Raw genomic sequence first — 288,358 nt, 5'->3', positions numbered from 1 at the left:
TAAAATTTTTAAATGCCGTTTGTCAAATCTTCTAAACACTTGTAAAATTAGGGAAAAGAAGTTATGCTCTGATTCATTAGAAAAAATTTAAACATAATTGTTTACAATGAAAATTTTGTAAATATTCTTTGTAAATGGTGAGTCTCCCCAATCCCAACTCTTAAATAAATGTCTATAATACTAAGATGTTTTAGTATGAGTCCTTTTCCATTTATAGTTCAGAATAAGTCATTGTAATCAGTAAGAGTCAAAACTGAGTATGGAATCCCATCTAGAAGGGGCCCCATCATATCACAAATGAGATTATGCTTCAGGTATAATTAGTTTAGTTGGCTAAATGCAAGACCTCAAAATTAAAGTACCTTAATTTTAATCTCTGTTACTCCACTAATTAGAGTAGTGACCTTGGGTGAGTTTCTCATCCTCTCTAAGTTTTAACACCTTCTTCAATAGTGTGAGGATAATAGTAATCTCCATAACAGAGGGTTATTGTGAGGATTAAATAAAATTATATCTATATATGTGTGTGTGTGTGTGTGTATGTGCCCAAACTAAATATCTGATATACGAAATATACAAATATTTTAAAATCTGCAAAATATACAAAATTAACCCCAAAACAATTATAGGCATAAGAATACCTAAAATTATACAACTTCTAGAAAAACACATAAAAGGAAATCTGTGTGGCTTAGGGTTCTGCAAAGATTTTTAGATCATACACAGAAAGTACAATCCATAAAAAAATTGGTCTTCCTCAAAATTAAAAACTTCTGCTCTTCAAAGGACACCGTTAAATGAAAAAGCAAGCCACAGAATGCAAGAAAATATTTGCAAAATGCATATCTGTTAAAGGACTTGTATCAGAATATACGAGGAATTCTTACAACTCAATAAAAAGATATTTTTATTGAGTTTTTTAAAAGGCAAAATATTTGAACATATATTTCATCAAAGAAGGCATACGAATGGCAAATAAACAAATGAAAGATACTTAACATCATTAGTCATCAGGGAAATTAAAATTAAAATTACACTAAGAATCTACTTCACACCCACCAAAATGACTGATGCCATAAAGACCCACTACAGCAAGTGTTGGAGAGGATGTGGAGCAACTGGAACTCTCATGTATCACTGATGGGAAAGCAAATTGGTACAGCTACTTAAGAAAACCATTTCTCAGTTGCTTAGAAAGTCAAATGTAACACCTACCATATTACTCATCAATTCAACTCTTTGCTATTTACCCAAGAGAAATAAAAACAGGCAGACACAAAAACTTGCAGCACAATTGTTGATAACAGGCTCATCATGATACTGAATGCTGAGGTTGGAAGGAAAGATGGACTCCAAAGAGATCAAAGGAATCTCTTGGCGGTGACAGAAATGTTCTTTTTCTTGAGTATGGCTGTGTTTCATGGCTGTATACGTCTTTCAAAAGTCAAAAGATTATATATATTTAGTAGATACATTTTGTTGCATGTAAATTATACCTCAGTCAAGTTTAAACAAACAAATAATGCTAGACCAGGAGGCAGGACATTGAAGCATGAGTTCCTGTTCTGTTCCTACAGGCCATTTGCAAGTTACTAAACTTTTTGGACTCTAAATTGTCATGGAACAGATTGTCTGTAAAGCACTATGCTTACATGAAATGTTACCACACTTTGAATTAATGTATTACTAAGGTACAACACAGAAGCTGAAGTCAGACTGTTTGTTTGACAAGAAGTTTACAGCCTGGCTCCACTACTTAATAGCTGTCTGATCTTAGACAATTTACTTTACCTTTCTGTGTGGCATTTCCTGATCTGTAAGATGAAAATATTAATGAGAAGTTAACATATCAATATAAGAACAGTGCTTAGAAAACTGCCTGGCACTTAAGCAAGTATTTGTTTTTATGGTTAGCAAACATTATTGTTAAGAGCACAAATGTAGGGTGTAAATCCTGGCTCTGCACATTTTGGTGTAGGCAAGCTTCTTTGAGTGACCAACATTCCCAGTTTGACTGGCATATTAGTTTGCTAGGGCTGTGTGTTAGTCAGGGTTCTCTAGAGGGACAGAACTAATAGGAAATATGTATATATGAAAGGGAGTTTATTAAGGAGAAGTGACTCACATGATCGCAAGGTAAAGTCCCACAGTAAACTGTCTGCAAGTCGAGGAGCACAGAAGCCAGTGGTGAATCAGTCTGAGTCCCAAAACCCGAAAAGTAGGGAATCCGACAGTGCAGCCTTCAGTCTCCACAACGACTGTTGTAAGTCCAAGAGTCCAAAAGCTGAAGAACTTGAAGCCTGATGTTCAAGAGCAGGAAGCATCCAGCACAGGAGAAAGATGAAGACTTGAAGACTCAGCAAGTCTGCTCTTCCATCTTCTCCTGCCTGCTTTATTCTAGCCACACTAGCAGCTGATTAGATGGTGCCTGCTTAGACTGAGGGTGGATCTTCCTCTCCCAGTCCACGGACTCAAATGTTAATCTCCTTTGGCAACACCCTCACAGATACATCCAGGAACAATACTTTGCATCCTTCAATCCAATCAAGTTGACACTCAGTATTAACTGTCACAGGCTGCCATAACACAATATCACAGACTAGCGGCTTAAAGAACATGCATGTATTTTCCCACAGTTACAGAAGCTAAAGTCCAAGGTCAAGAGGGCCAGCAGAGTTGTTTCTTCTGTGTCCTTTCTCCTTGACTTGTAGATGGCTGCCTTCTCCCTATGTCTTGACATGGGCTTTTCTATGTACATGTCTGTCCATATTTCCTCTTCTTATAAGGATTTCCAGTCCTGCTGGGCTAGAGCCCACCCTAATGATCTCATTTTAACTTAGTTCTCCATTTGAAAACCCTATCTCAGCTGGGTGTGGTAGCTCATGCCTATAATCCCAGTGCTTTGGGAGACCAAGGCAGTAGGATTACATGAGATCAGGAGTTGGAGACAAGCCAGGGCAACATAGTGAGACCCTGTCTCTACATTTTGAAAAAAAGTAACCAGGCATGGTGTTATGCACTTTAGTCCCAGCTACTCAGGACAGTGAAGTGGAAGGATTGCTTAAACCCAAGAGTAAAGGGAGCTATCATTGCACCACCACACTCCAGCCTGGGTGACAGAGCAAGTCCCTATCTCTAAAATAATAAATAGATTAATAGATATTAACACAAACTCTATCTTCAAATATGGTCATATTCTGAAGTACTGAGGGTTAGAATCTGAATTTGGTGGAGTGGAGACATCAATGAGCTTGAACTGAAGGGTTCCCAGAACATGAGACTTTCTGTGCGAAAACTAGGAGAGTCCTGGGCAGATTGGAATGATTGGTCACGTACATTTAGCTCTTAACTTCTCTATGATGAAATTTGTCCGTGAGTAAATTAATGAATATGGTAGAGCCTACCACCAAATGTTTTGAAAATTAAAATGGGTAAATATATTTGAATTACTTGAAAAAGTGCCTTGCCCATAGAACGAGGATTTGTTATTATGTAAATTTAATAAAGATGAGATGATTCAAGGGATTTGAAATTAATGACCTCAGGATCTCTTGAGGTCAAAAAGTCCAAGGGCTTCTTGTTAACAGAAATGTTGAGAAGTACAATAGATCAATAGGCTAATAAGATAATCAAGATTTTGGCAATTTACTGAGAAATGTTGCAGTACTGTCTCTTACGTGCCCAAAGTGTGGATTCTGCTTATTACTCCAACATACGGTCTAATAAATTAGAGTGACCTTAAATATTCCCCTGGGCATGTTTAAATTCTCCATTTGTAATGAATAAGCTTTAAAAAATAAAACAAATAAACTGGAGATGGGAGGGAGTACTATGTCCATGTCAGTCATAGCTCAAATGCTTTGTCTTCAACAGATGGCAGATTTCCTCTCCTATTTCCCATATTGAAAAGTTCCTATTTGACTGACTTTTCCCAGGGTCATTACATCTTTTATGTAATGAAGAATATAGCTATATACAGCAGTCTCTCAAAATTTCTTAATTCTTCAATTCAACTATTACTGAAATGAATGTCTTTGTTAATTAAAAGAAATTATTGCATTATAGTATATGTATCTTTGAATCCCAAGAAAGTTTCCTGCCTTTCTTTGGGAGCCTATTGGTCATGACTATCATGTAATTCTGATTACTGTCAATAAGGCAAGGATCTTGAGATGCTTTAAAGAGTAAGAACCAGACCAGACTGATGAAGAATATATTTGCCCCTTATGTAATAAAAATGAAGCAAGCCTGAAAACTTTGTTTTGAATAATCCGAAAAGGTTCATTTCATCTCCCCACCTAGATAGCCAGAAAGATGGAAACACAGTTTTAGGTGTGTGAGATCGTGAGCATATCTGAAAAGAAGCATGTTTTAATTAGAAGGATTTTGAATGTCAAGTGAGAACTGACTATGGAATACCGTGGAAAGAGGGTGCAAGCTTAATTCTCCTATCCACATGCTATTTACTCTGAAGTTCAGAGAACAAAACATACAATTGCAATAGATAGATATTAACTTGCATAGCAACCCTGAATGAGTCTCAGACCACATAAGACTTAGACCCCTTTGGATTTTACCCTTAGAATAAACACTCAAGCCCTGCATAACATATAAGGTACCACATGACCCAGCCCCTTTTTTCTTCTCTCACTTGTCTTATTCCATCTGTACTCTAGGCACAGTGGCCTTCCTTTTTGTTCCCCTAATATATCATGATCCCATCCATTGCCATAAATTTAAATACTGTCTCTACACTAATGACTCCAAAATTTTTATCACCAGCCATGGTGATAAGAAACATGAGCTCTCTCCTGAGTTCAAAACCCATATACTCAACAGTCCACTTGACATCCTCACTTTGATAGGCAGAAGCTATCTTAGATCTAACTTATCTAACTTGTTCAGCCCCTAGAAGCAGACTCTGAAATAAATATGTACGTTCAAATTATTTATTTAGAAGATGATACCAGGGAGCACTGGGAAGAGAGTGGTGAGTAAGATAGAAAAAGATAGAAAGCCAATTAAAGATGCATTTTTTTAGCAGGTTTCTACTGTGGACAACTGGGGCACAACCGTCCTGGGAAACTCCAGGAGACTGTGTAGAACATGCTTCTTAATTACTCCACTCAAAAGCTGAGGAAGCTGGTGGATTTATTCAGCAACCCCAACTTCATTAGCTCTGAGACACTCTGGAAGATATAACCCCATGGCATTTCCAGCTTCCTTACACCACAGGCTTGAGAGAGAGTTTTTGGAGGGAGAGTTGCAGGTGCTTGCCTGTTGTGTACGGAATGTTTCATACGTTGAAATTCTAACCCCCAGTGTGATAGTATTAGCAGGTAGCATCTTTAGGAGGTAATTAGGTCAGGAGAGTGGAGCCTTCTAGAATGAGACGAGTGTCCTTATAAAAAGAGACATGAGCAAGCTTGCTTCCTCTCATTGCTCTCCACCACGTGAGGATACAGCAAGACAATGGCCATCTGCACAGCAGCAAGGGAGCTCTCACTAGAACCCAACCATGCTGGCACCATGGTCTCAGATTTGTCAGCTTCCAGAATTGAAGGAATTAAATTTCTGTTCTTCCAGCCGCCTAGAAAATGGCATTTTTGTTACAGTGGCTTGAGCTGACCAATACACTGCCTTTAGATGCCATTGGTATAGTCAGGGTCTGTGAATGCAAGGGGTATATGGGTGTGATACAAACTACATCTGCTACACTGTCCAAGGTAGAATCCTTTCTTGGGACTTCTCCCTTTCAGTTAAAATGGCACCCCCATTCATCAAGTTGCTCAGGTAAAAACATGTTATCATATATGGTTCTGTATTAGTCTGTTCTCATACTGCTATGAAGAAATACCCGAGGCTGGATAATATAAAGAAAAGGAGGTTTATTGGACTCACAGTTCCAAATGCCTGAGGTGGCCATGCAATCATGGCGGAAGGCAAAGGAGAAGCAAAGGCACGTCTTACATGGTGGCAGGCAAGACAGCATGTGCAGGGGAAATGCCCTTTTAAAAAACCATCAGTTCTCATAAGACTCATTCACTATCACAAGAATAGCACAGGAAAAACCTGCCCCATGATTCAATTACCTCTGATCAGCTCCATCCCATGACACATGGGGATTCTGGGAGCTAAAATTCAAAATGAGATTTGGGTGGGGACACAGTCAAACCATATCAAGTTCCTCTTCTCTTTACCATGTTCCACATCCAAATCCATCTGTCAGGTTTGGGCAGCTCTATTCTGAGTTACTCTTCTCTCTTTGAACACTCCCAAACACCTCTACAGGTACCACCTTAGTTCAATCCACATCATCTTTCATTTGGATCACTGTTACATAGCTTTTTCTAACTTGTCTCCCTCTTTAATTTTATACCGAGTGTATTTTTTAAATCCACATTTTGAAATACACATTTATTTTTTAAATGTAAGTCAGACATGTCCTTCCCATTGTTGAAATCCTCCAGTGTTTTCCAGATTCCCATCACACTTAGAGTAAAATTTGAACTCTGTACTGTGGCATATTAAGTCCTATGTGGCCCTGTCTCCCAGACTTCACTGCCTACCTCTTTTTCTCACACGTGATATGTTCAAGCCATGTTGGCCACCTGGCTACCGTTTGAACACACTAAGCCCCTTTTTCCCATAAGCACTTTATATTTGATGCTTCTCTGTCTTCAGATTTTTGCATAGATGCCTCCTTGCCATTATTCATATCTGTTTCAATAGTAACCCTTAAGAGAGGCATTTTCTAAATGCTGTCTCTAAAACATCCTCCTCACATACAGATACCCTAGTACTTCCCCTGCTTTATTTTTTTCATAGTACTTGTTAGCTGAAATTATGACATTTATCCACCTTTTCCTTTGTTTTGTTTCCTCCACCAAAGTATAAGTTTTGTGAGGACATAGACTTTATCTATCTCATCCAATGCTGTATTCACAGCATCCCAGTATAGGCACATGCACATAGTCAATTAAGATTTACTGCATGGGCCGGCTGCCCTGGCTCACATCTGTAATCTCAGCACTTTGGGAGATCAACGCAGGCACATCACTTGAGGACAGGAGTTCGAGACCAGCCTGGCCAACATGGCAAAACATCGTCTCTATTAAAAATACAAAAATTAGCCAGGTGTGCTGACACAAGCCTGTAATCCCAGCTACTCAGGAGGCTGAGGCATGAGGATCACTTGAACCCAGGAGGCAGAAGTTGCAGTGAGCCGAGATGGCACGACTGCACTCCAGCCTGGGTGACAGAGTGAGACTCTGTCTCAAACAAACAAACAAAAAGATTTACTGCGAAGAACCAAAGAAGAAATATTATTTTCCGCTATAGCGGCTTGTAAAAGCTGGTTCCTGTGATTGTAATCTATGCTCTCATCCTGCGTCCCACTTTTTTTTCCCCCGGTTTCTTCTACTTATTCTTCAGATATCAGCTCAAACATTTCCTCAGAGAGGTCTCCCCCACCCCAACTGCTCCCATTCTCCAAAGTGGGTCAGCATCTCTCTCAATTACACATTCTTTCAGGGTTCTCTGTACCTTTCCTTCATTCAAGCATTTATCATTGTTTATAACTGTAATTTATTCAGGTGATGATTTAATTAAAACCTGTCTCTTTTTTTAAATCATAACCTCCATGAGTATATGGAGAAAGTCTGGCCTTGTTTATTATATATCTCAGCAATTAGAAAAGTGGCTGGCCCATTTTGGGGTTTTACTAAGCCTTTTTGAATAAAAAAAGTGATAAGAAATAGAGACATGCTGAAGGTGGAATGGGCTTAAGTTTTATTAAAAGATATGAGTTTTGACCTTGGGCTTCAAAGAATTAAGGAAATACTTATATTCAAAACATATTCATGCACAAACATTCACAAAGAAGCTGTAGTAAGGCCCACACATAAACACATTGTCAAATCAAAGAATACTTTCTCACTTTGTTCCCTTGTAAAATTTTTCATACATTGAAAAATCATTACATGAGAATATGAATGCAGACTTTTATGCCTTATTGAGTTTTCCTCTGTAGAAATTTGTCGACCTATACAAAAGCAACACATAAATCTTTCCTGCACCATGTTTTGAATCAAGGATTCAGACTCTTATTGACTCCAAGTCAATGACATGCAGGCTCAAAAGATCATTTCTGTCATATAATTCTCTTTTTTTTAGTATTATACTTTAAGTTCTAGGGTACATGTGCACAACATGCAGGTTTGTTACATATGTATACCTGTGCCATGTTGGTGTGCTGCACCCATTAACTCGTCTTTACATTAGGTATATCTCCTAATGCTATCCCTCCCCCCTCCCCCCACCCCATGACAGGCCCTGGTGTGTGGTGTTCCCCTTCCTGTGTCCAAGTATTCTCATTGTTCAATTCCCACCTATGAGTGAGAACATGCGGTGTTTGGTTTTTTGTCCTTGTGATAGTTTGCTGAGAATGATGGTTTCCAACTTCATCCATGTCTCTACAAAGGACGTGAACTCATCCTTTCTTATGGCTGCATAGTATTCCATGGTGTATATGTGCCACATTTTCTTAATCCAATCTATCATTGATGGACATTTGGGTTGGTTCCAAGTCTTTGCTATTGTGAATAGTGCCGCAATAAACATATGTGTGCATGTATCTTTATAGCAGCATGATTTATAATCCTTTGGGTATATACCCAGTAATGGGATGGCTGGGTCAAATGGTATTTCTAGTTCTAGATCCTTGAGGAATCGCCTCACTGTCTTCCACAATGGTTGAACTAGTTTACAGTCCCACCAACAGTGTAAAAGTGTTCCAATTTCTCCACATCCTCTCCAGCACGTGTTGTTTCCTGACTTTTTAATGATGGCCATTCTAACTGGTGTGAGATGGTATCTCATTGTGGTTTTGATTTGCATTTCTCTGATGGCCAGTGATGATGAGCATTTTTTCATGTGTCTTTTGGCTGCATAAATGTCTTCTTTTGAGAAGTGTCTGTTCATATCCTTCGCCCACTTGTTGATGGGGTTGTTTTTTTGTTGTAGGTTTGTTTGAGTTCTTTGTAGATTCTGGATATTAGCCCTTTGTCAGATGAGTAGATTGCAAAAATTTTCTCCCATTCTGTAGGTGACCTGTTCACTCTGATGGTAGTTTCTTTTGCTGTGCAGAAGCTCTTTAATTTAATTATATCCCATTTGTCAATTTTGGCTTTTGTTGCCATTGCTTTTAGTGTTTTAGTCATGAAGTCCTTGCCCATGCCTCTGTCCTGAATGGTATTGCCTAGGTTTTCTACTAGGGTTTTTATGGTTTTAGGTCTAACATGTAAATCTTTAATCCATCTTGAATTAATTTTTGTATAAGGTGTAAGGAAGGGATCCAGTTTCAGCTTACTACATATGGCTGGCCAGTTTTCCCAGCACCATTTATTAAGTAGGGAATCCTTTCCCCATTGCTTGTTTTTGTCAGGTTTGTCAAAGATCAGATGGTTGTAGATGTGTGGTATTATTGCTGAGGGCTCTGTTCTGTTCCTTTGGTCTATATCTATGTTTTTTTACCAGTACCATGCTGTTTTGGTTACTGTAGACTTGTAGTATAGTTTGAAGTCAGGTAGCATGATGCCTCCAGCTTTGTCCTTTTGGCTTAGGATTGACTTGGCAATGTGGGCTCTTTTTTGGTTCCATATGAACTTTGAAGTAGTTTTTTCCAATTCTGTGAAGAAAGTCATTGGTAGCTTGATGGGGATGGCATTAAATCTATAAATTACCTTGGGCAGTATGGCCATTTTCACGATATTGATTCTTCCTATCCATGAGCGTGGAATGTTCTTCCATTTGTTTGCGTCCTCTTTTATTTCGTTGAGCAGTGGTTTGTAGTTCTCCTTGAAGAGGTCCTTCACATCCCTTTTAAGTTGGATTCCTAGGTACTTTATTCTCTTTGAAGCAATTGTGAATGGGAGTTCACTCATGATTTGGCTCTCTGTTTGTCTGTTATTGGTGTATAAGAATGCTTGTGATTTTTGCACATTGATTTTGTATCCTGAGACTTTGCTGAAGTTGCTTATCAGCTTAAGGTGATTTGGGGCTGAGAGGATGGGGTTTTCTAGATATACAATCATGTCATCTGCAAACAGGGACAATTTGACTTCCTCTTTTCCTAATGAATACCCTTTATTTCTTTCTCCTGCCTGATTGCCCTGGCCAGAACTTCCAACACTATGTTGAATAGGAGTGGTGAGAGACAGCATCCCTGTCTTGTGCCAGTTTTTGAAGGGAATGCTTCCAGTTTTTGCCCATTCAGTATGATATTGACTGTGGGTTTGTTGTAAATAGCCCATTATTTTGAGATACGTCCCATCAATAGCTAACTTATTGAGAGTTTTTAGCTGAAAGGCTGCTGAATTTTTCAAAGGCCTTTTCTGAATCTATTGAGATAATCATGTGGTTTTTGTCTTTGGTTCTGTTTATATGCTGGATTACATTTATTGATTTGCGTATGTTGAACCAGCCTTGCATCCCAGGGATGAAGCCCACTTGATCATGGTGGATAAGGTTTTTGATGTGCTGCTGGATTCGGTTTGCCAGTATTTTACTAAGTATTTTTGCATCAATGTTCATCAGGGATATTGGTCTAAAATCCTCTTTTTTTGTTGTGTTTCTGCCAGGCTTTGGTATCAAGATGATGCTGGCCTCTTAAAATGAGTTATGGAGGATTCTCTCTTTTTCTATTGAATGGAATAGGTTCAGAAGGAATGGTACCAACTCCTCCTTGTACCTCTGGTAGAATTCGGCTGTGAATCCTTCTGGTCATGGACTGTTTTTGGTTGGGAAGCTATTAATTATTGCCTCAACTTCAGAGCCTGTTATTGGTCTATTCAGAGATTCAACTTCTTCCTGTTTAGTCTTGGAAGGGTGTATGTGTTGAGGAATTTATCCATTTCTTCTAGATTTTCTAGTTTATTTGCATAGAGGTGTTTATAGTATTCCCTGATGGTAGTTTGTATTTCTGTGGGATCGGTGGTGGTATCCCCTTTATCATTTTTTATTTTGTCTATTTGATTCTTCTCTGTTTTCTTCTTTATTAGTCTTGCTAGCGGTCTATCAATTTTGTTGATCTTTTCAAAAAACCAGCTCTTGGATTCATTGATTTTTTGAACGATTTTTTTGTGTCTCTATCTCCTTCAGTTCTTCTCTGATCTTATTTAGTTCTTGCCTTCTGCTAGCTTTGAATGTGTTTGTTCTTTCTTCTCTAGTTCTTTTAATTGTGATGTTAGGGTGTCAATTTTAGATCTTTCCTGCTTTCTCTTGTGGGCATTTAGTGCTATAAATTTCCCTCTACACACTGCTTTAAATGTATCCCAGAGATTCTGGTATGTTGTGTCTTTGTTCTCGTTGGTTTCAAAGAACATCTTTATTTCTGCCTTCATTTTGTTATATACCCAGTAGTCATTCAGGAGCAGGTTGTTCAGTTTCCATGTAGTTGAGTGGTTTTGAGTCAGTTTCTTAATCCTGAGTTCTAGTTTGATTGCACTGTGGTGTGAGAGACAGTTTGTTATAATTTCTGTTCTTTTACATTTGCTTTACTTCCAACTATGTGGTCAATTTTGGAATAAGTGCGATGTGGCGCTGAGAAGAGTGTATATTCTGTTGATTTGGGGTGGAGAGTTCTGTAGATGTCTATTAGGTCTGCTTGGTGCAGAGCTGAGTTCAATTCCTGGATATCCTTGCTAACTTTCTGTCTCGTTGATCTGTCTAATGTTGAAAGTGGGGTGTCAAACTCTCCCATTGTTATTGTGTGGGAGTCTAAGTCTCTTTGTAGGTCCCTAAGGACTTGCTTTATGAATCTGAGTTCTCCTGTATTGGGTGCATATATATTTAGGATAGTTAGCTCTTCTTGTTGAATTGATCCCTTTACCGTTATGTAATGGCCTTCTTTGTGTCTTTTGATCTTTGTTGGTTTACAGTCTGTTTTATCAGAGTAGGATTGCAAGCCCTGCCTTTTTTTTGTTTTCCGTTTGCTTGGTAGATCTTTGTCCATCCCTTTATTTTGAGCCTATGTGTGTCTCTGCATGTGAGATGGGTCTCCTGAATACAGCACAATGATAGGTCTTGACTCTTTATCTAATTTGCCAGTCCGTGTCTTTTAATTGGAGCATTTAGCCCATTTACCTTTAAGGTTAATATTGTTATGTGTGAATTTGATCCTGTCATTGTGATGTTAGCTGGTTATTCTGCTCATTAATTGATGCAGTTTCTTCCTAGCCTTGATGGTCTTTACAATTTGGCATGTTTTTGCAGTGGCTGGTACCAGTTGTTCCTTTCCATGTTTAGTGCTTCCTTCAGGAGCAGGGCAGGCCTGGTGGTGACAAAATCTCCCAGCATTTGCTTGTCTGTAAAGGATTTTATTTCTCCTTCACTTATGAAGCTTAATTTGGCTGGATATGAAATTCTGCGTTGAAAATTCTTTTCTTTAAGAATGTTGAATATTGGCCCCCACTCCCTTCTGGCTTGTAGAGTTTCTGTCAAGAGATCAGCTGTTAGTCTGATGGGCTTCTCTTTGTGGGTAACCCGACCTTTCTCTCTGGCTGCCCTTAACATTTTTTCCTTCATTTCTACTTTGGTGAATCTGACAATTATGTGTCTTGGAGTTGCTCTTCTCATGGAGTATCTTTGTGGCATACTCTGTGTTTCCTGAATTTGAATGTTGGCCTGCCTTGCTAGGTTGGGGAAGTTCTCCTGGATAATATCCTGCAGAGTGTTTTCCACCTTGGTTCCATTCTCTCCGTCACTTTCAGGTACACCAATCAGATGTAGATTTGGTCTTTTCACATAGTCCCATATTTCTTGGATGCATTGTTCATTCCTTTTTATTCTTTTTTCTCTAAACTTCTCTTCTCGCTTCATTTCATTCATTTGATCTTCAATCACTGATACCCTTTCTTCCAGTTGATCTAATCAGCTACTGAAGCTTGTGCATTCATCACGTAGTTCTCATGCCATGGTTTTCAGCTGCATCAGGTCATTTAAGGACTTCTCTACATTGGTTATTCTAGTTAGCCATTTGTCTAATCTTTTTTCAAGGTTTTTAGCTTCTTTGCAATGGGTTCAAACTTCCTGCTTTAGCTTGGAGAAGTTTGATCATCTGAAGCCTTCTTCTCTCAACTTGTCAAAGTTATTCTCCATCCAGCTTTGTTCCATTGCTGGTGAGGAGCTGCGTTCCTTTGGAGGAGGAGAGACATTCTGATTTTTAGAATTTTCAGTGTTTCTGCTCTGTTTTTTCCCCATCTTTGTGGTTTTATCTACCTTTGGTCTTTGATGATGGTGACGTACAGATAGGGTTTTGGTGTGGATGTCCTTTCTGTTTGTTAGTTTTCCTTCTAACAGTCAGGACCCTCAGCTTCAGGTCTGTTGGAGTTTGCTGGAGGTCCACTCCAGACCCTGTTTGCCTGGGTATCAGCAGCAGAGGCTGCAGATCAGCGAATATTGCTGAACAGCAAATGTTGCTGCCTGATCGTTCCTCTGGAAGTTTCATCTCAGAGGGGTACCCAGCTGTGTGAGATGTCAGTCTGCCCCTACTGGGGGGTGCCTCCCACATCCACTTGAGGAGGCAGTCTGTCCATTCTCAGATCTCAAACTCTGTGCTGGGAGAACCACTACTCTCTTCAAAGCTGTCAGACAGGGACATTTAAGTCTGCAGAGGTTTCTGCTGCCTTTTGTTTGGCTACGCTCTGCCCCCAGAGGTGGAGTCTATAGAGGCAGGCAGGCCTCCTTGAGCTGTGGTGGGCTCTACCCAGTTAAAGCTTCTGGCTGCTTCATTTACCTACTGAAGCCTCAGCAATGGCAGGTACCCCTCCCCCAGCCTTGCTGCCGCCTTGCAGTTCAATCTCAGACTACTGTGCTAGCAATGAGCAAGGCTCTGTGGGTGTGGGACCCTCCGAGCCAGGCGCAGGATGTAATCTCTTGGTGTGCCGTTTGCTAAGACCATTGGAAAAGCACAGTATAAGGTGGGAGTGACCAGATTTTCCTGGTGCAGTGTGTCACAGGTTTGCTTGGCTAGGAAAGGGAATTCCCTGACCCCTTGCACTTCCCGGGTGAGGCAATGCGTCGCCCTGCTTTGGCTCACGCTTGGTGCCCGGCACCCACTGTCCTGCACCCACTGTCCAACAAGCCCCAGTGAGGTGAACCCAGTACCTCAGTTGGAAATGCAGAAACCACCCGTCTTCTGCGTCGCTCACTCTGGGAGCTGTAGACTGGAGCTGTTCCTATTCGACCATCTTGGAAATGCCTGTCTGTCATAATTCTTAAGAGGCAATATTGTCTCATTCCACTGAATTAACAAGAAAAGACTAGAGATGAGTCCATTTGGAAGACCAGAACCAAGTAAAGGAAGAGACTAGAAGGATGGAACAAAGCATAGTCGTGTAAGAGGAGTTAGAAGAAAACTTAAAGGATACTTTCCAAGAACAGAGTACTTGCAGTTACATCAACACATACGCATACTCTAGGACACCGAAGCACACAGTTTTAAACATAGCCCTTCCTTAATTAAGAATTTACACTGGAATTAGTAAAAAGTTTTTAAATGAAAAAATACAATACATGATATTGTACAAGGCAGACACTCATAAATTTCTATGTGAATTGGCAAAAACTTTCTAAAAATTATTTAGCCATATTTATGATGAACCTTAAAAATATTCCTGCCTTATATCACAATCATTTTTTAAAAAGTTATCATAAGGAGCCTGGGCAACATGGCAAAACCCAGTTACAGTGGTGTGCACCTTTAGAACCAGCTACTCAGGAGGTTGAGGTGAGAAGATCTTGAGCCCAGGAGTCAGAGGTTGCAGTGAGCCAAGATCATACCACTGCACTTCAGCCTTGGTGACAGAGCAAGATCCTGTCTCAAAAAAAAAAAAAAAATTAAGGAAATGTTTATAAATATGGACAGACAAAGTTTTTTGGCTAAGAAATATTCCTTTCAGAATCTTTTAATAATTACAGATAAGGACCAACTTAAATACCTAACAACAGAACAATAGTTACACAATTCATAACAAACTAAGTAGTGTTTGCGATACAACCATTATAAATCATAATTTCAAAGACTATTTAATAGTATAGGAAAATATCTCCAAGTATAACATTAAGGGTGAGGCAATATTGTAAAAAAATCTTTTCAAAAAGTATAATCCTCATTTTGAAAACATATATTTTAATATGTCCAAGTTACAACTAGTAACATCAGAATAAATAATGGCTTTAAATAACCAATATAACCGTACTTATTATCATACTGAGTATTTTCCCTGGACAAGCCTATAAAAATAGAGAAAACTGTCTTCCTTTATATTCTTATTGGTTTACCAAAACTGGGGATTGCACAGAATGTAGGAGCAAGGTTAAAGTGAATTTTGACAGCAGAATGATGGAACCAGGGATCTACAAGTTCATTCTCTCCTTATTTTGTTTAATTCTCATTGTTTTGCTCTGCACATGTATTCTGGTTCCTTCTCTCTCCCTTTAGATCAAGTTTTCTACTTCTGTCTACATGGCAGGAAATAAGGATACAGACAGCTCCCCATTTTAATCTATTAGATTTTCAGGCACTGAAAACATATTCAATCTTTCTCTTGGTCATAATTCAAAATTGTTCTAATTTGTGTAAGTTGCACTGTCTTGGGACAATGCAAATGCAGACACGAAAGATGAATGCCAAGGTGTTACCCCTGTGACCATGCAGAGGAGCACTTACCAGAGGAAAACAGAAGCCAATATGAACAGAGGAGATACTTCAGTAAGTGTCTCTGGCATAAGGACTCCCTGATGTTAGCTGTGTTATCAGGTAGGGTGTTTCAATGACAAGTAACAGATATTATAATTCAAACTGGCTTAAACCATAAAAGGACTTTATTCACGTTCATAAGAAAAAAACCTCTAGAGGTGAGGTTTGTTTCAAATGGGGTTCCACTGAGCATCCAAATGTAAAGACTAGGACCACTTTTTGTCTACTTTTCTCTATTCCTTGGTTGTTTTTTTTGTGTGTGTGTTTGTTTTGTTTTGTTATCTCCTTATCCATCTCCTGTCATGGTACCAAGGTGGTTGCCAGTGGTTTCTAGGGCTGCATTCTTCCTTATTCACGTACAAGGAGAAAGGGAAATCTTCTTCCCAACCATTAAGCAAAAATTCTGAGCATTAATCTAATTGGACCAACTTAGGTCATGTGCCTATCTCTGAACCAATCATTGCAACCGTGTATATGGAACTAAACTGAAGTCTTGAACACTTGCCCAATCCATAGAGTCACAGGAGAACTCAGCTTTCCCTGAAATACATGGACCACACAGAGAGGATAAATACCTTTGCAAACAATAGAAAATGGATATTAGGTCACTCAAAACAGAAAATATCCACTGTGCTGTTTTTATTATTAAATATTGGTACAAGGGGTGATTACATTTTTCATAGCTCTCGCTCATTTCTAGATTTTCTAACATGAATATTTATTACTTCTTTGGTCACAAACTCCACAAAACTAAAAACATTAGTGTGATTTTTAAAATGATTTTTTATTCCTCATAGAACAAAATCATAATTTTATACATAGCCTGTATCCTTCCTCTCTGTGCTCCAGCCTCACCAACACACACTACCCCGCCTCCAATATTCTCATCTTCTATGCCTCTATGAGTTTGTTTTTCCTGTTCTTCTCATTAGAATTTGCACCCTGCCTCCATCCCTCACTTCTCCCATTTAATCTGGCTTAAGCATTACCTGTTTTGAAGTCTTTCTGAGCTGCTTCCCTACCCTCTCCCTCACAGGCAGAATTTCCCTATTCAAACCAGTGTTTTGATACATCTCCTTTCATTTCTAGTTGCATACATCCTAATATCATTTTGTGGTTAGGGACTACTTTTATACAATTCCTAACACGATCCCAAAGTACCACTGAAAATATGTACAACTTTCCAAAACACTTTCTAACATTTGACAAAATTAACCTTTTTTTAATAGTCTCAGAGATTCTTCGATATTAACCAGGTATGCAAGTCTCCACCATATGATTGAAATCATTTAAAATGCATGAAACTAAACAGTTTCTGTCTTGTATGAATGTGCTTTGCACTTATATTTGCAACACTGGTTCCAAACTATGTACTCTAATTACCAGAAATTCTTTAAATATTTTGCACATAAAAAATTTAACATAAATAGCACAGACTCTACACCATTCTGCATCAATCAAGGTAGTTTAAATTTCTCAATATGCCATTACTATTTGGGCCACTCCATGATTATGGAATCCCCAGTGATGACACTCGGGAATCCTCATGTACCTCCTGGATTATTTATCTCCCGTCCTCAAGGTTAATTCACATGAAACAATTTCTCTTGTTAAATGCCAATTTTGCCCTAAGGTATGAATGTTTAATCCTCATGAAGGTAGTGGGAGTTACATGTGTGCACTGGTTACAGTCCCTTAACTAATTAGTGGTGAGAGGGTGTTAATAAGAGAGTGATTTATATAATACTAAGGAACTGCCAAATAAAGTAAAATCTAATTTAGACTGACTGGTGGAAAGCCAGACTTATCTGGTTAAAAAAAAAAGTAAGAATTATAGGATATTTTTAAAGAAATTGTATATCATAACTTTCCAACATATTTGGTAATTCAAAGTACTTCTCAAGCTTTAACGGAGCAGAGCGCAAAAAATGCTGCCAAGTAGAGAAGCTTTAGAAAACACCTTTAAATGAATACATAATAATGATTATCATTATATAACGTTTTTCAAGATAAATTATATTTTTTAAGTTTGAGACATTTTAAATGAACCTATTGTTGTTCTGCATAATTTTACTTACATTATTGCAGTGCTCAAAAAGTTATTCATAGACTTGATGTGAGCAGCTGTACTTTCTGGGGACACAAAAAGGCAAGCAAGTAGCTCCTAGCTTTTCCCCAGCTTACACACCAGCTAGTGAAATAAGGCATATAAATATGGTAAGAGCCCAGAGGGAGTTAGTTACTCCCTCACTCTTTATATACAATACACAGTTACAGAGTTCTTACACTATTCCAGTCACTGTTCTAGGCACTGGAATGCAAACCATGGGCTTTATAAACCAAGTTAGTCTAGATTTGATTTGAAGTATCATGGAAAACCACTAGACAGTTTTAATGGTCAAAAGTTTATTTAGCCGGGCACGGTGGCTCACACTTGTAATCCCAGCACTTTGGGAGGCCGAGGCGGGCGGATCACGAGGTCAGGAGATCGAGATCACAGTGAAACCCCGTCTCTACTGAAAAATACAAAAAAAAAAAAAAACTTAGCCGGGCGTGGTGGCGGGCGCCTGTAGTCCCAGCTACTCGGAGAGGCTGAGGCAGGAGAATGGCGTGAACCCGGGAGGCAGAGCTTGCAGTGAGCCGAGACCGCCACTGCACTCCAGCCTGGGCGACAGAGCGAGACTCTGTCTCAAAAAAAAAAAAAAGTTGATTTAATTTCTGCAAGTGAAGTAGGTTAGACCCAAGGTGCAGAAGATTGAATTAATCATATGTCCCAGACCATCACACCATCATCATGGCCTGTATAAGGCCCCTTTCTCTTCATTTATATTTACCTTCCCTTTAGCTGCAGAACTCACTTCCATCCTACCCCAGGTCCTTGTGCTAACTCATTTGATGCCCTTCTTTCATTTGTATGTGTTCCTGTAAAGCATGCATTGTCAATTTTATTTACACTTTTGATGCACATAGAGTGCTATGCTACATAACTTCTTTAGACTTTCTTTTTATGCAGCACTATTTTCTTAGCATTTGCCAGTTTGCATGAAACTTTGGTAACCAATCATGTAACAACTAGATTGCTTCCAACTCCCCACTATCATAAAGTTAAGAGAAACATTGCATACATGGTTCTTTATTAATCTGAGTGAGAATACTTCTGTGTATACACCTAGGAAAGCAATTGTCCAGTGATGGAGAATAAACATGATTAATTTAACTAAGAATTCCAGAAGAATATATGAAGGCTCCTACATTCCAGATTCCTGCTAATAGTTTGCATTATCCAGCTGTGTGATTTTGTCAATATGATGGGCATAAATTGACATCTCATTATTGTATTAATTAGCATTTTTCCAAATATTGATGAATCTTCATGTATGTTTGTTAGGTTTATGAGTTTCTAATATTTTGTACTATTCATTCATATCCTTTGCCTATGTTTCCATTGCTATTCCTGTTTCTTAACTTGCAAAAATTCCACTTACATATCTAGATATTAGTCTCTTACTAGTTTTTGACATTAAAAATACCTTTTCTCAGTCTGTGGCTTCTCTGTTAACCTTTTCCATTGTGCTTTCCATTTGAACAAAGGTTTTGATTTTGTTATAATAAAATTTGTCAATTTTTTGTTTATGGCTGTGCTTTGGGGTATTTATTTTAGAAATCCTTCCTCACTCTAGGCCCTAAAATTATTCTCATACATATTTTTCTAATCATTTCTTGTTTTTTTGTTATTATTATACTTTAAGTTCCAGGGTACAGGTGTACAACGTGCAAGTTTGTTACATATGTATACATGTGCCATGTTGGCATGCTGCACCCATTAACTCATCATTTACATTAGGTATATCTTCTAATGCAATTCCTCCCCCCACCCCCCACCCCACAATAGGCCCCAGTGTGTGATGTTCCCCTTCCTGTGTTCACCTGTTCTCATTGTTCAATTCCCACCTATGAGTGAGAACTTGCAGTGTTTTGTTTTCTGTCCTTGCGATAGTTTGCTGAGAATGATGGTTTCCAGCTTCATCCATGTCGCTACAAAGGACATGATCTCATCCTTTTTTATGGCTGTGTAGTATTCCATGGTATATGTGCCACATTTTCTTAATCCAGTCTATCGTTGTTGGACGTTTGGGTTGGTTCCAAGTCTTTGCTATTGTGAATAGCACCACAATAAACATACATGTGCATGTGTCTTTATCCCACTAATGGGATGGCTGGGTCAATGATGTTTCTAGTTCTAGATCCTTGAGGAATCGCTACACTGACTTCCACAATGGTTGAACTAGTTTACAGTCCCACCAACAGTGTAAAAGTGTTCCTATTTCTCCACATCCTCTCCAGCACCTGTTGTTTCCTGACTTTTTAATGATCGCCATTCTAACTGGTGTGAGATGGTATCTCATTGTGGTTTTGATTTGCATTTCTCTGATGGCCAGTGATGATGAGGATTTTTTCATGTGTCTGTTGGCTGCATAAATGTCTTCTTTTGAGAAGTGTCTGTTCATATCCTTTGCCCACTTTTTGATGGGGTTGTTTGATTTTTTTCTTGTAAATTTGTTTAAGTTCTTTGTAGATTCTGGATATTAGCCCTTTGTCAGATGGGTAAATTTTAAAAATTTTCTCCCATTCTGTAGGTTGCCTGTTCACTCTGATGGTAGTTTCTTTTGCTGTGCAGAAGCTCTTTAGTTTAATTAGATCCCATTTGTCAATTTTGGCTTTTGTTGCCATTACCTTTGGTGTTTTAGTCATGAAGTCCTTGCCCATGCCTGTGTCCTGAATGGTATTGCCTAGGTTTTCTTCTAGCATTTTTATGGTTTTAGGTCTAACATTTAAATCTTTAATCCATCTTGAATTAATTTTTGTATAAGGTGTAAGGAAGGGATCCAGTTTCAGCTTACTACATATGGCTGGCCAGTTTTCCCAGCACCATTTATTAAATAGAGAATCCTTTCCCTATTTCTTGTTTTTGTCAGGTTTGTCAAAGATCAGATGGTTGTAGATGTGTGGTATTATTTCTGAGGGCTCTGTTCTGTTCTATTGGTCTATATCTCTGTTTTGGTACCAGTGCCATGCTGTTTTGGTTACTGCAGCCTTGTAGTATAGTTTGAAGTCAGGTAGTGTGATGCCTCCAGCTTTGCTCTTTTGGCTTAGGATTGACTTGGCAATGTGGGCTCTTCTTTGGTTCCATATGAACTTTAAAGTAGTTTTTTTCCAATTCTGTGAAGAAAGTCATTGGTAGCTTGATGGGGATGGCATTGAATCTCTAAATTACCTTGGGCAGTATGGCCATTTTCACGATATTGATTCTTCCTATCCATGAGCGTGGAATGTTCTTCCATTTGTTTGTGTCCTCTCTTATTTCCTTGAGCAGTATTTTGTAGTTCTCCTTGAAGAGATCCTTCCCATCCCTTGTAAGTTGGATTCCTAGGTATTTTATTCTCTTTGAAGCAATTGTGAATGGGAGTTCACTCATGATTTGGCTCTCTGTCTGTTATCGGTCTATAGGAATGCTTGTGATTTTTGCACATTGATTTTGTATCCTGAGACTTTGCTGAAGTTGCTAATCAGCTTAAGGAGATTTTGGGCTGAGACGACGGGGTTTTCTAGGTATACAATCATTTCATCTGCAAACAGGGATAATTTGACTTCCTCTTTTCCTAATTGAATACCCTTTATTTCTTTTTCCTGCCTGATTGCCCTGGCCAGAACTTCCAACACTATGTTGAATAGGTGTGGTGAGAGAGGGCATCCCTGTCTAGTGCCAGTTTTCAAGAAGAATGCTTCCAATTTTTGCCCATTCAGTGTGATATTGGCTGTGGGTTTGTCATAAATAGCTTTTATTATTTTGAGATTCATTCCATCAATACCTAGTTTATTGATAGTTTTTAGCATGAAGGCTGTTCAATTTTGTCGAAGGCCTGTTCTGCGTCTATTGAGATAATCATGTACACCATCCCAAGACTAAACCAGGAAGAAGCTGAATCCTTGAATAGACCAATAACAAGCTCTGAAATTGAGGCAATAGTTATTAGCCTACCAACCAAAAAAAGTCCAGAAGAAGACGGATTCATAGCTGAATTCTACCAGAGGTACAAAGATGAGCTGGTACCATTCCTTCTGAAAATATTCCAATCAACACAAATAGAGGGAATCCTCCCTAACTCATTTTATGAGGCCAGCCTCATCCTGATACCAAAGCCTAGCAGAGACACAACAAAAAAAGGTAATTTTAGACCAATATCCCTGATGAACATCCATGCAAAAATCCTCAATAAAATACTAGCAAACCGAAACTGGGACTACAGGAATGCGCCATCATGCCCAGCTAATTTTTGTATTTTTAGTAGAGACGGGGTTTCACCATGTTGGCCAGGATGGTCTCGATCTCTTGACCTTGTGATCCATCCACCTCGGCCTCCCAAAGTGTTGGGATTACAGGTGTGAGCCACTGCCCCCAGCCAATAAATTATATTATTAAAATTAATTCCACCTGTTCTTTTTCATCAATGTTAGAAAATTTTAAATTACATTTCTGATGTACATTGCATTTCTATTGGACAGCACTGATACAGATTATTATAATACCATAAAGGCAGAATTATCTCTTCCTTATAATAATTCTTACATATATATATATATATATATTTTTTTTTTTTTCTCTTTCCCCAAAGTACTGGCTGGCACATATAGTACAATGTTAAGAGAAATTAAGGCCAGGAGCAGTAGCACACCTGTAATCCAAGCACATCAGGAGGCCAAGGGGAGCAGATTACTTGAGGTCAGGAATTCATGACCAGCCTGGCCAACATGGTGAAACCATATCTCTACTAAAACTACAAAAATTAGCCAGGCATTGTGGTGGGCACCTATAATCCCAGCTATTCAGGAGGCTGAAGCAGGAGAATCGCTTGTACCTAGGAGGTGGTGGTTGCAGTGAACCAAGATTGCACCACTGCACCCCAGCCTGGGTGATAGAATGAGACTCCATCTCAAAAAATTAAGCATGTTTGTATTCTCAATCCAGAAGGAAAAATTTGGTTAATGGTTTCTCATTATGTATGAGATTTCATGAAAATTTTTGCTATAACCACTAGCTATAAAGAAAATTCTTTTTGGCTTCTAGTTGGGATCTTTGGCAAATGTTTTTTCTGCATTCATCAAATTCGTCACATCATTTTTCTCATTCACGCTAATGATGTGCTTAATTATAAAGATGAATTTTATTATTTCAAACCATCATTGCACTATAGGGATAAAATCTATTATGTTAGTCAGAATCTCAGTCTATTGGCTCCCATAATCTGATTTGGATCTTAAATAGATCACTTTGGCTGCTCAGTGGAGGTTGGGTTGCAGTTGGAGTGTGAAATCAGTGTGCTTGTGTGTGTTTTTATTCTTTTTTTACTGTATAGTCTTTCTGATGTGTTGTCCTTTTGATCATTATGAAGCAATCCACTTTATCTCTAGTGATACTTCTCTCTTTTTGCAGCATAAATTTTTTTAATTTTTTAATATTCATATGTTATTGAGGAACAGGTGGTGTTTCATTACATGAGTAAGTTCTTTAATGGTGATTTGTGAGATTTTGGTGCACCCATCACCCGAGCAGTATACAGTGCACCCACTTTGAAGTCTCTTAGCCTTCACCCCTTCCCACCCTTTCCCCGAGTCCCCAAAGTTCATTGTCTCATTCTTATGCCTTTGCATCTTCAAAGCTTAGACCCCACTTATGAGTGAGAACATGTGATCTAGTGATACTTCTTTTTTTTTCCTTTATTGTACTTAGGTTCTGGGATACATATGTGGAACGTGCAGGTTTGTTACACAGGTATCACATGCCATGGTGGTTTGATGTACCCATCAAGCCATCATCTACATTAGGTATTTCTCCTAATGCTATCCCTCCCCTTGCCCCTCACCCACCAGCAAGCCCCAATGTGTGATGTTCCCCTCCCTGTGTCCATATGTTCTCATTGTTCAACTCCCTCTTATGAGTGAGAACTTGCAGTGTTTGGTTTTCTGTTCCTGTGTTAGTTTGCTGAGAATTATGGTTTCCAGCTTCATCCATGTCCCTGCAAAGGACATGAACTCATCCTTTTTTATGGCTGCATAGTATTCCATGGTGTATATATGCCACATTTTCTTTATCCAGTCTATCATTGATGGGCATTTGGGTTGGTTCCAAGTCTTTGCTATTGTGAATAACGTTGAAGTAAACATACGTGTGAATGTATCTTTATAGTGGAATGACTTATAATCCTTTGGCTGTATACCCAGTAATGGGATGGCTGGGTCAAATGGTATTTCTAGTTCTAGATCCTTGAGGAATCTCTACACTGTCTTCCACAAATAGTTGAACTAATTTACACTCCCACCAACAGTGTAAAAGCCCTCCTATTTCTCCACATCCTTTCCAGCATCTGTTGTTTCCTGGCTTTTTAATGATCACCATTCTAACTGGCATGAGATGGTATCTCATTGTGGTTTTGATTTGCATTTCTCTGATGACCAGTGACAATGAGCATTTTTTCACATGTTTTTTGGCCACATAAATGTCTTCTTTTGAGAAGTGTCTGTTCATATCCTTTGCCCACTTTTTGATGGAGTTGTTTGTTTGTTTCTTGTAAGTTTGTTTAAGTTCCTTGTAGATTCTGGATATTAGCCCTTTGTCAGGTGGATAGACTGCAAAAATTAAATAACGTCAGACATCTACAACCATCTGATCTTTAACAAGCCTGACAACAACAAGCAATGGGGAAAGCGTTCCCTGTTTAATAAATGGTGTTGGGAAAACTGGCTAGCCATATGCAGAAAACTGAAACTGGACCCCTTCCTTACACCTTATACAAAAATTAACTCAAGATGGATTAAATATTTAAATGTAAGCCCTAAAATCATAAAAACGCTAGAAGAAAACCTAGGCAATACCATTCAGGACATGGGCACAGGCAAAGACTTCATGACTAAAACACCAAAAGCAGTTGCAACAAAGGCCAAAATTGAGAAATGCTATCTAACCAAACTAAACAGCTTCTGCACAGCAAAAGAAACTTCTTTTTTTAAGTACATTTTGTCTGATCTTCTCTAGGTTTTTCACACTTGCTATTTGCATTGTCTGTCTTTTGTTCTCATTCACTTTCCATTGATTTGTACCTTTTTATTTAAAATATATCGCCTGTAGACAGTATAGAGTTGGTTTTTGTTTTTCTCCACATCGTCTGTCCACATCCTCTGTTGGTTTTGTTTTTCTCCACATCCTCTGTCCGAGTCTAACAATCTCTGCCTTTTGCTTGAAATGTTTATTCCATTGATATTTACTGTTATTACTGATATGGTTACATTTTGTAGTTTTGTATTTGTCTCATTTCTTTTTTGCTCCTCTTATTTGTCCTTTGCCATCTTTTGAGTTGTTCAGATATTTTTTAGTTTTCCATTTCAGTTTTTTTATTTGCTTCTTAGTGATATCTCTTCAAATTTTTTAACTGGTTGCTCTACAGACTATATTATGCCTCTAAAATTGATTCCAGTCTACCTAGAGATAATATGTTATTATTTAAGGTAAAATATAAAAACTGTACAATGGTTTTAATTTTCATTTTTATCCTATATCACACAGAAGTCTAAGATGGTCCTTAAGATTACTGTTCACTAGTGTGCATGAGGACACCATTCCCCTCTCCTTGGATGAGGGTAGAACCTGTGAATATGATGGAATATAACTCATGATTAGATTATTAATCAGCTGACTTTGGATTCCTCAAAAGTGAGGTATTTAGCAGGCCTAACATAATTAGATGTACCTTTATAAGGCGCTGGGCCCTTTCTGAAGCCAGAGACATTAAAAACGTGACAGGACCTATGGAGGTGGCCACATGGCAAGAAAATATGGATGGCCTCTAGAAGCTGGGAATTGCCCTTGGTCAACTCCTAGCATGAGAATAGGGGCTTCAGTCCTACAACTGCAAGGACTTGAATTCTTCCAACAACCACATAAGCTTGAAAGAAGACCCTGTTGTTTATAAAGAAACACAACCCAGCTGATACCTTGATTTCAACTTTTTGAAATCTTGAACAGAGATCCCAGTTCAGACTTAGGACCTATAGAACTGTTAATTAATAAATGGATGTTGTTTTAAGCTACTAAGTTGGGATAATTTGTCATGCAGCCTCTTATTCTTAGAACTGTTGTCATCATACATATTGCATCTACAAACATTACAAACCCATTTAATACATTGTTATCATTTTTGCTTTAAAGAGGCATATGTATTTTAAATAGATTAACAAACGAAAAATAGTCCCTTATATATACCAACAAAATATTTATCATTTCCAGAGCTCTTTCTGTGTATGTGTGTGTAATTTCCCTTCAGACTTAAGAACGTTGACTGATATTGCTTATATTGCCAAATAATGACAAACAAAAAAAAGCTTTCTAGGTAAAAAGTCAGAGTGATTCCCACCTTTTTTGGGAAATCAAACTTACTTCCCTTCAGGGATCACAGTTTTCTTCTACTGTTGCCTTTTTCCCAACATCTGAAAGTAATTATTGTATATTTTCATACAGTTTTGTCATTGTATAAAAAGGGAGGCATAGTCTGGTACAGTGACTCTGCCATTAATAGAAACAGAAATCTCCTGATGTTCAAAGATGCGGTATAACCGATGATTCAGCTATATGAAGAAAAGGCTGGTCCCACAGCCTGTTGTAGGGCTACAGCTAATGGGAGAAATGCAACTACAAATAAACTAATTGGTAGCATTACAGGCTTCAGGATTGATCTGACCCTGGAACTCCATGAGATTCATCTATCTCTCCAGTCAATCCTCCATGAGATCAGTTTTAATAGAAGTTTGATTCTCCTCCTTGTTATATGATGGCTGTCAACATCTCCTGGCTACACATTTGTTCACTTAAGTCCAAAAGGGGAGCATTTCTGTCTCAAACAAATGTCCTTAGCTTCCCCCTGACTGAACCAACTTGGATATCATAATGTTCACTCCTGAGGCAACTGCTTAGCTATGGAGGAGGGAAAGCTTGATTAGTGTACTTTCTAAACCAATCATGTGACTAGGGAAAAGTAATTTTCTTTGGCTCTTCCCTGGAACTGAGCCTGACGTTGATAACATTCTAATCATGTAGCTTCAACATAGTGGAGGACGGGTACAACAAATGTTGGTATGACAACTGTAATGCCCATTCTCATTACACTAAAATATTTGGAAATATTCTACTTTTTGTTTATAGGACATATGCTAAAATGTTTCCTATATTGCAGATTGCTTTCTAATTCTTAGATGCATTTATCAAAATGAAAGAAAATTCTCAATATTTTGAATGAAAAAATAGCATTTACGTTATTATATAACAAAAGATTGAGTGGAAATCTTTATACCAAAATGTAATAGAGGTTATTTCTGAGTCATAAAATTGTGATGAGTTTTTCAGGAATTTTTTTTTTATTTCTTTTTCTGCATTAGGCACATATTTCTCATGTAATTGAAGAGAATAAATAAATCCCATTAAGATAATGTTTGTGGAGTTGCAAGAAAAAAACAGTATTTCAGCACTAGAAGAAGCAATTCATGTTAAAAGTGGAGCATAGATTTTGGGCTCAGCTAACCTGGGTTCATGGCCTGGCTTCACCACATACTTCCTCTACAGAATGGGACCACTAGCATGGTACTATCATGTACATGATAAAATCAGGCACTTTCAAAACTCTGTTCGCAAATAATGTAAATTTAATCTTTACATAGTTTGAGGTAAGAATCCTTTTTTACATTTCAGATAAGGAAATTCAGGCCCTCAAAGATTAAGTAAATGGCAAAAAATAACACAGCCAGTAAGAGAACAGGCTGATTTGGACCCGCGTCTGTCTAACAGCAAAACTCTTCCTCCTCACACCGGCACAAGTGAATCAGAAACTGTGGTACATAGCAGAATCACCAGGAGGGCTTGTTAGAACAGTCTTTTGGGCCTTACCTCCAGAGTTACATATTCAGTAGGTCTTGGTGTAGCTTGAGAAATTGCATTTCTAACAATTTCTCTAGTAATTCTGATACTGCTGGCCTGAGGACCATACACTAAGATCCACTGGTCTATACTGCATTTTCAGAGTTATTGTGCATACCTAATGATCTAATAATTTCAACATTATTCTTCATAAATAGAAGTGTTACTTGGTCTTTACTTGGATGTCTGTTTCCTAATCCCTTGTTTTTGTGATTTTTGTCTTCTGATAAAGTTCCCAGTTACACAAAGAGGCTGGAGAAATCCTCTCTTGAGTCATTGTTTCTAGTACTTTCTCCAGTCCAGTGCCCTAAGTGGTTTTCTAGTGGTCCAGAAGAGTTAATGCCCTTCCCAATTCGTAATTTAATTCTAGGGAGTAAATAAGCCACAAGGCAAAATTTGTTATCTGTCAATCCATTTCTCAAGCTTTTGAAAGCATTACAGTAATTTATCACAAAATCATGTCACATGAATAAAAAAGCTCTCTGTAAGCTCGTGGTTTCATTTTAAACTTGATTTTTCTCCCAGTATCTACCTTTTGCTATAGCTATATGGGTGAGTTGATAATAATTTGCCCTATGGGGCTCTATTACCTTAAGGAGAGCTTTTCTCTTTCATTATTACATTGAGTGTTTCTACCAGCCCCAAGCTTTGGTCAGGAAGATCACATGCAGCTGCATCAGAGATTCTGCATGTAGTTTACTGAGTAGTAAAATGTGTTATTACTTTCTGCATGTTCTGTTTCTGTGATAAGTTGTGACGTGGTCAGCTTATGCGGACTAATGTGAACACCCTCTTGTTACTTGGCAACTGTATATGTCTGACTAGAAGGCAAGATTTTTTTTTTTCTTAAAATCATTCCTCAAAATTAGAAGGAATCCTTTTAAATGTCTTGTATTATGGTGAACTCCCAATTACTTTACAATAGATGAGATTGTAATTGAAGCACACATCCTCAGATTATGCCAATAGATACTTGGTATTAGGAGTTGACTTGTATTTGGATATATATGGTACCTCTAGCAATTTTATTCGCAGAATGTTTTAGATCTAAGAATCTGAAATAAATTAGTTTAATTCAGATTATTTGATTACAAGAAAAAGAAACCCACTCCAACCAAACTTGTTTAATCAATAAGGGTGATTGTTTTAAGAACTCAGATGTCTTCACAAATTTCAAGAGTGGAAAAAGCTGAGTCTCTGGAAGGGACTAGAATAAGGAACTGAATACTCATGTACTCAGACCATGAACTCAGGTTAGCTGAGCCCCAAATCTTTGCTCCACTTTTAACATGAGATGCTTCTTCTAGTGCTGAAATCCTGTTTTTTGTTGCAACTCCACAAACATCTCAACAACGACCCAGCCAGCATTCTCTTTTTCTCTTGTCTTTGCCATTCTCTTCTCTTCTACTTGAAGTTTTTCTTTGAACATCAACTTTCTCAACTTCTCTGTGCATATGGAGGTAGGAAAACTCCCCTCCCCACCCGACCCCATGTGCACACAGCTAGCCCCTGAGAATACATTCTCCATCCAAGAGGCTAGCCTAGATGCTCAGTTCCCTCTCCTTCTTATCCCAAATGCTAACAGAAAGATTCAAATTCATCCACCTTAGATCATGTATCTAAAGGTACATAACACAGATATGGTAAAGTTGGTCATTATGAGTTGAGAGAAAGATATAAAATACCCACTTTTTAAACAAACGATTTTTAAAAATAGAGTTGTTTTAGTAATCTCATATTTGGTGTGAAGTAAGCCCTTACAGACATAATATGGTAAAACAAAGTAATGATATTTATTTATTCAGTTAGTCTGCCTGGCATTTCTTCCTTTGTTCCCTATAGCAGCACCCCACTTTCTCATTAGGTTATGAATTTCCCCATTCCCTGAAGTCCTGGTGGTGATGCTGTGTGCATCTTTTGACTTTTCTCTCTGCCACAGTAACCACACAGGCTAGGTAGAAGCAACCCAAATGTCAGTCAACAGAGGAATGGATAAACAAAATGTAGAATATGTATATCATGGAATATTACTTGACCATAAAAATGAATGAAATTCTGATACATGCTACAAACATAGATGAACTTAAGGAACAATATGCTAAGTGAAATAAACCAGACACAAAAGACAAACATATGATGCCACTTTTATTAGGTACTTGGAATAGGTAAAGTTATAGTAGAACAGGAGTTACAAGGAGGTGGGGAAGGGGGAAATGGGGTGTTACTGTTTAATAGGTACAGACTTTCTGTTTAAGATGAGGACATGGATGGCAGTGATAGTTGCACAACACTGTGGATGTATTTGATGCCACTGAATTTTGCACTTTAAAATAGTTAAAATGATACATTTTATTTTATGCATATTTTGCCACAATAAAAACAAATAAATAATAAATAGAAAGAATGAGGCCATCTTATCTACTTTACGTTGATAATACATGGAGTGGTACAGTCAAGTGAGCTGATTGTATTTATCGGTGCATGTATGTACATCTGCATGGTGCTTTGCTTTGTTTTTTTTTTTAAGAACTATAAATAGATTTGTCTCCTTTTCCTCTAAGATCACTGAGTTGCTCTCCAGATACCTGATTGCAACAAAGCAACATCTCCACTCTACTTTCAACCAAGCTCAGGACCAGTAAGTACAGAAAGTCATCAGAATACACTTTACTCTAAAAGTAATGTTGCTGAGACAGTGATTAGAGAGAACCAGTTCTTCCTCATAGAAACATAGAATGTTAGATCAAGTACAGCATTTGCCAAACTTTAGTCTTTAGCAAGTCAAGGTCAAGATCTTTGCTACATACACTGCCCGTACTGTTTTACTTTAAATCAGCTCATTATTTTTACTGAAATATAGCTTCAAAAAGAAAATTTTATAGTATTATTGTAAATATAAAGCTGATGTCCATTATCATAAAGACATACTTTAAAAATAAAGATAATAAAAAATAAGGCAAGATATCAAATTCTTATTATTGCCTATTAAAGGATTAAGGCTTGCTTTCTTGAATAATGAGTTGTTAAGCCATTCTAGCACTAAACAAAGATGTTCTCTTTGATTTAAGAAGAAGATAGGGATTAGATTTGCAATGGGAACATATGTTCATGTAGAGATCCAAGGTTATTGAGTACTATTTCCACGTAATGCTTTACATTGTCTTGTTTTTAACACCAGTGGTTTGCATCCTACTCTTCAGGTGACGTAGATCTTATTCAGTCTTCTTATTCTAATGATGGGGAGACAAATACCTGAGAAGGAAAGGACTTTCCCAAGTTATACTGCTAAGTGTAACTAACCTGTATTAAATGTATGCCATGCCAGACACTACCATGCACTTCTCACGTGCCACAGCTTTAAACCCGTAGAACAGCTCTGCAGCATAGCATCTCCATTCTGTAGACAAGGCTCAGACACATCAAATTTCTGGCCTGAGTTGACACACTTAGCAATGAACAACCTGAGCCTCTAAAGTCAGCAACCAGCCTCTTTATATTTGATACCTAGAGGCTTCATCTTTTCTTACTTCTGGGTTTGCCTAAAAGTGAATGAAGAATCCTGCTTTTCTTTCCAATCATGGGGCTTTTTATTTGGTTTCCTGTCCATGAAGAGTTGTGCGTTTTTATCCTCTGTTAGAAAAAATAGCCTTTGGATTTCTACACAGAAACATAGCTAATGAAATTTTAATCTGTAATACAGAAGGCATTAATTTCTGATAAAGACAAACATACATTAGCCTAATTCCAATGTATTTTTATTTTTATGTAGTTTATTTTTATCCGTTTTTTAAAAAAGGGCATCTATTAATAAGTCTGGTCTAAGATTACACCACGAGTAAACCTTTTACCAGGGTAATCTTTCAAAAATAGCAATGAGTGGAAAAGCATGGGAGGCCAGATAAATGAAAGCCATTTTTCTTCTGAGCACAGAAACTTTTGCTTCTCTTTCCACTCAGCAGCTTATTTCTGTACAGTAACAGACTGGGTAAATCATGTTGCAAAATTTGGCATCTACAGAGTTTATATTTTTCAGAATATTTAATAAAAGGCCACCAAATGTTAAAATAATTATCCATTTCCTGTATGTGTGCGTTTTTTCCATTGCTAAAATTTCTTAATTAAAAAATTAATTAAATGGGTTCTTTTAATTAAGAGGCTACTGTAGACCTTGCAGCCACTGAAAACTGTAAAACTTCTGTTTCCTTCATGGTTGTCTTAATCACCATCTTAGGAAAAGTCCTTCTAGCGGGTCCATGAAGAGCCTTGTATCCTTGGATTGCGTGAATAAGATGAGAAACACCGATCTGTTGCTTCATTTGCAGGTGTCGGTTCTTGTGTGCTTTATGTAAGATCATCATCTCCCCACAATGAGTGTCATTTGATGTTTTATGATACATAAACATGCACCATATACACTGACTTTAGATTCTAATTCTTACGTGAGATACAGCTCTGGATGCAAAGTCAAAATGCTTTGGAGAAAGGGGTGTGTGTGTGTGTGTGTGTGTGTGTGTGTGTGTGTGTATGTGTTCATGAGCTTTCCTTTATCTCCCTACCATATTACTGGGTCTTTTCCTTTAGCCTCAGTTTTCCCATTAGACACAAGACAAATTGTGTCCAGTGGTCCTTTTACTCTCTCCTGCAACTCTATCTGCATTACTATTGGAAGGTGACCCTTTCTCTCATGCTTGCATGGGCTTTTATGAGTTGCCTATGGAACACAGAACACAGGAAGCTTTTACTTACAGATCTTTATTTTGTTCTTCAAAGCCTTTGGAAAGAAAACACACAGGAGCTGGGATGTAGGCATGTAGAACTGGTAAGAAAGATCGAGGCAACTAGGCCAACCTCCCCAGTGTCCACCACAACAAATGCATAGGCTTTTCCAAATAATACTCAAAAAGTATAGGTCATAAAGAAAAAAAAACACATATATGCCTACATCAAAATAAAGGTTTAATGCAAAAATGAGGAATATAATCAAAGATAAGAGATACAATCAATTTTAAATCAGTTTCATTTTTCTGAGGCGAATTTGAGAATAAGAAGGGAAGATAAGGACAGAATTGAGTATGATGCTGGTTCTTTGCTTGGGAGCCTATAAGTGAATGGTGATGCTAACTGAAGACTACAGCAGTGCATGATGAGCTTAGACACAAATATACAAGTGCAGTTGCCTATGGGACACCCAGATGGATGTTCCCAGGAGGTAATTTATTCATTTATTTCTTCAAAAGACATTTTTTCATGTAGTTTCTCTGAGTCAGGCATTGTGCTAAAGTGCTAGGGATACATAAATGAATAAAAGAAAACTTATCCTTAAGGGGCTTACACTCTATTAGGGGAAAATAGGGATTCAGACATTTTATTAGTCCTTCAGTGAACTTATATGTCAATGGGTCACACGTTGCTCTAGACTTTGAGTACACAGCAGTGAAAAAATAGGCAAGTTTCTTTGTCTTGTTAACAATCTAGTATAGAGAAATAGATAATAAGTAATTAAACTATACATAGTAGTCACAATAGTGACAGGGAGAGAATAACGTAAGAATTTGGAGGGGAGTTATTTTTCAATTTGAGTCAGGAAAGTCAGCCCACAGAGGTGGCATTTAAGCTGAGACGTAAACAAGACAAAATCAAACCTTTGGAGGAAAAGAAGGAAAAGCATTCCAGGTGAAGGGAAGAGCACATGCAAAGCCTCAAATTCTGGAAGGATCTTTGTGTGTCTGAGAGAAAGAAAGGACAGTGTGGGGTCGCAATAGAGTATAAGAGCAAGAGACTGGCGTAAGATTGGTTCAGCAGCCATATTCAGTTTATGTGCCTGGTTTTCCTGATTAAACTGAGGTTAAATCATGCACCGTCTTAAAATACAAAGATAATATAAATTCAAAGAGTAGCACTTAGATTCTTAAAAGTAGAGTTAATGTCAGTGTTTCTCAAATTGTCTGTGAAGTAGGAGAATTTTTTGAATACTGCAGACCAATGTATTTGTAAAATACAATAAATATGAAATTGTGGAAAACTCAAATAAGAAATAGAAAACATGAGCTCATTTAAAAACCATGACACTCTAGTCATTGTTTTATTGCTATACAAGTTGTGAAATGCTCAGTCTCAATTTCTATGTGTGTCTTGTTGTGTGCTGGTAAACAGGTCATGAACAACAGCAGGTCACAGACCACACTTTGAGTAGCACTGGACTATGTAACTGGAAACTTTTTATTACATTTTTAAAGCTCTCATTATTCAAAGACACAGTAGATATACTGTCCCTTAATATCATTTGATAACTTAATTAGAAAAATTGTATAATTTCCCTTATATCCTAATACAAATCGGGGTGTGTGTATGTATGTGTGTGGGGGGTGTGGATGTGGGTGTGTATGTCATTTTATCTAGAATGTTATTAGGTTCTTGATTTCTTTAAAGTACAGTAATATATGAGCCCAATGTTCCCAATGTGCTTTTGGCATTATTTATAAAAAACAGTCTTTAATTACCAAGCTTAACACATTATCCTTGGTGGAGACTCAAATCTCTTTTCCAACTTTAAACTGAGCAAAAGCTTTCATCTGGCAAGGTACTGAAGCCCACTATGAAAATTTTGTGCATAGAATTATCACCAAGAGCTATTTGGCAGCTTCTCCATCTCAATGAAAAGGACTCTGGATTTTATCTTCACACAAATAACTCTTGCCACCATTTAAATTATTTTCTCAATTATCTTTCAACCTTTTTGCAATAAGGTTTCCTGAATAAGAACTGGAAATATCTACATCACATTCCATGTCACATTTCTTGATCCAAATTATTTTAATTGGTTACTTAGCCCAAATCTATTTCAGGCACAACAATTTCCGGTCTATCTGGAAGAGAAGTGGGAAATTTTTACCTCATCTAACCCTATCATGGACCATAACCCCATATTAATCTGGGAGACGGCCAACGCTTTTCTCTGGAGTGGTGTTACTTCTCATTTAGCCTGCAAGATATTTTTGCATTGGAAGTGAAATTTCATAATTGTGAAAGTGATTTCCAACACACATTTTCCAGTCAATCCCAAGTGAAGTGTAAGCCATCGGAGTATCTTATGGCATCCAGTCCAATCAGAATATTCCCTTTTTCATTTTCAAAGCACAGATTTTATGCTCCTGGGAAGGAGCCAAGGAAAGTGCTGGTTCAGCACACTCAATTCCAAAGGAGTATCTCATTTTATTGTCTCTCCCTCTAATTTCAGAGAACAATGGGGTTAGCTACGAGTCTATAGTGTGACTCAGATTGTTCAATTATTTTCAAATCAACAACACCCTGGAACCAGTTTCCCTTTCCACTTTCCTGGTAACATGCCGTCCCACTTCTCTCTGATGCACTCAAAAAAATCTTAATAGCTCCATGTGACCACCTGAACCAACAGATACCACTTCAAATTGAGCAGTCCTGGGAGACATTGATCGTTGTTGACTGTGGCATGTAGTTTTAGGGCAAAAGCTTATGTGAAACACACCCATTGTTGGGCTTTGCTAGAGAGAGAGAGAGAGATGTTCTTCCTTTGTAGTCTGAGCAATAGCCTCAAATGGGACCATTTCAAATACACTACATGTGCATTTGAGTGAAAGCATTGAAATGTCTTTATCTAAAAATCTAACAAAACATTTGGCTCTATCTGAAAGAAGCACATGTAAATTGCTTATCAAACTATCAACTTTTATTTCACAAAATGACTGATATCTCTGTGAGTCTGTGAGGAGAAAGCACTACGCTTTATTTCAAGGGCAATTTTTTTAAAACACAAGTAAATAGTGAGCATGGATATAGACAGAATCCACTCTATCATTAATCCATCACTAATTTTCTCAGGTAAAGCAGTCATATTGTTTACATGCAAAATACTTTCATTGTGGGGATAAATGACCTCCTTCGCTTGCAAAATCTGCTCTTTGTTTCCACAAAAAACACAGACTTATTCATGGTTTTAAAAAAAAAAATTCTCCTAAATGTGATTCCAAAACAAACTGGTACTAGTGATGTGTCTCAAGAGACTCCCTCAGGAAAAAAAAAAAAAAAAAAAAAAGTAAAAAAGTGCCTTGGATTAACCCAAGCCAGTTGTGAATTTCTAGGAGTCCATGATCATTTCTCTCCAAAGATAGCTTTTTGGGGAGAGGGGATCTTGAAAACAATAACAACAACACACCAAAGATATCTAGTATGTTTAACAGAAACTGAAAAGGAAGAGAGAAAATAATAGTCTGAGATAAAACAGAAGTCAATGGGGGCGGGGCGGGGCTGAAGTTATAAATTGCTAAAGTAGAACTTCCTAACTCTTTGTCCCTTTTTCCTGTGCAGTAAACCACAGAAAGCTTCACCTACCTGAAGGAATGGTTTTCACACATTTGATGGGAATGGAGAAGCTAATTCTCCAACCTTCTAAGGAAATAAGAGCTGATAGGCAGCCAAACAAACCTCCCGGCCACAGCCAGGCAGGTAGACACACGCTTAGACGGGCTGAAATCATTCCACCCACCTTTACAGTTCTTTCCCTTTTTAAACGCAGTAATAAAACAACGCTAGGGAGACTTTCTTCCTCTAGGCAATACCTTCCTGTGTTTCTTTTGTTGTTCTGGCTTTTGTGACTGATGACTGTTCTGAATCAACATCCCCTCTATTTCAACCTGCTCTCCTTAAGCAGCTGGACTAATTTTTTTTTTTTTCTCCCTGCCCTCCCGCTCTATCCCCTTTCATTCTTCTCTTGGCAAGAGGTCTCGATTTCAAGTCTTCTTCTCATTCTCATTCTCAGGTCTTTCCATCACACCCCTCCCCAGCCTCCTTCGTCCCCTCTTGCCGGAGCTCTCTACCTGCTCAGTGCCACCAGGACGAGCTCACGCATTCTGCACCCCCCTGCAGCTTGTCGCCTTCTCCTCATCTTCTTTCTACGTGCCAGGCAGGCTCTGCTCCACAATTTCATCCGGTGGCCTGGGGGTAAGGGTAAGCCAGCTGTCACTTAAACTCCCTCCATCTCAGCCAGCCTGAAATGGAAAGTGTGATAAATGGAACGGTACAAGCCTCAATTTCGTCTGGAAATTTCAAACTTATGATGTTCAAATAGGTTCATAAATTCCCCTATAATGCATCTCTGCTCCCTAATGCCCAATTGCAGGTTTCAACTGAGCAGGCCTCTCTACCTGTTTTTACAGCCCAAGATATTCAGATCTTGGCATGCGTCTAGTGCCTTTGCTTTGGCATGCTTTTAATCGTGTGCCCAGCTTGGGGATGCAGCCACCACCTATATATCTGCTGATTCTTTTCCAGAGGAAGAGTGTCGGCCATAGACAACACAGGTAGTCTTCAAAGGAATTTCACGCAGGGCCGCTTTGATTTCTCTGTGACTAGAAGCCAGTAGTGGCTTTGTTGTTGGCAAATACGTTTCTACATGTCCTGTCCTGGGGAAAAGTTGTCAAGTGGAGAATCGTCTAATTGTGCTCTCGCTGTCTCACCAAAAGAAAGGCTTTTCTCTTCCATTTTCTCCCTCATTTCTGTTCCTTATCTTCAGGAAATGGTTCTTAAAGTAACATGAGTGTGCATATGCCATTGGGAAGAAAAAATGATCAGCTATGCCTTTTTATTTATTTTTTTTAGCTGGCAAACACAGGTACCATGATTTCTTTTTTAAAAACTTGAGTATGTGTAAAAGGTTAAAGGTAAATTTAAATAAATAATTTGAGGATTTTTTTCATTAATGTGTAATTACACAAACAATACAAAGAGAAATTGTTTTTCTCATCTCTCTTGGCCATGTTTTCCAAATCAAGTACCTTCACCAGATACAACTACTATTTTTTAAATTACATTTTTTTCTGTATTCAGACCATATTTGTCTTATAAAAATATGTAAGGTTTGTGTTTTTAAAACAAAATGATATTGTTTTGTATGCTTTGTTCTACAATTTGCTTTTTCCACTCAAAATATACCTTGGAGATCTTTCCATATTATTATAGTTGTAATTCTTTTTTAACTGCTATGTATTATTTCATCTATCCGTATCTATATCAAGTTTTAAAAAGTATTTCCTAGGAACATTTAGATAGTCTATGATTTTTCTGTCTTTCATTTACAGATGATATTTCAATGAATATTTCTGAATATGCACCCTAATATATATCAGTAATTTCTTTTTTCTCCAGAGTTGACACCAAGAAATGAAACTGGTGGACAAAACGTCCATTTTTAATTTTCATAAATGTCAACTTGCCTTCCAAATTGGTTTTGCCAATGTGGATGTCTTCATGAGAATCAGCATTTTTATCATGTCATCTTTAACTCCCTCCAAATGGAATGACTTACCAGCCTAAAAGCAAAAACCAATTTTCTTAGTCTGTTGAGACTAAGAAAAAACACCATAAATTGGGTGGCTTATAAACCACAGAAATTTATTTCTTATAGTTCTAGAGGCTGAGAAGTCTAAGATCAAGGCACTGGCAGATTGGGGTCCGGTGGGGGTACTCTGCTTCAGAGAAGGTGTCTATTCACTGCATCCTCACATGGAGGAAGGGCAAACAAGCTCCCTTGGGCCTCTTTTATAAGGATACTAGTGCCATTCTTGAGGGCTCCACTCCCATGGCCCAGTCTCCCAAAAGGCCCCACCTCTTAATACCATCACTTTGGGGGTTAGGATTTTAACATATGAATTTTGAGAGGACACAGATATTCAGACCATAGAACAAATGAAAGGGAATTTTATAAACGTAATGGTTTCTTCTTACTGGATACCGTGTATTCTTTTCTGTCCATTCCACACCAGGTCACAATACTCCCAAAGCTGATTTCTATAATGTGAAAGGAGAACATGTTTTCTCAATACAAATGCTCACTTTAGAAGAAAAGAGAAGCGAAAAGTCCAAACATGGAGGACTAGCGCATTAGTTCATTCTCACACTGCTATAAAGGACTGCCCAAAACTGGGTAATTTATAAAGAAAAGAAGTTTAAATGAGTCACAGTCCCACATGGCTGGGGAGGCCTCAGGAAACTTACAATCGTGGTGGAAAGGGAAGCAAACACATCCTCCTTCTTCACATGATGGCAGGAATAACTTCCCAGCAAAAGGGGGAAAAGCTGCTTATAAAACCATCATATCTCCTGAGAACTCACTATCACAAGAACAGCAGCATGGGGGTAACTTCTCCTCTTTTCAGTTACCTCCCATCAGGTCCCTCCCACAACATGTCGGGATTATAGGAACTACAATTCAAGATGAGATTTGTGGGGGGACACGGCCAAACCATATCAACTAGGAATATTTTTTTCTATTTCAAGTCATTGACACAGAGATGTTTTGAAGGGTACAGAAACATCTTTCATATTAGAAAGTATTTACTCCAGCTGGGCGTGGTGGCTCAAGCCTGTAATCCCAGCACTTTGGGAGGCGGAGGTGGGCGGATCACGAGGTCAGGAGATCGAGACCATCCTGGCTAACACGGTGAAACCCCGTCTCTACTAAAAATACAAAAAATTAGCCAGGCGTGGCGGTGTGCGCCTGTAGTCCCAGCTACTCGGGAGGCTGAGGCAGGAGAATGGCATGAACCCAGTAGGCGGAGCTTGCAGTGAGCCGAGATCACGCCACTGCACTCCAGCTTGGGCGACAGAGTGAGACTCTGTCTCAAAAAAAAAAAAAGGAAGAAAAAAAAGAAAGTATTTACTCCAAAAATATCCTCTACTTTAAAAAGGCTAACTTTTAATATGTTTTATTAATTATATTAATTTAAAGTAAGCCGCTGATGTGAGTTGCATGTCCACTCAGACATTGTAATGGAGAATGACTTAAAAATGTTGAGAAAATAATTCAGCTATTTGGGTTAAATGTGTGTGAACTTGAAAAGTTTATTATGCTGAATTATTTACAGATTCTACATTTTGCTTTTTGTATAATCACAGTCTTGGGGTTTTTAGTTCCGTTCTCCAATAGGTTCATCCATGACTTTTAAAAAAATATGCCTTGAAATAGGAGATGCAAAATAACTTCTGAAAACAAAATGTCCATGGTAAACTAGGTTTGGGAAATGCTATAATCTGTATCCATCCCACTCTCAGATATTCAGATATTCACAATCATGTTAGCATATCAAAGGCTCCAGAAGGTTTGTAATACCAAAGATTGTCCAGCTTAGTTCCCAAACCCTATTTGTCTATGATGACCTATTTTTAACATAACAATTTTTACACTCTCTGGAAGCACTGTTGCAGCCAACACACCTTGAGAAGCCTTGTAAAAGTATAGATTGTCAGTAGATGTGAAATATATGAAACCAATGAGCTTCAAAGGGAATAAAAGCAAGCTACATTAAGCTAAACAGGACAGAGATTCTAGATCCTGAGGAAGAAAGTTGGTAACAAAGGCATAATATGGACGCCAGAGAGCTATTGAAAGGTAATGTACTTTGCTCAACTAATATCTATTGTGCCTATTTGCAACAGGCCCTGTTCTAGGCTCTGGGGATAAAACAGTTATCAAAATGAATTAAAAAACCCTATTCCTTTTAAAATATTTCAAAATACAATTTACTGAAAAGCTCACGTTCTGAAACTCAGTAAATGAATATATTAAATTAAAATGTTTAATATATCAAAAGATACCTTTGGAAAAAAAGTTTTTAAGACATAGACTGAAGGAATACAAAGAACTCCTACAAATCAATGAGAAAATAACAAATAACTCAATTAAAAAAGGTCAAGAGACATCCACAAAGGAAGAAACAAAAATAGACAATAAACATGTATGATTCTCAACCTCATAAGAAATGAACTAAATGCGAAATCATACCACAGAAAGATATAGTTAACAGATACAATAGCAAAAATAAAAATGCAATAACACGATGTGTTAATGAGAATATGGGGGAGTTCCTACACATCGCTTGTAAAAGACTAAATTGGGTTAACTTCTTTGTAGAACACTTAAACCAGCACTGCCCAATATAAATATAACAAGAGCCACAAATGCATGCTGTACTTTCCAGTAGCCTCGTTTTTTAAAGTAAATATAAACAGATAAAGTCAATTTTAATAATATATTTTATTTAGCCCAGTATACCCTTATCATTTCAACAAGTAATTTATCTAAAAAGTTATTAAATATTTTACATTCTTTATTTCATACTGTCTTTGAAATCTTTGAAGTATGTATTTTATACTTACAGTAAATCTCAATTCAGTCCAGCCACATTTTAAGGGCTCGGTAACCACATGTAGGAAGTGGCTTCCATATTGGACAGGACTGCACTAGTCAATGTCTAGTAAAGTTGATACTTTACACTAATCCTCCCTTATCCACAGGTGCACTTTAGCAGTTTCAGTTACCTATGGTCAACTATGGTCTGAAAATATTAAATGTAAATTTCCAGAAATAAACAATTTATAAGTTTTAAATCTCATGCCATTCTGAATAGCTTAATGAACTCTCATGCCATCCTGCTCTGTCCCATTTGTGGAGTAAATCATTCCTTTGTCCAGCATATCCCACTTTACACACTACCTACCCCTTAGTCACTTTGTAGCTGTCTTTGTTATCAGATTTAAAAAAACATCCTATACATAGTTGACCTTTGAATAAGTGAGTGGTTAGGGACACTGACTTCCTGCATAGTTGAAAATTTGTGTGTAACTTTTGACCTCTCTAAAACATAATTACTAATAGCCTACGGTTGGCCGAAAGCCTTACCAATAACAAGTTGTTGATTAATACATATTTTGTATGTTATATGTATTGTGTGTCATATTCTTATAACAAAGTGAGTTAGAGAAAAGAACATTTTATTAAGAACATTATAAGGAAGAGAAAATATATTTACTATTCATTAAGTGGAAGTGGATCATCATAAAGATCTTCATCCTCACAATCTTCACCTTGAGCAGGCTGAGGAAGAGGAGGATAAGAAGGGGTTGGTCTTGCTGTCTCAGAGGAGCAGAAGTGGAAGAGGTGGAGGAGGTGGAAGGGGAAGCAGGAGAGGCAGACACGCTCAGGATAACTTTTATGGAAATACAGTGTAATTTATGTCTGACATTTTTTGCTTTTTCATTTCTCTAAAAAATATTTCTATATGGTACCAATCCTTCTCCCATCATTTGCTTTAGTTTCTAGTTTCAGTGCCCACATCATAGAAGGGTCTATGTTGTAAAAGAAGTTAAAAGCAATCTTAAATAACTGAAACCCTTCTGCCAGATTGTCTGTTGTCAATTTATTTTCTGGCGCTGCTTCTTCTACATGTTTTCCCTCATCTTTTGGTACTAGGTCTGAAGCACTCATCTCCACCAAGTTGTCTTCTGTTAATTCCTCTGGTGTCTATTAGCTCTTGAGTTTCTCCAAGGTCTATACCTTGAAACCACTCACCCTCCACCTTTTTTGCCACATCCACAATCTTTTTCATGATTTCCTTTATTGGTTCTATTGCCAGTTCTACGAAGCCATGCACAGCATGTGGACATGGTTTTCTCTAGCAGGAATTTCTTATTTTGGGCTAGATGGCTTTCATAGCATTTTCTATAACTGGTGGCACCTTCAACGGTGTACTCTTTCCAGACTTTCATGATGTTCTCTTTTTTAGGGTTCTCTTCCATAGCATTGACAATCCTTTCCATATAGTACCATATGTAAGAAGCCTTAAGGGTCATTATGATCCTGATCCAGAGGTTAATTAGAGATTTTGTGTTTGGGGCAAGTAGACCACTTTGACACCTTTGGTGTTAAACTCATACAGTTCTGGGTGGCCAGGGCCATTGTCCAATATCAAAAGAACTTTAAAAGGCAGTCCCTTACTGGTAAGGTACTGCCTGACTTCAAGGACAAACCATCAATGGACCCGATTCAGAAAAATTGTTCTCATGTCCAGGCCTTCTTGTTATACAGCCAAAAGACTGACAAAAGACTGACAACTGATTTATCTTTTTTTCTTCATGGCTTGAGGGTTAGCAGCTTTATAGATAGTCCTGATCATAAATTCAATTGCTTTTGCACAAAGCAGTAGAACAATAGAGTTAGCCTATCCCTTTCTGCTTTTAATCTTGGTGCTTGCTTCTCTTCCTTACTAGTAAATATGCTTTGTAGTGCTTTTTTTTTTTTTTTTTTTTTTTTTCAGAATAGGGCACTTTTATCTGCATTAAAAACCTGTTCAGGCAAACATCGTTTCTCATAAATGATTTTCATAATGGTATCTGGGAACTCAACTGCTGCCTCTCAGTTGGCAGAAGCTACTTTCTCTATTATCTTGACAATTTTTAAGCCAAACTTCTTTCTAAAATTGTTAAACCATCCTTAGCTGTTATTAAATTCTACAGGTTTTAGATCCTTCACCATCCTTTTGCTTTAAGTTGCCATATAGCAACTTCATTTTTTCTCAAACCGTGTATGATTCTATATGTACCTTTCTTGTAGGAATCCTGCATCCACATAAAAGCTGCACTTTCAATAAAAGATAAAAAGGTATTTTGAAAACAGTGCAAGGTTTTCACACCTGCTGGCATAGCTGCAGTGAAAGCTTCACAAAATTCCTTTTCTTGTTTTTACAATGGTCATTGCACTGCATTCATTTATCTTGAAATGATAGACAACTGTAGCTGCAGACCTCAATTTATGGGACATATCGAGCAATTCAACTTTTTCTTGTAATGTCATGACTTTTCTCTGATTCTTGGAAGCACTTCCAGCATCACTTGTGCACTTCATATGTGTCCCATGGTGTTATTCAAGGTTTACAGTATTGCACTAGGCATGATGAAAAATACATGAGAATCATGAGAGCTCCTTTTTTTCTGTAAAATACAGCTTACTGAACAGACAAATGGCTCACACAGAGATGATCAGTATCACACAGTGTTTTCAGTGGATACTTGCAACACTTGAACTCACCACAATAGTAACAGAAGGTGGCTGTGAAATTATTAACTATACACCGTAGTTAAGTTTATACGATTATGATTTAATAGTGCATCTTTACATTTGTTTACATTTCTCTCAAATGTGAATGTTGCCATGTGTGGTCTATAAGTTTCTGTGTACATTTTAATAAATCTTAATTTTTATAATAGATTTGTGTATATTTTATGGTAATAAATGATAAAATAGTGTCTATATTTTATGCATTCATGACATAACTAACCTTTTCTTAATTTTTCAATATTTCTAGGCTATGCAGTTCACCTGCAATTTTTTTCAAATTGTCACAAATCTCCAAAAATTTTTCGAGTATATTTATTTTAAAAATCCACATGTATTAGTCTGTTTTCACACTACTATAAAAAACTACCTCAGACTGGGTAATTTATGAAGGAAAGAGGTTTAATTGACTCACAGTTCCACAGGCTTAACAGGAAGCATGACTGAGAGGCCTCAGGAAACTTGTAATCATTGCAGAAGGTGAAAGCGAAGCAAGCACATCTTACAATGGTGGAGCAGGGGATTGAGAGAGAGAGAGAGAGAAAAGGGGGAAGTGCCACACACACTTTCAAACAACCATATCTCATAAAAAGTCACTCACTATCATGAAAACAGCAAGAGGGTTGTCTGCCCCCATGACTCAATCACCTTTCACCAGGCCCCTCCCCCAACACATGGTGGTAACAATTCAAGATCAGATTTCGGTGGGGACACAGAGCCAAACCATATCATTCTGTTGCTGGCCCCACTCAAATCTCATGTTATTTTCTTTTCTTTTTTTTTTTTTTTTTTTTTTTCTGATGGAGTCTTTCTCTGTCACCCAGGCTGGAGTGTAGCGGTGCAATCTCAGCTCACTGCAAGATCCACCTCCTAGGTTCACGTCATTCTGCTCCCTCAGCCTCCTGAGTAGCTAGGACTACAGGTGCCCACCACCACGCCTGCCTAATTTTTTTTTTTTGTATTTTTTAGTAGAGACGGGGTTTCACCATGTTAGCCAGGATGGTCTCGATCTACTGACATCGAGATCCGCCCACCTCGGCCTCCCAAAATGCTGAGATTACAGGCGTGAGCCACTGCACTTGGCCTCTTATGTTCTTTTCACATTGCAAAACCAATCATGCCTTCTCAGTCGTACCCCAAAGTCTTAACTCATTCCAGCATTAACTCAAAAGTCCAAGTCCAAAGTCTCCTCTGATACAAGGCAAGTTCCTTCTGCCTATGAGCCTGTAAAGTAAAAACCAAGTTAGTTACTTCCAAGACCCAATAGGGGTACAGGCATTGGGTAAATGCTCCCATTCCAAAAGGGAGAAATTGGCCCAAACCAAGGAGCTAGAGGCCCCATGCAAGCCCAAAACACAGCAGGGCAGTAATTAAATCTTAAAGCTCCAAAATAATCTTCTCTGATTCCATATATCACATCAAGGGTACACTGATGCAAGGGTGGGCTCCCAATGCCTTGGGAAGCTCTATGCCTGTGGCTGTGCAGGGTACAGCTCCCACAGCTGCTTTCATGGGCTGGTGTTGAGTACCTGTGGCTTTTCCAGGCATACAGTGCAAGCTGTCCCTGGATCTACCATTTTGGGGTCTGGAGGATGGTGGCTGTCTTCTCATAACTCCACTAGTCAGTGCTCCAATGGGGCTCTGTGTGAGGGTTCAAACCCCATATTTCCCCTCTGCATTGCCCTAGTAGAGGTTCTCTGTGAGGGCTCCGCCCCTGCAGCAGACTTCTGCCTGGAAATCCAGGATTTCCACACATCCCCTGAAATTTAGGTGGAGGTTCCCAAACCTCAACTCTTGCCTTCTGCACACCCTTAAGACCATCACCATATGGAAGCTGCCAAAGCTTGGGGCTTGCCCCCTCTGAAGCAAAGGTGCAAGCTGCACCTTGGCCCCTTTTAGCCATTGCTGGAGCTAGAATGGCTGAGATGCAGGGTACCATGTCCTGAGGCTGCACAGAGCAGTGAGATGCTGGGCCTGGCCCACAAAACCATTTATCTCTCCTAGGCCCCCAGGCCTGTGATAGAAGAGGCTGTCTTGAAGTTCTCTGACATGGCCTGGAGACATTTTCCCCATTCTCTTTGCTACTAACATTTGTCTCCACTTTACTTATGCAAATTTCTGCAGCTGGCTTAAATTTCTTCCCAGAAATGTTCTTTTCTACCATATGGTTAGGCTTCAAATTTCCCAAACGTTTATGCTGTGCCCCTCTTTTTAAACATATTCCAATTTCAGACTATCTCTTTGTGAACACATATGACAGTATGCTGTCAGGAGCAGCCAGGACACATGTTGAACAGATTCCTGCTTAGAAATGTCTTCTACCACATATTTATCTCTCTCAATTTCAAAGTTCCACAAATCGCTATAGCAGGGGCACAATGCCACCAGTCTCTTTGCTAAAACATAGCAAGAGTGACTGTTGCTCCAGTTCCCAAAAAATTCCTCATCTCCATCTGAAACCATCTCAGCCTGGACTTAATTGTCCATTTCACTATCAGCGTTTTGGTCAAAACCATTCAACAAGTCTCTAGGAAGTTCCAAAGTTTCCTTCACCTTCCTGTTTTCTTCTGAGCCCTCCAACTGTTCCAACCTCTGCCCATTACTCCATCCAAAGTTGCTTCTGCGTTTTCTGTTTACTTTATACCAGTACCCCACTCCTGGTACCAATTTTCTGTGTTAATCTGTTTTCACACTGCTATAAAGAACTATCTCAGACTGGGTAATTTATGAAGAAAAGAGGTTTAATTGACTCACAGTTCCACAGGCTTAACAGGAAACATGATTGGGAGCCCTCAGGAAACTTACAATCATGGCAGAAGGCAAAGGGGAAGAAAGTACATCTTACCATGGTGGACTAGGAGAGAGAGAGAGATAGAGCAAAGAGGGAAGTGCCACACACTTTTAAACAACCAAATCTCATTAGAACTCACTATTATCAGAACAGCCAAGGGAAGTCTGCCCCCATAATTCAATCACTTCCCACCAAGCCTCTCCCCTGACACGTGAGGATTACAATTTGAGTTGAGATTTGGGTGGAGACACAGAGCCAAAGCATATCACCACATATAAATGAATCCACACACCTCAAAACCATGTTGTTCCGTGGTCAACTGTATAGGGTTTGGTACTACCTGCTGTTTAAGACATCTACTGGGGATCTCGAAATATATTCTCCATGGATAAGGGGAGACCACTGTCCCCAAGAAAACTACTGCAAGTTTATACCAGAAATTTGAAGAATATTCATTACAATCATGTGACAAAACACAAAATGAACATGTTCATCAACAAGAGAATGAGTTTAAGAATTGTGGCATATTCACATCGTACAATATGATGAAGCACGAAAATAAATGAATTAGAGTTGTACTTAAGATAAAAGTATACTGTGTGATAAAACCAAATTGCAGAGGAATACATAAAGTATGATATCATTTAAGTAAATCTCAAAAACTTTCTAAACAATACTATTTATTCCTTAATTCTTCATTTATCTGATATGAATATGTATATCTCACAGGTTAAAGGCATATAAGAAAATGATAAATATCAAATTTCATATAGTAGTTACCAAGAAGAGAGAGGGGAATAATTTAGGAGTGAGACAGAAAATTTCATCTATATTCACGATGTTCTATTTCCTAACCTAGGTGGTTCATATATTTTTACTTGTCATATTACAGTATAAACTTATCATATATATAAAATGTTTTAGAATGTTTGCAAAAAGTCACTAGTAGATAGAGCATTCCAAGGTGTCAATTCTCTAGTCAATGAGAACAAGATTCACATGCATGGATTTTTTTCCTGTTTTCTTTTAAATAAACATAGACATTTAATTTGTTTTGGGAAGAAGTGTTAGATCTGTCACCACTTTTCCTGCAGTGCCCCTTGGGCAGTCAAGTTTGGTTCATGTATGTTTCGATGAGAGGTGTAGTCACTTAATAGCAGCAACGCTTGGCCCAAAGCTAGGTGCAAGAAAGAGGACAAGGAACATGCAAACACTGGAAGATTCCAGCCAGCAGAAAGAACAGCACCTGCTTTTCCTTGGGTACATATGCAGACAGAGCTTGTTGGCAGAGAAGTCAGGTGAGAATTCACAAAAGATTTTCTGACTTGGATTCTATCAGGATTCTTTTAGCTTTACAGAGTATCAAACACATACCCAGATCTCACTCACCCCATCAGTGTAATTGCAGTGTCCAGCTACCACATTGAAATCCACAAAAAATCAAGGTTAAGTGGATATTTGCTCCATAGCCAGCATTTTGAGAAACAAATACCACATCAACACCAAAAAAAAAAAACAACAACAACAAAAAAAACCACATAGTTAATGTCAAACTGCTGTATCAGGCACTTCTCTTGAGAATTTGTACAGCTTCAAAGAAACACCCACCGAAAGCCAACTAAAAGAAAAACATCATTTTAAAAATAAAAAAGAGCGGTTTATTCTATGATACTGTAGTGTATTCTTTTAATAACATGAAAATGTATTGTATTTGCTGAGTGTAAAGTATAATTTATTATTCCATAGCCTTACTATAGAACACTACAATCTAACATGCTACGTGAATATTCTACAATAGAACTATATTTTGCAAATTTGCCTGACAATAAAACCCCCCTAGGGCTATTGTTTAAACTATTTTTCCAGGTTCTCCTCGATGCCTGCAGAATTAGAATCTCAAGGGTAGGAGTTTTTCTTCTGTAACAGTGGTTATCTATGTGTGGTACCCAGGCCAGCATCACCTAAGAACTGTGAGAAACGCAAATTAACACATTTCACCCCAGATGTATTGAATCAGAAACTCTGGCGGGTAGAGCTCAGCAATCTGTAAGGCCTCCAGGTGATCCTGAGATTGCTAAACTTCAAGACCCACTGGCCTAGAGCCTGGTTAATCAAACTATACTGGGAGGTTCCTCAGCCCCAGTATCACCCAGGAGTGCAATAGAAATGCAAAATCTGAGGTCCCAGCCCTATGGAATCAGAATCTGCATTTTTAACGTCCCCAGGTGATTAGTTTGATCACTAAAGTTTGAGAACCATTGTACTATGAACAAGGATTTGACATCACATTTCCTGGATTTGAAACTCAACTTCACATCTCATCAGGTTTGTGAACTTAGGCAAGTTATTTGATCTCTCTCATCCTCAGTTACCTCTCCCGCAAACTGAGCAGGATAATAATACCTCTGATAATCTTCAAAAGATTGTTCTGAAGATGAAATGAGATAAGGCATCTGCAGTCCTTAGCAATGCCAGGCACGTAGCAAATGCTCAATTAGTAGTGGCTACAGTTAGTTTCTGATCATCTTTTTGAAATAACCCACTTATCTAACATTGAGAAGATGTCTAAAAATAAGGGCAAACAAGATTGTTAAGATATATAAATAAGACCAGTTAAATTGTCAAGATGTATAAATTAGATCAAATCAGTGAGCCTGAAATATTGCTGTGCAGTAACTTGAGATCTGAAAATCTCAGAATAAATATTTTAGCATTTAGGGTCTAACACACAATAATTAGATAATAACCGCCAAAAAAGGTCTTGGAGAATGACAAGCTCATTATGAACAGAATTTTCTCAGTAAATCAAGAGGCTTAGGAGGCCTTGCCAGGCTGAATGAAGGTGAATAGCAGTCAAGAACATAGAATAATTTTGGTCTCAAACTTCGTTGTTTAAATAGGAAAATAAGTTAAACCAACTAAAGTTCTAGGGTTCTTTTACCCCGAATTTACCCTAACAGGTGTGTGAAAATGAATTGTTTCTCATTTTGGTAATCTGTCCCTTTTGTGTTAATTATGCGACTTTTACTGAGACAAAAACAATCAAGGGATTAAACAGAAGATCAATTATTCTATTAATATGTTTTCTCACTGACTCTCATGGTTAGAAGAACTCTTTTTCATGTATTTTTTAAAATCTGACCTGATATCTTAAGGGCATTTATATCTTAGTTGTGAAATGGCTCTGCACTTTTCCCAAATATCTTCTGCTTTTTGCACTATTTGCAAGAAATGGAATTAGAATGACTTCATGTTTAACAGGAACATAAAGTTCAATGAATGAAACATCCTGTCCCTCGCTGCAGCTGCAGAAGCGCACAGCTATGGCAGAGTACCTCCAGGAACGAAATTTATGAATTAACTGCTGCTGAAAAGCCAACAGAGGGAGCACAAACCATTGTTTTTTGTGACACATTAAAAAAATACACAGCTATTAAAAATAAACTTTCCTGGTGGCATAGCATAAGATTTTACAAAATTATATTCATGTATCTAGATTTTGAAGACATTCATCAGGTAATAACTACTAAAATGGGTCATATTTTCTCATTTAAAATTCTGCCAGAAACAGAGGAATGATTTAGGAAACATTTTTATTACGGGAGAAGAGAGCTGGGCTGATGGCTTTTGTGGGCTTATCTCCTTATATTTATGAAGCTCTAGCAAAGGCTCTTAAAATTCTTACTTGTTCCATTGTTGCCTTTTCTTGATCATTCCCTCCTTTCTATCGGTAATGAATTGCAGCATACTCCACATGTGGAGGGGCTGGGGAAGGCAATTGTACAAGCTCATTCCTTACAAGTTTAGGGCTTAAATCTGAAATTTCTCCTTCTCGATCAAAGGAATCTTACTTTTCTCATACACATAGATTTCTGATCTACGAAAAATACAGAGCCCCCCTCAATGTTTTTGCCTATGGACTTTCAATATTATTTGGCTTCTCAAGAGAAAATTCCTAACTCTTCTATTTAAAGCAGAGTTTTCATAATGCTGCGGGTCTACCAGTCCTCCTTGATTTTTCGGTGAAAACTTTAACTTTGGAACATAAGCAAATGTCTATACACACACTATCAACACATTGACAATTTTTAGATTTATGGTTATCCAAAATATGGACAGTTTTCTCCACACGGCCTTTCTTGCAGTGATTCTACAAAGTTATCTATCAATAATGACTTTTCCTCTAGCGACATGCGTTCATTTTGCTTGGTGAAAACCTTAAGGGTAGAATACTTTTAAGATCAAATACTAGAAATGATATTTGTCGATTAAATACTCATATATGAATAGTTAGTTCTCCATGTCTCTGATAGTTTATGGGGAGCGCAGAATTTTGCTACCACACACACACACACACACGCAAAAAAAAAATGTTTAACACTCTGGCTTTACTACTTTGTCACAACTGTGATAGAATGGAGATTACTGGCCATTCAAATATTATTTAAACCCAACTGCCAGCTGCTGTAGTCATACAAAAGGCCCTCTACGTAACCAGCTGTGTCTTATAAAGCTGGTTGTTCTCTTTCCCCTACCACTAGTTTTCTTTATTTTATCAGCAAGCTGTGGTTGGTTGTTTTTCCACCATCCAAACATACTTGGCCACATTAGAGTTTTATTTGTTGGGGTAACTTCTAGATGAGATTTTATGTCGGTCCTAATCTAAAACATGAATTCCAGCAGCTTTGCCTCCTGTCTTGTTTGAGGGCATAGAGGAGCAATGCACACAATAAAATTTGGTGCATGTTGCTATTAGAAGTTCCTTATGAAGAATGTAATCATTTGAACTAGGTTGCTGGTCTGAGCTCACAGAGATAACCTTTTAAACCAGTTTGTAGGATACTGTGTCTTATTATTTTCCCATCTTCAGTACAATCTTGTGTTTGACCCCCACGATATCAGGATTAAATCTACCCCCATACATATGGCCACCAGAATGTAGCAAAGGGAAATGGTTAAGTGATTTAAATTCTTCACCGCTGAAAGCTTTCAACTTATTGAGGTTCAAAAATAAGTTGAAGAATCTAGCACAGGCTGCTCAGAAACTGACAAATCAATGTGCCAATTGCCAATCAAACATATAAAGCCAATTTTCAGCTACCCTCCCCTTCAAACTATTCACAGAGGGTCCAGTTTAAGAGAGAAGTCACCCAGAGTCTTCTCTTTATGGTCTTTAGGTTGCCATTCAATTAATGGAAAGAAGTGGCAACAGAAGTTAATAACTATTCCTGATCATTGAAGCAATCTATAGAAGAGGCTGGGAGGCAAGAGAACTGGGAGAAATTGAACCTGATAGGTGGAGCCATGTAAATATCCTCTGCGCTTCTTTACTATCCCCTCTCCACCAGGCAGTGCCGTGGCATCTGCTCCCAAACTGTTCCCATCCTGTTCAAAAACTGACCTGAATATTTATTGTGCTTAATGACCAAATGTTTAAAAATTCATTGCACAAGAGCAGCTGAAAGCAGTTGATTGGTTTGAACTTTATTGGATGCACCTTGCTTCCCAGAACCGCAGTAAAGGGGAAGGTCAGCTGGTAAACATTTGGGCATTTAAAAACTAAGAGGCCCGAGATTTCCCAGTATCCCTGTCTGTTTTCCTTACCCAGAGCATTGGGCCCTACTAAGTTCTTTGTGCTGAGCTGAGGGTTTGTTTGGTTTCACCTGCTGGTGTCCTAATACAGGAGGGTCAGAACGGACTTGGAGAAGTGGCTGCCCACTAACTCCTGTCAGACGCCAGCCCTGTGATGTTATGTCTGCAAACTTTGTCTTCCTCGACCTGGGGAGTCATTTCAGTTGAAGAAAGCAGGTATTTTTTGTTTTTTCCTCAAGTACTGTTTATAAGCGATTGTTGTTCTGAGATCAGTCTTCTCCAGGAAAGGCCAAATTGCATTATATTCTAAGCAGACTCATCACTGGCCTGAACTTCAGAAGTTTGCCCTATGTACATATAATATAAGCAAGCACCAAGAGAAAGACAGCTTCATAGTGTCTTCCATAATGTTACATTCTCAAATCATGGCATCAACTTGGAATGTATTATTGGGAAAAGAGATTATTTGCTAAAACAATGACTCTTTGGCATGACAAACAGTCCGATTAATTCAAAGTCCTGCTTACAGTGGGCTGCTTAAGTAGATAAAGTCTATCTTAATTCTGGAAAAGCTGGTACAATTTTTAATACCCTGTTCCTTCTCTTCTTTATTAGCAACAACTTTTCACTCCCTGCTTTTCCTTCTTTCTTGTCTGCCCAGGGAAACCCTGTGCTTCTCCACATTAGCTAATATTTGATCAATCTAATTCTAGTTATTATTGATATAAACAAACCTCAAAGAAAATCAGGCACTGGAAGCATCTGTGAAATGGACTGTGTTGGACAATGGCATTTGGGGTGGGAGAGAGAAGGAATGAGGATGAATGGAAGAAATGGTATACTTTTTCTTCCCGCAGTTTCAAGCTATTTCCTCCTGTGATCTCATAGCGTTTACTGTTGTTTCTACCCCTGCAATTATTTCTGTTACAAAAACTGAGTCCTTTTGCTGTATTTGGGGGCCCTTGGAGTATGTGTGTGTTTTAAACTCACTCTTCTCTTTAACTGATTTATTCCTTTCTTCTTTATAATTTTCCCTTTCTCAGTGTGTAGCCCTTTGTTATTAGAATGATAATCTTAATAATAGCAGGAATGTAATTTCCCATAATGCTAATAGTAGCTGTGTGCACGTACACACCCAGTTTATTCTTAGATTCATTTGCGCTCTGACTTCTTCATCTCGTATTTAAATACAGCAGGTGTTTATCTTCATCAAGAAATGTTTGTTGAGCTTCTCCAGGGAGCATGGGGCTGTCCCTAGGTGCCGTGGGCTTACACAGGACAGATTCAAAGATGTGGAAATACGTTTTTTTTCCCTAAGACCCAGGAGCACAAAATTGTATTTCATTTCTTCAGATGTCATAAGTGGCAGAAACTTTAATTCTGCTTACCTAAAATTCCCTCAGCTCTGTTGGCAAGGACAGACAGACCAAAGCGTACTAACTTCAATTATTGAATAGCGTCCTGCTTTTAATGTGGTACTCTGCTTCAAAAGTAGTACTGAGAGGAATTCTCTTTTTGCAGGCATTAGATGGAAAGAATAGATGGTGATTAAATGAGTGCTACGATTTTTTTTTTTTTTTTTCTGAAGCTCTTCAGCAGCCTAAGAACATGACATTACTCTTCATGGTGCCTTTACGATACAGGTAGAATTCAATCGAACAAGGAAGTTGAGTCCTCAAAGTGGGTTATTTGTAGTAATAATAATACCTTTATAAAATAGCTTTTGGGTTTAAAAAGTGCTTCCTACTGTTTTTTTTTTTGAGATGGATTCTGAAGTATCTAAAATAAATATATACTAATATCTGTAGTTATTTTTGAAAATTTATCAAAAATAATACAAATATGGCAAAATATAATCATTCAATCTCAAAAGAAACAACAAAAAGTGTTTCTTTATAATTCATCTCATTGCTACCTCATTAAAGTCCAGTGAATTTGTTACAACAAAAAGTTTCATCCCCATTTTATAGATGAAGATCATGTGGCTAAGAGAAGTAGATCACATGGCTAACGACTGCTTTCATCAGGATCAGGATACAGGTTTTCTAATTCCAAATCCGGTGCTTTCATTTTCCTTCTTTTTAACCATAGTAGGTTGCTCCCTAGCAATTATAATTACAACTGAACATTCAGGTTGGTCCACATCAGTTGGTTGTGGACCTAACATTAGTTGTGTCCACAACATTAGTTTTGGACCTAACCTTCTAAAATCTGGATTGACAACTTTACTATCAAATAGAAGCACTGAATTAATCAGACAAATTATCCAAGGTAAAACTTAAAATGTGTCCAAATTGGCCAATAACTTAAAATATGTTCATGTTTTCTATCTTGAATTTCTTACATTTAGTAGGATAACAATGTTAACAGCTGAGCTTCTGGGGGTAAGTCAGATTATCAGAGTGACCCCGAATAAGTGTTTTTACCCTCTCATACCATAATGTAGGTAATGGAAGCACCTGCTCACAGAGTTATTGTGAGTATTAAATAAGGTAATGTACTTGAAGTTCTTACCACTATGTCTGCTACAGAATAAAAGCTCAAATACTACTCACTAAATTCTGTAGTTATTACTGGTGACACTACTACATTTACATTAAATTAAACCTCAGCCAGTGTACCTTAAACGTTGAAATGGCTATAAAAAATCGAAAAGTCCTACCTAAAAAAAAATAAGAAGTTAGACCACATGAAAACTACTTAAAATAGGTATACCTTGGTCAGTGTAATGTACCTAGATACATCCATCAGAACACCAGAAAGCAAGATCAAAAGAAAATATAGGCTACTGAGTCTTTCCTTGAGGTAAAGAGCAATGGATAAAATATCGAGATTACTGGAAATGATGGGATTCATGATTATTGGTAATGAAAAGCTGTAGTTTCAAAAGGATGAATAGATAATTTAAGGAGAACAAATCTGAATGATCAGCTAATATTAAATGCTCTAGGTCATGAGTATTCAGAAGTGCAAGTTAAAGTAACAGTGAGATATTATATCACCTAACAAATTGTCAAAGAAAATTATTTAAAGTGATAATACTAATTACTTGTAGGGATGCACAGAAAAAGTAATCTCATATATTCTAATGACAGGAATAGAAGTAGAAATACGATTCTAATGACATCCATGAAAAATAAATTGTGTAAAGTGTTCAAAACCGTTTCTGGAAATATAGTCCTTGGATATAAAACCACCAGTAGGCAAGTCTACATATACAAAACATATTATAATATTGTTCATAGGAATAAAATCTAGAACCAGTGACTGGCTAAATATATGTATGGTACATCTACACCATGTAATGTGTCCATTAAAAAGAATAGATTAGTGCTCTTCCAGTTTACTTGAGAGGATTTCCAAGAGTGTTATGGAGCAAAAACAGTGAGATGCAAACAGAAGTTTGCCAAACGGTCACATTTTAATAAAGCCAACAATATATAAATTGTGTATGTGTGTATGCTTATATGAGCATTTAGGAAAGTAAAGTGGAATGCATAGGAAAGTGTTAAACTCTTGGCATGCAGGAGACAGAAGTTTTAAGTGCACCAAAAATACATGCACACTGGTATATAAGACATGTCCCATTTAAACTATAATACATATATAGTGCATATATGTTTTATATATAAGTATGTAGAAATTAAAGAATTGTTTGAATGTGTTAACTTTTTGGAAGTTAATGGAGTATATAATAAATGGAGTATGTAATAAATGGAGTATATAATGGAGTATATAATAAAGCAAATTGCAAGCAACTTGGATAGCATCATGCCATGTTGTTTAAAAGCAAATGAACAGATAAAACCTGTGTTTGTATGTATGTGTATATATATGTGTATTTATGTGTGTGTGTATATATATATATGTGTGTGTGTGTGTTTTATATGTGTGTATATATATATATATATATATAAAACAAGACAGCAAATTTTGGCCAGTAGGCCACATTCCAGCTGGCTACTTATTTTTGTAAAGTTTTATGGGAACACAATCACACCTATTTTTGTGCTGTCTACCACTGTTTTCTTCCTATAAGGGCAGGGTTGAGCAGTTTCTACAAAGACCATATTACCAGCATAGACTAAAATATTTCCTCTCTAGCCCTTTACGGAAAGTTTGTCAGCCCCTAGCATACATGATTGTATATTCACATAAGCAAACACAAAGGTGAGGGTGCACACCAGACTGTTACTGTTGGCTATGTCAGGAATCAGGATTGGATGCGCATAAGGAATAATAATTAACTTTTGTCACCATTGTTACTACATGCATGTATTATTTTCGTAATTTGGTATCCAGTAAAGAGTACCAAAAGTTTAACAATTTCAAAAGGAACAATCACCTTAGAAAATGTGTAATTTGAGATGGGAGGATTGGGATTATTCATTCATAAACACATATTTGAGTGAGTCCGTGTGTTAAGTATTAGAGACACATATAAGCAGGAGAGTAGGAGCTTATAGGCTCTGCAAAGAGCCAGTGTAATCAGTATTTTTTAAAAATGCCATAATGAAGATAAATGTGCCGAGAAGCAAACTAGTTCATTGAGAGATTTGGGGAATGCTTCACATAGCAGGTAACATTTGAGTTATATCTGAAAAGGTAAATCAGTGTTTCTCAGGTACAGAAAGGAATTGTCTAGGCAGAACTGAACAGAGAATAGAATGGCTCAATCAAAGACATGAATGAGAGCTCACAGATCATTCACAGAGCAAGAAAAAGCTAAGGCATAGCTCAAAAACAAGGTTGCAGGGCTTTTAGGAAGATGGTGGAGGAGGTCTGGGAGTCAAAGATAGGTTTTAAACTATAGGTTGGCCTTACCTTTTGGAAGGTAATGTGGGTTGTCTTAGACTTTTTTGTATCAACAATGGAGAGTCACTTCAGGGTTTTAAAGAAGTTATTATCTTGAGAAAACCTCCAAACTGTTCTCCACAGTGGCTGTGCTAATTTGCATTCCCACCAACAGTGTGCAAGGGTTCTCTTTTCTCCGCATCCTCACCAACATTTGTTATTGCCCATCTTTTGGAAATAAGCCATTTTAACTGGAGTGAGATGATATCTCATAGTAGTTTTGATTTACAGTTCTCTGATCAGTGATGTTGAGCACTTTTTCATGTACCCATTTGCCATTTGTATGTCTTATTTTGAGAAATGCCTATTCCAATGTTTTGCCCATTTTTTTTAATCAGATGATTGGATTTTTTTTCCTATAGAATAGCGTGAGCTCTTTATCTATTCTGGTTATTAATCACTTGTCAGATGGATAGTTGGCAAATGTTTTCTCCCATTCTGTGGCTTGTCTCTTCACTTTGCTGATTACATCCTTTACTGCACAGAAGCTTTTGAACTTGATGTGATCCCATTTTTTCATTTTTGCTTTGGTTGCTTGTGCTTGTGGGGTATTGCTCAAGAAATGTTTGCCCAGACCAATGTCCTGGAGATTCTCCTCAGTGTTCTCTTGTAGTAGTTTCATAGTTTGAGGTCTTAGAGACAAGTCTTTAATCCATTTTAATTTGATTTCTGTTTATGGTGAGAGATAGAGGTCTCGTTTCATTCTAATGCATATGGATACTCAGTTTTCCCAGCACCATTTATTGAAGAGACTGGCTTTTCCTCAGTGTGTGTCCTTGACACCTTTGTCAAAAAATAAGTTCACTGTAGGGGTGTGGGTTTGGTTTTGGGTTCTCTGTTCTGTTCCATTGGCTTACCATATGATGCAGCAATCCCACTGCTGGGTATATACCCAAAGTAAGGAAATCAGTATATTGAAGAGATATCTGCATTCCTTTTTTGCTGTTGTTGTTCCTTTTTTGTTGCAGCACTGTTTACGATAGCTAAGATTTGGAAGCAACCTAAGTGTCTATCAACAGATGAATGGATAAGGAAAATGTGGTACATACATACAATGGAGTACTATTCAGCCATAAAAAAGAATGAGATCCAGTCATTTGTAACAATATGAATGGAACTGGAGATCATTACATTAAGTGAAATAAGCCAGGCACAGAAAGGCAAACATCATATGTTCTCACTTATTTATGGGATCTAAAAATCAAAACAATTTGAACTCAGAGTAGAAGGATGGTTACCAGAGGTTGCGAAAGGTAGTGGGAGGCTGGGGACAAGGTGGCAATGGTTAACGGGTACCAAAAATATAGAATGAATAAGACCTAGTTTCTGATAGCACAACGGGGTGACCATAGTCAATAATAACTTAATTGTACTTTTTAAAATAGAGTGTAATTGTATTGTTTGTAATGCAAAGGATAAATGCTTGAGGGAATGGATAGCCCATTCTCTATGACATGCTTATTTCACATTGCATGCCTGTATCATATATGTATGGGGTACATGGTATGTTTTGATACAGGCATGCAATGTGATATATATGCATGTACTATGTACCCACAAACATGAAATAAAAAAGCTGATAGGTGCAAAAATGATTATCTTGAGATTTGTGTTTCAGAAAGGTATCTCCCTCATCAAAGAGATTTAGAGAGCAGGAGATGGTTACATTAACAGAACAAGCTACACGTAACTTTCTCAGGTTGACAAGGCATTTTAATAAACAATGAGGAAAATAGTACCAGCCAATATTTATTGATTATTATGTATCAGGCACTCTTCTAAAGCACTCCGCATATGTTAAATCCTTATTTCCTCATATTGGTTACTTCCTCACATTTTACAGATGAGGAAACTGAGAAACTGAGACATTAAGTAACTTGCCCAAAGTCACAGAGTTAATAAGTGGCACAGCTGGGATTTGAACCTGGACAGTTTGGTACCCGTCTATACTTCCAACTATTCCGGTGTTCCATTTGAGGCAAGTTAACATTCATTAATCTCCTGCCACATGCCAGGCAATGTTTAAGGTGCTAGGGCCTCAGGCCTTGCTCTGTGAGAGCTTTCTCATAGTTTAATGCCTGGGCTAGCAAATGGATTGATTGGAAGTGGCTGACTGGTATGTTGCATGGAGACACTTTGACTCACAGAGTTGGGTGATCCATTAGATACATGTGCCATGACTGAGGGAAGTAGGTAGCATAAGACTTGCTGACTTCCTAATGGCTTAGGTGGATACTGTGACTGACACAGAAAACAAAATAGGCCGAGATGGTCTTGTTCAGAATGGTTGCCCAGGGGAGTTTGGGTGGCATGTCTATATGTCCTTGTGGAGTTTTATTAGACTCTGCCCCTCCCCATAGTGCTCCCACCTACTGAACTCATCCAATTGTCCTGATGGTTTGTGAGGTCAATTCCCCCAGACTCTAGGTCATCACTTAGCAATGCAGACTCCAGGATTTATTATTGCTGTCTCCTAGCAAATACATGAAATTCACTTTAGTTCAAACCACCCAAGCATGACAACTCTAATAATGATGTTTTAATAGTGTCTACTGTGTAAAAGTTTCTTGAAATCTGATATCTGACATGAGCTAATATAAGCAATATCACAGCCCCCCATTTTTTTAATAAAACAGTTCCTTAAATGAGGAACTCAGTTGTACTGATAAAACCTAATGATTTCTAAAATGACGTTTTACTCCAATATTTATAATTTCATTGTTAACCAAGATTGTATTGTGGTATTTCAGAATATAAGCAATAATGTTCCTCAGCCTAAGTACGTTGAATTCACCTCAGAAAATTTAGGTAACTAATTATCTGAAACTACTGAGGCGGCGACTGTTTGCTTCCTGTATGATTACACTATAATGTGAGGTTTTTCTGTAATGGAACAAAAATAATCCAAATTCTTTGCTCAGTATGCTAACTGGCTACTCTAAAAATTGCTGTTAGGTTACTTGCAAATTTTTGTATAATGAGTATTCAGGTTCAGCTTAACAAGGTTGACATTGTTTGGGGGTAACAGATGTGTGCTTACATAGTTTTAAATGAAACCAAGCCCCAAAGAGGCTCAATAAACAAATGACAATGTTTGGAAAAGAAAGAAGCTTGTTTCCTTTGATAGGGTGCAGGGAATTTAACCAACCTGTGTTTATAATTACTGTCTGGTTTAGTTAGTGCGAAAGAATCTACTTGCTACTCACTTATAAATAAACAAAATAGACCTACTTTCCTATTTTGCAGCCGGCCTTTTGGAGTTTATTTTTCTTTTTCTTTCTCTTTTTTATTGACTACAGACCACTTACTTTATGTCCAAATTATGTTGTTCTATTTTAAACATTCTTCTGGTTTTAGAGTCTCCCCTTCTTTAATTCTTGGCCTGACTTATGAAGATGACACTTTATCCCATGTTTCAAGTCTTCCCTGCTCTCATAGCAAATCTGTAAATTACTAAATTGCAGTCAGTCGTCCACATTTGGATGCTTGGTTGAATACCAAGGGTGATATTTTTTTTGGCAAGCTTATATAGAAAGCAAGTTGCTACTACCCAGTTAATTGTAAAGCAACATCAAATGAACATTGTCAGTTTCGGGCCACGGGAGAACGTTGTGTAGAATATGAAGTCAATTGTTTGAACCTTCTGAACAGGCACATATTTTTGAGAAATTAAATCTCACCTTTTAAATACACAAAGGCATGCTGTCTACTTTTGAGAAGAATTGTAGAAATCCATTAATTGTTTTGAAATATTCCCTTGGAGATCTTGCTATCGGTAAATTTACTGCTTGCTTTATGTCTATTGTTGGTTAATTGGAGCAGGTATATTGATTTAAACTTTTGGTTGGCTTCACAAACTATTTCTTTTATTTTTCCCTTAACTGAAGAATTAATTGTGCTAACATAAAGATAGGTCATAAGGAAAAACATATTGCATTTTCATTTCCATGTAGTTGTATTTTCAAAAAATCTAGTTAACCAAATGCTGTCTCAAAATTCTCCTGCTCCTTGAAATTAACATTGGACTATTTGTTATTGAAATCATTCTTCGGTGTTAAGACAGATTTTTACCAGTATGTGGATTTACCTTTTATGAAGATTGCATTAATCCATCACGAAAATTTTAAAACTCAATAAATTCATTTTACCATAAAAGATGTATAAAGCCATAAGCCTTTTCCAGATGTGGATGTGGATATAAGTTAAAAAAACTCGTCTGTTCTGAGAGAGGAAAAACTGTTGACGTTTCTTTGAAGTGTAATCTCTTTTGTTTATTTGGTTTTTAATAGCTTCCAGCAGTTAGCCACATATTTTTTAAGTGATCTTGCTCACATACTCTTTTTTTTTTTTTATTTTTAGTTGTGAGTGGCATTAACTTGCTGCCATAAATTTAGAAGCATAACCTGTAGAGAAAGGAGACCATCCCTGAGATGTGTAAGTGAGTAATTGCCAAAAAGTGCAAGTCCCCATTGTGCTCAGCAACTGTTCTAAAATGGAAACTCTGGGGAGCAGAGGTCAGGGAGTCAATTTGCTATTGTCCTCATCTTTAATATTTATTTATAAAGGACAATCTTTAGATGTTGCAGGTTTTAATAGTAAAAACATTTTGTTCTTTCTCTATGCCAGTTATCTGACCATTCAATGTAAACCAAAGATAAAGAATTTTTCAGCCTAACCGTTGTGCATGTCACCTGTGTTCCATGGCATAACATGTGCACGTATGCACGTGGGGATGCACAAATATCCTGTAAATGAGAGGGGAAATTTACAGTGATAAAAAAATCATTAAAATTGAGTGGCTGAAAAGTCTGACACTGAAAAATGGAAACTATTTGGAAAGTAAGTGAAAACTTGAAAAAAAATATGTACAAGCTTTTGACATTTCATAATGATTTATATAACAGGCTGCATGAGAATTAATTTGATATCAGATGTAATGCTAGCCATAACCAACTGCACAAAGCAGAGTGCATTCAAGGTTGAGAACATTTTTATATATATAAATTAAGTTCGAAAATCATTCCTCATTCTGTCCAATCAATGTTTTTTAAATATTACTTATAATAATGGGATTCTCCAAAGTTTAATATGGTGGCTTTCGTATGTGCAAGTGGATTTGTGTAGGCATGTGTTTCATTCCTATCTGCAACAATTCTAATGTGCATTTGTGTGTATGCTGTATTTAAAAGCTGTGTTTCTCTTTGGTTGAGATTGATTTTTTAACTATCTAAGCTGAAAAATAGTCCTAAAATTTTAATAAAATTCTACTAAACTGATACTATTGTTGTTAGAATAAATAAAAGAAGCGTGTGCTGTAATTTTGCAGGAAATTCTGAGCAAAATCAACTTGTTCTATGTTTTTAATGCAGTTCTAAGCAATGTGACGTACACAGTGGTAATAAAATTATTTTAAGGGATGCTCCTTGACCAGCAACTCAAGCTACATATTAAGATTTACTCTGTTTTTCATGTGTTTTCCATCAAGGAAGTCTGTGGTTACCTTCCTGATTCTGCTGGACTGGAAAAACATAGCTAATATGGTGTGATCTGGAGAAAGCTTTGATGCAGGGACTTTGCAAATAAACCTCCAGATGCCATATGGTTTACATTCATCTCTCAATTTATTTCCTATAAATGTCTATTGAATATTCCATTGAACCAACACATGTGAAACAAGAGCTGAAAGAGAACAGTATATAGAATACTTTGTGGCAGCAAGTGATTATCATATTTCTTTCCCAATATTGCTACCAGCCTTAAATGCATGGCAAATTAGTCAAATGCCAAAGTTCTCAGACTTAAGGCAAAAATCAAGAAAAAATATTTAAGTTATCAAAACAAACAGTCCCGTTTTTATGTTTGGGGTAAAGTATCATGCTTTGGAGCAGGATTTATTTGTGGCAGTACTGAGTCATGTGTTTAAGTTGCTGCCACTTAAAAAACAAAGTTCACGATGCCTAGGGAAGCAGAGATAAATGCTATTAAGATGCTGCAAAGGAAAAATAATGCTCAGGGAAGAGTTTTATATGAATCTGTTTGTGGATTGGCAGGTTTTATATCATCCTCTTTGGTTGCATTCTGTTCTGGAATCCAGGCACCACCACATCATGATTCTGTATCAAGGACACAGGCCAGAGTAATTCTTCAAAGAACTGTGTTTGCTTAATGCCCCCCTCAGCCCTCCATTCTCCTTCCTGTTAAGGCTGGTGTTTCCAAAGACTGTTTTCTTGAGTAACTACAGAAGATTAGCCTGTAATTTTAGAGAATCTTTTTGCTCTTAAAACTGCCTGCTGGTTGCTGGTTTTGTCTTCCAGTGAGAACTCTTTTTTTTTTTTTTTTTTTTTTTTGAGACAGAGTTTCACTCTTGTTGCCCAGGCTGGAGTGCGATGGTGCGATCTTGGCTCTCCACAACCTCTGCCTCCTGGATTCAAGTGATTCTCCTGCCTCAGCCTCCCCAGTAGCTGAGATTACAGGCATGCGCCCCCACACCTGGCTAATTTTGCATTTTTAATAGAGATGGGGTCTCTGCATGTTGGTCAGGCTGGTCTCAAACTACCAACCTCAGGTGATCCGCCCACCTTGGCCTCCCAAAGTGCTGGGATTACAGGCGTAAGCCACCATGCCAAGCCAAGAAATCCATTTTTTTTTCCCCAAAGAACATCCCTATGAAAATAGAAATAGCATCTAGCAATTACCTAATAAGTGGCCAATCAACTTCACTTCATGTTACCTCCACTGTTTACTGTTATGTGGCATTTAAACACATGTATATAAGTATGTGTTTATATGTAAATTGATGGCACTGGAGAAAATATGGATAGGGAAATGAGAAAAAGAATGTTCTCAGATGCAGGAATTTGTGGTCTTTCAGAACTCAATTCTCCAAGTCTTTTGTTTAATACTTTAATATTAAGGGTTTGATCATGTAATAAACAAATGAGAAAAGCACAACAAATCAAAGTGTTGCTAAGTTAAATCTATTTGGAAAGAACTGTATACATCCTTAAAGGAAAATAGAACAATATCTCCTCAGGCTCTAGCCATGCCACAGCTTGTCCCTTGGATTACAAAACTTTGGGTGTTCTATACCAGCAACTCCACACGTGATTAGGTTTATTTCCTTAAAAAGTATGGCATCAAACTGAATATCATTTTGCAGCCAATATTTCATACATTGTAGGCCAAATGTATATAATAAATTTACACTGCCAGTTGCATTAAATAGGAAAGTAATAATAATCAGGGAGGGGGAAGAAATCTCCTTACTGAATTTTTGCTTTGTGCATGATGATTTTGTGATACCAAAGCTGGGGTTGGGGAATCTTATATTTAAAAATGTAGGTCTTTGAAGGAAAAACAAGTATCTGATTCAGATTTTTTTAAGTGAGTGAATGACAGGAGAGAAATCCCTTACTTATTTTTAACCAAAAAAGATGCTTGAGATATTTGCATATGCTATTCCATTTATTTTGTTATTATAAAATAGACACTACCAGATGCTCCTAACTTTAAAAACTTCATTTTTAAAGTTTCCTTTAAAAAATCTGTAAATGACTAAATGGGGCAAGGACGGAGGTGAGGAGAGATTCTGATCTCTTTATGGGAATAGTTTATTTGTAATAATGAAATCTCTTGATGAAAGAATTTTACTAGTTATCAAGAAAATTCTAATATGTTTATTCCACACTTATTTGATATAAAATTAAGATGTTTACTGTCGTATAATTTTGCAAAAATTTTTTCAAAATGCTGTCAGGTTATAATTCCTCTGTGACCTATTCTATCATTTTCTTATTTTCTAAGTGATTATTTCTTTTGTTTATTGAAGTAAAAATGCATCCAAAATAAAGTTACATTTCTTAAGGTGCAGTGCATCAATATCTTAGGGCTACAGGATCAGAAGATAAACAATTTAAGAAATTCAAATGTAAATTTCCCAGGAGTAACTCCTCTTACCTTGTTCTTGAATCAAGAAAATTCCAAAGACAAATTATGAGTGTGCTTTTTAAAAGTAAATTTGCCTCCTTTAATTCCAGCCTAAAAGTCCGATCACAAGTAGTAAATCACGTTTTCAAAATTACAGTTTATGATTACTGTATCTCTGATTGGTAATCCTACATTACCCAAGCCCTTTAAATTAATATAACTAAGAATTTCTAGATGTCCCTTCCCCTGGTTTCATTATCTTACTAACTCAAAAAATGTAACATTTTTGGCTCTTCTGTTCCCTGTACTACTGAGAGTAACTGGGTCTATTATGTAGGGTATTAGGTAGGGTTTCTAATTTCCAGAACAACAACAACAACAAAAAATGCCACTTGCTTCCTTCTCTGGTCCCAGCCCAATAGAGGATTCTAATTTCTGCCTGAGGCATGTGCTATCAATCAATAATCACAGAGCTAGCCCCATGTCTCAGGGCCCTCATCTTTGCCAGCTGGTGCTCCTCTGCCAAGTTCTTGACAAATCCTCTGGATGCCCAGTGGACAAGCCCTCCATCTGAACCCCATCAACTTGTCGCTTTAGTTAACTGACCTGAGAATCCTGCCAATCTAGTGTAGTGCTCTAGAAACAAAAATCACCCTAAAATATTTTCAGGGTTGCCTTCTCAACAACAAATACAGATTTCAAGTTATGTTCTAGAACTGGTATTTCTCCCTTGGGGAAAGGCTGGGGAAAGACTCATAAACTTAGTAGACATCCCTGATCACCAAACATGGTGACTTTTGTTTGATTTGTAAGGGTAGTCTGGCAAGTTAAGTGGTGTTGGCTTCTGACTATTAAATGAAAGGCACTGAAAGATACCCTAAGCCTAGAAAGTTCTCTCAAATGGCTTTTCTAATAATGAGTACAGATATGCCCAGATGTTTCAAGAGGAAACTTGTGATCAAAGAAGGTAATGAAGTTGAAAAGGCAAGAGTTGGATCTCTGAGTAAAAATAATTTCCCCTTGGAATCTGTGTGTGCATTTTCTAGGTATAAAAGTAGAGAGAAGGAATTCAGAAGTTTTTAAATAAAGGTAGTTTCTCCTGCTCCCTTCTTTGCTATAGAATTAGAGCCTCAAATGGAGAAAGGCTCTAAAATGACTTGGACGTTTCCATTTTTCTTAAATGACTTCATATCCTATTTTAATAGAAGAAAAAAGATGTTCTCCTTAAAGCATTTTCCCCTGGAAGTCATTCATCTTGGCCATTATAGTAAGAGTCATCTTTCCCATTTCTCTGACCACCAAAAGCCAAAAGCATCAAATCACACAATGGCTAGGGATGTGACATAATATATAAATTTGAGGCGTACCTTGTGTCTCAGGTAAGGCACAATATAAGTGATCATTTGACAATGAACAAAATATAAGTTCATGAACAAGTTAACTATTTTAAGTAGAGCAGAGAAGTCTTCCCTATATCTTAAACATCTACTCAATCTCTTCCAGTATGGATGGGTAGGGATGAAGTTACAGCTGTTGCCCTCAAACTGCTCATAAACCTCAGCTGATCTCTCTGCTAAAATGCCAGACATGTGAGGAGTCAAAGATTCTTGAATTGCAAGCAACAGTGTGTTTCAGTGAAACACACTTAGGAAAGGAGTGGAGGGAAGGTGATTATGTCTCTCATGGAAGTGAAGGAAATGCAGGCTCAGGAGAGGCTGCCTATAGTCAACTATGGGACTATAGAACTGTTCACTCAACATTGATCCACTTCTGGATTAAGGAGTCCTGTTTCTTTTATTGTTTTGTCTCCTTCTTGAATCATTCCTGCTAAATTTCAACCTGCCAAGAGAAAAGATCTGATTGGCCTAACATGGGGTCATATGTCAGCAATTTCCCATGGAAGACAGCACACCATGACCAGCTACCGTCAAGACCACACACGATGAAAGGAGATACCATTCCACAAAGGAAATGGAATGCTGGTACCAAAGAGAAAGTCCAAAAAGTAACAAATATCCACCATCATCGTCTATCCTGTCAGTTAGAATGGAAAGGTTGAGGAGCATCCTGGACAAATGGGCCTGTCCTGCCACTCAAGCAAATACATGCAAGCCTCCTTTCAGATGACACACAAGAATAAATGGCAAAAATACACACAACCGCTTGGGTTCAGCCTTACAGAGCTGTGATTTTGGCTACATCCTTTAGAATCTTTAGGCCCTCAGTTTCTTGTCTACAAAATTAATTTAGTAGCTTAAGTGACCCGTAGATTTTAAGAGTGTGGGTGCATATGTCTATATATCTTAGATTTTACCTAATTACCACTGGAATAAGATTGCACACATAAAATTTCCATTCATATTTTTCCACAGAATGTAAATGATAGCAGGCACATACACATTTGTTCAGCAATGACTAAAGTGTCATTACCCGAAGAATGCTATCGGTGCCTTAGAACTCAGAACCATAATTCAGTTCGTAAGATCACAGAAGTCTTAATTTTCTGATCAGATTTCCTGTTAGTAGCAATGATTATTGCCAATAGAGTAAGGATGAAACAGGCCTGCATGTTAGGAATGTTTTAACCATTCCAAATGGTCTTATAGGTTGATGGGTCCCTAGCTGCTTTGTAATACTCTTGAATATTAAAATACTGCTTCAAAATACCTTATTTTCATTAACTCAGAAGACTGAAGCCAAGTGTATATATGATCTGCATCTTTTGGAGGCCAGGATTAGCTTAGTTGGAAAAAATACCTTCCAAGTATCACACTAACTTAAAATACACGTACGGCTTTATTCTCTCCATACCTTTCCCCTGTGTCACTCTGAGAACTTTGGAAATAAAGGCAGATTCTGCATGCCAAAAAAAAACTCCCTACTTTCTATGTGTAAACTTTTATTTTGTTTGGTTTTATCTAATTTTCCTCCCCTTTCCCTGGTGTTGGGTGCCATTTTCCTATGTCATCTCAAATAATATATGGGAGATTACCTGAATATAATTTACTAGGCAAGTGAATGAAAAATGCTTTCATTTACATGATTAACATTTAATTAACATTGTTAATTAACATTGATTTTTTAAAAAACTTTTTCAGCTGAAGTGTAACACTTAACATTGACCTTAACTTTTAAAATAAAAGCTAGGTGTTAAGAAAGCCCAGAGAAGTTCATGATTGATAACATGTATTATGATCTAGCTCCATGTGATCTGGGTAGAAGTTATGAAGTAATGTGCATTGTACCATATAAAACCCTAATGATGGTTAATGTTAGCTAATTAAGATGAACACTGAATGGAGCCAGCCTGGCTCATAGGGGTATTAACATCCTATTAGAGTCTAACAAAATATTATTTTAGTCAGAACTACTTATAGTGAATCATTTTAGATTCTAAGACATATATTTGGAATCAAATTAGACACTAAAACTATATTCTAATCATTGTTGCCAACAGAGATAATATTAAACACCTTCTTGAATTTAATGTTATACCACACAGTCTTTTTGTTTCATTTTGTTTTAATCTTAAACGTAGAAGTATGCCATACTTTTATATATTACACCTAAGAAATCATGAATATTTGCCACCCCCAATTCTTTTAAACATCAGATATGTTTCATGTTAACCCAGCTAACTGCATTAAGGGTAATTCAAAACAGCCATTTCTATTGGCTACTGAAAACATCAGACTTTTCTATCCAGAATAATGTTCATTAATTTTCTTTTTTCTCTGGAAAACATATTCAGGTTGGATTTAAGTAGACATATCTGTGTGATGTGAGTAAGTCATTTTGCCTCTCTGGGACATAATGTCCTTGGCCTTCAGATGAAAGGATTGTACCATAAGGTAAGGGTGCCTTTAGGTCCCAAAATACTTCATTTTAATATATTTGTCATTTATTCAACATTTGAACGCCTAAGCATGTCGGTAGACAGTGGGCATACAGACATGAAGAAAGGTACTGGCTGATGAGTCAGACAGAAATATTTTTACATTCCTATTTAGTTGGTAGGACTCAAATGAGGCAACACTCACTATACTTGTCAGTTTGTTTGTCATGAAAAATGCTTACATAAGGTATATATCGTCTAGCCTATTCTTTCTGTGCCCTCTAAGGAAAGAGGTTGAGAATTGGCAGGCCTGGGGCTGAATGCTTGTGTATCTGAGAAGCAGGACTGGCACATGGGCCCACAAAAAGTAACAACTACTCTGCACCAGTTTCACAATCTAGGAATAATTATGTTTCTCAGGCAAAGTGTTCTGTGTAGTTAAATCATTTGAGCAGTATATTAAAACCCTATTATTTTTAAAGCAATCAAAGATATATAATACAGTCCAATATATGCATGGAATGTTAAGGTAAGGGATGCTGCTTTGCTGAGACTCTTCTGTGGCTTTGACAGGAGGCCTTGGCCCTCAAGCCCTCTCCTCCATGATATGGGGTCTCTTTGGTGGTAGAGAATGGGGAATACTAATTAGTAATCTATTCCGTGCCCACCCCACCCTAGCACGCATGCGCACAGGCACACACGCACACACATACACACACACACACACACACACACATTTCGGTCTCTTCACTTCTCTGCACGTAATGCTCAGAGCAGCATCTCTACAGTAGGAACTCAATTATATACTGAATGAATAAATACATACAGACACTTGTGCATATAAAGTAATGAGTGGTCTCATTTGTTTCTAAACAGTAGATGCACAAGAAATGTTTGAGTTATAACAATGCTTTTAATGATACCGGTAAAATATACGTAAATGTATTGATACAGAGGCCTCTTCCATGGCAAATACTATAATATTCCTTGAATGAGTCCCTCTGAAGGAAGATACCAGAAATATTTATTTTATTTTTCTATTTATTGAAGTTGTGAAGGGAGAAAAGAATTAAAATTGAGTATTATGTTCTCTTTAAATTTTAATACACACTGCATAAAAATAACCAGCTTCTGTGGAAGGATAAATACTGTATTGTTAGACTGGTTGTGATGGTGACTGCAGGGGAGAGACAGGCCAGGGGAGGAGCCATTCATTCTACTTTAGAGTTGACAATTGTCAATGTCTAGGCCAAATCCAGCCTGGAGATATGTTTTATTTGGTCAACAATATATTTGAGTTTTAAAGTAGTTGCTATTATTTAAAAATGGGAAGATTTCTCAAAATATACTTTTCTGGCTTAAAGCCTGAAGAACAGGTAACAATGAATCCACATTCTTGTTGGGCCTGAATAGTGGCTGCCTCAATGAGACAGGGCACCTACTCTCCTTGCCACAGCCCCAAAGAACTCCGCCCTAGGTTAATATCGAATTTCTTTAGGCATTTGAGTTTTCAAATCTGTCTTAGATGACCCTGTACCATTTGAACTTTTTTATTATACGTAAGAAAGTGGCATGTATTTTTGCAATTCACATCACCGAAGTGTGTTTAAGGCACAGAAAATTGAAGAATTATTTTCAAACAAGTGACAAAGCAATTTGTGCAGTATAATTCAACTTTTCAAATATATATGAATATATATACATTTAATATTTGTATACATGTGAAGCATATTTTACATTTTACATATGTATATAAATGTGAAATGAAACCTTCAAATATGTATGTAAATACAGAAAAAAGACTGGAAGGATATATTACAGAATATTAACAGTAATAGTGATTCTCCACATGCTGACATCTCAGAGGGCTTTTATTTTGAATTTTGGTTTTTTTCCATTTCCTATTTTTGCTTTTCTGTCTTTTCTACATTTCACACAATGAACAATGAATTATTATCTTCTTGATAGGGAGGAGATTTTTCTAGATGGAGTTCAGCATATGTATGGTTCTCATTAGTTTCTGCATTTTTCTGACTCCTTTGTAAGGAGTCTCTGCCCTGCATCTCATTGTAAGATCTGCCATTCGTGTTTACCTGCCAGCAGCACCCAGCTCTGTGTTTGTTTTTCTCCTCTGTGTACATACTGGTCTTTCCACTGCTCACATCCTGAGGTGGTTCACGTTGGAGTGACTGACAGTGAATCAAAATTAAAAACACCAGTTGGCATTAAAGGTCACTGCTTTATTAGAATTATTCATTCAAATACAATTAACTTACCCCTGCTCTGGGGAAAAAGGAAGAGTTTACTCCAGGGAGAAGGAAGGATCTAAAGGGTTCTCCATTTATAGCCTTTCTCCCATTCGAATTTTTTTTTTCCCAACAACTTTATTGACATGACAGACAGCTTGAAACAAAGAAAGGGCAAAGAGTGGGAAGGTGTTTCCTTTGATATACACGAGGCAAGGCTAACTTCCTTATTTTGAACGCAGAATAAGGTTTGAGACAAGTGAGTTCTTAGAAAATGTTGTTCAAACAGTGATCCACGTAACACAGAACACTGAAGTTTTGTCGACCTTTTTTATCCTAGCAGGATGAAGCACATTGAAGGACCATGACTCACCCACCACTCAGGCAGCCCTGGTCAGCACCTGGGAAAGGTGGCTCTATCATTTTTGCATCATGGCTACTTTTGAAATTCTGATAGTGCTACAAGAATGTATACCATATGTACCTAAACCATTACAAACAAATTAGTGAGGTCTCTATTAGCATCCTCTCTAGAATTAAGAAATCCTGTCCTAGAGTAAGAACTCCTATCCTTATTATTCATTCATTCGTGTTCAGCTTTGGAGTCAAGACAACCTGGGCTTCAAATTCTGACATGGCCCTGGGCAAATTACTTAATCCCTCTAAGGCTATAGCCTTATCTCTGCATGAGGATAAAAATAGTACCTATTCAATGATTGTTTCAGGGATTAAATTAGAATCTGTAATGTTCTTCATTGCATACTTCAAATAAATGGAAGTATTGATAAATATTACTGTAATTATTCATTACCTATGTCCTGACAGTTGTGCTAAGAGTTAGAAAGAAAATGTTATTTTAAAAAGTATGAGCCATGCCTTCAGGAAGCTTACGGTCTTCTCAAGGGATACCACCAAAGAAGTAAGATGGCATGAAATCAATAGGAGGATAAAGTAGGCTATTGGTAGTCTGGGACTGGAGGTGGGTGAGAATGGGGAGTGACTGAATGGGCGTAAGGGATGTTTTTTGGTGTGATGGAAATGTTCTAAAATTGGATTGAGATGATGACTGAACCATGCTGTAAAGTTACTAAAAATCATTGAACTATATATTTTAAATTGGTAGATTTTATGATATGATAGAAATAATACTTCAAAGCTATTGAAAGTATAGAACAGCATAATAGTTGTGTATGTAGATTTATACTTAGGGCAGTGGTTGGAAGGAGGAAAGAATGACCTGCTAGTACAGGAGAGGGGATGCGAAGCTGAGTCCCAAAAGGTAAGTAGCATTTGGCAGGGTGCATGGTGACATTCCAAGCAGAGAAAGCAACTATCAAGTCCCTCAGGCAAGTAGGATCAAAGTAATTTGTTGAATCAAAATAAATGTATTGACTGTCCTTACATCCAAAATATCACCTCCTCCTTAAACAATGCAGAATGCCTGATTTGCTACTATCCTCTCTTTCCAACCCCATCACAAGGTCTCCTTGACCCTAGAGAAAATAAGGTAGACCTAAATTTCTAGATGTACCCACCTTCCTTTCAAGAAAAATAATAATTATTATTAAAAAACATCATTGCCATGTATCTCTAAAGTCTGGTAGTCCAATTGTCATGACAGGCAATTTTAAATGTAAAAACTTCAATTTTAAATTGAATTTAATTTGAAGATGAGGAAACAGATGAGAGTAGTGATTGTAGTGTTGTTTTCCACGTCCCACATAAGCAATTTTAGGAAAAAAAAATAAGCAAAAAACATGGTCCTAGTACCCACTTCTCAGGGCCCCTTAGGATTTTCTCCGTGTGCACATACATGTGGAATAGAGAAAAGGCAGTGTAGCTTCATTTCTCAAAATGCTGAGTTCTCAAACTCACTTAGAGATAGTTTTATTGAATGGTAATTTTAGCTCATGAAAACCAGGGTTTAGCTAGGCGCTTAATGTCCTAGTAGGTTACAAGTAATTGTATCGTGCAAAAGAAAGAAATGAGTTTTGAATTTGCATGTCATTTGTACAAAAGAATCGAAGTATCAACCCGAGAATGCCTTGGCCTATATCCGTCAATGATTGACTAGAAAGCCAAGTGGCTGCAGATAATCACTCAGTATGTAAAGGGAAGAACCAGGGTTAGGACCCACTTTTGTGCCTCCCATTCAGGGCCTCTCAGCACTGCTCTGGAAGACCCATTAATGCCACAACATACAAACACTCCCAGGTCACCAGAGTTAATGAAAGACAGTCTTTAAACAGAATGGAAGGAGTTGATATTGGGACCTGATCAAAGAAAGTGAAGTTTGGAAAACAGGTGAGGCATGCGTCTGAAACAGTGCTGGTGCACCACCTCCACAAAGCCCAAGGTTTGTATGTTGGGTTGTGGATGTGTTTCAGAAGTTTGTTCTCATGTTATCATTCCTGGGTATGTAATTTCATTCTTGAGACCAAAAGATTCCAAAGAGATGCAATTTCAGAGCTAAATGCATCCTTCATATTCCAGAAGACTCATAAAATGAAAGCTCACGATTGGTTATACACTTGGCTTGAAATTAATGCTTAATTATGCTCACCCCATAGTCTTTGGAAGTTTTGGGTTTCTTTTAAGCTTTTCGTATTTCTGGTCCCAGGAACGTAGCAAAGTTTGCCAGAGAAATACACTTCCTATGTGATTACAAATAATCAGAAAGCAATGTGTGTTTTACTTTCCCGTAGAATGAAACACTGCAGTCAGGTCAAGAATGGTGTCAAATAAACAACTTCACCGTTTTGAATTTTTTAAAAGCTGAGGCTCCAGATAAAACAACTGCCTCTTGCACACAATATTCCCTGTGATCACATGTCATGATTGATAAGTCAAAACACACTTTGTTTACTCAGCTTTAGTGTGAATGTGGTGGTCAAGATCTTGTATGGTTCCGAATGTTATTAGATAAATAAGGTCCATAAACGTGGTAAAGGTAGAGTTTTGTTTCCCAAACAATGGAATGTTTCCTTTCCATACTTTTTGGGGTCCATCTTTGAAAAGGAAATACACAACCAGTTTGCCTACTCAAAATGCTCGACTTTTGAAGGCTTCTCAAAGTCATTACTAATCTGTACTTGATTCATTTTATGTGGTCTAGGGAAGGGTTTCTCAATCTCAGCACTACTGACATTTGGCCTGGCTAGGTAGTTCTTTCTTCTGAAGGGCTGTCCTGTGCACTGTAGGTTGTTCAGCAGCATCCCTGGCCTCTACCTACCTTTTTTTTGGGTTGGGGGGTAGTTGGAATCTTGCTCTGTAATCCAGGCTGGAATGCAGTGGCACGATCTCCGCTTACTGCAACCTCTGCCTCCTGGGTTCAAGCGATTGTCCTATCTCAGCCTCCCGAGTAGCTGGGACTACAGGTGCATGCCAACATGCCTGACTAATTTTTGTATTTTTCGTAGAGACGGGGTTTCACCATATTGGCCAGGCTGGTCTCAAACTCCTAACCTCGTGATCCGCCCACCTCAGCCTCCCAAAGTGCTGGGATTACAGATGTGAGCGCCCGCACCCAGCCATCTACTTAGTATTAATAGATGCCAGTAAAACCCCCTAAGGCATGACAACCAAAAATGCCTTCAGAGATTTCCAAATATCCCCTGGGAAGCAAAGTCACCCAGGAGCTGTGAACCACTGGTCTAGTATTTTGAATATGGCATGAAGGTAAAGTATTCAGGGCCAACTACATTTTATTAGATAAATAAGATTATTCACTACAATAGTATCATATAAAAGATTAATTATAACCAGAACTTAAACATCTTGAACAATACTGATTGTTTTGAACAAGTGAAATTGAATTATGTGGTCATTAAAAAAAAAAGGGCAATCCTTAGTATTCCCATCAGTCTGGAGTGAGCAATATGGCATTTTCCAAGTAAAAATCCAGAATTTCTTTTTTCTTTCTTTCTCTACATATTCCTTTGGTATGCTGAAAGGGACAATCACCTTCCATTTTTTTTTTCCAGGAAATACTGCACCAACTCCATGGGAAAACACAAGCGAGTTTTTTTTTTTTTCTTGCTGACTAAAACATTCCCCTGAGAAATTTTATTCTTTTTTTTATACCACTATAGTTTATCCTTGGCCTTTCCGCAAGCATATTTTAAGAAATTCTTTGCATATTCGTCTTCATTGGTGCTTCTGGTGTTATAATGAGGCATTTGTTATAAACACTAGTGACCATAATCAGATTTTAGTTTGAAATCTTATATCAGCAAACTTATGTAGGAAAGAGTAGAAGTGCAGACAATGTTACTGAAGAAACAGTTAATACAATTTAAATAAAAAGGTTTATGGCTAATTTCAACTCATTTAGTGAATTGTAATTATATGATTACCTATAGAACCTCCATAGTATGATATTTGAAAGATCAAAGTTAGTGAAAAGTCAGCATGTAATTAGTTTCTTGCTTTGGAGCATTAGGTAGAATTACTGCAAAGAGGCAAAACTATCATTTTATAGAGACCCTTAGGAGATTTATAATGATGGTAGACAAATATATGCATACAATGTCAGTTGGTGTGCTAAAATTTAATTTTCATGAGAAAATGTGGTTGAAGATGATCACAATACATGGGGATGTTCTTATTTTAATATTGGTGGATGTTATTAGAGAATCATATCAAAAGATATGTCACCAGGGAGAAAATATCATTTATAAATCACTAATGAGTAGCAAACAGTGTTTAGCTTGGAGGTATAAGGCATCTCTTCACAATGTGCATTTATGATCAAACACAAAAGATCAAGTGCAGAAAGAATAGTAGATCTATATTTTATCTCATTCTGCTAAGGAATATTTTTCTATACTTAGAGTTTCAGTGCCTACACTGCGTTTCCTGTTCATCACAGAAGACTTTGCAATTAGAAAAGGATTTTTATGATGTCTAATTTGGAACTTAGCTAGTAAGATAACGCATGATTGTACAGATTATGTATTGTATAGATTTTATTTATGTCCTTAGAGTAAGACATAGTTGTGCAGTCAGTTTATCTAGGAGAAAACGCCAGGAAATCTCATGGCTGACAACAGACATCCTCTGGGGACATTTTGAGATTTCTTGCCTTTAAATATAAGGTGAATTCCAATGGTTCCAAGCTGTAGAGTGTAGTTCCTTGGGCCTTTAATCATCCATCTTTTCACTGCGTTAGGGTACATCTAAAATCATTTCCTAAGAAAAATCCTAGGCATGGTCCCAGGTAAATGCAGGATGCTGAATACCTCTGAGCAGCAGGTGAATCATCTTCAGGAAAATTATGAGACCTTCTTAAGTACCCCATTCTTTAATGAGATGATATCAACCCATTTTTCCTCAGCTTAACAAACTATTAAAATGTATGTCTCCAAACCTACCTAGAAACCTAGATGAACCACCATCTGGGCCAATAGTTACCTTGAACCATTTTTTAATGATGCATATGTGGTTCATCCATTTTTCTGAAATACCTCATATTTGCCTCTGATCATTGGAAAGCTGTGACCCTCAATCACACTGCTCTTGGGTACAGTGCCATCTTATTGTACTGAAGACAGGGACAAGCTAGAGCCTTGAGAAATGTTTTGTTACACCTGTTACGTAGACCTTGTTGTTCATGTTACTAAGCACCTTCTTTATGAAAACACTTGGAGACTTTTCTCTCTTGTCTTAGTATCAAGAATATTGCCCCTGCTAAAGAGCTGATTTGTGTTTATCTTATGGAGAATGTCATGTTCTGCCATTGATATTAACTGCCAAGAATTTTATAATCAGATTTGTCATCCACATTGTGAAAGAATGTACGTTTGTGGGTGTGGTGGCATGCACCTGTAATCCCAGCTACTCAGGAGGCTGAGGCAGAAGAATCGCTTGAACCTGGGAGGCAGAGGTTGCAGTGAGCCGAGATCACACCACTGTACTCCAGTCCAGGTGACAGAGTGAGACTCTCCCTCAAAAAAAAAAAAAAAAAAAGTCAGAGGGCACATGCTCCATATTGCTGGTGTTGGGTTGTGATCAAGAAGCTTCATGCATAGGCAATTCACAAATTAAACATCATAAAAATCCTTTTTTAAGGATGAACGTTCTTGATGATGAACATTTGTAGTTCAACTCTACTTCTCCATTTCATCTAATGTCACTGCCCATATTGTTTCTTTTTCTCATCTTTCATATTTCTATCTTCTCTTACTGTATAGTATGGCTTCGTAAGCCACTTAAAGTCTTTCTGGTAAACAGAGACAGTAAATAAAATGACTATAGTCTACAGAACTTACAGTCTAGTTTTTCCACATTAATAAGTTGGCAGGTCTTCAGGGAAATCAGATAGGCAGAGTCTCATATTTTCTGTTTTTTTCCCATGAAATTCTTGGGATTCCTTCAGAAGGTACTGCGCCACTAGTTCAGGTGACTATTGACTATGCTAGGCTGTCTCAGTAGAAAAAGGATAAAGGAGAACTGGAAATATTAAGAAGGTAAGGATTCAAAGAGCAGACCAGGATATTCATAGGAATGTCATGGAAGCCTGCAGGCACGGAGTAAGAGATAATAATATACAATATCAGCAGTGTAGAAATTTCAGATGGAGGAAGCGGTACAGAGCAGTATCTTATTTATTACCAGCCAGATTCCGCTTTCTTGCTGTGGAGAATCACTAGGCATCCTTAAATTAATACCTGCTGCTAGTCACTCTGGGAGATGCTAGAGTTGCTTATGCATGAAGCTTCTTTATCACAACCCAACACCTGGTATATGGAGCATGTGCCCTCTGACTTTTTTTCTTTTCTTTTTCAGAGGGAGTCTCACTCTGTCCCCCAGGCTGGAGTGTCGTGGTGTGATCTCAGCTCGCTGCAACCTCTGCCTCCCGGGTTCAAGTGAGTCTCCTGCCTCAGCCTCCTGAGTACCTTGGATTACAGGCACATGCCACCATGCCGTTAATTTTTTTTTTTTTTGGTAGAGACGGGGTTTCACCATGTTAGCTAGGCCAGCCTTGAACTCCTGACCTCAAGTGATTTTCCCACCTCATCCCCCCAAAATGCCGTGATTACAGGCATGAGCAACCACACCCAGCTGCCCTCTGACATTTGAATTAGGTTCACAAAACCCCTTGTTAGTTTGGTTGGCCCGCAACACATTATTGTATATGGTTTGTTCCCCTCAAATAGTACTTGCTTTTGTTCTATTTCCATTTAAAGTTCTCTGACATAAGGTTGATTATTTCTCTAGGCTTCCCCTAAAGTTCTGCTAAAATAAATTCCATTTTCTCCATATCACTATATTTGAAGTCAGAAAGCATGTCAAAAACTTTGTTATACTTAGCAAAAATTATTTTATATTCTCTCAGCTTTCTAATTTGAAAAAGACAAAAGTGATTCGCTACAATAGATTGACCCAAATATAATAGGCAGGATTGGATATTGTCTCATATGTCCTTGTAAAAGAATGAGAAGTTCTTTATTGGAGTTGTTTAGGAAAAAGGCAAGTGATGGGTGAAAAGGTGTTCTGATGGAATTGTCTGTACTTTCAGAGGCAAGGTAAGTAGTATGTTTAGTAAAACAATGAATATTTTAGGGTAAACCAGTTTTAATATAATCATTTAAAAATTTCCCAACTGTTGGAAAATTAATCTGTGCTCTTAGAGGTCAGAATAGAAGTTCCCTTGAGGTGGGGTGTGGATAGTGAATAGAGCTGGAAGGGGGATTCTGGGATCATGAGAGTGTTCTGTTTCTTAATCTGGGTACTGATTTAAGGATGTGTTAAGTTTGCAAATTTGTTGTACTTTTGTATATGCACAAAGGAGTTTTACAAAGTTCTTGTTGGAAAGCCAGGAGAAATAGACAGTCTTGTGATTGCTGATGAGATTGTCCATTCAAATAACCCCTATGGAAGCAATCTGGCAATATCTATCAAAATTATAAATGCATGTATCCTTTGATCTAAATAATTTTCATTTTTGGACTTTGTCCTAGTTGCACACATGCAAAATGATATGTAAATAAGAGTCATTGCAGTTATTGTCTGTGATAGCAAAAAAAGAAAAAGAAAAAGAAACAACCTAAATGGCCATTAGTAGGACCAGTTAAATTAAAAAGGGAGCTGGGCTTGGTGGTGCACACCTGTAGTCACAGCTACTCAGGTAGCTGAGAGTAGGAGCTTAAGCCCAGGAGTTCAAATCCAGCCTTGGCCACATAGCAAGACCCCTGTCTCATAAAATAAAGAATGATTCAACTATGTAATGAGCTGTTATATCAATGTTTAAAATTTTTAAGGTTAAATTAGAAACTTCTCATGAACTGATTAGAAAAATCCCAAGGAATATTGAATGAACTTAAAAAAAAAGTTTAAGCAAGAGAGAATTAGAACATGTGTTTTTAAAGGAAAGGAATTATGTATTTATATTTACGTATATTCAAGGGCACACAAGCAAATGAGGTGACCTTATTAGTAATCTATCTTTTTTGTTATTTTTGAACCACTACATAAATTTCCTTTTCAAAACAATTTAATTAAAAATAATGAAAATGTTAAAAAAAAAATAGACTGACTCCAAATGTGGTGAAATTGATATTGCAAGGTTTTTATTGCTACTCAATATGGAAAAAAATTGCAAACTATCTTTTTTATTTTGGAGATGGTATCTCGCTCTGTTGCCCAGGCTAGAGTGTAATGGCCAGATCTTGGCTCACTGCAGCCTCTGCCTCCCAGGTTCAAGTGATTCTGCTGCCTCCGCTTCCTGAGTAGCTGGGATTACAGGCACCCACCACTGCACCCAGCTAATTTTTGTATTTTTGTTAGAAGACGGGGTTTTGCCATGTTGGCCAGGCTGGTTTCAAACTCCTGACCATGGGTGATCCACCTGCCTTGGCCTCCCAAGCAACTAACTTTTTAAAAGTTATTACCCACAGCTTAACCTTCACTGAAGTGAGCCATGAGTCAAAAGCCCTTGGAATCCCACCAGCCTCTTTCCATATTATCTAGATTCTGTTTCAGAAACCCAGGAAGGGGAGAGATGCTGATTTCTTATTACAAAGGGTTCATCTTCCATGCCACGAGAAGGTGCTTGAGTTCTGAGTTCCCTGCTCTGGGTTCTCCCTTCTTTTCTCTTTGGCTCACTCCGGCCTTGGATGAATGAATGAGAAGCTGATACTATAAAATATCTTTATTCCTGCTTATATAATGACATAACTCCTTTTCACACTGTCATATTAGTGGTGGAACAGACCCACGAAGAGATGATGGTAAGCATAGAGCCCATTTTCCTCAAAACTGGAGAAGATTGAGGCTCTGATTTGTGCGATAACTTTCCCAAGGTCACACAATTGCAATGGCACCCAGAACATGAATCCAGGTTTCATGACTCAAAGTAGATCATTGTATGTGCAGCAATCCTAGTTCCCTTAGATGAAAACTGGATTTGCTAGAAGTACACCTTTATGCACTAACTATGGAAACCTTTTCAATACCATTGTGACTCATGATGATATAATTGTGAATATCTTAATCAGAATTCTGTCCTCTCTTGAGTCAGTGGCCTACCAGAAATTTCATGGATTTGTGCCATTATAAATTCCTGGAGGCAAGCTAAAGAACTGCAAATGGAATTCTAAGCCAACTAGTGGAGGCTATGTATAAAATTGAGAAGAGGGAAAGAGAATGAGGTCAATCTCAGAAGGAAAGTGAATTGTACATAGTACATGAAGACTTGATATTTTTGCGATACCTTAGAAAACTGTAATTTTGGGCGCACTGTGATAAATAGTCTTCATCTCTCATGACAACACTGATTGCATCATTCTTGTAGCTGAAGGTCATTGTTAAGGGTTTTGAGATTGCATCTAGCTACAGGTGGAAAGAGTACCATGATAGATAATGATGTCTGTCACGTGGGTAGTCTCAGGGTGTGGCTGAGACCAGCTACATCAGAATCTACCTTTATTTCGCCAACTTTCAGCATGTATTATTATTTCTCAAGCACTAATGACATAATTACATTTAAGATACCTTACCATCTTGCAGGGAGGGCAGACACTAAAAAAAAAAATGTAAGAAATTCCAATTAGATCCTAAGTTAGATCTTCTGCAACTTATATATGATTTTTCACTTTTTCTTTGAAATTAAAAGAGCAAGTCACTGCCGGCATCAGTTCAATCAAACTATTTCAATCCAAACTATTTACGGAAGACAGTTCAGGAGCTTGGCATGCCGAGCAAGCCGATCCACCAGTTGTTTCAAAGTCTACGTAGACTCTTTCTTGGAATGAAATGCGTTCCCCTCCTTTGTCTCCAATGTCTCCCTCTTCCTCTTGCTTTCCCCACAGTGCAAATCTCAGACTCTGTATCACAGAGCGAAGTTTTATCAGAAACTCCACATTTAAGGATTGCGGCATGTGGTTCCCTGAAATAGAAAGCTTTGTGACCTTTTTCAAAATCCTCCCCATTCCATATATCCTTCCCAGATACACAGCCCATTCTTTCTGTGGAAGGGAACACTGTAAAGAATGCACAGCCAGCAAGAGGCTTTGGAGCCCAGCAGGGTCCTGGTGGATGCATGCATATACATGGGATCAGGGGCGAACCGGATGGACCGTCTCTCCCAGTGAGTGAAAGTCTTAAACCGAGATTAACCTTGAAGCTCAAATTAGATAAAAACAAATAGAAATTTCTCCACAGGAATAAGAGCTTAACATAAAGGAAAAGTATTCGTAGCCCGCATAACTTTAATTAAGATGAAAGGGTTTCCGAGTATCTGCTTCCTCGACAATCTTATGTTTAAAGATGTGTGTTGAGCTCAGCATGAAGGAACTAGTCTATGCAGCTCATTATTCACGTTTACAAGGGCCTACTTTGGGAGCTCTTTGTAAAGCTCTGGCGTTCACTTCCAATTTTCTCTCCAAGCATGCCTTCCTCTAGGCCTTTGTTGCAGTCTTGAGGAATCTGTCGACCTCCTTATCACAAGGTGGGCACACCTTACAGCTGAGACACCCCCTTCCAGTTAAAGGAAGACATCAACAGAAACAGAGACACCCACTTTTCCTCAGCGGCTGCAGCCACGTGTCAGAGAGCAGTGGTGGCCAGCTGGTTGTGCAATTTCTCACACAGAATTCATTAAGACAAGTTTTAAGACAAGTTGTTTTTTTTTTTTTGCTAGGGAAAATCTAGTAGGCAGAAGCTGCACAAGGAATAAAACAGACGCATAAACACACTGAAAGACTGGAAAAACCCACTGAAGTTGTTAAAAGACTGAAATTTTTTTCTGTTTGTCTTAGCGATAACAGTTCCGATGCTTGAGGTAAGCATCCTTCCATTTTCTTCTGTGCTTTTAAACCCTGGTTAGATACCTGTATTTTTCAGGAAACTTTGTTAGGAACAGATGCTCAAAGGGTATCTCTGGAGCATTCAGAAGAGCAGTTAAGTGCATGGATGTCAGCATCCCAGATGTGCAGGGAGTTGGTCCCACAAGTTGCTGACAGTGTGATGGTGCGTTCTCTTGACCTCCATTTCTAATCTGTAAACAGAATTATAGTAGCACTTACGTCATTCCAGGAGGACTAAATTAGATAATACTGTACCTATAAAACCCATATGTGCCTGACTCATAATAAGCATTTAAATAAATGCTAGCTACTTCATTATATCATTAAAAAGAACAGATGTCCACAAAACACATATACATGAAATATTTTCTGATGGTTTCAGTTCACTCATACTAGGTAGTATCTTAGGTAAACTATTTAATGTCCCAATGCCTTAGTTTATAATCTGTAAAATGGGGATGATATTACCTGCCTTAGGGGTTGTTGGGAAGATGAAGAGAGACAATATAGAGAACATCTAACATAATGCCTTGCAATAATAAGATTTGAATGAATGTGAGACATTAACAGTTACTACTTAAAGTCTGTCTAGCATGTTTTAGATAAGTGCTGTCCTTGAGAATCCAGGATGTGAGTGATAACGTTGTGTTATCGCCTCATGGATTCAGCTAAAGTGGATCTACAAAATGTAGGGAATGTACTCTATGCAGACTAAAAGATCAAAAACCATAATATTTGCCCAACTGATCTTTTGTTATTAAAAAAGTGGGAGGTCTATATCCAAATTTTAAAAGCTTGAAAAATAATACATACCAACTCCTCCAATCCCACTGAGCCTTCAGTCCTTTGAGGATTCACAATGGCAGTTTTGTTTCTGTTTTTGTTTTAAGCAAAGATAGTTCATAGTAAAGAAGCACGTGGAACTTGATTTCAACCTAAGTTTTCTAGTCTTAAGCATGAACCCATTTTCCCCATAGTACTTATTACTGATGGTGACTGCTTGAAACATACCCTAGTAGAAGAATATAATCAGAATAGTATGAGAATGTAATCAGAAATAAAATGCTCTAATGAATTAAAATCAGATGATCATTTTTGAACCTGGAGAAGCAGCAATTTCTCACAACTTTTTGTGAATTAATATCCTGCAGAATTACTCCTCAAAGCACTGCTTGCATAAAACAAATTGACACTCAAACATATCTTGCTTGCATCAGCAAGGATAAAAAATACTCATCAATTTAGCAGAAACCTAAGATGACTGAGTGATCCAATCTAGAGGACCCCTCCCTGAGGCAGAATAGCAAACTCAAATTCCTAGAGGGGCCAGGTTACACTAAGAGTCAAAGCTGCTGGATAATTTCATAGCAAACTTGTTAGAACAGTCCGTATTTCCTTTTTTATAAAATGTCCCCCGTTTTCTTAAAGCACCAAGTCTTCTGTTTTCCTACTTTCGAGCAGGAGATTTCTGATCTTGGCTGCATCTAATTCTCCATCAGCCAGGAAAGATATTGGTGTTAAGATTGAAATACCTATCAAGGAGGATAACCACCATGGCTTCCAGTGCTTTAACAAAACCTCAGGTGCATGGACTTTGGGCCAAGCATCTGTGATTTCATATTATTGGAGTATTTGTAGTATCCCTGGGGGTAGCAGGTCTCTACAAGTTTGCTGTGGCTGAACCAAGAAAGAAGGCATACACAGATTTCTGCAGAAATTATGATTCCATGAAAGATTTTGAGGAGATGAGGAAGGCTGGTATCTTTCAGAGGACAAAGTGATTTGGGAATAGAAAGAATGTCTTTGGGTTGAGTTACATAGAAGTTTGTCATTGACCTGTGTTCCTGAACTATGAAACGTTAGTATGTAAACTAAGAAATCATTTCTCTTGATTAAAAAAAAAAGAGAGAAGAGAGAGAGATTTCCAATCTCAGGAAACATTGCACAATTGCAATGATAAATTGCAACTGATACTTCCTTACAACTGCAGGAAGACAGTAAGAAGGGGCAGGGACAGTAGTAAACTGGAGAGAAATATTCCATCTAACTGGGGATACAACCTCTTAAAGCCAGCTAGCTAATTGATACCCAAGACTGTGGGCCCAGTATTGCCAGAAGTTTGAATGTTTAGAGCAGATCTGAAATTAAACATTTTGGTCTGAAACTTCCCTGCTTTTACACATTTTCTGAAATTGTTCAATATGCACCCACAATTAGTGTGTCCAGGTAGCTGGTTTATAATCATTTCCCATGGGTATGGGAGTGTTGGAGAATGTTCTGATGGAATTTCAAGGTACCAGATACACATAAGAAACGATGTCCATCATGAATCCGGGTAGTCTCTTCAAATCCAGATGAAGATCCCCAAACGTGTTCTGCATTTTCATGATATATTCAAGGAAGAAGGAAGTGCAGGTCTGATTTGTGGCAGGAAATATTAGAGTGCTAGAGTCCCTTGAGAGTATTAGAGCCCTTGGGAGTGACTAGCTTATTGACGCATACCAATAATATATATTTAGGGCATCCTGTATGCCAAGCACCATTCTAGAATCTGCACATACGTCAGGCAACAGGACAAATCAGTCTCTTTTTTTTCCACAGGACTTGGGCCCTAGTAGCCAGTCCACAGACAAGTGACTCCTTCATTTGTAAAAACAGGAGAGTCATCATAATTAGCATGTGTAGGAAGACAGTAATCTGTCTTATGTGATGCATACTATAAGGAAATACAAGGCAGGGTAGTGGGGTGGGAAGTGACAGGACTAGAGAGAATGTGGAATAAAGAATAGCTAAGTCTCTCTGGGGGAGGGGAAAAGGAAAAGTGCTAAAATTCTATTGAGACACAGAAAACACAGCATGACCAGGTCAAATGGGAACCTAACACATACCAAATCCTTTCCATGTGCCAAACACTGTGCTGTAAGCTTTGCTTGGATGAATCCATTTCATCTGCACAGCCACCCTAGGAGATCAGTTCTTTAATCACCCCCTTTTAACAGATGTATTAGTCCGTTCTCACACTGCTATAAAGAACTACCTGAGACTGGATAATTTTTGAAGAAAAGAGGTTTAATTGACTCACAGTTTCACAGGCTATATAGGAAGTATGACTGGGAAGCCTCAGTAAACTTACAATCATGGCAGAAGGTGAAGGGGAAGCAAGTATGTCTTCCCATGGTGGAGCAGGAAAGAAACAGAAATAGAGTGAAGCACACACTTTCAAACGACCAGATGTCATGAGAATTCACAATCACCAGTACAGCCAGGGGGAAGTCTGCCCCCATGATTCAATCACCTCCAGCATGTCCCTCCCCTGACATGTAAGGATTACAATTTGAGATGAGATTTGGGTGGGGACACAACCGATCCACATCAACAGACGAGGAAATAGAGGACCGAAGAGGCTGAGTCCTTGCCCTCTGTCGCAGAGCTCCTGGGGAATGCTGCTGGGGTCCACTCAGGCAGCCTGAACCAGTCTTTGGTTCTGAACTCCATCTAGTTTTCCATTTGCTTACTGGGGTGTAGTGGAGTGGGTCAGGGCTTGCTTTAGAAGAGGAAGAGGCAGTCAAGAAAACCTGTGACATTACTTGACTACTTTAGCCCTGACACTATGCTCTCACCCAGACCCTTCCTCATCAGCATACATACACAGAAGAAAAATGAGAAAATGCATCTGCTTTTGAAAGGAAATGTAGTATCAAAAATACAAAATACAAATGAAGAATAAAAGTTTCTAGTTATTTCTTTGGGAGGTCAAGGCGAGCAGATCACCAGGTCAAGAGATCAAGACCACCCTGGTTAACAAGGTGAAAAACCCCGTCTCTACTAAAAATACAAAAAATTAGGCAGGCATAGTGGCAGGCATCTGTAGTCCCAGCTACTTGAGAGGCTGAGGCAGGAGAACGGCGTGAACCCAGGAGGCAGAGCTTGCAGTGAGCCAAGATCGTGCCACTGCACTCCAGCCTGGGCGACAGAACGAGACTCCGTCTCAAAAAAAAAAAAAAAAAAAAAAAAACAGTTTCTAGTTATTTCCCTTATATGCCATTTTGGGCTTGATTTTTTTTCAATTTATTCCATACCCATTAAAATCCTACTCCAATTCCTTCTATTGTTAATGAGCAAATAAAGGAATTTGCTGTTGTCACGTACTAAACTTAGTACACTTGAGACAGACAGATTGGAGAGAGTGAGGAGGCTGCCTCTGGCTTCCGTTAGAGACGGTGCTGAGCCAAGTGAGCTGGACAGGCACTGGGTTCCTCTGTGCCTCACTGAGGAAAAATAAACATGGGCAGAGGAGATCCTATGAAGCCAAGAGGCGAATCTCATCACATGTGTTCTTTGTGCAAACTTGTCAAAACGAGCTCAAGAAGCAGCACCCAGGTACTTCAGTCAACTCCTCCTTAGAGTTTTCTAAGATACACTCAGAGAAGTGGAAGACCATGTCTGCTAAGGAGAGGAAAATTTGAAGACACAGCAAAGGCAGACAAGGCCCATTATTTAATTGAAAAGAAAACAACTATATTTCTTCTAAAGGAGAAACAAAAAAGTTCAAGGATTCCAATGCACCCCAGAAGCCTCCTTTGGCCTTTTTCTCCTTCTGTTCTGAGTATTGCCCCAAAAGCAAAGGAGAACATCCCAGCCTATCCATTGGTGATGCTGGAAGGCAACTGATAGAGATGTAGAGTAACACTGCTGCAGATGGCAAGCAACCTCATGAAAAGGTGCACCTAGGCATTGTGGCACATGCCTGTAATGGTGCACTTTGGGAGGCTGTGGCAAGAGGACTGCTGAGGCTAGGAGTTCAAGACCAGCCTGGGCAATATAACAAACAAGACCCTATCTCTATGAAAAAAAAATTTTAAGGAAAATAAAGGCTGCCAAGCTGAAGGAAAAATAAGAAAATGATATTGCTACATACCAAGCTAAAGGAAAGCCTGATGCAACAAAAAATTGACTCATCAAGGCAGAGAAAAGCAAGAAAAAGAAGAGGAAGAGGAAGATGATGAATAAGCTAGCCCTAGCAGTTTTTTTTCCTTGTCTATAAAGCATTGAACCTCCCTATACACTACTCATTCTTTTTAAAGGAAAACATTAAAATAAAAGGCTGTGTCAGGTTTGTTTTTAAATTGCAAAGTGTCTTTTGTACAGGTAGCACACTAGGAAATGTGTCTTTAGATAGCCCCAGTCCCAGTGGCATTTTCAGTAGCGCCTAACCTTGCCTGGTGCGGTATGGGGTTGCAAATTGGCAAGGAAGACTAAAACAGGTTCTCGCTGGTGCAGAGCACAAATTTGTTATATATGGGGATGATGGTTTTTTCATCTTAAATTGTCTCTGATGCAACTTACACGAAATAATTGTCCCTCTGTGACCTGAACACCACTCTGTAATTGCAAAAAAAAGATGCAGCTGTTTTGTTGACAGTCTTAATGCTTCAAGTAAATACAATGTTTTATTTAGAATAAATAAATAAAAATCATTGGAACAGGGTATAGAAAATTCAAAGCATGTGACATTTTGTGTCAGATTCTAATCTTGGTCATCTCACTCCTTATTTTCTAATGTCTTTACCTTTTCACTTTGCTCATCACTTGTCATAGAATTTGGTTCCTAATAAGTGCTCAATAAAAGTTAAACTGAGCAGGTGAACCTGTACTCCTTATTTGTTCCTTCGTACATTTGTCAGTGCACTTGCGTGAATGTTTCCAAAATACTTAGTGATCTTCAGATCAAATCATTCTCTAAGTACAAGGGGGTTGTTATTTATAACACTCAGCCTATGGAATGGTGTTGCAGTAAAAAAAATTTTCCCACAGAGCAAAGAGTAGAATGAACTTTTTATTCACTTTGTGCAAAAAGCCAAAATTACCATCTTTTTGCTTTTTTGCATTTAGTGTCAAATATTTAATTCAGCCCTGAGTTGGGAGTTTTTAGGATTTTTAAAAATCATTTGTTGAACTAAGGGCTTCACTGCTCCCGTGAAGTCCATCATTTCCTGGTATTAGATACAGCTTTTCATTTAATTAATTTTAATACAGTAATTTATTTTTATATTTTCCTCTAATCTTGTCAACCCAATGTGGATTTTGCTTTTAATAAAGTACAGGGTAAGCTACTTAAAATGGACTAATTGGGCAAAGCCTGGCTTGTCCATCTGATCAGAACGGACATTTGAAAGGAGGTGGGGCTGGCGGGGGAACAGACAGCAAAAGAGAAGAAAACTCATGCTCAGAGCCCATGGGGCAGAGGCTGCAAAGTGGTTAGAACTTGCCAGCACACAGAGGGTATAATCGGACTGTGTAGGACCCCAAAAGAGTTCAGAAAATTGATTTCCTTTATGGCTTCAACAGCAGCCCTAGCTCTTATGAGACAGAAAAAATATTCTGAGTTTTTGAAAGTGGATTGTAATCCATTATGCAGTCCTATAATTCCTATGGAATTATTCCTATAGCTCTGTGTTTTGGCAAGAATGCTCACGTGTACAAGCATGTGCACACTTTCATCAGCACTCTTAGTTTTTACAGACCTTTATTTTCTATGAGCAAACTACAGTTTTGCTCATAGAATTTTCAAAGAATCCTGCATTCTGTTCAGTTCTACACCCATCTTGACTGTATAACCATGGGCCAGGCTCATACTAGACACTGGGTGTAGGGATTTTAAACATGAAAGGTAGCCCGGCCAGGCGCGGTGACTCACACCTGCAATCCCAGCACTTTGGGAGGCCAAGGCAGGCGGATCATGAGGTCAGGAGATCGAGACCATCCTGGCTAACACGGTGAAACCCCGTCTCTACTAAAAATACAAAAAATTAGCCAGGCGTGGTGGCAGGCACCTGTAGTCCCAGCAACTCGGGAGGCTGAGGCAGGAGAATGGAGTGAACCCAGGAGGTGGAGCTTGTAGTGAGCTGAGATCGTGCCACTGCACTCCAGCTTGGGTGACGGAGCAAGACTCTATATCAAAAACAAACAAAAAAAAAGGTATCCCTTGGCCTACCAGAGGCTACCCTCTATTGAAGTAAGAGCCTGAAGAAACCCTCTAACCCTCCTTGAGCTGGGTTAGGACTAGTTTCTTTGGAAACCACACAGGTTCCCCGTCAAATTGATTGTATGACCAATTAGACTAATGAGATGTAGTGATGAAGGTCCCCAGTTCTGAAACTAGGCTGCTTGGGTTTGAATTCTGGATCTGCCATTGACTTGGGATCATGTGGTTTTCCTGCCTATAAAATGCAGATGTAATAGCAGCAGCCTCACAGTGTTCTTAGAGGACTATATGAGAGTATATCAAGGGTTTCATGGGATTCACATGTGGTAAGTACCATGTGCTAATGCTGAATATTTGTCAGACTCTTCTGGTTGCAAGCACCAGAAACTCAAACTAGCTTAGGCAATAAGGGGTTAAATTCACTCAACGTAAAAATGCAAAGGCAGAACTGAATGCAGGTGCGCAACTCATTTCTTCAGATCCTCTCTCTCCCTGACTCCCCTGTACATCCAGCCTTTCTCTGTGTTGGCTTCCTTTTCAGGAAAGTTCCCTCCCTGTATCCCCCAACAACCCAGCTGCCAGTATCATCTCCAATGGAAAAGAGAGATTCTCCTTTGCCATAGCCCTGACAACACTCACAGGACCGTGTTTCATTGTACAGGCTTGAGACACAGGCACATCCCTGGAGCCTTCATTGTGAGTTCTGTGCTTCTCAAGGCAGACCTACATCACATGTCACGTCACCCAGGACCAAGAAGGCAAAGGATCCTTGGATAGAGAGTAGGAAAATGGTGACCACCTAAATATAAAAATGATCTGTTACCAAAAGACAGTGGACAGATGCTGGGCCAGGAAGTCATAACGATTGCTGTGCATGCTAGACTAAGATGCCTGAACTGATGTGCCCCACTCCATTGCTGTCTGGTGCACTAAGCAGTAACAAAGTGCATTCACCACAGGGGCAAGCCTTGTTTTCTTCAAGTACTTTTTATTATGAAATATGTGATTGGCTTGTTTAAATGGCTTTTATTAAAATACGCATATACTTCTCTAAACCCCAACTGTTCACACAATATCTGCACCTCCTTTCTGGTTTTTGAAAGCAGTTTAGCCTAGAGGCCACGCGTTGACCAAGGTAGCTGTTGCTTTAGAGATATGGGCACATCTTTTCTCTGGCCACTCCCTATGGGAGCCTACCCCAGCCCTAATTTTTCTGAGCCCTGCCTTTTACCTGTCTGGGGAGAATTCTCTTTGTTATTCTTCTTCACCTGCTCAGGAGCTTGGCTTCAATCTCCTCCCATGCTGTTTCAGATATGCAATGTAAACACTGATTTTAACAAGAAAACTTCCTCCTAGGGAAGTCCTCCAAGTTTATCCACATGCGCACTATGTTGCTTGCTAAAACCCTAGAGAAAATTACAGGAGGCTCACGTAGGTTAAAGGGAAGCAGAAGTGATGAGAGCATGGCATTGGAGCAGTTGGCATGGGAGTGTCAGAGATGAGAGTGCAGACCTGGGACAAGCCTATAAAGAGAGAATAGATGCATGAGGGGACCATGCTTGAGACCATGGGGAAGCAGAACCCATAAGCACCATTTAGGTGAGCACGTCTGTATTCTGCTCCATTAGCTGGTCATCTAAATTGGAGGCATGGGGAGTTTCCGTCAGCAACATCAGCCTACTGTTGCCTTTGGATGCTTCAGCAAAGGGCCCTGAGACTTTGCCAGGTCCCCAAAATTACCCTGTGGATAGACTATGTTTTAAGTGGCCCAGCATGCCCAGAACCTTGTGATGTTAGAAGGCACTGAGTAATGGTGAAACCCACCCCTAAGATATGAGTATGTGTTATCATTAAGCTGAAGATACATCCTGCTTTTAATATCTCAGTCAGTTGATGTGAGCCCTTTACTCAGAGGCCCTGCATGTTTATTGATACTCATCAAGCTTCCTGTGCTCACTGCATGACATACATATCTCCAATATGAGCACTTTTTCCCTAATGGAACTCTAAAAAGAGTGTGGTTGAGCATAGAATATTGTCAACATCCATTCTTTCATAGCTTTAACTCTGTACAAAAAAAAAAAAAATACTCCTTTACTGCCTAAGTATATAGGCATTGAAACATGGATTATATAGCAATGGGTTGAGATGCTCTAGAGATTTGCCCAGATAAAACAAAACAAAGGCAAGTACATTTAGAAACAGTAGTCGAAGTGTCAAGGAAAAAGAAAAAATTTGCCTGTCAGTGTAATAGACATCGTATGAAACGGGACAGTAACACGGTTCAAGATTTGAGACAGTCCTTGGGTTTGTTGAGCCTCATGTCCAAAAGCTAGATCATGACTAAGATAAGTCATGATGGCTGTCTACTAAAATAGTAAAAACATATTTTATCCTCTGGTGTAGCATTCTTCTGGTTGCTCAATTGGCAGAACATCTATTGGGGAGCTTTAACCTACAGTGGGAAAGAGTTCTTCACTGGATGCTGTCATTAATAATTTGTGTAATGCCTTCTAGATGGTATATTAGCTGCGTGATAGTTCTCCATACAATAAACGTATGCCTGATATATGCCAGGCAATGTTTTGATGACGTATGATACATGCCAGGTCCTAGGGATTCTGAGGTCAGTAAGAACGGGTGAGGTAGGAACAGGGAATATATGAACAAATAGACAAATAAATTATTTAGGCAGTCACAGTGGCTCACGCCTGTAATCCCAGCACTTTGGGAGACTGAGGTGGGTGGATTGATTGAGCCCAGGATTTCGAGACCAGCCTGGGCGACATAGCGACACTCCATCACTAAAAACAAACAACAAACAAAAACAAAAAACAAAAGAGAATAGATACTGATTAAAACTATGAAAACAGGATGAGTGACGTCAAGTAACAGGTGGCTCTTTGGATTTTGTTCTTAGGAAGGACCCTTTGAAACCTTTGAATTCTGAATGACCAGAAGGAAATGCCATGTGGCAGGAAGCAAAGAATATTCCAGGGAAAAGACACAGTTCATGCAAAGTTCTAAAAAGGGGCAAACATTCATTCATTAATAGGTCTATGGTACAAATACTTATTGAGTCTCCTTCAGTGGCCAGGCCCTGTGTTAGGCATCAGAATTCAACAGTGAACAAAACGAAGATCGCTGCACCACAGCACCTAGGTTCTAGAGGTGGAATGGATGATAAACAAAAAGCATAATAAACAAGTTATGTTTCATGTTGAAGATTGGTAACTGTTATAACAAATAGGGCATTGCAGGAGGGAATTGAGAGAGCAAGGGACAGGGAGTGGTGGGCATGCCAAGAGCAGATTCCCACAGAAAGTAGGGTGGTGAAGGTAGACTTCATTGAAAAGAAGTTTTGAACAAATGATGAAGGGGTAGCCAAAAAATCGTCTAGTGGAATTGAGAAGCAGGTAAGGAACAGGCAGTGCCAACTGCCCTCTGGCAGGAGCGGGACTTATGTCTTTCAGGAATAGCAAGGAAGCCACAGTGGCTGGAGCAGAGTGAACAAGGAGGAAATCAGAAAGTTAGTGGGGGAATAGGATTATGTAGGTCCCTGTAGCCAAAGTACGAATTTTTATGTTACTTGGAGTGACATGTAGAGCAAATTTTGAACACAGGAGTGACATGATCTGGACTACATTTCTAAAGAACCACTCTGGCTATTGTATTAGGGACTCAGGTGGCAAGTGGAGACGCAGGAAGGACAATGATGAGGCTGCACTGGGAATCCAGGCAAGAGACGATGGTGCATGGACCGGAATTATGGAGGTGATAAAGGTGGACGGAACATGGGACATGGTCCAATCCTGGATGTATTTTGCAGGTCAAGGCAATAGGAGTTCTTTTTGGGTTAAATATGGATTGCACAAGAAAGAGAAGTCAAGGAATACTGGCTGAGCAAGTAAGCAAATGGCACTGCTATCGATTAAGGGTAAAACGGCTTTGGTGATGGAGGAGTTAAGTGGTCTTGGAGGTCAGTTTTGGTCATGTTAATGTTAAGGTGTTATTAGGCATGTGAGTAGAGATGACAAATAGGTAGATGAATATAGAAGTCTGAAGTGCAGGAGAGGGATCTGTTCTTTCATGCCAGAAGGAGTGGGTGAGATGGAAATGACAAGGCCAACACCAAGCCATGGGACACTCCAGCATTAAGAGTTTGGAGATTGACTTGGCAATGCGGGCTCTTTTTTGGTTCCATATGAACTTTAAAGTAGTTTTTTTCCAATTCTGTGAAGAAAGTCATTGGTAGCTTGATGGGAATGACATTGAATCTATAAATTACCTTGGGCAGTATGGCCGTTTTCACGATATTGATTCTTCCTATCCATGAGCATGGAATGTTCTTCCATTTGTTTGTATCCTCTTTTATTTCATTGAGAAGTGGTTTGTAGTTCTCCTTGAAGAGGTCCTTCACATCCCTTGTAAGTTGGATTCCTAGGTATTTTATTCTCTTTGAAGCAATTGTGAATGGGAGTTCACTCATGATTTGGCTCTCTGTTTGTCTGTGATTGGTGTACAAGAATGCTTGTGATTTTTGTACATTGATTTTGTATCCTGAGACTTTGCTGAAGTTGCTTATCAGCTTAAGGAGATTTTGGGCTGAGAGGATGGGGTTTTCTAGATATACAATCATGTCATCTGCAAACAGGGACAATTTGACTTCCTCTTTTCCTAATTGAATACCCTTTATTTCCTTCTCCTGCCTGATTGCCCTGGCCAGAACTTCCAACACTATGTTGAATAGGAGTGGTGAGAGAGGGCATCCCTGTCTTGCGCCAGTTTTCAAAGGGAATGCTTCCAGTTTTTGCCCATTCAGTATGATATTGGCTGTGGGTTTGTCATAGATAGCTGTTATTATTTTGAGATACGTCCCATCAATACCTAATTTATTGAGAGTTTTTAGCATGAAGCATTGTTGAATTTTGTCAAAGGCCTTTTCTGCATCTATTGAGATAATCATGTGGTTTTTGTCTTTGGTTCTGTTTATATGTTGGATTACATTTATTGATTTGCATATGTTGAACCAGCCTTGCATCCCAGGGACGAAGCCCACTTGATCATGTTGGATAAGCTTTTTGATGTGCTGCTGGATTCAGTTTGCCAGTATTTTATTGAGGATTTTTGCATCAATGTTCATCAAGGATATTGGTCTGAAATTCTCTTTTTTGGTTATGTCTCTGCCAGGCTTTGGTATCAGGATGATGCTGGCCTCATAAAATGTGTTAGGGAGGATTCCCTCTTTTTCTATCGATTGGAATAGTTTCAGAAGGAATGGCACCAGTTCCTCCTTGTACCTGTGGTAGAATTCAGCTGTGAATCCATCAGGTCCTGGCCTCTTTTTGGTTGGTAAGCTATTGATTATTGCCTCAATTTCAGAGCCTGTTATTGGTCTATTCAGAGATTCAACTTCTTCCTGGTTTAGTCTTGGGAGGGTGTATGTGTCGAGGAATTTATCCATTTCTTCTAGGTTTTCTAGTTTATTTGCATAGAGGTGTTTGTAGTATTCTCTGATGGTAGATTGTATTTCTGTGGGATGGGTGGTGATATCCCCTTTTTCATTTTTTATTGCATCTATTTGATTCTTCTCTCGTTTCTTCTTTATTAGTCTTGCTAGCAGTCTATCAGTTTTGTTGATCTTTTCAAAAAACCAGCTCCTGGATTCATTAATTTTTTGAAGGGTTTTTTGTGTCTCTATTTCCTTCAGTTCTGCTCTGATTTTAGTTATTTCTAGCCTTCTGCTAGCTTTTGAATGTGTTTGCTCTTGCTTTTCTAGTTCTTTTAATTGTGATGTTAGGGTGTCAATTTTGGATCTTTCCTGCTTTCTCTTGTGGGCATTTAGTGCTATAAATTTCCCTCTACACACTGCTTTGAATGTGTCCCAGAGATTCTGGTATGTTGTGTCTTTGTTCTCGTTGGTTTCAAAGAACATCTTTATTTCTGCCTTCATTTCATTATGTACCCAATAGTCGTTCAGGAGCAGGTTGTTCAGTTTCCAGTAGTTGAGCGGTTTTGAGTGAGTTTCTGAATCCTGAGTTCTAGTTTGATTGCACTGTGGTCTGAGAGACAGTTTGTTATAATTCCTGTTATTTTACATTTGCTGAGGAGAGCTTTTCTTCCAACTAAGCCAAAAGAACAAAGCTGGAGGCATCATGCTACCTGACTTCAAACTATACTGCAAGGCTACAGTAACCAAAACAGCATAGTACTGGTACCAAAACAGAGACATAGATCAATGGAACAGAACAGAGCCCTCAGAAATAATGCTGCATATCTACAACTATCTGATCTTTGACAAACCCGAGAAAAACAAGAAATGGGGAAAGGATTCCCTATTTAATAAATGGTGCTGGGAAAACTGGCTAGCCATATGTAGAAAGCTGAAACTGGATCCCTTCCTTACACCTTATACAAAAATTAATTCAAGATGGATTAAAGACTTAAATGTTAGACCTAAAACCATTAAAATCCTACAAGAAAACCTAGGCAATACCATTCAGCACATAGGCATGGGCAAGGACTTCATGTCTAAAACACCAAAAGCAATGGCAACAAAAGCCAAAATTGACAAATGGGATCTCATTAAACTAAAGAGCTTCTGCACAGCAAAAGAAACTACCGTCAGAGTGAACAGGCAACCTACAGAATGGGAGAAAATTTTTGCAACCTACTCATCTGACAAAGGGCTAATATCCAGAATCTGCAATGAACTCAAACAAATTTACAAGAAAAAAACAACCCCATCAAAAAGTGGGCAAAGGACATGAACAGACACTTCTCAAAAGAAGACATTTATGCAGCCAAAAAACACATGAAGAAATGCTCATCATCACTGGCCATCAGAGAAATGCAAATCAAAGCCACAGTGAGATACCATCTCACACCAGTTAGAGTGGCCATCATTAAAAAGTCAGGAAACAACAGGTGCTGGAGAGGATGTGGAGAAATAGGAACACTTTAACACTGTTGGTGGGACTGTAAACTGGTTCAACCATTGTGGAAGTCAGTGTGGCAATTCCTCAGGGATCTAGAACTAGAAATACCATTTGACCCAGCCATCCCATTACTGGGTATATACCCAAAGGACTGTAAATCATGCTGCTATAAAGACACATGCACACGTATGTTTATTGTGGCACTATTCACAATAGCAAAGAATTGGAACCAACCCAAATGTCCAACAACGATAGACTGGATTAAGAAAATGTGGCACATATACACCATGGAATACCATGCAGCCATAAAAAATGTTGAGTTCATGTCCTTTATAGGGACACAGGTGAAACTGGAAAACATCATTCTCAGTAAACTATCGCAAGCACAAAAAACCAAACACCACATGTTCTCACTCATAGGTGGGAATTGAACAATGAGAACTCATGGACACAGGAAGGGGAACATCACACTCCGGGGACTGTTGTGGGGTGGGGGGAGGGGGGAGGGACAGCACTAGGAGATATAACTAATGCTCAATGACGAGTTAATGGGTGCAGCAAATCAACATGGCACATGGATACGTATGTAACAAACCTGCACACTGTGCACATGTACCCTAAACCTAAAGTATAATAATAAAAAAATAAAAAAAGAAAGAAAAAAAATAAAAATAAAAATAAAAAGAGTTTGGAGAGAAGGTGGGGAACTATAAAGTATCTGAGAAAGAGAAACCTGTGGAGTAAAAGGAAATCCAAGTTTGATGTCCCAGAGGCCACATGGAGAAATGTACCAAAGAGGAGATTGTCATCAACTCTACCCAATGCTGCTGATGGGTTAAGTAACATTGGATTGGAGCTAGCTTGAAAGAGGGGAATCAGAGAAAGAAAATATACCTCTTTAAAGACCTCTGCTGGACCAGGGAGCAAAGGGCTAGGAAGGGAGTAGGCAGGGCAAGCGTGGTCGGGAGAAGGGTGTCTGGGGTTTGGTTTGGTTTAGTTTTTAACATGGGAGAAATAGCAGCATGTCATATGTTTGTAGGTGAGACTGACCCAGTAGAGAGGGAAAGTTGATGATGGAGAGAAAGAAAGAAAGAATTAGTGAGCCATGCCTGCTCCTGTACTGGTGAAGCGGTGATCTAGATGAGAACAGGGGAAATTTAACTATGAAAACAGGCAAATAGGCAAAGTATGTGGGAGTAGAGGCTAGTAGGTGACTGTATGGGTTAATGATAGCCTGTTAATTTTTCTCATCGTTGATCCCATTTTTCTCAGTGGGAAACAGGCAAGCAGAGTGAGAAGGGGATGGGGAGGGAGTGTTGGGAATTTAGAGAAGAGTGAAGGGGTGGTGGGCAGAGTGTGTGGTGGACGGGGAGGTGCCATGTGCTCGCCTGGCAGCAGGAAGGGTCCACTTGAGGCTCCTGGTTTCCTGGAGGCCAGGATGTCTGAAACATAGCCCTTCACTGGGAGAGCAACCTGGGCTGGTGGCAGGGGAATAGGGCAGGCCGGGGCATGTAGGATTTGCTAAATCTGGGCAAAGGGTTTCGATTTTAGTCCGAATGAATGCTTAAGAAAATTATTTAAACTCCTTGTACCTCTGCATTCCACTTTTGGCAAAATAAAGAACACATAAATTTTCACTTCCAAAATTTTTGACCCTATGAGAAAGTGAAAATTAATTATTAAGTGTTCATTAAACTAACAGCTCACATCTCCTGATTATTAAGCATCTGTCAAAAAGTAAAATTTTGCACACATACATTTTTCCCTTTTATTCTTTGAAAAGCCTCCAGCTTTTCTTCAATATCCTAATCTTCAAACTGTCCTCTCTTTCTGGAATTTGCTTTACGAACTCAAGTCTAAAACCTTCCACAAAGGAAGCAAACATGGGCCAATCATTCAGCTTGTATTTCTTGAGCAAAGATCGTAATCCTGGCACTGTGAACTTATTTTTGGCAATTTTTGAATACTTTGCAGGAATATGAAGGTTAAAAGATTAAATGTAATTTGAGTGAAATTTGATGGGCAAACCCAAAACCAGAAATCTTTCTTGGTCTTCTGGATTGATATCAAAGCTGGGATTTATCTTCTGCAGGGATTTTATTTTTCCTCTTATTTTGTTTCTTAGTATTTTCGCGTGAAGTTACTTTGTCTTTTTATGAGAATGCTGATCACAGCATCATTATAACAGAAAAAAATCACAAGCGTTCTATATATCCCAAAATCTTGGAATCATAAAATAAATTATCCATGTGATGAAAAATAAACAACCTTATAAAAATTCCCATTTTGAAGACTATATAGTGACATAGGAGGGATGTTCATGTTGTAAGTGAAGAACATATTAGAATAAAATGTTTACTATAATTTCAATTTCTAGGTGAATGTGCTTTTTTATTTATAACCTGGGATATAACATATCATAACATTTTTGACAAAACAGTGATTTTTCTCAATGTAGTATGACTATGGATGATTTGTTTTATTTCTCTCTGAAACTTTTTAAATTTTTCTATAATGAACATGTATTCTTTATATGATGAAACTGAAATTATATTTACTAAGACACCATGATTTTTCTCATGTCTGGAGTTGGTGATTGAAAAAAATTCGTTGTTTTTCTCAGTAGAGTGGATCCCCATTCCCCACTCATAGGTGGTGTCTAGCAGAAAAACTAAGGGCTACCATCTAGGAGCATTAGTTCCTTGAGCCACTTTGGGGTGAAAAAAATAGTAATCCCCTAGATTTAAAGTTACGGAAAAATAATACAGAGGAAAAGAACTGATTGCAGTTTGGGTGCAAAACATAAAGCCATATACCTGGCCTTCAATCTTGTAAAGTGACAAATAGCCCTGTCCTTTCTCTGTAGAATGTGTTAAACATTTGTTTAACAAATATTTGAGGGTCTGTTATTTATTTGACATATAGCACTTACTATGTGCCAGCACTGTTTCTAAGTGCTTTTTATGAAACTCATTTTAATAATCCTCAAATCATCTTCACCATGTAGATAGCATCTCTGTATTATTAATAAAAAACTGAGACACAGGGAGGTTATGTAGGTTACCTGATGTCCCACACTAAACAAATGGCAAGGTTGAGATTCAGACCCCACAGTCAGCCTCCAGAGTCGGGTTCCTGCCCCACACCATATTGGCTGGAACTGCACTAGCGTCTTGGTTTAACTCATTACTAAACAGCAGGATGTACCAAATCTCTGACCTTGGGAACGTGCAGTCTCATAGGAAGACCCATCAATAGTCACACAAAGTAAATGATTACAAAAATTATGACATTTAATAAACTTAGGAAAACAGCGTGTGTGTGCACGCACGTGCCCGCGCACATGTGCGCATGTGCACGTATGTGCGTGCACGCATGTGTGCATGTGCACGTATGCACAAAAAAATGAGGTTCCTGCATTTTAGGAAATGATAGGGTGCCTCTCTTGAGCTCGTTCGTCTTCCTCCTCATGGCCATTACATACAATCAAGGTGTAATCTACTGGAGGTTGTTCAAGAGAAGAGCAAAAAGGAAAACCTCACCACTTTTAATACTTTTTACAGATCAAAGCCTATGACACCCTCTGGGCTTTCAGTGGAGGGGCAGTGTGGATCAGTGTGAGCATAGGCATAGGAACTAATTTCTCCCTTGAAAAAGAATCAAGAGGAAAACACATATTTGAGCAGAAGTGTGTATCACTATTGGATACTCTCCAGGAAGCTGCCAATATCTCCCACCAGCATATATACCCTTGTACGTTTCTATTGGCTCTTTTGGGTGGGAAAGGGATGAAAACACAGTATAAGGAATATTTGTGGTTTGAATTTGTGATTAATTTTTTTGAGCACAGATTTATAAATTTTGATGATATAGTCTATAGGATTTGGAGGTTTGTTTTGTTTTTCTCTTTTAGCAGAGAAAGGAAAGATGTCTTTAATTGGAAGCCAGACCTTGCTTGTGTGGGCGGGATAATGTGAACTGTACCATCCAAATCATTTTTTTTTCTTTTTTAAGTTTCTATATGTGTATGATATTTTGGTTTGGACACATTGATGTAACATGTGGGAAATCTTTTCATTATGAAATCTCCTTTGAGGTAAACTAAACTTCAGTTTCTGGAATAAAGTTCTCTGGACAGCTCTATTCACATGTTTCACCGGCTTTACAGAAATCACATGTCTAGAATACAGCATCTTCTCAGCTGGAGGGATACCAAGTGGACATCTCAGATCTAGGCAGAATTTAATCACAAGACAACAGAGCATCAAACCACAGATGCCATGTGGACTGGATCCCACCTTTGAGGAACTAGGGACTGCTTCAGGCACTGCCACTTATTTAGCTGAACATCCTAGGAAAGCAGCCAGTGATTCCAGAACCTCAGAAGATTCTGTGTACTCATGTGCCAGTGGGAGCCTCAATCATTCCAGCCCTGCTTCTGGGGCACATGTGCAAATTTGCTCTCTCCTCAACATAGTGGCAGGTAAACTTCGTAGAGCATCTGCCAGTCTCTCACCCCGCCACCTTGATCTACCCCGTGGGTCTCTTTCAATGAGGCCCTGATCTCTCAGTCCCAGTTGACTAGACAACCACAACTGGAAGGAGTGAGAATTTGTAACAAATTTGTCTTCCATCAATTCCTTTTCTGGGAGTCTGAAATTGAGAAGCAGAAAAAAATCATTACTCCATGAGAAAATAACTTATCTGTAAAATTTGGGAGTTGCTGGGGACCATCTTCTGTTTGCATTGCATAACAAATAAAGCTGTTTCAGCAGGGGAAGGAATTGAAGTTGATTCATGGAGTTAACCAGCCATGAAAGGTGGGAAACGCTCCTCTGTAGGTTCCTCTGGGTCTAGTGCTTTCTGAGGTCCAATAGATTCTTTGCTCAGGAATCCTTGGGACAGCTTTTATGCCTTTTCCTTTTCTCATTTGCTTGGTTGGTTGGTTTGCTTTAAATTAAGCTTGATTGCTGTTACTTGGAACTGAAGAGTCTTAACTAATATAGTGGCTTTAATAATTCAAAGAGAATACTCACTATAGTCACATACCACATCCTTTGGAACTAGATGCATTGGATATCATGCCCACATGCCTGATTATAGATGGGCACACAGATCACCTACTCCCATGTTAAAGTAGCAAAGATATCAAGTGGGGAAAAAAGAAAGAAAAATGCAAAGAAGTTTTAGTTTGAGAAAAAGTAGCAGGCATTTCCTAGAAATAGCTCTGACCCAAACCCAGCCAGAGCAGATTCAACCGGAGGGATATAAACAGAAATCACACCCTGACTGCTATAATTAAACTAAACTAGATGTTAGAGGAAATTCTTCTTTGTGAAAAGCAAAGAGTCTCTAGAATGGTTCGGTCTTCCTAAGCACTTAGGCAAGCGATTATCAAATTTGTGGTTTGCAGGCTGAAATATTTTTCAGACCAAGCTGATCAATGTAAAAATAAAATTTAAGAAATCCTTTTTATCAATGCTGAAATAATGCCCATGCTGAGGTTATACGGGGTCAACAGTATTAGATGTTTCCTGGAGACTACAGTCTCCACCCAACACATGTCTTAGATAATCAAGTTCAGTATAGCCTTTGTCATGACGCTTTTGTCTTAATAGTCTTGTACGTTAATAGACCCTTTAATCCATCTTTTATCTTCCTACTTGGTGTCTGATTGTACTATTCATATGTAGGAATATGAGTCCCTGATAACTTTAAGAGGATTAATATAAAGGAAATGGACTTTATTAGTTTGGATTTGTTTTACTAGCATTCTACAGTTTGATTTGAATGAGAATGTCGAGAGTCTTGTTTGCCAAGCAGAGGTAAAAACAACATAAAATGAAATAAACTGAAGCTCAATGTATTATTGATAGAACACGAAGACATTTTCCACAATATTACTGTAAGTACAAAGGTCCTTGTATGAGACAATAGAGGAGAACAAAGACACTTTTAATTTATTTTTCCTGACTGCTTTTAGTTCTTTGGCAGATATCTTTAGTTAAGTGAAGGGCATACTCTTTCTTTAAAGGAAATTTAGAGAGTAAGATACCAAAATATACAGACAACTATATTGAAATATTTACCATTTGTTGATTTGGGACATAGAGTGAATGACAGATTTCAGCATAATATTTGCAAAGGGAAAAAGAGAATTTTCCATGAGCATCTAGAAAGTTGTTTTGCTTGGGTTTATGCAAAAAAATACGTCTGAGAAAAATGAAAATTAATCTTGGAGAGGAGGAGAATTCCTCTGAGAATATAACCATATAATGTCAACAGAACTTTTGAAGTGATTAGCAGTAAAGAAATAAGATTGTGGATGGACATTTTTTCAATATAATTTTTGCAAAATGAATTGAGCTCTTTTGTAGAATGGCTAAGTGACAAAATGGGTGTGGTCCTGGATAAGTCCTTAAAATACATACACGCTGTGTGCGTGTTTGCATATGCTTCTCTTCCACCCTCATCTTCTCCCCCACCCCCATGGTTTGATAAATTCAGTAACTGGTTATAGATTTGGAGATTTTCCCTGTAAAAGTCATTTTGAGTAAAAGCATATGATTAGCTAAAATCACTGGCAAGCCAAAGAACAATAAGTGGGAAAGAACCCAATTGGAAGTTTTCATTTTTTTCTGTCTTCCTTCCTTTCTTTTTTTTTTGAGTTTTTTCTTAGAGTTTGAGAGTTCTAGGAAATGGAATAAGGAACTTATTCATTAGTTGAATGGAAAATGTAGTAACAGAGATAGTCAACCAATACAAGAGTTATTCTACTTGTTTAGTAAGAGAAGCTCTCCCATGTAAGAGAACTATTTTAAGATTGGAGGAGTAAACTAATATCCCAAATGTCTCAAAAGTATGTTTATTTGATGGAAAGATTTTATTTAATATGAGATCCAGAAATACTGATTCTAGGAAAACAGGTCTAGGCACTCTGGACGTAAAAATCTATCTACTTATTTATAATGAAAGCTTTAGTGGTCTTGTAGAATAATGCAAGAGCATCCATTTGTAATCAGACAATGCTGGGTTTGATTGCTGGTCCTGCCACTCAACATCTGGGTGATCCTGAACAGATGGGTCTCAATTTTCTTTTCTTCATAATAGGTATTAGAATATTATTTACGAATTAAAAATATAATTTACCTAGTACTCTGCCTAGCATATAAGTACTCTCTGAAAGGAAGCTGTCACTATTTCTAAACTTTTTTTTAATCACAAGAGCCTCTTCATCTATGCCAGAACTGCAGCTTTTATCATTGTGTCATTATCAAATGTCCTGGCTTCATTTTGTATAGAATGCAGAATTAAATTTTGCACTTCAGACAATTTCAGTGAATCAGATCATCTTTATCTTAACTAATTCAGCTTCAGTTGGTACCACCTTCTATATTCTTTTGGGTTTATCAAAGTTTGACAAAATTCTATATATTTAAACTATACAAAGTGATGATATATGTCATATACCTTGTGAAATAATTATCACAAACAAGTTAATTAAAATATTCATCACTTTATGTGGTTACCTTTATTTCTTTTTTTGGTGTGAATGCTTAAGATGTATTTTCTTAGCAAATTTGATATATACATTACAGTATTATTAACTATAGTTGTACATTAGATCCTTAGAATTTATTCATGAGTCAAATCATCCTTTGTCACTTCCTAATCTCAATTTACCTGTCACATCTTCTTCCCTTCACTACATAGATTATATACCCAAAACTCTGGGTCAGACTATTCAAATTGGTTTGGAAATATTTGCAAATTGTTGGCATAACCTGATCTTCAAGCACAGGAACAATTTTTATAGATTAATTATTCCTGGTACCCCTGCGAGAAGAGGATAGGCAGAAATCTGTCATATATAATGTTAAAATTCTAGTTTAAATAGTTTTTAAAATTTCTAAAGCAGTAATAAATTATTTGCAAAACATGAAAAAGTATACTCATGTACATACTGCTGTTCTTTATCAAATCATAATATTTTACCATATTTCTTTCAGTTTTTGAAGAAATAAAACATTACAGACTTATTTGAAGCCTAATTCCAGCATCCTCCAGAATAACCACTGTTCAGAATTTTATGTCGCTCATTCCCATGCATATATTTATAGCACACATATAATTGGATACAAATTTAACGTATGATTCTTTTTAAATTTTATAGTTGTATTTTACTTTACATAAGATCCTAGTTGTTATTTTTGTTTAATATTTTTAAGATTTATCATATTGATACATGATTTATTTTCACCACGGTATAATATCCTATAGCATGAATATAATAAAATTTATTGGCCCATTCTTCTGTTAATTGATACTTAATTTATGCCAGTTTCTCCCTATACCACTGACAATCTGTCCACATCTTCTTTGGTACCTGCAAAGGTATTTCTCTAAGACGTATTTCTAGAAGTAGAATGATACCCCTCACTTCACTAAAGATATATCTGAAGGAACTAAAACACTCTGGAAAAGGGGTGAAGGGAAAACGGGATACACACCTTCAACTTTACCAGATATTCCAAAGTTGTTCTCCAGAATGATTGTGACAATTTATATCCCCACCAATGATGTATGGAAATTCCTAATTCTCCCCATCTATCCTAAAACACGGTATCATCAGATTTTTTACTTTTTTAAAAATCTTGCAAGCATATATTGGTTTATTAATTTGCCTGATCCTGATTACCAGGGAGATTAGTTCTCTTAAATATGCTTATGGACATTCATATTATCTGTCTTAAGAAAACTGCATGTCCCTATCTGTGCTTCATTTTCTTCTATAAAAACAACATTTTAACTTCTATTTTAGGCTTAAGGGTACATATGCAGGTTTGTTACACAGGTAAATTGTGTGTCATGGGGGTCTTATGCAGACTATTTCATCATCTAGGTAATAGGCATAGTACCTGATAGGTAGGTTTTCGATTCTCTCCCTTCTCCCACCCTCCACCCTCCACCCTCAAGCAGGCCCTGGTATCTGTTGTTCTTTTCTTTGTGTCCATATATGTTGATGGTTTAGCTCTTACTTATAAGCGAGAACATGTGGTATTTGATTTTCTGTTCCTGCATTAGTTCACTTAGGATAATGGCCTCCAGCTCCATCCATGTTTCAGCAAATGTCATGATCTTATTCTTTTTATGGCCGCATAGTATTCCATGGTGTGTATGTACCACATTTTCTTTATCCAACCTACCATTATTGGGCATTTAGGTTGATTATATGCTTTTCCTATTGTGAATAGTGCTATGATGAACATATGCATGCATGTGTATTTATGATAGAATGATTTATATTCCTTTGGGTATATAGCCAATAATGGGATTGCTGGGCCAAATGGTAATTCTGGTTTGTTTGAGAAATCATCACACTACTTGCACAATGGCTGAACTAATTTACATTCCCATCAACAGTGTATAAGCGTTCCTTTTCCTCTGCAACCTTGCCAACATCTGTTTTTTTTCTTTTTAACTTTTTAATTCTAGCCATTCTGATTGGTGTGAGATATTATCCCATTGTGGGTTTGATTTGTATTTCTCTAATGATTAGTGATGTTGAGCTTTCTTTCATATGCTTGTTGGCTGCATGTATATCTTCTTTTGAAAAATGTCTATGTCATTTGCCCGCTTCTTAATAGGGTTATTTGGTTTTTGCCTGTTAATTTGTTTAAGTTCCTTATAGATTCTGGATATTAGACCTTTGTCAGATGCATAGTTTGCAAATATTTTCTCCCATTCCATAGGTTGTCTGTTTACTCTGTTGATAGTTTCTTTTGCTCTACTGAAGCTCTTTAATTAGGTCTCATTTGTTAATTTTTGTTTCTGTTTCAATTGCTTTTGGCATCTTTGTCATGTAATCTTTGCCAGGTCCTATGTCCAGAATGGTATTTCCTAGGTTATCTTCCAGAGTTTTTATAGTTTAGGTTTTACACTTAAGTCTTTAATCCATCTTGAGTTTATTTTTGTATATGGTGTAAGGAAGGGGTCCAGCTTCAGTCTTCTGCATATGGCTAGCCAGTTATCCCATGTGCTCTATTTTCTACGTCCTTTATTGCATGTTGATTTTAGGAATTCTTCATGGATTCTGAAGGATAATCTTGTGTTATATGTGTTGCAGAAATCTTTTCTGGCCAGTCTGTATTTTAACACTGTGGAGTCTTTTATTTTTAAAATTCTTCTCTACTCTGAGGTCATAACAAATTATTCTTTTACATGTAAGTATTTGATCTAACTGGAATTTGCCCGTGACATGAACTAGAGATTTGATCTTCATTATTTTACATATGGGTAATTATTTGTCACAGACACTTTGAAAAATCCACCTTTCCTTTCACATCAGTAAAGATGCCCTTTACTTATTTTCATTGTTTTAAACCTTAGCCTTGTACTAAAGCCATTTTACTAAAGCCATATTATGATAACTTTATAATCATTCTAGACAGACTGAATGGTATGCTTCTTCCCGCCACACCTCTGATATTGCCTTCAAAATTACTTAGATATTTACGATACTTTGTTCATCCAAATGGATTGCAGAGTCATTTTGTTAAATTCCATGAAAAGCTTTTGGGATTTTGCCTGAATTCTAATGATTTCATAATTTGGGGAGAATTGACAGCATTATGTCATTGAGACTCTGCATCCATATTCTTGTATATCTCTCCTTTTGTTCAGCTCTTCCTTTACGTCTTTCAACAATTCATTAGCTGGGATTAACTGAACTATGTAAAACAGAAGCTGAAACAAAAGAGTTTATTCTCTCTCACCTAAATGAAGTCTGGAGGTAGGTGATTCAGAGCAACATCTCCACTGTCACCAGAAATCCAAGCTCCTTCTAACTTTCTGCTCCACCCTCCTAGAACATGCCTTTCTCTTTAAAGTCACCTAATTATCCATGATGGCCACTGTAGCTCCAACTGTCTCTTCTACATTTAGTTAGAAAGGAGGGAAGGCAAAAAGGGCATAATCTGCCTGTCATCCCTTTAAGAAACCTTACGAAATGGCCCTCCCAATAACAAATTTTACATCTTACTAACCAGAACATAGTCTTATGTCCGTAATCAGGTCCAAGGGAGGCTGGGAACTGTGGTCTTTTAACTAGACCCAGCGCTGCGCTTAATGATATCAGCAGCTTTGTTATTAGGTAGAAAAGTACAAACAGATATTAACAGTCTGAAACATAATGCTTTTAGATACATTTTATAAGATTTGTAGATTCATTCTTTTATTTTTGCTGCCATTATAATTTTGTTCATTTATACTGCCTAGTTAATCTGACTCGTACATACGAATGCCTTCCCATTTTTCTATGTTAATCTTTGATCTAGGAATACTGGAGAATTGTTCTTTGCCCTAACAATTTGACAGTTGTTTGTAGTTAGACAATTGTTGTGGGCTGAATTCTGTTCTCCCCAAAATCCACATGTTGAAGTCCTAACCCCAGTAACTTAGAATATGACTGTATTTGGAGATAGGGTCTTCAAAGAGGAAATTAAGTTAAATGAGATCATTAGGGTGTGTCAATGCAATATGACTGATGTCCTTATAAAAAGAGATTAGGACACAGACACACACAGTGGGAAGATCATGTGAAGACACGGAGAAAACAGCCATCTACAAGCTAAGGAGGGAGCGCTCAGAAGAAACCAACTCAGGGTGTCACCTTGCTGACACCTTGATCTAAAGCTTCTAGCTTCCAGAACTATGAGAAAATGAATTTCTATACACACCTTATTTATGGTACTTTGTTATAGCAGCCTTAGCAAGCTCAAACAACAATTATATCTGCAAATAAGGGAATTATATCTCTGATTTTCCAATTCTATCGTTCTCATTTTTATTTCTAATTATATAACAAGGACTAGAACCCACAATGACTTCACTAGGAAATGTGAAGTTTCACCATCAGCCATAATGTTTCCTCTAGGTTTTCATAAACGTAAAAATTACCTAAATCCAGCCTGTCACATGATTTCATCATTAGCACCACATTTTACTGAATCCTTATGATGTATCCTTTGAACTGATCGTTTGGTTCATGTTCTTTCATCTTTTCTTTGCTTTATTATATCAAAAGATTCTTTCAAACTTTTCATTCCAGGGCTGAGCCATGTGTTTTCATGATAGAGATATAAATATAAATATAGATTTAAATTTTTGGCATTTTTTTAGAATGTTTGCCTTTTGTCCATAAGACAAATTGGTTTAAAATATTATTTTCTTGTACTGTTCTTGTCTTTTGATATAAAAATTACACCATTGTCACAAAAAGATTAGGAAATTTTCCACACTCTGAAAAACTTAGTATATGTTATAGGTTATCTATAAATTAAAATTTTGGTAAAACTTGCATATAACAAGCCAGTTTCTTGAACCTTCACTTTCCAAGCCAATGATTTTTTACATTTCAGACAATTTCAGTGAATCGGATCATCTTTATCTTAACTAATTCAGCCTCAGTTGCTACCACCTTCTATATTTTTTCAGGTTTATCAAAGTTTAATTGACAAAATTCTATATATTTAAACTATACAAAGTGATGATTTGATATATGTCATATACCTTGTGAAATAATTATCACAAACAAGTCAATTAAAATATTCATCAACTTATGTGGTTACCTTTATTTCTTTTTTTGATGAGAATGCTTAAGATGTATTTTCTTAGCAAATTTGATATATACATTACAGTATTATTAACTATAGTTGTACATTAGATCCTTAGAATTTATTCATGAGTCAAATCATCTTTTGTCACTTCCTAATCTCAATCTTCAATTTGCATTTTTTTAAAATCTTTCTACTTTTTAAAAATGCAATTTTATGGCCATACATTTACCTATAAGTACAAATTTAGCTGCATGTCACAAGTTTCAATACACACTACTTTAAATTCATTCTTTGGGATTTTCTCCTTTTCCACCAAGTTATTTATGAGTTTATTTGTTTTATAAGCATATGGTTTGCTGAGGATTTTTTATTGTTGTATGTTTCTAATTTAATTTCATCACATCAAATAATGAGATATATCTAATAATAATTCTTTGAAATTAACAATTTTGAAATGTGAAATTGAATCAGTTTTGATTTCCAAATTTTGATCATTGTAATGTGGTTATGCCAATGTTAACACATATAAAATATATATGAGAATTCTCTATTTTTGCAACTTTTTATATATCTGAAATTTTTTCAAAATGAAAGTTTAAGAAAAAATAATTAAAAATAGATTATTTCCTTGACTGACTCAAAATATGACTTAAGAAATAAACTGAAGTATATTCTCTTACCATCATGGAAGTTTAGAGGCAGTGTCAGTGCAGTAGTTGAGAACATGCGTTGTAGATTCAGCTTGCCAAGGCTGGTGGCCTTTCTAGATGTGTCCTTGTTCTGGTTTTTAATATCTGTATGCTCCAGTTTCTCCATCAGGAAAATGAAAATAGCAGTCATACATCAGAGTTATGAGAATCTAATGAAATAGATGTATAGTGCCTTGATCTTGTTAAGCAATCATAAATAATAGTTGCCATTATTATACTCACAATAATTATTCTAGAAAAGAGGACAACCAGGGAAAGTGACTTAGCCAATGCCACACAGTGCTGGAATTCAGTTTTGCAATGGTCTTTCTACTAGTATGCTTTAGGGATCATGAAATTTATTGTATATTAGTTCAATTAAAATCTAAAATGAAAATATTGATCATAAAATGAGTAGCTGTTTTATCATCTGCATTTTGTATTGTGAATGATCACCTTTTTTCACTGCTAATTAGACATTCAGATTTCTATTTGCTTATAGTTAATTTGAGTCCATGTTCAGAAGAATTTATCTTTGCCTATAGTTTTCTTTAATTCAGATTTTCAATAATCTAGCATGATTATCCATCAAATTGTTCTGTCTAGGTGATTTGTTAGATATTAAGAAATTTTAAACAGATGAATTTGTTTTCATTCGAGTGTACCTCTGGTTCTTTTTATCAGTTAGGTTTAATTTTAAATCCTCTTATATTTTACATGACCCCTTGTCAAAAGGTTGATGTGATAGCCCAAGCCAATTTTTTTTTTAATTATTTGGTTTTATTGCATAGGAACTAATCCCTTTATTCTCATCTGGAGTGTGAATTATCTCCCAAAATATAACTGTATTAGATATTCTACTACCATAGAACAAAATAGGACCCTACGACATGAGAGTTGACTTTGCATTTATTGTTGTATTATTTTACATTTGGTCATGGTAGGCTATAATTAGTGAAGCAAGAGGCCAAAAGCAGCAGTATTGAACTAAATGAGCTAATGAGTGAAAACCATCCTTCGTGCCTCTGAGGCACTTTCTCTGCTATCTCTTTGATACTTGCAGATGTCAAGAAAGCTGCAATCAACAGGTGCAGTAACTGATCTCCCAGGAATTTACATTTATGGACAGTGAATATGTGCCAGCCTCTGATGTAACTGCTTGATACAACCCTGTGAGCAGAACTGATCCACATACAGTTCCTCTGCAACTCATACGTATTTGACACAGTGCCTTTAGATTAAGGACTAGAATCCAGAAGATAAACCACTATGAGTGTCAAAATCATCACTTCTTCGTGTCCCAACAGTTTGGTTAACCAGTGATACTACCTTAAAGAGATTATCTTTTTTAAAAGGAATTGATTTGATATATTCTAAAAGAAAAGGGTGCATACAAGCCCTTTTTTCTTCCCCATTGAATACTGTCTTTATCCTCAAGGTTTATCTGTTCATTCACGCACTCAATCACACATTGAATGAAAACATTTGAGTGTCTCCTATGTGCCAAACACAGTACTAAGTGTGATTCATGCAGCAGTGCACAAAACAGACATGGCCTGGTCCCTGTGCTCATGGAATTCATCAAGTAGTTTTTAAATGGGTTTCAGAGACTGCATTCAAAGAGATGCCTGGAGCTAAGATGTCCAATATAGACATGTGTGACTATTTAAATTTAAATCAATTACAATAAACAAAATTTCGGTCCCATGAGCATTTCTCGTGCCCTAAATCCTTGTGTCGCTGGTGGCTACCGTACTGGACCATGCAAATTTAGAACATTCCATCACCACAAAGACTTTGTTGGAAAGCACTGCTCCAGAGTTTGAGATAGCAAGTAGATGGGTGAGAAAGATCAACCATGGAGGCTTCTCTAGAAAGCTGCTTGGACAACATAAGAAAATCAAGATTAGAGGAAAAGATCAAGAGCTTATTCTGAGGTAACAGATAAAGGCTTGGCTGAAGACTAAAGGGAGTCACTAATGTCTTCTTTAGTCGTCGGTAAGAAACTTTCAGTACTATTCAGCAGCAGATGAGGGAGCTCCAGGAAATTTCCAAAAAGGAAGGATTTGGCCGGGAACATCTCCAACAGAGAAAAGTTCAATAATTGTGTGAAATCATTCGATGCTGACTTGGCTAAATTTCTGTGGTAATTTTGATCTTCACAAAATGTCAGTTATTTCACACACACACACAAAAATATTTGTAATGCATAATTTCAGCTACTCTGAACAATTTGCCAGCATTTCCCGTATTTTACCTTTGAATTTTGTAAAATTTCAAGATATTTTCTGGTCACATCCAAAATAAATTTTAGGCTGTTTTTTTTTGTTTCTTTTAAAAACCATAAGCTCTTATGAACTTGTAGTCTTCCATTCATTTCTCAAAATTTACATGTTAAATCCATCAACTTTCTTATAAAATAAATATGTGGCCCAAATATAATTACATATTAATACAAATCAGAATGACCCATTTTTGTTTAACTTTAATAACAGCTGGAATGGTGTGTATGTTATTGGGAAGAGTAGATGATTGGGAAGTAAAATAAACTTTAAAATAAATCAGCAGTTGGGGTCAAAATAGAAGTCCTAAAAACACAATAAATCTCCCAAACTTCAGTAGTATGATATTTCTTTTGGACAGATTTGGTCATTATAAGCAACAAATAATAAATTTGACTGTATTTTTCCTGAAAACTTCCAATATTGTCATCATTTTAAAATACTTTATATGGTATTTTAAGAGGGGAAAAAAAACTTGAACATCTATAACAATGGTCCCTTAATGGAAACTTTAGCGAACATGTTTTTGCTGAATATCTAAATTTACAGCATACTATTGAACCAAACATCAGTTTTATCTTTTATCCATCAAATGTGCCCAATTCAAAAACAAAAACAAAATAAGGAAACCTATCACTCATCCATCTGAGTTATGATAAAGCCATACTAGGAGGTGTGAGATTTAAAAGTAAACTTGAGGATTTACTTAATGTAGGAGCAGAAATATAAATTTAAGTCAAGGTCCCTGATCTCTGATCCTAGTTACTTGCCTCATTCTCTAGTACAGATGAACTTGTCATAGGGCAAATTCAATCAGGGTTCAACTTGGGAATGACTTTGCGACAGTATTTGAAGGCAAAAAATGATATAAAAATGAGCAAAACGCTGTTATTTGTACTATTTTCACTGAAAATAGAATGGTGGGTTTAGTTTAACAAGGCAATTTGAACTAATAAAAATATACAACTATGAATGAAAAAATATTCAAACTCACAATCAGCATTTGTTGAAATTTCAAAGCAGAGTTTAAAAGTAACAATTCAGTTTAGATCAGGTTGCAGTTTTCCCTGGGTTGCAGTGTTGCATCAGTTTTATAATATACTTGGAGCTTCCTTAAAAAGCACTTTTTAAAAGGAGACATATATGTGGCCAGCAAGCATATGAAAAAATGTTCAACATCACTAATCGTTCACGAAATGCAAATCAAAACCACGATAAGATACCATCTCACACCAGTCAGAAAACTAATATTAAAAAGTCAACAAATAACAGATGCTGGCAAGGTTGCAGAAAAAAGGGAATGCTTATTGACTCCTAGTGGGAATGTCAACTCATTCCGTCATTGTGGAAAGCAGTGAGACAATTTCTCAAAGAACTTAAAACAGAACTACCATTCAACCCAGGAATTCTATTATCAGGTATGTACCCAAAATAATATAAATGATTCCACCATAAAGACACATGCACACGTATGTTCTTCACAGCATTATTCACAACAGCAAAGACATGAAATCAACCTAAATACCCATCCATGGTAGACTGGATAAAGAAAACGTGGTACATATACACCATGGAATACTACACAGTCATAAAAAAAATAGAATGTGTCCTTTCCAGCAATATGGATAGAGCAGGAGGCCATTTTCCTAAGCAAACTAATGCAGGAACAGAAAACCAAACACCCTATGTTCCCACTTACAAGTGGGAGCTAAACAGAGTACACATGGACTCAAAGAATGAATCAATAAACACTGGGGCCTCCCTGAGGGTGGAGGGTAGAAGGAGGGAGAGGATCCAAAAACTACCTATTGGGTACTATGCTTATTACTTGGGTGTTGAAATAGTATATACACCGAACCACCATGACATGCAGTTTATCTGTAGATCTAACCTACACACGTACCCCTGAACCTAAAAGTTAAAAAAAATAAAAACAGACTAGAAGGAAATCACAGCCTAGTGCTAAGTGTACTTGTGATTAGATGATGAAATTATGCCATTTTCTTCATGAACCACTTTGCTGCATTTTCCGGATTGCCTAAGCTGCATATTTATCTTCAAACAGTATGATCAAAATTAATTTAGAATAAGAAATAAACCTACCTTAAAAAAAAAGTCAGTATGGCCTTGTTGACCCATATTCTGATGCAAATATTGTATACAATCCATTAAATATCATCAATGTGAATTTATGAATTGTGAATTATAGAATATCTTTAGAAGAAATACTCTTTAGATACTCTATCTAAGGGCTTACACCATGCAATTAAACTAAGATATCTACCAGATGTTCTTCAGAATGCTACTTTGTTATTTGGGATGGTTATAGATCACTAACTCTTATTGTCTCTGACAATGAGTCATCTGTCTTAGTAAATGGTGGAATTCTGTCTTGGACCTCCAGTCACAGATTTCCGTGTCAAAAATTCAAGAGCCAGGAGCTAGAATGTCGAATGTGTAAGAGGCCTTGCTTTAGACAGAAACACCTGGTTGTAAGTTCCTGAATGAATAAACTTTGCATAGAAGCCACAGGAAAGGATCTCTTATTTCTTCTAATAATCTACAGGTAAATAATTCTGTTTACCTAAGGTAAACTTCTGATTTGAAAACATGTCCATTCCTACCTTTGACTATTCATTAGGTGAATTCTTGTTTTTCCATCTTCACATCCAGTTGTTTTCTGGGACCCATCCTTGCAAAATGAATGCAAACACTAAGGTAATTTGTAATCAGGTTACTGAATTGTCAGCACGAAAATATATCCTACTTACTGGGCACAGTGGCTCATGCCTGTAATCCCGCACCTTGGGAGGCCAAGGCAGGAGGATCACTTGAGCCCAGGAGCTTGACACCAACCTAGGCAACATAGACCTCATCTCTACAAAAAATTTAAAAATTAGCTGGGCGTAGTAGCATGCCTATAGTCCGAGCTACTCAGGGGAGGCTGAGGCAGTAGGATCACTTGAGCCTGTGAGGTTGAGGCTGTGGTGAACCATGATAACGCTATTGTACTCCAGCCTGGGCAAGAGAGTGGGACCTTGTCTCAAAAATAAAAATATATCATACTCAAATGCTTTTACACAGATACTGGCAAACTTTTTTGTAAAGGGCCAAGTAGTAAATATTTAGGCTTTGTAGAACAATCTCTGTCACAACTATTCAACTGCTGCTATAGTGCAAAAGTAGCCACAGACAATATATCAATTATATCAATTCCCACCTATGAATGAGAACATGCGGTGTTTGGTTTTTTGTCCTTGCGATAGTTTGCTGAGAATGATGGTTTCCAGTTTCATCCATGTCCCTACAAAGGACATGAACTCATCATTTTTTATGGCTTCATGGTATTCCATGGTGTATATGTGCCACATTTTCTTAATCCAGTCTATCATTGATGGACATTTGGGTTGGTTCCAAGTCTTTGCTATTGTGAATAGTGCTGCAATAAACATACGTGTGTATGTGTCTTTATAGCAGCATGATTTATACTCCTTTGGGTATATACCCAGTAATGGGATGGCTGGGTCAAATGGTATTTCTAGTTCTAGATCCTTGAGGAATCACCACATTGACTTCCACAATGGTTGAACTAGTTTACAGTCCCACCAACAGTGTAAAAGTGTTCCAATTTCTCCACATCTTCTCCAGCACCTGTTGTTTCCTGACTTTTTAATGATCACCATTCTAACTGGTGTGAGATGGTATCTCATTGCGGTTTTGATTTGCATTTCTCTGATGGCCAGTGATGATGACCATTTTTTCATGTGTCTGTTGGCTGCATAAATGTCTTCTTTTGAGAAGTGTCTGTTCATATCCTTCACCCACTTTTTGATGGGGTTGTTTTTTTCTTGTAAATTTGAGTTCTTTATAGATTCTTGATATTAGCCCTTTGTCAGATGAGTAGATCGCAAAAGTTTTCTCCCATTCTGTAGGTTGCCTGTTCACTCTGATGGTAGTTTCTTTGGCTGTGCAGAAGCTCTTTAGTTTAATTAGATCCCATTTGTCAATTTTGGCTTTTGTTGCCATTGCTTTTAGGTGTTTTAGACATGAAGTCCTTGCCCACGCCTATGTCCTGAATGGTATTGCCTAGGTTTTCTTCTAGGGTTTTTATGGTTTTAGGTCTAATATTTAAGTCTTCAATCCATCTTGAATTAATTTTTGCATAAGGTGTAAGGAAGGGGTCCAGTTTCAGCTTTCTTCATATGGCTAGCCAGTTTTCCCAACACCATTTATTAAATAGGGAATCCTTTCCCCATTTCTTGTTTTTCTCAGGTTTGTCAAAGATCAGATGGTTGTAGATGTGTGGTATTATTTCTGAGGGCTCTGTTCCATTCCACTCGTCTATATCTCTGTTTTGGTACCAGTACCATGCTGTTTTGGTTACTGTAGCCTTGTGGTATAGTTTGAAGTCAGGTAGTGTGATGCCTCCAGCTTTGTTCTTTTGACTTAGGATTGACTTGGCAATGCATGCTGTTTTTTGGTTCCATATGAACTTTAAAGTAGTTTTTTCCAATTCTATGAAGAAAGTGATTGGTAGCTTAATGGGGATGGCATTGAATCTATAAATTACCTTGGGCAGTATGGGCCGTTTTCACGACATTGATTCTTCCTATCCATGAGCATGGAATGTTCTTCCACTTGTTTGTATCCTCTTTTATTTCATTGAGAAGTAGTTTGTAGTTCTCCTTGAAGAGGTCCTTCACATCCCTTGTAAGTTGGATTCCTAGGTATTTTATTCTCTTTGAAGCAATTGTGAATAGGAGTTCACTCATGATTTGCCTCTCTGTCTGTTATTGGTCTAAGAATGCTTGTGATTTTTGCACATTGACTTTGTATCCTGAGACTTTGCTGAAGTTGCTTATCAGCTTAAGGAGATTTTGGGCTGAGACAATGGCTTTTTCTAGATATACAATCATGTCATCTGCAAACAGGGACAATTTAACTTCCTCTTTTCCTAATTGAATACCCTTTATTTCCTTCTCCTGTCTGATTGACCTGGCCAGAATTTCCAGCACTATGTTGAATAGGAGTGGTGAGAGAGGGCATCCCTGTCTTGTGCCAGTTTTCAAAGGGAATGCTTCCAGTTTTTGCCCATTCAGTATGATATTGGCTGTGGGTTTGTCATAAATAGCTCTTATTATTTTGAGATACGTCCCATCAATACCTAATTTATTGAGAGTTTTTAGCATGAAGGCTGTTGAATTTTGTCAAAGGCCTTTTCTGCATCTGTTGAGATAATCATATGGTTTTTGTCTTTGGTTTTGTTTATATGCGGGATTACATTTATTGATTTGCGTATGTTGAACCAGCCTTGCATCCCAGGGATGAAGCCCACTTGATCATGGTGGATAAGCTTTTTGATGTGCTGCTGGATTCAGTTTGCCAGTATTTTATTGAGGATTTTTGCATCGATGTTTATCAGGGATATTGGTCTAAAATTCTCTTTTTTGGTTGTGTCTCTGCCACGCTTTGGTATCAGGATGATGCTCGCCTCATAAAATGAGTTAGGGAGGATTCCCTCTTTTTCTATTGATTTAAATAGTTTCAGAAGGAATGGTACCAGCTCCTCCTTGTAACTCTGGTAGAATTCGGCTGTGAATCCATCTGGTCCTGGACTTTTTTTGGTTGGTAAGCTATTAATTATTGCCTCAATTTCAGAGCCTGTTATTGGTCTATTCAGAGATTCAACTTCTTCCTGGTTTAGTCTTGAGAGGGTGTATGTGTCCAGGAATTTATCCATTTCTTCTAGATTTTCTAATTTATTTGCACAGAGGTGCTTATAGTATTCTCTGATGGTAGTCTGTATTTCTGTGGGATTGGTGGTGATATCCCCTTTGTCATTTTTTATTGCGTCTATTTGATTCTTCTCTCTTTTCTTCTTTATTAGTCTTGCTAGGGGTCTATCAATTTTGTTGATCTTTTCAAAAAACCAGCTCCTGGATTCATTTATTTTTTGAAGGGTTTTTTGTGTCTCTATTTCCTTCAGTTCTGCTCTGATCTTAGTTATTTCTTGCCTTTTGCTAGCTTTTGAATGTGTTTGTTCTTGCTTCTCTAGTTCTTTTAATTGTGATGTTAGGGTGTCAATTTTAGATCTTTCCTGCTTTCTCTTGTGGGCATTTAGTGCTGTAAATTTCCTTCTACATACTGCTTTAAATGTGTCCCAGAGATTCTGGTATGTTATGTCTTTATTCTCGTTGGTTTCAAAGAACATCTTTATTTCTGCCTTCATTTCGTTATGTACCCAGTAGTGATTCAGGAGCGCATTGTTCAGTTTCCATGTAGTTGAGCAGTTTTGAGTGAGTTTCTTAATCCTGAGTTCTAGTTTGATTGCACTGCGGTCTGAGAGACAGTTTGTTAAAATTTCTGTTCTTTTACATTTGCTGAGGAGTGCTTTACTTCCAACTATGTGGTCAATTTTGGAATAAGTGTGGTGTGGTGCTGAAAAGAATGTATATTCTGTTGATTTGGGGTGGAGAGTTCTGTAGATGTCTATTGGGTCCGCTTGGTGCAGAGCTGAGTTCAATTCCTGGATATCCTTGTTAACTTTCTGTCTCATTGATCTGTCTAACGTTGACAGTGGGGTGTTAAAGTCTCCCATTATTATTGTGTGGGAGTCTAAGTCTCTTTGTAGGTCACTCAGGACTTGCTTTATGAATCTGGGTGCTCTTGTATTGGGTGCATATATATTTAGGATAGTTAGCTCTTCTTGTTGAATTGATCCCTTTACCATTATGTAATGGCCTTCTTTGTCTCTTTTGATCTTTGTTGGTTTAAAGTCTGTTTTATCAGAGACTAGGATTGCAACCCCTGCCTTTTTTTATTTTCCATTTGCTTGGTAGACCTTCCTCCATCCCTTTATTTTGAGCCTATGTGTGTCACAGCATGTGAGATGGCTTTCCTGAATATAGCACACTGATGGTTCTTGACTCTTTATTCAATGTGCCAGTCTGTGTCTTTTAATTGGAGCATTTAGCCCATTTACATTGAAGGTTAATAATGTTATGTGTGAATTTGATCCTGTCATTATGACATTAGCTGGTTATTTTGCTCATTAGTTGATGCGGTTTCTTCCTAGCCTCGATGGTTCTTACAATTTGGCATGTTTTTGCAGTGGCTGGTACCAGTTGTTCCCTTCCATGTTTAGTGCTTCCTTCAGGAGCTCTTGTAGGGCAAGCCTGGTGGTGACAAAATCTCTCAGCATTTGCTTGTCTGTAAAGGATTTTATTTCTCCTTCACTCATGAAGCTTAGTTTGGCTGGATATGAAATTCTGGGTTGAAAATTCTTTTCTTTAAGAATGTTGAATATTGGCCCCCACTTGCTTCTGGCTTTTAGAGTTTCTGCTGAGAGATCGGCTGTTAGTCTGATGGGTTTCCCTTTGTGGGTAACCCAACCTTTCTCTCTGGCTGCCCTTAACATTTTTTCCTTCGTTTCAACTTTGATGAATCTGACAATTATTTGTCTTGGAGTTGCTCTTCTCGTGGAGTATCTTTGTGGCATTCTCTGTATTTCCTGAATTTGAATGTTGGCCTGCCTTGCTAGATTGGGGAAATTCTCCTGGATAATATCCTGCAAAGTGTTTTCCAACTTGGTTCCATTCTCCCCATCACTTTCAGGTACAACAATCAGACGTTGATTTGGTCTTTTCACATAGTCCCATATTTCTTGGAGGCTTTATTCATTTCTTTTTATTCTTTTTTCTCTAAACTTCTCTTCTCACTTCATTTCATTCATTTGATCTTCCATCATTGATGCCCTTTCTTCCAGTTGATCGAATTGGCTACTGAGGCTTGTGCATTCGTCACGCAGTTCTTGTGCCATGGTTTTCAGCTCCATTTGGTACTTTAAGGACTTCTCTGCATTGGTTATTCTAGTTAGCCATTTGTCTAATTTTTTTTCAAGGTTTTTAACTTCTTTGTCATGGGTTCGAACTTCCTCCTTTAGCTAGGAGAAGTTTGATCATCTGAAGCCTTTTTCTCTCAGCTCGTCAAAGTCATTCTCCATCCATCTTTGTTTCATTGCTGGTGAGGAGCTGCGTTCCTTTGGAGAAGGAGAGGCGCTCTGATTTTTAGAATTTTTGGTTTTCCTGCTCTGTTTTTTCCCCATCTTTGTGGTTTTATCTACCTTTGGTCTTTGATGATGGTGATGTACAGATGGGGTTTTGGTGTGGATGTCCTTTCTGTTAGTTTTCCTTCTAACAGCCAGGACCCTCAGCTGCAGGTCTGTTGGAGTTTGCTGGAGGTCCACTCTAGATGCTGTTTGCCTGGGAATCAGCAGCGGAGGCTGCAGAACAGCAAATATTGGTGAACAGCAAACGTTGCTGCCTGATCATTCCTCTGGAAGTTTTGCCTCAGAGGGGTACCCAGCCGTGTGATGAGTCGGTCTGCCCCTACTGGGGGGTGCCTCCCAGTTAGGCTACTCAGGGGTCAGGGACCCACTTGAGGAGGCAGTCTGTCCATTCTCAGATCTCAAGCTGCATGCTGGGAGAACCACTACTGTCTTCCAATCTCAGTTGGAAATGCAGAAATCATCCGTCTTCTGCGTCGGTCATGCTGGGAGCTGTAGACTGGAGCTGTTCCTAATTGGCCATCTTGGAACCACTCCTTAGCTGAATTTTTCTAGCACCACTTCAGCAGGGAAGGCAGAAGCAATGTTTTGTCACTGCCAAATGAGAGTAGTCCATGTTCTTCACTTGGCCTCTGTTGATGCTAGAGGTGATGGTAGACTCCACATTACTGCTGGGTGGGGATGGAAGTCTCAGCTTCCCATGTAATCTCCAGCAACACAGCAGGGATGAGGGTTGAGATGTCTCATGACTACTCAGTAAGGATAAAAATCTGGGCGCTCTACTCAGCCTTCTCTGACACCAGCCTAGTGGTAGTGTTGGGGAGCCTCATTACAGTCTCACAAAAGTGGACATCTAGGCTCCCCACTTTATCTTTGCTGGTGTGGGTCAGGTGAGACCACATTTTTTTCAGTGGTGTTTGGCTGGAATAGAATGGTTATTTTCTACAAGTTTTCTGGTAGGTTGCCATCTCCTAATCCTTTAACAAGACAGTAGACTTTTGTTTGGGATTGCTTTTCTTTTTCCTGGGCCCACTGGCAGTGCCAGATTGCTGGCTTCATCAGCTCCAGGTCTGGGATATATGACACAAAAAGGAAACCCTAGAAATTCACTTCCATCTTATTCCTTAAATCCTAAAGTCCCTACTTAGTCTACCTTCTTTATTCCACTTTTCAGGGGTCTATGGAATAGAGAAAACCACATCTGCCTGTCTTCCCAGAAGTAAAAGTTCATGGATCTTTAATAGGTAGATGAAGACCTCAGAGAAAGATCCTATGTTTGAGGATCTGACCCCCTACATTTTATTTTAGCTAGTAATTAAATAATCCTACTAACAGTACTCAGAGCTATCAGTAACTAATAAGTAAATAACTCAAGTCTACTCACACAGGGCACCCACCATAATCTCCTACTTACTTACCCCAGGCCCTCAGCAATGGTCTATATCTTTGACACTGTCCATTTAACTAAGATACCCTTCTCTAATAAAAGAGCACATATCCTTGGTCTATATCCCTGATTAAACCTCCAATATTCTTGGAGGATATTATTTAGCCCTGGTTATATATATACTGTTTCTTTGTTAATCAGACTACAACATCCAATATGTGCCATTTTTATCCAAATGATTCCAAACTCTGCTTCAGAAGTCAATTTGGAGAAAACACTCAGAATGCCTCAGTCCACTTTCAAGTCTTCAATTACTATTTACAGAAATCACCCAAATGATGGCTCCAGCTTAGAGTTCTCTTTTGTTTTCCAGCACTGTCTACCTACCTGGCCACCTGAACTTGAAGTCTGTTTCTTCAGTCTCACTATCGCCCAACCTAACCAATGACAATCTCTTCCCTACCCAACAAACCTAGTTATTCTCTAATGTTTCCCATATACGGGAATGAGGAACACCATTCAGGCAGTTAACAAGACAGAAACTGGCAGCCATCTTTGGCTTTTTCTTTTCTCTTGACCCATATTCCCAGTAGTATAGTGTTTAACAACAAGTTATCTTAAAAAATAATAATAATGTATACATACATATTTAGATTTATCATAGATAGTATTGATATAAAACTATAGCACACAGTTTATGAATAATAATAAAATATACAATACCCTTTATTGTAAATTTCATATAGCATATTGATTCTCACAGAATACTTTCATTGTTTTTTGCCAAACTCTTAGATCCATAGCCAACTTATGGTTGCAACTAACGGATGAGAGTATTTCTGATATGTATGTTGGTTGATAATTTCCTTTACATTAAAGAGTAAGACAAGGGTGAAACAATAAAAACGTATACTGAAATTTTATTGTTTTGTCCATAATGTGAATGACTTCTTTGATGGATCAAATGATTGTTTTTACACACTGGAAGAATATTTTCTCAATTTCATGTGATTTAACAATGAGACATCTACAGACATGACACACTTAAATTTAATCTGAATCATTGACACTTTCTCCATCACTTTCTTAAGTCTAGAAAATCAACAGTACAATAAATCAAGCCCTTAGTTATAGTACTTGACAATTACCGAGGAACAAATCCTCCCACCGTAGGTGATTTCAAGCTACCAATATGACATAACTGAATGTGAATTGAAAGGATTTGTGCGATAATACACCAACATGTAGTATTTCACCAAAAAACACCACAGATATAAATAATCTCAAGAGTTAGCTAATAGCAAAATGTAGTGAAATAATTAGGAATGAATGACTTTTGAGTACTTATTACCCTTGTTTTGATATAATTTATTATAAGTTTATATAATTTAATTTTTAATCTCTGTGTTTACAACGAACTCACAGAATTTCTGAAAATTTAAAATCAGCTCTTGCAAATCAGTGTGAGCCAGGTTTAGCTGTATAAGTATCCAATCTAGAGCCTGATGATTCTATCTAAAAGAAAATACCTTAAAACAAGTTTGCTTTTCTTCATTTCTGCCATCATCTCCCTAGTCTATGTTTCCATTGTTTTTTTTATTAGACCCTCAAAATAGCCTCTTGTTTTTCTACACCTATATTTAACCCTTCCAAACTTGTTCTTCAAGTTTTGGCTAGTGTAATTTTCTTAAAATGCCAATATGATTATGTTGACCAATGCGTTTATTAATTGGTTTATTTAGCAAATGATCATTGAGTTTTATGTCCTAGGCACTGTTTTAGTGGATTAGGATAAATGTGTGAACAAAGGATAACGACTGCTTCCCTCATGTAGAGTACATATGACTTGCAGAGGAGGGCCAGGGTATAGACAATGTGTAAAACGTAATAAATAAATTGTACTGAAAATCAGAAGGTAATGAGTGCTATGGGGAGAAAAAATGCAAAGCAAGGTAAAAGTAGATAAGGTAGGGAAGTTACAGTATTAAGTCTGGTGCTCAGGATATGCCCAATAGACAAGATGACATTTGAGAAAGGACTTGAATAAGATAAGGATTAGCCATTTGGGTTTCAGGGGGAAATAGCTAGTGGGCACAGAGACCAGTGTAGCTAGAGCACCATCAGCAGTGGATAGGGGTGAAAAAAAGTTAAGTTGGAGAGCTATAGAGAAAATAACATGGAGGTTCCTGCAGGTGATTGTAAAGACTTCAGCTTTCAGGCCGGGCGCGGTGGCTCATGCTTGTAATCCCAGCACTTTGGGAGGCCGAGGCGGGCAGATCACGAGGTCAGGAGATCGACACCACGGTGAAACCCCGTCTCTACTGAAAATACAAAAAAATTAGCCGGGCGTGATGGCGGGCGCCTGTAGTCCCAGCTACTCGGAGAGGCTGAGGCAGGAGAATGGCCTGAACCCGGGAGGCGGAGCTTGCAGTGAGCCGAGATTGCGCCACTGCACTCCAGCCTGGGCGACAGAGCGAGAGTCTGTCTCGAAAAAAAAAAAAAAGACTTCAGCTTTCACCCTGATTGAAATAGGGAATCATCACAGAGTTTTGAACAGAAGAGTGTCAAACTTTTGAAAGAGATCATTCTTGCTTAAAATCCTTCAATGTCTTCCCTTTGTTCTTTAGGTAAAATCTAGCATTCTTCACACAGCCCTTCAAGCCCCACAGAATGTGGTCTTTGTGTTATCTCACCATACTGATCTCTTGTTTCTGTCTTCCTCCCTCCTATTTCTTCCAGTCCTTTAATGGGGTGCTACTCTCTACATCAGACAGAGCCTCCATCAGACACTCATAGCTACCTGAACGTGTCCTTCATAATAATACTTTCATACTAATGGTTGATTGTGATTTCATGATCAATTGTTGATTGTATATGTTGCCTACCTGCACTGCTCTTCCCTGCTGGAAAAGAAGCTAGATTTAAGCAGCGATATTGTATCTTTTGTTCACTGATGTATCTCAAAGAATTAAACCAGTGCTTGGGACATAGTAGACAAATATCAATTGATTGAATGAATGTCTTATATATTAATATATTCCCAGTGTTCAGCCCGGGGTCTGTTCCATGATAGACATTCTGTAACTTTTTTGTAGAATGAATAGATAATCAAATGGATGGATGAATGAATAGATGATTGAATGAGTGAAAATAATGAATAAGTGAATGATGTGTATTTCTATTATATTGCCAGTACTGAACTCAAAGTCTGGCTCGTGGTAGCACATTCTGCATTTTTTTTTTTTTTTTTTTTTTTTTTTTTTGCTTTTGAGTGAATAGATAACTGAATAGATGGATGAATAGATGCTTGAATGTGTGAAAATATGGAAGGACTGAATGAACAAATGAATAAATGAATCATTTTTAGTCAAGTCAGAAGAGTTTCCATCTTCCAAGAAGAATATCTCTTCTGCCCAGAGTGGGTCACTTGATCGGCCCATTAGTTCTCTATTTGCTTTCCTGCCGTGGATATATTTTGAAGAACATTTTTATTAGCTTTGGAGTCACTTGCAAGGTACTCTTGAATTCTCTTTTGGCTTGCCTGCATTCTTGTTCACACCTGACCTGCCATAGTTTGCGGATCTCCCTGGTTTCCTTACTTGGGCCACATTTCCAAGTGTCCCTTTGATCTCTGGCACATACTTTTGCTAGGCTTCCAATAAGGTGTTTTTAAACAGTCTCCAGATTTCCTGTGGCTTATTGACTTTTTAAATTATTCCTTTCATTTGTTTTTCCTAACCAGTGCCTACACTTGTTCTTAGGTTCCTTTTATAAAATTGAGTAACCACATGATATATAAATGTTCTCTCCCAGCCCAGAATGGTCACAGTGTTGTTATCACTCAGAGATACTTTTTCTTCCAGGTACTGCCCACCGCTCAAAGCCAAGTCTAAAATATTTTTCTTCCTTAATAATTCTAAAAGACATTTTTCTAAGAGGAGATCATTTATCTTATCCAATAATGTATTTGTAATCTATATGTGAACCCTGAATAAATTAGTGTCCAAGAAAGTACAGAGCATGCTGCGTATATGTGCTGTAGAATGAGTGTGTGTGTGTGTGTGTGTGTGTACATACTGCATAAAGTAAAGGCACTTTTAAAACCATCTCATTTCTAAGTTGGAAAGTCTCTAATCATGGTAACTCCTTTACAGAAACCAAAATCTATTCAAATAGGAGTCAGAAAACGTTTTTGGTTCCCATCTACACAGATCAGATGCTAGTTTGTTTCTTTGTTGTCCCATTTTCTCCTACCAAAGCCTATTTGAAGAAAGGAGTTCAGCAACCTAAGAGAAATAGAAATCATTTAACATAACAAAAAATTCGCTTTCACTTTTTTTAACCAAATATTTCATCAGTCAGGATTTTTCCTACCAAAGATGTTTATTTTTAGCCATTTCCTTTATTTGGCTAAAAGGTACGTTCTTTGCTACATTTAATCGTCATGTGTATGCTACTCAAACCAGAGATCACAGAGTTTTCATCTGCAAATTTTTACCAGACTAAAGTGAACCAAAGAATATGTTAGAAATTTGAGCCTATAGTGCATATATACTTCTCGCAAATATTTTAGCAGACTGCCTGTTTCTCAAAAATTTTATATGATAAAACACATCATCAGTGTTTACTCAGATTCTAGGTTGTGGTGCAAATGTAATAGATTTTGTCTTAAATAGTGAAAACTGGAAATACACCTTTTTCCACTTCAAACTTTTGAATTCGTCAAGTTATAAGGAAGAAGCTTTAAAGATTTGGTGATATGTTTTCCACCCATGATATTGACATATGCACATAATTACCTTTTTTTTCTTTTTGATACAATTTCATTATTTGTCATGCTGGCTGTGGTGTACCAATAAAGCCAAAATATCATATTAGAATTCATGACAGTTTTCACATTGTATTATCAATATTTGGAAATAATTGTCTGCTCTGAGATTAAATTACATTATTGTGTATCTTTTTCATGCCTAATAAATAATGATGGATGGCTTTTATTTTCATCACCACCTGCAACCATTTAGTCACCCCTTGATTGTTGAAGATAAAATAATAAAAGGCAAGTGTTATGTTGCAAGCAGAAGAATGTAGTCAAAACAGTTGTATGTTCCTTGTTTCCATTTGCATTATTTGAGTCCCTAAAGAGCAATGCACGGTGGTCTATAAAAGATAGCAACGTGGGAGAAACATGGCAAACAGTTCACGTAAATGAGGGGAGAAAGTGGGAAAATATTTTTTTCTAGTAGAACAATAATTATTTCTTGGTGCACGATTCTTAATCTGAAAATGAGTTTTTTGTTCTGCTGTGCAAATCAGTTACGTGCAATTAGAATGCAAAGCAGAGGCACATCTTACTGTTTAGCCTTTTTAAATAGAAATGAAAACAGCCCGGAAATTGTAGCAAAGTTGAAAATGCATGCTAGGTAATTTTGAAATCCAAAGACATAAAACCATGCATAATAAAAAGGCCACTCTAAACTCATTACATTTTTTGAAATTGGCAATTGGAAGGCTTAATTTTAAAATTAGAACTTGCATGTTTGGAAACTTATTAACTGTATTTTGAATGGTCAAGTCCATTGCCAATGTTAAAGTGTGTTTTGTTTATCCTCCTGTATACAATTCCACCGCCTTATAATTTGGTTTTATCTATGTCAGACCTGCTCAGATGCTTTTTTTTAATGGTTCAACATTATGCTTAAGCAAAATTGATTCACCTTTTCTGGTGAAACTTTTGAATTAAAATTATAATCAGCAAATGCTGTGAGTCTTAAGGGGAACAGAATTGCCTCGGAGGTTTATGATACTATTACATTTCATCTCGGAAGAATGTCAAGCTTTTTTACAAAATAAATATATGGTGTTTATAATGGAAAGTAGTCATTTGATCATTTCAGTTACAACAGTGAGGTAAGAAAGCAAACTGTAGACAAAATCTTTTTTGATATTTGGTTATGAGTCACAGGTTGACTTTACAGAACAGTTTCAGATGTTTGGCTCTATTATCTTTAAATCAAGAGATGACAATCTCAGGCATAGCAGAGACTCAGACGAAAATCCAAAGGTAATCCTATCAAATGTCAAGTTACTGCAGAGAAATGGCTTGAAAAATAGGCCAGTGGTCCATTATTTGATGAACCCCAAGTGAATGCATATGCTTGCGAGTCTGTCTTTCGCTGGGTGTTCTATTAATGTTCTTCCCAATTGTTTTAGAGCATTCATTTAAAAACAGAAGGGCCTTTCCCTTGTTTATGGCTCTTTTGCTACCTGACTACCCATCTCCCTCTATAATTAAATGCCATGAATAAAATAATAATAAACATAATTTTATTTGTACCATTACTCACTGCAGAAATTACATCTTTACATTTCCTATGAGAATCAAAGAGCAGTCATGCCTGCTTCCTTCACATTTGAGAGAGCTGTGTAGAAGTCGCAGGCTTTTCTAGATTCTCTGAGCCTGGGGGGGAATTTTGTGGGTTAGCAACCTTTGAGACAAATTAGTTTGCAGTGTGTACATGTATACCTATCTTCCCTTGATGATCAAGATTTCACCTGGCCCATGTAAACACCTTGGAAGACTAATTCTATAAAACAGACTTGCATAAAAATCACCCACAACTTGAAACTGGGACATCTATCTGTGGGCATAACGCCATACACTCTAAAGAAAGTAAGCTTTAGCACATGCTGCAAAACTCTTCTAATTAGAAGCCCCTGCTAGTCTTTTGTCCCTCAGTGCTCAGTGGAAGTTCTGAGAATCCAAAGCTTTACCCAAATGTACCTTGCCCCAAGCATCCTGATCTCACTCCCTGGTAACAGGAAGTTCCAGAATGACATCCTCATGGAATTGTTTTATTTTTCTCTTGCATTATCTCTCGTCTGTTGTGATTTTCTTCGGCCAAAGTCTCCCTGACATGACCTACCAAAAAAGAAAACATGTTGAATAACTGCACCATAAATACACAAAATGGAAGCGCTGAACTAGCTCCATTAAAATAAATCATTCTTAGTACTGTAACCTTTTTTGTTTTAATTTTACACTTTCTATCATCCTAGTGGTTTGCTAGTTCTAATGTTTCTGGAGTCTGTGCTACATATATGAAGACATTCAGGAGTTTTTAACAAACACCAAAATTATTAACTTTCTTGCCGTACGTATTTGCAAGAAGGGGATGTATGAACAAAATAACTTATATCCAAGCATGCAGCTGAAATATTGGAACGTAAAAACTGCCCTGCCATTAACAGTTAATAGTTCAGTGCTCTGGGGTAACAGCAGTTGCTCTGCCCTTCTCGGAAAAACGTTTGGGAAAAATAGTTCGGACTGATAAAATTAATGTTAGAATGACAGCAAATTTCAACATCTGTGAAGATTTTGGGGAACTTTCAACACTTACAAATAATACATGCAATTTTATAATTTTTAGGCAATGTAGCTATTTATAAAGGCAATTTTTAACATCAAAGGAAAAATTGCTTTATCTAAAATGTAAACTCAATATTCAAAGCATTACCACAAGGTAAGCAGTTTTGGATAAAGATTCTTAAAACTACTAACTGAGCAGTAAATATTTGTTCAATTGGACATTCTAAATGTTGAAATGTGTTAGTCATTTTGGTTGAACTAATACAGTACAATGAGATTGCTTTCACTTTTCCAGCAGCCTTCTTAAGTCATGTTAGTGTTTAAAAACTAGTCCTGGGCTCCAGAAAACACTGTGTTAGGGAAGGAAAAACAGACTCTTTGGCTAGAGTTATGGAAGGAGGGTGGAACCTTATGAGTTACATGACTACATAAGATGTAGGCAATTTTATTTTGGCAACAAATTCAGGCTTTTGCATTGGGTTTTTTTTTAGACTGTTAATTCAAATACACATGCACGAATCTCCTACGAAAGGAAAGATTCTTACTCATCTGCAGAGCATAGATAACGATTAATTTTTCCATTTCATCTTTCAGGCTGCAGTACTATGAGTTTAGGAACTCTGCAAGCTGCAAAGTGATCTGCCCCAGGGTAAGTGACTAGGATCACAATGTAATTACTCAAAAAATGGACTCAGATCGTATCCCAAATCTACATGAAGAGAGGTATATGCTTGATAAATAGTAAAGATGATGTCAAAAGATCAGCTTTCTCCCTTTGGTGGAATGTTCAGCACTCTCAGTTGTCTTCACAATATTATATATAAAGCACGTAGAACATAGAACCTTATGTGATGATCATTTCTCAGGTGAAATAGTGCACTGGACTACCCAACTATTTCATTGGCTAGATGTTTATTTGGAAACCCAAAACAAAAACGCAGAATGACTGGTGACATTTATGATACTTGCCACTGGGCCAGTGGACCTTCCTTCACGATGAAATAGGATCTCAGTCTCTAATCTGCATGTCCAGACCAAAGACAATTTGATGTAACTCCATTATAGCATATTTTAAACTTTTCTTGAAGTTCAGGAATATATCTTTCAGAATCCGTCAGTACTTCAGAAGCGTGGCTCGCCAAACCAATCAATCTAGTACAAAGTTTGTTTTTAGAATTCAAGTTCCTTGTTACTGCTTTGCAAGCAGATGTCTTCAAAGATATAATATGGTGAAGAGATTATGTGATTTTTGGGTGTAGCAATTCTGCCAGTTATAATTAAAAGGGCCAACATCCAAGTTTTGTTTTCTTTATAAACACTGCAGAGTGTGTCAGTGGCCAATCTAAAATTACCCACAGAGGAGTGTGTGCTCTCTTCTTTAGCACAAGATAATGAAGATGGTGTGTGAACGCACTATGGTTATAATAAGCTGATGGACTTGCGGTCCTACGCACAAACTTGTCCAAATGTAATTATAAGAGTTTTGAGAGAATTGTTGCTTCCTAAACTGACTAGTCAAGTGACTCAAAAGTTAATATCATCAAATTAACAGTCTGACTTTGAAGGTCTACAATTGTACCTTAGAAAATAAATACTTGCAATCAGTCATTCTTTCTTAAAGGGAAAAAGATGTCTTTGAGAAGTGTCTCAATGCAGGGTAGTCTATTCAGCATTCTCCCTATGTATTGCTTCTGGAGAGGTGAATTGAGTCTAAAAATAAAAAGTAACAAAGGGCTGAGCGTCCAGCTCTTTCTCTCGTGTGTGGAGGAGAGAAGGCCAGTCTGAACCTGCACTGGTGTTGATGTGGTTGAGAGGGTGCATTTGTCACGCTCTGCAGCCTGGATCACAAGGGCGAGAAATACAACTGGGGCCCAGAGAAGGAAAAGGAATATCTCAAGGTGATTACTGAATCATAAGCCTCCATAGCAGCAGTTCTCATATACAGAGAGAAAGAAAACAAGTCTATATAAAAGATTCAAGATACCAACACCTCATTCTCTTGGGAACTGGAAAACAATCTGAGACAGGGGGACATGGGTGTCAGAAATCTCGGTAGATCAGAGAGGGAAGCCAAGCAGGTCTTTCTCCTCTGTGTTTTGGGCACAGTCCTTCATAAATTTTGTGGACAAACTGTGGTGTCTCCTTATCTTCCAAGTAATGAGTGTCAAAGCCTCCCAGTGTCTTTTGTGGGGAGTCCTCTTACTTGGTTGCTGTGGATGAGTGACTTGTAGGTTTCCACAGGGGACTGGATGCTAGAGCAACTGATGACAAAAATCTCACTCAAACCAGGCTCATAGTTCACTGCAATCTCATTTGCTTTGGGCAATCTCATTGCCCTAAGACCAATGTCTCCTGTCTCAAACTTGCCATATTGAACTACTGATGTATAATGGTTAAAAAAAAAAAGACACAAAGGTGAAAGTAACTAGTTTACCACAACACCAATCATCCAATCCCAAAAACTTTTCCTTTGCTGAACTGTTTTTATATTTCCTTTTTTTTCCTGAGCTATCTCTCTCTCGCTGTTTTTTTTTTTGTTTTTTTTTTTTTTTTTTTTTTTTTTTTTTTTTTTTGAGATGGTGTCTCACTTTGTCACCCAGGCTGGATGGAGTGCAGTGGCACAATCTCAGCTCAGTGAAACCTCTGTCTTCCGGGCTCAGGTGATTCTCCCACCTAAGCCTCCCAAGTAGCTGGGACTACAGGTACATGCCACCAGGCTTGGCCAATTTTTTTGTATTTTTTTTGTAGAGACAAGGTTTCACCATGTTACTTAGGCTGGTCTCAAACTCCTGGACTCAAATGATCCACCCATCTTGTCCTTCCAAAGTACTGATATTACAGGCATGAGCACCACACCCAGCCAGGTACATGTATCTTGACAGGTGATTCTCATATTACCACATACTCCCTTCATATAAATATAGGTACATGTTCATGTCCAATCCATTCCCCAAAATGTAGCCAGAGCAGTGTTTTTCCAAGGGCAAAGGGCAAATGTCATTCTTTAGTGTCTAAGTGAAGAGTAAAATACTTCCTCTAAACTGTACTCTTATCTAGGCTCACCTGACCCATTTCCCTTCACTCTGCCTGCTCTACCCACTCTGACCCTCTTTCATTTTGTCTCCTGCCATCTCACTTTCATGTGGTAACCACTTATCTGCCCCTCTCAGCATGGAATCCTTCCTCATGGATGCCTCCCTAATTAAGTCAAATATTTCTATTTTTATGTCTGATAGGATCATGATTCTGTATGTCATAGAAAGGAGCATGGTTATAATTTTACATTTATATGTGTATCCATTGGTCAACATCTGCTTCCTGGACTATAAGCTCTGTGGACTATAACCACGCCTATTTGCCTCTTTATGGTATCCCCCGAACTTATCCAATGCTTGGAAAATAACACTCAAAAATATTTCAGAGTGCTCAGTTCACAGCATATATACTAAAATTGGAACAGTACGGAGATTAGCATGGCCTCTGCATGAGGATGCCACGCAAATTTGTGGAACACTCTATACTTTTCTGTCACATGTTCTCAAATGTAGGAGCTAAAAAAAAATTGACCTTATGGAAATAGAGAGTAGAATGATCACTACCAGAGAGGCCAGGGAGGGTACTGAGGAGGTGGTGGGGATAAAGATTGGTTAGTCAGTGGATCTACACTGGAGTTAGATAGAAGTAATAACATCTAATGTTCAGTAACATAATAGAGCAAGTACAATTAAAAATAATTTATTGTATATTTTAAAATACCTATAGAAGTAGAATTGGAATGTTCCTAACACAAAGAAATGATAAATGAGGTGATGGAAATTCTAATTACCCTAATTTGATCATTACCCACTCTCTGCTTGTATCAAATTATTGCATATACCCCATAAATATGTACTACTACGTACTCATGAAAATTAAAATTTAAAATATTAAAATTTAAAAAAAATTTCTGAGATGAGGGAATAAATGTCCAGCTACATTTCAATTAAGTTGTCATATGTTACAAAGGCCACATTTCTATATTATATACTATGTAATATCTGGTGGAACTCCTAAGGAATATAGTTGGGGACTTATCTAACTATTACACTACCATTATTAATCAGGTTAAGTAACCCTAGTTGTTGAAACACACAGTCCCAGCATTTCAGCAGATTAACATAACAGAAGGTGATGTTTCACCCTTGGTACAGTCAAATTTGGGTTGAGAGTGTGGGGTCACTCTGCTCCACAGAGTCATACATGGACCCAGGCTCCTTACTTCTACTGTTCAGACCTCCCTTAAGTCTCAGAATCCTCCCTAGATTCTTGAGATCTATCATCCAACAAGCAAAGAAAGAGAAAAGTGAGGCCTGGAAGTGGCTATATCATTCTGTCCACATTCTATTGGCCAAAACATCATTGTATGATCCCATCTGGTTGCAAGGCAGGTTGGGAAATGTAGCCTTCCTAGTGCTACCCATCATTTTGGTTTAGCTCCAATTAGGTAAGATGACTAAAATTTGCCAGCAGTTACTAGATACTCCAAAAACTATATTATCAGCAAGGAAGGGAGAACAGTACTCAAAACCAAACTCTCAAGTAAGGCAAGTGCCAACATTAAATGGACTGATATAGTGGTATTGTGTCTGTCTAGGAATGTGCTACATGGTTTGGTAAATACAGTTTTCCTACTGCAGAGAATCTCAAAACAAGTACATTTTAAAAATGAACTTTGAAGAATCAGCTGGAGGGTATACAGATTTTCATATTCACTTTAGGATTTTTCATTTTCATATTGTACTAGTTAATGTGCCAAAATGAAAATAGCTTTCCACAAAATGGAAGTTACACTATAAAGTTGGATTTGGTATTATCTGCTGCTGAATTGCAATGGAATCTCAAAAGGAGTGATGTAACTATGGAAGCAGGATCTTCTCCTTGAATGTTTCGCTAAGATTCTGTCAAACAGATCAGGAAAACGGAATATATGCAAGATTGACTTTTCAATCAACAAGCACAAAAAGACCCTGGTAGATAAATCAGTTGAAAGAGAACATACACAATGACTGACTGGCAGTATTGTAAGACACAATTTGTAGCTTGACATTGAAGATATTCTTGAAGAATAATTTATCTGAGAAAAGATCAACTTGCTCTATAGAACTGCCAAATTTAGAGTTATTCTGCTTAATGCATCAACATCAACCTTAATATTTGGGAAGGTTTTTCTCTTTTAATTTAAGTTGTTCCTTCGAGAAAATATGTAGCATGGACCTATTTTTGCTCTTTGATGTACAAAGCAGACATTAAATTGGATTTCAGATTCAGTGACAGAGGCGGACTAAGATTAAACACCAAGGTCGTCTATGAAATTGATTGAATCATTTGTTTAATCATGGCATACCTCACCATAGAGAGAAGTGCTTACCAACTTTATGCTTTTATCTTTACTAGTCAGCAATTCATTGAATACCTTTTATTATCATTGCTTTCTTCTATTTTCAGGGGAGGAAAGGGCAGTAGGTAGCATCGTTCTTGGTCACTAGTATCATCTGTCTCTCTCATTCTCTTTTTACCTCACTTCTTGGATGACAGACGGTGACATCTCAACTAACTCCCATATTTCATTGACTCTAAGACACTGTAAATTGTAAGGCACCCTTTTTTTTTTTAACTTACCACTAAGAAAGAAAAACATGGCTGCTTAAACTACAACGTAATGCTTTCTTATCACCTAGAATTTTTATTCTATACTTACCAAAATAACAGTTTTAAACTTTGTCACATATCTGTATCATATTTCATGCTTGTGAAAACACACAAAAAAAGTAAAATAAATTGGTTAAAATATTCCTAAAATTTCTGCATATTTATAGTTCAACCCATCCAAATTCATTTTTTACACAGTTGTTGATATTTGTGTTTTTCAATATATTCTTAAGTTCTGCACTATTTGAATATTAGCATCCTTAAATTATTATCTCCAAGACTTTCTTCCAAACTGCTGACCCTCACTGCTGCAGTGAGCTTTCCTGAGAAAGCACAGGTGATAACTCTGTCACAACCACTGCCTGGTCAGCAGCAATGTTAAGATCTTTAAAAAAAAAAAAAAAGTACATCAAGAATTTGTTAAATACAATCTATGGTTTAAGATGCATCTGAAAATATAACCCAACAGCTTATCTCTGTTCTCTAATTGGTCTGGTGTTTTCTGAATATAAAATATAACTACCATTACATGTCTTTAGCCTTTTATGTTAATATAGGTGTACTTGTAAAGGACACTCCTTCTTTCTTGGCATAAACTCTTTGAATTATGATTTCAACAAATGTTTTATTCACCATCTTAATTGTAACTCACAAATTATTTTTGTGGAAACAACAAACTTCCCATGAAATTCATGTAGGTAACATATATTAAAATCTTTATGTTTGTATTTTTACTCAAACTTTGCAAGTTCAAATGTTAACTTCATCTAGCCACTCAAAGACAATGGCAGTTCAACATAGGCATTCCTCAGGTAATGTGTTATTGCATTCCTGAAGAACTGTGATTAAATCAAACATTCATAAATAGAATCATGTTTTCCTACCATCTTAGATTTTTATATCAGAGCTGGCTTTTTTCAGCTTCTGCTAGATCTTAAACATTCTATCCTTTCTCAAAACTGGCCTTTACCTTGATCTCCTTTTCTCCTGCCCACATCTCTCTTTAAGAAAAAGTTATGCAAACTTGAGCTTAATTTACTTGAGAGTGCTCAATGTTTGAAATAAGCTCCCCACAAATACTTTTGTGATGTCTTAAAATTAATGTGTCTTGCGATCAATAAACCCAGTGATTTAGATTTGTTTTATTTTACAAGCTGGCTTACACTGGGGACATTTTGGTTTCCATTTATGGGGTAACACCCCTAAACATGTTCTGCTGAACATCGTAACCCATCCTAACAACTTTGCCATAAAACCAAAGAGTTTTTTATCAACTCCATTATTTTTTATTTGTGTTTTAATTGTTTTTTCCTATGTGTTTGTTTTAAAATGCATTTTCCATGGTAGTAGCTATGCAAGCCTTAGAAATGCAACTAGACAGATGTACTGACCACGGTTACCAAGGGAGCAGTTTCCTTGGCAATGGCCAACAGTCATCAAAGCAGTTCACGTTCTCTTTCCTTCCCTTGTGACTTGCTCTCACATGTTGTAAAACTTGGGTAGTGGAAACAGCTCTTTGTAAATCATGAGCCTCTATCCACTCAAAACACCACCAATTTTCATGAAGCCCGCAATTGAGAGGGGTAGTAAATTGTTTGTGATGTTCTTTGAGAAGTTTTAAAAGGGCCCCAAGCCACAGTTCACTGTGAAGGATTTCTGATCTCTCTCTCAATTTTGAGCCAGAATTTATTCCAGTCATTTGAAGACGATCCAAAAATTTACCAGCCAATGCCCAAAGGTCAAAGCTGCAAGAGATCCAATAACAAGGGAGAGTTCTTTTATAGAGTAAATATTTTCTAGTGGTTTGAGAGAGGGATAAAGACTCAGGTATTTTTCAATCGTGACTTGCAGTCAAACTACTGTCTGTATTTCTACAAATCATGAATGAGAATACTAATACTTATTTGTAGAGTACCTCTTGATCCGCTTAGTAAAGTCTGTGATTAAGATTGATTTTTTTCATCTTAAGAAAGGTTAGAAAAAAAATTTAGTTATATCCCCAAACCATGAAAAATCTAAAGTGACATGCAAAAACTACAATGAACTATTCTTTTCCCAAATAGAGTATACAATATAGTTGGCATGTGAGGATTTGCTGAAAGTGAGGCCTACATGTTAAACATCTTATGTGGCCGGGTGCAGTGGTTCATGCCTGTAATACCAACACTTTGGGAGGCCAAGATGGGAGATCACCTGAAGTCAGAAGTTTGAGACCAGCCTGGCCAACATGGTGAAACCCCATCTTTACTAAAAATATGAAAATTAGCCGGGAGTGTGATGGGCGCCTGTAATTCCGGCTACTCGGGAGGCTGAGGCAGGAGAATTGCTGGAACCTGGAAGGCAGAGGTTGCAGTGAGCCAAGGTCACACCACTGCACTCCATCGTGGGTGGCAGAGAGAGACTCCGTCTCTAAATGAATGAATGAATGAAAGTGAATGTCTTATGTGCACTATGTCATTTTGTCCTCACAATAAATCTGGCTGGCTACTTCTACTATTCCCATTTTACACACAAAAAACCGAGACTTTGGGAAAGATAATTGTTTGTCAAATTTCTACAACTAGGAATTAGTGTAAGGATTTGAACTCCAGGCCAGCTGACTACAGATTTCATATCCAACCCCACTACCCAAAAGTTCTCCTTCTTTATGTGTGCAGACTTTCTTCTGTGTCAAATTAACACACATTGATCGCTGTCCTTTTTTCCTATTCTCCCTCCTGCATATATTAGTATGATTGCACCATGTATAAAATCCAAGAATTTGATGTATCAGCTTTGAGTTTTAAAAACATAGAAAAAGAATTTGTAATAAATTTCCACAAGTTTTCATCTAACCACAAATTTTGGAAACCAGAAAATACCAGTGGAGATATTCATGTCCCCAAAGGTATTAAGAAATATTGTTGCAATACAAAAAGTTGACCAGTCATGGTAAACTTAATCAGATGGTTCATCTACAGCATTCATTTTCTTGCAGCAGAATTTCAGCAGAATTTTTTGAAAGATTTTCAGGTTGAGGCTCCACGTATAAATATGTGGGAGGGGAACAGAAAAGAGTAACAAAAATTACTAATATTAGGAATCAAATCTGAATAAACAAAGGCAGATAAAGCAATATGTATCACACTACACTTTAGGTATTCTTTGTAGACCAAACTGGGTCAATAACATACTCCCTTTAACAAGGATTTGAGGACCACCTATACCCCATTCAACCTGAGCAGTTTTGATCTCTTTTATGTATTAAAATTGTAATTGAAGAGAGAGTTCTTGGGCTAAAACAGTTTGAGAATAATTGTTTTAGAGAAGCAAAAACAAAGGAGCAATTTTTATATCTCAAAAAATATGTAATATGGTAGATGCTATTCCGTTTCTTCTAGGGGCAAGAAAAGAGAAAACAGTGATAAATAACAATGGAAGGAAAGACAGAAGGAAATGCTCCTCGTTTCTGAGAGCATTGACATCTTATAGAAATTTACTTAAGTGGGTCAAAGTAACAGATCTTCCCTAGAAACATTATGAGCAGTATCAAAACCTTCAGAATAATTTTTTATTCCCATTTTTCATCTATATCTTACTCCAAGCAGACCATTATTTAATACAACCTAGTTTCTACATGGGAATGTTTCTACTTTCCCCATAAACTAAGAACTGTGTTCAAGTTAGAAAGAATTGAATCACGTTTTCAAAATGACTCCAATCAATTCAAGTTTGTCAATTTGTCGCATATATGGTTTAAAATATTTGTAGGTGAAACAAATATATCACATGTTAAAAAAAAATATGAAACTGTTCTCTAAACCTGCCTTTCAGATAAAGTTTAAAAGCCTTTCTTAATTTGGCAAATGGGCACGAAATATTAAGTATTTGCAGTCTTTTTCTTTTTAAAAATAGACACTTCCTAACTATGGCCCATTACAACTCCATCTTTAACAGCCACATTGTGGTTTGGGGATTGTTGTTTTTTAAGCAACACAACATGATTGATGTAATCTGGCATGATTCATTACGATGTCAAGCATCAGCAGAACATTTTGGAAAAAATATTCATCAAAATCTATTACTGTAGAAATTGCCACTTGCAAATTCTTTTTCTGGTTAATTTCCTCCATGATGAAACAATACCTTGATGTCAGAGCACATGTTTTTGGGAAGTGTGGTTATTAAAATAGGTGTTCCTCAAGTCCCAGCATTACCTTCAGGCTTATCATTAAGCATCCAAGGAATATCAAGCAAAATCTCAAAGAAGTTTCTTCCACTATCCACTAACTTTGACTGAAAGGAATATAGTGTTGTGACTTGTGCTCCTGCCTGGTCCCGCTTTTTATCTAGCAGGGATGAAGGTTGGTATGTTCACGTTGGCTGCAGCTTAATTAGACGATGATAAAGAGAAGCAGAGCTAGATTCCCAATTGTCCCACTGCCTGTTGCTTACGTGAATGTAGAAATACTTGCTACATAAAGCTCAGGGTCATAAGGCAAGAAACTAATACCTCTTTTTTATTATTATTATTTTCTCTCCAGCAGACAGACATTCACAGACAGCCTTCATTGTCCATGTTGCAACTGACAGTGACTCTGATAGAGGCCAGCCACAGCCTTGTTTACAAACACTCTGAAGCCAGATCAGTCTGACAGTCATGAGATACGGAAGGTGCCATTCCTCACCTGGCTTGCGTCTCAGTGTCGATAGGAACTAGATAGAAGAAGGACTATAAGTCAAGAAATATTCTGAGCAAATATATATCACAACAATATTATTAAATTAAACAATTCTCTAGTTTCAATATTATGGGATTTTTTTGCATATTAAACCTTTAAAAAAAAAAGAAATCCATCTCTCCAAAGCTAATATTCACTATATCTGCTTAAGCAGACTCAGTAATTACTATATGAAGCCTCAGCCAGTACTCAAATGTCTTTTCAACTGGTTTTTAAAATATTTGGTGTTCAACTAACTCCTTAGATTGTAATCCTTTCAATCAGGAATTCTTTCTTCCTTTATACTTGGCATAGAATGAATTATTGAAATGTCACAATTGTTAAAAGATTTGAGCAAAGGTACTGATTTACAGACATATGTTAAAACTTATAGGAATTTTTTTTTGAAGAAAAGTTCTGTGCAGTAGCTTCACAATTTATTTTCAAAAATTACTTTAGCACAAAAATTCTCCTCTGCCTCAATTTTATCTGGGCTACTAAAATACACGTCACATTTGCCATGACTCTGTCTTTTTAGCTGCCCCCAACCTTTTTATATTCTATGTTGTGTGTGTGGCATACAACAAAATTATTCATGCAAAAAATGTTTGAGCATGTACTGGGTACCAGTCACTGCACTAAGCCCTGGGACACACAGTAAACAAAAAAAAAAGTACCCCCCCCCACACACACACACCTTTTATAATGCTTCTATCGGGAAGATAGGAAGTAACCAAATGTATACGTAAATATGCAATGTGTCATATTTGATGAATGCTAGGGAGAAAAAAAAGTGAAGTGAAGGTATAGGGTGAAGTGGGGACACTCTAATTCATTTGTTTATTTATTATAAATATACTTACTAAACACAACGAGCTTATGTGTTAGGCACTGTGCCAGGCTAGAATGAAGTAGAAGGAAAGATATACCCAAGCCCTGGCTTATTATACCTGATCACAAGAGAAGAAACTTTATTTTTAACCATTGTATTAAGCATTCCAAACCCTGATGAGGTTGTACTATCCTGAAGCAGCAAAACCATTACTTTTAAGTGTTTCGTTTCCTATCCATGTTTCCTTTCCTATTCCTTAATGATACAATGAAGCTCATGCCTGAGTTCTCCAGAAAGCCCTGCAGGCTTCCTCTTCACTCAGAATTCTCCAATGTGGCTTAAGCTCTTCTGATACCCAAGTCTCCGTCCAGATGCCATTCCCAGTCTCCAACCCAAGTCTCTTGGCAGGCAGCCCTTTAGGGTGGAGAGCTGGCAATACAGTACAAGCCTAGTCCACTTAATCCTCACAAAACTCGTATGTTCTTGTTGTGATGAGTAATGCAATATAGGCTGGTTCACTGTTGCCCTCTCTTCACCTAGTTGTCTCTTCTCAGTTCTTTTTCTTGTGTTTGAAAGGGCACAAAGACTGATCATCAAGGGTGTTGTACATCAAGTGCCCAACTAGGGAGCAGAATTTCAGTCTTCCTTCCTGCAGATACCCACTGTGTCTCTAAGCGGATGTCTTGAAGCCCTACACTTGGTTAGAGGAATGGACTGTTCTATTCTCATTCTCTGCAAGGAGGAACGGAGAAAAGCCACAGCTTTTTTCTCAGCATCTTTCATCTTTCAGACTCCTTACATTTCATGTAGTCAAGTATGAAATAAAAATTACAAGATATGAGAAGCAAGAAAATGTGATACATAATCAATAGAAAACATAGCCAATAAAAACAGACCATAGATGACCCAATTATTGAACTTAGCACAGGCTTTAAATAATTATATAAATTATAAATACATTTAATGTTTTATAGGAAAAGATAGATATAATGGAGATATTTCAGGCAAGATATGAAAACTTTCCAAAGAACCATATGGAAATTCTACCACCAAAATATACAATATCTGTTTTTTTTTTAATTCACAAGAGAGGCTTGGTTGCAGATTGGACACCAAAGAATAAAGAATTAATACAGGCAGTTCAATGAAAGGTATTCAAACTGAAATGCAGAAGGAGAGGATGAAAGACTTAAATACATGGAGCATCAGTGAACTGTGAGATAATCTGAAAAGATCTAATTGTATAATTAAGACCTGTAAGGAAAATAGAGAATGGGGCAGAAAAACATGTGAAGAAATGATGTTGAATTTTTTTCCAAATATAGTTAAAAAAAAACAAACAGAAAAGAAAAAAGTTTGACCCATACATCCAAGAAGCTCAGCAAATCTCAGCTAGTATAAATACAAAATAAATACTTGGGATAAAATAGCAAAATATTAGGTGAATATTAGGCTAGACCCAAGTTCGCCAGGTTCCTTTTTTGGAGCACTTTCTAGAGTCTTTAATATATGCATTACAAAATTCCTACAAGGGAATATATAATAGACATATTTCACAATTTTCTTCATTAACCTTTTAAGAGAGACTTTCTAGGGCTGCTATTCTCAGGCAAATGTTTTGACAATTTCTGGGATAGTGGTAGAGAGAGATACACAAATAGGCTAAAAACTGGGAATTTCATTATAGTAATATGGAGAACGTGTTTTATAAATACAACTAGTAGAAAAAGTAGCTTTACCTGAGATTAGAACAAATACGCAGGTGAGTAAAAGGATAAGAGTATTCTAGGTGAATTAAAAGGCTCCCGTAAAAGTAAAATACCAATGCTAACCCTGGTACCTGGTAATCTGACCTTATTTGGCATTAGGGTCTTTGCAAATGTAATCAAGTTAAGATCAAGTCATGTGGATTAAGGAGGACACTAAATCCAATGACTGGTGTCCTTATAAGGAGAGAGATAGGCACATGGAAACACACAGAGAAACACTATGTTAAAGATGGAAGCAGAGATTGGAGTGATGCAGCTACAAACCAAGAAACACCAAGGATTGCTGGCAACCACCAGAACCTAGGAGGAGGCAAGGAAGTGTTCGTCCCTGGAGCCTTCAGAGGGATCATGGCCTTGTACAGAGGTCCCCAGCCCCAGGGCCACAGACTGCTACCAGTCCACAGCCTGTTAGGAACCTGGCCACACGCCCAGCAGGAGGTGAGCTGCAGGTGAGTGAGCATTACCACCTGAGCTCCACCTCCCATCAGATCAGCACCTGCATTAAATTCTCACAGGAATGCGAACCCTATTGCGAACTGCACATGCGAGGGATGTAGGTTGCCCACTCCTTAGGATAATCCAATGCCTGATGACCTGAGATGGAACAGTTTCATTCTGAAACCACTCCCCACATCCACCAGCCCCGAGTCTGTGGAAAAATTGTCTTCCATAAAACCCATTGCTGGTGCCAAAACGGTTGGGAACCAACCACTGCCCTTGCAGACATCTTGATTTTTGGACTGCTAGTCTCCAGAAGTGAGAGAATGAATTGCTAATTTAAGCCACTTTGTAACAGCAGCCATAGGAATCAAATACATATACATATCAGTTCAAACCGTAAAACATTGTTCTTTTTCTCCATCTGCATGAATGTCAAGCCATTTCATATAATTCAGCTTATTACTTTTTAGATGATAAAGTAAGTTACAGAAAGGTACATTCACATACCCAAGGTCACACGCCTAGAAAGTAGTAAAGCCAGGATTTTAATTCAAAATTTGGATCCAGACCTATGCTTTTGATTACACAACAAATGGTGCAGAATCCAATGTATAAGTGAGTAATTAGTTTAGCTCTGCTTTGCTGTTTCTTGTAATAAGATCATTTAGTAGCAGGGACTTATTTTCACCTAGACCAAATGAAACAGATGTTGCTGGACATCTGAGAAAAGATGGGAAGACGATGTGAAAGACTTGGCCTCCATGTCTATGGCATTACAACAATTTGGGGTCTTGTTCCGGTTTTATTCTCTGCGTACAGAACCTTGGGCCAAGCCCCTTTTCTAAGTACATTTGAAGCTGAAACTATACATTCCTCCAGGGACAACATGGGCCATAAATTCCTGTTTCTTTCTGCAGATCCTTTGGTGTGGCCTTGTGTCAGGGAAAAATTACATATCATGTAATATATACACATAGAAGCAGCAAACTCTGAAACAAATATTTAGGCTTTAAAAAAAAAAAAAACCACTTAGTGCATTCCTATACAGCCCCAATTTACCTTCTTTATCTCCCAAGACAACCAATTCCAGTTTAAAGATTATAGAAACCAGACAAGTGAAACTGCTTTGCAAGTTTCTTCAGCAAACCGCTATGTGTTCTCTTGAATATTTGAGCTCAGGCATGGACCGTAAAATCGACATTTATTAGGCAAGTGATTTCATACAAAAACTCTTCTTTTAGTGACCCCATTCTGCTGATCTTCTAGAATTCCTGACAGTAGTTAGAAAGGTTCTGAAACTTTCTTGAGATGCGGAACATTTGACTCCCCTGAAAAATGCACATAACATATGCAACACAAATGTTGTTTGTGATTTCAGGGCTTGCTTAATCCTGGATCTCCAAATGAAGAATCCACCTTAAGGATTCTTCTATTGAGCTTCAGGATCCAAATGGGTAAAATAACATGACTATGGAATATATAAAGTAAGATTTTATTACTGAGGATTTTTTCACTTGCAAGTGAAAAAACCCAGGCTTAGGTGGGAAGGAGAACAAAAGGGTGGTGAAGGCAAATGAAGGAGAGAATGGTTTGCATAAATCCTGATGTAGCTCTGACTTCGGGCGTGAAGTCACAGATCACAGATGATTTGACCAAGATCCTCTGCTTCCTCTGGATTAGCTCTTTGCTTAAAAGATGAAGTCAAGGCCGGGTGCGGTGGCTCATGTCTGTAATCCCAGCACTTTGGGAGGCTGAGGTGGGCAGATCACTTGAGGTCAGGAGTTTAAGACCAGCCTGGCCAACATTGTGAAACCCCGTCTCTACTAAAAACACAAAAATTAGCTGGACATGCTGGCAAGTGCCTGTAATCCTAGCTACTAGGGAGGCTGAGGCAGGAGAATCGCTTGAACCTGGGAGGTGGAGGGTGCAGTGAGCAGAGATCACGCCATTGCCCTCCAGCCTGGGTGACAGAGTGAGACTCCGTCTCAAAAAAAAAAAAAAAAAAATCAAAAATGTCTGCCAGCAATCCCTGGAGCTTTTTCCCTGGTAATCCATTCAGCGGAAAAGAAAACATCTCTTCCTTCAACTAGTGAATAAATATTCTTGGCCTCAGGAATTGGAGCATCTAATGGTTAAGATGCCCATCTTTAAACCAATCACTGTAGCCAAGAAGTGTGGGTTCAATTTGGCCTTCTCACTCCTGAGCTGGGAGAGGAGTCAGCTTCCTCCAGAGTAAATGGGCAAGAAGAACAACCCAAATAGGAAATCAGACAAAGAATAATAGACCCTGAGAGGCCAAAAACAGCAAATATCTACCACAGGATAGAAATTAAAGTTTCCATTTAAAATGTATACATGAGATGTGGTTGAAAAAATTACTCATTGCTTCCTGGATCTGGATAGCCATAATCAAGTCATGTCCCTTGAGTCCTAACAGTGTGTACCTTAATGGGCCAATGTTAATTGGTCACCAGTGAGGAGCCCGTGGCCTTCCCTTGCACCAGCATTTTAAAAAGGTCCCACTGAAGTCATTTATATATTTTAGAGTAGTTAATATGCCCCACTGGGCCTGCAGCAAAAGATGCATTTTGAAATATCTAATGAGTAAATGGGGCATTTAGTAAGACACAGTCTAATTACTTTGAGTCTTTGTAAAATATTAATTTAAGGCAACTGCAGCATTAAGGAATAAGTTTGCCAAGCAGTGCTCAGTGATTTAGCTCCACAACTGCCATTAATATCAATAGAAGTCTTGCAGCTTGCTTGCTGCCCATTGCTTTGGAAGTGTACCCCTAAGGTATAGAAATCAGCTACTGTAAATTTTGTTTTCAATTAAAGTTCCAGGAGTTAGTATGGCATTTCGTTTTTCTATATAGGTATATCACCTGCATTGATAGGGCCATGGTCTTGGGGGCTGATGTCCACGAACTCAGATTTGCATTCCATGTTGTGACATCACTGGTTTTGAATTTCTGGAGTGAATGATATTTCAGATTCTAGAAGAACACCTGTAAGAATAAAGCCAATTATCGCACAGGAGAACATGATTTGTCTTGGGATTAAAATACTTTTCTAAGAAACCATGTATTGTGTATACACCAGTCAGATTTATTAATGCATTTTCCTAAAGATGCCAGATGTCGATTTTAATATGCATTGAAATGAACCGTGAATAATTCTGAATTGAAACTTACCAAAGAGTACCGCTGAACAACCCTGAAGTTATCTGGCATAGGGCTGTCTTGTATAGGACAACTCCTCAGTAGTGGACTTGGCTGGTTTGGCACCCATGAAAGGGAATGAACTGGGAGTTTTTTGTGCTATTCTAAAATGCCCGACTCTATTTAGAGGAGCTAGTTAGACATATTCCCGTGGCTTACTTGCCTGACGTCACCTTATTTGCCTCATTAATGACTTCTCCAAATGTGGTGAGGAAGATATTCTGGGAAATAAGTAGTCATCCTTTACTCCCCACAATTGCATAATCACAATTCTCAGTGTTGGACAAGAGGAGTGGTTTCAATGTCGTGGTGTGCAATGAGAAGTGTTGGGATGGGGAGGGCTGCAGAAATGTAAAGATGGACAGCGCTCTCATGGCTCCAGGGGAGAATTACTGATGTGGAGATGGCTGTGGAATAAAAAGCTTAGTTAATTGGATGGGCCCTAAACCTTGCAAGATGCAAAGTGGCTATCCTGCTGGTGTTTGTGGTTAAAAGTTTAAGAAACAGTGGCCATTGGTTCTTTAGCATGGAAACAACATGTATCATGTAAGGGAACAAGCAGCATAGGCATAGTTTTTAAAACCATTCAGGAAGGTTCAGTATAATTCACAGATTTATTTATGGCCATGCCACACACCTTTGTGTTCAACTTCATCGAATCCCTTCTCCTAGAAAGGGACCTGTATCTTTCGTTTCTGGATCCCTTTGCAAGTTGCAAGAGCTAATTTAATTTGGGGGTGGGCAGGCTAAATCCCCATGCTCCCTTTCAACTCCAGCAAATATTTCATTGTTTGTAATGCCTCTTAATATGCTAAACAATATTTATGTTGCACTATACAACATTTTATAACTTTCTTCTAATTGCCTTAGCAGTCTTTAAAACCAGAGCTTAGCACTTCGATAATAAGCGTATTAATTTGTCTAACGTTTAAGTTCTTACAAAGGAAGAGACAAGCATTAATTTTGTTTAGTTAAAACAAGCTTTGCTTTTGAACAGCAGGTGGTAATTGAAACAAAACAAGGACTCATTAGAGGAGCGTCTGGTGGCTCATGATACAAACAGAGCACACTAGAAAACCCAAACACAAGAGCCCTGAAATAAAGTGGTCATCATCTAATTAACAGAACATGTTTTAATTACCGAGTAAACCATGCAGCGCCGTGTGTCAATTTAACTGATGTGCTAAGTGCCAGTTTACAATATCAGAAACAGACAAATAATTGGAATCTAATTACATGCAGGTCTATTGCACACCAGCGCCTCCAGCCCATCTTAATAAACAAGTTTTTACATCAAACCATGAATAGCAAATACAGCCGTGCTGTTAATTGCTACATTGTGATATTGGGACTTTGCCAGCTCTGACTATTAAAATAAGCTCTTGTGTGGATTGCAGTTTCTCTGCTACGCTTTAATTAGAATCAAATGAGAGGCAGAGATCGGGCTGTATTACTGCAATTCAATATATGTAAATAAGATAACTGGCTAATCTTTTTATTTTATTTCTGAGCCTCCATGCAATAGGCGGTTTAGTTATGGTAATAGGTTATCACTTTGCAAATGAAGTAGACTTGCGCTGTGAGATGAATCAAGAAACATGTAATCTTTGCTAGAGAGTCTAAATATTCCCCAATCATTGCACGTGGGATCCCGAGAACTTTCTTGCCCAAGATATATGGTGCTATATTTTTAATGCCCATATTGGCCTAGTTTTTCAGTGATAGCTTTTGATGTTGTATTTCACTTGTCTAAATAAACGCGTGATCCATAACATGCTATTTACAATGCTCAGACAGATATTTCAAGATAAACTCTTTTAATGGAGAATCATTTGTTTGAGCACTTGAAAGGTTGCAGGGAAGGTCTACATAAATACTGTATAATGCAAATTTTAAATTAAGACCAAGGCACAGATAACGCTCATATTTCATACTGTATATAAATGTGCTGCTTGTCAGAGAACTAATCAGGGATTCAGAAATACCGAGTATGAAAATGAAATCTATGGTAGAGACGCTGATGGGCCATTTTTCTGTATTTTCCAAATAGGGAAGTAGATGGTATAGCTATTGTTGAAAAATTACCAAGTAATGATCTCCTGGGAAGATCTCCTTATGTTTCATTAGAATTGTAATTAGAAGTGGCCGTGACCTTGGGAAACCTGCTTCAGGAGCAAGCTCTCCTCTCTTTTGTTTAAGAAAAACCTCTAAGTTTCCTCTACTCATGGGCCCGAGGCAATGTTAACTGAACTCCATAGAAAGAACATAATCAAGCATTTAAAATGTACTTTTCTGTTGCAATAAATGGAAATCAGCAAATACAGAATGGGTTATCATCGACTCAATTTTGGTTGTAGTTTGTCATTATAAATTAAAACCATTTGGAGGATCTATTTTCCTCTGGATGGGTATTTTTGCCATTTCCTAGGTCAAACCAGTCCTTAGAACTACCTTCTAATGAAGATTGGGATGCTTATTGAATACCTGGAAACTCCTGGAACTTTAAAGACAATCCTGAACCATTTTCAACTTCTGCCTTCAAGTATGAAAGCCAAGCCACTCATTGGCTTGAACTAAAGTCAGCCTAAAACAATACTCTGCAAACTTGGCGCAGGTCCCTGCCTATTTAAATTTCCATCACACCATTGTCGGAGTCTCATGCCTTTCACATGGTTAGCCTGGTGGATGCGTTCCAACTCCCAGAAGGGAGCAAGTGCACCACAAAAACACTGGAAGGGCCCACATGTTTCCAGCACCTCATCGGATGCTTCAGTGCAGGGGTAAAAACATTCCTGGTACTCATGTTGTTGGAGAAATCACAAAGGATTTCAGGCTGGTACCTCATCCATCTCAGTTAGAAAATGAAATGGAGCCTCCTGGTTAACTGTCAAAAAAAAAAAAAAACCACACACACACACACACACACACAAAAAAAACTCTACGTATCCCCTGGTTTTTCCCCATCTTCCTTGCCTCCCGCAAAGCCATGCCAGCCTCAGTAACAATATAATCAAAATGTTTAAAATGCAAAGTAAGTGTGTTGAAAAAAATGCACAGGGGCTGGAAAAGGAATGTAATAAGGTTAAATTTTACAAGCATAATTCCATATGTTGAAAGCATCTTGTAGTTATGTCAAATACAGATGAAGCTATAAATTACCCCAGAATCAAAAGTGTCAAGTTTCAGGCTAATGCTGAGTATATATATATATATATATATACCCACAGCTTCAGAATTCTTATTAAAATATGAAAACATGCTAAACATAGAAAAGCTAACAACTGTACCAAAAGTAAGACAAAGTGTTACTAATGTCTGCCAACTGGTATTACTCACCAGGGCAATCAATCACACATGAGCAAACCTCTGTGGCAGGCAACCAGGAAAGCTGAAACCCACCTCTCCTTCATGGTTGTCTTATTTGTGGTTACTTTTGCAAGGATTCCACACTATTCCATTTGCTTGTTCTTAACCCTGAGAGGGCATGGTTAGTAAGAGGAAAACGTTTATTCAATTATAATGTCTTTATTTCTGCTTAAAACACATACAAAACTGTCAGCAATAGACAAATTAGTACTTTGGGCCGAAGCATGTGCTCCGTTTATTCTATATTTGAATTCTAATAAATTGTATCTACATTATTACAAAAATTATAACTGACATGCTGTCAGAGCTATACATGTATATGCCTAGAAATATACATAATGCTTTGAAAGCTGTCACATTTAGTCCTGTTGTAAACATCACCCTCATTTGCTAAACAGTGTTGTTATGTCTTTGGTCCACCGTAATTTTTCCCTTACTTCTAAGCCTACGATTCTGAATATATCTTAACTCTGAAGAAAAATAATGTCTCCTTTAAAGGTTGTAATGCCCTATCACAAGATTCAGCCTAGCATATGGAAATAGTTTCTTTCAAAAGCATCCTAGGCCAAGTAATAAGATGGGGCTATTTGGTGAAGTAGCCCCCTTTGCAATCTACATGACAACAATGTGTTGACGATGTTTTGGACACCTTGAAAGGGATTTTCTTCAACATCTGGTGAAGTTGCATCTATTTTTGTTAATATGGGCTCTTCACTAGAAGTTAACGTAACTATCACAAAGGTAAAAATGTGACTTCTGCTGAATGGTGGTGAAGACTGAATATTTGTGTTTCTCCAAAATTTATATGTTTTAGATGCTACAGACTGAATATTTGTGTTTCTCCAAAATGTATGTGTCAAAATCATAACCCCTAAGTGATAGTATTAGGAGGTGGGGCCTTTGGAAGGTGATTAGCTCATAAAGGTACATCCCTCATAAATGAGATTAGTGCTCTTATAAAAGAGACAACAGAGAGATGCCTTGCCCCTTCTGCCATGCGAGGGTGCAATGAAAAGACAGTGATCTGTAAGCCAGGTAGTGGGCCCTCACCAGACACCAAATCTGCTGGGGCCTTGGTCTTGGACTTCCCAGCCTCCAGAACTGTGAGAAATAAATATTTCTTATTTATAAGCCACCTGGTTTATAGTATTTTGTTATAGCAGCTGGAGTAGACTGAGACAGAGCGAAAAAATGTTTTTCGTAATCATGCATTTCTCTCCCTTTCATCTCTTGAGTGCCTGGTATGTGTCCAAAATAGCACCAGATGCTTCTGGCAGAGGCCCTACCTACATAAAGGGTATCATCTAGGGAAGAAGTCAGACAGCAAAAACTAAGTGCAGTTAATATGACCAAATGGGTGGTTCTGGGTTCCAGGCCCATAGAGCTAGAAGCTGATATTCAGAGTTTTAAGCAGAAAAAGAAAGATTGGATAAGAAATTGTTTTGAAGAGTCCCAAAGGATTATAAACATTTAAGGAATTGGCAATGCTTAGGGAGGATACCTTGGTTTGGGGTGGGGTTTTTTTTTTGTTTGCTTTTTGTTTGTTTGTTTGTTTGTTTTTTCCACTTAGAGCACGTGGTTGCAAGCAATAGAAACCAATTCTGTTACTTTAAGTTAAAGAGAATCCACTCGAAGGAAACTGAAATCAATAACTCACAGAAGTTATGGGCTGCGAAAAAACCTGGACTTAAAATTGGGCAGGAAGAGAGGACTGGGCAGTAGGAACTAGAGTGTAATAGTAGGAGTGGTCTAGTGAGCTGGCTGCTGATTTCTGGCTGGTCTTTTCATTCTCATAGTATCTGCTCGGGACCCAAAGTTCTGGGAAATGATTTGCTGCTGGTTGAGCTTAGGTCTTGCACCTATTCGTGGGTTTTCTTGAGGTTGGGGGAAGGAGAAGGTGCATCCTCACTTGCTGCAGCATAAAGCCAATACAAGGAATTGTCCTTCTACCAAGAATATTTGCCACGTGAAGAGCTAATTCCTCAAAAGAAGATTGAGATAATCAAAAACGAATAATAGATGCAAGGCAACAAATCGCCACAAAATTTGCTCAACCACTTCTTATTTGTTCAGAATCTTGGAAAAGAAATGTCGGTTTTTTTAATTAATCAAATATTAGTAGTTTCAGCCAGGCACGGTGGCTCACGCTTATAATCCCAGCACTTCGGTAGGCTGAGGCACACAGACTGCCTGAGCTCAGAAGTTCGAGACCAGCCTGGGCAACATGGTGGAACCCTGTGTCTGCTGAAAATACGAAAAATTTGCCTCATGTGGTGGCACACACCTGTGGTCCCAGCTACTTGGGAGACTGAGACTGAAGTGGGAGGATTGCTTGAGCCTGAGAGATGGAGGTTGAAATGAGCCAAAATTGCAGCACTGCACTCTAGCCTGAGCAACACAGTGAGACTCCCGTCTCAAAAAATATATATATATGTATATATACACACGCACACACACACACACTCACACACACAGATATACATATACATATGTAGTTTGCTTATAGTATTATATTGAACTTCTTGACTGGATCTACATAGGTTTTGAAGCTAGCTATATTGCACTCTTTAAAGGGGACACTTTTTAATGTCTGAATGTAAAGTGCTTTAATTAGTAAAGATATTTAGGCAAAAATATCCCCAATATAATTTTTAAATTTGCGCATTCATAAGTAAAAAGTAGAAATAAGAAAATTACAGCAGTTGACGTCAGAGATTCTGCCACTGAGAATCTTAATTACTTTTCAATAACTGGTGTTTAATTTGTATGAAGGCAATGTAGCCTAAAGTACATGTATGTGTGTATTCAAAAGAATTGTACTAAATGCGTTATAGATCTTCTATTGGATCCTGGACTAGAATAAAAGAAACAACAGTGAAAATCGATACAACCCAAATAAAGCCTGTACTTTCATTAGTAGTATTGTTCCAAGGTCTAGATCTTAATTTTAACATATATTCCATAGTTACATAAAATGTTAACAGAACGAGAAGCTGCATAAAGAACATATAGGAATCCTAGACTATCTGTGCAACTCTTTCATAAGTCTAAAATTATTTCAAAATAAGAAGTTTTTATTGCAAAACGCCATGCACATAGTAGGTGTTCAGTTAGTTAATTACATCTTAGTTTGCCCTCTCTTGATCTTGAAATATTTATGTTCATCTGTTTCCTCGGACAATTTCCTATTGTTCCTTCCTTCATTAATCTCTCTCTAGAAGCCAAAAACAAAACGGGGAGAGGGAGAAAACAAAATTGAAGAAAAGCCCCAATATAATTTTGCTCTGTTTCGTTATGAGATGCAGTTATTCTTTAAGAAATGTCTAGACATGTGTCACCCAGGGGCACCCTAACATTGGCTCCACAGACTCAATGCTAACAATGACAACGTATTTGCCTAACAGTTTCCATTAGGCAGCTAGTTATTCTTTTTCCCTGCTTTCACTTTACTTATAGACAAAACTAACTCTGTCAGACATCTTGAGAATGCTATAGTTCATCTTCAACAGATAGAATTTTGTTCTTATTTTGTTAAATGTTACATTTACATAATTGTGTATGTCATTGGTGTTTATGAGGATACACCAAAAAAGTAAAAGTTTTCCTATCAGAGGATAGAGGATGATTACTCTAAAACCAATACAGGTGTCCCACTCTGTGATAACTCACACTGTCTGAATTCAGGAACCAAACAGATTTTAGATAATGAGGGCTAGTTTTCTTACTCGGCTCTAAGATAAGTCACTTATTCTTTGCACAGAAGTTACACTGGAGTTAGAGATGATCTTTTTTTTTTTTAATCACAGAGTACATAGCTTTAGAAATTCCTCACAGTAGGCCAGATGACACTGCTAATCTTTGTTTTCATTTTGTGAAGTTAGATGCCCTTAAAATGTTATGTCTTGGGTAGGTTATTCAATTTCAGTTAAAATCACAAAGCAACTCTTGTAAAATAACACCTGGTGATTGAATAGTTAACTATAGAACTTACTGTTGTGGAAATATTCTTATCTCCAGACACAAAGATATTTATATGAAAACTGCATTCTTTGTGACAAACCAGAATCTTATTTTGCTGAGGCCAAATGCAATGGACATCTGTTGTTTTTGCCTGCCCAGCACATATTCCTCCCTTTACCATTAGAAGAGGCTGGATTTGGCCATGGGGGTGGGAGAGGTGGCTGCAGGGGAATCCACCCCTCTCCTCCTCTCAGTTCGAATGGTTTTGGGAGGACCCTCATCCTCACCCGCAAACTTCCAACCTCTCTCTTGAAGGGTGGACCTATGACTCAGACCCTGCCAGACATCACAGCCTTTCCTGTTGGCCAGAGCTTGGCTCCAAATGAGCATGTGATTCCAGGCAGACCAGAGAGATGCAATTCAAAGAATCATACTGGAATGACTGGAATAAAGAAGCTCTTTTTTCCTGGAAATGAATCTAAGAGGATGTCAGTCTGGAGCTACTGGGGGCAGTCTTGTGACAAACCCAACACAACTAAAGAAAGATACAGACCAAATCTAGTGATGTATTTGAACAGTACCTGGATCCAGCCACCCTGAAGATGAGAACTTCAGCTATTCGAGAAATAATGTTCATTTTTCCCCCTTAAACTTGTTTGAATCAGGTTTATAGGTTTATGTCTCTTGCAACTAACATAATTTTAAGTAATTCATAAAATTTCCATGCATATTCTTCTTACTTCATGAATCTAAGTCAGGTGAAACTTGTATTTCCATTCATTTAATATATATGTACTCAGTGCATATTGTACAATGCAATGAAAGGGATAAAAAGGTTTATTAGATACAATTTGTAGCCTCAAAGGAAAATGTGAAGAAAAATCTGTAGAAATTAATGGACCTTTTAGAGACAGAGAGAAAGTGAAATTTCTGTTTTCTTTTCTATAAATGATGTATTATGATTTTTTTTTTCTCAAGGAAGGCAATTAGTTAAGAAATCCCTAGAACACAGTATTTAGGAGCATAGGTGGATTTTTTTGTGTTTTGTTGTTGTTTGTTTGCTTGTTTGTTTGTTTGAGACAGGGTCTCTGTTGCCCAGGCTGGAGTGCAGTGGCACTGTCATGGTTCACTGCAGCCTCCACCTTCTCAGGCTCAAGTGATCCTCCCCACTCAACCTCCCAGGTAGCTGGGAGGACAGGTGTGCATCACCACACCCAGCTAAAGGAGCAGGGGTTTTACATCAGACAACCTGTTTTAAGCCTGTTTCTGTCTCCTACTACATGATCTACAAGTTACTTCACTTCTCTTAGTATTCATTTTCCCATCTACAAAGTTAGTACAAATATACCTGGGTTAAATAATTTTTTGAAGATTGAGAAAATACATACAAATTATATATTATGACAGATACATAGCATTAAGTGGTAGTTTTAAAAAAAAATACTTAATACATGATTCAATATAGTTCTTCACCAATTTTAGAATTTTGGTTTGGTATCCAACACACAAAAAAAGGCTATTTTAATTTGTATCTCCAGCCCAGTTTTTATTTCTATGCATCAGACTCCATGCAGATGTACAACTGCGTACTGGTTATAGGCACTAGAATTTCTCACAGGCACATGGACTCCACCATGTCCAAAACCAAATTTAGTATTCCTCCCTGACCCCAAACCCACGTCTCTTTCTGCAGTCTCCGTTTCAGTAAATGGTACCATCATGCACCAGAATCCCAGCTCACTCCCACATGCCCTCACTCCCCACATTAAATCGGTGGCCACAGTAGCCCACCAGCCTTCTAACTGGTCTCTCTGCCTCTATCCTTTTATCCCCTGGTCTGCATTCTGCACAGGAGTCAAGTGATCTCCTCAATTCACACACTTCCTGAAAACCAACAATGGTTTATCGCTGGCCTTAGGATAAAGACAAACTCCTTAGCATGGACTACCTTTCCTCATGTTCCAATGTCTTCACGACTGCAGTCTGGGCTCATAACCCTTCCAAACCATACCCACCTCACCACTCCATGGTCCAGCCCTGGAAACTTCTCTCATCCCTCCTATACCTGCTCTATTTTGTTTCATGGAGTTTGCATATATAGTTTCTTTTGCCTGAAAGAGTACTTACTTCTCTCTCCTTACACCTCTCGCTTCATTTGATCTTATTTTTTATGTCCTAACCTACCTGTTATTTGTTCCAAATATCTCAGCCTTTCCTTACCAACACCTGAAGTAGGGATTATAATAGCATCTGTACCTTTCTATGACAAAACCTACCACATATTTTATTTCTATATAAATATGTAGATATAGACATAGTGTAGTAGAATTATCAAATTCAGTGTCTATTCCAATACCAGGAATACTTAACCTGGCTTGACAAACCCCCACAGATAGATATTCAGGAGGTGGGCTATAAACTTAATTGGGAAAAAGATTACATCATTTTTTTCACTAACCTCAAACTGAAATTTATTATTTCTTTCTAGTATGAATAGAGGCAACAAAACACAGTAGCATTAACAGTAGCTGTGACTTTGTCAACAATACATCATAGACATTTTATATCACATTACAGATATTGCTGATTTCTTGAAATAACATTTATGCTCATCATTTCTAAATTATGGTACTTTCTAGACATGCTGCAAAAATTTATTCAATGTGCATTAGTAGGCTGGGTGCAGTGGTTCACGCCTGTAATCTCAGCACTTTGCGAGGCTGAGGCAGGTGGATTGCTTCAGGTCAGGAGTTTGAAACTAGCCTGGCCAACATGGTGAAACTTCATCTCTACTAAAATACAAAAATTAGCCAGGCGTGGTGGTAGGCACCTATAATCCCAGCTACTAGGGAGGCTGAGGCAGGAGAATCACTTGAACCCAGGAGGCAGAGGTTGCAGTGAGCCAAGATCACACCACTGCACTCCAAACTGGGCAGTGAAGTGAGACAAAAAAAAAAAAAAAAAGTGCATTAGTAAAGAAGCACATATAAATTATAATACAGTATTTATATTATTTAACAATTTCATTATCATTAGTTTACTTTATAAATCTATGTATTTAATATATTTAAAAATAGTATTCTGAGAAGGGGCTCATGGGCTTCACCAAACTTCAAAAGAGCTCTATAGCACAGAAGAGGTAAGAACTCCAGCACTTGGGTAAAAGCTCCATGAGGCCAGGCCACATTGGGCTGTTTCACTGCTGTTTCTGCAGGGCCTTGCACAAGGTCTGTCAGAGTGCACGTCTCAGTAAATACGTGTTGAACTGATGAAAGCTTATTTCAATCCGGCATTATGTAGTAGTAAGCTCTCCACGAATCTGGACAATGCGCTTGTCCCTGAGGGAGATGGTGGACGCAGTGGTAATGAATGGTTTATGTCCCAATCCGACATATGTCAGGCTGATATCCCGTAGAGTAAAATGGGATGAGAACTTGCTGAGAATATGGCATTAACATTTTAAAAGATATCATGGGAAACAGTAGCCAATTCTTTCCCTATATCAAAAGCAGCTGGCAACACTGACCTTGGTGATGCAAAGACCAGTGCATAACTGTCACTGAACAAGTGTGATCTATTTTATAAAGCCCTATTTTTAACTTGACTTGGAGCCAGTTTTTTGACTGGACAACTCTCATGCAAACATCTGCTGCCAGCTTTTTCCTTTTATGCATAGTGGGCAGCTTGTGCAAGAAAGGAAGTTGTCAGACAGTGGCTGGGCCCCTGAGTCAGTGGACAGCTGAGCTCTTCCCAGTTTTCCGTAGCAGAAAAGCCCCCGATCGAGTCACTCCAAGCACATTCCAACTGACAGTATTTGACTTTGGAGTGGGCTCCTGAGATCTTTAGAAATTTTTTTTCCAACAGTTATTTAAAGACCTGATACAGAAGAAAGACCTCAAAGACCCTCAGATATATCCCAGGAGGCCTCTTGGACCTCTTTCCTGAAGTAAAACTGGATTCCTGTGGTCAGCCATTCCACAGATTTTTGAGAGCCTGTTATGTGTCATGAATTTGTTAAGTTTGGGGTTTTTGTTTTTTGGTTTTTGTTGTTGTTTTTGTTGTTTTTGGCAGTAGAGAGGTCAGTGAGCAAATCAGTGGCAGGAAAATTAGGACAAACCTTTCATCTGATGCCAGTTTTCAGGTCTGAGCCAAATGTGTAGGAACAGTGGGGACTGGAAAGAGACCCCTCTGTACCATGTATGTCATCCCCAGAGCCACCAAAAAAGAAAGTCTCCCTCCAAAGAGGAACTGGAGCATCCCAGAGGTAGTGTTCTTAAAAGTATAGATGTGGGCTACCTGTGTCAGAATTACCTGAGCCCCACCTGAGACCTACCTGAGGTTATGGGGCTGGAGCCCCAGGTGTTTCTAATGCATACTAATTTGAGAACTATTGTTCTGGGCAATTTAAGGAAGCTGGGAGGAAGTCATCTCATTCAGTGTGGGGGATTTGGTCTTTAACATCTCAAAGACCTGCCATCCAGGAAGCTGACATCCCCAAACGGAGAGTCATAAAAAGCAGAAGTCTGAGAATGTGCCTGAGCAATTCATTATTTCCCACTCACTCGAGGAACTGGCCTTCAACATTCACCAGTTGTGGTAAATAGGTTCATGTAGCTTGTCACGGTAGATTGGAATGGACTCTTTGAGGCACTGTGTTGTGGATTTTGAGTTCATAGTTTGGCTAATTGACTACAAAACTCTTTCCTATGGAGCCAAACCACAGACTTTTGATAGGGGAAGAGCAAACCCTTTACAATTTTCCCTGTCACTGCCTTACCTCATCCTCCATCACTTTCAAGAAGGAAAGAAAGGCATGCGTGTAAATGTCCAACTCTCTGTTCTCATTCTGAAGAGGATGCAAAGTTGGACGGGAAGTAAGTAGCTTTTGAAATCATACAATTGCAAGTTTGCCCACTCTGTGGGAATCTATACACTTTTGCATCTCTCTCCTGTAGCGTAGATCCCGGGAAAGCCTGGCCAAAGAGAGCAAAATAAAAATAGAATTTGTTTGGAAATGAAACAAAATAGATCTACAACCTTCCATGACCCGTTCTCCTTTTTGTAAGTTGAGGGTCAGTAGAAAGTAATTACACCCTTACTGCTCTAAATAAAATGCCACTTACTTTAGAGATGAGCTCTCTAATGTGGCCAGGGCATTTGTTTTATTATAGATGACTTCCTTAATCAAGGAAATTTGTGTACTAAGGTGGTGGAAAAGAAAGTGCTGAAGCTGGAAATTGGAATCATTCACTGTTAGAGAAAATTTGAATGAAACACAGCTTTTTAAAAAAATTTCGGTTTTTTGTTTTGTTTGTTTTTATGTTCTTTGATCAAAGAACAGTTGCAATGCCTATTGCCTAAATTGCCCAATACTTTTAATTTTTATTATACAAAATGTTGTACCCACAGCATATCTCTAATGCATATACAAGGTATAAAGATAACAATTATCCATGGAACTGCCACCCACTTTTAGGAATAAGCCCCATAGCACTAGAGCTCCCCCGAGTGCCCCTACCTGATTGGATGCCCCTGTCTCCCTACCTGACCCTTCCAGAGACAACCAATATTTATCCACCTTGAAAATATTTAATTACTTAAGGGAAGTGATCATACTAACTCCTTACTAAGTGTAAACTGGAAGCCTTTTCACTGAGAATGCTCCAGACTGGCTAGCCATGATTGATTGATGAATCGATTGATTTTTTTGAGACAGGATCTCTCACCCAGGCTGGAGTGCAGTGGCGCAATCACAGCTCACTGCAGCCTCAACTTACCAGGCTCAAGTGATCCTCTCACCTCAGCCTCTCGGGTAGCTGAGATTATAGGCATGCACCACCACACCCAGCTAATTTTGTTTTGTTTTGTTTGGTAGAGATGGGATTTCACTATGTCGCCCAGGCTGGTTTTAAACCCCTGGGCTCAAGCGATCTACCCGCCTTACCTTCCCAAAGTGCTTAGATTACAGGCAGAAGCCACTGCGCATAGCTCACGATTTAACCCTTACTGGTTCCAATTTATGTTTCTCCCAAATGGCTATTGTAGAAAAACCTTTGGGTTTTACCATAAAATAACAGGTTGCTTTAATGTGGGAGTTGGGAAAAGATTCTTGCCATTAAGTTTCCAAATATGACAGAAACATTGAGGAAACCCATGAATGGCAGACTTTCCTGGAAGGGAGAATTTGGAGGACAGAGTTGGATAGGTACGTATAGTAGGACCTAAAGTTAAAGCCAAGTTTCCTGGCAGTTGTCCAAAGAAAGGATTTCAATCTCATCTACAGGGATTTTCTGTTTTCTTTTAAGTACTGATGGCAGGGTCCCATCTCAGACCTTCTGAATCTGAATGTTTGAAGATAGGGCCTAGGTGTGTATGTGAGTTTCTTTCTTTCTTTTCGTGTATTTATTTATTTTTGAGATGGGGATCTCACTGTGTCACCCAGGCTAGAGTGCAGTGGTGTAATCTCAGCTCACTGCAACCTCCACCTCCCAGGCTCAAGCAATCCTTCTAACTCAGCCTCCCAAATAGCCGGGACTCCAGTCACACACCACCATGCCCAGCTAATTTTTGTATTTTCTGGTAGAGACGGAGTTTCGCTATGTTGGCCAGGCTGGTCCCGAACTCCCGAGCTCAAGCGATCTGCCCACCTCAGCCTCTCAAAGTGCTGGGATTACAGTCGTGAGCCACTACGCTCATCTGTGAGTTTATTTCTATACATATTTACACACATGGTGGATCTGTTATGTAATCTTGGTTAAGAATCATTGGTATAAAAGAAGCCTTTGATTTCTTGCATCCCTTTTACCACCTAAAAGTACTTTGGTATTTCCTAGGTCTTCAGCCTTTAGTTTGGCACCATAGAGAGCTTGTAGGTGAAGAAAGTTTTGTTCCTGCCCTTGGGAAACTTATAGATGATTCTCTGCAAATGAGGTGAAAGCTGAATGTGAAGCTGAGTGTTTCAAGGTAGTGTACAGTACAAGCAACAGAGAGCTCAGCCAAACATAGCTTCTAAACCTATGAAGAAATCTGGAAATAGGCAACCCAGAATTGTTACTGCTGCTCAACACTGCCAGGGTCTTTCTGGCTTCCACACCGTCTGTTATGGTTTGGCTGTGTCCCTACCCAAATCTCACCTTGAATTGTACCTCCCATAATTTGCTCATGTTGTGAGAGGGACCCAGTGGGAGATAATTTAGTGTGGTTTCCCCTATATTGTTCTTATGTTGGTGAATATATCTCACCTTACAAGATCTGATGAGTTTATAAGAGGAAACCCCTTTCGCTTGGTGCTGATTCTCTCTTGCCGCTGCCATGTAAGAAGTGCCTTTTGCCTTCTGCTGTGATTGTGAGGTCTCCCCAGCCACATGGAAGTGTGAGTCCATTACACCCATTTTACTTTATAAATTGCCCAGTGTTGGGTACATCTTTATCAGCAGCATGAAAATGGACTAATACACCATCCTTAGTGAAATTTCGTCCTTGTCCTGTATGTCTCATGTTGTTAATATGCCTGCTCCATCTCCAGGCTTCACATCCATGTTTCTGGCACAAAGAACAGCAGTAAAATAAAGGGTGATAGGCTTAAAAAAATAGTTTAAAGATGTGCCAATCTAGCCTTTTTCAATTAAGAAAGCAAAAGCTTTCCAGGAAGCCCTATCCAAAGGATTTCCGCTTATTTCTTATTAACCAGAAGTGTGTCACATGGTCAAACCTAGCTGCAAGAGAACCTGAAAGCTGGGCTCACCTAGGCACATGGTCATCCCAAACAAAATCAGGGTTCTAGGAACAGAAAAGAAGAGCAAAAATTGGGTAGGCAACTAAGGCGATAGCAATGTCTGCCACGATAGAGGGGAGCATGGATCATGAGAGCAAAGGGTCTGGAGAAAGATAAGGATGTTTCACTCTTTCCAGAATTCACAACTTATCACTCACTTGGAGGAAACGCTTCCTCTGCCCATTTGACTTGTTATTTGGGTTAATGCTGTTGAAAATGCTCATCTTCCAACTATTTGTTGATTTTCTACTCCCAGAGAGCACTCATCTCCAGGTTTTTATGCTGCACTCCACTGATGCACATCAACACCAACAGCAGTGGTCGTGTCCTCAAGCAGTGCCAAGTTTATATTATGGGATATTTTTCATTGATAATTCATTCAGATATTATCTAGAATTTCTACATACAATTGCCTCATTAAGTCATATTATCCTGTTTGCTGGCTCTAACATGTTTTCTAAAACAACTATAAGTAATGGTGTTCACAATTGTATGAATTTCATGCCTGGTACAGTCTGATTTTGGAGAAGGAGGGTCTTGAGGAGGAAGATGTGAATGCTCTCAGATCACATATCAGCTCTGATTTTGTACTCCAATCTATGAAAAATATATGCGTGTATATTCTTACTGCATTTATTATGTTTTCTTAAATTTAATCATAAGCCTATTCCAAAATTACCCTTCCTTCTATAACCAAATTTCCTGCGTTTAATTACTTCTTAAGGACCAATTAATTTGGATGTTTTTTCTTTTGCCCTGTCAACATCCTAACCCTCTATCCCTCAAAAGATTGATTTAAAATTCTGGAGAAGGTTTTGGTTTAGACAACTGTGCAAAGCTATCCTTTGGAATGAACTGGTCTGGAATCACTCAAGATTTTAAACCCCGTTAAAACTGGTAAGAAAAGAAGACGTTGAGCATCAGAAACACGCTCACTGAGTACACCTACCTGTGCCCCATAACTAAGGCTGCCTGCTGGAGTTATACGAAATTAGGTTTTGTTATTGGTATTCAACATGAGCTATTATATTTCTCTAATAATAACTTCAATAATAATATAACCTTTGTTTAACATGGGCACCTGGTTAGCTAAATGAGACCCCAGCTGTCAGTGAAATACCTACCCCAGTATAAGAGTTAAAAGTTAATAAATTCACAATATGAGTAAAGAAAATAATAATAATGCTTTGCTTCCCTCCAAGGAATTCAAAGCACTGTGTGGGTACTATTTCATAAATCTCCATATAAATCTTAGGTGCATGGTGGAAAAAAATGTTTTAAACCTTAGAATAAACTGACCATGAAATCATAGTCTGTTTTGACTCCAAAATCAATCCCAAATCCATCCACTTGTCTCCATCTGCATGGCATCCATGTGGTCCAAGCTGCCATCATCTTGCCTGAAATACTAAATAGCCTTAACAAATCTCCCTGCACTCATTCTTACCTCTGTTTAATCAGTCCCTCACGGAGCACTCAGGATGTATTTTTTAAATTAAAATTGGATTTCACTCTTAAGCTAAAACCATTTGAGTGGATCTTCACCACTCTCTCTTCTTACTCACTCTAGCTACTTCATCATGCTTGCCTTCCTTTCTGTTCCTCCTATAAGCCTAGTGCTTGGCTGTCTCAGGGCCTTTAAACTTGCTGACCTGCTCTTGAGCAAACTCAGGTTTTAACATCACTGGTTCACTGTCTTCTTCCAGCTTTTATCTCTTAGCCACCTTAGCATAAATTCTCCCTTAGCTTAGAGTAGTTCCCTCCCCCAAGTTACCCTCCATCCTACACATGTCTATTTTCTTTATAGCATTTATTTTCCTTAGTCCACAATTCTTTTGCTTATTTGCCCATATTTATTGCTTGATGCTCCTTGCCCTTGAACCAGCCACAGCCTGAGACTAAGCTCCTGAGAGCAGGCAAGTTACCTGAGATATTCCACTGGTGTATCTCCATGGCTTAGCATGGTGCCTGGAGCACAGTAAGTGTTCATAAATATTTTTTAAATGAATAAACGAATGTTGACTTAGTTGCTGTCTGTATCCTGCAGCATTCCTCTTATTCTCGTTTTCCATAGTCACATCTAAATTCAAAATGTGTGTGCATTTGTGCACAAGTGTGGACACATACTGGCTGAGCCTTTATTTTCCACCCAGGCTATCTGCTGTACCTTATGGAAACCTCTCACTCAGTAACGCCAAGTTCTCTCTCTCTGCAAGTAATACCCAATATCCAATCTCCGTTCCTACGGAGAAGCTTGCTGCCTGCATTCAAGTCTCTTGTTTCCTCCTGGCAAAGCTTTGGTTCATGTTGAGTTGTCCTGTGATAAAGAAATCCCTTCTTTTAATCCAGGGCCTACATTATTATAGAGTGAATTTCCTTAAGGCAAGGGGTGTGAATGAGTTAGTGCAAAAATGCAAGGGACAATATCCAAAAACAAGCAGGTAGAAAAAAAATTCCATCTAGAAAGTTTCCTCTTATTAATGCTACAGATTCTGTTACATTAATGAATCTCATCGAAGGTCCCTTTTGACTGTTTCGAGTTTATCAAATTCCTGACGATAGATCATAAATCTAATTGTCTCTTCACAGACCTTTTTTTTTTCCAAAGCAAATTTCTTCCAGGTGCTTGAGTATGAATCAGGCCCTGACTTTAATTCACTGATAGGAATTAGCCTCCTTAATAAACTTAGTCAGAAGCCGAGGCCACTGCGGCATCACCACACTCAGATACTTAGCTGCTAATCAAATTCTCCTCACTTCCTTCACAGAGGGCCAGGAATCCTTTGGGGGCTAAAGAATCAGACTCGTTTCTGTGCATGGGTAACCTCCATGGGGAGTCCATTCTTTATTAGACTTTCACATCAGCCATTTCCAATCTTATTCATTGGTGAGAACAGCCCTTTGTGCTTCCTGTTGTTTGGTCTTGCTGCAATGAGCAATGAGCAGTGGTGGGGCCAGGACAGCAGAGACCCCTGGAGCCACACCAGTCCATTTCACCAGCTTGTCATAATTCACGACTTCATCCCTTTTTTTTTTAATCGAGAAACAGACTTGGACATATCTGTTGTATATGTCAAAGCCTCTCATTTGTCAAAGTGTTAGTGGTCCAGTGTCAACATAAATACATCTGTCCATAAATCTTGACAGGTATAATGATTTGTTGCATTTGAAAGGCATGACTCTAACATTAGACCCCTTTTTGATTCCTAACATGATTATCTTTAAAGTCAGGCATTTCAGATGCCTTCTGAATTGACTTCTGTCAAGTGATTGAGTAGCTCCCGCTGACTTATCTACTCTTATGAAGTTAATACCAACATGGCTCGTGCTGTCTGTCCCCTGCATGGAAGGCCACCTGGACTGGGGCAGAAATTACCTTCTTGATGTGCTCATTATTCTCTGCTGTAGAAACGCCTCCGTTGTCTGGCTTTTGTTTTGGTTTTGAGTAGGACACTATTGTGTTTTTTGTGGCTTGTTTTGCAGCAGGGAAATGGGTTTGGCACATTGGTCAAATGAGGCATTTCCTAGCACTCAGCCAGGAAACTCATAAAGCTAAAAACGTGAAAGAGGGCCTCCGCTGTGAGATAGCAAATAGCTTTACAATCATTTCACAGTGGAATCTGCAAACCCAAAAGGAAGGAAATCTCATCTGGTGGTTAGACAAAAAGATCTCTTTTTTGTATGATAGTTAGCATTCATTGAGTGTTTATTAGGTGCCAAACCCTATGCTAAGAGCTTCCCATGCAGTATCTCATTTAATCTTCCCAACAACCTACAGATACTATTAAACCCACTGCCCAGGAGCAGTCTCCTAATTTGCCTAAGGCAAACAGCTGGTACTCGGTGGAGCCGATATTTGACACCCAGCTGTCTCACTCAGTAGTTGTCTGATTCCTTACCCAAAAGGTTTAACCACAAAAGCAAAAGGCTGCAACCTTCTTGCCTTTGTTTCACTTTCTAAGGCACAAGGGCTTTCTTGCTGCTTGAATTGACACTGCTCTAAAATGTGCACAGTGTCCCTGGGAAAGCTTCCGATCATGCATGTGTGTGCTCACAGGTGTCTGATATGACTCTGAGTTTGGCCATTTACTTTGTGATTTGGAAATCTTCCTAGTTCTCAGAGAATTATGTAAACTTTCAAACTGGTAGATCAGAAATATTTTAACTTTAAATAATTTTTTTCAACTATGACTATTGAACTTTTAAAAAAATATTGAATCCTCTAACAGTTTTTTTTTAATCCATTCAGTTTGCAGTCTCTTCTTCTTTCTTGGTTTTCTTCCTTCTTTTCCCCTTCTTCTTTCTTGCCATTTATGAAATTACTAATACTGAGAAATCTACTCTGCTGATCCCTTTTGCAAACCCTTTAATCCCAAATAGGTTTCTTCCTGTTCTGAGATTCCTCTGAACCCTACCTCTGTTGTTTGTTTAGATACAACAAACAGGAAGTGTGGCCCACAAGGAAAAATGAATTAGATGCTAACTCTGCTGCAAACAATTTCCTTGAGGTACTCACTTAAAAGCATATTTTCCTATTTGAGTTTGACATGCATTTATTAAATACCTACTATGTGGACTCAGGGGAAAAAAAATTAAAACCTGAATCTGATCTGAATCTTAAAAGTACCTGCGAAGGAAAAGGATATATGGGTAAACATTCCTGTTTTTTTGAGGCGGAGTTTCGCTCTGTTGCCTAGACTAGAGTGCAGTGGTGCGATCTCCGCTCACTGCAACCTCCACCTCCTGGGTTCAAGTGATTCTCCTGCATCAGCCTCCTGAGTAGCTGGGATTACAGGTACACACCACCACACCCAGCTAATTTTTTTTTTTTTTTTTGTATTTTTAGTAGAGATGGGATTTCCCCATGTTGGCCAGGCTGGTCTCGAACTCCTGACCTCAGGGATGCACTTCCTCGACCTCTCAAAGTGCTGGGATTACAGGTGTGAGCCACTGCACCCGGCTCACGTTTCTTACCACCTAAGGGAATAATTTTAAAGCATTGTATAACAGGTATAATGAGGACAATATATAGATGTGCTGATATATTTTAGATTAGGAAAAATTGTGGAAATGTATGAAGGCTTTGTGAAAGAAGCATAATTAATGTGATCAATACAGTGACACAGTAATAGATTGGTAGCTTCAAACTGGGCATGAGGAAAAGAAGCACACACAGGCAGCATGGATGCATAAGCAAAGCCGTGAGATGGAAGTAAAAATACTATTTGGATAGAAAGGATGGCCCATGGAGGAATGTAGACTAAATCTCATAGAGATATAGACTCTGTGGCAGGAGCCATATTCATTTCTGGAACACCAGTGTTCCAGAATACATGAATGAATGAATGCTTTAGGTATAATAACTTGTCACCTGTGTGAAGGATAGTTTGAAATGGAGAAGTGGATAGGGAGGCAGAAAACCGCTGCTCCTGGTCTTTGAAAAGCTGATGTATTCTTGGCCTTCACACTCTACTTAATCATCACCTCTTCATTGAGAGCTTCTCTGATTCCCAGTTGACAGTTGCTAATCAATCATGTTCTATCACATCACCCAGGGAAGACAAGCTTTCTACTTCCAACAATGTAAAAAGAATATGTTCCTTTCCTCTAACTGAGCAGTCCCATCTATGGAGAATGAAGTCTTACCTGATATAAGTTTTTTAAAACCTAGCTTGCTTTTCACCTCTGGCTACCCTTAATCCCTATGGAGCAGAAGAGGGAGGCCTATAGGCCAGGAAGGATGATAAATCATAGAGATCTCCACTCCAGGTAGGTTATAAAGAAGTGGTCCTCAAACTTGAGCTTGCACATGGAGAACTTGATAAAACACAGCATGCTGGACACCATTCCCAGAGTTTCTGATTCAGTTGGGTCTACGGAGTGGTCCAAGAATTTGTAATTCTAACAAGTACCCAGGTGATGCTGATACTGCTAGTCTGGGGCCTATACTTTGAGAATCACCCATAGAGAGCGTAATGCGGGTGGAGGAAAGTGGGTGTCACCTAGCTTGACTGCAAGTTGCCACAAGACCCCCATCAGTCGGAGAAGGAACTGCAATTCAGAAAGGCAACTCCAGCCCCTGGAACTCCAGCATGAACTGTGAATGTCCTAATTACAACAGGCTGCCCCATCAGGAAACCGGGATACTTCTCATAATAAGGCATTATGAACTAGTCACATGCATACAGAAATCCACCAAACGTATCACGCAAGCAGCATCTGTTGCACTAGCACTACTGCCCCATATCTCTCTACATCTGGTTTATAACTTAGAGTGCACACACCTCCAATACCATTCTTCGCTAAGTCTAAGTTACATACCTTTCCATATTTTACCTTCCCTGAAATCAGGATGCATCTTATAATCACTATCCTCAGGCAGTGGTGATGAGTCTTTGGGTGGGAGAAGGGTGATGGTGGGTGATTGTGAGAAGTAGCAGAGAGGAATAGACAGGGAGAGAGGGGAAGAAGTCATGCTGGGAGTATGGTCAGAGGAAGGGAAATATGGGGCATCAGAGCAAAGACTTGCAGATCAAAAACTGGGAAAGGGGGTGAGAAACAAAGGAGAGAATAAGAGAAGCCATGGAAAAGGGGCAGGAAATCAAATGTCACACATGGGACTTCTTTCTGGGCTTACCCACAGTGAGGTTTCTCTCCTTATTTGCTCCTAAGCTCACTACTTTTCTGTGTGTGTACAAGAATGATGTAAGATAAAAATCCATTTAAACGAGTTTGAAAGAGCTCTTTCAATAAGGGTAAAGTAGAAGCTCTACGCAGTGAGAAAGACTTGTGCAACATTTTAACTAAAGCATTTTTTTCTTCCTTAGTAGTATAACAACAATGATGCCCCTTATAATTGGTGGAGTCTTAGAGCCAGCGAAATTTAGTGATTCAAGGAATAGTGTAATGACAAAAGAAATAAATGCTTGTAACAGGGTTGCATTTTCTTAGGACATTTTCCAGGCGGCTGTTTCCAACATATTCTGTTTTAATATGCTGCATAGCACTTAGAATAACAAGTAGTCACTCTTTGATTAATATTGCAATTGTTTGTCTGCCTGTCTTTTTCTTCTAAAACAGGGATGGGCAAACATTTTCCGTTAAAGCACTAGATAATAAATATTTTATGCTTTGTGGGCCGTGAAGTCTCTGTCGAAACTACTCAACTTGGGTGTTTTAGTGAGAAAGTCTTCATAAGAAAACACAAAAACAGATGACCATGACTGCATCCCAATATAACTTTACTTACACATAACAGGCTAAGAGGCAATGGGCCTGATCTGGTCTATAGGCCACCGCTTCCTCATGCCTGGTATAGAGTGAGAGAAAACATAAATGTGTATTGTCATCCACCATCTTGAACCAGAAAACACATATTTTTCATAATGCTTTTCTTTGAGTTATCATTTATGTACCACAAAATTCGCACAATTAAAGTGTACAGTTCTATAGTTTCTAATATACTCAAGGATGTGTGCAACCAGTCAATTTTATAACGTTTTCATCACCTCAGAAAGAAACTCTGTACTCTTTATCTTCCATTCCTCTATCCCAACCCCCAGCTTCCACCAGGCCTTAGCAACAAGGATGTCCCTTCTGTCTGCATAGATTTACCTATTCTGGACGTTCCATATAAATATATGTGGTCTTCTGTGACTGGCTTCTTTCATTCAGTATAATGTTTTCAAGGTTCATCCATATTGCAGCATGTGTATCCATACTTCCTTTTTGTGGCCAAATAATATTCCATCATGATATACTACATTTTGCTTATCATACAGTTGATGGACATCTGGATTGTTCAGAAAACATTTTTGAGTCTTTTAACCTCTTTGTGTCACCAAAAACTCTAGAACTCAAAAGTCTACCTGGACATACACGAACATTGGTGATATAGTTTGGATATTTGTCCCTGCCCAAATCTCATGTTGAATTGTAATTCGCAATACTGGAGGTGGGACCTGGTGGAAGGTACTTGGGTCATAGGAGTGGATCAAGCCATGAGTGGCTTGGTGCTGTCTTCATAACAGTGAGTCTTTGTGAGATATGGCCGTTTAAAAGTGTGTGGCATCTCCCCCACCCCACTTTCTCTTGCTCCTGCTTTTGCCATGTGACATGCCAGCTCCCCCTTTGCCTTCTGCCGTGATTGTAAGCTTCTTGAGCCCTCATCAGAAGCCAAGCAGATACTCAGCACCATGCTTTAGTACAGGCTGTAGAGCTGTAAGCCAATTACATCTTTTTTCCTTTACAAATTACCCAGTTTCAGGTATTCATAGCAATGTAAGAATGGCCTAATTACAGTTGAGAACCTCTTAAGTAGAAAGTTTCCATAAGGTGAGAGTGATTAATCCTGAATTATATTCTTTAAAAAATAGTAGAGAGTTTACTATGGTCAGAAAATTGATAAGTACCACTTTAGCAAAGCACTGTATTCCTAGCCATACCCTACAGTTTCACATAATAATACTAATGATGGAAAAAGGATTCTTTCCTACTTGGAGTTGAAAACAAGCATTTCATTTAGGACATAGCATGTGCCAGGCATCTTCCAGGCACTGAGCAGGATAGATGTCTCCCTTCCCGCGGTGCAGACCCTCTGGTATGGGGAGACATTTAACAAGCAAGCAGACACTTTCAGATGTTGATAATTGCCAAGACAAATGAGAATAATGAGGTAGAGGGTGCTTCAAGGTGGGAGGAAATGTTGCTATTTGTGATCACCAAAGGCCTTTCTGAGAGGAAACATTTGGGCTGAGACTTAAATAGTGAGAAGCTAGCCACGGGAATATCTGGAAGAAGAGTTCTCCATATTGAGGAATGCTCTAGGGTGGGAGTGGGCTTGACATGTTCACGGAGGAGATAAAAGTCACCATGGCTGGAAACCGATGAGCCTCAATGATCCACATGTTTAGACTTGTTTATGTTTTGGAGGTTATGGACTTAGACCTGGTCACTGAGACACAAAATTTCTACTCTCTTTCCTAAAGCTAACGCATACCTCATGCTAATTTCAGCAAATATAAAAGCTATGTCTACTAATACTATCAAAAAATGCAGGAAATCAGATGAATTGTCCGCACTTTTCAACTGCTAACTGAACAAAGTCATAATTGCAAGTCTCCTGGTTTTACTTGTCACTAATAATGTCTCTTATTTGACCAGTATGAAGCCAACATTAAAGTTCCACATGCTATGAGAATTCTAATTTTCAGTGAGAAGGGACTACTTTCTAAGCCCCAGTTTTTATGCAGATTGGCAAAACGGTTTTCTTTCTCTCTTCAGTTTTTTTTTTTTTTCAAGACAGGGTCCCACTCTGTCAACCAGGCTGCAGTGCAATAGTGCAGTTATAGCTCATGGCAGCCTCGAAGTCATTGGCTCAAACAATCCTCCCACCTTAGCCTCCGGAGTAGCTGGGGACTACAGGCACGTGCCACCAAGCCCAGCTAATTTTTTCTTTTAAAAAAGTTTTATTTAATTTTTTTACTTTAAGTTCTGGGATGCATGTACAGAATGTGCAGGTTTGTTACGTAAGTATACATGTGCCACAGTGGTTTGCTGTACCTACCAACCTGTCATCTAGGTTTCAAGGCCTGCATGCATTAGGTACTTGTCCTAATGCTATCCCTCCCTTTGCTCCCCACCCCCCAACAGGCCCCTCCCTGTGTCCATGTGTTCTCATTGTTTAATTCCCACTTATGAGTGAGAACATGCAGCGTTTGGTTTTCTGTTCTTATGTTAGTTTGCTGAGAATGATGGTTTCCAGCTTCATCCATGTCCCTCCAAAGGACACGAACTCATCCATTTTTATGGCTGCATAGTATTCCATGGTGTATATGTGCCATATTTTCTTTATCCAGTCTATCATTGATGGGCATTTGGGTTGCTTCCAAATCTTTGCTATTGTAAATAGTGCTGCAATAAACATACGTGTGCCTGTGTCTTTATGGTAGAATGACTTATAATCCTTTGGGTATATAACCAGTAATGGGATTGCTGGGTCAAATGTTATGTATGGTTCTAGATCCTTGAGGAATCGCCACACTGTTTTCCACAATGGTTGAACTAATTTACACTCCCACCAACAGTGTAAAAGCTTTCCTATTTCTCCACATCCTCTCCAGCATCTGTTGTTTCCTGATTTTTTAATGATCACCATTCTAAGTGGTGTGAGATGATATCTCATTGTGGTTTTGATTTTTGTTTCTCTAATGACCAGTGATGAAGAGCTTTCTTTCATATGCTTGTTGGCCACATAAATGTTTTCTTTTGAGAAGTGTCTGTTCATCTCCTTCGCCCACTTTTTGATGGGGTAGTTTGTTTTTTTCTTGTAAATTTGTTTAAGTTCCTTGAAGATTGTGGATATTAGCCCTTTGTCAGATGGATAGATTGCAAAATTTTTCTCCCATTCTGTAAGTTGCCTGTTCACTCTGATGACAGTTTCTTTTGCTGTGCAGAAGCTCTTTAGTTTTATTAGATCCCATTTCTCAATTTTGGCTTTTGTTGCCATTGCTTTTGGTGTTTTAGTCATGAAGTCTTTGCCCATGCCTATGTCCTGAATGGTATTGCCTAGGTTTTCTTCTAGGATTTTTATGGTTTTAGGTTTTACATTCAAGTCTTTAATCCATCTCAAGTTAATTTTTGTATAAGGTATAAGGAAGGGGTCCAGTTTCTGTTTTCTGCATATGGCTACCCAGTTTTCCCAGCACCATTTCTTAAATAGGGAATCCTTTCCCCATTTCTTGTTTTTGTCAGGTTTGTCAAAGATCAGATGGTTGTAGATGTGTGGCGTAATTTCTGAGGCCTCTGTTCTGTTCCATTGGTCTATATATCCCTTTTGGTACCAGCGCCATGCTGTTTTGGTTACTATAGCCTTGTAGTATAGTTTGAAGTCAAGTAGCATGATGCTGCCAGCTGTGTTCTTCCTCCTTAGGATTGTCTTGGCTATACTGGCCCTTTTTTGGTTCCATATGAAATTTAAAGTAGTTTTTTCTAATTCTGTGAAGAAAGTCAATGGTAGTTTGATGGAAATAGTATTTAATCTAAAAATTACTTTGCACAGTATGACCATTTTCACAATATCGATTCTTCCTATCCATGAGCATGGAATGTTTTTGCATTTGTTTATGTTCTCTCTTATTTCCTTGAGCAGTGGTTTGTAGTTCTCCTTGAAGAGGTCCTTCACATGCTTTGTAAATTGTATCCCTAGGTATTTTATTCTCTTTGTAGCAATTGTGAATGGGAGTTCACTCATGATTTCGCTCTCTGCTTGTCTATTATCAGTGTATAGGAATGCTTGTGATATTTGCAAATTGATTTTGTATCCTGAGACTTTGCTGAAGTTGCTTATCAGCTTAAGGAGTTTTGGGGTTGTGACACTGGAGTTTTCTAAATATAGAATCATGTCATCTGCAAACAGTGACAATTTGACTTCCTCTCTTCCTATTTGAATTCCCCTTATTCCTTTCTTTTGCCTGATTGTCCTGGCCAGAAGTTCCAATACTATATTGAACAGGAGTGGTGACAGAGGGCATCCTTGTTTTGTGCCAGTTTTAAAAGGGAATGCTTCCAGCTTTTGCCCATTCACTATGATATTGGCTGTGGGTTTGACATAAATAGCTCTTATTATTTTGAGATACATTTCATCAATACCTAGTTTATTGAGAGTTTTTAGCATGAAGGGATATTGAATTTTATCAAAGGCCTTTTCTGCATTTATTGAGATAATCTCGTGGTTTTTGTCATTGGTTCTGTTTATGTAATGGATGACATTTATTGATTTGCAAATTGAACAGGCTTGCATCCCAGGGATAAAGCCAACTTGTTCGTGGTGGATAAGCTTTTTGATGTGCTGCTGGATTTGGTTTGCCAGTATTTTATTGAGGATTTTCCCATTGATGTCCATTAGGAATATTGGCCTGAAATTTTCTTTTTTTATTGTGTCTCTGCCAGGTTTGGGTATCAGGATGTGCTGGACTCATAAAATAACTTAGGGAGGAGACCCTCTTTTTCAATCATTTGGGATAGTTTCAGAAGGAATGGTATCAGCTCCTCTTTGTACCTCTGGTAGAATTCAGCTGTGAATCTGTCTGGTCCTGGGCTTTTTGTGGTTGGTAGGCTATTAATTACTGCCTCAATTTCAGAACTTGTAGTTGGTCTATTCAGGGATTCAACTTCTTCCTGGTTTAGTGTTGGGAGGGTGTATGTGTCCAGGAATTTATCCATTTATTCTAGATTTTCTAGTTTATTTCCATAGAGGTGTTTACAGTATTCTCTGATGGTAGTTTGTATTTCTGTGGGATCAGTGGTGATATCCCCTTTATCATTTTTTATTGTGTCTATTTGATTCTTCTCTCTTTTCTTCTTTATTAGTCTGGCCAGTAGTCTATCTATTTTGTTAATCTTTTCAAAAAAACAGCATCGTGCCGGGCACCTGTAATCCCAGCTACTTGGGAACCTGAGGCAGGAGAATTGCTTGAATCTGGGAGGTGGAGGTTGCAGTGAGCTGAGATCACACCACTGCACTCCAGCCTGGGCCACAGAGGCAAACTCCATCTCAAAAAAACAAAAAACAAAACAAAACAAACAAAAAAAAACTTTATTTTACAAGAGGAAGTGGTGATATGCTTAGAAAGTATAGAGGGTTACTACTGAAATCCCAATTTCAAGTTTTACTTTAATTAAAAAAAGACCAAGGTGATCTTCCCGTGAAAAACTCTATGAAACACAGTATGAAAGAAAATGAGAGGAATCCGACATACCTTTCTTCATCTCTCATCAGCTTGACCCTCAAATTACCCAAACAAAATGTTCCAAAACTGAAATTCAAAAGTATTCCAATTCCTTCTTTGCTTGCTTCCTAGAGGAAACATTTATTTATTTAATATATATATATATATATATATATATATATATATATATATATATTTTTTTTTTTTTACAGAAAACCCTATCTGGCAAACAAAAAAGCATGCAAATTAATTAAGCAGAAGAACCTTTCTTACGAAAGGTACACAGAAGGCCCGAAAACACATTAGACATTTCTAAAGATCACAAATTAGCAAACACTGAAAGCGAGCTGTCAAAAAAAAAAGAAAGAAAAAAAGAAGCCTCCTCTGAACATAAGGTTCTTAAAAGACATTTTGAGAGGAATTAAATCTCTTGCACCTTTTAAACTCTCTTTCTCAGCTATCCATAGAGTTTGCTGGAGATGGAAGCAGCTCAGGGTGACACACCCTTCACTTATTTGGGGAATGTGATTTTCCATCCTGCCATTTCCTGGCACCCAGACAAGTGTTATAAAAATATGTCATCATAAGCAGCCTAGAATAAATACTCAAATCTTCAGGGTTGTTTATCATTTCTCAAATGTCTTCCCCAGTTTTTACAATCCTAGCTCTTTGTTACATTTGGGGAGGATAGGTTGTTTGGAATACTCTGGGATGGCCAACCCAAAGGTCGTTCACGTAGGCCAGGGAGCATTCCAGCATGTGGCAACATGCCAGGAGGCTTACGCTGAACCAATTTTACCTAGATTCCTGGCTTGAAGGATGCACATTCAATCCATTAAAATCAGCCCAAATGTTTCCTTTTATTTGATGCGATTATTTTTGTTTAATTATGATCTTTGTCTTCTTGGCCAATGAATAAAACATAATAGTATCTTTCCATAGAAGTTGAAAATATACAACCACATCACTGCTATGACATTGAATACATTTAGGTGCAAGACACCACCATAGGAGCCAGGGAACAGGGAATAGAAAGTTGAATTCACACAGTGTCAGTCCTGCAGGGGCTCGGATGGGCAGTGGAAGGAAGAGATTCACACTGACCAATTCAATCAGGTCAAATAAGTACCACCTCTAGAATGCAACCTACCTTTTATGGTGACTCTTTTGGTCTGGCCTCACTCTATTTTATAAAAAGATTCTACACTGGTGTATTTAACATACAACTAGGACTAGTTAGTTTAACTCTCAATATATACTTGAATTAAACTAAATCTAGATTCTTTAATTTTTATATTCTAAATCGTTATATATTGTTCATTAGAAAATGTGTCAGGGCACAGTGGCTCACACCTGTAATCCCAGCATTTTGGAAGGCCGAGGAGGGCGGATTGCTTGAGCTCAGGAGTTCAAGACCAGCCTATATAACATGGTGACACCGCGTCTCTACAAAAAATTTTAAAACTAGCCGGGTGTGGTGGTGCACTCCTGTAGTTCCAGCTACTCAGGAGGCTGAGGTGGGAGGATGGCTTAAGTCATTTTTGAGTGGGACCGTGTCTCAAAAAAGAAAGCAACAGTACTGACCATTTGGAGTATGGCTTCATGTTAGGTACTATTTTGAATCACCTTCCAATGGTTTAATGAGCTTGTACTGAATGGAGATGTGCCTTGGTGTGTGTTTATAAACAAGTCCACCAGCCAAGACATACGTGTGTAAACATCATCACACATTATAGCAGGACGTCTGTTACCACAAGGATCTGGCATTTCACATGACCTTAAAGAGTTCCTGGAGGCTTAGTTTTCAATGACAGCCTGTTTCATCTGTTAAATAAATAACAATACTTAGCTTTCATATTGTTATATTCTGCCTTTTGAAACATTTCCTGTAGCATGACTTTGCCAGTACAAAGCTGGCTTTTTAAGTGATTTGTCTGTAACCAGGCAGTTTTAGAACTTTTACTTCCTTAGTCTGTGCTAAAAAGCAATTCAAGAAGACTTAAAATTCTCCTGGGGGCTGATTTTATAGCAACAGTGAAAGCGCACAAACGTGGCACTAGCAGCCAATTTCTTTCTTCAGTGAGGAAACAGCATCGCCGGTAGAGCCTCAGCACAAATGGTTTAACACCATCGTAAAAACCACTAACCATTGGGTATTAACATACTTTTTATCATGAAGTTTTTATTGAAAATGATATTTGGAAGCTACTAATCTGGCGGTGATTTTTACCCTCTGGCATTGATGGTGGATGCAACTTAACGTGCTTGGAGGACCACAGAACCCCTTGGCCCAGGCAAGGTGGAGAAGAGAGATCTGCTTTCTCACCCGCTGCCTTGGTGGTCGTGAGGCTCAGCTGCAGGGGTGGGCAGTGGCTTTCGGATTCTCCTCCCAAGGCATGCTCAGCCAAAAAAGAAACAACTCCCACTCTGTCACCACCCTCATCCCTAGAACCGTGCCATAGGCCACTTAGGGAGGGGTTCGTACTAGCGCGAGGCCAGCCTGTGCCACTGGGAGAGCATCACTCTTGGTCTTAGCATTGGCCCTACACAAAACGCATGGGAAAACCTGTTCCTTTCTCAAAAAGAAGTCAAAACAGACTGCACATGCACATAGATGGGAGAGATGCATCCAAAAAAAAAAAAGAGAGAGAGAGAGAGAAATGTTTGTGCCCGCATTCCTCATTCCATCTGGCACACGATTGGAGTAAACTTATCTGGGCAAATGTCGGGCTCCGATCTTTACCCTGAAAACCCTAGGGCCCTTTTGGAGAACGTCAGCGGGGCCATCAGTGTCAGTGTATGGGTGGACGGTGCATGCACCACAGAGCCAAATGTGAACCCTACACACGCCACCCAGAAAAACCTGGGCTTTTCCCAAAAGGAAGTGAAGACAGACCGCACGCGCACGGAAATAGCGTTTGTGCCTTCCTGCCATCTGGAACAGGAGCCCGGCAGGAGTAAACTGATGGGGGGAGTAAAATGCTGCTTTTTCCCAATACATAGTTGCGTTAGATCTGGATGTACCCAAACTATAGAGGGTCAAACTACAGCCAGATTTTCCTGTAAAATGTCACCTTCCATCTCAAGCTCCTGATGAAACTCATGTCATTACCCACTGGCAAGTGGTTTATATGACAGTTTTAAGATGTTTGTATGTGTGTGGAAAACGTGTGTGTGTGAGTATGTAGAAACTCTATTATTAGGGTTGTTTTTCTTACAGAAAAAAGAAATTGACTGTTCATGAAGAGTTGTAAGCATTTACTAGAGGATAAAATGTTCTGATATTGGGGTTTTGTTTGCTTCTTTTACATTCTATTTGGCTTGGTTTGGTTTATATTAACCAGTCCAAATCCTACCAAAGAGACTAGGTTACCAGCCCCCCACGTCACTCTTTCCATTTTATTTTAGAATCATACCGGATTCTTATTAAAAATGGCCCTGTAAGAATGACTGAGTCTGGATCTTTGGAAATGATCCATAAGAATGTGCATCCCACTCCCACCCCAGCACGCCCAGGTGACTCCAATATACACTAAAGTTTATGAGCTCCTGCCTTACAGATTTCATGGTGTGGCTTGTTATATAGCTCACTTTAAATAATGTAAATGTCTCAACTTTCAAGTTTCTCCTTTGTTCTTTTCAGTATGTCCTCAGTGTTAATCACAAGCAAAGGTAAACTTACCCGCTTGAATTGGTGCCCATCTGTGGGGTGATCCGAGTGAACTGAAGGGGAAGAACCGTAGATGGAACTTCTACCAGACAAAGGAAAGCTTCCGCTTGCTCAATATGCATTCTTTGGAGACAGCTATCTTCTCCAAAAATAATAAATGACTGAGACATGACAAAATTCAGGATTCCCAGAACATTTTTTTTTTTTTAAGTGAAAGAGGCAAAGCCTTCTCCCAGCTCAGCAGTTAATTTAGCACATTAAATGACCATGTGTCCTAATGGCAGTCTGGCCATGTCCTGGGTGGCTGGTCAGAAGTTGTGAGCAGATGTTGGAAAATTCACTGTGACTCAAACAACCTAACAAATAAACGGGTTGGAGGATGGGATGGCCAAAGTAGTCAGCTTGTTATTATTTCTAGCTGTGTAGTTTCCACTTTGGTCTAAGCAAACAAGACTCATCTATTCAACATTTAGAATACAACAATGAATATTCAATCCCGGTTCTGATTTTTGGCAGAACCCAGCGAAATGAAAAAAGAAAGATCCTTTTCTTTCCCCTGGGGGTTTTGCAAATCTCCCTTGAAGGGGATTGGAGAAGCCTCTGCAGGAAGGCCAGCCCTAGCTTCAAGAAACTGCTTTGGTCTCTTTATGTATATTAGGACAATTAACATCTAGTTTCACCATACAAAGGACTTTCTCTCCTTTTATGTTTTAGTTCTTAAAATACCCAGAATGGTGTACAGTAAAACTGTTCACTTGAGAAATTAAGTACCGTATGTGATAAGACAGTTGGATGAAATTTTTAAGCTGTCATTAAAAATGATTATAATTAGGACAAACTACAAGAAAATGCTTTAAAATTGAGACCCAAGTGAATTAAAAATTAAGGGGTGTATTATGTATTACCATGTTGAAGGGCTGGGTTTTACGTGGCTAACACCCATTAACACTAATACAGGTTGCCTGCATAAATCCCCACATACTGAGACAAGAAGACACCCCTCTCATTTGTTTTAGCTGAACTGCCCGAGAACTTGCAGCATGCTAACAAGATAGTTCTTTCTGTGCTCAAAGCTGGCAGGGCAAGGAGGAAACGTAAACAATGCATCGTTTCCTCTTCTGTGAGAGTTTCTCCTAAGAAATCTTTTCTATCCAGAGAGGACATTAAAATACTTCACACCAAGTTTGCGTTTCCTCTTATCCTGAAGTATGTCCCAGAACCATCAAGGGTGAACCTGTAATAATGTCACTGAAATCGTCTTTATTCCCTCGGGGGTAAAAGAGTCTTTAGCCACTTATTCACTTGGGAAAATCAGAATCAGGCATGTTCAGTCATGCCCAAGTACCTAAAGGCCACACAGGCCAAGTTCATCTTACTATTAGCAGGTCCCAAAGATGGTGCAAAGTAGTCTGTTGCTTTCTTTATCAAGCCACATATCAGATCAACCTCCTTTCATCTCCCACAGGTCTCTGTAAGTTATCCTCCTCTTTTTGATCTCCTTTCATCTGCTATAACTCACCATCCATTAGCATTTTGCATCCCTCAGCCCTCCCAGGGACTCTCATAGATTGTGAAGAAACAGAATTTCAAAGCTTATACTTTCTTATACTAATGTTGACCTCTCGTAGCATTAGTTCAATGCAGTCTTCAGCTAAGAAAATCCTGGACTTTTGGACCTTTTCCTCACCTTGGAATTGGGGGAGGGAATAGCAGATATATGACAGTTACATTAAGGGAGCAGACAAGAAATCCTCTTTTGTCACGGCATCTTGAGGCAGAGGGAGCAAGGGTAACTGAACACCCAGGCCACAGCTACACATGTGCCAGCAGGGGTGGGCTCCCATTGAGTCGGTGTTCAATAAAACTGTGTTGATTGGCTCTCTAAGGTAGGAATTTAACTCGTAGAACAAAGCAAAGACAGAAAGGCTTTTGTTTTTACAGAATTAATATTGGCAATTTTGATTATTCAAGAGACAACCCAAAGTACTGTGGTCTTTTGCACTTATAATTGTGCAGATGTACTGTGGTGGGCAGAGGCTTGGCCTCCATCATCCCCACACGCTGGTATTCACACCTTTGTGTAATCCCCTCCCCTTGAGTGCAGACAGAAATGTGACTTGCTTCTAACCACTGGGTTATAGCACACGGGGCTTCTAATCACTGGGATATAGTGTGTATTTACAAGTAATGATTACATAAGACTGTAGCGCTGTCTTGCTGGAATGTCTCCCTCCTCTTTTGCTGTCTAAGAGGCACACTGCCTTCAAGTAAGTGACATGTTGGGGAAACCCATGTGGCAAGGAGCTGTAGACAGCCTCCAGATGCTGAGAGTGACCAAAAGCTGACAGCTAGCAAAAAAAAAAAAAAAAAAAAAAAAAAAAAGAAAAAAAAAAAAGAAAGAAAGAAAGAAAGAAAAATGTGCTCTCAATCCTATAACCACAAGGAACTGAATCTACCAACAACTTATGAGCAGGAAAACAGGCCTTCCCTGGCCAACCCTCCACTTGAGACCCTACCCCTGGCTGACACTTCAATTGTAGTCTTCTGAGGCCCAAAGCGGATAACCCAGCTAAGCCAATACTAGACTATCACATACAAACTGAGAGAATAAAATTGTATTGGCCAGGCGCAGTGGTACATGCTTATAATCCCAGCACTTTGGGAGGCCGAGGCAGTCAGATCACTTGAGCCCAGGCATTCAGGATCAGCCTGAGCAACATGACAAAACCCCATCTCTACAAAAAATACAAAAATTAGCTGGGCATGATAGTGCATGCCTATAGTCCCAGCTACTCGAGAGGCTGAGGTGGGAGGATCACTTGAGCCCGGGAGGTCAAGGCTGCAATGAGGCAAGATTGCACTCCAGCCTGGGCATCAGAGTGAGACCCTGTCTCAAAAAAAAAAAACAAAAAAAAACTATCTAAGTTTGCAGTGACTTGTTACACAGCAATAGGTAACTAACACGGGTGCTAATTTGGATTCGTGTATGGTAAGTTTAGATTTTAAGAGCTCATCCCTTGATTCATGAACGAGTATCTCGACATCACTTTCTTGTCTCTATACTTGGTCTTTTGCAAATGCCAAAATTCTTACTACAGATACGAGAGAGTCCCTTGAATTTTTTCTGTGGTGCTTAACTACCATTTGTGGCCAAAATTATATTTGCAGTGGTCTCAAGACACACCCCTCCCAAATGTCAAGTGTCTGCTACATAAGCTCACAGGAGAGATGAGACCTTTTAACAAAAAGTCTCCTCAGCCCTGAGTTGACATTTATCACTTCACCTAGAAGAAAGATTTTTTTTTTAACTTTCTCATATAAGACAACCTGTAAGACAGTTGCTCAGGAAGGCACACTGAAAGACTGCAAAACCAGGGTTCAATGATTAGACGTATTGGTATAGGGGAAGCTAACTCAGTGTTCAAACTGAAGCCATTGTTAATGATCTCTAATATATTACCGTTCCAGAACAAAAGAGTTTGGGTGGGTTGGTTAGATTAGATCACTCATTGCATTATGCTTTTGGGGTTTTGTGGGGAATTTTTTGTTTTTCAGGGGGAGGGTGTTGGTAGGGGTTTTTGTTTTTTGTTTGTATTTTTGATTTTTTTAAACTCTCAAGGTCTGTTAAAGATCTTTTGAATATTGATTTTGTATATAAAAACCCCCTTACCTCTTTTCTCCTCACCCCTAACCCCAGCATTATAAAATCAATTTCTTTATCTTGGTTGAGCTTATGTTTCTGTATTTTTTAAACCACAGTAGTTTCTCCTATGATTCATAAGCTGAATTCCTCTATATGTAACACATGATTCAGCAAACCTACGTGATATGATTCCATCATCATAAGTAACCACATAGTTTGCTGTCGTGGAAGATCGCTAGACTATGCTTGTCCTCAGTCTAGATATTCATGGAAGCATCACCTTCCCTTCCAGGATGGAATTTTCAAGTCATGACATCATTGAAACCATTTATTGACTACTTCTTACAATGTGCCAGGCCCAGTGCGGGTGCTTCATACACATTTGGTTCATCCATGCTTTTGTGAGGCTGGTATTTGTCCTCTTATTTACCAGAAAAAGAAACTGAGGTTTAGAGGCTATGTTTATATTACCTTCTATATAACACCAGTGTAAATTACATGTGGCGATTTGAAGGAATGATTTGATTCAGGCTTAGAAATGCCAGTGTTTGTATACCTTAAACAAAATGAAAATTTTCTGATCCTATTTCAATATAAGAATTATCCTAATGTAATTTGACATGTAAAGTAATAAAAGCCTTATTTCTCTTAATAGGTTTTCCCAGTGGCAAAATAAAGAAATCAAATTCTGGCATAGCTAATCAGCACACAGCCTATTTAGACCTTGGTTCTGGTCTCAGTTCTTTTTTTGGTTCACTCTGCAGCGTTGGATAGGTCATGTCACCTGTCTTTGCTACAGTTTACTCATCTGTGAAAGGAAGGAAACAGACTAAAATTTCACCTAAGGAGAGCTTCCAGCTCAAAGACTCTGTGCCTACCTCGTTATCATTATAATTTTTGTCTATTGTTTAAACTTTTATTCTGATGACAAAAGCAACATCATATGTATATGTACATACACCCACATTTTATATATATATACACACACATATACATATATGCATATTTTAGGGGGTTATTTTTAAAGTAATGAAAGGCAAATTAGATTTCTTCCTCATTAGTCACCAACCATTCAGGAGCAGTAATGTCACTATCATTGATTCTGGTGTTTCGATCACCACTCTTCTGAAAAAGTGCCTGAGTTACAGTCACTGGGCATTTGGGGAATGTCTAGCCACCGCCTACCCCCGCCAACCTGGCTGGACTTCAAATTAAAGCAGACTGATTAGCAAGGAACCCCTATTCCAGGCCTTAAAATGAAATTCCTGGGAGTTGCCAGACATAAAGTGATTTGATGCCAAAACATCCAGGTGGGGGAAAAATAATAAATTACAGGGATATTTTATATATACAATTCCAAATATGGTTACGTGTAGTTTGGAAACATCTGGGTGATGAATTAGAATTTCACTTTTGCTTCAGTTCTTTGGCATAACGTAAACACAGCCTGCAAGTCCCTAGAGATAAATGGGAGAGTTGGAAACTGCAAAAGGTAGATAGAGACAAAATCAGATTTTAAAACTGTGTCCCGTGCTGCTTGCCAAGTGGGAAAAAATTCTAAAAATTCAAAGCAGTCCAAAGCATTTTCTCTCATAGTTAAATTAAAGATACAGCATCCCAGGTAGCTAAAATTAGAAGCTATTTTGCATATTCTTTCACCCTTTAGATGTAAAGTTTGGAGAAATATGTATTTTTTACATTTTGGTTTATATTTGTTTTAAAGGCCTATTAATGTGCTGTTGGTTACAGTTTTCTCCTACTGATTCTACATATGAACTAAGATTTGGGGCATTGAAAGAATTATTTTCTGAAAATAGTCTTCAAAAGTGCTATCCCTTTAAAAGTCCCAGATGAAGATATATGCTATACAGCACAGGCAGTTACAGTATGAATTTTAAAGCCTTTCACATACAATTACTTGTAATAACTTAGTTTCTTTCCCAGCCTATAATAAATCATGTATACATAAATGCTACAGAATTTAAATATGAGCAGAGTTTTAGTATAATAGTATATCACTAAGAACCGGTATTTTTGTTATATATAGTACTGTTTAACATATGTGAAGTAAAATCTCATTGATTTGGGTTTACTAATTCAGAGTTGGTGGAGCCGGCTTGAAGTTGACTCTTCATTAGGGAAGTCATTCTTCATAGAAAGCTCAAATTAAAGGTGTAAATAAGACTGCAAATGGGAATGTATAAAGTACTTCAGAGTAAATTTAAAGTACTTTAGAAGTACCATTTGCATATGAAATTGTTATGCTAATTATAAGTAATTCTTATTAAAGTAGGTCTCCTAAGATGATCTTCTAGGCAAGTTCCCTTAGTGAATTTGAGTTACAGAATGTGGTAGAAAGTAATAAACCAGAGTTTCTTTTAAATACTGTACTCTCTAATTCAGAATTTTCATTAATTGTAAATTATCTTCTTGCTAATTAATCCAAATTGCTAACATTTTGCTAGCAATTTCAATTCAGTTCCTAACTGTCTTTCTAGAAAGTTCAAGTAAGGTTTTAAAAATAGGATTAAATCGTAGCTTTCTAACTAAATTTTGTATTTCCCAACATCACACTGGTGCCAGTATTATGGTCTAACATCATATACACTCAGCTCCCCATATCTGTGGGCTCCACAACTGCAGATTCAACCAACCACAGACAGAAAATATTTGGGGGGAAAACTAACAAGAATTAACAATACAACAAAAAAATACAAATTTTAAAACAATACAGTATAACTATTTACATAGCATTTGCATTGTGTTAGGTATTATTAAGGGAGGAGATCACCCCTCATATTGTCTTATGCCCAATTTCTGCCTCCAAAGAAAGAAAAAGTAAAAACTAAGAGGCAGAAATGAAGTCCACAAGCAGACAGCCCAGCGCCACACCCTGGGCCTGGTAGTTAAAGATCCACCCCTGACCTAATCGGTTATCTTATCTATAGATTACAGACATTGTATAGAAAAGCTCTGTGAAAATCCCTGTCCTGTTTTGTTCAGATCTAATTACCGGTGCATGCAGCCCCCAGTCACGTACCCCCTGCTTGCTGAATCGATCACAACCCTCTCACTCGCACCCCTTTAGAGTTGTGAGCCCTTAAAAGGGACAGAAATTGCTCACTCAGGGAGCTCGGCTATTGAGACAGGAGTCTTGCCGATGCCTCTGGCCGAATAAACCCCTTCCTTCTTTAACTCGGTGTCTGAGGAGTTTTGTCTGCGGCTCGTCCTGCTACATTATAAGCAATCTAGAGATGATTTAAAGTAAACAGAAGGATGTGCTTTGGTTATATGCAAATACTATACCATTTTATGTCATGCATATCATGGACTTGATTATCCATGGAGTTTGGAATCCTGAAGGGTCTAGAATCAATCCTCTTTGGATACCAAGAAATGACTGTATTTCCCAGTGTTTAGAGCCGATGTGCAGGTAAAAGTTACTAAGAAAAATACAGAGTAAAGTAAAACTTTCCAACTAAGGTGACTCAAATTAGAATCGGTTGCCTCCTCAAGTAAGTGAAGTTCAAGATTAAAGTTTGTCAATAAAGAATCCAATGAACACTAGGTGACAGAGAAAGCCAAGTACTAGACTAGCAGTTAGACTTACCAAGCAAAAGGTATCCCTAGTCAGCCACACGTCAGTTGCTGGATCACTAGACATTGATGTTTAAGTTCCTGTAAATATAACATGCAAACAACTATTTGGAAAATAGAGATGATGTTGAACTTGATTTGAGTCAGAGCTCTCCGAAGCAGAAATGATGAATGAGAACCACCCACCCTGCAGCGCCCCCGGCACTGCCACTCTTTTGCCTTCTGGGAAATGGCAAAGCACAAACAACCACCCTGCTCTCAAAGACTCTGGGACAACATCCACCTCTGCCCGTCCTCCATGACTGGGCTACAACCCATCTCCAACCTTCTTCCTGACTCCGAGACGCTCTGATATCTCTCTAATTTACTCCCCTCTATAAATCCCTCAGCTCATTTCTTTTTCTTTGAGATGATCTGCATTAATGTGTGTTCTCCCTATTGCAATACCCTGAATAAAATCATCTCATATTTGTCCCGTGTATCTTCTTTCACAGTTTTGGTGGTGTCACTTAGGTAGTGTGGGACCTCACCTTCAAGTCCCTCCTTACCCCACCTGGGTAACAAGGTCTCATGGAGCACCTCCTGCTACGTTCCTGGTTGGCAATCCAGGGACCAAACAATGAGTCTAACTCCCGCTCCTGTGCTTTGGATTTTTGTCCCTTGGTAGCAAGGTAAGGATGTGACTTTTTTTCTTTCTGAGTACTCGTTTGATTTCAGGTGCTGACTTTTGGATTCATGGTCTGATCATTTGGTGATTTCTGTAAACAGATAATTGGCTTATAAAAAAATTGTCTCTGTTGGAACCAACCTGCAAATTGGGCCAGAGCCTCCTATCTTGCTCAAATTATTAGTCCTTACCAACTTTTCAGTTCTTACAGTTTCCTTCAGTATCTGGCTACAGTCCTCCAGACTAATGTTTCCAATTTCTCCCATTCTGCCTGACTCAACATCACCAAGAACTGAAAACTGAAGGCCCAGATCCCTGTCAGAGTCTAAGTTGCCTTGCAGCTGGCATATTTCCCAAAAATCCGAAGAAGCTTGCAAGCTGAAGCCTAAGGACTTACACACCTCAAAGGACTCATCACTGCAGCAGACCATGCATGGGCCAGAATTCTCCCTGCACAGGTCACTGTCTGGACCACTAAGAAAGTCTGGTATGCATTTATGTAAGAGGAAATGAATACTGTGAACATCATTCAGAGGATCAACATCCTAGTTCAAGAGTATCCAGAAATTACAATGGCATAATCAAAAGATTTTCCTCCACAGATCTCTTGGAATCCACTGGACTGCTACCCTTAGGGTCACCTTCTGGCTGTTTTCTGGAATACAACCTTTTATATTAGTCTTTTTCTTTTTCATCTTAGAGATTCCTCTTTTAAAATGCCTGATCTCTAGGACTCTAAAACAAAAAGCTTTCCCACCACCTCTCAACAGATGGTTCGACTGATTTTGGAGGAATGCAAACAAGAATCCCCAAGAGACAGTTTCTTATACCTTGCTTTGCCCAGCTCAGGTTATTGATCACCTCTGACATGTCCAGCAACAAAGTATATTCATTCATCTTGAACAAAAGGAGGGACTGGACTGTTGGACTTGGTCTGAGCCCTATGCTCCCAGAAAGGAGCAACAGTTGAGAAATTCTCCCTACCCTTTTGTATTCTGAGAAAGATCTAACCCCCAAGGACAATGCTGCTCCCACACACTCTGAGCTAAGCCTCACTTTCCCCAGTGACTCATAAGAAGTCAAAGATAAGACTCATTTTTTTCATCTTCCTAATGATTCCCATAAGACTTGGGATGACTCCCTTGTTTACTTGCTTCTATAAAACCCCATGCTCTTTTCTTTTCTATTTTTTTTGAGATGTTCCTCATTAACAACATCCTCCTTATTGCAATAGGCTGAATAAAATAATCTCCTTAGTTATTTAAGCATATTGTCTTTCACAGTGGAAGATTTTATTAAAAAACAAATGTGACTGCATGTGTCACACCTACACAGAGGTTGGGGGAGGAGTGTTCAAAGTAAGCGGGATGGCCACATTTCTAAAAGTTTTATTAGTGGTTGTTCAGGACACAAAGTCATTCTCCATAATAGTTTAAACTAATAAAATAATTGTCAATATCTCAGCAGGGGCTGTGTAGACACCTCCTCAAAAACTCTGATCCTCATTAATTTTATCTCTTCCCACAAAACCCAATTATTCATGCCCAGAGAAAAATGGGACCTGAACATTTTCTGACTGGCTGGCTATTTATTTTCTGTAGATGAAACTGAATCACTTGTCAAACTTAAAAAAAAAATAGTTGCTCACTTTCTCCTGCTTATCACTAAGAAGATGTCAATCTAAATCTCTTGTATAGTTCAGTTCCTGATGCTCTCATGTCAAATAGATTTTCTTTCCCCTTCCATCTTCTGTATTTTACAAGCACAGAGAGTGAGAAAAGATAGGAAGATGAAAGAATAGGGGAGAAAAGGTAAAATTAGAGTAAAATATGTAAATTGGAAAACTAAAAAATTTTCCTCCATAATTGAAGATATGATCATCAAGAAGGCCTATCTCTGCAATCTACTTTATCCTCCAATTAAAAGTACAGAGAATAGATCACCTTTTGACTAATAATAAAAAGTCTAAGTTGCTTATGTTGCATGTGTCATTCAAGTCCTGTTTTCAAAAAATTGTATCCAGAACACTCTATCTTAAGAGGATGAACTGTTATTGCTGTAACTTTTAATAACTGACAACTCCACATTTAAATCCCTGGCTGTACATAAACTGTCAGCATCCAAATTTGCCCAGACAAACAGAATTGGAAAAAATAAAAATAACGTGAAGAAAAAATGTGCTATTAACAGCTGTGTAAATAACAGCAGCAACATTAACTAATAAAAGGAAACCAGCAATCTCAGTAAGAACCCAAGAAGGAATTCAAGTTGCCGCAAGCAGATTTAGAAGGTTTGACTGTTGTTTGTTTCCTTCCAAAATTTAGTTTGTCTTTCCAAGTTAACTGTATCAAGGAGTCTGGAGGAAAATCTTTCACAGCAAAGTCTTATGCCGGGTGCAGTGGCTCATGCCTGTAATCCCAAAGCTTTGGGAGGCCAAGGTGGGCCAGGCAGATCACTTGAGCCCAGGAGTTCTAGACCAGCCTGGGCAACATGGTGAGACCTTGTCTCTACAAAAAATACAAAAACTAGCCAGGTGCGGTGATGCACACCTGTAGTCCCAGCTACTCGGGAGGCTGAGGTGGGAGGATCACTTGAGCCCAGGAGATCCAGGCTGTGATGAGACATGACCACACCACTGCACTCCAGCCTGGGTAACAGAGCAAGACTACCTAAAAAAAAAAAAAGAAAAAGAAAAGAAAAGAAAAAAACTCTTAGATTATTAAATAAAAAATAAGAATCAAGTGAAAATGTTTTATACTTACTATGGAGACAGAAAGGAAAAGAGAGCCAGTTATTATTCTTTTCCCTAATCATTTGCCTTCACATTTATATTTGACTAGGACTGCAAAGTTGCTCCACCTCATTCCCTTCAGAGCAGCAACCGTACTATCTTAGTAGAAGCCCCTTTGGTTGCTGGTGATAGAAACCCTTTCAAAGTTGCTCAAGCAAAACAAGGGACTTTTATTAAAAAGCTTCCAGGGAAAATCCCTGGGAACTCAATAGAGGGAAGTACAACTGGGTCTTGTCAAGAAATAATGATCAGGTACCTGAAATTTCTCCATGCTGGAGACCAAGGATGAAGGAGACCATCAGAGTTCCCAGTCGCGGGTGGGCTTGCATTCTAGTGGGAGGAAATAGACCATGAAAACACAGTGAAGTAAATAAGTATGTCAAGTGCCAATCAATGGTTGCTATGAAGAGGATAAAGTAAGTATGTATTACACAAAATCAGAAGAAATGAGCCCTGGAATTTGAGGGAGGGGGGAAGTGGGAGGGCTTGTTGCATTGGCAAGATGTTCCTTTAATAGATGACACTTGTATTGAGACCTGAATAAATTGAAAGTGGCTGGAGCTGTGAGTCATACAAAATCTAGGGGCACCACTTTGCAAGCAGAAGGAACAAGTCAAAAGCTGAGAGACTAGAACAGCACTGTCCAATAAAAATATAATGTGATTTTAAAATTTTACTCAAGTAATCTTTCAATTTTCTAGTTGCCACATTTAAAAAAAGCAAAAAAGGAACAGATGAAATTATTTTTAACATATTTCATTTAACCTAACATAACCAGTATATTGTCATTTCATTTCAACATATAATTAATTTAAAAGCCATGAATGAGATGTTTTACATTTTTTTATACTGTCTTCAAAATCTAGTATGTACTTTATCCTAAAAACACATCTCAATGTGAATGCTGAAGTTCCGACAGTTAAAGTGAAATGTAATTCTACCAAAACAATAAAGTCATGTTTAATGGGAAAATGTTTTATGCTGCTTCAGTTCCTAAGTTAAAATGTAAATTAATTAAAATGTAATTTAATTTAAAATCTCAGCTCCTCGGTTGCCCTTATCATATTTCAAGTGTTCAGGAGCTATGTTTAGCTCATGGCTACCATTTTAGACAGGACAGGACAGGACTGGAGGACACAGAGTGAGGTAGAATGAAGGTAGATGCAGTTGAGAAGAAAGAGCCAGCCACGTAAGCCTCAGCAAAGAATTAGAAATTTGGGTTTTATTCTAAGTGTAATAAATGGCTATTACAAGGTATATTACTTTCTTATTTCTCACGTAACAAATTATCACAAACACAGAGACTTAACACAAATGTACTATCTTACAACTCTGATGGTTAGAAGTCTGAAATGACTTGTATGGAACTAAAATCAAGGTGTCTATTAAGATGTGTTTTTTTCTGAAAGTCCTGAGGGAAAATCCATTCCTGGCTTCTTTCAGATTACGCAGGTTGCTGGCATTCCTTGGCTTGTGGCCACATCACTCCAACTTTGCTTCTGTTGTCACATCATGTCTTCTCCTGTCTACCTGACCCTTCTGCCATCTTCTTATAAGAACCCTTGTGATTACAGTGGTTCCACTTAAATATTCCACAATAACACCCCCATCTCAAGATTCTTAACTTCATCTGCAAAGTCTCTTTTGCCATGTGAGGTGACGTATTCACAGGCATTGGGGATTCATATGTGGACATTGTAGGAGAGGAAAAATATCTTTTACCTTCTATCCTTCTAGGTTCTTGGCTGGGCCTCTGAAACAAAAGACAGATTAACAACAGAAAAGCTTACAAATTTATTTAATATAAGTTTCATGTGACATGGAAGACTTCATAAAGAAATGAAGCCAAAGACAGAGTTAAACCTGAGTGTTTTTATACCACTTTTGATGAAGAGGGGAGAGTCATGGAAAAAAATGATAGGACAAACGGAGTATAAGCTACCTGCAACAAACTGGGGGAACTTAACAAGCCCTGTTCATTCAGATTCTTCTCAGCAGCCTTCTGTCTTTGGAGATAAAGATGCTCTTTTCCTCCAAGTATAGGGAGAGCATTTCTTACATGATCTGCTTCAGGGGAAGGTCAGAGAGTCCTTCCTGCACCTGCCATTTCTCAAATTCCTTCAGTTTAAAATATCCAATATGCCAAGACCATATTTGAGGGTAGCATGTCTTGAGCCCCATCAGTATCTTTGGGAGGGGGCATTATTTATCCTTTCGAAGAGGGTTTTAACAGAGGAGAAGGGGCATGATTTCATATATTCTTTAGAAAAATAACACTAACTGTTAGGTACAGAATGTCCTACCCATAAAGAAATAAGAAAATAGGCAAAGAGGTTGTTCCACACAAACCCAGATGACCGTGGGTGAACGCATTATGGAAGAATGCTAGGTTTTGTCTGTCTAGTACCTCACCTACTCTCCCTTGAGAAAACTACTCACCACCACATCAGTTATGAGCTTGAAAGAACTCCTAGGGCTTTGGGTCACCTAGTGAAAATGAATACAGGTCTCAAGCCCAGCCAATCATCATAGTTCATTCACTTGGCCAAGATGGCTGGTCCAGGAATGTGCATGTGCCTCCAAATGAATTTTTCATCTTGAATTGTTCAGTTTGGAACTGGAATAAAAATTGGTCTTATCTCCTGGTTTATAGACTTGAAAGCATGAAAATCAGGGGCTACAAGCAGCTGTCTCTGCTGCCACATGAAGAGAACTTCTCTGCTGAGAGAGAATGAAGCCTGCTCAAAGAATAAGATGGAGCCTGGGAAGAAAAGAACAAATCCTGACAACAGTTTGTGTTCCCCTATCAAGTCATGTCTGAAGCATCACTCTTGAGCTCTCTGGCTGCATGACACAAATGGATTTCCTTTTTTTGCTTATGTAAGTGTCAGTTGTGTTTCTGTCACTTGCAACCAAAAGCATCCTGGCTAATATGGGTCTCAAAAGGAATGGGAAGTAGACATGGATACACCTTCTCTCCTTATCTCCGAGACTATATATTCTCTCATTCTTGCTTCTCTGCATTCGGATTCCTTCATCTCTTTCCCCACAGAACAGCTCTCTCAGCTTTTGTATCATTTGACAAAGATGGTCCTTTCATTGTATGGTCTTTCTGAAAACATCCAGCAGGGACCAACATGAATGAATCCCAAAGAGAAATTCCCGGGAAAGAGAACGTGTACAGCCCAGCTTGGGTCTGGTGACTACACAAGGTTCAGAGGGCCTATCCCTTGGAAAGTAGTGGTGGAGGCATGTCTTAGAGCAGGGTTCACATGGGCAGGGTGCATACCCAATAGTTGCCCATCATATACAAACTCCTGTCTACCACTCTTCCTCCCTAACACCTTCCCAAAATAGCTCAGAGTACATCTATGTGATTAAAGAATGGAATTAAAAAACTCCTTTCTTCTATGATTTCAGACCCAGGTGGAAGAAAAAATTGCTCTCTCCTTGCCCAACTCTGTTATTTAGAGAAGAGATGCCTGGGTTTAATCTATAAACCAACTTGCTACCAGTTTACCAGCTTAGTTTAGAAATAACAATTTGTATATTGACTCATAAGCTTCTGAGTTTATTTTGAGCCACTTTCTAGATTTATAGGGTCAGAGGTGGGGACATCATGCAGATCAGAAAAAACAGGAGGTAAACAGCTAAATAGTTAGCTCTTTACCAGCATGATAAATGAAGGTCAGCAATCTTGCAGCTCAATAAAGTAGTACTAGGCTTAAGATGATTTGCAAACCATCTCATCAACACTGCAGTTTATTTCCAACTATATTCCATGCCAAATGGCAATGTGCCAGAATCTTGCTTTTTGAAAAAACCTGCCCAGTTGAGAGAGAGAGGTGATGATAGTTGAACATTAATCAAACTGATATAGATTTTTATGATAACTGAATTTCCAACAACCATTGCTTATCCATTCATCCATTCAACAAATATTTACAGAGTTTCTATGATAACTCATGCACTGTTCTAGGTTTTATTATAAGAGATGGGTTTTCACCATGTTAGCCAGGCTGGTCTTGAACTCCCAACCTCAAGTGATCCGCCCACCTCAGCATCCCAAAGTGCTGGGATTACAGGTGTGAGCCACCGTGCCTGGCTGACATTACCATTTTAATGCAGCTTGCTTTGATTCTTGGTCATAACCTAAGCTTCATAGCCAAAGGAGTTGCAAATTCATATTTTTACCTTTTCTCAAATTTGAAGACTATGAGATCTGTATTTTATTTATAAGATTCAATATTAATGTATTATAAATGAGTATCAGTAAGACTGATATTTTAAGCAAGCAATTGCCAAACAAGTGAATGGCAGTGACATTTCCCCCCTGCTATGGTCTGAACATGCCTCCCAAAATTGATGTTTTGGGAACTTAATCCCCAAATGCAATAGTGTCAGGAAGTGGGACCTAATGGGAAGTGTTTGGGTCATGAAGCCTTCACTTCCGTGGATGGATTGATGCTGCTATGAAAAGGGCTTGTGGGAGTGAGTGGACATTGCTTCCTCTCTTGCTGTCTCTCTCTTCTGCTGTTCTGTCATATGACGATATGGCATTCCTCCACTCAGGAGGATGCAACAGTTAAGGTGCCATCCTTGAAGCAGAGAAACTGGCCCTAACCTGCCAGCGCCCTGATCTTGGAATTCCCAGCCTCCAGAACTGTGAGAGAATAAGTTTATGTTGTTTATAAATTACCCAGTCATGGTTATTCTGTTATAGCAGCACAAACAGACTAAGATGAACCGCCCCCACCCTGCTCCCCACTCGGTTAAATGCTCAAGATTTGAATTCTCTTTGAGATTGCTTTTCATGGGCAGGATGAGAAGCCTACTCAGCAAGCAAAATTTGGAGGGTGAACCACTCATTTTACTTTCTTCATTTGCAAGATTTCTAAACTTTATATGCATGGTCAGCAATCAACTAGTGCCCTTCTCTCTTGGTTCTAAAATTAACAGATATATCTGACCAAACATTTTCACTGTAATGTTCTTGGTATCTGGCCCCCTCAACATGAGCACAAGTGAAAACCTGCTCTGAGATTTGCAGCTGCTTTGTGAATACCATCTCTAAATCATCCATGCTCTGTCGTTTCCCTTCCTAGACAGACAGAAAGAAAGAAGGATATAAAGCCTTCTGCTTTGTTGTTCACCATTGTACTCAATGACATATAATGTAGTCTAGAGTTTATATCTTTTTTGTTTATTGTCTACATATTCCCACTAGAATAGAAGCTACCTGAGAGTAGAGATTTTTGTATTTTTGTTCTCTGTGTTCCCATATACCTAGAATAGTGCACATGTTATGGTAGAAACTCTGTAAATATTTGTTGAATGAATGAATGGATAAGCAATGGTTGCTGGAGATTCAATCTTCATAAAAATCTATATTAGTTTGATCGATGTTCAACTATTGTCACCCCTCTGCTGGTTATACCCCTGCCAATTTCTGCTGCCTCTTCCTGCAGCAAATGTCCTACCCCACTCCACTGTGTGCTCCAGATCTACTCTCAGTCCCCCAAGTTTACAGTGTTCCTTTCTGAGTCCTGCTCTAGAGTTTTTGTTCATTTTCATCCCTCTCTGTCAGGAAGTATCCCTACTAGGCTGCAGTGCCCTAAGGACATAAACTCTGATTTTGATCTCTATAGCATTACCATCATACTTGACACATGGTAGGTTATAAGGGAATAATGCTGCCCTCTCCAAAAATGTCCACATTTTATCCTCAAAACCTGTGAATATGTTACTTTACATGGCAAAGAAACTTTGCAGATGTGACTAAGTGAAGGATGTTGTGTTGAAGAGATTATCCTGGAATACCTGAGTATTCACAAATGTAATCACAGGGGTCCTTAAAAGAGGAATACAGGAGGTTCAGTGACAGAGACTGAGATATGACAACAGAAGCAGAGGTTGAAGTGATGTGAGGCCGGGAGCCAAGTAATTTGGGCAGCCTCTACAAGCTGGGAATGGTGTAAAAACAGATTCTCTTTCAGAGCACCCAGAAGAAATACAGCCCTGTCATCTCCTTGACTCTAGCCCAGTGAGACAGGTTTTAGACTTCTGACGTCCAAAACTGTAAAACAATAAATTTATATTGTTTTAAGTCACTAAATTCGGGGTGATTTCTTACCACAGCAATTGGAAATTAATACACAGGTGCTTATGAAATATTTATGGAATGGCTAAAGATATAAGCAATAGATAAAGATTCATTAGGAAACAAGATAGACCCAGAAATCTTAATTTTATTGTCTCATTAATTAATTCAGACATATACAATTAATCATCAATATGCTGAGATTTCAAAAAAGAAGTCCTAGAAACTATGGGGATATATACTAGAGAAAAGGTAGATATATGACTACCTTAAGGACATACACTTTCTTTGATGCATCAAATACCCTCACAACAAAAAATCCAACTCCTACAACAGTGCTCAGCAGCGCAACTTTTACACAAACTTTCCTAAATGAGGCAAAAGGGAGGATTACCTGTTGAACTATTTAACAAAACAAAAGGGGTCAGGTTAAATTTTCCTAAAAGAAGTGTTATTCAAACTGGCAGAAACTTGTGTAACTTCACAGGGCCACCACTTTTGGCTGAAGTTCAGGAGGAAAGTATTTCTTTTCATTGATTTCTGTTGATGACCCAAATTGGTTGGTTGTGTTAATTTCATGTTTAGATTTTCTAGTGAACTGTTTATGACTGTGAGGATCAATGAGGCTCCTCTTTCCCATAAATCCCTCCATTGACACAAAGCTTTTTGAGAACAAATGTAACCCAGATGCAATAGCCTCACTCCAAGCAGTTTTTGTCTTTTCTCTATAGCTACCTTAAGGCCATACACTACTCTTAATGCACTAAACACACTCCTAACAAACAATCTAACTCTTAAAACATTGCTTGGCAATGCACCTTTTATACAAGCTTTCCTAATGGGCAAAAGAGAGGATTATCTGTTGAACCATTTAACAAAACTTAATCCTATTTACTCATCACTGCCCCTTTCTGTATTCCAACCTCCTTCCTCCAGAAAAATCCTTAATTTCCCTGACCAGAGCTCTGTGCCCTTAGGTAGCATATCTTACTCAGCAAACCAAAAGCAATAGGATGCAGAGGTTTAGCAAAAAAGAAAAGGAAAAAAATACTATCCTGGACCCTTTACTGTTTCAACTAGACCTTGCTCTCCAACGCCTTAGGGGAAAAAAGGCTGCTATGGTTTGAATGTGTCCCCCAAATTCATGTTTTGGAAACTTAATCCCCAATGCAACAGTGTTGGGAGGTATGGCCTTTGTGAGGCAATGGGGTCTTGAGGGCTCTGCGTTATGGATTAATTAATGCTGTTATCACAGGAGTGGACTCATGATATGGTTTGGCTGTTTTCCAACCCAAATCTCACCTTGAATTGTAATAATCTCCACATGTCAAGGACAGGGCGAGGTGGAGATAATGGAATCATGGGGGCAGTTTCCTCATACTGTTCTTGTGGTAGTGAATAAGTCTCACAAGATCTGATGGTTTTATAAATGGGAGTTCCCCTGAACAAGCTCTCTCTTGCCTGCTGCCATGTAAGATGTGCCTTTGCTCCTTCTTTGGGTTTCACCATGATTGTGAGGACTCCCCAGCCATGTGGGACTGTGAGTCCATTAAACTTCTTTTTCTTTATAAATTACCCAGTCTCAGGTATTTCTTCATAGCCATATGAAAATAGACTAATACAGTTCATTTTTGCAGAAGTAGCTTTGTCATAAAATTGAACTCTGTCTTGCACGTGCTCTCTTGCCCACCGGCCTATTCACCATGGGATGACCCTTGCCTGACATTGGCACCATGCTCTTGGACTTCCCCACCTTCAGAACTGTGAGCCAAATAAACTTTTTTCTTTATAAATTACCTAGTCTGTAGTATTCTGTTACAGCAACAGAAAATGGACTAAGACAAAGGCAAACAGCAAGAGAAACACAAGAAGCTAATATTTGGCTTTGGGGGTTGCAAGAATCCAGCTCTTGATGATTTTAAGTTCATATTCATGGGCAGGTTTTATTTTTACTATACATAATTTTCTCCCTAATTACTGACTTTAGAAACAAACTCTATTTGAACACGATAAAGTCTGTGGTGCTCCAGCAACATTGCTCTTGATACAACAGCCCAGGAGAAAAGGAAACAGAAAAGGGCCACTTTAGCTGGGCCTTGAAGGATAGATGACTAGGATCTCAGCAGGGGGTGATATTGGGAAAGATCCTGCTTCATTCCTTGCTCCTGACTTTGCAGCCTCTTGTCTTTCATAATTTCTGCTGTAGGCATTCTAGCCACACTTGCTTTCTGTGGATTTCATAGTTTTTGCACTTACTGCACTCATTTCCTGATTTATTCCTTCCTCACTTCCAGTCCTTGGCCCTGTTGACACTTTTCCTCTCTCAGATCTCATTTCAATGATCATCCTTTACACATTATAAAATACAGTATCCTTTAGTGTGACTGTTTGTTCAGTGCACAGCTCCCTCACTAGACCATCAATTCCATAGGGAGTACATCAGCCTGCTCTTGCTGTCTGCTTTATGACATCCAGAGGGTGAGCTTAACAAATACTTTCTGAATGAAAGAATGGATGCTATCTACAATAGATCTAAGGGCGCCAGAATTTGAATTGTAGATATAGGCAGACCAGTTTCCATCTCTTGCCACTTTGAACCCCTTGGTGTTGGTGCTATGTTGGGAAAGACTTTGAGGTTACACTCGGACTTATTACAAGAGATCTCCTTGGCCTTATGTGGTGGAGCAAGTCAGTCCCTGGGCCATGAATTACCTACCATCTATGAAAAAACGAAGGCTTAGTTGCCTTTTGATTTATCCTTTAATATCTAAAACAATCATTTTATTCCCTTATTAAAAACACTTGGGTTATATTCCCCCCACCCTCCCACCCTGGAGAAATTCCCATGGGGATTGTTTCAGGTTTACTTGCCTTCCATAGTTACAGATTTTGGAGTCACAGAGAGCATATACAGCCAAATAGTGATCTTCCATATCAGGAAATAGGAGAGGCAACTTATAAGATACTGGAGATTTGCTAGAACTCACCTGTGTGCCAGTTTAGTAGACTGGCCTGCCTTCTCAACGATTGAGATTCCTTGGAGCTTTTGTCATTCTCCTGACTTAAGTTGACATACTTTTGGCATCAGCTTCACAACTCTACTTTGTGCCATCAGGCAGCACCGAACCATTGTCTCAGAGTCATTGTGACAATGGGAAGTCACATTCAAGTGACAAGGAAATTATTGCTAGAATAAAAAAAGTTGAGAGAAGCGATTATTGTGTATTCTCATTATCTGGCTTTCAAACTTAAATATTTTGGCCATTAGAAAGCATTTGTTTTTTAAAATAAGATGAAAAACATAGACTGCATTCATTCAAAGGGGGGTTTCTTAGAAATCAGATTTTTTTTAACTTTTTAATGAGACACTTAGCAAACATGGGTAGACACTGTCAGCTTTTCAAGAATAATCTGTCAGAGATTGGGAAAAGTTAGTATTAAGGAGAAAAATGGTATAGCAAATCAGGATTCGGTTACATTTCCAGAACTACCTGGCTTTGTCTATTTTAATATCCATTGACATCAAAACATCCATTAAACCTTAAGCTCCTACAGGTAAAACTGACATGACACTATTAAATATTTGAATTTCTGCTCAACAAGTAAGCTTCTCATTATGATTTGGCTTCCCTACTGGTTGTGCCAGAAACTGACATTCTTATCCCAAGTACTGGGGTCTGTGGGTGGGATGTGGGGACCCATGAACCCCTTTAAATTATACTGAAGTGATTGAGAGCTTGTACATTTTTCCGGAGAGAAGACTTACAGCTATCTTCTTGATCTCAAAACTTTCCACGAACCCCAAAGATTAAGAACCCACTGGCCCCTTACAATGTAGACCTCCTGTGAATTATGTCTCCTAGTAAACTAAAAATTTGATTTTCTGGCTTTGTCAGTCTTGCAGACATGGTCAGATTGTGCAGTGCATAGCCTGCATATCCACATGTGGGTGCGTAACTCGATAAATATGGGTGCGTCCTGGGTGAATGGGGGAGAAAGGAAGAGAGACAGAAAAAGATCTGTGGGTTCGCCGCTAGACCTTGATGAATTCTCTAAGATTATTGATGACCCTCCTAAAGATTCTTCTTATCACGACTGACTAAAAGTACACCTTTTCCTATTTGAATCTCCTTCATAAGCCCTTCATTAATAAATGGTTCATTTAATTAATAGTCTAAGGCATATTTAGTAAATTAGACTTGCTTTTAAATTTCCTTATGTGAGTTCTAACTGATTTCATGCTTGAACCTGAAGAAGGACAATTTTTTTAAGCCAGCTTTCTCTGTAAGAGCCTTGGCAAGAAATAGAAAACTTTCATTTTTCTCAAGGAAAAATAAACAGTGGCTAGAAAGGTATGGAGGATGAAGTGAGAGGTTTACAGGTTCAGCTCTGAGTGCGGTACAGTTGGCCGGAACCTCAGTGACATGTTGTTTATGAATGCACACAGATCCTGGAAAGCATCTGCCAAAGAGGCCAAACAGCTGTAGTCAATCCCTTATTAGAACACCGTTTGTCTGAATTCGGTAAATATCACCACACTGCACAGGTCATTGAGATACATTGGATACATTTTATACTAAGTATCTCACGGGAAATACTTGGAGATAACCAGTACAAGGGGGACCCTGGAAGCTTTTTCTACAAAGGTGTAGGAAAACAGGACAGAGTTTTCCCAGGTTGCTATTCTGTGCTAGCATCAGACGAGAGTCACCCCCTGGTTTTCGGAGATGGGTGTGCCCCCCTTCTGCAATGGCAAATCCTTGACTGGGGCTTCACAGAGCTCAGTTCCTGCCCAAAGGAAGTCAGACAGGGAGCTCTCCGTTCCACCCAAGCCAGCATCGGAGACGTCCACAGAGCCTCATCCATCTTGGACAAGTGGGTTGCAAGGAGTAGCTGCAGGATACTGTGCCTGCCTTATGGCAGTCACTATAGCCAGCTGGTTATGCAAACTAGACTTGGAGGTGACCTAGGTCCAAATCCCGGCTCTGCCAATTTCTAGCTGAGTCCTTGCTGAAGTCATTTACTCCTCCTGAGTATAATGAGGATAATGTCTGCTATCATTTGGTTTGCTTGTCCCCTCCAAATCTCATGTTGAAACCTGATCCCCAGTGCTGTAGGCAGGACCTAATGGGAGGTGTTTGGGCCATGGGGGCGGATCCCTCCTGAATGGCTTGGTGATGTCCTTGCAGTAATGAGTGAGTTCTCACTTTATTAGCTCCTACTAGAGCTGCTTGTTTAAAAGAGCCTGCCCCCTCCCCTCTCTCTCTTGCCTCCTCTCTCTCCATGTTGTCTGTGCACATACCAGCTCCCCTCCACATTCTGCCACGAGTAGAAGCAGCCTGAGGCCCTTACCAGAGGCTGAGCAGGTACCAGCACCATGCATCTTGCACAGCCTGCAGAACGGTGAGCCAAATAAACCCCTTTTCTTTATAAAGTACCCAGCCTCACATACTCCATTATAGTAAAACAAATGGACTGAGACAATGTCTTTCTCACAGGGAAGTATGACTTGATGAGATGCAGAGGGTGGTGCTTGGCACTCCGTAATAACCCAGTATTTGTATCTTTTATTATAATTTTTCATTATCATCATTATCATTTATGTCACCTCATCTTAGCATAACAGCCCACTTTCCCTCCGATTTTAACTACAGCAAATCATTGGAATGGGGGCTTTTGCGGAATAGTTTCTTTTTGTTTTGTTTCTGTTTTTGTTTTTTTGAGACAGAGTTTCACTCTCGTTGCCCAGGCCAGAGTGCAGTAGCGCAATCTCGGCTCACTGCAACCCCTGCCTCCCAGGTTCAAGTGATTTTTCTGCCTCAGCCTCCTGAGTATCTGGGATTACGGGCATCCGCCACCACGCCTGGCTAATTTTCTGTATTTTTAGTAGAGATGGGGTTTCGCCATGTTCGCCAGACTGGTCTCAAACTCCTGACCTCAGGTGACCCACCCGCATCAGCCACCCAAAGTGCTGGGATTACAGGCATGAGCCACCATGCCAAATAGTTTTTAAATAATTAATTATAAGCATGCTCTAGCAAGCAAAGGAAGAGAATACTCAACCATGAACCCTCAAACACTCAGATCAACCCTATAAATCCAGCTATCCAGCCTCAAAGACAAGCTTTACTGGTCTTGTCTTCCCAAAACCAGAAGGAAACTAGAAGTCTTCACTGAACTCCAATATTTGAGTCTTGGTTTTCCATCCATGCTGTGCTAGCTAGTGATTCATGTGCTGAAAAGATGCTCCAGAGTTTAGTTTATGATGATCTCTTCAAAATAAATGGTCAAAATAAGCCAACAGTTTGCTTTAAAATGTATTTTTAAAATATAAGTATCAGGTAGCTTTCAACTGACCTATCATCTGGAATCTTAGAAGCTAACATTGCGTAACCACTCACTGGATGTCAACAATTCTGCTGTGTTATTTATTGTAGTCCTCACAACAATCTAATAAATTGGGTCCTGTTATTATCCTCGTTTTATGTCTGAGTAACTTGAAGCTTAAAGATGTTAAGGAGCTTGGCAAAAGTCAAACAGCTACGAAGTATGATAATATATGTAAAACATTTAGAATAATATTGGATGTAGTCAACCCTCATTAATATTACCTGCTGCTTCTGCTGCTACTATTGGTGCTATCATTTTCATCATCATTATTATTAGAGGATAAAGCACTATTTGAACTCAGGCAATGAAATTTTAGAACCTGTGTTCTTAAACACTACACATATACTGCCCCCCCCACACGCACACACAGAAATTCCACTCCAAGGAATTACCACTCTTTTTCACCCTGATCGAGAGAAAACATGGAACCAATCACGGTTAAGCCCCCAGACCCCCTGAGCAAGTTTTCAGAGAAAATAAACTAAAAGGAAAAATGCTGAGAGTGAGGCACAAGGGCAGAGCCAACCCTGCTCTGATGGGCAGATCTGCGGGTGGAGGGCCTGAGGCAGGAGGCCCCTGCACTATGGCTGGGCTAAGCTTCCATGGGGCAGGAGGGGACAGCGACAGTTCCATGTCTGAATCAGATTTGAGAGTTGCTTCCACCTCTCTGATTTCTGCACACAAACCAGCAATAACGACTCAGGTCCAGCAGCAATTAACCCATTCAGAGAATGATCACTGGCATTGCCTTCATCCGCAGCCCCCAGCTGTGTGAGAAGTGGGATGGGCCCATGGAGGAGGGTAGATCTTTCTTTCCCTGCTTTGTCTACTTTACCCAAGTACGCCAGGCCTCTTCCTACTGCAATAGCTGCTTTTGAGTCCTTTGATCATGTTATAGAGGAGCGTAAAATAGCAGTTCTTCAGCTGCCTGTCCTGCTCCCAACTTGAAAAGGCCTTTCCTGAACACATGTCTAGTTGACTCTAGCTTGAAGGACTTTTCTGACCTACTGTGAAGAGGCAGAAAACATGGGGAAAGTAATTTTTATTACCAACCTTATCACAAAGCACAGATCCAAGAATATTGCTGAACGCTAGCAAAGAGTTGGCCACAGTGGCTTGCTATATGTAGCCAAAATTCCAGTCAGCATCAGGAATAATCAGAGAGAGAAATTCTCAATTCTGGCTGCAATACATAGTTCACAAAAGCTCACATTTAGTGTACTTTATCAGGTAGAGTTCTTTTCTTGCAAAAATACAGAAATGAACTCTAGCTAACATAAGCAGAGAAAGAGTTTATTGGGAGGAGAACTTGTTGGAATGCTCTCAGCTGCAAGGGAGGGAGTATTTCACTATAAGTGACTTAAACAAATGAGGGTTTAATTTTCTTCAACAGCAAGGAGCCTGAAAGGAGATTGTCACTGGGTTTGCTTTAATGACTGAACAGTGTAAGAACTGAGTGCCTGTGATTCTATTGGCTTTTGTCTCATGGTCACAAAATGGCTGCCAGAGCACCAAGCTACACCAACCTTCAAGTCAGGAGGAAGGGGAAGGAATAGCTATTCCTGTCTCTTTTTTTCTCCTTTAGTCTCTCTGATCAGAATGGTATCGTCTGGACACCTGATCCTTAGTGCAAGAGAGGCTGGGAAAGTGAATATTTTTTAGTCTCTGTAGGGAAGAACATAAAAAAGAGGGGATTGGAGATGGGCATTGGGTTCACTCAGTGTTTCTCAATCTTAGCACTAGGGATATTTTGGGCCAGGTAATTCTTCAATGGAGGGTGAGGGGATGATGTCCCAGTATCATGTAGGATATTTAGTAGCATTCCTGGCCTCCATGAAATAGATGCCAGTAGCATCCCTCCCCTGGTGGTAACAACCAAAAATGTCTCCAGATATTGCCAAATGTCTCCTGGGTGGGGAGGGGGAAATTGCCTCAGGTCAGAACCACTGTGTTACCCCACTCACAGCATCTGCCATAGATTATAGGGTAACTCCAAGAATCAAAGACAGAAAAAGATCCAGGCTTCAGAAATAGGCAGATCAGTTCCTGGGTTGCAGGTAGCAGGACCTCAGAGACAGTCTCTACCAAAGCAGTTACCTTGGGATAAATTAGTTCCAAACCTTTTCAGTCTGTTAGGGCTTAGGACATAAATTCCAAGAATTTATTGGCCTTGGGTTACAAGCCATCTTTGGAGATGGAAGGGCAGGTACACTGATTGTCCTACCAAGACTGGATCCACTGTAGAAGGGATAGCTCCCTATAGCTATTATTTAAGAGTGATAGGATAGGGAGAGCAGGGGGAATGGATGCTTATCAGAATAAAATATATTAGATCAGTTCAAAAGTAATTGCCATTTTGCCATTACTTTTAATGGCAAAAACCACAATTACTTTTGCACCAACCTAATATCATGCAATGACTTTGGACAACTGATCCTATTTCTGACAAATGGCTGAGTCCCTTGTTTTAGTTTGAGAAAAGACTATTCTGAAAAGGGCTTTTGAGGAAGAATCCGGAATGTCTATGCAACCCCAGGAAAATCAGTTGCCCTTTGAAACTCTAGGTGTTTATGTGTAAAATTAGAGTTTCAGGCAATGAATCTCCAAGACCTCTTTATGCTCTCACATGCTGCATCTCAGTGATATGGTTTCACTTTCTGTACCCACCCAAATCCCATCTGGAATTGTAATCCCCACGTGTCAAGGGAGATACCTGGTGGGAAGTGATTGGATCATGGGGCGGTTCCCCCCATGCTGTTCTCCTGATAGTGAGTGAGTTCTCACAAGATCTGATGCTTTTAAAAGGGGCTCTTCCCTCTTCACTCTCACTTCTCTCTCCTGCCACCTGGTGAAGAGGTGCCTGCTTCCCCTTTGCCTTTCACCATGATTATAAGTTTCCTGAGGCCTCCCCAGCCATGTGGAACTGTGAGTCAATTAAACCTCTTTTCTTTATAAATTACCCAGTCTCAGGTATTTCCTTATAGCACTGTGAAAATGGGCCAATACACTCAGCTTCGAGAAAGTGGTTCCAGCTTCTTCCTTCCTCCTTTCTACATGCCACAGTTTGTTCTATCTCCCAAAACCAAACCTCCATTCCCTAGATTTGGGCTGTCTAGACAGTGAGAAGGAGAAGGAATGCAATATGCCTGTCCAGGAGCTGGCTGTGGCATGCATACATGTAGCTTGAGATTTAGCCTTAACCCAAGTAAAGGCCGTTGTCAGTTTCATTTTGGGTTTGGTCTCATCTGGGACTACCGAATGCATTAAACCCACCTCATGTTCTCTTGAAACAAATCACAGCTCAGCCCTGTGGCCTCCCAGCATCTTACAGTAATCTTACTACAGAAAGTGACCTTCGTCTCTATGGTTGGCACCTACCAGCAGGTTCTCCGGTGACAGTGACAGATTCTATAATGGAAAAGACCACAGTGGTCCTATGCTGTGGTTTTGACGCTACCTTGTTAATTTATTTAGTGCAGTGGTAAAGGGGAGAGGAATTGGAGCAATCGGTGGAGGGAGATGGGGATTAAAAATGTAAATATGTGATTACTTTTAATGACCTTATTACTCGACATCAAATCTGTTTGTATTGACAAATAAGTATGCAAATGTTTATATCAACACTCACTTCATTAAAATAGTAAATGGTTGGAGTTAATATTAGTGCAGCATTGAAATCTTGAGTAGTTTTGATTACATAGCAATAAGCTACTGATGAGTATCATTATGTACCAATCATACAAAAATGAGCCACCGAAGGCCATATTTCCAAAATTGAGTTGAGCAAATACATCCAGAAAAAACAGAGACACACACTAAGTGCCAGACTTTCCCTGTCTTCATATCATAGTTTCAAGGCACAAAATGGAAAATCACATCTGCAGAAATGCATCCAGACACGGAATTACACAATTAGTGCCCCATAGAAAGTATGCACAGGTGTTTCAGACTTTAGAGACGCTTCTACCCCTCATAGACCACCCCACCGGTATTCTCTTGATTTGTTTTCCAAAGGATGATTTTTAGCCTTGAGACAAGATACCTTAAAAATGACCACAGTCTTTACAAGGAAGCAGGTGTGAGTGTGTGTGTTTGTCTGTTGCGGGGCAAACAGCTGGGTCTAATATTTCTGGAGGAATCCAGCATGTGGACTGAATTCTCTAGTTCTACTACTTCTCAGATTATTTGCTGAACACACTTTACCATGCAAATAGGAACAAGAGGATTCAGCCAATGAGAAAGGAGAATTGAAAGATGCAAAATGTCTCAGATGGACACAGAGCTAATAGTTTGAGAACATTTCAGCAGCTACAACTGAGGTTTTCTTAGGCTTGGGAAAGTTGGCTCTTTAGCCTTCACTGCCACATGTTTTAAATTGTCGGGCAAGGCTGGGAGGAGTAGAAGTCCTTTGTATTAATAAAGTGCTGAGTTTTTCACACAGAAATGAATCGTAAATAGGTTTTTATTTCCTAACAGTGAGGATCCAAACAAGCAGTGATCAGTCAGTGAGCAGGTGTTTATTGATCACGTAGTATGAGCAAGGTGTTCACGAAGGTATCTGGAATGAGCTCTGCTTCCCAAAGTGTACATTTGGGTTGGCAGGGAAAAGACTTCTTTGTACGGTGAAATGCTAAATTAGGTGTTGGAAGCTAAGTCCAACTAATCAGAAAAGAGAAGCCAAGAGGGCTGTTGTGATGGGAGGGCTGCCTGAACAAGAAGGTGAAACTGATCTTGGATTTGGGCTAAAAATCAGCCGGTGATGGGCAGAGGGGCGATGGGGTATTTTTGACTGCAGAAAGAAGCCAGAAACATGAATGGAGAGACCCTCTCCTGGATCAGTGAAGAGTGCCGGGGACACCATGGGAATGAGACAGCACTGGGAGGGTGGAATCTCATTACAGAGGTCCCAACACATCAGCCAAGGCATTATGGAAAGAATACAGCCACTGGGAGCTATCTTAGAATTTTTTAATTTTGAAACAATCTCAAACTTAGAAGAAAGGTGTAAGAACATTACAAAGGTTAAGTTGTGGCATGACCCTCTTTCACCTCCAATACTTCAGAGTTTGTTTCCTACAAAGAAGAATGTTTGTTTTTCTACGTAACTACCATACAAATATGGAAATCAGGAAATTAACATTGTCAGAGTCATGAGTTGCATATGTTGTCAATTTCTCTTTTGCCTTCCTTCTTGCCTGCAACTGTTTCCTGGACTTTTGTGATATGAATGCTTTCGAAGATACAGGCCAGTACTTTTATAGAATGTCCCTCAATTTGGGTTCGTCTAATGACCTCTTGTGATTAGAGTCAGGTAATTTGCCTTTGCCAACAATATCACAGGAGGGATGCTGTGCTCTTCTCAGAGCATTCTGTCTGTGGCTTGGAATTTTAATTATCCCATTCCTGGTGATGTTAACTCTGATCAGTGGATTAAAGGGATGTCTTTCAGGTTTGTCCACTATAGAGTTACCTTCTTTTACTGGCAAACTTTGAGCAGAGAAGTAAAATATTCAAATTGACAATTAGGGAAAATTAGAGATTCTGTTGCCTCAGCCAAACAGATTTGAGAGGGATTTTTGAGTGGCCAACCCAAAGCAAGGCCCTTGGAGCATGTTAGCTTCTGGGGCAGAAGGAATACATTGTCCTGCTCTTTTGATCTTCAACCCTAGCCCATAAACCTTACCCCTCAGAATTTCTGAGTTTCCCAACAGCAAACCATATGGCCAAAATGTCAGAGGAAGTGCCAAGTATGAGAAATTAAAGAAGATGAGTTGGTTTACCAGCTGTACCTTTGTCTTTTCTAGGCATGAACTGTGATGCCGTGAGCAAAGGATGGACTTTGGAGTCAGACAGAGTATCATATGGTGGGAGATCCCCATTTAATTAACTACCAGGAGTTCGTTTTCTGGCAGGGAATTCAAGTTGAGGGCAAGATCTGAATTGCTTGGCATATTAGGTACAATTTTAGAGGATGCTTATAATAGGGGGCAAGAGTCCCAGGCAGGAGAAGAGAACTTTAAGTAAACATATAGAGGGGAAAAGCTGACACTTGCAATGCATATCCTTCTGCCCTTGTTTCACACTGAATTGAAATCTCTGCAAGGAGTGAGATATAATGGGGTAAAAGTCCTGGCCTCGGCCGGGCGCTGTGGCTCACGACTGTAATCTCAGCACTTTGGGAGGCCAAGACGGGTGGATCACAAGGTCAGCAGTTCAAGACCAGCCTGGCCAACATGGTGAAACCCCCATCTCTACTAAAAATATAAAACTTAGCTGGGCCTGGTGGCAAATGCCTATAATTTCAGCCACTCGGGAAGCTGAGGAAGGATAATCGCTTGAACCTAGGAGGCAGAGCTTGCAGTGAGTCGCGATCCACCACTGTACTCCAGCCTGGGCAACAGAACGAGATTTCATCTCAAAAAACAAAACAAAACAAAAACAAAAAGGGACATTAGTACCTATCTCTCAGAGGGACTTTATGAGAATTTGATGAGATCATGCATTAAAATGACAATACAAAACTCTGGACATCAGGTAGGTGCCTAAATACAAGGCATTGTTTATTGGACTGAACACAGTATTCTGCAAATCAGAAGCTGCAAGGGACATCCATACAATGGAATATTACTCAGCCTTAAGAAGAAATGAGCTATCAAGCCAAGAAAAAGCAGGAAGGAACTTTAAATGCACATTGCCAAGTAAATGAAGCCAGTTTGAAAAGACCACATACTCTGATTTCAACTGTATGACGTTCTGAGAAAGGTAAAACTGCAGAGATAAGTGATCGCCAGTGGTTGAGGGGAGGAAGGGAGAAATGAGTAAAGGGTGCACAGGGGATCTTTAGGGCAGTGAGAATATTCTGGAGGATACTATAATGGTGGATATATGTCACCATGCATTTGTGGAAAGCCACAGAATGTACCATACAAAGCATGAGATCTTATGTAAATTATGGACTTGAGTTAATAATAATATATCAGTATTGGTTTATCAGTTGTTACAAATATACCATACTACGGCAAGATGTTAATAATAGTGGAAACTGGGAGGTAGGAGGCGGAGAGAGGGAGGGATATGGAACTCTCTGCCCTTTCTGCTAAACCTCAAACTGCTCTAAAAACTAAAGTCTACTACGTGCTGAGTAAGTGAAGGAATACATGATTTTCGCAAGAGACAGAATTTTATCATCCCTCAATGACACCTGATTTCAAAGGTCCTATAGAATTCTTGCTCTGTCTTATATGGGATCATCCACATCTCAGCCTCTTCCCTAGCCCATCCCTGCTGACCTTTACTGGGGACCAGCATGAACCCCAGCTCTACCTTTGAGAGAATCAGAAAAAGACGTCTCCTCCAGGTGGTGCAGCCCTGTGGGAGCTTGGTTCTGCAGGCAGAGCTTGGCCAAGAATCCAGCCGGCTCTTTCCTCCTTGGTGAGGACCACCATCAGTGGCAGACACAAACCTTCTGGTGGCCCTGTCACCCCATTCTTTGGGGTAATACTTCACCGATAGAGCACCGTTACCCGTGCTGCCCTCTGCTGGCCCTCTTGTCTGACCTGGGGCTTTCCCTACCAATGCCCTTGGCACACATTCAAGAGCCCTTCCTGGGCTCCTGGTTATCAGCCAGGGGAACCTAAATGTTCTGCCAGTGGCCAGGAATGAAATTTCCTCCAGCAATTTCAACCCAGCCAGAAGGTACTGAATCCGGAACTGCTTCCTCCCAATTGTATCTCCCCCTTGACGTCTCACTATGCACAGAATCGCGGAGGAGTCAGTGCTAGGGGATCATTCCGAGCTAGCATGACCCTGGCGTTCTCACTGTCTTAAAGCAGAACCTCTGCCTTAGACAAGGCAACCCAGCAGGTCAAAATGCAGTGTCCAGAAAAAAATGGCAACCCCTGCAGCCCTGCTCACCAACACAGGTGGAGAGACCAGGCACCATGGGGAACAGAGCACAAATTTGGGAACAAAACCCAAGAGTTCAAGCCCTGTACTTGCCTCTTCTGACCTATGCAGTTTCTCAGAATTTAACTCCTTGAGCTTTCACATGTTCACCTAAGCAAGGGAATGATTGTCTTGCTGGATCATTGTATTAGACATGGTAACAGTTACTAAAAGCTTACTGTGTGCCAAGCACTGGGCCAGGCATGCGATATATATGATTTTATGTACTCCTGACAACAATTCTGTGAGACAATATACATTGTAGAAAGCAAGTATACCACAAGTAACAATATTACCAATATGTTGCATCAGATGCAACCATTTTTTTACCTACAGAAACAGCCATTTCATATCTTTCATCTGGGTATTGAAAGAAAGGGGCTGAACGGTTTCCAAACTAGAGATTTAGGCAGGTTGGGAGCAGATTAAAGTAAAACCAACCCAAGCCAGTGACTGGCAGGTGAGGGTGGGGTACAGCCCCTCAGTGCAATAGCTGAAAAAGCAGAATAGCCTTATTTCAGATCTCCAATTTGAAAGGAAACTTGGAATTCTCGCACTAAATAGTAAACTGAGGCAGGAGCCTCACAGCAAGAAAGAACTGATCCAGGGCCGGGCGCAGTGGCTCACGCCTATAATCCCAGCACTTTGGGAGGTGAGGCTGGTGGATCACCTAAGGTCAGGAGTTTGAGACCAGCCTGGCCAACATGGTGCAACTCCGTCTCTACTAAAAATACAAAAAATCAGCCAGGCGTGGTGGCGCGTGCCTGTAATCCCAGCTACTCTGGAGGCTGAGGCAGGAGAATCGCTTGAACCCAGGAGGTGGAGGTTGCAGTGAGCAGAGATTATGCCACTGCACTCCAGGCTGGGTGGTGACAGAGCAGGACACTGCCTCAAAAAGAAAAAAAAAAAAAAAAAAAAAAGAACTGACCTGGGCACAGGGCACATCAGGAAAGCTCTAGATGAGTGCTTGGCAACCTTGAGCTTGCAGCTGAGTCTCACAGCGGCCTTATTGAAACACAGACTGCTGGAACCTTCCCTGAGGGTCTCTGACTCAGTAGATCCCAGGTGGGGCCCGAGAGTTTACATTTCCAAGAAGTTCGCAGGTGATATAGATGTTGCTGGTCAGAGAATCACACTTCGAGAACCACTGCTGTAGACCAAAGGTTGTAAACTGGTGCTGTGAAAAACCAAAGTCAATTTCCAGTGTCATTTTTTTTTCTACACCTAGGTTTGAATTTTTTAAGTTTTTTTTCCATACTTAAAATCAGGAGGTTTCACACATAAAAAATTCCGATTTTCACCTTGGAAAATTGAGAGAATCTTGAAACCCCTATTCCTGCAGCACACCCGTTGGCTGGAGTGAGTAGATGTTGCCAGCAGTTAGATGGAGTCTGTTCTCTGTCTGGCTCTTGGTGGGGATACATGGTTTGTACCTCTGAGTTTTGTGTTTCCAAGGTCAGCTGTCAAGGCATATTTTACATCTGTATTTTAATTCACTGCTGTCTGCTCTAATAGAAGCTTTAGTTTATTAGCCAGAGTTTAGTACCAGAATCTAGGCCAGAGGAGAAAATGCCAATTGGGCCAGCATGTCCTATTTTCGTTGGTACTAATCTACAAACACATATTGAGAACCTATTACATGCCTGCTTTCTTCCACAAATATCCCGTTTCTACCACAGATAAACAAACCAATTAATGGTCCTGGGGAGTCAGGGAGGGATATCTAGAAGCATTTACAAAGAGATGTGACAGCCTCTAAAGTGACCCGAGCGATCCCACCTGCAAGCCATGAGGTTGCTGATTTTCTCTGTGGTGGTGCTTGCAGAAGTAAGGATCCGGGGTTGGCTGGGAATAAAATGTGATTCATGTTCAGGGCTATCCGGAGCATCCAGCCGATAGAGTCACCTGCTGTCAAAGCTTTCTGATATGTTTGTGTCTTTCCAAAAAAGCCATATGTTGAAATGCGAATCTCCAGTGTGGCGGTATTGAGAGGTGGGCCCTTTGTGAGGTGATTAGCGCATGATTAGTGCCCTTATAAAAGGGCTGGAGGAACCACTTCATCTCTTCCACGATGTGAGGAAGCAGCAGCGAGATGCCTTCTTTCAAGAAGACGGCAATCCCCATCAGACACTGAATCTCTTGGGTCTCAATCTTGGATTTCCTAACCTCTGAAACTGTGAGTGATACATTTTTTCAATGTATAAATTACTCAGTCTAAGATATTTTGTTTTAACAGCCCTAACATAGTAAGCCACCTTCTCTATGGAATTTTGTTCTCATCTGAATTTTCTTCCCATGTTCTTATTGTCTAGTAACACTCTGTTGAAAAAATTAATCAGTTCATGTACAAGGACTTTCTATAACATTTACATAAGTGAAATGTGAGTTGCATTATTTTGTTTAGTTGGTTTTCTCTCCCTGCTTTACTAAGATCCAGTCATTTCAATGGTGTATTTTAAGATATGTGGTGCCAAAAGTTCATAAACTTCCAGAAACTAACATCTTTGAATTCCCACTATTCAAACTGTGGTCTGAGGGCCAGGGGCATTCCATTTCCTGGGAGCCTGTCGTGATTGCAGAATTACAAGTCCAGACAAACTCAATCAAAATCTGTAGGACAACAAGATCCCCAGGTGACTTATTTGAGAAATCAGGCTTAGAGCAACAGTGCTCTAAAGCAAGTGTTAGATATCGAACTGTACATGGATCTCAGAAGAAACTGGGAGCACTAATACAGTGATTAAAAAAAAAAAACCTTTGGAAAAATCTTGAAAATGTGGTCTACAGGTGTCTTTAAGTTTGGAGGATCCCTTTGCAAAATAAATATTTAAATATTTCATGAACCCACCTGACAGTAGAAATATATTAGTGTTCATCTCTTTCTAAAACATTCAATGAGTAATACTTTTAAATGAGTGTGTACATGATTAATCAGATCATCTATATAATTTGGAAAATATTCATGTATTTATATGTGTAAGATAATTTTTTTTCAGTTCTATGCGCAATGCTTGCACACATACGGATTCTCACAGTCCTTGTAGCAACTTCACAACCCACAGACTGAGTGGGAAATACTGGCCTAGAAAAATAATGATTAATAAATTACCATTATAGCATACATTTTCCTGTGCAAAAAAATGTAGAGCAGTTGAAGAAGACAAAACATACAAAAACACACACACAAAGTTGTTTTTGTATGTTTTCTTTTAGATACAGTGTCTCCCTCTGTCTGCCAGGCTGGACCACGGTGGCGTGACCGTAGCGCGCTGCAGCCTTGAACTCCTGGTCTCATGAGATTCTCCAGCCCCAGCCTCCCAAGTAGCTGAGATTACAGGCGTGACCAAAAAATAATAAATGTGTGACCAAAAAAATTGATAAATGGTTCATGTCTAACTTCCAAATCTAATTAATAGCCTATACCAATGGCTCCTGAACTTGAGAGAGAATCACCTAAAAACTTGATAAAACTACAAAGGCTCAGGCCCTCACTGTTTTGCCAAACCCCTATTAATTCCAATAGTGAAGGCACCAGGTTCAAGAAGAGACCCAGAGCCAGCAAAGGAGACCTGGGGTTTTATTAAGGGTTCCATACAGGGGAGAGAGTCCAGTGGTGGTGGGCTGGACAGGAACCAACTTAATTATCAAAATGATCCAGTGGCAACTGGCTAGACAACATACCCACTTTCCTACAGTGCTGACTAACGGGGCAGTAGAACCACAACCGCCTGCAAACATCATGAATCAAATATTATATAGCGTTTTCACTTAACACCCTCCCACCAACAACCCCCTCCTGGCAACATTTATTTAACCCAAGAACTCAGGGCCTCAATCCCCTATATGCGCCGTATTACATGGGACAGGCTGGGGGCTCAAACATTTATCATAGATAAGGAATGAATCTCCGGGTTGGCCCCTCTTGGATTCGCTAGCTCAGAACACACATGCAGGTGCATCTGCCATACAGGGTCATTCTCAGGGTGTACTTAACGTTATTGCTGTCAGGTGCGTTTACCCCACACTCACCTCAGTGAGCCTGGGCCTTTGCCTTCTTAGCTGTCCAAATGGTTTTGACACACGTCCATGTTTAAGAATCACTGTTCAAGAGCTAGGTTTCTTGCCTGTAATCCCATCACTTGGGGAGGACAAGGCACATGGATTGCTTGAGGCCAGGAGTTTGAGATCAGCCTGGCCAACATGGCGAAACCCCATCTCTACTAAAAATACAAAAACATTAGCTGGGTGTGGTGGCACGTGCCTGGAATCCCAGCTACTCAGCAGGCTGAGGCAGAAGAATCTCTTGAACCTGGGAAGTTGCAGTGAGCCAAGATTGCACCACTGCACTCCAGCCTGGGTGTACAGAGTAAGATTCTGTCTCAAAAATAAAAGAGCTAGGTTTCTCAGCCTCAGCACTGTCAACATTTGGGGCTGAATAGTCCTTTGCTGTGGGTCCCTATCCTGGGCATTGTAGAATTCTTAGCAGCTTTCCTCGTCCCCACCCACCAGATGCCAGTAGCACCCTTCCCACATATGCAAACCAAAAACGCCTCCACACGTTGCCCAGTGTCCCTGGCAGGAGAGCAGGAGTGGGGGTATAGGGGTGTGGATGCTCACCCCTAATTGAGAAGCACTGGCTGAACAATACGGATTCTATGTTAGATTCCTAGGATGACATGGGCTTTGGTTGAGATCTGCACACCAGAACCACAGAGCTGGGTGGCTCTGCTCACCTACACCAAATTCCCTGGGTCCTGCCTGATAGTCGCTATCTACAATTACAGCTGTGTCTCTGACTATAAAAAGTTCTAGTCCATTCTGATCTTGACACATTGAGACTAACACGGCTAAATGACTCAAATATTACTTCATGGTTTGAGTTCAATTTTGAAGCAACATGCAAGGCTCAGCCAGACGTGTGTCTTAAGGCCAGAGTCACATTTGTCACACACAAACCAGACCACTAAATATCTATTTCAAAAAAGGAAAAAAGTCTCTTCTAAAGCCAACTTCCAGTCTATGTTTGAAAATTATATTCCGCAAAGATGAAAAACATACATTTTCATTTTGTTTCAAATTAGCACGGTAAACAGCTGGCTCTTTTCTTTCCAGTGGAGGCCTTAGCTCCATTTGTTAGCTCTGTTTCTGATATTTCACCTATTCTTTATTTACTTAACAGAGTTTGACAGGAAATTCTCAGAGAGATAATATATCTCCATTAATAGGGTGACTAGGGGAACATATTCTAAGGTTTCAAGTGGCCTGGAACAATAACTTACATCTTTGACATTTTTGTCAGCTACCATCCCATTAATAGCATCCAGTACCGCTTTCCCACAATCCATGGAGTCTTACAAGTGTTTTGTGGAAAAGCATACTTTTTCTATTTTTCAGAAGATGCAGGTTCATTACACTGTTATCATCAGATAATGGTGCAAATTAAAAAGGCTTGTGAGAAAGGCCACCTGATTTCCATAAACACAGTCTCCTGACATAAATCAGACTACTAGAACAAGTGAAAATGAATCAAGCTAGATTTCTGGGTGGATCTAGGGATTTAAGGGTCTGTAACCTCTTCCTCCTCAGGGTCACCAATTTGTGTTGACCTCAAAAGTGTATAAAGAGAAACTTCTTCCCTAAAAGAGAAACTTTTCCTCTGTTTTAGTGGGAGGGTGGCTATCGGTGAACAACAGAGTATTATAGGTTTTTACCAAGAGATAAAAGCATTTTCATGTTGACAAACATAAATGCACTTTCTTCTTTGTAAGACATCAGAAAAAAGTTAAAAAATAAATCAGAGTTTCGTCTGTTAGGAATTCCCCTGCCTGCTCAATAGCTTTTTACACCAACATTGCAAAATAAATCCCAGAATGAATTGAAGGGATGTCTTATATCAATGTTTTCACGGCCAAATTACGGAGATCCAGCCTTGCAAGGGAGAGTAAAAAATTTCCCCATCTATCAGATGCTTCTCCAATTACTCATGGCCCCAGTTCCGTCTAAGAAGTGTCTCTAATAATTGATAATGCAAGGGGCATGATATGAGCTAACAATGCAATTTATAGCAGAGAGATAAAACCCAGATAGAAGAACATTTACCTTATAATGCTATTAATATAAAACTAATTATGAGGGTTGGTTCTAATTAGAATGTTCACTTAGAATCAAGATAGAATGGCCAGAATAGTGAGTTTCCTGGTGTTGGAACTTCATTCTTTGACTTGAAAGGTTACATGCATTTTCCAAGTAGGATATTAAAATCTTTATTTTTAAGATGGTGCCATTTAAAAATCAATCTGAAGTTGATTCTCTCCTCCATATCTGTAAAATCATCTATCGAGAGAAAGTATATATTTTATATAATTTTACATTGTATATTCTATAGCACATGGTTACATATCTAATATGTACACATATTTAGGGGGTTGAATTTATCCCCACCAAAAAGATACCTGCAAGTCCTAACCTCCAATAGCTGTGAATGAGACCTTATTTGGAAATAGGGTCTTTAAAGATGTAATCAAGTTAAAGTGAAATCATACTGGATTAGGGTGGGCCCTGAATTTAATGATTGCTGTCCTTAAAAGGAGGTACAAAGCTATATGAAAATGATAGGCAACACTGGAGTGTGCAGCTACAAGCCAGAGAAAGCCAAGAGTTGTCAGCAACCACGAGAAGCTAGGAGAGAGGCATGGGACAGATTCTTCCTCAGAGTTTCCAGAAGAAATCGACCCCGCTGACATCTTGATTTCAGACGCCTAGCCTCCTGAACTGCAAGAGAATACATTTTGTTGTTTTAAGCCATGCAGTTTGCAGTAATTCGTTACAGCAACCCTGAGAAACTAATAAAACATACATAATTTTTTGGTTCTATTCTTATTACATATTTGTATTCAAAATAAACACATTTTTGGTTGAAAACTAAACTAAACTACATACTTAAATGTTTTATAAAATCTATTTGAGACTAAAAAGTAGACATTTCATTCAATCTTAGTGTACAAAAGATGGTCTCTTTAATTAAAAACCAAATAATATCATTTTCCTTTTGAAAGCTGTTGTTCTAAAAGTCTTCTGGAAACCTGGAACATGATCCCTACCAAAAAACTAATTAAAAAAAACCCATAAATCAAAAATCTAAAAGAGCTCTGATTGCCTAAAATAATTGTCACATAGGTGTCACAGCTCTGTCCTCTGAACTTACTTTTGCAACCTCATTCAATAATTGTTGACTCTTATTTAACAAATATTTCTAACAGGTTGTTTGCCCATTTCAGGTGATAAATACTGCAGGGGGCTGGAGGCATCCAAGGCATATATAATAAATGCAAAATTTTCTCTAATCAACCATTGAGGTAGAAAAGTTTGGAAGAAAAAGCTGAACAATTATAGATGTTTATAATCCTAATAAGGGTCATCAAGAAAATCTAATTTCATGTTCTGCATCTTCAGATACAGGACATCAGAGAAACTTGCAGGAAAGGGTCTATTGGAACTTTTTTTTTAAGTTTTAGGGTACATGTGCACAACGTGCAGGTTTGTTACATGTGTATACATGTGCCATGTTGGTGTGCTGCACCCACTAACTCGTCATTTAACATTAGGTATATCTCCTAATGCTATCCCTCCCCACTCCCCCCATCCCATGACAGGCCTTGGTGTGTGATGTTCCCCTTCCTGTGTCCATGAGTTCTCACTGTTCAATTCCCACCTATGAGTGAGAACATGCGGTGTTTGGTTTTTTGTCCTTGTGACAGTTTGCTGAGAATAATGGTTTCCAGCTTCATCTATGCCCCACAAAGGACATGAACTCATCCTTCTTTATGGCTGCATAGTATTCCATGGTGTATATGTGCCACATTTTCTTAATCCAGTCTATCATTGTTGGACATTTGGGTTGGTTCCAAGTCCTTGCTATTGTGAATAGTGCCGCAATAAACATATGTGTGCATGTGTCTTTATATCAGCATGATTTATAATCCTTTGGGTATATACTCAGTAATGGGATGGCTGGGTCAAATGGCATTTCTAGTTCTAGATCCTTGAGGAATCGCCAAACTGACTTCCACAATGGTTGAACTAGTTTACAGTCCCACCAACACTGTAAAAGTGTTCCTATTTCTCCACATCCTCTCCAGCACCTGTTGTTTCCTGACTTTTTAATGATGGCCATTCTAACTGGTGTGAGATGGTATCTCATTGTGGTTTTGATTTGCATTTCTCTGATGGCCAGTGATGATGAGCATTTTTTCATGTGTCTGTTGGCTGCATAAATGTCTTCTTTTGAGAAGTGTCTTTTCATATCCTTCACCCACTTGTTGATGGGGTTGTTTTTTTCTTGTGAATTTGTTTGAGTTCATTGTAGATTCTGGATATTAGCCCTTTGTCAGATGAGTAGATTGCAAACATTTCCTCCCATTCTGTAGGTGACCTGTTCACTCTGATGGTAGTTTCTTTTGCTGTGCAGAAGCTCTTTAGTTTAATGAGATCCCATTTGTCAATTTTGGCTTTTGTTGCCATTGCTTTTGGTGTTTTAGACATGAAGTCCTTGCCCATGCCTGTGTCCTGAATGGTATTGCCTAGGTTTTCTTCTAGGGTTTTTATGGTTTCAGGTCTAAAATTTAAGTCTTCAATCCATTTTGAATTAATTTTTGTATAAGGTGTAAGGAAGGGATCCAGTGTCAGCTTACTACATATGGCTAGCCAGTTTTCCCAGCACCATTTATTAAATAGTGCTCATTAAATAGGGAATCATTACCCCATTTCTTGTTTTTGTCAGGTTTGTCAAAGATCAGATAGTTGTAGGTGTGTGGTATTATTTCTGAGGGCTCTGTTCTGTTCCCTTGGTCTATATCTCTGTTTTGGTACCAGTACCATGCTGTTTTGGTTACTGTAGCCTTGTACTATAGTTTGAAGTCAGGTAGCATAATCCTCCAGCTTTGTTCTTTTTGCTTAGGATTGACTTGGCAATGAGGGCTCTTTTTTGGTTTCATATGAACTTTAAAGTAGTTTTTCCCAATTCTGGGAAGAAAGTCAATGGTAGCTTGATGGGGATGGCATTGAATCTATAAATTACCTTGGGCAGTGTGGCCATTTTCATGATATTGATTCTTCCTACCCATGAGCATGGAATGTTCTTCCATTCATTTGTATCCTCTTTTATTTCATTGAGCAGTGGTTTGTAGTTCTCCTTGAAGAGGTCCTTCATGTCCCTTGTAAGTTGGATTCCTAGGTATTTTATTCTCTTTGAAGCAATTGTGAATGGGAGTTCACTCATGATTTGGCTCTCTGTTTGTCTGTTATTGGTGTATAAGAATGCTTGTGATTTTTGCACGTTGATTTTGTATCCTGAGACTTTGCTGAAGTTGCTAATCAGCTTAAGGAGATTTTGGGCTGAGACTATGGGGTTTTCTAGATATACAATCATGTCATCTGCAAACAGAGACAATTTGACTTCCTCTTTTCCTAATTGAATACTCTTTATTTCCTTCTCCTGCCTGATTGCCCTGGCCAGAACTTCCAACACTATGTTGAAAAAGAGTGGTGAGAGAGGGCATCCCTGTCTTGTGCCAGTTTTCAAAGGGAATGCTTCCAGTTTTTGCCCATTCAGTATGATATTGGCTGTGGGTTTGTCATAAATAGCTCTTATTATTTTGAGATACGTCCCATCAATACCTAATTTATTGAGAGTTTTTAGCATGAAGGGTTGTGGAATTTTGTCAAAGGGCTTTCTGCATCTATTGAGATAATCATGTGGTTTTTGTCTTTGGTTCTGTTTATATGTTGGATTACATTTATTGATTTGCATATGTTGAACCAGCCTTGCATCCCAGGGATGAAGCCCACTTGATCATGGTGGATAAGCTTTTTGATGTGCTGCTAGATTCAGTTTGCCAGTATTTTATTGAGGATTTTTGCATCGATGTTCATCAGGGATATTGGTCTAAAATTCTCTTTTTTTGTTGTGTCTCTGTCAGGCTTTGGTATCAGGATGATGCTGGCCTCATAAAATGAGTTAGGGAGGATTCCCTCTTTTTCTATTGATTGGAATAGTTTCAGAAGGAATGGTACCGGCTCCTCTTTGTATCTCTGGTAGAATTCGGCTGTGAATCCGTCTGGTCCTGGACTTTTTTTGGTTGGTAAGCTATTAATTATTGCCTCAATTTCAGAGCCTGTTATTGGTCTATTCAGGGATTCAACTTCTTCCTGTTTAGTCTTGGGAGGGTGTATGTGTCCAGGAATTTATCCATTTCTTCTAGATTTTCTAATTTATTTGCATAGAGGTGTTTATAGTATTCTCTGATGGTAGTTTGTATTTCTGTGGGATTGGTGGTGATATCCCCTTTATCATTTTTGTTGTGTCTATTTGATTCTTGTCTTTTTCTTCTTTATTAGTCTTGCTAGCGGTCTATCAATTTTGTTGATCTTTTCAAAAAACCAGCTCCTGGATTCATTGATTTTTTTGAAGGGTTTTTTGTGTCTCTATTTCCTTCAGTTCTGCTCTGATCTTAGTTATTTCTTGCCTTCTGCTATATTTTGAATGTGTTTGCTCTTGCTTCTCTAGTTCTTTTAATTGTGGTATTAGGGTGTCAATTTTGGATCTTTCCTGCTTTCTCTTGTGGGCATTTAGTGCTATAAATTTCCCTCTACACACTGCTTTGAATGTGTCCCAGAAATTCTGGTACATTGTGTCTTTGTTCTCGTAAGTTTCAGAGAACATCTTTATTTCTGCCTTCATTTTGTTATGTACCCAGTAGTCATTCAGGAGCAGGTTGTTCAGTTTCCATGTAGTTGAGCAGTTTTGAGTTTCTCAATCCTGAGTTCTCGTTTGATTGCACTGTGGTCTGAGAGACAGTCTGTTATAATTTCTGTTCTTTTACATTTGCTGAGGAGTGCTTTACTTCCAACTATGTGGTCAATTTTGGAATAGGTGTGGTGCTGAAAAGAATGTATATTCTGTTGATTTGGGGTGGAGAGTTCTTTAGATGTCTATTAGGTCTGCTTGGTGCAGAGCTGAGTTCAATTCCTGGATATCCTTGTTAACTTTCTGTCTCATTGATCTGTCTAATGTTGACAGTGGGGTGTTAAAGTCTCCCATTATTATTGTGTGGGAGTCTAAGTCTCTTTGTAGGTCTCTAAGGACTTGCTTTATGAATCTGGCTGCTCCTGTATTGGGTACATATACATTTAGGATAGTTAGCTGTTCTTGTTGAATTGATCCCTTTACCATTATGTAATGGCCTTCTTTGTCTCTTTTGATCTTTGTTGATTTAAAGTCTGTTTTATCAGAGACTAGGATTGCAACCCCTGCCTTTTTTTGTTTTCCATTTGCTTGGTAGATCTTCCTCCATCCCTTTATTTTGAGCCTATGTGTGTCTCTGCACATGAGATGGGTTTCCTGCATACAGCACACTGATGGGTCTTGACTCTTTATCCAATTTGCCAGTCTGTGTCTTTTAATTGGAGCATTTAGCCCATTTACATTTAAGGTTAATATTGTTATGTGTGAATTTGATCCTGTCATTATGATGTTAGCTGGTTATTTTACTCGTTAGTTGATGCAGTTTCTTCCTAGCCTTGATGGTCTTTACAATTTGGAATGTTTTTGCAGTGGCTGGTACCAGTTGTTCCTTTCCATGTTTAGTGCTTCCTTAAGGAGCTCTTACAGGGCAGGCCTGGTGGTGACAAAATCTCTCAGCATTTGCTTGTCTGTAAAGGATTTTATTTCTCCTTCACTTATGAAGCTTAGTTTGGCTGGATATGAAATTCTGGGTTGAAAATTGTTTTCTTTAAGAATGTTGAATATTGGCCCCCACTCTCTTCTGGCTTGTAGAGTTTCTGTTGAGAGATCTGCTGTTAGTCTGATGGGCTTCCCTTTGTGGGTAACCCGACCTTTCTCTCTGGCTGCCCTTGACGTTTGTTCCTTCATTTCAACTTTGGTGAACCTGATAATTTTGTGTCTTGGAGTTGCTCTTCTCGAGGAGTATCTTTGTGGCATTCTCTGTATTTCCTGAATCTGAATGTTGGCCTGCCTTGCTAGATTGGGGAAGTTCTCCTGGATAATATCCTGCAGAGTGTTTTCCAACTTGGTTCCATTCTCCCAGTCACTTGCAGGTACACCAGTCAGACATAGATTTGGTCTTTTCACATAGTCCCATATTTCTTGGATGCTTTGTTTATTTCTTTTTATTCTTTTTTCTCTGAACTTCTGTTTTTGCTTCATTTCATTCATTTGATCCTCCATCACTGATACCCTTTCTTCCAGTTGATAGAATCAGCTACTGAGGCTTGTGCATTCATCAGGTAGTTCCTGTGCCATGGTTTTCAGCTGCATCAGGTCCTTTAAGGACTTCTCTGCATTGGTTATTCTAGTTAGCCATTCGTCTAATCTTTTTTCAAGGTTTTTAGCTTCTTTGTCCTGGGTTCGAACTTCCTCCTTTAGCTCAAAGTAGTTTGATCATCTGAAGCCTTTTTCTCTCAGCTCGTCAAAGTCATTCTCCATCCATCTTTGTTCCATTGCTGGTGAGGAGCTACGTTCCTTTGGAGGAGGAGAGGTGCTCTGATTTTCAGAATTTTCAGTTTTTCTTCTCTGTTTTTTTCCCCATCTTTGTGGTTTTATCTACCTTTGGTCTTTGATGATGGTGATGTACAGATGGGGTTTTGGTGTGGATGTCCTTTCTGTTTGTTAGTTTTCCTTCTAACAGTCAGGACCCTCAGCTTCAGGTCTGTTGGAGTTTGCTGGAGGTCCACTCCAGACCCTGTTTTCCTGGGTATCAGCAGCGGAGGCTGCAGAACAGCGGATATTGGTGAACGGCAAATTTTGCTGCCAGATGGTTCCTCTGGAAGTTTTGTCTCAGAGGAGTACCTGGCCGTGTGAGCTGTCAGTCTGCCCCTACTGGGGGGTGCCTCCCAGTTGGGCTACTTGGGGGTCAGGGACCTACTTGAGGAGGCAGTCTGTCAGTTCTCAGATCTCAAGCTGTGTGCTGGGAGAACCACTAGTCTCTTCAAAGCTGTCAGAGAGGGACATTTAAGTCTGCAGAGGTTTCTGCTGCCTTTTGTTTGGCTATGCCCTGCCCCCAGAGGTGGAGTCTACAGAGGCAGGCAGGCCTCCTTGAGTTGTATTGGGCTCCACCCAGTTTGAGCTTCCCAGCTGCTTTGTTTACCTGCTCAAGGCTCGGCAGTGGTGGGCACCCCTCCCCAGCGTTGCTGCTGCCTTGCAGTTTGATCTCAGACTGCTGTGCTAGCAAGGAGCGAGGATCCGTGGGTGTAGGACCCTCTGAGCCAGGCACGGGATACAATCTCCTGGTGTGCCGTTTGCTAAGACTATTGGAAAAGTGCAGTATTATGGTGGGAGTGACCCGATTTCCCAGGTGCCATCTGTTACCCCTTTCTTTGGCTAGGAAAGGGAATTCCCTGACCCCTTGCACTTCCTGGGTGAGGCGATGCCTCGCCCTGCTTCAGCTCACGCTCGGTGCGCTGCAGCCACTGTCCTGCACCCACTGTCCAACAATCCCCAGTGAGATGAACCCAGCACCTCAGTTGGAAATCCAGAAATCATTCGTCTTCTTCGTTGCTCATGTTGGGAGCTGTAGACTGGAGCTGTTCCTATTCGGCCATCTTGGTTCCACCTCTCTCTATTGGAACTCTTAAATATAAACATTTTAAAATTGCTTCTTAAGAAAAAAAAAAAGCCTTCAATCATAGTGGACATTTTACTTCTGTGTAGCACACATTATCCTTCAGTCCTGATTACAAGTGTTACTTTAGCTGCCAAAAAGTAATATTTAATTTTGGAAACAATTTTTTAATTAATTTGTTCTTATTTAGAAAATTCTTATGAATGTAAACGGGCTTGTCTGTGATCTGTGTTGATATTTAAGGTGCTTACATAACCATATGGAAAATGAGATGAAAATTCCTGTTTACGTTTCTCGAACGTTTTACATATTTTTTAAAGTTCAAATTTTTTAATGTTAAGAGTGTTCTTGTTTATAACACACATAAATATGTTTCTCAGAAAAGTAATTTTAATAAATGTTTGCTTGAATTAAAAGGCAATCCTTTGAATGCAGCTTCTTAGTACAGTACGGGGAGCTTGGGAACTATATGAGGGAAAGCAAGCCATTAAGCCATCTTCCTTGAGACTAACTAGTAGCTAGTCACCAGTTCATGGATCGGAGATTTGGTTATCTTTGCAGACCTGTAGACTAACATGTGAAATCTTAAGTATTTTTTTTTTCCTCTAGAAGCTCAGCCACCACCTCAAGAATTTTATACTAGTGGCCTTGCAAACAAATTTAGTTGACATATGGTTTTTTCAGCCATATCCAACACTTTAAAATATGTTTACATTTGAATGCCTTTAAGCAAGGTGGGCATTACTAATTCTCCTCAGTCCCCACTGTTCTCTGTTTTATGCAGGCCTTTTTGTCCATTTACATTTTCTGTCTGATCCCCTAAAACATCTGAATTTTCCTCTGGCTACAACGTAGCCTCTAATTTACAGTTAGTGACGAAAGTTGCCAGTTGTATCTGCAATGGCAGTATTTGATCTTGCTACTTGGAGTTTCGAATGATGATGAAAATTCACCCGTGTGGATTAATTTTCCTTGAGTGAAAGGATCACCAGAAAAGCCCCAGGCTATCCCAGCAGACCTCCACATGCCTTACAAAACAGGCTAAGAAAGGACACACACAATGAGCATTTCTCGGATTCCTCTCTGTTCCTTCCAGTGTTTGATACCATATCATTGAAGCAATTAAATTTGCTGAGTGTAAACTGATTCAGACCATGCCAGTAGCACTCCTGAGCCAGTAATGCAGGGACAGTTATTTGGTTTATGACGTCTGGCCCAGTGTGGGATGTAACCTGGTGCAGTCATCTTGAGAATATTGCAGGAGAAAGTAGAGCGTAGGATTTAACATTGAAAATTAGAAGTTGATCCTACTTCTTAGACAAAATTGAGATTGACAAAATTGAGGTTTATCTACATAAACCCTTAAACAAAGATGTGGTTCTGAATCAAAATTAGGGAACTGGGGGAAAAAAAATGAAGTTGAGGATTTTGTCCCATTTAATTTCTTAAAGGAAACTCTTCAAAAGGAAAAGAACATAAGAAAGAAAGATAGACAGGATCAGCTCTCTTCCTGTGCTCTTTTGGGCTAGTTGCTGGCTAGCACCATTTTGGCCCCACATTTGCTTGAAAGGGTAGTTTCTGTGTGTTCTATAACTTCTGAGATCCTTTACAACTTAACTGTGGTTCAAAGGCCTCGAAGCACTGAATTTTCTATGGGCTGGTAAACCAAGCATTTCTTGACAAGTCCTTTCAGAATTAGAAGTAGGTTCTCTATAAAAGGCTGCCTTCAGATCATTTCTTCATTATTAGGTTTGACTTGTTCTGCGTGAAAAGTTGGCTAGTTAAATTAGATCTCAGATTAGTTGAAACAGATCCCCTTGCAATGTGTTTGCATCAAGAATCTTTTCTGTGGCAGCTCTCCCAGTGGTTTGTTGGAATAATCGCACAATGACTTTGGGTGCATTTCAAAAACAAGAAGTGACCACTAAGGGCTTCAGGCTTTTGACTAAAGGTTACATATTTCAGCTATGTGATAGCCAGAATATAGTCTCAAAAATACTTCATTTAATAAGTGAGTTCATCAACGTCACAGGATACAAGGTCAGCATAAAAAAACCAAAAACAATTCTATATACTAACATTGAACATGTAGAAACTAACATTAAAACTATAATATATAACACTGCTCTAAAGAAGGCTAAATACTTAGGTATGCACTTAACAAAACATCTACAGTATTTGTATGCTTAAAATTACAAATGCTGAAGAATGAAATCAAAGATAACCTAAATAAGTGGAGAGACATACAGTGTTCATGGACTGGAAGACTTGACATATTAATGATACATTTCTCCCCAAACTGATCTATATGTTTAACACAATTCATATCCAAATACCGGCAAGATTTTTCATAGACATAGATAAGCTTATTCTAAAATGTATATGGCAAGGCACACATCCTAAAATATCTGAAACAATCCTGGCACAGAAGAATAAAGTGGAAGGAATTACTTACCTGATCTGAAGGCTTATTATAGAGCTACAGTAATCAAGACAGTACAATGAATTAATTAGTAAATTAGTATCTATTAGAAAGTACAATGAGTATTAATGAAGGGATAGGCACGTAGAGCAGTGGAACAGAAGACAGAAACAGACTCACACAAATATGCCCATGTGACTTCAGACAAAGGTGCCAAACCAATTCAGTAGAAAAAGGATATCCTTTTCAATGAACATTGCTGGAGTAATTAGGCATTCTCAGGCAGAACAAAGTGTATCTAAACCTCTCACCTTATACAAAAATTAGCTGAAAATGGATCATATTCTTAATTGTAAAACACAAAACTGTAAAACTTCTTTCGAAAAACATGTAGGAGAAAAATCTCTAGGATCTAAAGGCTAAGCTAAGCATTCTTAAACTTGACAACAGAAACATAATCCATAAAACGAAAACTTACTACATAATCCTCCAAAATTAAAAACTGTTGTTCTTAGAAAGCCCCTGTGCAAAAAAATGAAAGACAAGCTACAGACCCAGAGAAAATATTTGCAAACTGTATATCCAGCAAAAGACAGTTATCGAATACAAGTTAAAAAAAACTTTCACAACTCAGCAGTAAATAAATGAGCAAAAAAATTGGAAAATGGGTAAAAGATATAAGCAGATGTTTTACAGAAGAGGATACACAAAGGCAGATCAACACATAAACATATATTTGACATGGTTAACCAACAAGGAAATGCAAATTAAAACCACAATGATGTATTACTACAGACTTATCAGAATGGCTTTAAAAAAAATACAATATAAATGCTGGTGAGGATGTGGAGAAGCTGTACCACTTATACATTGCTTTGCTGATGAGAATGTAAAATGGTATAGCCACTATGGAAAATAGTACTGAAGTTTCTAAAAACACTAAACATGCAACTACCATATGACCCAGCAATTGCACTCCGGGGCCTTATCCCACAGAAATGAAATTTATGCTCGTACAAAAACCTGTGTGTAAATGTTCACAGCAGCTCTATTTGTAACAGCCCCAAACTGGAATTGGCTCAGATTTCCTTCAACAGGTGAATAGTTAAACCAACAGTGATACATACTATGTGGTACCTACATAGCATGGAATACTACTCAGCAATTAGAAGGGAGAAATGATTGTGATAATGTGTAAGAACTTGGCTGGATCTCCAAGGAATAATGCTAAGTGAAAAAGCCGTCCCCCAAATGTTACATATAATATGATTCCATTTATATAGCATTTTTGAAATAAGAGTTTAAAAGGTGGGGTGTGGACATTTCCAGGAGCGAGGTATGGGAGTGGGTAGAGGGTAGGTGTGGCTAAGAAAAAGCAACAGGAGAGATCTTGTGGTGGTGGATGGTAGTGGAACTGTTGAACATTTTCACTGTGGTAGTGGATGCAGAAACCTACACGGCTGATAACATTATACTTAATACACAACACTCATACACAAACAAATACAGGTATAACTGGGGAAATCAGAATCAGATCAGTGGATCATATCAATATCCGTATCTTAATTGTGATACTATACTATAGTTTTACAAAATACTACCATTGAGGAAGGCTGGGTAAAGTGTACAAGGGATCTTTCTGCAATATTTCCTGCAACCACAAGTGAATCTACAATGACCTCAAAAGAAATTTCACTGGGGAAGAAAAAGATAATTTGAAACCAAGATTTAACAAGGTCCACATAAATGCAAATTTAGGAACTGGAAAAGTAGGTAATTAATTAAAAGATCTTTGATAAAAGTGAGGCCAATATGACATATCGTCTTGTAGGTCATTATGACAATTTTATAACTGAGGGAAGATTTAACTGGCATCTGGTTTAAAACTCTGGCCTCAAAGTGATGTCCTACAGGAATATTTAAAACTTGTCATCTCTCTCCTAGTTTTTTGCTTGTAATGATGTGATTCAGATCTCTGCCTGGTCAAACCAAAAATGCAAACACGAACCAATAGGTCAACCTACAAGAACATAAACCACCTACTTTCATTTGGATATTCAGGCACAAATGGATAAAAATGACATTTCTCTATGTTGTTCCTCTTCTAAGGACTATGCAAAAGATTTGATGTTGGGATTTCTGACTATAACTTCGTGCTGCAGTCTCTCTGAATCTGGTCATTTAGGGAGAAGGCTCCATTCTTCCCTGGTGAAATTGATCTTGACACTCTTTCTTTTAGTAGGTATTAATAGACACCTACAGCCATGTGCCCAGCACTGAGCTGGGTTGACATCAACCTCCCCTTTCCAACCTCTGCAAAAGGCCATATCCCCAGAACCCACAAGGGAGCTAGCCATTCAAGTGTTCTGTGTTGCTTTAAGGATAGATGCCTAAATAAAGACATTTTTTAAGTCCCAAAGAAAGCCTTCTGCTCATCCATATTGAGCATTAAACTATGAAGTGTGGCTGGTTGGACATCACAAGTATGTTGAACAATAGCAATCCTGATAATAATAGCAGCTCACATTTATTTAGTCCTCAACTTGTGCCAGCGACTGTACTAAGCAGGACAGTCATCTCATCTGTTTCCACCCTTAGGGAACCGTTTTGATTCTCATTTGACAGATGAAGAGGCTAAGACTTGTAACAACTAAGTATCTGGTACACAACCACACAGGTAGGAAAGAGCATGGCTGAAATGAAAACCAGCAATCTGACCCCAGAGCCCAAGCTTTTGACCACCATAATACGCTGTCTGCAGGTTTTCTAAAGGAGCTTCCCAACCGTCTGTTTTTCTGAGGATGTGTTTTGCTTTGGGGTGGGTTCTAACTGACAGTGTCATTTCAATAAACCGTAAATGATGTTGAGGGCTCTCACATATCAACACAGGTGCAACTGTACCTCCTCTTTCAATACTCCACTAAGGATTAGTTTGAAATCTCGCTGCTGTGTTGTTTTGTCATAGGCTTCACTGCTCTTGGCATGGTTTGGATTCTTTCTTAGAAAACCCACCTACCAGACAGTAGAATTTATACAGGCTGGACAAAGCCTCAGGGAAAAAACTATTTTCTTGCATTCATTGATTCCAATCCAACAATTCAATTCAACGAATATGAATTGAGTTATACTCTCTGTAAAGTACAAAATACTGGGAATATTAGGATCAACTGGAGTTTACATTATAGAGGGGAGAAAAGACAAACAATGAACAAGCAAATACATATGAAGAGGTTAGTTGGGAGATCTAGGGTTGAAAGATGGCCACGTGGATGCTATTTTATATATGGTGGCCAGGGAAGTTTTCTCTGGTAAAGTCACTTTTGGGCTCAGACCTAAAGGAAGTGAGAGAAAGAATCGTGAAAAATCCTGGGAGAAAAAGATTTCAGGGAGTAGAAAGAGCCAAGGCAAAGGCCATCCAAGTGGGATTGTGCTTGATGGGTTAGAGGAACTGCAAGGAGGCATGTGTAGGTTGCACTGACTTAGCAAAGAGAAAAGAAATAGAGGAACTATTAGAAGTGGGGGCATATAATGCAGGGGGGGTCTATGGGTTACTGTAAGAAAGAGTGATTCAGCCGCTGGTGGGTATCAAGTGGAAGAAGAATGCGGATCCAACTTATCTTTTGAAAGAATCACTGGTTGTTGAATTACACATATGCTGTAGGAGAGAAAGGCTGAATCCAGAAGTGCATTTAGGAAGTTATTGCAATAGCTCTGGCAAGCAGTAATGGTGGCTGTGGAGCTTGGAAGATGGAGATCAGGCTCTCATTATATTTTGAAATGATTTGACCAGATTTGCCAGTGGAGATCTAATGTAGTATGTGAGAGACAGAAAGATGTTAAGGATAATTCAAGGACTTGGGATCTAAACAATGCTGAAGATTTAATTAATACATTCAACAAATTTTTTTAAACTTACTTGAGTTATAGAAAGTGATCCCAGCTAGGCGCAGTGGCTCACGCCTGTAATCCTAGCAATTTGGGAGGCCCAGGCAGGTGGATTGCCTGAGCTCAGGAGTTCGAGACCAGCCTGGGCAACATGGTGAAACCCCATCTCTACTAAAATACAAAAAAAAAAAAAAAATTAGCTGGGCACGGTGGCATCCGTCTGTAGTCCCAGCTACTCAGGAGGCTGAGGAGGAGAATTGCTTGAACCCGGGAGGCAGCGATTGCAGTGAGTTGAGATCGCGCCATTGCACTCCAGCCTGGGTGACAGAGCGATACTCCATCTCTTTAAAAAAAGAAAAAAAAAATTGATGTCTAAGCTGAGTCCTGGAGAAAAAACAGCAGTTAATCATCCAATTGATGAGGCAGAAAGAGTGTTCCAGCCTTGTCTAAGCATGCATGTAATCCCCAGAATGAAAAGCCATGGCCAGACAAGGCGGGGAAAGCTACTCAGTATGCCTGACGTGTGGTCAACAAAGTTTGCCATGTCACTCAATTTTCATTACTGCAAGAAGCCATGTGCTAGTGTCAGGCCTACTGTCTCCCTACTCAATACCCAAATTAACCTGTACATATGTTTCCAATACTGCCTTGGTTAACTAATATTGATTGAGAACCTGCTTGTGCCAAGACAAAGGTACTATCCTCAAAGAGTTTATGTTCAAGTAACAGGTGTTCCTTGATTGTGGCAGCTTGAAAATTCAGTGGTTGGTTCATCCACCCAACAAATTTTACTGAGTGGCTACCCTCTTCTAGGCACATTACTCAGCCTTGAAGATAAAGTGATGAACCAAACAAAAATTCCAGAATGGATGGGGGAGAGAGACAGTAGGAAAAATAAGCAAAATACAGAATGTGTTGAGTAATGGTAAATGCTAAGGAGAAGAAGAAACTAAGGAAGGGGGATAGGAATAGGGTCGGAATTATAATTTTAGATAAATTACACAGACATTCAGGGTATCATTTACTAGTACTCTATTTTAAAAATCATAAATGTGGTTCAAATGTGGAGGGTCTTCCTCACTTGAAGTTAAACCATTCCCCTTAAGAGAAGGTTAACAGTGAATGTTAATTCTCAGCTCTCCAGATCTCTGCCTTAAATAGGAACAGTCTTTTTATATTAAAACATGAGGACAGTAGCCTTTGGAAAAGATGTGCGATCTAATTAAAATGGAGAGATTAGCTGCTGTCGGAATATTTCCAAAGCCTAGAAAGGTAATTTAGTGAAATGTATACAGTTTTATCTGGCTTTAATTTTTAATGAGTTAATTTATGATGTGTCCCTATTTTTCTCATTTACCTGAACTGGCCAAACTGTGAAGCTGTTTACAAACAGACAGTGTTCCAAGACCAGGGTGGGGATCACGGTCTTGAGATAAAGGGCCCAATAATTGATACAAGACAGAAATTCCATGCCTGCCTATCCAATACTACCTTTCAGCTTGGGTAGAAATAAGTTCCCTGTCTGAGATTCTGCAGGCAGAAATATCTGAAAAAATCTTAGCTGTGCCAAAAAAATCTACTCCAGGGTGAGTTAAACACTCACTGTAGTCTGACAGATTCTGACCCATGAGCATGAGGGGTGCCTTGATACCCATAGCAGCTGTTACACATTTTTAAATAAAAGATGTTTTCTTTATACCATGCTGAAACACTTCTGCTATGGAGTATGCCACAACATTTTTAAAATGTTAATGAACAAATTCCCCCTCCTTCCAGGCATAGGACAGGATCACGCTTTCTCCTTGCCTTTCAAGGTAGGCATGGCCAGATGTTTTGCCTTGACCAATGGAATGTAGATGGAGATTTTAGGTGTCATTGCCACAGTGAAGCTTTAGAAGCCTGTGCCTAAGTCACAGTTCCCTTGTTCCCAAATTGGCCATCACGGAATCCTGGGGCAAGATGCATCAGCCTCACTCCCTGGGTGACTGGAAGGGGCCAAGACCCTGTTGAGCTGCGCTGAACATGTAGCATGAGTGACATTCAAAGCCTCATTGCATTAAGCCACTGATATCTGGAGGCGTCTTGGTTACCGCGACTGGCCCTAGCATATTCTGCCTGGATCTGAGCCAAAATAAGGAATATAAAGAAATAAATGAGAAACCAGTACCTACAGAGGAATCCTTTGGATTAAGTGATTTGAAAAGGTTGACATGTAAAGGGTGCTAAATTACTCCATGGAGATGTGTTTGAAGCAATGAATGGTTAAACTGGCCTGTGTTTGTGTCTCTGCCTTTCTGCTTTTCACACAGGCTTTGGGCAGGGCACTTATTGTTTCTGAGTCTCAATTTCCTCTTTTGTGAAGTGATGGCATTTGTAATATGTTATAGCTCCAAACATAAGGGCCTGGAAGTTACTGGGAACTCAGAATATGTTATTTCCCTTCCTCGTGTTGTTTCCTTTGTTTTCGTAGCTAAGCAGTTCAACTTGGTTATAAGAACAGAAAGCCTAATAAGCTCTTAAGCTTCAAAAGGCAGTTAGACTGCATCCCAAGGTGAGCAAATTTAAAAGAGGGAAGAAAGTGAAACAAAATCCCAGGAACTGGTTTATTTATCGTGAGCAATTACGTCTTCAATATATTAGAAGATAGGTTTTCAGCTTAGAAGGTAAATAAAAGGCTAAATAATGTTGTCAAAGCTTGATACAAGTTCAAGATCATGATGCTTGTACTAATAGTTTGTGGAAAAGAGCACTGGGTTTTGTTTTTGTTTTTGAGACGGAGTCTCGCTCTGTCACCCAGGCTGGAATGCAATGGAGCGATCTTGGCTCACAACAACCTCCACCTCCTGGGTTCAAGCGATTCTCCTGCCTTAGCCTCCCAAGTAACTGAGAGTACAGGCACACGCCACCAAGACTGGCTAATTTTTGTATTTTGAGTAGAGATGAGGTTTCACCATCTTGGCCAGCCTGGTCTCAAACTCCTGATCTCAAGAGATCCAGATCCGCCCTCCTCGGCCTCCCAAAGTGCTGAGATTATAGGTGTGTGCCACCGTGCCTGGCCAGAGCATTGCTTTGATGAAACAGTTGACCTGAATGGAAGTGGGAGAGCATATTAGAATCATCAGAGAGGCTTTTTCAATGCTTCCTCCTACCACCCTTCCACCAAATCTGACTTGCCCCTCAGAGAGCTTGTATTAATCAGCATAGGTGGTGCTGTAGTAAAACAAAACAGCAACAACAAGCAGAGAACAAAAACCTCATCAGTGGATTTCATCTCAGTGGCTTAGAAGGTGTACGGTTTCCTCACGTGACCTGCCCATCATGGCTTGGCTGCATCTCTGTTCCCCAGCACCTTCACTTTAGGACCTGAGCTAAGGGATTTGTCTCTATCTGAAACACCACCCATCCCATGAGAGAAGGAAAGGGTGACATGGTAAACGTCACAGAGACTATTACGCTTCTAGCCAGAGGGGACACCTCACCTGTAGTCTCATTGCACTGGCCAGAGAAGATTACACAGCCACGCCTGATGCCAGTGGGGAGAAGGAAGGATAACCTTGTCCAGAGAGAGGTGGCAAGTATCTGTGAACGGTAATCAAGGTAATCACCCCAGAGGGTGCAGCCTTCCCCATCATGCTTCTGCAGTGAGTGCCTCCATCATGGATGGGGGTATGGAGGCTGAGGGTAGGGGTGTCATAGGCATTGGCTATGCCAGAGCAGAAACGAAGGTGAAAAACAGCTTGAGTCTATGCCCTGCCTTCTAGCTATAACTCTTTGCTAAATGATGAAAACACAGTCAAAATAATAAAAGTGGATGTTTTTGCCAAGTCACGCTTAGAACTTAGTTTTCCTCCCCAGCCATCCAAGACTTTCTTCTCTTTTAATACCACACTCTTTTTGTAAATCAACAAATAAAAATACCATACTTTTGACAGGTAGTTGATAGAACTCACTTGGTTAGGAATCCCCAAGAATGATTTATGTCAGACTAAAGAAAGGGCATGCTATTGTTTTGTCTGTTTGACATGAATCCACAAGTTAACTCCTTGCAAAGAGCTTTCAGTTGGGCAGGAAAACTAGACGAAGTGATTGTACTAAGTTATTAGGGTACAATAATCCATGTGATGACCTCACTTTTCCTCACCTTTGCATAGATGTGTGAATATACTTAAGTTATAGCCTGAAATCTCCCCAGTTTATCATATTCACTCTCTGCCTGAATGCTATTTTTGTCTTGATTACTTTAAACCAATGCCGTGGATTGAGGTCAAATATTGGAAGCCAAGTCACAATGTAGGTTGAAGGGATTTCTCCTTGTAGTTTTAACCCTAATGAGAAGGAAATGACCTTATCCATGCTTTTAAAGCTATGTAGGCAGAAATCCAACAAAAGAAGAGTATTTTTTTGAATAGCATTACCAATGCCTTTATATCACTAAATGAAGTTATTAAGCTGAAAATCATTAAATATTGATTGATTCACTTATTGGTTGCATTTCTTTTGTCATATTTTACTTTGCAAAAGATCTGTAAGCAAAATGTGCCATTTCCCCCAGCTAAAGTGTCTTGGTAGAAGCACAGGTCAGCAAGATGCTCTTTAGTGCATCGCAGAGCTTCCCAGCACCCATTAACACAATTTGGCTGAAGCAACTTCATTATGTGCCCCCAACAACATTTTGGCTCTAGGTCTCTCTTCATCATGAACCATGTGATTCAGCTTCTAATTATTGCTAATTCAGTTAATGGGTTGAAATACTGCTTTTCCCTCTGTCAAGGTGCTTTATGCTATGAACATTTAAATCTTCCTGTCGTCTCTGGGTTGGACAATCATCATCCGCTTTGCAGTTCACAACTGAAAGATAAACAATCCTCAAACATGACTGCCAAGAGCATCTGAGAAGTCTTGTTTTGTCCCAGTTTACAAAATAGTTCTTCTTGAACATCTGATGTAATACAGTGGAATGTCATGTCTCTAAAAACATTGTTGCTAGCAGTGAGTGTGCTTAACTTATTTTTTATATCACTGCAAAGCCATCATCACAGCTAACAAAATTAACAATGATTCCTTTGCATCATCTAATATGCAGTCCATGTTCAAGTTTTTTTTCTCGTCTCAAATGTCTCCCTGCACTTCGTTTGTAGGAATCGGAATCCAAACAGAGTCCATTGCATTTGGTGAATTTCCCACATTCTGGATGTGGCTGATGGTTTCCTCATGGTATCATTTCATTCGTTCCTCTATCTTTCTAATTTCCTGTAGGCAGATCATAAAATCTAGAGACTTTATTAAATTCTGGTAAAATTTTATTTTTGGCAGGAATCCTTCAGAGGTGGGGATTATGTATTTCTTCTTGCATTACCTCAGGATGCGCATGATTTCTGTTCGTTCCTCTTTTATTGATGCTAAGATTGATCAGTATTGTTGATCAAAAGGGATAGAATTTGGGTTGCTACATCAATTCTCCATAGTCTGTGGCTCAACTTAATGGGAAGGGTTTTGATTATCCGGAGGAAGCTCAGGTTACAGTTGCTGATCAATAGCCTGTACACCTCCTGACTACATGTAAGAAGCATAGACGCCTCTCTTTTCCATCAGAATCATTTGAGTGAATGAGCCCAGCTTCAGTGATGAAAATTTGTATTCCACAGTCGACTCTGAAGGCCTGCGAGAGGAAGGTGAGAACATTAGTACACAAGCTGTCAGGTATCACAAGTGTTATAAAGTCATCATTAGACTGGAATTAACCTCTAAAAGCAAATTAAAATCTGGGGAAAGAACATGCAAGGTCAGAATGAAATCGTATATGTTGAAGACCTCATGATACATGCAAGGTTGCAGACCTCTGGGATTTTACCTATTGATATGAGAAAATTGACGCTTGATGTTTTGCCCAAGTTACATGTTCTCTCTGGGTAAAGATCCTAAAAACAACAATTGGATTTTAAAAAGTAAACAATACAGCAGCATGATTTGAATAGACGTCACTGGTAAAATGCAGGGGCCTTCAAATACAATACCAACATTCTCTGAAGGTGAAGTTGAAGTCATCTGGGGTTCCCACCCAGCTCAGTGTCATGGAGTGAAATTTGAAGAAATACAGTTCAACTACCAAAAGAAATGTAGAAGAAATTCCATTTAAAAAGGTCTAAATATATAACCTATGCCAAACTTTCTCAACATTGGCATTATTGATACTTTGTTCAGATAATTTTTTGCTCTAAGAGTCATACTGTGCACTGTAGGCTGTTTAATAGCATCCCTCGCCTCTACTCACCAATGCAAGTAGTAATCTAGCTGTGAAAAACAAAAATGTCTCCACTTTGCCAAACGTGGGGTGGGGGGCAGGGGTGGGGGAATCACTCCAGGTAAAGAACCACTGATCTGTAGTAACACTTATCAAAATTCTTCCCCAACTTGCCAGAAGCTATATCTTTTATTTTGGGTACCAGAAGATACCCTAGTAAAGTCATGAGGCTTGAACATGTGCCATTTGGCTGCCCACGGCAGTGCTTCAAAGAGCTGACTACTCTGAAGTCTGGTTACCTGGCAGCAAATTCCAGATCTACCACTGAAATGCTGGGGAGTTTACATGTTCTCTATTGTAAAATGGAACTACCTCAAACGCGTGTTATCTATCCACGAAACACATGCATCAGAGTCACCTGTGCAGCATTCTAGACATGTACAGCCCTGGGTCCTATTCCAGACTCCCTGGTTAGGGCTTAGGAGTCATCGTTTTTAACCTAAGTTCCACGGTCAGGAGTTGTGTTCTCAGAACAGTATGCTCAGCTTTCATGTGTGTGAGTGTGTGTGTGCTTTGGCCTTGTTTATAGCAAAGTAGATATAACAAAATTTATCATCTTAACCATTTTAAGTGTGTAGTTTGGCAGCATTAAGTATACTCACAATGTTGTGCAGTCATCATCACTATCCATCCTGAACTTTTTCCTCTTTCCCAACTGAAAGTGCACCCATTAAACTCTTAAATCTCTATCCCCCAACCCTGACTCCCTGACAACCACTGTTCTACTTTCTGTCTCTATGAACTTAACTACCCTAAGTACCTTATGTAAGTAGAATCATACAATATTTGCTGTTTTGTGACTGGCTTATTACACTTAGCAAAATATCTTCAAGTTTCATTCGTGTGTCAGAATTTCCTTCCTTTTGAAGGCTGAATATCATGTCATTGTCTTTGTATACCATATTTTATTTATCCGTTTATCGATGCACATTTGGATTGCTTCTACGTTTTGGCTATTGTGAGTAATACTGCTGTGCGTATGATTGTACAAATACCTGTTCAAGGCTGGGTGCAGTGGATCACGCCTGTAATCCCAGCACTTTGGGAGGCCTAGTGGGGCAGATCATTTGAAGTCATGAGTTCGAGACTAGCCTGGCCAACATGGTGAAACCCCGTCTCTACTAAAAAATAAATAAAAAAAAAATAGCCGACGTGGTGGTGGCTGCCTGTAGTCCCAACTACTCAGGAGGCTGAGGCAGGAGAATTACTTGAACCTGAGAGACAGAAGTTGCAGTGAGCCGAGATTGCACCACGGCACTCCAGCCTGGGAGACTGTGCAAGATGCTGTCTCAAAAAAAAAAAAAAAAAAAAAACACGTGTTCAAATACCTGCTTTCACTTCTTTTGGTTGTGTATATGGAAGTGGAATTGTTAGATCATACAGTAATTCGATATTTAATTTTGTGAGGAATTGCCATGCCATTTGCCACAGCAGCTGCACCATTTCACATTCCCACCAGCAATGCACAAGGGGTCTAATTTCTCCACATCCTTGCCTACACTTGTTATTTTGCGGAATTCTTTTGTTTGTTTGTATCAATAGCTTTCCTAATGGGTGTAAAAAGAGGTATCTCGTAGTTTTGATTTGCATTTCCCTAAGGATTGGTGACTTTGAGCATCTTTTCATATGCTATTTAGCCATTTGTGTATCTTCTTTGCTGAAATGTCTATCCAAGTCTTTTTTCATATGTTTTGAGTCATGTTCTACATCATGGTGAGAAACACAAGATTTGGAGCATCAAAGCCCTGGTCTCTAATCTCAATCCAATAATTTTCTTATCTGTGGCATCTTGGGCAAGTTTTTGACCTCTCTGAGCCACCATTTTCTCAACCAAAATGACAAGAGTAGAGCAAGCTTGAAGGTGGGTTGTTTTTGAGATAGAGTATTGCTCTGTCACCCAGGCTGGAGTGCGGTGGCACTGTCTCAGCTCACTGCAACCCCCACCTCCCGAGTTCAAGCAATTCTCCTGCCTAGGTCTCCCAAGTAGCTGGGATTACAGGTGCCTACCACCACACATGGCTTATTTTTACATTTTTAGTAGAGATGGAGTTTCACTATGTTGGCCAGGGTGGTCTCAGACTCCTGATCTCAGGTGCTCCACCTACCTTGGCCCCCCAAAGTGCTGGGATTACAGGCATGAGCCACTGCACCTGGCCTTGAAGTGGGTTTTGAGAAGAAAATGAAAGAATGCCCTATATATAACATACCTTGGATCTGTTGTTATTATTTCCCACGTGGAGAAATTAGGAGATTTATTGACTGTGATATTCATACATCAGAAGGAAAGCAGGAAATACTTTCAATAGCAAAATAATGAAATGATGTAAGGATATACCTACAAGCTTTCAAAGCTAATGAAAAAAGTAGCATGAGAGACCATCTCAGTGCTCTCCTTGAAATAAAAGTGTTTGCTCAGCTGAGCACAGTGGCTCACACCTGTAATCCCAGCAATTTGGGAGACTAATGAGGAAGATCCCTTGGGCCCAGGAGTTCAAGGTCAGCCTGGGCAATATAGAGAGACCCTATCGCTACAAAAAATAAAAAAATTACATGTGTGGTGTGATGGTGCACTCCTGTAGTCCCAGCTACTTGGGAGACTGATGTGGGAGGATTATTTGAGCTGGGGAGGTAGAGGCTACCGTGAGCCATGATCAGACCACTGCACTCCAGCCTGGGTAACAGAGCAAGAACCTGTCTCACACACACACACACACACACACAAAATTGTTTGCTCTAGCTCTCATTTAAAAACAAACAAAAAGGAAAACTTATAATAATCCAGGCCTTAACTTGAAACTTCTATTTGTTGGAGGATTAAACGTCAAGGTGAAATAAAAATGCATTCCATGAGGTGCTCTAGAATGAACAGTCACTAGAGCATATATAAATCCCAGGTACACCCTTCAACGTTGGCTTTCCTGTTGAACTGTAGTTGGGAAGGTGTTATTGTCCAGTTGGATGCCAGTAGATTCTTTGGATATCCATCTTTTTATCATATAGAATAACCCATGAGCAATTAGAAGCCAATAGTACAGACAGACCACCTGGGCTTGCAAAGCCTTCCTACTTAAGAAGGGTATTTTCTTAGACTGTATTCTCACTTTGTTTTTTTGTTGCCCCTTGGTTTCCTGGGAACACATTCTCTTGAGATCTGTGGGAAGTGCCTTTATTCTCTTGGGCTGCCTTTTTCTCACTCTTCTTGTCTGGTTAACCCAGTAATCTCAGGCAATGCCCATGGTCCTCAATCGCCGTCTGTTTCCAAGAGCCTGAGATACCTGTCAAGTCACGCATGAAACACTGTGGTGATACCATGGAGAGAAAACCTCCAGTAATGGGGAAATATGGGCAAGTACAAGGGAAGACAGAAGGAAATTAACATTTAGTGAGTGCCTAGTGTAAAAGAACAAAAAATTAACATGGAATGTGCATGAACTTGAGCAACTCCCCCAGCCTGCCAAAGGAAATTTTGAAATTGTCAGTCCTATTTTCCTTCTTTCTTCTTCTAAAGAATATGAACTTTTTCTTCTAGGAGAAAGGCCAAGTGAATCTACATAATAAAGGGCCAAGAAAGAGAAAATGGAGGGAGGAAAGGAAAACTAAGTCACAGGTGATGGGTGGAGAATTTACTTTCAGGAAACATTAAGGAAAGAGCCCCTGAGGAGTTGCAGGGTATGAGTGAAGTGGCAGGAAAGGGAGGAGAATTTTGAAAAGAGTTTCTCAAATATTTGGGCTTTCTTTAATGGAACATTTTTTTAAAAAATTCTTTTTGGCAGTTAAACTGTGCTTTTTCAAATTTGATTCCGTGATATTGAACTATGGGAACCTCAGATTTATTAGAATTACACACATATGTATTATCTGCTTTTTCACGTGAATTCAGTATTTTATGGACACATCATTGTATTTTACGGACACGTCATTGTATTTTATAGGTTCAGTAGAACACAGTGAGGCCTCCTGAGTCAGTCTGGATTCGAAACATAGTTCGACAACTTAGCTGTGTGAACGTGGAGAAGTTACTTTACCTCTCTGTGTCTTGATGTTATCATCTGCAGAATAAGACTAACAGAAATAGCTCCAAAATTTCTATGAGGAAAAAATAATTTAAAACGGTGCGGCACATAGTTGTTAGTACTTGCCGTTAATATTATTCTTACAGATGATAAATTTGAAGATATTAAATAACTTGCTGAAGAGCGCATAGTCTATGAGTAGGGTTGCCAGATAAAATGCAAGAGACCTTGTTAAAATGGAATATCAGATAAACAACAAACACTTTTTTAGTATAAATATGTCCTAAATACTATGTGGGGCATACTTTTTTTATTTTTTTGTAGAGTCAAGATCTCATACTCTGTCACATAGTGGCTATTCACAGGCATGATCATAGCTCACTGCTGTGGCCTCCAGAACTCCCAGGCTCAAGCCATCCTCCTGTCTCAGCCTCCCAAGTAGCTGGAACTGCAAGGCTATTTTTTTCTTTTTTCTTCTCTTTTTTTCTTTCTTTTTTTTTTTTTTTTAAGAAATGGGGTCTTGGTATGTTTCCCAGGCTGGTCTCAAACTCCTGGCTTCTAGCAATCTTCCTGCCTCAGCTTCCCAAAGCACTGGGATTACAGGCGTGAGCCGTCATGCCCAGGCTATATGGGGCATACTTACACTAAAAAAGGTATTTATAGTTTATCTGAAATTCAACTTTAGCAGGGTGCCTGTGTTTTTATTTGCTAAATCTGACCACTCTAACCATGAAGAGTGATTCAAATCCATGCTTCCTGGCTGCCAAATCCATGTTCTTCCACTCGCTCAAAAGGAGTAGGCAGAGCCTTGGAATGGAAGTGAGTGCCAAGTGGTTCATAGACGTCCAAGGAAAACACCCTAAGGAGAGTATATTGAGCACCTTCTGTGTGTCCCAATCGTGCTCAGTGATACATATTACATTATCAGTAACCTCTGCAACAGTTCAGTTAGATCCATGTTATCTCCATTTTACAGAAGGGAAAATTGAGAGTCTAAGACAATAAGAAACTGACCAAGGACACAACAGATGGAAGTAATAGAGTCAGAGTTCCAAAGTCAGACCTGCACTCAAGAACAATGATCTACCCTTCAGATCATCTTCTAAGCAGTTTTTCTGGGAAGGATTTACGAGGCATAAGAAGATGACCCACTGTTTTCCTGAGAATATCTAGGAGAATGCCATTTCTCTTTGAATGACTCAGCTCTATACAGTAAAGTGAAGAATGGGCTTTCCTCTTGCAGGTTTAAATATACAGACAACGAATGTACAGATGCCCTAAAGCAAAACTAATCCAAGCTGATGGTCTGTGCACCCTGCATTCGTTGGATGGTTGCCAGCACTGCACTTAGCAAGGGGAGGGAGTTAAAGTTCCCCTCTTTTATTCCTGAGGCTGACAAAGTTAGTCATGTGACCTGTACAAAAATATGTGTAAAGTCACCAAAATGACACACGCACAAAAGTTTGTTCACGCAGCTCTGTCAAAGCCAAATGCACTTTATAGATTTTTCCATATTTATTTCGAGAATAGAATCTCTCTGTTTGACAGTCTGAAAAATGCAGTACCCAGGGCAAAGACTCCTCTGATATTTCTGAAATATAGAAAAACTTTTTATTTTTTTTAATTCCCCCCAAATGCTATTAGCAATTTCAAGTCCTGAGTGTTTACTCATTTAGTTGAGACAGTTTAGAAGAGGCTATCATTTCCTTAGTCCAAAAGCAGATTGATATTTAACTGGGGAACTGGCTCAGTCCATAAATGACAACAATTACACTTCTGGCTGTAGACAGGAAATTCTAACGGGCCTTTCATTCAGTAGGCAAATTATTTTCTATCACTTACAATGTGGCAGGACCGTACCAGGCACTGGGAAAATAGTGACTCATGAGAGTTTAGACCCTACTCTTTTTTTTTTTTTGAGACAGAGTCTTGCTCTGTCACCCAGGCTGGAGTGTAGTGGTGTGATCTCGGCTCAGTGCAAGCTCCACTTCCCAGGTTCACACCATTCTCCTGCCTCAGCCTCTCGAGTAGCTGGGACTACAGGCATCCGCCACCACACCTGGCTAATTTTTTTTGTATTTTTAAAAGAGATGGGGTTTCACCATGTTAGCCAGGATAGTCTTGATCTCCTGACCCTACTCTTATAAAACATGAGGATATCTTTCCTCAAAAACCAGCAAATTTTGTGCTATAGTTGAAAACAAAAAATGTAACAGAAGTTGTTGAGCTATAAGGAAAAAAAAAAAGAAGAAGTATGAGATTGTTTAGCACATGCTTTTCCAATTTGAGATTTTTTTCGCTTCTCAGTGTGTTGGCCTGTTAACATGAGGGTGAGTATTATTCTCATCTATTCAAAAGAGGAAACACAAGTTGAGATAATGCAAATGTTTACTAGTTTGGCTAGCCCTCCACATTAATATTAGGAAAATTTTGTTTTTCTTTGACATGTATAGTTGGTACTTACGTTAGTCAGAACTTGTGTAGCTACAAGTGACAGACACTCAATTCAGAGTGACTTAAGCTAAAAAGGGCTTTTCTTGGGTCAGGAAATCAAATTGTGCAAGGCTGAGCACAGTGGCTCATGCCCATAATCCCAGCATTTTTGAGGCCAAGGCAGGTAGATCACTTGAGGTCAGGAGTTCGAGAGCAGCCTGGCCAACATGGTGAAACTCTGTCTCTACTAAAAGCACTAAAATTAGCCAGGCATGGTGGCAGGCACCTGTAATCTCAGCTACTCAGGAGGCTGAGACAGGAGAATTGCTTAAACCTGGAAGGCGCAGGTTGCAGTGAGCTGAAATTGCACCGCAGCACCCCATCTAGCCTGGGTGACAAAGCGAGACTCTGTTTCAAAAAAAGAAAGAAATTAAATTGTCCATAGAGTGAATCTGAATGGATCAAGGGCTCGAGTGCACCAGAAATATTTCTTCGTCCATTTTTTGGCTCTGATTGAATTTGAAAACTCAAGGAGCTCCTAATTCACATTTTCTAGTTCAGCCAAAAGGAAAAAAAAAAAAGAAGAAGAAAATAAAAACCTACTTTTTCCCAATGATTCCCACTAAGTTTCCATCCCAGAATCAATTATAAAAGCATTTGGGATGATGGTGTCCAAACCATGCAAGATTTTGATTGTTTGAGATTGGGGTGAGTCAACTTCACAAGAATAACAAGGACAGAGAATGGAAAGGAAGGGTCACTCAGAAAACTGAGAGGCTGCATCATGAGAGGAAAGGGAGATGCATACTGGGAAGAGAAAAACAAAACATATCAAAAGAGTCAAAGATTTTTTATGGAAGTGTAAGAGGCAATAGTCTGCTATCTTTAAGGTGCCCGCCCCAAACCTAGAAATGAAGTGGAAAAATGGGTGATTAATGTTAAAAGGGAGAATCTCCACCAACTTTTTCTCGTAGAGCCAGGGTTCGCAAACCTTACAGATCATCTTCCTGGAGAAAGTGGTTGGACTTAAGTTTAGCTAAATGTTTAAATCATTGATTTCAAAGTGAGAACTGATGACAAATTAGTAGATAGTACAGCAGTCTTTGGAAGCAGAGCTCAGTTAAAAAAAACTTCACCACTTGGTAGCTCCGTGACCTGGAACATGTTCGGTCTCCTTCAACTTCAATGTCCCCATCTGTAAAATGGGAGCAGTAATACCTACAGGGTTGTTTAGGGATGAAACATGATCACTCCAGATGCCAAGCATAGAACATGACTCACGGTAAGAGCTCAGGAAATGCTCGACATTTTGTTTTTTTTCTTTCTTTCCATGAGAAAAATAATAAGGAGAAAAAGATTCAGTGCTCTTACTTGCTGATGCTCACCAGAACAAGCTCCACAATTTCGAGGGACCCAGTGAACAATGAAAACATGGGGGCCTTCACTCAAAGATGATTAAGATTTGCAAGGTGGCAACAGCAGAGCATTAAACCAAGTGTGGGCCCTTCTGAGCGCAGGGCTCTGTGCCACAGCGATTCTCACATTGTTTTTGCTAAAAGAAAAGAATGTTAAAGTAGACCACTTTTGAGTAAGAAGGGAATGGGAACATTAGCCCGGAGTCTAGTTCCTGGAGCGAAATCTTTGAGAAGTAGGTTCCATTTTCTTTCTCTACTGGGAGCAAAAGAAACCTCAGACACGGATAAGAGGTGGACACGGATAAGAGGTGGACCCATTCCCAGGAGGTGCCACTTTCAGTTGATTTTAAGGAGGTGTAGAAGAGAGAAAAAGGACTTCTTTTTTCTAATTTGGATGAGAAGCTTTCTGGAGATGAAAGACAAATGATAATATGGAAAGGAATTTTCAAAGGGGTAACATTATAAATAGCTCTGAAAGCATAACAAAGTGAAGCCAATAAAAATGGATGTGCTGCACAGTCTGAAATTCCACAAAGATTCTCTTTCAACAATATACTTTCTTAATAAATCAGCTTTCTTTGCTCCATTAAAATCATAAAGCTAAGCAATTTGTAGCTGAGTTCATGTCTTTTTTTTTTCCTCAAAGAGCTCAGTTGAGCAACAAAGAATTGTCTTGGTCTGAAATATTTAAAAGTATATTTTTAAAAATTTAATTCCTGTAAATTAAAAAACAGAAATCTTGTTAATATCCAGCTATATATTATTCTGTAGCTCTACAACAATATAGAGGAGGAGCTAAATAATCCTGTAATCTCCATGGGCCTCAAAGACAGATGGGAAAATCCTCTTGCTCTGCCTGATCCAGACTAATCTAAGATGATGAGAATGTTGTCCCAGCTTCAACCCAAGGGTAAGAAGCTGGGCCATGCCCTTCTCATTTTGATGTGGGTAGTAATTTAGCTTTGATGCTAACCATTTCCAGTAGCAAAATGACATGGTGCTTAGTCAGTATAAACATTAACCATTTATTTAAAATTCAGTATATAAAAAGCAATCAACTGGGTGACAGGGACATATTTACTTTCACCTCCCAAATAAAGGAAAAAAAGTAGAGGTCTGAGAATTAATCTAAAGCAAGACTTGCACCAGCAGTCATGCAAGAAGCACCAGAAAGGGTTGTTGTTTGTTTGTTTTTAAGAAAAGATAGAGATTGATAGATTATGGACAGGAAAATTTCAAAACAATTTTGCTTTTCCACATATCGAAAACTTAATGTCTTTCCAGGGGACATGGGAACGTGGTTAAAATGTCATCTTGTTTTTGAATGCGGAGTTTGCAATGTCGGTATTCCACATCCACACTGACGTACGTCTTGCCCATGTGGAGATTTCCTCTAGGGACTCATGATCTCAGACAAGTAATAGCTCAATTTACTTCCAGGATGAATTTGGATCTGTTAAAAAGAAAGACTTGTCAACAATTTCAATGGTCACCTCAGGGCTCTAGGTGTTCCTCAAGGTAGACTTATCCTCAAGAGAGGCAGCAAAAATTCTTTCTAATAGACTCTTGAGGACAAAGCTTGAAAAGTATGGCAGATACCACTCACTATTCTTCTCCAAGTGGCTGTAATCTCAATCAGGAAAGATTCAAGGCAAAATTCTGTGTATTAGAATTGCCATGAAAATACAGATTCCTAGGCCACCACCTTTCTGAATGAGATCTTAGAATTTGTTTGGGTTTTTTATTATTATTATTTTTTTTAGAGACAGGGTCTTGCTTTGTCACTCAGGCCAAAGTGCAATGACACCATCACAGCTCACTGTAGCCTTGAAGTCTTGGGCAGAAGCTATCCTCCCACTTCAGCCTCCTGAGTAACTGGAATTACTGACACATACCACCACTGCCAGCTAATTTGTTATTGTTGTTATTTTTTGTAGTTGCCTAAGCTGGTCTCAAACTCCTGGGCTAAAGCGATCCTCCCACTTCAGCCTCCCAAAGTGCTGAAATTACAGGCATGAGCCACCGTGCCCAGCCCTGGAACTTGTATTTTTAAAACTTCCCATGATAATCCTGACTTGAGACCATTTAACTCTGTACAACTCAGTCCTTCTGCTCTCAATGTATAACAAATTATTCCTGCTTCACATGCATCAGCCTTCACTGCAATTATTTTCCATCCTCGGGGGACCTACAAGCAGGCTGGAGTGTGTATTCCTACACAGTGCATATTAAAACAAGGGTCAACAAACTATGACCCACAAGTCAAATCTGACCAGCAGCGTATTTATATAAATAAAGCTTTATTGGAACACAGCCATGCCCATTTGTTTATATATTGTCCATTGCTGCTTTCACACTTTATGGTCAGATTTGAATAGTTGCTTCAGAGACTGTATGATCCTCAAAGCCTAAACTATTTGCTTTCTGGCCCTCTTCAGAAAATGCTGTGAACCTCTAGGTTAGAAAATAATAATAGTTACAATTTTTGAGAGTTTATTACATACTTAGAATTGGACCAACCGGTAGAAAGAAGTCCTATAATGCAGCCAAGGCTACCCAGCCAGTGAGAAGCAGAGCTAAGATTTAACCTCTAGCCTGGAGCCCACACTCCCTTAGTTACTGTTCTGTGCTGCGCAAGACTTCATCAAATCCCTGCCTTGGCTAGAAGTAAAGCCCAGCCTACTCATGAAGGGTATCACTTAACTAAATGATTTATTCATCTGGATAAAAGGAAGGATTGGGCTGGATTTTAACCCAGCCATTAATAAGGTTGTTAACCCTGACCTTTCAAATCAATCTTCTATATTTACCTTTACCTTTTAAGAAGGATTCAATCATTTTCTAGCAATAAAGCACATTTTCTTCTTCTTACAATCTAATGATCACTTGCTATAATACTAGACATCAGAGCAGCCCATCAAACCATTAGTTATGCATAAAACCTATTAATGTATAGTATTCACAGTTGCATTTCTTTTAAGTCAATAAAAAGGAAACAATTTATTATAAGGGTCCTGATATTTACCTTGGTGCATTAAGAGAGTCTTTCCCAAAGAGTTATGTGTTATGCCAACCATACTTAGGGCCCAAGGTAGTTAGGATAAGCACCACAAGCCTATGCGTCTCTCATTGACTTGGTCACTTAGAGCTGTGTGGTCTGGCTGGGAACCAAAACTTCCCATATATCGATTATTTTCATCTGTAAAATGGGGATGACACCACCTAACTTGAAGAGTTTTGTGGAGATTAAACTTAAAAACTTATATAAAATTAAATAGGATGATGAATGCAGAATAAGTAATCAACACATAACTTATGAAACTATTTTTTTTTCTCCAAACCTAAAGATACTCAGTCATCTAAATGTTAGACCTTGCTGTGGAAGAATTCTCAAATTGCCCTAAGCCAGCCTTTGGGCACCCAGCAAGCCTGAACAGAGGGATTCTAGGAAAGCATCTCAGACTACAAATGTCAGTCATCTATCTCAGAGAAAAGGGAGTACTTCAACAAAAGTTGCACATGTTTAAAATATACTTTTAATTCTCAAAACTAGCCAGAGATCAGCCTGCTCTACTAGTCTAGTCCTCACCACTGAATGCCTAACCTCTAGATTTCCAGCCACAGAAATGTGCAATTAAAAAAAAATTACCATGTTGATATGGTTTGACTGTGTCCCACCCAAATCTAACCTTGAATTGTAGCTCCCATAATCCCCATGTTGTGGGAGGGACCTAGTGGGAGGTAATTGAATCATGGGGCAAGTCTTTCCCATGCTGTTCTTGTGAGAGTGAAGAAGTCTCATTAGATCTGATGGTTTTATAAAGGGGAGTTCCCCTGCACACACTCTCTTGCCTGTTGCCATGTAAGATGTACCTTTGCTGCTCCTTCACCTTCCACCATGATTGTGAGGCCTCCCCTGCCATGTGGAACTCTGAGTCCATTAAACCTCTTTTTCCTCATAAATTAGCCAGTCTTGTGTATGTATTTATTAACAGTATGAGAATGGACTAATACACATGGTTAAAACCAATCACTCAACCACCAAACACTCTGGGAGCTTTTAATATCCACCTAGAAGTAGGAAGGCCCGGAGTAGATCAGGGACATGATGTAGCTTCCCACTTACAACATTTTTCAACAAGGCAAAAAGACAAATAACTGAACAAACCATTAACATGTGGTCCTTGTGCTTGGAGAATGCTGATAATTTTGAGAGTTTATCACATATTTAGCATTGGACCAACTCTGGTAGGTGAATTGTCTCATGTAATTCTCCCAGCAGTTCTAGAGTTTTTAATCTTCATTTCCTTCAGTTCGGGAAACTGGTACCAAGAAGTCCTATAATGCAGTCGAGGCTACCTAGCCAGTGAAGGGATTAAGGTCAAGCAAGTGATGGGAAAAGCCAGTGATGCTAGCCTAGGTTGGAATATGGTCAGTACTCTCAACAGGGTGAGATTCCTGCAAGTGGAGGAACATTTGCACAAGAAGCACAGTCTCAGCTGGGTTCCTCAGCATGGGCAGGATTGAACTTGGGTAGGGTGGAAAGAAACTGTATTCTAGAAATAAGGAAAATAGCAAATGCTGAGAAGTGGGAAAGATGGAGCTGTGTTGAGGCCTAGGTCTAAATATAATGGGCATCAGAGGGAAAAGCTGCAGGGAAGGTTGAGAATACATTTTCCATGGCCATGGGGGACGGGATGTAAAGGTGGGATTTTATTCTGAGTAGTAAGTGTGTCTTCGATAGAAATAAGTCTTTGGCAAAAGACAGACCCTGCTAGTGCTGATGTCCCTCTTCCCTTCCCTCACATCCATCTTGAGCTTCTTCCCAAGAATCCATGCAGATTTGATTGGATCTCAGCACATTGCGTGGTTAGCATCCCAGCACTGCCATTTAACCTTGGGTGGAATGACATCTTGTCAACATTTGGTACTAAAGATGGTTCATATAGGCAGAAGGTGACTCGGGCCAACATCAGCCTTGCACATCCTTTGGAAGGTACCTCCCAATAGGGCCTGCCATTTTCTCCCAAGTATGCCCAATGTGGCCAGTTTTTCTTGCTGTCTTGGAACAGATCACAACTTTTTTGCTAGAGTGCATGATGAAGTCTTTCAATGTTTTAGGAACCTGGTGTTTGGAAAATGTTTACCTTTTAACATCAGAATCATACTTATTTTGGCAGCAGGGTGAAGCATGAGACAGTGGCGCCTGGGAGCAGAGTCTGACTGAGGCAATAGTGCTTTTTCTCCCACTTGCTGCTTGCTCTGGGGCCGACCCTCCTAGTCTGCAGTAGTAAGCAGGAAAGCCCATACTATGAAATTCTTTCTCTCTCTTGTTGCCAAGCACACAGGGCTTGATTCCAGTCATTTCGACGAGTTTATGATTTGGCTCCACTTTGCATGTGCTCCCTTATTTAATTCTCACAACAACCATAGGCACAGGGAAACATTAACAACTTTATTTTGTTTATTTTACTTATTTTGACATAGTCTTTCTCTGTCACACGCTGGAGTGCAGTGGCATGATCTCAGCTCACTGCAATCTCTGCTTCCTGGGTTTCAGCAGTTTTCCCACCTCAGCCTCCTGAGTGGCTGGGACTATAGGTGTGCACCACCACACCCAGCTAATTTTTGTATTTTTGATAGAGTCAGGGTTTCACCATGTTGGCCCGGCTGGTCTCGAACTTCTGACCTCAAGTGATCCACCTGCCTCAGCCTCCCAAAGTGCTGGGATTACAGGTGTGAGCCACAGCACAGCCAACAACCTTATTTTAAAGATGTAGAAACTGAGGCCTAGAGAATTTAAGGAACAAACAACAATGGCTTGTAACTGTTGGAGGTGGAATTTGAACCCAGGTTCCAGGGCTCTTGGCACAACTAGTCCTGTATCCTTGGGATAGATGCTTAACCTCTTGGAGGCATTGTATTGTGGCCTGTAAAATGATCATAGAACCATCTGATAGGGAAGACCTATGGAATAAAGACACCACTCTTCATCATCATGGTAACTTCCACAGATTAACTATGGTTGTCATCTTCATGTATCTGGAAGGGAAACACAAATGACATATTTTTTGAGGCACTGTTCCCACCATCCACGAGATCTAAGCTAACCAAGACAAGACAAACATGGAAGGTATAAACCAATGGCACATATGATTAAGTACCCAGAGAAGCCATTCAGCCAAAAGCAATCAGGTGTCTCAAGGAGGAGTGCCCTACAGGCCAGTCATAGTAGACAGAGTGACAGTTATTTTGGATCTTGATGTGAAGGCAAGAATGGGTGTCCAGATGCAGAGAGGGATGGTAGAAAAATCCATGGGCAAAAGTTTGGATCCAGGAAATGACCTGGTATATCCAGTTAACTAGAAGAGTCTAAAGATTTTATTGACAAATTGTTTACGACACTGAAAAAATGTGAAACAGTGGGGAGGTCAATGAAATGACTATGACCTATCCACAGAATAATATAAGATATAGCCTTAAGATAAGGTAGATTTCTTTTTTTTTTTGAGACGGAGTCTCACTCTGTGGCCCAGGCTGTAGTACAGTGGCACGATTTCGGCTCAATGCAACCTCCACCTCATGGGTTCAAGCAATTCTCCTCCCGCAGCCTCCCTACTAGCTGGGATTACAGGCATGTGCTACCATGCCCTGCTAATTTTTGTATTACTAGGGAGATGGGGTTTTGCCATGTTGGCCAGGCTAGTCTCAAATTCCTGACCTCAAATGATTTGCCCACCTCGGCTTCCCAAAGTGCTGGGATTACAGGCATGAGCCACCACACCTGGCCAGTAGATTTTTAATACACATATGTAGAACAAAGACTTCCCTGCTCTCCAGGACAAGGTTAAACTTTCTTTCATGAGCACCCACAGTTTGTTGTACCTCTCTTCTGTAGCACTCCTCACATTTTTTGATTAATTATAGTGTGATTATTTGGATAGTGCCTGTATCTTTCCCAATTAGACCTATAAGTACCATGGAATTAGGAACCACAACCACAGACCTTTAGGTTAATGATTGTATTCCCATCCTCCAGCCTAATGCCTGGTACATAATGAGCACTTCTTCAAATTTATTCCATTTGAGGCCAGGCCTCACACCTGTAGTCCCAGCTACTCAGCAGACTTAGGCAGGAGGATCGCCTGAGCCCAGGAGTTCAAGGCTGCAGTGAGCTATGATCACGCCACTGCGCTCCTGCCTGGGTGACAGAGCAACACGCTGTCTCTAAAATAATGTTTAAAACTTGTTCAAATTTTTTGCACATATACATAAATGAAAGAATAAAGAATCTATGTTACATATGCAAGTAAAAATTTAGTAATTATCAATAATATTTAGTTAGGATGACAAGTCCAATCTACTGGTTGTGCCTGTGAAGGGTCTCAGCCCTTGTTCAAGTTTAGGGAGGAAAGAAAGTCTTGCGGGAGGAATGCCTGCCATTGTCATCTCTAGCCCGTGTGGCAGCTCACTGCCATATTAGGTGTAAGCCAATGTATTATATATAAATTACGTGTGTAAGAGTGTGACATGATGAATGACTTACCTAGAATATTATTCACTATGTTTTTACAGTGACTTTTCTTGGGTGGTTTTTACTTTAGATTTTCTTGGTTGCTTCAATATTCCAAGTGTCTGTGACCTTTATGACTAAGAAAAAAATTGGGCTGTTTTCCTTTTCGAGGGCTTAGGTGCCTCTCCCCTCCTCTGGCTGGGTCCCTGCCACACCTCCTTTCCCTTTCTTCTCCTCCAACCTGTGCTCTATCTGGGAGGGTTTTGTTCCCCACAGAGGCACAGAGACCAGCACTGCCTCCACCTCCATTCTCCAACCTCCTTGCTAAGAGGGGGTAATCATCACTTCTCTTAAGAAAGTGAGAGTGACTCCCTACCTGGGTGGGCAATAGGAAACAACCACCTCATGAATATGCATTGGATCCCGACAGGCTTTCAGCGGCAGGATGGCAGAGCTGCTTTGACGCCTGCCATGACAGAGGGAAGGAAGCAGAAAATTCAAATATAGTAGTTTGTGGAGCAGAAGGATGCCCAGAGCCAACAGGCTGGGAGAAATTAAAGGTTCACTGACATTCCACTCAACCAAAGGCCTTCTTTATTCTAAGGAGGTAATAGCTACCTACAAAGAACTTGTCTTGTGACTATTCATTTCTGCCATTACCACCGGCACAGCAGAGGCCTAAGGCAGCGCACAACATCGCCTAGAATGTCACTGATTACTCCTTTAGGACAGCAGTACAAGCCCAGAGTGTCTGACTGAGAGTTCCCAGAGCTGCCCACTATATTAGAGTTCTCCAGAGAACCAGAACCAATGTGAGAGATGCACACACGATCCCCAACTTAGGATGGTTTGGCTCACAATTTTTTGACTTACATGGTGCAAAAACAACATACATTCATTAGAAACTCTGATTCGAGTATCTGTACGATCATTCTGATTTTGACTTTCAGCATGGTATTCAATAAATTACATGAGATATTCAACAGCTTATTATAAATTGGATTTTGTGTTAGACGATTTTGCCCAACTTCAGGTTAGTATGAGTGATCTGAACATGCTTAAGGGAGGTTAGGCTCAGCTATGAAGGTGATGCTCAGTAGGTTCAGATATATTTTGAGATGGGTTAAGAGACTCCTTGTGTTTAATATTAAATGCATTTTTGACTGATGATATTTTCAACTTGTGATGGGCTTATCAGGACCTAACCGTGTTATAAATTGAAGTGTATCCATATATCATATGTATACACACACACATACACACATACATAATAGAATATTCTAATATATACACATATAGAATATTTATTATATATGTATATTATATATGAGAATATATATTCTGTTACATATTCATATATAATTCATTATAATCATAGATATATATGAATATATAAATTCATATTTAATATACAAATATATAATCATATATTTAATATACAAATATATAATCATGTATTTAATATATGAATATATAATCATATATTTAATATACAAAAATATATGCATATATTTAATATATGAAAATATAATCATATATTATACGAATATATAATCATATATTTAATATACGAATTTATAATCATATATTTAATATACAAATATATAATCATATATTTAATATACAAAAATATATGCATATATTTAATACACGAATATATCATCATATATTTAATACACGAATATATCATCATATATTTAATACACGAATATATCATCATATATTTAATACACGAATATATCATCATATATTTGATATATGAAAATATCATATATTTGATATACGAAAATATCATCATGTATTTGATATACGAAAATATCATCATGTATTTGGTATACGAAAATATCATCATGTATTTGATATACGAAAATATCATCATGTATTTGATATACGAAAATATCATCATGTATTTGATATACGAAAATATCATCATGTATTTGATATACGAATATATCATCATGTATTTGATATACGAATATATCATCATGTATTTGGTATACGAATATATCATCATGTATTTGGTATACGAATATATCATCATGTATTTGGTATACGAATATATCATCATGTATTTGGTATACGAATATATCATCATGTATTTGGTATACGAATATATCATCATGTATTTGGTATACGAATATATCATCATGTATTTGGTATACGAATATATCATCATGTATTTGGTATACGAATATATCATCATGTATTTGGTATACGAATATATAATATATGCTATACATAAATTTTTCACACACACACATATCTATGGATTGGATGAATCCCTCCCACAACAGTGAGAGCTTACCTTCTTTCCTGAGATTACTGATTCAAATGCCAATCTCTTCCAGAAACACCCTAACAGACACACCCAGAAGTAATGTTTTACCAGCTGTCTGGGCATCACTTAGCCCAGTCAGGTTGATGCCTAAAACTCATCGTCACAAGGGGGACCCACTAGGAATTTCAGCCCTATTTCCCAAAGTGGGGTCCCAGGATACCCATCTAATAGGATGCTAATGGTTACCCTGCATAGAAAGGTTGTATAAATGGGGCATGATGGCTCCCACCTGTAATCCCAGCATGTTGAGAGGCCAAGGCAGGAAGACTACTTGAGCCCAGAAGTTCAGCACCAGCCTGGGCAAGAAGGCAAGACCTTCTCTACGAAAAAAAAATTGTTTTAGCCAGACATGGTGGCACGTGCATATAGTCCCAGCTACTTGGAAGACTGACGTGGGAGGATTGCTTGAGCCTAGGCATTCGAGATGGCAGTGAGCTATGATTGTGCCACTGCACTCCAGCCAGGGTGATAAAGAAAGACCCTGTCTCTTAAAAAAAAAAAAAAAAAAACCGGTTGTGTAATAAGCAAGTGTAGAATGTGTTAGTAAAACAAAATAGCATCCGTTTTTTCACTTACTGTGGGATTTTGACACAGAGCTATATATTGTGAGTCTGGAACAGGTAAGTGAGGCTGACTTTTTCTGAGCCTTATTTGACCAGAGAATACTTTTCTCATGTAATGTCTGGATGGACAAGTATTTCAATGAACAGAGTTCCAGAAATGTTGACATAAATATCTGTGGCAAAAGTCCGTGGGATTCCTCAGATATATTTTGAGATGGGTTAGGGGACTCTGTGTGTTCGATTTTTTTTCAGGATTTGACATCACAGTGGCAGCTGAATTGCCAAATGAAAAAGAAAAGTCTACAAATCTTAGAAATGCAAGGTGGGGAAGAGATGAAGATGTTGACCAAAGGGTATCAACTTGCAGTTATAAGTCCTGGGGACTTAATGTACAGCATGCTGGTGACAGTTAATAATAATGTATACTTAAAATTTACTAGGAGAGTAGATGTTAAGTGTTCTTTCCACAAAAAGGTAACTATATGAGGCGGTGGCTATATTAATTAGCTTGATTGTGGCAGTAGTTTTACAATATATAAGTATATCAAAACAGGTCATACACCTTGAATGCATACAGATTTGTCAAGTATACCTCAACAAAGCTGAAAAATACAACATTATTTGTTCCTGAATTGGTCATGTGCAACATGCAGTCTTGCAAAGTGAACCCCATTGCGCCACTGGTTCCCACTATAAGACTTGAGATGTGTTTTCTGAGATAGGATTTCCCTTCTTCAGCCAAGATAGATGCCTCTCCAAAGCAGAGGTGGTGTAACAGCTTCTTCCAAAGCAAGAATCTTCTCTCCTCCTAGAAATGGTAATGTTCCTCCTGCACCGCCCCGTGCCTAACACCCTCTGTTCACACCCCAGATTTCTTTCTTGCTTTGCAGTTGGTTTAGTACTTCCCCCAAATCTATAAACTCCCCTGTCAGCTAAGTCAGAATTTTTCTTATATCCAGAGAAACCCTCATTTCCCCAGTGAGGCTTCCAGAATAGGATCATTATAGCTAAAGAAGTTTCCCATAATTTGAGTATAATATATAGCGTACATAAGCCAGGGGCCAAACTGTTACAGTAAATAGGAGAAGGAGGTGGTTAAATTGGGACTTTATCTTGGAAAAAAAGTTAACAACTGTTAATATTAGCTTGTTCTTTGAATTTAGGTTGCAATCATAAATGTGAACTTTTTTGGCCACCAAACAGCATGGTAGTGTGATCCGCACTGAACAATATACTTCATTCCATAACTTCTATATCAAAGTCATAAATATTTTACAAAAATATTCCAGAGTTTTATCAAATTATCCCAGACCCCCTTATGATTCTTTGATATTTACATCTTTGTTTTCTGAAGTGCTCATCTGTGATTTTTATGATTCATTATTTCCTCCTCTTTCCTTGCTAAATGGCCTAATTTTACCAGCTCCTCTTTATCAATGGCTTTGCATATGGTTCAAAAGTAGTCCTTATAAAACTGTCCTCCATATTCCCTAAGCAGTAGTTTTTCAATATCACTTTCATCAATCTCATGAAATTTTGCTCCAACATAAAAAATTTCACTTTGTAATCAATTCACGTTGTTTTATTGGATGTTTAAAATTATTCATGAGAGTGACCACAAACACTTAGAAGTGGCAGTTAGTGTTAAGTAGAAAGAAATGATTGAGTGGAGACAGATCTGAGTAGTTATTACTGATTTTTTCTCATTGTGATGGCATCTGTTTTCTTTGGAAACCTGATCAACTGGGGGACTCGAATCATGTGGAGTCTTTATGCACGCATCTGAAAATTCCTAAATTATAAACAACTAGTCCATTTTTCAGCTTGCAATTTCACAAATATCAGACTTATAAATAAAAGAAAGATTTGAAGTGTTTTGTTGAGTGTTAGATTCTAAAATCAGAATTTTATGGGCATTTTTGAGGAAAAATATCACATAAAATCTACCAGCAATGGTGAAAAACCAGAGCACTTCTATTTTAATGTCTCGTTTGCTTGAGTCTCGTTTGCACCCAATAAGTTGTAGTTCCACTTAAATACATTGAAATATGGATACATTTGCTTCTGTTTATATAAAGTTAAAAAATAGGCAAAACTAGCCTTATGCTGTTAGAAATCGGGATAGAGATTACTCAGAATTCCTCGTAAGAAATACTTGTCTCTTTTTTCCCATTTATTAATTATTTTTAAGAGTCAGGATCTCACTCCATGACCCAGGCTGGATTACAGTGGTATGATCATAGCTTATTGCAACCTCGAACTCCTGGGCTCAACTGATCCTCCTGCCCCAGCCTCCCAAGAAGCTGAAACGACTGGTGTACACCACCATACCTGGTTAATTTTCTCATTTAAAAAAATTTTTTTTTTTTTTGTAGAGACAGGGTTTCACTACGTTGCTCAGGCTGGTCTCAAACTCCTGGCCTCAAAGAATCCTCCAGCCTTGGACATTTATTATATATTCGATAACTTATTTGTATCACTATGGACTCACGAATAGTAAGTTTACACTTCGGGTTACAATCTAATACTATGTTATTTATTTGTTTTGGCTCAAATTGTTCCATCTCTGACCATTAGGAACACCTTTAGGTTGGCTCCTCTGTCCTTTTGAAGAGCTACATTTGTATTTTGAGAATTTCCTTAATTTCTAGCAACACAAGGTGCTATAAGCCCATTCTATTTTTTTCCTGCCCCAGCTCTAGACTCAGCTGTTTCTCCAAAAATCCCTGGCTCCTATAATTGGAGAATTGTGGAAAATATAAACTTCTTGAAGACACTAATTTCTCCACATTCCTTTTCACCACATTCCAATACCTATAAAAGTCCTCAGCACCTAATGAGCCCTGGATTAGTTCTCGCAGAATGAACACTTGAATGACTGAAAGGGTGTTATAACTTTATGAAATGTTCCAGTGTCCTCTAGATAGATCATGTCTTAGCTAATAATCTACTAGAAAGGGAAACAATGAGCTTGGCCTCTGTATGCAGTGGGCCTGCTTAACTTTATGCTTTGTTTCTTCATCTGTATAGTGGGGATAATAACACCTATTCCATAGGATTGTTATGAACTCATCAAATGGGCCATTCTATTCAAAGCACAAAGAGGCATACATGGCACATAGTAAGTGATCAATAAGTACTAAGTATTGTTAGCCTCAGTGTAGTGTGTACCCAATGTGACCTGCATGTTGGTTTTGTGGTTCTTCCATCTATCTCCTATGGCAGCACCTATTGATTTGACAAAAATTCTCTATTTTAATCAAATTCTCTATTTTAATCTGCTCATTAGAGCCAAGGAGCAGCCTTCATCTCACCTTGTACTGTAGTCTGAGGAATGTAAATAATCACACCCTCCTCCTTTGGGCTTCAGACCCAACTGGAGAGAAAAAAGAAAAAAGACAAAGTCCGATAAGAAGAAGGAATCCAAACCTTACTGCTGATAACGTCGGGTTTTATTATTGGGTGTAAACCTGAGATCCAAATGGCCTGTTCACTCCTTCCCATAAGGTTAGACATAGGACCTGCTGGGACATGGTTGGCTCCAAAGAGGGGCAAAAAAACTGGAAGCTACCAGTTGAGACTCGGTTGCTCAAAAGACAGGCCATATTGGTGCAGCAAAGTTTGATACATTAGCCCTACACAGGAGAGGGTGGTAGGCCAATGGATCTCAAACTCTGATTGAATCCTCATATAGAGGAATTACCCGATGGGGGAGAAGCTAGTGAGGAACAGAGTAAAGACAGCAGCCTCTGCTCAATACTTCAGGGCAAGCTTATGTCTCCATTTTATGGACTTGCAATAATGACAAGAGAGGAAGAAAATGGTCCCTTCACATCCTCCAGCAACTTCCTATGAAGTGTGAAACACAGGAAGCACAAATATCCCTTCCTACTCATTAACAGGCTTATGTCACATGTAAAGAACTTCAGCAACTGAAAAAGACCTCTCTGATTCACCTGAGCCAGAAAAATGCAGGGATCTGATTTATTTGATTTTTCTCTTTTAAACTCTAACTGTGTCCTTGGGCCCAAAACAAATATTATACATGGAAGTCAGTTACTTAGCACAAGAAGAGTTTTGTTTCCATGACATAAATTCAAGTTAGGATAGGTCAGGAGACTCGGGCAAAAACCACAGGCATCCCTCACAGTGTCGATCACCTGACCTGAAAAGTGGATTTTTCAGACTTTCATGAATGGACAGATTGGCAGCCTCGAACCCGTTGGCACGGATGTGGCTGAGGATATTAAACTCAAGAACTGAGCTTGCAAAGAGGCCGTATCTCACCTGTCAGCGCTGATGGATTGTGAGTGGGTGCTTGGAGTCCGATACTAAGCATTTTGAGACTTTGAGCTCAGTGGGAAAGGCGGCTGCAATATCACCAAGCTAAGTAGTGGTAAAGGCTTGGTTTTTGTAATTCTTCTACCTTCTAGTTGGTCACATGTCAGCTTTTGCAGTAATTTCCCAACTTCTCTAGATCTCAAAAGGCTCAAATACTTGTCTCTTTCTGTAGGATGGATGCATCTTTGGGAGGGTAAGCTGTAAGGACCAGAAACTCATTTAACTAGCAGGCAGGTAAAGTTATTACACCAGCAATATAATATGATTTAGTTGAAATACTATTGCTACTAGTAATAGTAATAGCAGTAGTTATTTCAATAACATGAACACCTACAGGCCTGGTGTGGTGGCTTATGCCTGTAATCCCAGTGCTTTGGGAGGCCAAGGCAGGAGGATGACTTGAGACCAGAAGTTCAAGACCTGACTAGGCAACATAGTGAGGCCCCATCTCTACAAAAAGAATTTAAAAATTAGCCATGTTTGGTGGTGCTCACCTCTAATCCCAGCTACTAAAGAGGTTGAAGTGGGAGAATCTCTTGAGCTCAAGAGTTCCAAGTTGTAATGAGCCAGGATTGTACCACCGCACTCCAGTCTAGGCAACAGAGACCTCCTCTCTCTTTAAAAAAAAAAAAAAGAAAAAAGAAAAAAAAGAACACCTATAAACTTGCCACAAAGTCAACTAAATAGAATATTGCCAGAATCATGGAATCTCCTTCTATGCCCTACCCAAATCCTATTCCTCACATTATGTCCCTAGAGGAAACAAAAAACCTGTTGTTTTTCTTCAGTGGTTTGCCATACTCCTAAACAAAATATTGTTTCATTTTGGTGTTTGAGGAGATGATGAAAATGGAATCCTACCACATTTATTCTGCAGTTACTTGTTTTCTTTGTTAAACCTTATGTTCCTGAGAATTCCAGTTTTTATGGTATGTTCACTGTCACATCCTGTATAGGTTTCCAATTTTTACATGACAATTAATTTTTCTTTTCTATTATTGTGGGCTGTTTCCAGCATTTTATCATTACAAGCAATACTGCTATAAACATAACTTTTACGTGACTCTAGGTGCACATTTGCGAGATTTCTCTAGCGTATATTCCTAGAAGTAGAATTTTGAGACTGCAAGCAATGTGCTAATTCAACTTTGCTAATTGGTGCCATATTGTCTTCTAAAGTGGTTGTGTCATTTAAAACTCCCACTTACCATGTAGTAGAGCTCCCCATGTTTCCCATTTTCAGCAACACTTGGTATTGTTGGCTCGTTGATTTTTGCCAAACGACTGAGTGTGAAATGGTAATCTCTTTGAGATTTTAATTTGCATTTTTCTGACAACAAATGAGATTGAGCATCTTTTAATTTTTTTATGGGCATTTATATTTCCTTTGAAATGACTGTTGATGTCTTTTGTATATATTTTTTTCAATTGGATGTTTTGTCTAAATTTCTGTTGGGTCGTTTTAAGGACATTTAAGTTCTTAAAACCATCTGGAATTGATATTTATGTGTAATGTGAAATAGGAATCCAACTGCATGTTGTTTATATTGAAAACCAATTGTCCCAGTACAATTTTTTGGATAGTACCTCCTTTCTTCACTTACATACCGTGCCAGCTGTGTCAGGTTTCCATCTATGTGGGTTTTCTTCTGGAGTCACTGTCCTTGTACAATAGTTTATGTATGCCTATGACATATCACACAATCACCACGATTATAACTTCATAATAAGTGTTGATATTTGGCAGAGTAAGGTCCCTATCTGGCTCCTCTTTTAAACTGTTGTTATGACTCTATTCTAGTTCTCATAAATTTTAGAATTAGATCATCAGATCTCTCCCTGTCCTCAGACCCCTAACCTCAAGCCTCTGACACACCAAAAAAACCTTATTAGGAGTTGAATTTAAATGGCATTGAATATAAAGGTCTACTTGAAGACAATTAATGTCTGTATAATATGGCTTTCCATTTATTTAGTAATTTCAACAGCATTTTATAACTTTCTACAGACTATATGTTTTAAAATAGATTTATTGCTAGGAAAATTTCATTTGTCTCTCTCTCTCTCTTTTAAGACAGGGTCTGTCTCTCACTTATTTCTAAGTCATGGTCTCACTGCCATCGTTCAGGTTGGAGTGCAGTGGCGTGATCTCGGCTCACTGCAGCCTGAATCTCCGGGGCTCAGATGGTCCTCCCACCTCAGCCTCCTGAGTAGCTGGGACCACAGCTGTGTGCCACCACACCCAGCTAATTTTTGTATTTTTAGCAGAGACAAGGTCTTCCTGTGTTGCCAGGGCTGGTCTCAAATTCCTAGGCTCCCGTGATCTGCCCACCTCAGCCTCCCAAAGTGCGAGGATTACAAGTGTGAGCCACCATGTCCAGCCTCATTTCTCTTTCAGTCGGTATACATATTAATTTATTTCTTATTGAAATGAATAGTTATCTCTAGCATTATTTTGAACAGTAGTGATGATAGAAAACATCAGTGTCTTGTTTCTGATCTTATACACGTTGAAGATTTTTCCGTTGTATATGATCTTCGCTATAGTTTTTGTTACCAAACTATTTAATACTTTCAAGTTGAAAATACTTATCTGTTGAGATAGATATTAAATGGGTGAATAAATCGAGATAGACTGAGATGATAGAAATGATAAGTAGATTTCTATCAATGTATATTTTCACTAATAGGTGTTGAAATTTATCAGATTTTTGTGTTTGTTGTTAATCCTGTAATTTTCCTTTTTAAGTTCTGAAGTCAGACCATCCCTACAGCCCGGAGTAAAGACCTATTTGATTATAATATATTTATAATATATCTTTTATTCATTCAGCTCTATTTTACTGTGTGTTCACATGTAAATATTCTTAAGAGAAATAGGCTTGTACATTGCTTTCTTGTTTTGTCCTTATCACATTTTGGGATCAAGGAGGAACTGGACTTATAAAATGAATTGTGCAATTTTCTTTTTCTCCCTTTTTTTTCCTCCTGGAAAAACTGAGTAGAGTAAGAATGAATTGCTCTTTGAAAGCTTGGAAGATCTCACCTGTAGAATCATTTGGGCCTGAGGCATGTTGTAGAAGTGGGTAGGTGTTTAATGAACGTTGTAATTTCTATTCTATTTTTCTATTTTTATCTTATGCCAAAGTGTTTCTTTTGTCCTTCTTTCAATTCCACTGAAATTGGAGTTGTTCATGATGCTTTTTCGTGTAATCTCTATAGTTATCTCCCCTTATCATTCTATATTTTGTTTTTCTGATTTTTTCCTTTGTGTACATGATCTGTCTTGCCAAAAGTTAATATTTTTATCTTTTCAATTTTCTCTACTTTTCCCCTCTGTCTGCTCTTACCTTTAGTGTATCCTTACTTCCTCACATATACCTATTTGCTCTATTTCCTTTCTCAACTTTATTTTTAAAGAGTTTTATTATGGTATAATTAACACAGAAAACTTAACTGCATAAAATGCAGGATTTGATGAGGTTTTACAAATGTGTACACCCATGAGCCAATCACCACACTCAAAAGAATGAACACCTCCACTACACTCAACAGTTTCCTTATGCCCCTTTGTAACTTAACTTCTTTCTCCCACCCATCCCAGCATCTTGGTCCAGAGGCAATCACTGATCTGCTTTCTGTTACTATAAACTAGTTTGCATTTCATATAATTTTATAAAAATAATAATATATGTATTCTTTTTTGTATGACTTTTCTCGGCATAATTATTTTGAGATTCATCTATATTGTTGTATCAAATATAGATATTGTGACCGTACTTTATTTTTTTGATGCTGGGTGGTTTTTCATGATGTTTTGTGTGTGAGTCTTTGTATTGACATCTGTTCTTTTTTCTCTTGGGTCAATACCCAGGAATGGCTTACTATATTATGTGGTTGGTATGTGATTAATTTTCAAGAACCTTTCAAAATGCCTTTCCAATGTGACTGCATCATTTTACATTCTCAACAGTATTGTATGGTATTGTAGGAAGGTTTCAGTTCTTCTATACCCTTGAAAACACTTGCTATGACAAGTCTTTAAATTGTATTCATCCTAATAGATATGTAGTGGCAACCCATTATGAGGACTAATACAACCTTACTTTGCATTTCCCTAATGACTAATGATGTTCAGCATCTATTCATGTGCTTATTGAACATTTGTATATCTTTTCAATGAAGTGTCCGAATCTTTTGCTCAGTTTAAATTGGATGATCTGTTTTCTTATTATTTAGTTATAAGAGTTCTTTATGTATTTTGGTTACAAGTCCTTTATCAAATGTATGATTTGTAAATATTTTTCCCAGTCTGTGGCATATCTTTTCATTATCTTAATAGTGTCTTTGAAGTAGCAAAAGTTTTTAATTTTGATGAAGTCCAATTAATCATACATTTTTATGATCATTCTTTTAGTGTAATAGTATAGTAAGAAATCTTTGCCAAATCCAGCCTCACAAAATTTTTTTTACTACATTTTCTTTTACAAGTTTTATAGTTTAATGTCTATTGAGTTTTTGTATGAGGTATGAGATATAGGTGGAAAGTCATTTCGCATACAGATATCCAATTGTTTCAACATGTTTTCTTAAAAGACCATTCTTTCTCTGCTGAATATCATTCCCCCCCCAAAAAAAAAAAATCAGTTGTCTGTAGTATATATGTAGGTATATCCTGAGACTCTATTCCCTTCCACTGATCTATTCACGTATTTATGCCATTACAATACTGTCCTGATAACTGCAACTTCATGAGTCTTGCAAATAAGTCATACTAGACCTCCATCTTTGTTCTTCTTTTTGAAACTTGTTTTGGCTATTCTAGGTCCTACATATTTCCATAGGAATTTTACAATCAACTTGACAATGTCTATTAAAAGTATGCTAGGATTTTGATGGGGGAGTGTGTTGAATCTCCTGATTAAATTTGGGATAATTTATACCTTAAGATTAAATATTTCAAAAATGGACGTTTATTTAGTTTTTCTTTAATTTCTCCTAGCAATGTCTTACAGTTTTCAGTGTATTTGAATTTCACATATTTAGTTTGATTTATCTCTAGGTATGTCATACTTTTTAATGTCATTGTCAATGACACTGCTTTTTAATTTCAATTCTACATTGTTCATTGCTAATACACATAAATAAAGTGGATATTTGTCTATTGGTCTTTTGCAATCTCTCTAAACTCACTAGTTCTCGTTTCTTTCCGTAGATTTCGTCAGATTTTTTACATAAAATTTTACTTCTTCCTTTGCAGTCTGGGTGCCTTACTGCAGTGGATAGTGCAGTGCAATGAATAGGAGTGGTAAGAACAGCTTCTTAGACTGTGAGTTTATAGCTTTCATCAAATTTGGGGATAATTCAGTCATTATTTCTTCAACTTTTTTTTTTTTTTTGAGGAGTCTTGCTCTGTCACCAAGGCTGGAGTGGAGTGGTGCGATCTCGGCTCACTGCAAGCTCCGCCTACTGGGTTCACGCCATTCTCCACCCTCAGCCTCCCGAGTAGCTGGGACTACTGGTGCCCACTACCACACCTAGCTAATTTTTTTGTATTTTTAGTAGAGATGGGGTTTCACTGTGTTAACCAGGATGGTCTTGAACTCTTGACCTTGTGATCCGCCTGCCTCAGCCTCCCAAAGTGCTAGGATTACAGGCGTGAGCCACTGCACCCAGTCTGTTCAACTATTTTTACGCTTCGCTCCTGACTTTGGGGATTCCAGCTACATGTAGATTATGTTGCTTGAAGTTATCTCCCAGCTCACTGATGCTCTTTTTTTCCTTCCTTCCCTCCCTGCCTTCTTTCCTTCCTTCTTCTCTTTCTCTTTTTCTCTTTTTTCTTTTATTCATTCTCTTTCATTTTGGATAGTTTTCATTACTATGTCTTCAAGTTCATTCTTTCCTTTTACAATGTCCAAAGTGCCATTAATCCCATCCAGTATGTTTTTCATCTCAGACACTATAGTTTTCATTTCTAAAAATTCAATTTGAGCCTTGTTTTATGTATAGTATGTCTTGACTTAAGTTGTTTAACATATGAAACACTGTTATAATAAATATTTTTAAATCCTTGTCTGATAATTCTAACATCTATGTTAGTTCAAGTTATTGATTTTTCCCCCTCTTCAAGTGTGTCATACTGTTCTGTGTCTTTTCTTGCCAGATAATTTTTTATTGAATGTCAGATGTTAATTTTACCTAATTGGGTGCAGAATTTTTTTATTATTATTATTCCCACAAATATTCCTGAGCTTTGTTCTTGGATGCAGTTAAGTTACTTGGAAATAGTTTGATCTTTTAGAGTCTAGCTTTTAAGATTTGTTAGGTGGTACCAGAGCAATGTTTACACTAGAGCTAATTAATCCTCATTAATGAGACAAGACCCTTCTAAGTACTCTGATCAATGTCCTGTGAATCTTGAGGTTTTCCAGTCTGGCTAGTGGCAACAGGCACTGTTGCCAGCACTGTGTGAGGGCTGACTACTGTTTTCTCATCTCTTGGGTTTTCCCTCCCTGTGCTGCAGGCTGCAAACTCTCTCAACTCAACAGTCTGGGCAATCTTTTTTGGGGGGTGGTGTGGAGGGCTGGAAGCAGCAGAAGTCTTCAACTATTTGAATTAGTTTTTTATGCTCCTTTACTTGCCATCAAATGTTTTTAATGCTATATTTTCCTCTAAGAACAACTTTAGCACTTTTACTATCATTCATTTCTAAGTATTTTTAAATTTTTATTATGATTTTTACTTAAGTTTGGGTTGCTTTGTCTCTAGGCTTATGAAATGCTTAAACTATCATGTAGGAGAATGTCATTTTTTACATTCTTTTGCATTTAAGGCTCTTTTTATGAATTAGTACATGCTTAATTTGGGGAATATTCCATGTACGGCTGAAAACAATACATTTTTGTTTGATATACAGTTCTCTTCATATACATTTATCTCTATTAGCTTGAGTCTACAGATCAATTTATTCACATGTTCTATATTTGTGGTTAATTTTTTTCTTATCGATCCAACACATTCTGAGAGGAGTATAATAAATCTTTCATCTACAGTGTTTTATTCATTTTTCTCCTTTACTCCAGTTGTTGCTTAGTATGTTTTGAGGCTATATTCTTAGATGGATATTAAGCATTCATTACCATTATATCTTCTTTATCTTTTATCTTTACCATTATATCTTCTTTATCTCTTATTTCTTTGTCAGGCTTCTAACTTACCTCTTTGCCCATTGTGATTTTTTCTCCCTTCTACTGAAATGGTATCGAAAAATCCTTTTTTTCTCCTTCTGTTGAAATGGTTACCACTGTTTTCTTTTGGTTCATTATTTTTTCTTTCTTATCACCTCATTTTCAAACTCTGTATCCTTTTGTTTGTGTGCTTCTTATAAAGAACATATTGCTAGAACTTGTTATCTCTAACAAACATCAGTCTTTCGTTTTTGAATTTAACATGTTTGTATGTATTGTAAAACCATTTATTAACACTTGTCCTTGCTATCTTGTTTCCTGTTTTCTATATATTCATTTTTCCTCATCATTTTTCCCCTACTGATGGCTTGAGAGTTCTGCATACAATTTTCATTATTTCAATGGTTACAACTAATTTATTAAGATCCATGTACATTACTATGCTTCCATATAAATTTCTTAAGCCTACAAATAAACTATATATTCTCTGAATAAGACAGCTACCATGGCTTGCTCTCCCCTCTTTCTTGTCATACTCTTAGATTAGAGCCCCCTTCCCCTGCCACAACACTTGCCTATTGTTGTCATCTGGAATTTTGTTCTGGATTATTAAGATTGTGTGTTGTTTTCATCCCTGCTTTTTTACACAAAAGTAAACTTTGCTATGTTATTTATTCACCTTCATTTAGCAAATATAATAGGACTCATTTTTCTTTTCTTGGAATACTTCCTCTAAGAGTGTTCTCTAAAAGGTCCATGCTGAGGGCTGGGCAAGGTGGCTCATGCCTGTAATCCCAACACTTTGGGGGGCTGAGGTGGGTAGATCACCTGACATCAGGAGTTTAAGACCAGCCTGACCACCATAGTGAAACCCATCTCTACTAAAAATATAAAAATTAGCTGGACGTGGTGGTGGATGCCTGTAATCCCAGCTACTTACTTGGAGGCTGAGGCAGGTGAATTGCTTGAACCCAGGGCGTGGAGGTTGCAGTGAGCCAGGATCGCACCACTGCACTCCAGCCTGGGCAACAGAGTGAGACCCCACCTCAAAAATAAAATGCTCCTGCTGAAAATCTCTACTTTGACTTTATTTTTAAATGATAGCTATCTGTCTTTCACAGTACATTGTATTTCTGAAGTGTCTTGTTTTTCCCCCTCTACTTATGCAGCCTGTGGTATTAGCTTATCTGGGCAGTAAAGTGGACTCTGGGATAAAGCTGCACCCAGACCCTAGGGGAGGGGTTGGGTGTTTGAGCCCCTTGCCTCACAACAGGTGTGGCTGTATCATATTTTCCACCTCCCTGCCAGCTGAACCCAACCCTCAAGGAATTTGCTTGTGCTTCGACTTTGGACACTACTCTTTCCCAAGAGCAGGCTCCCTTAGTGGGATCTTCTATATATCAAGGAATAGAAGAGAGGAGGAGAAAAATGCTTGACGGAGCTTATCTCTGCCTATGTGTTCCCCACTCTACCTGGGTGCCAGTGCTATTACCTCTCAGTTTCTAGGTTCATATCCACTCCCGAGAAGAAAGATCACCTCCTTACATCATCGCTGTTATCTCTTGTTAAGAGTCCTTTTTGGGTACAGATTTCTTTGTTTCTGGCTTAATCCTAGGAAAACCTAGATCAGGAGCTTTCCATTTTGGAATCCCTCTGAACATATCTGTGGTCTCTGACATTTACCCCAGGTGGGGCGCTGTGTTGGGTACTTGTCAGACCCGAGCTTCTAAGGTGTAGTCATCTTTGCTCCAAACTTTGCTTCCTACCTGCTGATCCAACTCCATTCTTTGTGGTTGGAGACATTGCTTTCCATCCTGCTTCCCCACTTGGAGGTTCATAGAATAAATTCTGTTGGAGATTTTGAGATGATGTTCACAACTCTTCCCAAACAAAGTCTAAGCCCAGAATCTCCAAGCCTCAGCTCTCAAGGCACAAACTGATGATTTTTAGAGTTTCAAATATAGTATTGTCAGACAAACCATGGCTCTTGTGTAATTTGTATGCATTATGGATTGTGTTTAGAAGAAATTTTATTTTGCTGGGTCTTCTAGGCAACTCCGCAGCCTTCAATGGCTTCACTTCAGGAAAGATGTGTAGGAAGTTGACGCAGGAAGAAGGCATTTGACCTTTTTATGGACCTCAGCTACAAATAAGTTCAAATAATTTGTATTAACCTAAAACAGTTGTCATCTTTGGAAACTATCCCTGGGGGAATCATCTAGGTTTTTCTGCTTACCCCTTGCCACTTCCTTTCTCTCTAATGCTGATTGTGTTGATTATTATTTATTAGTGGGGCCTGAGATTTCTCCCTGAGCAGAAATACCCTAAGAGTAGCTGAGGTCCATAAAGAGGTGAAATGCCTTCTTCCTGTGCCAACTCATTACTTCTTTCCTGAAGTGAAGCCACTGAACGCTGTAGGATTGCCTGGAGAAGACCCACCAAAATAAAATTTCTTCCAGACACAATCCATAGTGCATAAAAATTAATCAAGTCCTACCATGGCTTGCTTTATTCATAATACTTAATGGTCATGTAATAGGAGTTTTTATTCAGCAGTTAAAGTTCATAAGTGCGGGTTTTACATGGAGATAGGTATTATGCTGATGGTTTAATTACACACCTTTTTGCACACCAAAGGAAATGGGTTATGCAGGTTTTGTAATTAAGAAGGACTTCTGAGACAGAATGAACATAGGGTCAACTGATCTTTTTGAAAATGTTTATTTTTAAATTAGCAACTCTGAAAATGTCCAACCTTGGAAATAATACTTGAGATTAGAAGATGTATGTATATATAAACAACATTATCTTTCTCTCCCCACCCTCCACACACAATTTTTCTAGTTCTCATGTTAAAAATTAAAGTTTTTTTTTTATAAACTTAACACTGAGTAGTTGTAACAGTCTCCCTTAAGGCTAGCATAGGAGATATTTTTCCCAAGAACATCAATTTTAAGTTCATTAAGCAAGTCACCTGGTGTTGGGCCAAAAATGAGTCTACTGAATCTCCAAATTTTTGATTTTGTTGAATCCAAACTATTCGATTTCTCCAAATTAGATTCCATTTTCATGGGACAAGGATTTTCTATTTTCTCTGTGTTACTGAAACTGAAATATAATGGACTCTTTCCTGCCCTTACCTAACACACACCCTTGCACGTACCCAGCTCTGACCTCTGAACTCTAGGCTCCTTTAGTCAGCTGCCTATTCAACATCTGTAGTTGGTTAGAAAGCCTCATGGGCTTAAAAGTCCAAAATAATATTCTGCTATTACTTGAAACCTATTTATCCTATAATCTCAGATTAGTACATGGCAACCCTATTGTTTCAGTTTATTACACCAACCAATCTGGGGTCTCCATTGACCCTTTTCATCTCTCACACCTGACACCACATTCAGCAGCAAATTCCAAGTCTTTTTTCAACATATAATGTCTTCTTGCCATCTGTCATCTCTACTGCTACCCTATGGGTCCCAGCCACCCTCTCTCTCTCATAAGGGACCCCTCTTCTTCCACATCTGCTTCCCCATGTTTACTCTGCAGCAGCCAGTGGGCTTCTTTAAAAATTCACATCAGTTGATGTCATATTTGTGCTCCCAATCCGCCAGTGGCTTTCATCTACCCAGAGGAAAAATCCAATGTCCTCACAATGGGGCCATTGCTACATGGTGTCACCTGCTCCGCCTAACCTCCTACAACCCTCTTCCACACTCTTTTTGCTCCAATCTCAGAATTTTTGCCTCTTTGTTCTCTCTGCCTAGGATGATCTTTTCTATGATATCCACCTAGTTTTCTTCCTTTACACCCTTGTTCAAAAGTCACCTTCCCATCGAGGCCTTTACCATGGCAACCACTCTACCAGCCCACTCCCCAGTGCTTTCTGTCCCCCTTCCCTGCTTTGTTTTTCTACCAACCACTTATCATCATCGAATTTACTATTGTCTGTTTCCCCTCTCTAGAAAGTAAGTTTCAGAAGGAAGGGATTTTTTTCTGCTTTGTTTACTGTCGAATCCCCAGAGCCTAACAAAGGTGTCTGATATACAGTAGGCCTTCACTGTAACAGTTTGTTAAATCAGTAGTCTGAGGTATCACTAGATTATAGCCATTTGAGGGCCACGACTTACGTCTTTCAATGATGTTGGACATCATAAGCAACACAATGCTTAACATCACAGGGGTAGTGGACAGCTCCTGTTTTGACCTGTGATCTTGGCTCACTGCAACTGCCGTCTCCTGGGTTCAAGTGATTCTCCTGCCTCAGCCTCCCAAGTGTTTGGAACTACAGGCATGCATCACCAGGCCCAGCTAAATTTTGTATTTTTAGTAGAGACAGGGTTTCGCCATGTTGTCCAGGCTGGTCTTGAACTCCTGACCTCAGGTGATCCACCCACCTTGGCCTCCCAAAGTGCTGGAATTACAGGTGTGAGCCACTGCACGTGGCGTTGTGTCATATTCTTCATTGACATGTTTATTTAATACCAGAAAGACTTTTTTTGAAAACAAAAACAAAAACAAAAAAAAACAAAAAAAAAACAAAAAAAACCCACCACTTTTGGAGGCTGTGTTTAAGTGTAGTGACCCCCTCTCTCTGCTTAGCTGTGATTCTGCATTTGAGCCCTGCATCTAGTGATGCCTCAAGCCAAGTTCCCTCTGATCAAGCTGTGAGAGAAATGATGTAAAATTAATCCAAGTCATTTTTCCATGACCTGGATCAGCCATCCCTTTTTGGCATTTTTGATAATGTTGAATTTTGTTAAAGCACAAAACAGTCATTTTACCTCTGTTCTAGCCCCAAAGAAGTGTCATTCTTAGCCCTGATACCAGTGTATTTGGGAGTCTTAGTTTTATCTGCAAAACGAGAGAAGTATAATTTAGAACATATATTCAGTGTGTCTCATGGTTCTTTCTCAGGAAGCCGTGATAGTGAGTGTTGTAGCCCTTGCTTTTGCCTTGAACATCATCTACCCTATGTTGTCTCTGACATTTGGAGCTCCAGCCACATAGGCCCCCTTTCAGGTTCTGGAACTTGTAATGTCTCCTCCTGCTATAAGGCCTTAATGCACGTGGTTCCCTTTGTGAAATGCCCCCCCTCGCCAGAGTACATTCATTAGGACTCTTTGATTATAAGAGACAGAAAATCAACTCAAACTGGCATATACAAGAGAATTTATTGGCACACATAATCGAAAATCCGGGCATATATATCTAGCTTCAGGAATGGCTGGATCCAGGGACTCAAGTAATTGATCAGTATTTGGTGTGTAGGTACCTCTGTTTCTTGTTTCCAACTTGGGGTTTAGTCTCCCTTCTTGGCTTTCCATCTTGGTATTGGTCTCAGATCTAAATCTTGTTCCTAGCTTCCGCCTTTGTTTCTCTTTCATTTCTGTTTTCCTCTTTTTCCTTTCCTTGAGGTCGACCCTTCCCATATTACAGCTCCAGGACCATGTCCTAGTCTATCAATAATCTTTTCAGGAAGAGGATTTGTTACAACAATTTTAGTAAAAGTCGGGATTAGATCTGAGCAGTGAGGCTAACAGGGACAATCCTACTGAAGCAATACTGACAGACAGAAGAAGAGTAGCCCTCAAATGAAAAACAAGGGTGCTACAATTGAAGAAAACGGGAATGAATGCAGGTCGCCTAAGTCACTGGAATCCACCTACTTGACGCTTACTCATCTTTCACATCTTAAACGTATTCCCTGATTCCTCCTTGTCAGAGCATATCTCTGCGTATTGCAACTTCTTGTAATGCTTGGACTTTCATATTTCTCTGTGAAACTGATTAGTGCCTGGCTCCCAGCTAGACTGTAAAAGACACAGAGACAGGCTGGTTGATTCCACCCCCCCTCAAAATTCTACCCCATTTATTGAGAATGTATTCTATGGCCTACTCTTTACATACATATACTATCTCATTTAATCATTATCATGCTCTTGTAATGTCAGAATTTTTGCTGAAGCTCAGAGAGGTGTAAGTAAATTGCCAAAAGTTGTGCAGTCATCAAGAGGTCAGGGAGACTGCATTCTACTTGTCTGGCTCCAGTTCCAGGCCTGTCTCTCCCAGCCCCAGCTTCTGTGTTTCTCTGCCAGGCATCCTCAGGGTGGCCCTACCATGAATGGGACAGAGTGAGTCTTGTCGTCAATGAGCTCACAGTTGCTCTCTGTGTTCCTCCAGGGATGCTGGATCCCAGCTTAAGGCATGAAATTCGGGATATAAATGTTTTTCTCTACCGATTAGCAAGACTTCTACAGTATGTACCTTATTACATTAAACAGACTCAAGGAAGGTGGAGGGCTATTCACCATTGCAGTCAAGACTAGAAATATTCGTCTTTGAGGTGAGGCAAGCCGTGAAGACACTATGATACCCCAGTAGATACCCAACAGACAGAGCCTGCAATTCAGTCTTGTTCCACGCTGGGGCATGGTTCTCCTGACACACTATTTAACTGTGGGCATGACAGCCTATATAGGGCTCACATTTAGATGGTTTTTCTCCACATTATTTGATAACTTCATAGCATCTTTTTTTTTTTTTTTTTTTAGGTGGGGTCTTAGTCACCCAGGCTGGAGTGGATATGATCTTGGCCCACTGCAATCTCCGCCTCTCAGGTTCAAGTGATTCTCCTGCCTCAGCCGCCTGAGTAGCGGGGATTACAGGTGTGTGCTACCATGCCCGACTAATTTTTGTATTTTTAGTATAGGCGGGGTTTCACCATGTTGGCCAGGCTGGTCTCGAACTCCTAACCTCAGGTGATCCACTCACCTCAGCCTCCCCAAGTACTGAGATTACAGGTGTGAGCCACTGTGCCCGGCCTGATAACTTCATAACATCTTAAAAATCGATGTCAATGGCGTTGTTTTAAAGCTATATTATTATGTGAGTATATTTGGTACCTTTGTATAAAATCCTTTATTTTGTTAAGAGGCTCTCTGGAGGTGGTGGCAGGACCAGGGCTAATAGGTGGGGCTGTGGAATCAGTCATGGAGGTAAATATCAACTCCAGTCATGGAGGTAAATATCAACTCCCTGGGTTCTTCTCCATGCAACCTTGAGCATGTCATGTAGAAGACCCCAGCATCGGGCCGGGTGTGGTGGCTCATGCCTGTAATCCCAGCACTTTGGGAGGCCAAGGTGGACAGATGATCTGAGGTCAGGAGTTTGAGATCAGCCTGGCCAACATATAGTGAAACCCTGTCTCTACTAAAAAATACAAAAATTAGCTGGGCATGGTGGCACATGCCTGTAATCCCAGCTACTTGGGAGGCTGAAGCAGGAGAACTACTTGAACTCAAGAGGTGGAGGTTGCAGTGAGCTGAAATTGGGTCACCCTACTCCACCCTGGGAGACAGAGCAAGACACTGTCTCTCAAAAAAAAAAAAAAAAAAAAGAGAGACCCCAGCATCCTCATCAGTAAAATGCTGAAACTTGGTTTTGGTTGGCTATGAAATACAATGAAATAGTTTACACAGGCAGGCTCTGGCATCTGATTGCAAGGGTTCAAATCCTACCTCTACTCTTCCTAGCAGCGTGTTTGTTCATTCATTCAACAAATGTGAACATTGATTCCTGGTCTTCATGCTGGGAATGCAGCAGGGAACCACAAGGGCAAAGTCTCTGCCCTTATAGTTGGAAGGGAGATGTGAGTAAGCAAAGACACAAATGAATATACAATGTTGAGAGGGGTTAAGTGCAATGGAAACAATAAAGAAGGCTGGGGGGTGGGGCATGGAGTGGGGAGTAGAGTGGGCCATGAGAGTGCCATTTACCCTGCATGGTTGGGAAAGGCTTCTCTGTTGGGACATTGCAGTAGGGGACCTGCAGGGAGAGGGAGGGTGTGAACCACAGAGACAGCCAGGGAGAGAGCGTTCCTGGCAAAGGGAAGAGCGACTTCCAGCCCTGAGGCAGAACATACTTGGTGAGTTGGGGCCTCCAAATTCATCAGCTCACAATGGCAAGACGATCAGTGTGGCCAGAGAAGAAGAGATCTTGAGGGGCTGGGCAGGTCTCTTGACCTCACTGTGCCTCAGTTTCCGAATCTGAAAGAACTGATTTTAGTACCACCTCCTGAGGAATGACTGAGCTAGACCACATGAAGCACTTGGTGGTATTGATTATTGTTAGATGGTAACTGCAATGATGACTTACTGTATTTTTTTTTTAGAACTTTCCCTCCCTCCCTCTAGCTGGCAGAGGCTTAGCCGTCTTTTGGGTTTCAATTAAACCTTGCATGTTCCAGGAAGCTTCCCTGATGGTCCCCAGTGGAAGCAGGCGATCTTCCTGTGTATTCCTGTACTTGCTCTCTCATTGGCACTGTGTGCACTGCAGTTCCTCCCTGTGAACCATTAGGTACAATGAGGCCAAGGCTGTGTCTATCTTATTCTGAACTGTAGGTCATTTAATGCCTTTAACGTTTCTTTGTGGGTGAGTAGATGGAACGATGAATAGATGAGTGGGTAGAAACGTGTATGCTAGTGAAATTTCCTTCCGACAGGGCAAGTTACAAGGCAGGATTTGATAAGACTATTTCAGAATATTGGTTGAAATATGAAGTGCCACACTACTCTTTTATGCTGAGACTATGGATTTCATCAAGATAAGTCCCCAAGGGAGAATATGTTATTAAAATTTTAGAACTTTAAAATTGGAAGAAACCCTTTTCATCATTTAGTTAAGTGTCCTCAATTAACAGAGGAAGCTGAGGACCAAAGAGATGAAGGAACTTTGCTAAAGTCACCCAGTTTCTTTTGGTTAGGGCTGGAACTGGTAGCCTGGTATTTGGATTCTCTAGCGTTTGATTTCAGAGTGTGCTGGGCATGGTCTACTTCTAGGATCCCAGGATCCAAACACTGAATGGATCATGGATCTCCTGAAGGAAGGAGCTGTGCAGGGGTGGGAGGGACTGCTAGGCTGTGTTCTTGAGGTGAGTGTTTTTAGATGTGATGCATTTTGTGGGAAGGAAATCACTACTTTATGTATATGGCTTCTAAACCCTTCAGCCCAGCTGAATACTTAAAAAAATTATTTATGTTTTTTAGATTCAGGGGGGACATGTGCAGTTTTCTTACACAGCCAGCTGAATACTTCTAAAGAATTTAAATTTCTGGTCAGACAAATAATGCTCCAACCTGTTTGGCAGATATTTTTTTTTTCCTATCCATAGAGTCCTAAAGTAGCAAGCTTGATTTGAAAATAAATTATTAGTAAACATTTGAAAATGTGAAACAAATTATTCCCCAAACACTTAGCTCCTTCCTTCAAATACACACTTGAAAAATGCTAAGAATCTGTTCTGCGAGAATGCTTGAATCTCTCCCTAAATCATAACACGGGTAAACGTACTGAAATATTTTTACAATTTTATTAGAGGTTTTAATTCACTGCTTTATCTATCTCTGTTAGACTGCAAAATAGCTTTAAATATTCAAGTGGTAATTAATGAATCTTTTATGTTGCAAATCAAACATTTTTCATCTGTGCACTGGTGGAGTAGCAGCCAGGAAGGATTTAAAGAGTAATTGTTCCCCCTCTTCCCCACTGGTGACCAGCATCTACGTTACGTTTTGGGGAAAGTGGGCTTGTGTTCCCTGCCCAGTGGGACGAATGCTCAGTGTGGATGATGTCTGCTGTCTTTCGGGAGGTCAGGATTTCTTGACGTTTCTTGCCAGAGACATTCCTGACTAGATGGAAAGTCTTTGAATGTGGAATTTTTGCTTGAGTGCAAAATAATAAAAAGCATGTGTATGTTTGAAAAAAAAAAAAAGGATCAGCTTAATGGCAAAATAGCATTGGCTTACATTAATATTCTATTACAGTAAAAACTTCTGTTTAATAAATTTTCTCCAGACTTTTTTCCTCCAGAATCTCACGTATTTTTCTAAGTGGATGCCAACCTAAAGAAAGTACATATGATACATTTGATTTATGTTAAGTCAATAGTGTGCAAAAGCCATCTAAAATTGTAAGTGTAGAAATATAAACCCAAGGAAACACACATAGTACCCTATATTGAAAAGGGGAAAAAGGGTTAGCTTTTCAGGGGCTGAAATGCCTTGTAAATATTATTCTGTTTAGAAGATAGTTTTTAAATATGGCGTTTTATGTCAAATAGTAAGAAAGCAAGTCGGAAATTCTGCGATTTAGTTTAAAACCCAAAATCAAGCTGGTATTAAAGACTTCGCATAACAAAATAGTTTTCCTTTTCTGTCTCTGTCACTAATGAGAAATGAGCCAGTGAGAGCAGCCCTTGAGAACTTTTACAAAGGACTGACAAATTCTTGATTGGATGCCATATCGGCCACCCTGTGCTGTTCTATGGTCCTAATTAATACTGGGCTTGGTGACATTTATGTATCAGAGCAATAAGCTAAACAGGAAACAATTTATGTCACCTGAAGCTTTTTAACAAATCGATACAACTATTTGTAATTGCTTGTTTCACAAGATTAAAAGTGCTAAGGCCTGATCTTCGCCCACGGATTTGTGGTCAACATGACCTGTGCTTCCGTTGTTTAAAAAAAAAAAAAAAAAAAAAAAGAAAAAAAAGAGTTAGTGATCAGCACGGACTTCCATCAAGTAATCCATATTGCTAATATTTCTGGAATTTTAATGTAGTTACAATTTATAGCTGATCAAATGTGGTTACCTAAATTGCTGTTGCTAGTAGACAGTTTAACTGTCTTTATTAATTACAGTATAATTTAATGTTTGAGTACCGGCACTTGTGTTGGTCATTTTTACAGCTCCAGCAGTTATCTGCCTTATGACGAACTATTTTAGCATTTTCAATGGAAATTTGCTAATATGATGAGTGATAAAAATGTCACACGCTGGTAAATAATGATTATTGCTTTGGCTGAAATTAATTCTTGAAAGGCCGGTTACCTTCAAATTAACATTATAACTTGAAGCTTGTCTTTTTCCCTTCACAATATTTTCAATATAAACCAAAAAAAAAAAAAGGACCGTTGGTAATTTCAAATGTGTATACATATATTTTGGTATTAAGCATTGAATGTCATTTTACAATCAAAGTGGAAATAAGACAACATTGGGTTTTGTTATTTTAAAAAATAAAATACCGTTTAAAAATAAATATAAGTAGGTTATATCTAGAGATGGTTTTCTAATCCAAATATTGTCCCACAGTTAAAACCAGTGTTTTTGTATGTAACTTAATTTCCCTCCAATGTGAATTTTGTCTTAAACCCTTCATCAATTCCTTAAATGAAGGTTTGAGACACCCAACTTCACATTATTTGAATAAAGAATACTTTTATTTGATTCAACTACAATGAAGATGAAAGATAAATTGTGATTACTACCCTACACATAAATACGTAATATCATCAAACACAAAATCTAATAAGAAAGACTAATTATACTTTGTTTTTGTCTTTTTTAGGGGGGAGGGAGAGGTGGTTACTATTATGAAGCTGCCTGTGTTGGTGTGAAATTAGTCTTAAGAGTTTTATGTTCTTTATATAAAAGCGCCTATTTATAAGAAGAGCCAATATTTTGGGTTTGCTGCCTCGTTTATGAGAGTGACAAGCCTGAAATAAATATGTAAAAGAGTGTTCCTGCTTGAGAACAATTCCTGAAATATAAGTTAAAATGTAGTATGCCTCAACCAGCAAAATCTTTACTAACATATCGTCATACTTGGTTTAGGTCCTCCAGTTTATTAAAAGAAGTATCTGTACATTTTTTAATTTTACTAAATGTATATGCTGTAAGCAGTATTTAGGTTTAAGCCTGGTAATTAAAGGAATTTGAATTAACGCTAAGATTATAGTCTCAGTAGCCAGGTGAGAATTAAAGGTTCAAACGTTTTGCTAATTATGAGACTAAGGGGTTTCTAGATAGGGCATAATTGTTAATTCAAAGAGGACACTAGTTTGCAACTTAATAGCAAAATCTACTTGTTAAAAACACACACACAGACACACACACACACAACTTTCCTAATATGGGCTTTTCAAAACAATGCTGGGAAAGAATGTTCACTTGTATCCTCAGCATCGGTGGGTGCTTTGCAGAATAAAGACTGGGAGGTTAATTTTCAAGTCATCCTTTGCCCTGAATTATGTGCTCTGAATTATATACGTAATGGTTTTACGTTACCATGGTTTGGCCACTTAAAATACTGCTTTCATATTGGCAATTTAATTTTTATTGAAAGATGATGCTCAAATTAATCCCTAGAATATATACTATAGAGTAATATTAAAGAGACATAGCACATTTCCTAAATGCAGGCAATTATTTTTTTAAAATCTCAAAATTAAGATGGTTTTTCTGGAATATTTAGGTACTGAAGTTCTGTTTTCTTCAATGAATACAATTATCTAGCATACTTTTGATAGAATACTTTTATAAAATCATTTGTTCTAAGCATTTATCATTATATGCAAAAAGATTTCTTGATGAGAATATTATAGACGGTGCATATTTTTGACATTAGCATTTTATTTGGATGACTAATCTTGCAGATGTGAAATTTTAATGAATTATTCATGAAATTGCTTTCCTCTGAAATTTTAGTTTGCTCTTAATGCTAGTTATTAAACATTGTTTTTCTTTATAAAATTTGATGAAAAAAATTAGGGTGTGCTTCAAGAGAAAAGATAGCATCTCTTGCTTTTTTTTACTTCCCAATTCTCTAAGTGGATACTTTCACTTGGAAATCCTGAGGATAAGAGCTTCAGCCTTCCCTGATGATGAAAGCTTTCAGTTAAGATTGATTTTAATTCTGCATTGGAAGCAGCTGGTGATAAACCTAAGGCATATGCCTAACATACAATATCAGCAGGTCAGAAAGGGAAACAAACTTAGGCTGTGGCGACTTTTACTACCAGTGTGAACAACCAGCATTTTTATTGCATTTGAGAATGCTTATGTCAGTAATCAGTACTGACTACACAACATTTTTTTTATTGTCTGTATTCGCAGACATGGAATGATGGAATTACAGTTGATGTCAAGGAATGAGTTTCTTTTATGCCTTATCAAAACAAAACAAAACAAAAAAATTCTTGTTACTGGCAGCACATATACATGAAGCACCATGCTCACAGTCCGGACTGTATCATCTTCATCAAGGCTTATGGGTAGCAGAGATTGCATGAGCTACACTGGGCCCAAGAAATGCCTTCAGCATTGTAACTCTCATTCTCAGGATAAAGAAGCAAAACTGACTTTGAAGACATCCAGAATTTCAGGAGGCTATGTCATTAACCAAAAGGTACCAAAAAGATTCAAAATCTGAATAAGCACACTCTTCTTTGTGCCTTTGGAAATGGAGCTCAGCTGGAATGTGGAAAAGAGAGGAAATATTTTTTAACTCTATTTTTTTTCCATGAGGAAAAAAAAGCTAGTGATTTACAGCGTACCTTGGGTTAAGAATCCAAGGTTTTCTTTACTAGGTCTGACAGGATGCTGGGGATGGCGTCAGGGCTGTCCGAAGGTGGCAGGACTGGCGGTAACTCTTCATGTATGTACATAAGCCTTGATATTCCATTTTGCGGCTGGTCCAAGGTGGCAGCCTAACTCATCTTACAAGACAGACTCTACGGACAGGTAGGTTGGATCCTCATTCCTGACAGTGACACACGGGACTACCTCCCTAATGTATGCTTTTCTTTGAGAAAAAAAAGTAACAAATTTTCTTTACATCTTGGCACCTTGTAAAGTTTTTTTTTTTTTTATACAAAAGTTCAATAGTTTTGACACTCCCCATTGTTAATCACTACTTCACTGATAAACTTGGAAAAGTGTGACCCTGGAATTTCATCATGCAAAATATTTACTGCAGCAGGAGAAAACATTTTTTAAACAACATTTTTTTTTTCTTTTCAAATGTATGAACTTGTTTAAGATAGCCAGGAAGGCAGTGGTAGGATAAACACAAGGGACAGGAATGTATCAAAAAACAGATTAACACACACGCACACTCGCGCACACACACACACACACACACACACACAAAACCTGTACAAAATGCTCCAATCAATGAGAACAGAAAAAAGAATCTTCAACTATGTTACAATTTAAAAGCAGAAAAAAAAGTTAGGGAGTTTCTCCCTCCCACATGTCAGGAAATGTCATCCAATATTCTTAAAGCAAGGAGAACTAAATAAAATACATGTGCAGCATATTCTGCAATTCCATTACATACAGTAGTTTTTTTTCCAAAGCTATTTTTTTTTAGTATCGTTAATATAAAGCAGTTGCACAAAAAGCAAAGGTGTTTTGACAAACAGGTGTATGCATTTATTCCTTTTTAGGAACAATATCTAAAAAAAGAACCGCCCTCTGCCCTCCCCCAAAAAAGACAAAGATTCACACAGACACATCGGGATATATGTACAACATAATAAACCCCATTCTAAAGAAGCAACTGGGATAACCCCCAGGGGATACAGAATCGGAATTGTAAAAATCATAGTGAAATTTGCTTGCTGTAAAGCCTGAGAATTTTTTTTTCAGTTGGTTCTTCTGCAAGGCTGTGATACCTGCAAAGATATGTAAAATCTAATTTTTCTTTCTTTTTTTTTTTTTTGCTACAGTCTTTAGACTAAGCATGCAAGACATACGACTAAGTGCAACTGAGTGAAATGTTTTTTTTAAAATTTTAATCATTCCCTAAAGGTTTGAACTGAGGTATGCGTACTAACAGTTTCTCATGCTGTTATCTTTACTCATGTCTAGCTACACATGCTGAGAATGAACTAATCTACCAGATTTTTATCCTCTTTTGAATACCAAACTAACCAGCAACCACTCAGTTTAGAAGCACAGGGCCCCCTTCCCATGACCCTGTCTGGCTACTGCCTGCACATCATGAAGCTGCCTGGAAAAGTTTTTTTTTTTTTTTTTTTTTTTTTTTTTTTTTAAAGTCTTGCGTGACCACAGACTGCCCTTTATACAGAAAGCAGAGTGAAGCTTCAAAAGTAACTAACTGCCAGAGACGTTTTTGTACCAAGCTTATGAGTGGATGGGAGTGTTACTTTTCTTTAAATGAAAAATGCTGACCAAAGCCTAATCGGAAAAAAAGGAAAAAATAAAAACAAACTGAAGGATATATGCCAAGATAAACCAAAATTAATACAGTGATCACAGCACAGTTCTTCAACAAAAGTGGCATACAATCTAAAAATATCTTTTTTTCTAGAAATACTATTATGTGATCTAGTTCAATTAATGGAAGCTTTTCTGTTCTGACTCTAAACTGTCTCCTTTATTGGATACTCTAATTGCAGTGGCATACATTCATTTTTTTTGAGATGGGACTCCCTTCCTTCTGTAGCTCCTTTAATATTGTGTCCTATTTTTATCTGCAGTAGCCCCATAAAATCTCTTTTAAGAGAATGAGTTTTGGTCTCTGTAGAGGTACACAAAAAGAAAAAGGAAAAATAACTACGAGAAAAAAGTAACAACTTTGGTTCCATTATCTACTTGGTCTTCTAAATTTACGATGAAGGAGCAGTTCTCTTTCTCAGGTTGCAATAGCCTATCGCTTGTCATTTGCCTCTAAATTCTTTTGCCTCCTTTGATCAACAATAAGAGGATATTTGGCTTCATCAGATAAAGCATAAAACAGAGAACGTAATTTACCTTTGTGTAATATCTTTGGTAATTTTAGAAAAAAAGGTACAAAGAATATAAATTAAGCTTCGAAAGGCTCTCGAACTAAAAAAAAACTACAGTCCTATATAAATAAATGACAGGAAGGTGAGTGAGTGCAGAGTTGAAGTGTGTGGAGGGGTTCTAAGGACTGAGGTTGTACTGACCTGTAACCATCACATTCTGCATACCATGTTTGGGACCCCCCCAAAGCCCAGGGCCTACACGATATCTTCTGTGAGTTTTTGTGACACTGGGTTGGTGATATAATATTGCATAACAAACTGCAGTACCAAATTTGCATATTTGAAATTAACATTTTAGCATTTGCTGAACTCAGTCCTCATTAACTCCCTTAACAAGTTCAATCTGAAATCGAATTTGCATTCAAACAAACAGTTTAATGCCACCAAGTAGGTCTGAACTAATGTATAAACTCAGCGCCGCCGCCGCCACCCCTACTTTCAGGGCAGCTGCTCAGGGAAGCCGGGTTTTTTTGGCCGTTTTGCAAACAAAACCATCCCACACTGGTTATCGCAGAGCACCCAAGGCCCATGGCAACTTGGTTTCACAAGGGAGAGCCTTCCAAGGCCATATTGTCAGTCTAATTAGTATGAGCTTTTTTTTCAGTGCTGCCTATGTTTCCTTGTGCTGGTAGAATGTGGTGGCATTTATTAATGATGGTTGCTGCAAAAAAAAAAAAAAAATCCGAAACACCCCTCCCCCCAACCACCCTCAATACTGCTGCGTGGAATGAATCGGCATTGTTCCTAGAGTATGTCTCTCTCTCTTTTTTCTGTCATTCATTCTCTTTCTGGCAGGACGTCACGTCTGTGTGAGAGGGCCTTCATGTGTAGAGTGCAGCATTTGGGACCTTTTTGAAAAAGACCAAAACGGAATGTTTTCTGACTTTAGAGAAACGTGGTGATGTCTGAAGGAAGATGGAATGAGTGACAGAAAGCTACAAACGAGAAATGACATTCAGCTTTGTATAATAAAAACACCTATTAACATTCATCACAAGGTACAGAAAACTTTAAGCCTCCAAGAGGCCATCGGCCCAAATGGAGGCCTGAGGTCAGAACTTAAAATGGTATAGTAGAAGAAAAAAAAAAAAAAAGCAATACATTAAAAAGTTTGGGATAATTATTTTTTAACCCCTCCCCCCAATACACACACAAAGGCCTTCCCCATCCCAACTGGAAGCAAAAAAAAAAAAAAAAAAAAATGGAGTAAAGGCAGTGATAATCAACATGCAGTACTGTGCAAATAGGTCGTCCATTGGAATCCTTAAATTCTGGGCAAAGGCTTGGTCTGCAGCTTAGGTGCACAAGCTCCGTCGGGCGTCCTCAGTGTCCAACGTTGGCAGGACTGCAGTTCAAAGTCTGCTGCTAAAAGCGAATCAGTTTAGCAAATGTACAACACTGATGTTGACGGTTAAGAGAGGAGAATCCCAAGTACCAAACAAGTCCATCCAATGCACAGAGTACAAATTCCTTTTTTCAACAAAAAGTAGAAAAATCAAAAATACTCCCAAATGGGGTTCTTGATGGCACTAAGAGTTAACACATTTCAGAGTTGTCAAAACGTAGTGAAAATCCTCCAGACTGTACAACAAATGGAGAACAATTTCACTGCTAACTTTTGACGTGTTTTTTTTTTTTTTTTTTTTCCTTTTTCCAATCTTCATTCTCGGGGTTGGCCTGCCCCGATATTCACTCCATGTCCTCGTTTACTGGTTCATCTTCGTAATCTCTGTCATGGTCAAAATCTGGACTGTGGTTGGCTGTTGTCACTAAGGACAGGGGCCCTTCAGCTTCCTCTGGATCGAGGGGCTCTTCTTTGACGTGTACAGGATGCCTGGAAAAAATATGCAGAGGTTCAGTGAGGGTACTTCGCAGCCCACTGCAGCTCAGGTGCACTGAAAAGTCTGGGGCAACAGAAAAGCCGCACTCTAGAACTAGAATTCTGTCCAGTATTGTCGCCATTAGCCACATGTGGCTCTTTAAATTGAAATGAACGAAATCTTCCTACATTTAACATTCAGTTTCTGAGTTGTGCTAGCCGCTTTTGACATGTTCAAAGGCCCCACGTGACTAGCGGTTAATTCTGGCCAGCACAGAGACAGAGCATTTGCATCACTGCATAAAGTTCTGTTGGGTAGTGCTGCTCTGGATCACTCGTCTCTGGACAGGTGCGGGCCTTTCCTCTCTGGTGACATTTCTCATACTTTAACGCACGCTGCAGTCACCTGCGGGCCTTGTTGAAATGCAGTGTGTGATTCAGGTCTGGGGTGGGGCCTGAGACTCTGCATCTCTAACAAGCCCCCAGGTGATGCCACTGGTCCTAAAACCAGATAACAGGTCCCGTAGTGCTATCCTGGGTGGATGAATACCCATCTTCAAATGATTACATGAAATAAGAATCTGTAAGCCAACGGCAGTTTGTGGGGACCACGGAGCAGAGGAGGCTGGGCTAATCATGGCTTGCTGTGTGTTCTGCTTTGCTAGTTAACATGCAGAACCTGTGAAAGAACTCTCCAGAGTACGACCCCAAGCGAGGTTCTATCATTAATCAACTTCAAGCAAACACAGCAAAGAGACACCATGATACATGCTTGAAACTCCAAATTAATGCATATTTTTACAAACTGTCAATAAGGCAAGAAAAGCCCTGCCAGGAAACACAAACGGAGAGGAAAAGGCTCGCTCAACACAACAATATGATAAGAAAGCAGAGCCCCAATCAGAATAATAACGCTGTCAGCTGTAAACAAGGCAAAACATGAGGCCCGGCTGGTAGCAGCCACTGGGATGCGCGTGGTTGCGATGAGATCTGCCAACTTTCTCATTATGGACCAGCGCATGGTTCACCCGAAGGGGACCGGGGTGATCACACAAAACCACTCGGGTAACTATTGAGAAATGTTGTTCGTAAATCATATTTACAACTGATCCTTTGCAAATACAAATGACTTTCTGTTGCAGGGGCTTTTGATATGTAAAAGAACCATTCAAGTTAAAATGGTCCCATCTCTGGGACAGGCTGCAGAAGGGAAGATTTTTAAATTGACATTATCAAGTATTAGTAAATATGAGGTGGTAATGGGGATGGTTGGCTTCCTAAATAATTGATGCTGTATGCAAACCCCAAAGGCCCCTTGAACCATTTAAAAACAAACAGAGGAGTGCTTTGGACTGCCCTTGAAGACAGGAACCTTCAGAATCAATTGACTCTAAAGTTAGCACAGCCTAGAGAGCATTTGGCGGGGCTGGATGTTAGGTTTAAAAAAAATTTTTTTTTTTTTTTTTTTTCTGAGACGGAGCCTTGCTTTGTCGCCCAGGCTGGAGTGCAGTGCCGTGATCTCAGCTGACTGCAAGCTCCACCTCCCAGGTTTGCGCCACTCTCCTGCCTCAGCCTCCTGAGTAGCTGGGATTACAGGCGCCCGCCACGGCGCCCAGCTAATTTTTTGTGTGTTTTTAGTAGAGACGGGGTTTCACCGTTGTCTCGATCTCCTGACCTCGTGATCCACCCGCCTCGGCCTCCCAAAGTGCTGGGATTACAGGTGAGCCTCCCAAAGTGCTGGGATTACAGGTGAGCCACTGCGCCTGGCCGCTAAAAAAATAATTTCTTTATTCTTAAAAACTATTTGCAAAACAAAATATAGCAAAGTTGCATTACATTACATTTTATGTATGGCTCTCCATCATCTATTTTATTCATTTATTTATTTATTGAGACGTAGTCGTGCTCTGTCACCCAGGCTGGAGTGCAGTGGCAGGATCTCGGCTCACTGCAACCTCCACCTCCCAGGCTCAAGCAATTCTTCTGGCTCAGCCTCCCAAGTAGCTGAGATTATGAGATTACAGGGGCCCACCACCACACCTGGCTAATTTTTGTATTTTTAGTAAAGATGAGGTTTCACCATGTTGGTGAGGCTGGTCTTGAACTCCTGACCTCAAGTGATCCACCTGCCTTGGCCTCCCAAAGTGCTGGGATTACAGGCGTGAGACACCATGGCTGGCCGGATATTTTTATTTAAAAGAAACAGTTGTACATCAGTGCAAGGAAGGCTGCACGGGGAGTCACCCTCCCAGCAGTCTGTATTAAGCAGTACAGATGGGGAATTTTTTTTTGTTAATGGCTGTATTAGCGTTTCAGCAGTAAGAATTAGGACTGGCTGCATAATTTCGGAAGCCCAGTGAAAAATGACAATCTGGGGTCTCTGGCTCAAAAATTAAAATTTCCAGACAAAAATGGCATTAAAGCACGTACATGCCTGGCATGGTGTGTGTGTGCCTGTAGTCCAAGTTACTTGGGGGGCTAAGGTAGGATGATCACTTGAGCCGCGGAGTTCGAGTCCAGCCTGGGTGATACAGTAAGACCCCTATCTATCTCTAAATAAAAAGGTACTAAAAACACGTAAAATCAAGTGCAGTGTCCTTTTAGGCATGAGATCCTGTGTGACTGCATGTCACATACCTGTGAACCAGCTCTGCTAAGATACCCTACATTCTTTTAGGAAGAATTAGTTATACTGATGATTATTCCTTTAAAAAACACAAACCCTTAGTTAAGCCCAGTTTTCTTATTTTTGCCAATCTCCTTCCATTTGAGGTCATATTTTTAAATATTGTAAATTCAGCAGGAATGCTATTTTTTAAATTTTCCTAGCTTTACAATTTGTAATGTTTATGGCTAGATGAGATTCCACTGTGTTGACATATGTCAGTTTCTGAATACTAGGCATTTGAGGATCATCTTTTTCTCTTTTACTGTTTGTATAATACAATGACCACTTTTATCCATTAATCTTTCTACTCTACTTCTGTTGATTTACCTCCTTAGGATAAATTTCTAAGAATGGAATTGTTAGAGCAAAGGCCAAAACATCTTTATGGTTCCTATGATTTATTGTGATATTAACTTCCAAAGGAGCTATCAATTTAAACTCAATCTCATCAGCAGCAAGCATTATTTGTAAAAAATATTTTGTTGCTTAGCAGGTACAAGGTAAGCTCAGGTTACCTTAAATTGCGTTTCTCAGATTACTGACAATGGCGAACATTTCCTAATGTTTGTTTCAAACTTTCATTGTTGAGAACTGCAACTTTATGAATTACTGAAATTTATGTTTTAGCTATATGCTGATTGAGGTTCAAATGTTGTTTTCCAAATCAACACTTTCCTACTTCCTTAACTATCAGGTCTATCAATCTTTTCATGTTTATAACCCAGAATTGAATGACAGAAGAATGTAAGAATCATGTAAGACCTTGGGGAGGGGGAAGGAGGATGAGGACCCCTAGAAGAAATAGAACCATCTCCATCTTAATGAAGTTCTTGCTGTAGAATTTTAGACTTTGACCAATATTGTGCTAATCTTATCCAAAAAATCAGATACAGGTAAAGCCCCACAAAACACCGTTGACAACATCAGAGAATATTTCGTTTACCCAATTATCCTCATTTGATCATTACAGTGTATACATGTATCAAAATAACACATGTACCCCCAAAATATGTAGTTACGAAGTATCAATTTTCAAAGCTGTAGAAGTGAAAAAACAAATAAAAAAACAAAACACGTTTTCCCCCTAAATTGGTAGCCAAAATTCATGAGGATTATTTACTATCCAGAAGACACAGGTAATGATCCTGTCATGCCTGTAGGCTCGACTCCCAGTGCCTCATGCGGAGTGGGTCCCCAACAAATGTTAACTGGCTAGATGTACTGTGTGACCACCTGATGACACAACCAGGTTAGACAGTAAGATTTCGAAACTTCAGAGAAATGAAATCCAATTTCAGGACATTTCTTGGTACCGGCAGATACCCTTGGGGTGTGGCAAATGTGTAGCACAGGCACACGGTACTTCAAAGAATAAGAGAGGATGGGATTCCATGAAAGATACATTTGAGATGAGATGTGGACTCCTGAAGACACTACACTTCACATACACTCACCGTGTCTCCTAGAAGTTAGGGCTGGGTATGATGCACCTTCCTCTCCTTGCAGACACTGCGCCCACCCTTTCTCTCCAACTCCTACTTCCGAAAGGGCTACCGCGGAATAACTGTGTGCAAAACCACACATTTCCCTTCTCCTTACATCTGAGTAATTCCTTTGTTTAGCCACTCTGGGAACACAAGAGTTTTAAAATAAAGCTGACTGGTGTTTAAAGGCATTGTGTTCTGGGGGTGTTTGCACAGCATGGAGTATTTTGCTTTGTAGCTCCTTTAGTGCCTATCAGGATAAAAGTATAATGCCCTAAAGCCATAATTATGTGACCACTTTCTAGTGTTTGAAAGGAGGAACGAAACGTAGTGGTATCTGACTGTCACAGAAAGGGTAAGAATGAAGAGTTGTGTTTCAACACTCAATATTAGCTAGGCCGCCTTCCTAACAAGGTCCTTCAAGCCGTGCCGTAAAGTTTATGGCTTGATTTATTCCAATAGACTGGAACAGTTGAAAAACAATTTGCATCATAGCAGGGTAATGCATATTGGACAGGAATGGAAACTCTTGTCATTACAGAATTCCCTTAATGGAAATATGAGGTCAAAAAGAGTAACAGTCTATGACACGGATAGCAGGCGCAGGGAATCTGCTATTGACATATAATTACATTTAGCAAACAGCACAAACCTGTGAGATTTGAGCAACGCATTTTGACATTTTTGTGTAGGGTTTCTTGTAAAAAACAGTTGAAACCTTCATTTCATCATTGTGTAGGGTTTCTTGTAAAAAACAGTTGAAACCTTCATTTCATCAAAAATCACAAAGACTATTATAAAACATGGTTTGGGTAATACTGGGGTGAATTCAAATTTGTTAAACAAATTAACCCTACAGTGACTTTCTTTCATACAGCAACATCAGCATCACTCTCAACTGGTGCCTGTGGCTTGTATCCAAATTATCTTTTTGTTTTAGTGTTTCTTTATACACATCAGCATCACTCTCAACTGGTGCCTGTGGCTTGTATCCAAATTATCTTTTTGTTTTAGTGTTTCTTTATACTAATAGGAATATATGTCAACAAAAACTTGGAGTTTGTACAGATTATGAGAAATACTATCACTTCCATTCAGTAACTTCAGACATTTTTGTTCTAATGAGTATTTCTTGCAGCAGCTTATACCAATTTACGTTTGCTCTGAACTTCGTTAGTATCTAAGTAAATACTTCTGTCATGACAATGATTTAAGATGAATACAAATGTGATAACAGGAAAGTCGGAAACACTAAGTTGCTTTGGAAAGGATGAAATATAGCAGCATCAGTGTGGAAGATAAACACATTCTTAAAATGCTGTGAAGTAAATGCTAAGATCCTGTTCATATAAATTAAAAATGATTATTTCCATATCCAGAAAGAAAGGATAGTAAAGATCCTTTTTGAAGTGCTGTGGAGATGAAATTCAAATGCTAGAAAATCAAATTTCAGATTTCCCCGTGCCCTCCAATTTATGCTGGCAGATAACACTTTTTTCTTTGTCATTAGATGCCAATTCCATCTGCTCCTAATTGTTACAGGTCCTATTTTCCATTCCGAGCACTTAAATTATCTTAAAATAAGATGTTGGTCGGTAATTCAGAAGTAACGTGTAGACAAGCAGCCTATTCTAAGAACTGACAGTACCGCAAACACGAAATGGGTTAGTACCTTAAAGTGGGCAACAGTTTTGAAGAAACTCACTAAAAGGAAGAGACTGTCATTCCACAGCATCTCCTGCAAAGCCAATCATTTGGAATAATGTGGTTTCTTCGCTCTGTTTGAAAACGTTTCCTGGGAGAGAGGGGGTTATAGTCACACCAAGTTTTCTCCCATCACCCACTCAAAGCGGCATCACAGTCTCCTGGCCTCTGCCTTTCCTGTGGTTTGCAGTCCTGGTTCCATTCACATTCAGCATGGGCAACCATGGCGCATCACTTCGTTCAGTTATATGTGCGCTCGTTATACTGCCGTCTGCTGCTATAATGCTCCTATTAATTTTCCTTTTGATATTTTAAGAGCAATCCATAAATCATGCCGCCTTTCATTTGTGCCATCATTAATGGTCGGTAATAATGCTGTGGCGTCGTGTTCGTGGTTAACCTTATCGCATCACCAAGTAAACAAGCATCTTTCTCTCTCGGCTAGGTTCAACATGCCCGAAAGTTGCACAAACTGCAAACTTATTCATAGGAATGCATATTAATTTGAGGAGGAAAAAGTAGTGTGGCTTAAATAATGGCCTGAGATGTGATAAAGCAGAGGAAAAAAAGCAAACCTGCTTCTCATTTTATTGCTGTGAATTGCTTTTATGGGAAAGTTAGCAAATAGTCCTTTTATGCACTAACCAAGCTGAACATTTCTTGAAGTACAAACTTCTAGCTTGGCTCTGGGAAACCAGAAATTACAGAGAAGGTATACAAAGCCCAGAGAAAGGGCTGTCTCCCTCTGTGTACCTAGGGAGACTAGGGTCTGAAAGCAAAGAGCTTTTGCGTGGACAATACTCACACGGCTTGCATAGGAGATCTGCCTGGACTGCTGTCACTCTCGTTGCTGTTGGTATGCTCCATTGCCCCGTTCAGCTCTTCCCGTATTGCGCTGGCTAAGTTGCCCAGAGTGGGATTTCCCATGGAAGCGGTAGTGTATAGAGGTATACTATTCTCAGCCATTGATGCCTGTCATCAACCAAGAGAAAATGTATGAAGACACAGGGTATGTAAGACAAGGAAACTACTGATTATGGGTGTACTCGATAATCTTCAGTTTGAGTTAATTGTAGCATGGCTGGCAAATACAAGTTTCTAAGAGGTGTTGAAAG

General features: G+C 38.8%; 1 protein-coding gene and 1 non-coding gene across 9 annotated transcripts in view; one reads left to right on the top strand and one right to left on the bottom strand.

Annotated features, from left to right (window-relative positions):
- The first annotated feature begins 132,005 nt into the window (after window positions 1–132,005).
- Window positions 132,006–132,108, top strand: LOC115832249. The gene has a single exon (XR_004027674.1). It is a non-coding gene; the product is annotated as a U6 spliceosomal RNA (small nuclear RNA).
- Window positions 132,109–276,769: 144,661 nt separating this feature from the next.
- FOXP1 (forkhead box P1) overlaps window positions 276,770–288,358 on the bottom strand; it is a 177,612-nt gene continuing 166,023 nt past the window's right edge. For 6 of the 8 annotated variants that reach the window (XM_030802010.1, XM_030802009.1, XM_030802008.1 and 3 more), the window contains 2 exons: window positions 288,049–288,215; window positions 276,770–281,402 (listed from right to left, as the gene is read on the bottom strand). In XM_030802010.1, coding sequence (XP_030657870.1) covers window positions 281,258–281,402; window positions 288,049–288,215 — 312 coding nt within the window. In that variant the 3' untranslated portion in view covers window positions 276,770–281,257. The remainder of the gene's footprint in view (window positions 281,403–288,048; window positions 288,216–288,358) is intronic. The other 2 variants (XM_030802006.1, XM_030802007.1) reach the window with 1 other exon arrangement.

Source organism: Nomascus leucogenys, chromosome 21, assembly GCF_006542625.1.
Source record: "Nomascus leucogenys isolate Asia chromosome 21, Asia_NLE_v1, whole genome shotgun sequence".
NCBI lineage: Eukaryota > Metazoa > Chordata > Mammalia > Primates > Hylobatidae > Nomascus > Nomascus leucogenys.
The sequence above is the reverse complement of the archived record's forward strand: the minus strand, read 5'-3'. Positions and strand labels throughout refer to the sequence as shown.